This window comes from Leucopleurus acutus (genome assembly GCF_964270905.1).
Source record: "Leucopleurus acutus genome assembly, chromosome: 9".
NCBI classification, from domain to species: domain Eukaryota; kingdom Metazoa; phylum Chordata; class Mammalia; order Artiodactyla; family Delphinidae; genus Leucopleurus; species Leucopleurus acutus.
In genome coordinates, this window is record NC_139144.1 from 9,583,019 (window position 1) to 9,871,376 (window position 288,358).

The 288,358-nt window shown below is 46.4% G+C and overlaps 1 protein-coding gene across 2 annotated transcripts; it reads left to right on the forward strand.

Moving 5' to 3' along the window:
• The first annotated feature begins 43,654 nt into the window (after window positions 1-43,654).
• On the forward strand, window positions 43,655-233,668 carry EGFR (epidermal growth factor receptor). 2 transcript variants are annotated; one of them, XM_082846492.1, is made up of 28 exons: window positions 43,655-43,827; window positions 174,207-174,358; window positions 175,458-175,641; window positions 178,732-178,866; window positions 182,377-182,445; window positions 183,189-183,307; window positions 184,618-184,759; window positions 186,138-186,254; window positions 189,701-189,827; window positions 189,928-190,001; window positions 190,756-190,846; window positions 193,119-193,318; window positions 194,332-194,464; window positions 196,222-196,312; window positions 198,226-198,383; window positions 201,983-202,021; window positions 204,229-204,370; window positions 205,126-205,248; window positions 205,876-205,974; window positions 211,404-211,589; window positions 220,968-221,123; window positions 221,956-222,031; window positions 225,067-225,213; window positions 226,604-226,701; window positions 228,168-228,335; window positions 228,727-228,774; window positions 229,458-229,563; window positions 230,210-233,668. In XM_082846492.1, exons 1-28 carry the CDS (start codon window positions 43,740-43,742, stop codon window positions 230,569-230,571), a joined length of 3,630 nt encoding a protein of 1,209 aa, XP_082702618.1. In that variant the 5' UTR covers window positions 43,655-43,739; the 3' UTR covers window positions 230,572-233,668. The 2 variants fall into 2 exon arrangements, with proteins under 2 accessions (XP_082702618.1, XP_082702619.1); XM_082846493.1 differs by having other exon boundaries at window positions 229,461-229,563.
• The last annotated feature ends 54,690 nt before the right edge of the window (window positions 233,669-288,358 follow it).

Sequence of the window (288,358 nt, forward strand, 5' to 3'; positions counted from 1 at the left end):
TACCCCAGAGCATCTCTTTCTCCAAATGCTCTAATGAGAAGGCCCAGCAGATTTCATCATTTGGAAATTAACAGAAGCATTGGACAGAGAGCAAGTGCCCACCCCCTCCCCAAAGGCATCACCTCAGCCATCTCTCAGGGAAAAGAGAGAATGTTTTCAATATACTCCCCGTCAGAGAGCGAGAAGAAACATTTTCCCACCAGCAAACCAGGGAGTGAGAAGATCTCACTGGGGCATTCAGTGGGCAATTGAAAACTTGAAATGACATCCAGCCTTCATATTTTAGTGGTGGGCAGTAGCAGGAAAAGGGTTAGAGCTAAAATTAGAATAACAAAAACTAACTTTATTTGAAATATAGAGTGAAAGAAGTATTGAATAAGAACCACTGTAAATAACAAAAAATGAGGAATTTCAAACCAAAATGAGAGTTTAATGACCCTTTTACTGCTAAAAAGAACAGTCTTTTTTTCCAATTTCTTATCCTACAAAAGAAAATGGTATGTGGAATATCCAATGCCAAAATTCCAGCAAATCATTTTAACTGCTGAGTTTTCTAAGTGTAGAGGATGTCTTTTCCAAAAGGCTATTTCCTAAATTCTGCTAAATAGAAGAGTTTTCTTATTTTCTCTTTCTGTTACCACTGTGGCCTACGAAATTCAAATAACTCACCTAGATTAAAATATTTCTGAAAAGACTACAAAACTGAATGCTGCCTTTGCCTCAGATGTTTCTGTTAAAAGCAAGTTTTTGCATAGAAATTAAATATCTAATGCAAATTTTTAGGGATAGATATGAAGCAGTTTTCAAGATTCCTTAATTTGGCCCAGACGCCACAGTAATTTTGCTGCTATTAATGTTGGGCATAAAAGATATTCACCTTGTGCTTCAGTACAATATGTTTCAAAATACTAATCACGGGGATAGCTTCAAGATGGTGGAGGACTAAGACGTGAAGATCACCTTCCTCCCCACAGATACACCAGAAATACATCTACACGTGGAACAACTCCTACAGAACACCTACTGAACACTGGCAGAAGACCTCAGACCCCCCAAAAGGCAAGAAACCCCCCCACGTACCTGGGTAGGGCAAAAGAAAAAAGAATAAACAGAGATAAAAGGATAAGGACGGGACCTGCACCAGTGGGAGGGAGCCGTGAAGGAAGAAAGGTTTCCACACACTAGAAGCCACTTCGCGGGCGGAGACTGCGGGTGGCGGAGGCAGAACCTTCGGAGCCACGGAGGAGAGCGTGGCAACAGGGGTGCAGAGGGCAAAGCAGAGAGATTCCCACACAGAAGATCGGTGCCGACCAGCACTCACCAGCCCGAGAGGCTTGTCTGCTCACCCACCGGGGCGGGTGGGGGCTGGGAGCTGAGGCTCTGGCTTCAGAGGTCAGATCCCAGGAAGAAGACTGGGATTGGCTGTATGAACACAGCCTGAAGGGGGCTAGTGTGCCACAGCTAGCCAGGAGGGAGTCCTGGAAAAAGTCTGGACCTACCTAAGAGGCAAGAGACCATTGTTTTGGGGTGCGTGAGGAGAGGGGATTCAGAGCACCACCTGAACGAGCTCCAGAGATGGGTGCAAGCCACAGCTATCAGCAAGGACACCAGAGATGGGCATGAGAAGCTAAGGCTGCTGCTGCAGCCGCCAAGAGCCTGTGTGCAAGCACAGGTCACTCTCCACACCTCCCTTCTCGAGAGCCTCTGCAGCCCGCCACCGCCAGGGTCCCGTGATCCAGGGACACCTTTCCCAGGAGAACACACAGTGCGCCTCAGGCGGTTGCAACATCACGCTGGCCTCTGCCGCCACAGGCTCACCGTGCATTCCATACCCTGCCCTCCCCCGAGCCTGCGTGAGCCAGAGCCCCTAATCAGCTGCTAGTTTAACCCCATCCTGTCTGGGAGGGGAACAGATGCCCTCAGGTGACCTACAAGCAGAGGCGGGTCCAAATCCAAAGCTGAACCCCAGGAGCTGTGTGAACAAAGAAGAGAAAGAGAAATCTCTCCCAGCAGCCTCAGGAGCAGCAGATTAAATCTCCACAAGCAAATTGATGTACCCTGCACCTGTGGAATACATGAACAGACAACAAATCATCCCCAAATTGAGGTGGTGGACTTAGGGATCAACTGTAGACTTGGGGTTTGCTTTCTGCATCTAATTTGTTTCTGGTCTTATGTTTATCTTAGTTTAGCATTTAGAGTTTATCATCATTAGTAGATTTGTTTATTGATTTGGTTGCTCACTTCCTTTTTTTTATATGTATATATTTTCCTTTTTCTCCTTTTGTGAGTGTGCATGTGTGTGCTTCCTTGTGTGATTTTGTCTGTATAGCTTTGCTTTTACCATTTGTCCTAGGGTTCGTCTGTCCATTTTATCTGTTTGTTTGTTTTAGTATAATTTTTAGTGCTTGTTATCATTGGTGGGTTTCTCTTTTGGTTGGTTGCTCTCTATTTTTTTTATTACTTTATTTTAATAACATTTTATTTTATTTTTTCTTTCTTTCTTTTATTTTCTCCCTTTTCTTCTGAGCCGGGTCACTGACAGAGTCTTGGTGCTCCAGCCAGGTGTCAAGCCTGAGCCTCTGAGGTGGGAGAGCCAAATTCAGGACATTGGTCCACCTGAGACCTCCCGGCCCCACGTAATATCAAACAGCAAAAGCTCTTTCAGAGATCTCCATCTCAGTGCTAAGACCCAGCTCCACTCAACCACCAGCAAACTGCAGTGATAGACACCCTATGCCACACAACTAGCAAGACAGGAACACAACCCCACCCATTAGCAGAGAGGCTGCCTAAAATCATACTAAATTCACAGACACCCCAAAACACACCACCAGATGCAGTCCTGCCCACCAGAAAGACAAGGTCCAGCCTCATCCGCCAGAACACAGGCACCAGTCCCCTCCACCGAGAAGCCTACACAACCCACTGAACCAACCTTAGCCACTGGGGGCAGACACCAAAAACTATGGGAAATACAAATCTGGAGCCAGAAGAAAGGAGACCCCAAACACAGCAAGTTAAGCAAAATGAGAAGACAGAGAAATACACAGTAGATGAAAGAGCAAGGTGAAAACCCATCAGACCAAACAAATGAAGAGGAAATAGGCAGTCTACCTGAAAAAGGATTCAGAGTGATGATAGTAAAGATGATCCAAAATCTTGGAAATAGAATGGAGAAAATACAAGAAAGGTTTAACAAGGACCTAGAAGAAATACAGAGCAAACAAACAATGGTGAACAATACAATAAATGAAATTTAAAATTCTCTAGAAGGAATCAATAGTAGAATTATTGAGGCAGAAGTACAGATAAGTGAGCTGGAAGACAAAATAGTGGAAATAACTACTTCAGAGCAGAATAAAGATAAAAGACTGAAAAGAAGTGAGGACAGTCTCAGAGACCTCTGGGACAAAATTGAATGCACCAACATTCAAATTATAGGGGTCCCAGAAGAAGAAGAGAAAAAGACAGAGACTGAGAAAATATTTGAAGAGATTATAGTTGAAAACTTCCCTAATATGGGAAAGGAAATAGTCAATCAAGCCCAGGAAGCACAGAGAGTCCAATAAAGGATAAATCTAAGGAGAAACATGTCAAGACACATATTAATCATACTATCAAAAATTAAATACAAAGAAACAATATTAAAAGCAACAAGGGAAAAGCAACAAATATCACACAAGGAAATCCCCATAAGGTTAACAGCTGATCTTTCAGCAGAAACACTGCAAGCCAGAAGGGAATGGCAGGACATATTTAAAGTGATGAAAGAGAAAAACCAACAACCAAGATTACTCTACCCAGCAAGGATCTCATTCAGATTTGGCAGAGAAATTAAAACCTTTACAGACAAGCAAAAGTTAAGAGAATTGAGAACCACCAAACCAGCTTTACAACAAATCCTAACAGAACTTCCCTAGGCAGAAAACACAAGAGAAGGAAAAGACCTACAATAACAAACACAAAACAATTAAGAAAATGATAATAGGAAAACACATATTGATTACTGCCTTAAATGTAAACAGATTAAATGTTCGAGCCAAAAGACATAGACTGGCTGAATGGATACAAAAACAAGACCTGCATATATGCTGTCTACAAGAGACCCACTTCAGACCTAGGGACACATACAGACTGAAAGTGAGGGTATGAAAAAAGATACTCCATGCAAATGGAAATCAAAAGAAAGGTGGAGAATCGCAGTGTCGTGAGAAACACTGCTGCACGGAGTGCCTGAGATGCAGTGTCCCACGCGGCTGTTTTGCACCAGGAGGGCCAGAGGCAAGGCCTCTGCTCTGGGCCCCCTATGAGCAAGGAAAATTAGACAAAGCACAAAGGAAAAGAAAAAAAAAAAGAAGTGTCTTGGTTTGGATGATAAATTATATGGCGTCACGGATGCCTCATTCCACCCTTGAATTCCTGCTGACCCTATTGATATTGTTACACAAAAGGATCACCTGGAAAACTTCTTTAGATGCAAATGCCTGGATCCTGCTCCAAGATATACTGCTGATTTAACACAGACCAAGAAACTTACTAAAGAGGACTCTCCAGAAAATTCTGAGGATGTTGACCCAAATGGGAATCTTTTAGGCTATTGATCCAATATATGGTATTTTGTATGTAAGATGCCATCAACTATACAGTGCATTTCTCAGTATTTCTAAGAAAGAAAAAAAAAGATTTCAGTTATACAATCTCATTGATTATAAGATACATCCTAATTTTAGAGAAGTTAAAATGCATTATTCATCTTGGATTGCTGTAATACTATATCACTAATCTCTACCAAGCTTTTGACATAATTGGATAGCAGTTGATTCAAAATTAAAAACTCTAATAAATCTCTGCTTGAACCAAAAAAAAAAAGAAAGAAAGCTGGAGTAGCAACACTCATATCAGACAAAACAGACTTTAAAATAAAGACTATTACAAGACACAAAGAAGGACACTACATGATGATCAAGGGACCAAGCCAAGAAGAAGATATAACGATTTTAAATATTCATGCACCCAACATAAGAGCAGCTCAATACTTAAGGCAAATGCTAACAGTCATAAAGGGGGAAATTGAAGGTAACATGATCATAATAGGGGACTTTAACACCTCACTTTCACCAATGGACAGATCATCCAAAATGAAAATAAATAATGCACATGAAAGAATGCTCAACATCATTAATGATTAGAGAAATGCAAATCAAAATTACAATACGATATCATTTCACACCAGTCAGAATGGCCATCAAAAAATCTACAAACAATAAATGCTGGAGAGGGTGTGGAGAAAAGGGAACCCTCATACACTGTTGGTGGGAATGTAAATTGATACAGCCACTATGGAGAACAGTATGCAGGTTCCTCAAAAAAGTAAAAATAAAACTACCACACAACCCAGCAATCTCACTACTGGGAATATACCCTGAGAAAACCATAACTCAAAAAGAGTCATGCACCACAATATTCATTGCAGCTCTATTTACAATAGGACTTGGAAGCAACCTAAGTGTCCATCGACAGATGAATGGATAAAGAATATGTGGTACATATGTAAAATGGAATATTACTCAGCCATAATAAGAAACGAAATTGAGTTATTTGTAGTGAGGTGGATGGACCTAGGGTCTGTCATACAGAGTGAAGTAAGTCAGAAAGAGAGAAACAAATATCATATGCTAATACATATATAGGGAATCTAAAAAAAAAAGAAAAAAAAAAGAAATGTTCATGAAGAACCTAGGAGCAAGATGGGAATAAATATGCAGACCTACTAGAGAATGGACTTGAGGATATGGGGAGGGGGAAGGGTAAGCTGGGACAAAGTGAGAGAGTGGCATGGACATATATACACTACCAAATGTAAACTAGATAGCTAGTGGGAAGCAGCCACATAGCACAGGGAGATCAGCTCGGTGCTTTGTGACCAGCTAGAAGGTTGGGATAGGGAGGGTGGGAGGGAGGGAGATGCAAGGGGGAAGGGATATAGGGATATATGTATATGTATAACTGATTCACTTTGCTATAAAGCAGAAACTAACACACCATTGTAAAGCAATTATACTCCAATAAAAACGTTAGAAAAAAAACCCAATGCAGCCAAAATAAATAAATAAATAAATAATTTTTTTAAAAAAAAGGAAAATAAATAAGGAAACACAAGCTTTAAATGATACACTGACAAGGTGGAATTAACTGATATTTATAGGACATTCCATCCCAAAACAACAGAATACACTTTCTTCTCCAGTGCTCATGGAACATTCTCCAGGATAGATCATATCTTGGGTCACAAATCAAGCCTTGGTAAATTTAAGAAAATTGAAATCATAGCAAGCACCTTTTCTGAACACAACGCTATGAGATTAGAAATCAACAACGGGAAAAAACGTAAAAAACACAAATACATGGAGGCTAAACAATATGTTACTAAATAAACAAGAGATCACTGAAGAAATCAATGAGGAAATCAGAAAATACCTAGAGACAAATTACAATGAAAACACAATGATCCAAAACCTATGGGATGCAGTTCTAAGAGGGAAGTTTATAACAATAAAAGCCTACCTCAAGAAACCAGAAAAATCTCAAATAAACAATCTAACCTTACACCTAAAGGAAGTAGCTAAAGAAGGACAAACAAAACCCAAAGTTAGCAGAAGGAAAGAAATCATAAAGATCAGAGAAGAAATAAATGAAATAGAAACAAAGAAAACAATAACAATGATCAATAAAACTAAAAGCTGGCTCTTAGAGAAGATAAACAAAACTGATAAACCATTAGCCAGCCTCATAAAGAAAAAGAAGGAGAGGACTCAAACCAATAAAATTAGAAACGAAAAAGGAAAAGTTACAACAGACAGCGCAGAAATACAAAGCATCCTAAGAGACTACTACAAGCAACTCTATGCCAATAAAATGGACAACCTGGAAGAAATGGACAAATTCTTAGAAAGGTATAACCTTCCAAGACTGAACCAGAAAGAAATAGAAAATACGAATAAACCAATCACAAGTAATGAAATTGAAACTGTGAATAAAAATCTTCCAACAAACAAAAGTCTAGGACTAGATGGCTTCACGGGTGAATTCTATCAAATATTTAGAGAAGAGCTAACACCCACCTTTCTCAAGCTCTTCCAAAAATTTGCAGAGGAAGGAACACTCCCAACCTCATTCTATGAGGCCATAATCACCCTGATACCAAAATCAGACAAAGATACTACAAAAAAAGAAAATTACAGACCAATATCACTGATGAATATAGATGCAAAAATCCTCAACAAAACCCTAGCAAACAAAATCCAACAACACACTAAAAGGACCATACACCATGATCAAGTGGGATTTATTTCAGGGATGAAATGATTCTTCAATATGTGCAAATCAATCAATGTGATACACCATATTAACAAATTGAAGAATAAAATCCATATGATCATCTCAATAGACGCACAGAAAGCTTTAGACAAAATTCAACACCCATTTATGATAAAAACTCTCCAGAAAGTGGACATAGAGGGAACCTAACACAACATAATAAAGGCCAAATGAGACAAACCCACAGCCAACATTATTCTCAATAGCGAAAAATTGAAAGCATTTCCTCTAAGATCAGAAATAAGACAAGGATGTCCACTCTCACCACTATTATTCAACATAGTTTTGGTAGTCCTAGCCACAGCAAGCAGAGAAGAAAAAGAAACAAAAGAATACAAATTGGAAAAGAGGAATGAAACTGTCACTGTTTGCAGATGACATGATACTATAGATAGAGAATCCTAAAGATGCCACCAGAAAACTATTAAAGCTACTCAATGAATTTGGTAAAGTTGCAGAATACAAAATTAATGCACAGAAATCTCTTGCATTCCTATACACTAATGATGAAAAATCTGAAAGAAAATTAAGGAAACACTCCCATTTACCACTGCAACAAATGGATAAAATACCTAGGAATAAACCTACCTAAGGAGACAAAAGACCTGTGTGCAGAAAACTATAAGACACTGATGAAAGAAATTAAAGATGATACAAACAGATGGAGAGATATACCATGTTCTTGGATTGGAAGAATCAACATTGTAAAAATGACTCTACTACCCAAAGCAATCTACAGATTCAATGCAACACCTATCAAATTACCAATGGCATTTTTCACAGAACTAGAAGAAAAAATTCTTAAAATTTGTATGGAGACACAGAAGACCCCAAATAGCCAAAGCAGTCTTGAGGGAAAAAAACGGAGCTGGAGGAATCAGGCTCCCTGACTTCAGACTATACTACAAAGCTACAGTCATCAAGACAGTATGGTACTGGCACAAAAACAGAAATATGGATCAATGGAATAGGAAAGAAAGCCCAGAGATAAACCCATGCACATATAGTCACCTTATCTTTGCTAAAGGAGGCAAGAATATACAATGGAGAAAAGACAGCCTCTTCAATAGTGATGCTGGGAAAACTGGACAGCTACATGTAAAAGAATGAAATTAGAACACTCCCTAACACCATACACAAAAATAAACTCAAAATGGATTGAAGACCTAGATGTAAGGCCAGACACTGTAAAACTCTTAGAGGAAAACCTAGGCAGAACACTCTATGACACACATCACAGCAAGATCCTTTTTGACCCACCTCCTAGAGAAATGGAAATAAAAACAAAAATAAACAAATGGGACCTAATGAAACTTCAAAGCTTTTGCACAGCAAAGGAAACCATAAACAAGACGAAAAGACAACCCTCAGAATGGGAGAAAATATTTGCAAATGAAGCAACTGACAAAGGATTAATCTCCAAAATATACAGGCAGCACATGCAGCTCAATATCAAAAAAACAAAGAACCCAATCCAAAAATAGGCAGAAGATCTAAACAGACCGTTCTCCAAAGAAGATATACAGATGGCCAACACATGAAAGAATGCTCAACATCATTAATCATTAGAGAAATGCAAATCAAAACTACAATGAGGTATCACCTCACACCAGTCAGAATGGCCATCATCAAAAAATCTACAAACAAGGGCTTCCCTGGTGGTGCAGTGGTTGAGAGTCTGCCTGCCGTTGCAGGGGGCACAGGTTCGTGCCCCGGTCCGGAAAGATCCCACATGCTGCAGAGTGGCTAGGCCTGTGAGCCATGGCCGCTGAGCCTGTGCGTCCAGAGCGTGTGCTCCGCAACGGGAGAGGCCACAACAGTGAGAGGCCCGCGCACCACAAAATAAAAATCTACAAACAAAAAGTGCTGTAGAGGGTGTGGAGAAAAAGTAACCCTCTTGCTCTGTTTGTGGGAATGTAAATTGATACAGCCACTATAGGGAACAGTATTGAGGTTCTTTAAAAAACTAAAAATAGAATTACCATATGATCCAGCAATCCCACTACTGGGTATATATCCTGAGAAAACCATAATTCAAAAAGAGTATTATACCACAATGTTCATTGCAGCTCTATCTACAATAGCCAGGACATGGAAGCAACCTAAGTGTCCATCAACAGATGAATGGATAAAGAAGATGTGGCACATATATACAATGGAATATTACTCAGCCATAAAAAGGAACAAAATTGAGTTATTTGTAGTGAGGTGGATGGACCTAGAGACTCTCATACAGAGAGAAGTTAGTCAGAAAGAGAAAACAAATACCGTATGCTAACACATATATATGGAATCTAAAAAAAAAAAAGTGGTTCTGAAGAACCTAGGGGCAGGACAGGAATAAAGACGTAAACGTAGAGAATGGACTTGAGGACACGGGGAGGGAGAAAGGTAAGCTGGGACGAAGTGAGAGAGTGACATGGACATATATACACTATACACTACCAAATGTAAAATAGATAGCTAGTGGGAAGCAGCCACATAGCACAGGGAGATCAGCTTGGTGCTTGTGTCCACCTAGAGGGGTGGGATAGGGAGGGTGGCAGGGAGACTCAAGAGGGAAGAGATATGGGGATATATGTTTATGTATAGTTGACTCACTCTGTTATAGAGCAGAAACTAACACTATTGTAAAGCAATTATACTCCAATAAAGATGTTAAAATAAATAAATATATATATATATGTATATATATATATATATATATACTAATCACAAAATAGTCAATACTCAAAGAAAAATGTAAAAATTCAGAGCAATAGAAAAAAGAAAAAGCACTTCTTAGTTCCGTCCTCCAAATATAACTGTTTTCAAAAGGGTACATTTCCTTTCTTTCCAATCTTTTTTCCTATGTGTAAAGGAGTCCTCTTTTCATAGCTATCATCACCTCTACGTACTGTATGATTTATGTTACGATTTTATATGAAATACTTTCATTTCAATTTTAAACATAATGATAGCAATAACTAAGACTATCAGCTGGGAGAATTATCATATGGAGGCCTCATTGCACATGCCACCTCTAACCTACCTAATCCTCTAGACTACTTAATGCTGTATTGGCTTCGACATCCTTATGTAAAATATCTAAATGAATTTTAGAACTTCTGTAGGGTCACTGTAGATTTAGATTGATCCTAGTAATGCCTTATTTTTCCACATAATCAGGTTTTCCAAGCTGGAAAGTCCATAACAATTATTAAAGTGCAATCTCATTTTTTAAAGGAGGAAATCAAGACCAAAAGAAATTATATAATTTTGTTCAAAGTTGCACGAATTAGTCCCAGGGTCAACCATTGCCCCTGGGCCTCTTAATTGCTCTCTGCATTACCCTTCCACAGCACTCACTGCCTGTCAATCATTTGTCACCAAAATTAGTGTCCAGAGGGTGAGGCTCCCTGAAGCTCTCCCAGTCTCCCACACCTCTTTCTCAATTCTTGGGCTAGGTTGGCTTTTCAGAGAGTTGTAACAGAAAGAGTACATAAATACTACACTTCTGTCTTGAATTCACCGATAGTTTCTGAGAACTTGTCCTGTAACTCTCTGGGGATGAACTCTTCATTTTCTGAGAGAGAGACATACTCTGTAATTCAACTACAAAGTCAAAAAGTTCATTTCAATAGTGAGAATAAAATCCCCAAATTGGATCTATCCTTTGTTCTTCTGTCTCTCTCATTGGCCCTGACTTGAAGTTATCTGAAGCAGGGCTGGTATTCTTGGAGTAGAAGAGATTCTAAAAATAAGAAAACACTATCCTGCATGGGAGATGTTGTAACAAAGGGGCAAGAAACACAGTCATTCCCATTTCTCTTTAAGGATAGAAAATCATTTGAGGACTTGCTTCCCTTTTGCTCACCTCCCCGTCACCAAGCTCTCCTGTAGGAAGGGAAAGTTAATGCCATTTGAAACTGTACACCCTGGAAGAGAGGGTGCTAGAAAAACACTCCTTCTAAGACTTTTCTCCAAAGAAGACATACAGATGGCCAATAAGCATACAAAAATATGCTCATCACTGCTAATTATTAGAGAAATGCAAATCAAAACTACAATGAGGTACCACCCTACACTAGTCAGAATGGCCATCATTAAAAAGTCTACAAATAACAAGTGCTGGAGGGGGTGTGGAGAAAAGGAAATTCCTACATTATTGGTGGGAATGTAAATTGGTGCAGCCACCTTGGAAAAAGGTATGGATGTTCCTCAAAAAACCAAAAATAGAGTTGCCATGTGATCCAGAAATCCCACCCCTGAGCATATATGCAGACAAAACTATAATTTGAAAAGATAGATGCATCCCTGTGTCCATAGCAACACTATTTACAATAGCCAAGACATGGAAGCAACCTAAATGTCCCTTGACAGATAAATAGATAAAGATGTAGTGTGTATATATATATATATATATATATATATATATATATATAATGGAATATTACTCAGCCTTAAAAAAGAATGAAATAATGCCTTTTACAGCAACATGGATAGACCTAGAGATTATCATACTAAGCGAAGTAAGTCAGACAGAGAAAGACAAATACCATATGATATGACTTATATGTGGAATCTAAAATACAATACAAATGAACATATCTATGAAACAGAAACAGACATAGAAAACAGACTTGTGGCTGCCAAGGGGGAGGGGGTGGGGGAGGAAAGGATTGGGAGTTTGGGATTAGCAGATGCAAACTATTACATATAGGATGGATAAACAACAGGGTCGTACTGTATAGCACAGGGAACTATATCCAATATCCTGTGATAAACTACAGTGGAAAAGAATATGAAAAAGAATATATATATATGTGTGTATATATATATATATATATATATATATATACCTGAATCACTTTGCTGTACAGCAGAAATTAATAAATCAACTATATTTCAATAATTTTTTTTAAAAAACAACACTCCTTCTATTCTCTCTTCTATGTGCCTTTTCAGACTCAAGTTCAAATATATAACAGGCAACTCTGAGCTTCTAAAACAACGCTTAGGGTCTTCCCTGGTGGCGCAGTGGTTAAGAATCCGCCTGCCAATGCAGGGGACAGAGGTTCAAGCCCTGGTCTGGGAAGATCCCACATGCCGTAGAGCAACTAAGCCCATACGCCACAACTACTGAGCCTGCGCACTAGAGCCCGCAATCCCCAACTACTGAGCCCATGTGCCACAACTACTGAGGCCCACGTGCCTAGAACCTGTGCTCCGCAACAGAAGAAGCCACCGCAATGAGAAGCCCACGCACCGCAATGAAGAAAGCCCATGCACAGCAACAAAGACCCAATGCAGCCAAAAATTAAAATAAATAAATTTATTAAAATAATAAAAAAAATAAAACAACCCCTAATGATCAGCCTTGAATGTGACTTAGGAGGTGAGGCACTTGGGCATTCCTCTCATCCTTTGTCCTCTCACTCCAAACACAGTTCTCAACTAAGCTGTCTCAACTAAGAGGAATGCAAAGATAGAGGTCCTAATGAGAGGACACCTTATCATGTGGTGGAAGTGACAGCCACTAATGGAGGGGCAGAAAAACCACAAAATCAGAAAGGCAACTAGTCATTCTATTTGCCCAGGGCCCTCCCAGGTTTAGTTAATCCTTTGCACTCTAGGGCTCTATGCAGATTCAACTGGTCACCTAATTTACAAAGATAACATGTCATAATTGCTTATGGTTGCACAGCATCCCTTTTCTGGCCCAGAAGTCACCTTCTCTGAACCCTACTTGTCAGAACTTAGCCAAGACTCCAGAAGCAAGACTGGCCCCCAAGACACTTGATGAGCTGCTGCAACGTTAAGGCTCTGAAGTTTAGGTACTTTACTCATAAGAGAGGACTCATCCAAAGCCAATTTCATTTTCATCTTTGTGTGTTTCTAACCAGCCTGATTCTAAAATTTCTCAGCTCACAAAGAGATTCGAAACAGCAAGTATTTAAAAGGTGATTGACTTGATCAACTGACAGATGGTGAAGGAGAAAGAAAAATACTACAAGTTAATAAGGCATAGCCGCCTAGTTGTGGATTCCGTGTAGAGGCTAATGTACCAACACACTTCATTAGTTCCTCGGGGACCTCTGTGTTATAGCCCAGGCTCTCAATGAAGGTCAAAATGACAAATGTCCTTCATTCCTTCATGTCCTTCAGATGGCAGCTTACACATCAAAGGCTAAGAAAAACCTCCTTCCAATGGCTCCACTTGAAGCAGCCCTAACCCATCATTCTGTTTCTCAGCGCCTTTTATATTTCCTTCCCGGCACCTATCAAAATTTACAATCATGTTATTTATGACTTTACTTTCTTGTTACATTGCCTACCTGCTGCACTAGATTATGAGTTTCATGCGGCAAAGAGCCACGTCCTTCTTGATCATCACTGACTGCCCAAATCCTGGCTCTGTGTTTGTCACATAAAAGGGTCTTGACAAGTAAATGTTGGGTGAAGAAAGCAATGTCACCAGGGAAGCAACGACATTCCCTGATTACAATATATCACTTTAGAAACATTTCTTTAAATTTAGGAATACTCCTTAGAAAGATGCTTAAAGAGATATTATTTCCTGAAAGGACAGAAAAGTTGGGGGAATGTAACTACCATTTATTGAGCAACCATCATGTACCAGGAATGCTAATCCTCACAGTGACACAGTAGAATAGGTATGATTAGTCCTCACTTCCATGATGAGGAAACTGAAGTTAAGCAACTTTCCAATTCTGTGCAATTAGTGGTAAAACCTGGATTCAAGCCTGAAGTCCACATCTCATTACTTTGATGGGTAAAGCTTCAATTATCTTCACTTAAGGAAGAGCTTATGTGTTGTCTGGGATGCTGGCTGGAGTAGAACCAAGAATTGGGTTCCAAAGGGACTATTAGGAAAGAAGGAAGGTCTTGTAGATTGGGGCTGAGTCAAGTCTGATAGTCAAGACAAGGAGACCAGGTTCAAAGGGCAGACAAGGAATTATAAATGGACAGAATCAAAAGTTGGGAGTCCTATGAAAACAGGATCTGAGTCATGCTTCAGCCCACGTAAATCTGGCATCCACCCCCACCCCCAGACTTTCCCAAAACAGCTGTCACTAATGTTACCAATGACTTTGACATCACCAGATCCAATGGGTAATATTTACTCTTTATCATGCCTGGCTTCTCCGTAGCGTTTGGCATTCTGACCATTTCCTCCTTTGTGAATCATTGTTTACCTTTGGCTTCCCCACCACACTCTCTCTTGGTCCTTCTCTTACATATCTGTCTGCTCCAAGTCTGTGTCATTTGCCACTTCACCCTCCTCCCACTTGGCAATAAATGTGGGGTTTTTTCAAGATCAAGACGAGACCTCCTTCTCCTTTGTCTCTCGGTCTCTACTGTCTTCTCTCTGGGTAAACTCACGAATTTCCATGGCTTTAAATATTATTGATATGTTGACAACTTTTCAGGCATTTATTTCCAATTCTACAATACATTTCTGAACTTCAGGCTTGATTTCCAAATTTGCCTACTTGGCATTGCCGTTTGGATATTTTATAAGTTGTTCAGGGCTTCCCTGGTGGCGCAGTGGTTGAGAGTCCACCTGCCGAAGCAGAGGACACGGGTTCGTGCCCCGGTCCGGGAGGATCCCACATGCCGCGGAGCGGCTGGGCCTGTGAGCCATGGCCGCTGAGCCTGCGCGTCCAGAGCCTGTGCTCCGCAACGGGAGAGGCCACAACAGTGAGAGGCCCGCATACCGCAAAAAAAAAAAAAAATGTAGCTCAAATGTAATATATTCAAATACAAATTCATCAGTTCAGTCCTGATGATTGAACCCATGTATCCACTCAAGCAATGCAGAAACTTGGCATGATCCTTTTTTTTTTTTTTTCTGGAACCACAGCTAATTGGTCTCTCCACCTCCACTCTTGTTCTCCTCCAATTCATTCTCCATGTTGCCACCAGAGACATCTTTTTACAATACAAATCTCACTACATCATACCACTAACCAGGGTAAACCTCCATGCTTATACGGGTTCTATATATCCCTGAATAATCAGACTTCTGCCCGCCTTTCCTGGCCCACGTGAATCTATACCAATTCTCTATTTCTGGGTTTCAGCCACCAAGGACCTTCTTTCAGTTTGTAGAATCCACGATGCTCCCTTTGGCCTCAGAGCTTTGATGTATTCTATCCTTCTTTCTGGAACATTCTCAGCCCTGTGATCACCCCTCATCTGGTCATCCTTAGGTCACAACTCACATGTGACTTCCTCAGGAATCCCTGTACCTTTTGGATCCCACCCCCCCCTCACACACACACACACCCCGACACACTGGATCAGGTTCCCCTAATACCTAATATTCTTGTTCATCGGTACCTACACATTGTATAATTTGATTAATGTCTCTCTTTCTCAATGAAATGTAGGTTCTGAGGGGGCAGGGGCTGTGGAGATTGCTCATCACTGAATGCCAGGGGCCAACACAGTGTTTTGTACAAAGATGATTTACAAGTATTTGTAAAATGCAGGAAGGGAGAAAGCAGGGAAGTAGTCCTGAGAGGACCTGGGAGCATCCATATCTCATATATATCAGGCAGTCCCTAAGCAGCGTCCAGGTGTGTCCGACTTAAAGTAAAGGTGATTTGGTGTTATCAGTGGAGAATTCGTGTAATTTATTTATAAGGCAATAAACATTTTACTTCATCTTTAGATTGTTTTGACTTTACAAAGTTGAATTGTGGCTAACACATTTTTATTGTGGGGACTGTTGCTGTTTTGCTAAATCATATTTCTCCATTAACTTTTAATTCCAAATTTAAGATATATTTCCATTATAGCAGTTTGCAATAAATTTTTCATTTTTTAATTTTTTTCAGATGCATTTTATTTATTTCTTTACATATTCATTTACTTTTAATTGAAATACAGTTGCTTTACAATATTATATTAGTTTCAGGTGTACAATATAGTGATTCAATATTTTTATAGATTATACTCCATTGAAAGTTATTATAAAATATTGGCTGTATTCCCTGTGCTGTATCCTTGTAGCTTATTTATTTTATACATAGCAGTTTGTACCTCTTAATCCCCTACCTCAATCTTGCCCCTGCCCCATTCCCTCTCCCCACTGGTAACCACTAGTTCGTTCTCTCTGTATGTGAGTCTGTTTCTTTTTTGTTATATTTATTCATTTGTTTTATTTTTTTAGATTCCACAGATAAGTGAAAACATACAATATTTGTCTTTCTCTGTCTGATTATCTCACTAAGCATAAAAACCTCCAGGTTCATCCATGTTGTTGCAAATGGCAAAATGTCATTCTTCTTCATGGCTGAGTAAGAGTCCATTGTTTACATCTACCACATCTTTTTTTTGGCCACACCACACAGCTTGTGGGATCTTAGTTCCCCACTCAGGGATCAAACCCATGCCCCCTGCAGTGGAAGTGCAGAGTCTTAACCACTGGACCACCAGGGAAGTCCTATACCACATCTCCTTTATCCATTCATCTATTCATGGGCACTTAGGTTGTTTCCATTTCTTGGCTATTGTAAATAGGGCTGCTAAGAACATTGGGGTGCATGTATCATTTCTAATTAGTGTTTTCATTTTCTTCAGATGTACACGCAGGAGTGGAATTGCTAAATCATATGACAGCTCTATTTTTAGTTCTTTGAGGAACCTCCATACTGTTCTCCATAGTGGCTGCACCAATTTACATTCACATCAACTGTGTACAAGGGTTCCCTTTTCTCCACATTCTCACCAACATTTGTTATTTGTGGTCTTGCTGATAATAGCCATTCTGAAAGATGTGAGGTTATATCTCACTGTGGTTTTGAAAAACCACAATGATTTCTTTTCTAAAAACCAATTCTTGGTTTCATTGATCTTTCCTATTTTGGGTTTCTGGGGCTTTTCTTGGTCTCTATTTTATTTATTTCCTCTTTTATCTTTATTATTTCCTTCCTTCTGTTGACTTTAGGCTTGTTTTTTCTTCTTTTTCTATTTCCATTAGGTTGCTTATTTGAGATTTTTCTTGTTTCTTGAGGTAGGCTTGTATCACTGTAAACTTCCTTCCTAGAACTGCTTTTGCTGTGTCCCATAGATTTTGGAAAGTTGTATTTTAATTTTTATTTATCTCAAGGCATTTTCTCATTTCCTCTTTGCTTTCTTCATTGATCCTTTGGGTCTTTTTTAGAAGTATGTTGTTTAGTCTTCACATGTTTGTGTTTTTCCCATTTTTCTTCCTGTAATTGATTTCTAGTTTCATACTGTTGTGGTCAGAAAAAATGCTTGATATAAGTTCTGTCCTCTTAAATTTGTTGACACTTGTATCGTGGTCTAACATGTGATCCATCCTGGATAACCTCCTATGTGCAATTGAAAAGAATGTGTATTTTGCTGGTTTGGGATAGAATGTCCTGTAGATATCTAATAAGCCCAACTGGTCTAATATGTCATTTGAGACTACCATTTCCTTATTGATTTTTGGTCTGGATGACCTGTCCATTGATATAAATGGGTGTTAAAGACCCCTACTATTATTGTGTTATTGCCAATTTCTCCCTTCATGTCTGGTAATATTTGCTTTATCTACTTAGGTGCTCCTGTATTAGGGACATATATGTTAACAAATGTTATATCCTCTTCTTTTATTGATCTCTTTATCATTATATGTTGCCCTTCTTTGTCTTTTGTATAGACTTTGTTTTAAAGTCTAATTTGTCTGATGTGAATATGGCTACTTCAGCTTTCTTGTTGTTTCCATTTGCATGAAACACCTTTTTCCATTCTCTCACTTTCAGGCTGCATGTGTCTTTAGCTCTAAGGTGAGTCTCCTGTAAGAAGCATATAGATGGGTCTTGGTTTTTTTAATCCATTCAGCCACCCTATGTCTTTTGTTTGGAGCATTTAGTCCAATGACATTTAAGGTGATTATTGATAGGTATGTACTTATTACCATTTTGTTACTTCCCTTATGTTTGTTTTTGTAGTTCTTCTCTGTTCTTTTTTTTTTTAAACATCTTTATTGGGGTATAACTGCTTTACAATGGTGTGTTAGTTTCTGCTTTATACAAAGTGAATCAGCTATACATACATATATATCCCCATATCTCCTCCCTCTTGCGTCTCCCTCCCACACTCCCTATCCCACCCCTGTAGGTGGTCACAAAGCACCAAGCTGATCTCCCTGTGCTGTGTGGCTGCTTCCCACTAGCTATCTATTTTACATCTGGTAGTATATAAAAGTCCATGTCACTCTCTCACTTCATCCCAGCTTACACTTCCCCCTCCCTGTGTCCTCAAGTCCATTCTCTAAGTCTGCGTATTTATTCCTATCCTGCCCCTGGGTTCTTCAGATCAATTTTGTTTTCTTTTTTTTTTTTTTAGATTCCATAAATGTGTATTAGCATACAGTATTTATTTTTCTCTTTCTGACTTACTTCACTCTGTATGACAGTCTCTAGGTTCATCCACCTCACTACAAATAACTCAGTTTTGTTCCTTTTTATGGCTGAGTAATATTCCATTGTATATATGTGCCACATCTTCTTTATCCATTCATCTGTTGATGGACAGTTAGGTTGCTTCCATGTCCTGGCTATTGTAAATAGAACATTTACAATGAACAATGAACATTTTGGTACATGACTCTTTTGGAATTATGGTTTTCTCAGGGTATATGCCCAGTAGTGGGATTGCTGGGTTGTATGGTAGTTCTATTTTTAGTTTTATAAGGAACCTCCATACTGTTCTCCATAGTGGCTGTATCAATTTACATTCCCACCAACAGTGCAAGAGGGTTCCCTTTTTTCCACACCATCTCCAGCATTTATTGTTTGTAGAGTTTTTGATGATGGCCATTCTGACCAGTGTGAGATGATATCTCATTGTAGTTTTGATTTGCATTTCTCTAATGATTAATGATGTTGAGCATTCTTTCATGTGTTTGTTGGCAATCTATATATCTTCTTTGGAGAAATGTCTATTTAGGTCTTCTACCCAGTTTTGGATTTGGTTGTTTGTTTTTTTGATATAGAGCTGCATGAGTTGCTTGTAAGTTTTGGAGATTAATCCTTTGTCAGTTGCTTCATTTGCAAATATTTTCTCCCATTCTGAGGGTTGCCTTTTCATCTTGTTTATGGTTTCCTTTGCTGTGCAAAAGCTTTGAAGTTTCATTAGGTCCCATTTGTTTATTTTTGTTTTTATTTCCATTTCTCTAGGAGGTGGGTCAAGAAGGATCTTGCTGTGATTTATGTCATAGAGTGTTCTACCTATGTTTTCCTCCAAGAGTCTGATGGTGTTTGGTCTTACATTTAGGTCTTCAATCCATTTTGAGTTTATTTTTGTGTATGGTGTTAGGGAGTGTTCTAATTTCATTCTTTTACATGTATCTGTGCAGTTTTCAGAGCACTACTTATTGAAGAGGCTGTGTCTTCTCCACTGTATATTCTTGTCTCCTTTATCAAAGATAAGGTGACCATATGTGTGTGGGTTTATCTCTGGGCTTTCTATCCTGTTCCATTGACCTATATTTCTGTTTTTGTGCCAGTACCATACTGTCTTGATGACTGCAGCTTTGTAGTATGGTCTGAAGTCAGAGAGCCTGATTCCTCCAGCTCCATTCTTCTTTCTCAAGGTTGCTTTGGTTATTCGGGGTCTTTTGTGTTTCCATACAAATTGTGAAATTTTTTGTCCTAGTTCTGTGAAAAATGTCAGTGATAGTTTGATAGGGATTGCATTGAATCTGTACATTGCTTTGGGTAGTAGAGTTATTTTCACAATGTTCATTCTAAAAGCAACTATATGCCAATAAAATAGACAACCTGGAAGAAATGGACAAATTCTTAGAAATGCACAACGTTCCGAGACTGACACAGGAAGAAATAGAAAATATGAGCAGACCAATCACAAGCACTGAAATTGAAACTGTGATTAAAAATCTTCCAACAAACAAAAGCCAAGGACCAGATGGCTTCACAGGTGAATTCTATCAAACATTTAGAGAAGAGCTAACACCTATCCTTCTCAAATTCTTCCAAAATATAGCAGAGGGAGGAACACTCCCAAACCCATTCTATGAGGCCACCATCACTCTGATACCAAAACCAGACAAAGATGTCACAAAGAAAGAAAACTACAGGCCAATATCACTGATGAACATAGATGCAAAAATCCTCGACAAAATACTAGCAAACAGAATCCAACAGCATATTAAAAATATCATACACCATGATCAAGTGAGGTTTATCCCGGGAATGCAAGGATTCTTCAATATATGCAAATCAATCAATGTGATACACCATATTAACAAATTGAAGGAGAAAAACCATATGATCATCTCAATAGATGCAGAGAAAACTTTTGACAAAATTCAACACCCACTTATGATAAAAACCCTCCAGAAAGTAGGCATAGAGGGAACTTTCCTCAACATAATAAAGGCCATATATGGCAAACTCACAGCCAACATCGTCCTCAATGGTGAAAAACTGAAACCATTTCCACGAAGATCAGGAAGAAGACAAAGTTGCCCACTCTCACCACTCTTTTTCAACATAGTTTTGGACGTTTTAGCCACAGCAATCAGAGAAGAAAAGGAAATAAAAGGAATCCAAATCAGAAAAGAAGAAGTAAAGCTGTCACTGTTGCAGATGACATGATACTCTACATAGGGAATCCTAAAGATGCTACCAGAAAACTACTAGAGCTAATCAATGAATTTGGTAAGGTAGCAGGATACAAAATTAATGCACAGATATCTCTTGCATTCCTATACACTAATGATGAAAAATCTGAAAGTGAAATTAAGAAAACATTCCCATTTACCATTGCAACAAAAAGAATAAAATATCTAGGAATAAACCTACCTAAGGAGACAAAAGACCTGTATGCAGAAAATTATAAGACACTGATGAAAGAAATTAAAGATGATACAAATAGATGGAGAGATATACCATGTTCTTGGATTGGAAGAATCAACATTGTGAAAATGACTCTACTACCCAAAGCAACCTACAGATTCAATGCAATCCCGGTCGATCTTCTCTGTTCTTTTCTTCTTCTTTTAGTTTCTCCCTTACGGTTTGATGATTTTTTTAGTGGTATGCTTGTGTTCCTTTCTCTCTTTTTTTTGTTTATCTATTATAGGTTTTTGATTTGTAGCTACCATGGTGTTCATAGGTCTTGACCTAAAACTATAACTACTTGTTTTAAACTGATAGTCATTTAAGTTCAAACACATTCTAAAATATCTACATTTTTTTACTCCTTTCCCCCACATTTTGTTTTTATGTCATATTTTATGTTTTTGTGTTTATCCCTTAATTGTTTATTGTAGTTATAGTTGATTTTGCATTTTTCTTTTTTAATCTTTATACGAGCTTATTGAAGTGGTTAATCCATATTCTTTATTATATATTTGCCTTTTCTAGTGGGATTTTTCCTTTCCTATAGATTCTTACATCTTGTTGTAGCCTTTTCTTTTCCACTTAGAGAGGACCTTTTAACATTTCTTTTAGGGTTAGTTTAGCATTGATGAATTTGGTTTTTGCTTGTCTGAGACGTTCTTTATCTGTCTTTCAATTCTGAGTGATAATCTTGCTGGATAGATTATCCAAGTTTGTAGTTTTTTTCCTTTCACCACTTTAAATATGTCATATTAAATATAGCATGCCACTCCCTTCTGGCCCGCAACGTTTCTGCAGAAAAATCAGCTTATAGTTCTACTGGGGTTCCCTTGTATGTGACTCTTTGTTTTTCTCTTGCTGCCTTTAGAATACTTTCTTTAACTTTTGCCATTTTATTTATGATATGTCTTGATGCAGGTGTCTTTGGGTTCATCTTGTTTGGGACTCTCTGTGCTTCCTATACATGGATATCTGTTTCCTTCTTCAGGTTCAGGAGGTTTTCAGCCATAATTTCATCAAATACATTTTCAACCCCCTTCTCTTTCTCTTCTCCTGCTGGGACCTCTCTAATCCAAGTGTTAGTATGCTTGAAGTTGTCCCAGAGGTCCTTTAAACCGTTCTCATTTTTAAATTTATTTTTCTTTTTTGCTGTTCTGATTGGGTCATTTGCATTATTCTATCTTCCAGATCACTGATGCATTCTTTTGTATCACCTACCTAGTCGGCTCTTAATTCCTTCTAGTGTGTCTTTCAATTATTGTATTCTTCAGCTCTGACTGGTTCTTTTTTATATTTTCTAGTTCCTTGTTAAAATTCTCACTGTGTTCATCTATTCTTTTCCCAAGTTCTGTTAGCATTCTTATTACTAATGCTTTCAACTCTTTATTTGGTAAATCATTTATCTCTGTTTCATTAGCTATTTTTTCAGGGTTTTTCCCTTGCTATTTCATTTGAAAAAAAAATTTCTCCATCTTCTCATTTTGTTTAACTTTCTCTGTCTCTAGGAAACGCGGTGAAACAGTTACCTATCTTGGTCTTGAAAGGGTGTCCTTATGTGGGAACATCCTTATACAGACTGCATGTGCCCAGTGGCTTTGGTGGGAAAGCTGGATCTGAAGTGAGCACAGGTCACATTTTTCCCCAGGGTGTCACCATGGTGGAAGGTGGCCCTTGAGATAGAAGGATTGGAGCCCGAGCCAGGAGCTGAGGCTTCTGCTATGCTCAGTGTTGTTACTGCCCTATCAGGAGTGGGGTGCGTCCCTAGGTGCTGGAGCAGAAGCCCTGAGGGTCAAGTCCAAGCTGGTTCTGTTCCTTCGAAGTGTGTGCTCTTCCCCAGAAAATGCACCTTTGCACCAGTTGAAGCTGTGCTAAAACAAGTGGGGCTGGAGTGGGTGTCCAGTGCCGGCTAGGGTGTGAGCACTGGGTTAGTCCCAGGATGCCACTCAGAGCTCAAGACAGCTCCCCAACCAGCACCTCTGCAATCACCAACAAGGTGCTCACAGCTGGGTCAACACAACTGTGCTCTCTCCACAGCAACAGCAGCTTCACCCTCGTGGGGAGCTGTGCTGGAGCTGGAGGGGTTAGGGCACAGGTGCTCAGCACAGGCAGGGAGTACCCTGGGACAGTCGTGGGAATCAGGCGAGAGCCCCAGGCAGTTTCAATCTGCTTCCTCCACCTTGTTTCAGGAGTGAGCAGGTGTGCACACTCTTCACTAGTGGAGTTTTGGTTTCCTACAGCCCTCCTGTAAGCCCCACTGGTTTTCAAACCAGCTAAGGGGGCTCCCCTTCCTGGTGTTGGATGCCAGGGATGGGGTGCCCAATATATGGGCTCGAACCCCTTGCCCAGGGAGGATCCCAGAGCCTGTATAATCCCCTCTTCTTCTGTGTCCTCTCCTGGGGTGCGGGTTCCAAACTCATCGCTTCTCTTCCCTTCCTACTGAGTCCATGTAGATCTTTCTTACAGCCTTGGTTGTAGCAGAGACTTCCTGCCAGCCTTCAGGTTGCTTCAGTGAGAACTGCCCCACATGTAGATGTAGTTTTGATGTGTGCACTGGGGGAGGGGAGCTCAGCATCTGCCTACTCCACACTCTTGATCTCCTCCAACTTTTAATTTTTTTCAATTTGGGCAACAGTGGAGTTAAAATGTCTGACAATTGTGGGCTAGATGTAGGGCTGGAAACAATTTTGTGTAGATCTAAGATGGATAATTTGATCAGCTCCAGACTGTCTTTCCTATTCTTGCCCCTAACTTTTCCTTTCCCCATAAGAGAAGTTTCTTCCAGACCTGAAGACCACCTACAGTGGATTCAGATTGCTTGGGTTGGTCCAGTATCCAATGCTCTTTCTGATAATAGCACCTAAACACACTGTCTCAGCATACCAGCTCTACTCGATCTACATGCTTGGGGTGGGGCAGATCCACCCCAGCTCTACGGGTGGGCAAGTGACCCAAGTCTGGGCAGTCAGAGCACATCCCCTGGCCAAGGTGACTGGCACACAGATGGCCACAGTCAGGCCAGTGGGACTCAGTCTGGTTCATTGGACTGCATGAGAAAGAGAAACTCTTCCTCTTTCCCTGGCTGAGAGAATAGGAAGTAAGTGTGCTTGGCTTTCTGCCCTTTGTCCTCACAAGATGAAAATGTAGCCACACACAGAAAAGAAATAGTGGGAGATAGTGAGATGATGTCAGTAGAATAGTTTGAGTGCTTCCAGGGCCGGGGTGAAAACTTCTGGAAAAGGGCTAACTAGTAAATAAGTTAGGCCTTGTGGGCCTGTGGACTGTACTGTGACTACTCAGCTGCCCTCACAGCACAAAAGCAGCCAAGGACAATATGTAAACTAATGAGCAGAGCTATGTTTCAAGACACTTTTATTTACAGACACTGAATATAATTTTTTTTTTTTTTTTTGGCTGCATTGGGTCTTCATTGCTGGTACGGGCTTTCTCTAGTTGCAGCAAGTGGGGGCTACTCTTCGCTGCAGTGTGCGGGCTTCTCATTGCGGTGGCTTCTCTTGTCGTGGAGCACAGGCTCCAGGCATGCGGGCTTCAGGAGTTGCAGCACGCGGGCTCAGTAGTTGCAACACATGGGCCCTAGAGTGCATGGGCTTCAGTAGTTGTGGCGCGCGGGCTCAGTAGTTGTGGCTCACAGGCTCTATAGCGCACGCTCAGTAGTTGTGGCACACGGGCTTAGTTGCTCCACAGCATGTGGGATCTTCCCGGGCCAGGTATTGAACCCGTGTCCCCTGCATTAGGAGGCAGATTCTTAACCACTGTGCCACCAGAGAAATCCCTCACATAATTTTTATGTGCCCCGAAATATTATTCTCTTTTGATTTTTTCCAACCATTTATAAAGAGCAGAAACTGTTCTTAGCTTGCTGGCTTTACAACAGGCCATCAGTCAGAGCTGGTCTAGACTACACTTGCCAACACACACTCAATTTTTCAGTAACCCAGCCTGTAAATTCTCTTTTTTGCCTTAAGTTATTCCAGGTTTGAGGGGTTTTTGTTTTCTGGGTTTTTTTTTTTCCTGACATTTGCAAGTGAAAGAGTCTTGAACGTCTTATCCCTTGTTTGCTACGTGGGCTTTAGTTTCTCTCCTTCTGAGCCTGAACAAGTGAGAGGTCTGAAAAAGCTAATAGAAGTGCTGTCTGAGAAAGTCTTTTCACACTTGCTAAGGCAGAAAAAAATGTTTGATAACATCTTAGCCATAGTAAAGCTGGGACTGAATGCATTGCTTCGACATCAATACAAAAAATTTATTAATAAAAATAACCAAACAGTTATAAATTTACTAAGTTCAAAGTCTGACATTTAATGAAAAGAAATTAGTTGAGAATGGCATATGAGTGTTTGACTCTTCCAGATTGATCTCCCATGATTAGAAAATATATTAGACTTTAATAATTTTTGTCATTGCCTCAGGCGGAATTTATTACCAACCCAGAATATAGCGTTTTTAACAATACCTCATGCGTTTATTCCTCATTTAAGTTATCGAAGTCAACCCTCCATTTGTCTCTCTTTCTGCTTGTTACCTCTTTATTAGTCATTAAGTTCATTCTTAGTGTTTTAAAAACTGATCTTTTCATTTAGAGGAAAGTAGCAACAAAGACAGATGAACAAATAATTCTAATAAACCGATCTCTACGCCAATAATTAACCCAATATACTCTACAAGCTTGAAATACTTGCTTATAATTACCTTTGAGAAGAGGAGGTTGACTTTGCTGCCACAATGCACACCTTAAAGTTGACACTTTACTCAGATGTGCAAACTAATGATCAAAGGAGATTTGAATCATGCACTGAAACACTGAGGAAGTCTTAACCTTTTAAAAAATATCTAATAATGATATGGTACCCTCTGTTCCTCTACCCTAACAAAATCACTACTTATATGTTTGCATGTCATCTCCTAAGAAGATAACTTTTACTCTTACGTTGTTGTAATCATTGCATCCAAATTGCTGTGTATGTTTCTATTTTAACTGGCACTGAAATTTTGCATTGCCTCATGTTTCTACACAGTCTCCATAGTGACCATTTAATCGGCAACATTATATTACAGCACAAAATATTGCAGTTCCTTTATAGAGCAGGCAGAAAGATTGTATTTCCTTGATGTTATAGGAAGTACATCACTGAATATTCACATGTGTGTATTTCTTGGGGTGTCTGAATCCATTCAGTCTCTGAAGATCTCTATAGAGCTCCTTTCCCATTTCCTTTCTGGATATTACACATTTCCTTCTTGATTTAGTAACTGCCTTATTCTCTCCCTTCTAGATCATATAGGTTTGTTCATCCACTTCATGTGTATACCGAAAACAAAAGTAGTAATTCCATGTCCCTTAGCTAAACATAGATTTACTGCTTTCAACTGAGTGCACTTGTTACAGCCAGAGCAGCGGGTGCACAGGGAAGATGGCCTCCAGTTTGTGGGAGACTGAGAGCTCTGTGACTTTGCAAGTGCATCCTCTTCTCCCTTTCTCTCCCCTGCCCTGCAGTCCAGGTTGTTCGGACGTCCAGCCGGGAGGGCAGCACTGAAGTAGCAGCAGCCTTGGTGATCTGATGTCTGGAACCAGAGTCCCTGAACCTCGTAAATACCACGGTTTCTTTCACTGGGTCACTTGTAAAAGTTTCTGTGGAACTAGAACACTGTTCAAGCTCCTCTAGGCTCTAAACAGTCAGAAAGGAGTTGTGAACAAGCTCTAAGCATCAGGGAAATGAGACTGAGGCTTCATCCCACACCAGGAAGGACAATCAATGCCTTCCCCACATCTCTGCATAAAGGCCAGCTTACTACACTGCAGACTGACGCTTCTCCCTGAGAGGTTAGAAGGCAGAGGGAGGGCGTTGGAGTGTCTATTTGTCCCATACCTTGGAGGTAGCATTTGGATGACTGCTACAGAATGAATTCCTTTAAGAGTAAACATGGGAGCCCTACCAAAATACATCAGCTTTACGGTGGACATGACTCAGCAACAGAAGAGGAATAAAGAGCAGGACAAAATGCATTTGCCCTTCAACTCAGCATTCTCCTCCTGGGTATTTACCCAAGTGAGATCAACACGTCTGTCCATCCAAGGACTTGTATGTGAATATTCATAGCAATTTTATTGATATTGATAATAGCCCCAAATTGGAAACAATTCAATGTCCAACAACTGGTGAATGGATAAACAGAACGTGGTATGTCCATATAACGGGGCACTAACTACTAACTCAGCAATAAAAGGACCTACTGATAAAACCAAAAGCATGGATGAATCGCAAAATCAATAAGCTGAGTGAAAAAAGCCAGACACAGAATACGGTTGACCCCTGAACGTTGAGAATGGACTTGAGGACACAGCGGGGGAAGGGGAGGCTGGGATGTAGTGAGAGAGCAGCATTAACATACATACACTACCAAATGTGAAATGGTTGGCTAGTGAGAAGCTGCCGCATAGCACAGGGAGATCGGCTTGATGCTCTGTGACCACCTAGAGGGGTGGGATAGGGAGGGTGGGAGGGAAGCTCAAGAAGGAGGGGATATGGAGATATACATGTGCATATAGCTGATTCACTTCGTCGTACGGCAGAAACTAACTCAACATCGTGAAGCAATTATACTCCAATAAAGATGTATAAAAAGAAAAGAAGAACAACACAGAGGTTGAAAATTCACATACAACTTTTGACTCCCCAGAAATGTAATGACTAATAGACTACGGTTGACCAGAGGCCTTACTGATAACATAAACAGTTAATTAACACATATTACGTATGTTATATGTATTGTACACTGTAGTCTTAAAATAAATTAAGCCTCTGGCTTAATATAAAATCTTAAAATAAAATCTTATTAAGAAAACTGTAAGAAGAGATAATACATTTACAGCAGTGTACCGCATTTATCGATACCCTAAGTTTACGTTGCCTGTTTACAAGATGAATCATCTGTCTGTCAGTACCTACGTGATACTGGCTTATGCAATAGAAAACACTGTAGATGTTTTACATATCACTAACACTAGACATCAAAAATAAAAAGATAATGTAGAAAAGAAATTCATATGTATTTACAGGTAGAATGATTCATGCATTGATAATGAAACGGCAGCAATATGATGGCTTCCAGGTCGCCCAGTGTAATCAACGTCAATTGCTTCATGGTAGCCTAGTCTATACACTAATGAATGAGTTGTTACCAAACTTTTATGGCATACAGTAGTACAGTCATATTCATAATGCAGTATTGGAAATGTTGTTACATTTTTTAAAAAAGACCCTTACCTGTGATGATAGGCTGATACATAGTTTCTCTGATTATAAGAGAGAGAGGCATGCTGTATGGTAATGTAATTCTTTGAAAGCAAAGTTATAAGACTGTAAGAAAACCAACACATCATTAATTTTGTATTCATTATCTCTCACCTTCTGCTTAGGTAAGGATAGCCTATCCACTTCATTACAAGTCTTGCACGTGATGGTCTACACGAGGAACACTCAGGCGTTGATGATGATGACACAATAAAAGTCTCATATAGTTCTTGCTGTACAGTTCTTAGATGTTCACACAAAGACACGCATACATAGTTAATAAACAGATAAGTTTATTAACTGTGTGATACGATGATGATTTACTATTCATTAAGTGGAAGTGGGTCATCATAAAGGTCTTCATCCTTGCCGTCTTCACGTCGAGTAGGCTGAGTGGGAGGAAGAAGAAGAGTGTTGGTCCTGCTGTCTCTAGGGGGCGGCAGAGGTTGAAAAGGTGGAGGAATTGGGAGCGGAGGCTGAGAGGCAGGTGCACTCGGTGTAGCTTCATGGAAATTCGTCGTAATTTCTGTCTGGCGTTTTTGCTTTTCCACTTCTCAAAAAATGTTTCTGTATAATATCAATCCTTCTTTCACCATTTGCTTTAGTTTCAGTGCCCATATCATAGAGGGTCCAGGCTGTAAAGTGTTGAAAGTGGTCCTGAGTAATCAGAGCCCTTCTGCCCTCTTGTCCAGCATCAACTTGTTTCCGGGCGCTGCTTCTTCCTCGTCTTCTTCCTCATCGTCTGGCCCAGGTTGGGAAGTGCTCTTCTCCATCTAGTCGTCTTCTGTCAATTCCTCTCACGTGGTGTCTATTAGCTCTTGAATATCTCTAGGATCTCTATCTTGAAACCCTCCACCTCCCACCCATTTTGCCATATCCACAATCTCTTTCATGGTTTCCTTGATTGGCTCTGTCGTAAATCCTGTGAAGTCATGCACAACGTCTGAACACGGTTTTCTCCAGCAGGAATTTATTGTTTTAGGCTTGATGGCTTTCATGGCTTTTTCTATAACAGCGATGGCATCTTCAGTAGTGTAATCCTTCCAGACTCTCATGACGTTCTTTCTGTTGGGTTTCTCTTCCATAGCTTGACGATCCTTTCCACAGAGTACCATGTATAATAAGCCTTAAGGGTCCTTATGACCTCCTGACCTATAGGTTGAATTAGAGACATTGTGTTTGGGGACAAGTAGACCACTTTAATGTCTTTGGTGTTGAACTCATGGAGTTCTTGGTTGTCAGGGACATTGTCCTATATCAAAAGAACTTGAAAATACAGTCCCTTACTGGCAAGGTACTTTGTGACTGCAGGGTCAAAGCATCGATGGAACCAATCCAGAAAAAGTGTTCCCACCGCCCGTGCCTTCTTGTTGTACAACCAAAAGCCTGGCAGCTGGTGTCTACCTTTTCCTTCAAGGCTCAGGGGTTAGCAGATTTACAGACAAGGGCCGTCCTGATCATACACCCAACCGCATTTGCACAAAACAGTTGAGTTAGCCTATCCCTTCCTGCCTTAAACCCTGGTGGCTGGCTTCTCTTCCTTACTAATAAATGTTCTTTGTGGCATCTTTTTCTTCCAGAATAGGGCACTTTCATCTGCATGAAAAACCTGTTCAGGCAGATACCCTTTCTCCTCAGTGATTTTCTTAAAAGCATCTGGTAACTCATCTGCTGCCTCTTGCTGGCAGATAGATAATAGGTTTTTCCTATTATCTTGACACTTTTAAAGCCAAATTTCTTTCTAAAATTATCAAGCCATCCTTTGCTGACATTAAATTCTCCAGCTTTAGATCCTTCACCCTCCTTTTGCTCTAAGTTTTCATATGACTTCGCTTTCTCTAGAACATATTAGAGTCTATAGGTATGCTTTTTCAATAGCAATCCTGCACCCGCAGAAATGCTGCATTTTTCAGTACAAGATAAAAAGGTATTCCACAAAAAGTGTAAGGTTTTTGAGCCTGCTGGAATAGCAGCAGTGAGACATCAACCTACCATACATATCAAGTAATTCAACTCTTTCTGTATGTCCAGCATCACTAGTGGCACTTCATGGGTCCCGTTGTGTTGTTTAAGGTTTACGGCATTGCACTAAACATGACGAAAAACACAGGAGAACCCTGAGAGATGACTTTTTACTGAGATATCCAATTTACTGGAGAGACACGCTGCTCAGGGGGAGCTAATGGGCGTCACAGGGAGTTTTAAGCAGATACAACACTTGAGCTCACATGAAAGCAACAGAAGGGGCTCCAAAGTATTACAGTAGTACAGTGTGTACTACAGTTAATTTTATTCAGCTTTGATTTAATGCTGCATCTTTACATTTGTTTACGTTTCTCTTAACTGCAAATGGTGCCTGTGTGTGCATACATTTTGTTAGACTTCAACAAAATTTTTTACAATAGATTTGCTTATATTTCATGCTAGTAAATGATAAAATAGACTAGCATCTACAGATATTTTATGCATTCATGGCATACCTTTTTCTTAATTGATTTGTCTAGGCTACTTGGTTTGTCTGCAAGTTTTTACAAATTGTTGCAAATCTCAAAAAATTTTTCTGATGTATGTATTGAAAAAAATCTATGTAATATAAGCGGACCCACAAATTTCAAACCAGTGTTGTTCAAGGATCAAGTGTACTTCATACAGGATAATTCCTTTTGAAATTCTAGAAAATGCAAACTAGTCTATAGTGCTGTAGGGGTAGATCAGTAGTTGAGTGGGGCAAGGGGCAGAGAGCTGGGGTTTGCCAAGGAGCATGAGAAACCTTTCGGGGTGATAAAAACGTTTGCGTCTTGACTGTGGTGGTGATTCACGGGGCTTGTATTGTACACTTTGAACAGATGCAGTTTATTATATGTAAACAATACCTCAATCTAGTTGATAACACTTTTTTCCTTTTCTAAAACTTTTATTGGAGTATCGTTGACTCATAATGTTGTGTTAGTTTCAGGTGTACAGCAAAGTGAATCAGTTATACATATAGATAATACCTTTTTTTTCATTGGCAAGAGACTTAAAACAGATACTTCACAAATGGCCAATAAATACATGAAAAAAAGCTCAATACCATTAAACAATAGAGAAAGGCAAATTTAAACCATATAAAACCATAAAAACGTGCATTTCATTTCATGTAAATTATACGTTAATTTTTTAAATGCAGATCTTAAAAAGAGAATTAAAAAAATTTTATTTTTAAATCAGAAACAAAACACTCAGAAATTCCACTTGCAAATGCATAAAACCAGTGCTATAGGTTATTCATTGTTTGGAAGTATTCAAAATGTCCTTCAATAGGGAACTAGGTAAATGAATTATAGTACAAACATAAGAGGAAATACTCTACTATGGAAAGAAAGAATGAGGAGATGTTAAATACTGACGTGAAATAGTTCCACAATGTATTATTACATATACTTTTTCTTTTTGTTCGGTACGCGGGCTTCTCACTATTGTGGCCTCTTCCGTTGCGGAGCACAGGCTCCGGACGCGCAGGCTCATCGGCCATGGCTCACGGGCCCAGCCACTCCGCGGCATGTGGGATCTTCCTGGACCGGGGCACGAACCCTTGTCCCCCACATCGGCAGGCGGACTCTCAACCACTGCGCCACCAGGGAAGCCCTACATATACTTTTTAAGTGAAGAAAGAACACTGTGTATAGAGTATTGGAAGAACCATTCCTGGAAGGAAAACCGCCTGACTGGGAGGACAGGGGTGGGACAGATTTTCACTCTACACATTTTTAATCCTATTTAGTTTATTTATTTATTTTTTTAATTTTAGGCTGCGTCAGGTCTTTAGTTGCGTCAGGTGGGATCTTTGTTGCGGCATGCAGGATCTTTCATTACGGCGCGGGCTTCTCTCTAGTTGTGACGCGTGGGTTTTCTCTCTGTAGCTGCGGTGCGCAGGCTCCAGAGTGCATGGGCTCTGTAGTTTGCGGCATGCGGGGCTCTCTAGTTGAGGCACGTGGGCTCAGTAGTTGTGGCTCGCGGGCTTAGTAGTTGTGGCTCGCGGGCTTAGTTGCCCCATGGCATGTGGGATCTTAGTTCCCCAACCAGGGATTGAGAACCCGCATCCCCTGCATGGCAGGACGGATTCTTTGCCACTGGACCACGAGCAAAGTCCCTAATCCTATTTAATTTTGAACCATGTGAACTTATTTACTCCAAGTTTAAATTAAGTTCACTTAATAAGTAGACACAAACAGCCCACCAATCTTCATACCTAAGTGTATCAAAAGCCATTGCCTTTTGTCAAGGGTCCTTGGAACTCTCACCTCCTTCCAAGCCAAGCCAGTGAGCAGAGCTCACCCGCCCCCCTCCTTTCTCCTTCCCCCTCCCAGCTCCTTCTTATGCTTGGATCTGACACTTGTTCTCTCCCAGACCTTCTGGCTTCCATTTCCTCCAGTAGTTGCCCTGAAGGAGTAGCCCGGCCCCTCCCTCTGCCCTCCTTCCACAGATACCTTTCAGATCCCGGCACAGCAAAATCATCACTTGATGTCTGCCTATGAAATAAAGGGGGGGAAAAAAGACATACGAGAGGGACAACATTATTTTTCTGAATGTGAAGATTTAATATTATCAGCAGGTGGATAAAGTATTTTAAAGAGGTCAGTACTTCTTAAATATTCCTATAAATTTAATAAAATTTCAATCAAAACCGCACTCCAATCGGACTCTCGCCCCACCACTCTAGTGAAACTTCTTCTTGACAAGGACACCAGTGACATTCCGGTGCCAGATTCCACTGAGGAATCTGCAGCTTTTGATGGAGCTGATTAAAGTCTCCTCTTTGAAGCCCCACTTGCCTCCAGGACAGTAGATCAGGCCACTCCTTCTCAGTCTCCTTGATTTCTTCCTCCTTATCTCCCGTGTCTTCACAATGGAGGCCCCGGGGCTACTTGCGGTTTATATTTTCTTCTAATCCCTTTATGACCTTATTCAGTCTCAAGACTTTAAGTAGCATCTGTATATGGAGGATCATAGTTTTTATCTCTTGCCTGGACCTCCCTCCTGAAGCTCAAACTCATAAATCCAACTACTTCTCCAGTATCTAAAAGTATCTCAGACATAGCAAGTCTCAAATCAGACTCTCAGATGTTCCCTTCTAAAACTCTCCTCCCATCTCAGTAAACACTACATCAACCCCTTGCTGACCCTCGCCTTTCTCTCACACCCAGATTCATCATTATTTTGTGCCAGCTCTTACTGCCTGCCCCTCCTCCGTGCACTCAGGGGCTCCCTTCTCAGGGAGCACACTGCGCCCCCCACCCCCACCCCGGTCACCACCACCATCTCATTTCAAATCCATTGATCTTCCTGCTACTTCCTTCCTTCCTTCATTGTTCTGCACAGCACTTACCCTAGAATGCCTGTTTACTGGCAGTCTTCCACCCACTGCAATATGTGATGAGCCCGGACCTAACAATTGAGAGATTGAGCAGTAAGCAGTGCCCAGCCCACAGCAGGCTCTCAGATAATGCATGCACGCAAGTATGGTGGCCGAGGAGTTTACTACACAAACCAGACAACTTCACATTTAATTGGGGCTAGCTGAAGGCCATCTTCCACTCACTTTTCTCCTTAACCCCAAACAAGTGTGGAACCAAGGGCAAAGATCAAGTCTTCCTACCTCCGTGTCCCACATCTGCTGAAGAAGTGACAGATCAATGGGCTGTCTTGGGAGGTGACCAGAGCACATTCTGGTTACTGCTGGAGAGAAAGAACTTGGTGATTCTGTAAACGGCCTTGGAGAAGGCACAGCCTGCTGGAGCTGGTCCTGGGTTAACCCAACAGTCTGTTTGGTTAGCAGTGGCATAATTCCCTGCCTCGGGGTCAAGTAACATTTCCTAGCTGGAATTCTATGCCCAGGAATGCCTGCAGGGGCTACGAGCAGCTGGAACTTGACACGAAGCAGAGGATCTGCTTTTTCCAGAATATTTTATACCCCTGGAGGCCCCCTTAGGTTCAGGAGAAGGTACTCACTGACCAGATTGGTGCATGAAAGCTGATGCCACGGAATTTATCTTACTCCTTATCTAGAACTTGAGGTCATTAGGTGTCCTAAGGCTAGGTAAAAGTGTCCCATCCAGTAAACACACTGTCAGCTGACCTGCGGGAGGGCTTGCAGTGTGGGAACTGCCCTGATTAGATGACAAGGACCTGGTGAGAGCTTCTGCAGAGGTGTTTGTTTCCTTCAGAAGATGTGGATCTCTTTAAGGTAGTTCCAGGCTTGGTCAAATAACAGTCGGTTTAGAGGGACTGTGCATGGGGGTGACCAGGATACTAAGGAGGGAAGAAAGCAGGGCACAACCTTTAAAAGGATGACAAAGCCATTAAAGACATGACACAAACTGGTTAAAACCAACTAGGTCCAAGACGCTGTAAGATTCTACTTCCAGTAGACCTTGAGCCCCATTATACAGTCATTGTAATACATTAGCATCTAAAAGACACACCCACAGGTGCCATGACAGTTCCCGGGAAGACCGTGAAAGGCCAAAAAGTGGGCAATGGCCCAATTCCTGGAAATCCCCACCCTGTCTCCAAGATAGCGGTAATAACCCTCCCTCCTGTTAGCCTATGAATTACCCAGCCCATCAAAAGTAACCACATCCATGCCTCCTGCTTTTCGCCTTTCGAGACAGACCATGTTCTGTGTATGGACCGTGCATCCCCCAGGGCCGCCTCTCGCCTTCTGGGCAGGCCCACACCCTGTCTGTGGAGCGAGTATCCCTCTAAATAGATCTATTTTCACTTTACTATGGTCTCCCTTTTGAATTCTTTCCCGCGCAAAGCCAGGGACCCTCACTTGGCGCCCGTCGCAGAGACCTGGTACAGGAACATTCTCTTGAGCCCTATTTTCTCCTGCAACACTACCACGTGGCACTACCCTTGATAGGACTACGTCCAAAGGACCAGGTCTGTCCCATCACACCTCTAGGAGGAGGAGTTGAATTCGCTCCACCCGGCGGGGCTGGACGCTCGGCGCTGCTCCTCCCTCCCCAGCCGCCGGCAGAGCGAGCCCAGCCAGCTTCCCCAGACCTCGGCGGGTCCGGGCGGGGGTCGGGTGTCTCTGTGGCAGGTGCCGGGCACAGACATCGCGGGAGACCTCGCTCACTGTTTGTTTGTTTGTTTTTTCCTTTTTTTTACATCTTTATTGGAGTATAATTGCTTTACAATGGTGTGTTAGTTTCTGCTTTATAACAAAGTGAATCAGCTATACATATACATATGTACCCATATCCCCTCCCTCTTGCATCTCCCTCCCACCCTCCCTATCCCACCCCTCTAGGTGGTCACAAAGCACCCAGCTGATCTCCCTGTGCTATGCGGCTGCTTCCCAGTAGCTATCTAGTTTATGTTTGGTAGTGTTTGAAAAACAAACTTGAGGAATTCCGCAAATCTCAGAAAAGAAGGGATAACAAAAGCAGCCAATATTGCCCTCCCTTGTCCTGCTGAAATCATGGAAAACCCAATTCTCCCGCTAGGCCTGCTTCCAATCCCTCATTTAAAAGTTAAATATTTTTTTTAAAAGCACACAAAAGTTTGGATAAGGTGGGGGGAGAGGGCAAAATAGTAAAAACACGCAGTTACAATGAAATCCTTACCCGCAAAATCACAGTACAGGGTCAGACCATCATCTCCGGTCAAATCAAAGAGCGCCGCACGGGCAGCACATCCCAAAGCGGCCCAGACGCAGGGCCGGGAGAAGCCAGAACAACTCCAAGGGCGACCCGCCCCGCCGCGCGCTGCCGAGCTCCGCGCGGCCTCCCCTCCCCGAGCCAGACCGCCGCTGGGTGGCCGCGGGGGTCTGCAGTCGGACGGCCCTCGGCGCCGCCACCGCGAAGGGGGAAGCGGGCCGCAGGGCACCAGGGAAGGGAGGCGAGGGGAGCCGCTGCGCGGCGCGGGCGCCGGTGCACCTGCACAGCCGGCTGAGCGCACGGCGGGCGCTAGCTCGGAGGGTCATTGCCCGTTTCCCCCTGCACCTGCCGCAACCAATAGCAGTTCTTCGGAAGGCAAGGAACACCACTGGTCCTCGAAGTTCATAATTAAAAATCTCAGGAGAAAAAAAATCATTGTTGCTAACGTGTGCCGTGGGGAGGCTGAAGGGGTCTTTTTTTTTTTTTAACTTTTAATGACGAATTCTATGTTTAGATTGTTTATATGACCATGAAGACTAGCTGAAGGATAAATCTAATGGGCTGCGCTCCACCGACTGGGCTCAGAGCTGAGCCCATTAACTGTGTTTGTTTACTGCTCTGTCTGCATATGAGGAAGGCTTAGAAAATCTCCAGGGAAATGAAAGAACGTTATATATACAACCCATAGCTCCGAAAAACACATGCACACAGTGTATTTTTTGTCATTTGCTATCTGCTAGGTGCCTTACCTACATTAATTCAAGTCATAATAATCCTATGTGGCAAGCATTAATGACAATTTACAGAGACAAAAACTAAGGATTTTGGTTGGAAAGACTGAATAAATAAAACATGCTCAAAGGCACATTTAGTTAATGGCAACTTTTAGATCGTTGTTCATTTGGTTACTTCACACCCACCCCCCCGGCCAGTATATATATTTGTGTGTGTGTAAGTGCGTGTATAATATATATTATACACAACACACATGTATAATATATATGTATGAATACTTATGTATCAAATGTAAAATAAATAATTTAATATAAATGATTCATAAAATATATCATTTAAATATTTAACTAGAGGTTTAAGTCCTTCTTGTATAAATTAAGTAATGCCAGGGTATAACGGAGTAAGAAACAACCTGCACATCCAGGTAGCCGAACAAAGGTGAGTGTCTCTTCCACTCTTCCTGTCCATCGTGTAGACGCGACCAGCTGAAGGGTCTGCTCCCTGCCGGCAACCTTCCTCCAGGCCCAGCCCGAGAAGCAAGCCACTCTCTGGACCATTACCAACCAAGGTAGAGGAAAGGGTGTCATGGGGAAGTGTACCCCACTTTTGAGAGTCTGCCCAGAAGGGACATGAATCCCTCCATTAACATGTTATACAAGTCGAAGGCTGATTTCCAGGGGACCAGAAGGTACCATCCTCCCATGGAGGTGAGAGCAGGCAGACCCTGCGGGACACACTACTTTTCTCCACTGGACTACAATGAACTGGTCTCCAGTGAGACTACTGAAGAGGAGAGGCAGCAGTGCCCTTGCCAAATGATCTCAGCATGTGACAAAACTAAATGCCACCCTCAGAACAACTCACCAGTCTCCAGTGACACAACAGTAACTTCCCTGAATGCAGGCATTGAGGATTCTAGTTACGTCTGACACTTATTTTTAAAGTGGAAGAGTAAAACATCCTATTATTTTGGTAGCATTGAAAAATCAGTGAAATTGGTGAAAACTAAAGAATAGAAAGGTTCCTATTTGTACACGCACGCAAACACACACACACACACACACACACACACACACACACACACACACACCCCGAGTTAGTCTAACTAATCTATTACAGGCTGACTGTAAGTTCTATGAGGGCAGGAACTGGTAGCTGACCTCTGTCTCCCAGCCACTTTGTACTCAGTAAGTGAGTATTTAGGAAATACCACTTATTCCAACTCTGAAGTTTAATAAAATTGCTAACAACCCTGAAAAGTTCTATGTGTTTTATTTTATTAACAAGGTATATTTTTATTATTCCTTTCTCTCTCCCTGAAACAATTCTTTTGGACAAGGTGCTTACCTGTCACCTATAAAATGGGAGGGCCGTATCTCCAAGGTCCCTCTCACCTCTAAGCTTCAACCTCAGGCTTTCCTGTGGCTCAGTTCTACGAAATTAACACGTGCAAGAATTTCTGATTTTCCATTCAATTGCAGAAACAGAAAAGCAATTTACCTTGGATTGCTCTAGCCCTGTTAATCATTTTTAACCTACAATATTCTCCCCCTTGCAGACCCTCTAGATCTACCATCACCTAAAATGCCACTTTGAATCTAACTTCTGGGGACTTTCTCAAAAGTGATCTGCTCCCTTTCATAGTACTTCTCTTGCTTAAAGACAATCTAAAGGAAGTAGTTTTCCTGGCCCTTTTGAACTCTTCGTACACAGTGTCCATTTGTTTGGGGTGGGGGGTGAAATCTCAACTAAAACATGAGAGAACACTTTAAGACTTTCAAAAAATTTCTCTGCATCTATATTCTTTGTGAAGAAAAATAAACTGATACCATTCTCTCTCTTCAGTCTCTTTAGTTGTTTCCTAAGAAAGCACACATTCTATCATTTGTTACAGTTTACTATGGACAAATCAGTCAGACAAAACTTGTTGACCTCCTAATGTTCCACCTCCTTCCCTGGGCTTCCTCCATCGCCAACTCAGGGTCTGTTCATGCTCATCACACACACGTCCCATAACCGAGAGGTAGAGCCTTGTGTCTCAGCTCTACAACAGGGCTGCATTTCTCCCCAGCAGGTTTTAATTGGTTAAATTCAATTCTATGCCTTAAGAATGTCAACCATAATGATAGGGTATAATCATGAGCTGTGATAAACATCTGTCCTTTTACATTATTCCATATTTGAAATATACTAATTTAACATAAGGTCTATCACGGTATTCAATGCATTATGACCTCTGGACCAAAATCTCTCAACAAATAGATATGCACACACAGGCCATGAGCCAGAATGAGTGGGATAGAGAAAGGAAGGGAGAGGTGAGAGGAAACCACACCTAAAAAGTGGCAGTAGCACTATTTAATCAGTGCTGCATAGGCTAATGCCTATAGTAGCCACGCAGGCCCCATGAACTGGTGGGTCAGGCTTGGTGGTGTCGGCGTGAGCTGAAGACCCAGTGTCCTTTCCGAAGGGGACAGTGATCACCCCGCCAAATGCCAGCTTGCATGAAAGCACACCCAATTGGCGAGCACTTTCCATTTTTCAAAAGAAACACAAAATTCACATTTTATATATGAAATCTCCTGATTTTTAAATGCTGCTATTAACTCAATTAGAAGAAATATTAAATAAGCCCCACAAAACCACATCTGTATCCTGAACTTGGTCTGCCGGCCACCAGTTGAAACCTCCAGGCTAGTGTTTCTAGTTATAACTATTCTCTGAGACAAGTGGTGACACCTTGGACAAAATATTTAGTGTCAGTTTTAAACCCTTAACATGGGCAAGGCATTGTACAGAGTCCAGAAACCTCCTACAGGATCCCTGTGCAAAGTAATTAACAAACATCTCAACAACGCCAGAAACTGGCATTCAAAACGCAATCCTGCTTTTTGAGCATTACGTAACCCTCAACCCTAGAGATAAGGAAGAATACTAATAACATATACTACTACTAAGAATACTAATGACAAACGAAGGCCTCAGCACTTTGGTGTCAGCGTACGATCCCTGAAAAAGAAGCTGCTGTTTTCTATTCTGCCAGAGATAGGTCTCAACTCAGAGTCAAACGCAAATAACTCGACTCAAAGGGAGAGGAAACCTGGAAAGCCTGCCACCAGCACCGCCCAGGAACCTCGACAGGCTTTCTGAGGCCACTGACTCCTACGTCTCAGAAGCAGGTAGTGCCTGCTCACAGCGTAAAATTGTAAGTGTGTAAAAGGACAGACATTTGAAAGACAAGTCTCCTTCTAATTCCTGACCCCCAGCTACCTAGCTCTCCTCCCCAGTGACAATTCTTGTGTCTTCTTAAAATATATCTTTGGAAGAGCTGTTGAGTGCGTGTGCATTGAAATGGGAACCTGTTTTAGACATGCATGTTCTTAGAGAATTTTAGGATTGGAAGGGATCTGGTTCAGCCCTTAACTCACAGCTTCCCTTCGCACTCTTTCTGCATACAAACCTCCCTATGGATGGAGAAACACTTTCCACTTGGAGGCAGCTCGTCCCACTTTTAGATAACTCCAGTAGTTTACAAAAGACATTTTTAAAAATTCTGAAATCTGCCACTCTGGTGTTTCTTCCTCTTCAATTCCTGCTTTGACCTCAAAGGCCAGAGAAAACAGGTGGTCAAATGCCTTTTGCCTAAAATGGAACTTAAAATATTTGAAGCCCTCCCACTGTCACCCTGCCAAATAATCCTGGCTTCTCCTCCCCTTCCACAGGGTGTGTGGTTTCAGGGGATTCACTGCCATGTTCCTTCCAGAAAGGATTAAAGTCTTACTTAAAATACTCAGAAACTTCTTCAAAGAGGAGAACTGCTCATTAGAGGAGGGGAAAAAATTTCCGATTTGTGGCTGGCAAAGTAATGAACAGCCTGTGTTATGAAAATGGATGGACCACAGAAGATTTAATACGGGATGTACTACAGTCTCAGTGCATACTTGGTGTGCACGGATGCTTTATGTAGGAATTTGGGGGCCAAGTAGAAATTTTGGTTGTACCTTCTCTAAAAAGTTTCCAAGATATTCTGAAATAGAATTTGGGGGCCTCAAGTCTCCATGTGTCTCAGGTCTGGAAGAGTGGCAGTATGAGAGTGACGAAGGACGTGGCCAGGGTTTGAGTTCAAGCCTGGCCTCATGACTAGCAAGGATGCTTTGGGACTTTGGGCAAGTTATTTACTTAACCTTTCCCAGCCACAGCATCATCTTGCTATAAAAGGCAGACAAAAGCGTAACCTAGCTCATTGGTGGTCAGATAAGCTAATTTCTGATCAGTACTTAATACAGTGGAGTCAAGGCTGCTCCTGCTCTGCCTGTGGTGGTGGTAGGGGCAGCTTTTGCTCGGGATATGGCTCAGGACGTGACGTGGGATCACTTTTTGCAGACGCTGGGTACCCAAGCATCTTGTCTACACGGCCCAGTCTGGGCAAAGCTCCGTTCTCTCAAGAGGATGTCCTTTCTGTTAGCTCAGCCACACAGGTTTTTTTTTAACAAGTAACACATTCATGAGTACACTCCACTCCACGTACCTGTCAAAGAGCATAAAGTCATCCTGAATGTCACCCCTCACATCACAAGCTCAGAGGAGAAACTGAACCTTCACATACATGTCCCAGGAGGATGCTGAGCCTCCCCATTCCTCTCCAGTCACTGGGACCAACCCCGTATGGGTTCGCGTGCCTGAAGTGGCACCCTGCCTCTTCAAGTAATTGTTCTCACAAAGCTCTGCTTCTTGAGATGCCATCAGGTCGTACGGAAGGATGCACTATGAAGGTTGTTGCTCTCTCCTTTAGGGAGAGTCATGGGAGAAATCCCTGTGCAGTCTTAAATACTTGATGTAGCTTGAATAGCTTGCTGTTTTAATGGAGAGTATACACGTGCTACCACACAAATGTTTCCTTGACAATGGCTTAGGGCCCAGTCTGTGGCCCTTGTGGAGTAAACGCACAGAATTTCTGTGAGCAGATCTGCTACGAGACGCACCCTTGGCTGCATTCTGTGCCCCCACTGATGTATGCCTCGGTGTCCTTCTCTAGCAGGTTGTCCTTTCCTGAGGTTGTTTCTTTACAAACCACTTTAAGTCCTCGTTTGGAGCGTGTGGAGCGGACCGAAGCCACAGACTGCAGAACGTACACAGCCCTCTTCATCCAGGGGCTGGATGAGTTCAGCAGGCTCAGTGGTCGTCCTGATTCATTAAAACAAAGAAACAAACACAGATGACTCCAAACTTAACGGAAGTCTCAGGTTCCATGGACTTGCTGCCTGGGAAGGAAAGATGCAAAGTTCTGCTCCTCCCACCTTAGGAAAGGTCCTGCTTTAACTCCACTTACTGTAGGTTTGTGATTCCTGCTTAAACAGCAGGGAGACCAGAGCTGAACCGCCTGAATGTCACAGTGGACCTGGTGAGGAGAGGGAATCTGGCTGTAGACAGGCGGAAGACATCTGTCCTGCGGGCTTTGCTGAAGGAATTTAGCTTAAAAAGTTCCTGCAGGGGCTTCCCTGGTGGCGCAGTGGTTGAGAGTCCGCCTGCCGATGCAGGGGATACGGGTTCGTGCCCCGGTCCGGGAGGATCCCACGTGCCGCGGAGCGGCTGGGCCCGTGAGCCATGGCCGCTGAGCCTGCGCGTCCGGAGCCTGTGCTCCGCAACGGGAGAGGCCACAGCAGTGAGAGGCCCGCGTACGGCAAAAAAAAAAAAAAAAAAAAAAAAAAAAAAAAAAAAGTTCCTGCAGCCTGAGAAAGCCAAATTTCTTCTAGCCGAGTCCTTAGTGGTCTCCCTGGCTTTTCTCCTGCCTGAGTTACAGGGTGGTTGTCTCTGGGCAGAGGGGCACCTAGCTAGTGTTTGTGCTGAGCCTTGATTCTCAGCGCTTGACTTTTTGAAGTGATTTACTGCATGCATTTGCTTTTCAGGTACTCCTGGCACATGAAATGCTGCGGGCTCCATCGGTGCCCATGCACTCGTTCAACACACATTTTTCCAAGGCTAGTCTCTGTGTCAGGAGTTGGGTGCCCTTATTTCAGATGACTTCGAGGGTGCCTGACGGGATCCGAAGGACCCTCGGACTTGAGAGCGCATCTCAAGAGGCCAGGCACCCACCGCATCCACGCGGGCGAGGCTAACTGCCTTCTTGGAGGCCAGGCCGCCGCTGACCCCCCACTGGGATGCCGGGGTGCTCAGAGGAGTTGGGGGCCAGAATAAATCGGTGGTTTCCCCCTAAGTACCATCATCCGGCCTTGGCCTAAGGCTCGGCCAGTTTGCCCGGAGCTAGAACAAGTTTGCTCGGCAAGTTGAAGGGAGGAAGAAGGGAAACGGGAACCCTGGCATAAAAGTGGCTCGCAGTAGTCTGGGTCAACGAGACAGCAGGCAAGTCCGCGGGGACGCGTCCCGAGGGACAGCGCGAGGAACGCCCGGCTCGGCAATGAACTCCCGAGGCCTCGCTCGGCTCCGCACGCCCCCTCCCCGGGCACCCGGCTCCCGGGGCCGCCGCTGTCCGCCTCCCCCTGTCCCGCCGGCCGACGCTCCTCCCGCCGGTTCCTCCTCCGCTAGGCGCGCCGTCCGCCCCTCCTCCCGGTCCCTCCTCCTTCGGCTCGGCCTCCCAGCGCCCGCGCCCCCGCCCCCGCCCCAGAGAGCTAGACATCCTGGCGGCCGGCGCAGCGCGCAGCCTCCGCCCCGGCTCGGTGCGCACGCCCGCGGCCCCGCGCTAGCCCCGTCCGCCCCGCGCCGCCGAGTCCCGCGCCCCCTGCACGGCCGCCGCTGCGTCCCGACCGAGTGCGGAGCCCGGCGCGATGCGACGCTCCGAAGCGGGCCGCGCCGTGCTCCTGGCGCTGCTGGCCGCGCACTTCCAGGCGAGTCCGGCGCTGGAGGAGAAGAAAGGTAAGGCTGCCCGCGCCGCCGTCCTTCCCGTCCTGGGCGGCCGCGCTTCTGCCGGGCCGCCGAGGAATGCGCGACTCGGTTCCGGGCGGCGGGGCACCTCGGGCGCGAGGCGCGGCGGGCCGAGGAGCCCGGAGCGTGGCTTTCCCGTCCGCTCTCCTGTCCTCCGCCGGGTGAAAGCCCCGGCGAGCGCTTGGTGCGGGGCGGGTGCGTCCCGGCACGTGCGTCAGCAGTCAGCCCGGGCCCGGGGGCCGAGGAGAGGCGCGGGGTCCATCCCGCCCCCTCGGACCTCCGGAACGGGAGCGGCCCTCCGCACCCGCGCCCCGCCCCCGGGCCGGCTCTCCGACCCAGCGAGCCCTCCTCCCGGCGCACCCTTGACCCTGAGAGCTCGTCCCGGACACCAGCCACCTGTGCTGCGCGGCTGGGAGGGCCGCCCCTCCCTTCGGCACGGCCCGTCCGCGGCCCCCCTGCCGCCGCGAGCTGCCCCCGGCCGTCCGCGCCCCCCCAGACGGTGGGCTCTGTGAGTGGTGGCTTCCCGGGACTCCCGAGACTCGCCCCCACCTGCAGCCTTTGGGCCGCGTGTCCGCGCTGCGCGGTGGAGTGGACAGAGCGGTGGGACCGGCCTCGGCGCGACAGCCGGGTCCTGGTGCGAACGCCCCAGGGGCGGAACCCTTCCTGGCCGGGGCCCCGCGGTTTCAAAACAGGACTCACAGCAAGCTTTCCTCCTCAAAATCCAGAGATTTTTCTCTTTGGGATGTGTCTTCTAGCTTTTTGAAGAATTTGACATTAGGCCAACCAAAATATTAAACTTAACTAAAAAAAAAAAAAAAGGATTGATGTCCATGGTTCATGTGTGCCCTGCCCAGACCCAACATGAGCGAGTCTGGCTTCGTGACTACCGACCATAAAGTCGCTTGACGCGAGAAACATGCCTCAGAAGGTTTAATTGCACAATTTCAAGATCGAGCAGCCCGGGTTCCGAGAGTCAGGTCTGTACTTGCTGTTGATGTCATTGGCACAGGGAGTTGGGTTTGGGGCTGAGCGCCTTTGCTGTGGGAGCGCTAAGGCATAAAGCAGTGGTTCCCAAACTTGGTTGCAAATTAGAATCACTTGGACTTTAAAACAAAACACAACAAATGATGTGTGGCTCCCACCCGCAGACTTTCTCATTTCTCTGGGCTGGGGTGAGATCTGGCATCTGTATTTTAAAAAGCTCCTCCGGTGCTTTTGTTGGGCAGCTGGGTTTGGCAATCACTGGCAGTGGAGGTGGAATCTCTGGAGAGATTACCTGCCCATTTACAAAGCTCTTTTGGAACATCTGGAGTTTTAACAGTCTTGCAAAAATATGGGAACGAGGACGTGGGGGTGATTTCAGTAATAAGGGATTAGTCTTTTCACTGACGGGCTCCCCTACTCCATGCTGTGAACCCGGGAGGCTGTGGTCCTGCGCCTGAATCAGTTGACAATAGGGTTCTTCTAGGCAGGTGGCAAGGGGACCCCATCCTTATTTTAAATGAAACTCTTGGAGTGCCTCCAAAGCATCGCTTTTCTTACTCCAGAAATGTTCCCAGCTCCTTGCCGTTAGCCCTTTGAACACTACTGTTAGTGCTTGGCGATTTGTTTCTAAGAAATCTATAAATACCACTTAATTTGCCTGTTATTCCCGTGTTTGTTTAAAACAGAATCCTCCTGGATAGAATAGTGAGAGTAGGTGGGCAAATGTCATTGGGTTAAAGTAACATAAAAAGACCAAAGTGTAAGGGGCAGATTATTAACAAAAAGTGTGAAAGACCCATATCAATCAAATTTGGTCAGTTCTGTTCTAGAAAATTTACTCATTTTAGAGAGATTTGTTTGGTTCTAAGATATGGTGTCTTTTGTTCTTCCTGCACTTGGTCCTGTCAGACACCGTTTTAAGTGTCCTCTTAATCCTTACATCGACCACACGAGATGGGTCCTCTCATTATATATGGGGAAACTGAGGTACAGAGAAGCGACTTTCCCACAGCCAGCAAGAGGCAGGATTCAAACTCAGGGCTTCCCCCAGCCCCTGCCTGTGCTGTCCTGTGTGAGTTCTGGTTTCGGGGGAGCCCTGTTGGTGTGTGTGATGTAGGAAGCTGGCAGGGGAGGATGAGGACCGGGGATGGGGAACCCACCTGGCGCGTGGTCTGGATTCCTGCTGCCCGTCCTCAGGAGACACCTTTTGTGGAGGAGCTCGATCACCAAGTGAGCAGTGACCGTGGAGATTGCTGGACGGTTGTTGAGCAAACCCCTTGCTCTTGCAAAACGGAAAGGTGAAGGCGCTACTCCGGAAGTGATCCTGGGTGGTATTCCCAGCCAAGCCAGCCTGCCTGGCCCCTCCTCTGAGGACATCCTTGGTTCAGTAGGTCTGGGCTGTATTGAAGAGGACAAACTCAGGGATTCCAAATTGTATCCAGAGTGAACCCTCCTTCCTCTAAGGAGACCAGAGGACTGCCACTCAGTACTGGGCTGGAGGCCAGGAGCCTGTGTCCTTATTCCCGCTCTGTGTGAAGGTGGACATGTCCCTTGCCAGCTCCAGGTCCTTGAGCCCTCGTTGCTCAATTCAACAAATATTTATGGAGTGCACAGAATGTGCCAGGGACTCCCGAGACTCCTGGGCAGGGGTAATCTTAATGGTTTCTGTTGTTGCTTCCAGAGTGGTTCTTTGGGCCACTAATTAAGTATTAGTAGATTGCTTTTCAGATCTGAAAAGGAGACCAGTGTCTGTGTGTCTGTCATCTGTCCACACCCGGGTAGCTAGCAGTAACAGGCTGATAGCTCCCATCGGCTTTGGACTGCCATTTCAGGCTTCATATGTTTAGTTTTATAGTCCATAGATTTTCGGAAACTTATTCTGAAGTTTGAAGAAGGCGGTTGCCAGAATCCGTTGTGCTGTGTAATTAGACTTGGTCCATGTGATGGCACTAACATGTTTTAAAGTGTTTTTAGAGGTAGTGTCAGTAAAGAGGAAGAATTCTGCCCTGTTTGAAAAGAAAATACTCTTTGTTTTTCCTTTGATCAAAGCTCCAGGACCAGCAGCTAGTGTCTGAAACTTTCTTGACAGGAGTGGCAAGCCAGCTCTAACATTAAATTGATGGTCATGGTGTTTAAGAGAAGATAGCCCCATGCCGGTGCCCCAAGCCCTGATACGGGGGCAGGATCAGAGTGTTGCAGACACACGGCTTGTTGAAGGACACCTAAGAAATCGGCTGGCACTCGCTCTGTGGCTTGCTGTGAAAGTTGTGCTTGTGTGTGTTTTCATTTGGACTTAGTATAGTAGAAACGGGCTTATGGTTTTACCAGCAGAGGTATGTTTTGAGAAAAGGTCCAAGTTCTAGAACATGGCTCACCCATGTGTTGTTTCCTTGTGGACACAATTTAAAAATTATATTATGCCCCTCAGATTTCTGCTGAACAAATCCCATTTTTGTTTTCTTCTGTCACTTGTGGACATTCAAAATTATGATAAGAAACATTTTTGGTCTCAGTTAATTATTACTGGCTTATTTCTGAACCATCCACACACATGGAACAGAACTTACATCTTAGCTTATTCTCGTAGGTCATTCCCGTTTGCATCAGAGCTTCTGCCCATACCTTCTTTTTCATCTCCCTTCTAAAAGCTTGTCTTTTCTGAGAAAATTCCAACAGTTGTCTCTTTGCACAGCATCTAAGGATAGTCTGCCATCCAGCCCATGGGCGTAAGCAGGTGAGCTTGAATTCGGGCAAGGATCCAGGCTTTGAGACTTATGCCAAATAACCGGTTTGACGGAAATTTTCACATTTTCAGAGTCATCAGGTCCAGCTTCCTTGCAACAGGTTTAGATAGAAACACTCGATTCAGTTGTCTAGAAAGTTCCCTGAGCCAGCTGGGGCAGGAGGGGTAGCTGGGGCCGGCGAGCAGTGGTGGCTTGTTTTCTTAGCCTCATTAGAAGCTAAGAACTGGATTTGACATTTTAATCTCCGAAGACGCCGAAGTATAAGATCAAATGTCTGACCCTGCTGACTGAGCATCTGTGAGTTGCATATGCTTAAAGTAAACTTTACTCCTACCAAATTTCAGCAGCTTTTGCTTAAGAAATCATCTGTGAAAGCTTGAGTGCGGGGTAGAGTTTCCTTCTCTGCCCCACATTATATCCCATTTTGGTGGGTTCTCATGGAAAAACCCAGAGTCCAAGTATCTTTTCTGGCTCTATCTGGAACTTGTCATTATCAAGAGTCTCAGATTGCAATTGAGTGGACTCAGGGTTAGGTGAGAATGCCTTGTACACAGTTCTTGTTATAGCCACAATTGCACCTGTTACTAGGGGGCCAGCAAACATGGCCTTGATTTAGTTCATGTAGTTGCGTTTATTTAATTATTATTACATAAGTTAACCACTGTTGTTCTTCCTTCGAATAAAAGGATGCTGTGTATTACAGCCTTGGCTTTTATTTGCTTTTTTTTCTTTATGTTCGAGCCATGGTGACAGTTTGTGCTGTCCATCCCCATTTTGAACTCTAGGAATGAATCTTACTGGATACTTGCCCTTAAGTGTCTAGAAGTCAAGTATGGGAAGAGAGATCTATAGATAACAAGTGTGAAGATGTCACAGAAGCGATGATAGAATTCCATGCAGGATAAAGAAGCCTTCTGGTATTTAGTCCTTGCTTTGAATTCTACCTGGAGAGGGGGCCGGGTATAGCCCCAAATGGAAGGGATTACTCATTTGAGCCTGCAAAGAGCTATGGGTATTTCCCCAGAGAATATGATGTAGGATGTGAAGGGCATTCCGAGAGAAGTGCCAAGAGTGGCAGAGTCCTGAAGAGCACTGGTGATTCAGTGTGATGGGAGGGGAAGGGAGCGTTGCCGAGCCTCCAGTTCGCGGGGAGCTATGTGTGAAGGGAGGGGCACCGTGGAGTTCGAAGCTAGGAACTGGCGTGACGTGTTTGGTGTTTCGGAAAGATGAGTCTGGCAGGATTGTGGGGGATGGATTATAGGGGCAACAGTAGCACTAGGGAGATGGGTGACTCCTGCAGGTGAAATGATGTCGCAGGACCAGTGAGGTTGCAGAACAAGAGACTCGGGCAGATCTGGAGGTAGAACTGATGGATAACTGTGTGTAACGAGTGTATCCCAGGATGCCACACAGGCTTCTGACCCGGAAGCCTGGACAGATATAAATCCATTCACGGAGGCTGCAAACGCTCCAGGCGGGATGGAGTTGATGGGTGGGATTTGCAGCGCTCCGATGGGAAAAGTCCAGGAGGCAGTAGAGCATACGGGTCTGGAGCCCAAGGGAGCCGTGTGGCCTTGAATTGTTGTTTTATTAGACGTTTCAATTGCAGGCATTGTCTTTGGCTGTAGGACAGCTCGCCCCAGCCTGCTTTATGCTCACTGTCACCGTCCATACTGAGCCTGGCCAGGTTGTAGATCACCAGCTGCTTTTCGGACCAGGCTGCTATGGTGAGCAGCCTGACCGGGGTGGTTATCAGCAACTGATGAATAATATATCGTGCATCGAAGTACGGGGGGAATTGTATTTGTGTAGCACTGCACATCCTCAGATGGGAATCCGCCGTGTCTTATTTAGGACAGCATCAGATTACTTGGTTTTGTACGTTAGTGACTGAACCAAAAAGACCAGGAGGTGACTCCTTTTTTAAAAAAAAACAGCAGCCTTTCCACTTTGAACATTCCTTAGAATCACCAAGGAGCTTCTGAAAAAGAGGATGCCTTGCTGCGCCCTAGGCCAGGCCAGTCAAAATTTCTGGAGGATGGAACACCGGCACATACTTCTGAAAACTCCCTAGGGGGTTGTGATGAGTGGAGTAAGTGGTGTGTATAGCTTGCAGCAGAGAAGAAATTTTGTCTTTGTTCTCGGATTCCCATGTTTTACTCATTACATCAGCTTCCTCAGGAGTGAGGGGCTGGTTTATATTTCGTTAATAAATGAGTCTCCGAGTTGCATTTTTTTTCATGAATTGATACATGAGAAGTCTACTACAGTGGCTCTCAGAGTATGTCCCAAGACAGCAGTAGTAGCGCCTTGAACTTAAGAGAAATGCACATTCCTGAATCCCCAGCCCGGACCTCTGAATAAGGTACTGGGGGTTGGGGCCAGGGTTCGAGAACTGCTAACATGCTGCCCGCAGGCCTCGAGCTGGGTTCTGGGTACACACTCGAGGAACGCAGGAACTGTGCTCGGCCTTACTGGATACACAGTTTGCAGGGCTGAGCTGGGGGAGGGGCACGTGTAGCACAACGTCTCATGATAGACGTGATGGGGGTTTCGGTGGGAGCCCAGAAAAGGGGCTGCGTCTATCTCTGGGACAGCGGCAGTGTCTCAGAAAGAGGACATTTAGCTGGAGCTCAGAGAATGAGGTTTTTGTCTGGTCTTCATGCGAAGGGAAAAGAGAGAGATGATACTGTGGCTGGTAGTCCTGCAGCAGGCCCGCCATGGCTGGCCACTTTATAAATGCACAGGTGAAGCCTTTAGCATTTCCTGCTTCCTTTTCTGAATGAGCATAAGGAAACTTACAATGTCAAAAGTAAAGTGCCCGAGAGCTGACACATTTTATATTTAAAAAATAAAATGGTCATTTGGTCATCTTCTTAAAAATTAACCAGATGTGAAGGATTGAACTAGAATCTGGATTATAGTTCATAGTTTTAACATTCTCCCCAATAGCAAGATTTGTCCCTAAAACTTGTTGTGAATAAGAAAAATGACTTCGTCCGATCCTTTATTTAACTCCTACTACAGAAAGCAAGGAGAAAATGGCAACAAAAGTCTGCATAATTCTAGACACAATAAACACATGTTGCATCACATTGAACTCAGAAAATCTCTCAAATTAATCAAGCCACTATCACTTACGAATTAGAAGACATCTATTTCCTGATTCACTGTTGAAAATTGCACAGGTCTACCTGTTTATTTGCAGAGCTCATTTGGAAACAACCAGGCAGATTTGGAACAGGGGATTAATGACTGCGAAATGCTCCCTTGTGCACTCATGCCTGCCTTTAAGTGGAAGGAAATATGGAAGTGGTTCTAGACCACTGTTTACTTAGCAGTTGTTTTAAGAGCATTTCTGAAGGATTTTATTTTGATCGCAGAAAAGTGATACCTGAAGGTTTTACTGCTATGGACATGCAGGCCTGCACATGGTAGATGATGTCATGATGGCCTTAGCAGTTGTAGTCCTTTGCACATGCTATCATTATGACCACTTGCTGAAGTTCCTTTTACTCTAGGTTTTGGAGAAAACTGATGCATTGCATATAGTCTCTCAGTTTGACAAACTGAATGTATGTGAAAAACTGCATGCTTTAGTTTCTTTGCCCTCAGTCATAAATTCATCTCTACTTTAGTGTCTGGAATAAAAACAAATCATTTATTGAATCTGTGCAAGTCCTTAAGGACAGGCAAGTGTTCCCAGAAATCTCTTATAATTGTAAATGGGATTTCAGAAAGTTTTGCAAAAAAATTTTTTTTATATCAGAAACCTGGTTTTACTTATTTACCAGCACATGTGGAATACCTGAAGTCTGTAGGGAGATTTTATGGCCATACCCTTTCTGCATTTACGCAGTATCTCTTAGTTCATTCGTATGCATCATGAGCTAGAGTAGATGGCTAAAATTGTGCTGAACAAGATAAACCATTTTAAGTTTCTCCCAGTACTAACTTGTAAGATCCTTTCTTTTTTTTTAACTAAAGTATACTTTAACGTAATATTAGAAAGTTAAAAAATTATCACCTCTTTTCACAAGAAAAGAAAAAAACACCCCACTACTTTTGATTAAGTCCAGATGAATGACAGAAAAGCAAAAGGTGGTAGTCTAGTCGAAGCATCATTGTATCACCTGTTGGTATTTAAGGTATTGATTTTTAAATACAATGCATTTCAGAACTTTTTCTTGGCTTTGATTTGCTACAGAGTTAATAGAGAATCAGAAACCTTTCCTTACAGTTACTTCCTGATTTCTTTCTCTTGCCATTTCCTGATACTTTAATAGACTTTATGCATGGAACATATTTATGAGTGAGAATAATGTATTACCTTAATCTGTCCTCCCTCCCTTGCCTTCTTTGCGTCCTTCCTTTCCTCCTCCCTTTCTCTCTTTCCCTCTTTTTGGAAGTTGTTATGAATAAGCATTTGCAGAGAAAGAAAACTTCGACAAAAGATTGCAGTGAAAAACTTTGAGGAGTGACTGCAATAATACACTATGTAATTTTTTTAAGTTAGAAAGTATCAAAGACATTCAGTATTTATGATTTTTTTGTATAAATAAGCATATTCTTGTATCATTCCTTAAAAGTGGTGTTGCTAAAGTTTTCCTTAGTATGTAGCTTAATGTATTTTCCCCCCAGTAATCTGTTGTTAGTTACAATAGGAAGAGAAAACAGATTAGAATCTACCTTCCTACTTTCAACTTCCAAAAAACAACTAAACCAGATGGTTCTGAGCCTCCTGCCAGCTGGAACTGTCTATGAAATTAAAAGCAAATCTAAATGCATGCAAGATATATATTTAAACATGTTGATAATAAACGTATTGTCCCTATAATTTAGATGCCAAAACATTGATGTCATAATAATAATAATAACACCTTGCATTTATACATCACTTCACAGTTTACAAAATGCCTTGATATCCATCTTTCCCAGGCTCCCAACAACCCAACGGGATGAAGATAATTATCCACATTTGAAGGTGCGGGACCCAGGCTCACAGGGGTTCTGCAGTTTGCCCATGGTTACTGGGCTAGTCAACACTTAGGTGCCGAGAGCTTTTCCTCCTTCACAACACACGCTGTCTCCCGACATGTGTGACACATCTGACACAGGTGACACATCTGATACGGGTGACACGGGTGACGCATCTGACACGGGTGATGCATGTGACATGGGTGATGCATCTGACACCTGTGACACATCTGACACAGGTGACGCATCTTACACGCGTGACACATCTGACACAGGTGACGCATCTGACACGGGTCACACATCTGACACGGGTGATGCATCTGACATGGGTGACACATCTGACATGGTTGACACATCTGACACGGATGACACATCTGACACCTGTGACACATCTGACACGGGTGACACATCTGACACATGTGACACATCTGACACGGGTGACACACTGTCACCCGTGTCAGATGTCCCACACACTCTCCTTACCCCTCCTCTGAGACGTCCCTGGTTCTTCGCTGTTGATGCTTCCTATCATTTTTAGTCCTGCTTGTGAATCAAAAAACTAACATAGAGCATTCCTCAACATTTCTGTTATACATCTATTACTTGTCTTTAATGCCCCTCACAATTCCTGCTCTGTATTGTTCCTTTCCCACTTTTCCTCTTGTTGTGAAGTATTTTTGGAGAGTTGTCTCTTATATATGTGTTGTAATCGCCTGTTGCATAAGATACAGGCATTGAATTTATGAGCCTTGAAGACGTATACTTTAAAAATTAAAGGTATAACTTTATTTTAAAGAGTCGTAAGCTTATGTAAATTTGCCAGACCTGTAAATACTTGAAGAAAAAATCAGGGGAGAAAGCACCTTGATGTAGCAGTTGGGTCAGTTCACAATGCGTGTGGCAAAGTGTGCTAATTTACTTACACAGTTGTGCAAAGAATCGTATTCTGTGATTTAAATGAAGCACATACTTCAGTTCATTAGGGTGTGTAAACAGCTATGATGAAAAGAGACACACTTAACAAACAGTGTGCTCTCCAGGGATGCTCACGTCTACGTCATACCCTTTAGACAAAGCCATTCTGGCAAGTATCATCCTTGGAAGTGTGGACTTAAGGAGAATGTATTACAAAAATGAAGCTGTCCCGCTTTGAGGAGCTTTGTCGGTTAAATGGATGGAACGAGGAACATGATGGTGGGTGGGCCTCTCATTGATGGAGAGACACCTTTCCTCAAAGAATTTCCAGATACAGTGTTCATTCTCCTCCATTACAAAGGAAAGAGCCTTTTTCAGTCATTGTTTATTCCTAACATAGTGGAAACTTTTAGTACTCCAGCAGAAATTCCCCAAGAGCATGTTTATATTTCATAATTATCAAGTGAAATAGGGAAAATTCTGTATATAAGCTGAATACTTTTTTTTACTTTTTAATATTTATTTAGGCTGTGCCAGGTCTTAGTTGCAGCATGTTTAGTTGCGGCATGCAGACTTTTTAGTTGCGGCATGCGTGTGGGATCTAGTTCCCTGTCCAGGGATCGAACCCAGGCCCCCTGCATTGGGAGTGCGGATTCTTACTCACTGGACCACCAGGGAGGTCCCTGTAGGCTGACTAACTGATCTGCAGTGCAGCCTGTGTACTCAGGTGTAGGGGCTGTCACTGAGAACGTGATTTTTGCAGCCTGAGATGGCATAGACCCTTACAGTGAACAGGCAGCTAATATATGGATTTCAGGGCCACTTTAGTTACTGAGCCTCTAAGTCTTGCAAACGTTACTTGGGCAAAAGCTATGCCATTTCACTTTCAATCAGCAAAGTCTTCCCAGCCAAGGCAGAACAGACAGTTAAGCAATTTGATGAAACGGGACAACGTAAAGAGTCAGATGAGTTGCTCAGATTTTCACTTCACTTTCAGCCTCCAGAGACTTTCTCTTGTTTAAATGCAAATTTAATGATGTCCCTGGCTGGGGGAGGGCATTAAGTGAGAAAGCCCCAGGTTGATGGAGGACTTGGGTGGGTACCTGAGTCCATGTTCCCTCGTGACATAGGGATTGTCCTTAAAGCCTTGGCTAGAAAAGCTAGCTTTTTAGGTTGAGCAACGGCTACTAAATAGTCATAATGTTGTCCAGTTGCAGAAACAAAGCATTCAAACTATAGCCAGGGAAAGAAGCAGTCGAAAATTCAAGGTCTAAACCATCCTAGGAGCCAATGAGAATGGGGTGTTTGATGCCACGGTGGGCACAGTTCTCAGGAGTGCGTTCTTCTGTTGCATTTTTTCTTTCTTCCTTGGACTTCATTTTGGGGAGACGTTGGACTTTATTCCCCTTCTAGGCTTGCATCCTCTCATCTAGGTGACAAGGGAGAGGTAGACCGAGGTGGCAACCACGGTGCAATGCAGCGGTGGTGAGCGCAGGGATGCTGAGTGCATGTTTGTTGAAGTTTCACAGGCCGATGACTTTTGGACACTATGTACAAGGTTGCTTTTTATTTAAGAGAGAACCACTGGGTACCACGTAATGTAATAACAGTATGCAGTCCTGATCTCATGACCGTCACGTGTCCTGTTCACGAGGCGTTCTGTCGAGCCAGAAAAGGCATGGGCTGAGTTTAAAAGGAGCTTTAAAAGTAACAGATGATAATAAATTAACACCCAGTGGTTTTGAAATGAGCCATCACAATGCCAACTCAACAGTGTCTCTCAGAGATGGGGAGAGGGTGGGATGATGAAGCCCGTCTCTGTCTGAGGAAATGGCTTCGTGCGGTGAGGTGGGAAGAGCGTGTCTGCAGATGAGTTTCCTCAGCGTTTGATCGGTGAAGTTTCTTTCTGCGTAGACCTCCGCGTGCACACACCTCTGCCTCCTGGTGTGTCTTGGCTGGCCCCGACAGGTGGGCGTCGTGTGCATCCTGACACACGCGGCTGGGACGTTTGCAGGTCGGCGGCACGTGTGTGCCGCCTCCAGAGACGTGAGACCACTGCCCTCTGGCCGCCCGTGACTGTCCTCGCTGTGTTGTTGGTGTCATTTTGCCGCAGATGCTTCTGGTCGCTTATCAGTTTTCTGTGCCCACTAGTTGGTATAGAATTGATTCTCCTGAAGAATCTGTATCCGTTTATATTTGGGGTGCTGTAAAGTGGAATGTGTATGTCATTTATTAAAATGTCATTATTAAATGGGGAAAATGTTCTGGGGTTTCTTGACTCAAACAGGGAAAGAGGACACTTCCTTAGCCAAGAATTGACTACATTTGTGGGGTGAAGAGGACTCACCAAACCAGAGGTCAAAAGGCCACATGTGCCCATTGTTCAGGGCTCTTGGAGTAACTGCCCTGAAACAAAGGCTTCCATTAGGTGGACGTTTGTGAATTTCACTGGTTCTGTGTCCAAAATGATCATGTCTATGAGTAATTTTTCCAATCTAAACGTTATTATAGTAAGCTAAAGAATGCATGCGACCAGCGATTCTAGGACTAGTCATCACCAACATTTGACGGATGACTTTTTCATGGTAGAAAAGGCAATCATAACGTTCGTTATTATTCGTTATTATTATTATCGCTATCATCTGTTTGATGTTCAATTTTTTGTAAACAGGAAAAATAAAATGTGTACATGGGACTAAACTATAAATATACAAAACAAGGAATATATCAGAAAATCTCTAGATCCGCTGTGTGGTTCTTTTTCTGGGCAAAAGTTACTGACTGAGGCTCTGCCTCCTGCACGCTCACAGGAAGGTGTGGGGTCTGGGTCAGTCTCCCCGTGGTTGCTGGGCACGTTGGCCAAGTTGAGTAACCCCATGAGTCCTGTTTTCCCCATCTGTAGCATGGAGACAGAAATGGTGCTTATCTCCTGGGGCTGCCCAGAGGATGAAAGCAAATGGTTTGTTCAGAGGATGGAGTGCATTCCAGAAGAGCTCACTGTTATCGCTGTGTGAAGCGCCGCTGACTTGCACTCTGACCTCTAACCCTCACCACGACCTTTATGATCCCTGTTGTCGATGGGGAACCTGGGGTGGGGCAACGTCACATCGCTTACGGAGCTCATCCACCCAGGCAGCGTGGCCCTGGCCCCTGCCCGGGAGCCGGCGTCCTCAGCAGCTGCAGGTCTCTGCCCCAGATGCCCACCCTGGCTCGGGATCCTCAGGAGGCCATGGGGTCCAGGCAGGGAAGGCTCAGTGGACCCAGTCAGGGCCTCAGTTTCCCTCAGAAGAGCATTGTTGCTGTTTGCTCCTGTACGGCCCTGGGCCAGTTTTCAGAATGCTGCTGATTTCATTGTGCAACCTGATGCTTTGTTCCTGTGCTGTTTTCACATCAGCACTTTGATTACAGCCACTGTGAAGGCCCATTTCTCGTCCGTTTGGCCTGCTCACCCTCCTTTCATCACTGCAGCGCACGCGGCAGTGATGGCCACACACGTTTCCCCCGCCTTTCTGTCTTCATGGTCCCCTGGACAGATGCCCTGCCGGGAGCCCTTGGCCCTTTCAGCCACAGTTCAGTTTCTAAAGAAAGAAAAAAATGGGTCTGTATTCCCCCGTTCAATTATTATTTGATCTGAAATTAAGCTGTTTCAGGTAGTGCTTAGTGCACTTGTGGTGGGTCCTGAGCTGCAGCATGTCCTGCCCGGGGGCCGCTGCCTTTATCTGTGGCATCAGCCTCAGAACTTCCTTCGCTTTCCGATTCTTCACCAAGTTTGTACTAAGGCCTGCAGGTGCTCTTGTGGGACCAGGAAAATGTACCAATTATCTATATCTATCTATCATTTTACTTATCATTGTTTTTGAATTTAAGATAACAGATTGGTCATGAATGAACATGCTAGAGACTTGCTATTTCCTAGCAGCAGCATATAAAAGTTATTTTTAAAGTTGTTTTAAATCTGTGAGTAAAAATAAATTGCTTTTGCTGCAAGAAACACCAAAAATGGAAAAGCTAACAGTCCAAAGGCGATAATTCATCTCATAGGCATTGTTAGCAGCGTAGCTGCTTTAAACAGTGAGAAGATTTATGAGACCCTTGATTTACAACTGGGCTGAAGTGCGTTCTAACCTTCATGCTAGGTCTCGCCATCCTTGAGCTCTTTGGAGTCACACAGCACAGTCGTGAAGATGTGGCTTGCCTGCGAGCGGGCCATTTGAAAACAGGCAGGACACACAGGGAAGCAGTGAGCGCTCCTGACACGTAAGCCTTTGGGAAACAAACATTTATTTTCTTAGAAAATTAGCTTTATGGTTAGCTCTTTTTTGTTGTTTTTTTTTAAAGCATGGGAGAAAAGAAAACGTGCAGTTAGGAAAGTTAGGATTAAGGAAGTAAACTGCTGTACCTTCCCTAGATAACGTTTGAGAGAATAAGTTCTTCACTTTCAAAACACACTTCAGGGCTTCCCTGGTGGCGTAGTGGTTAGCAATCTGCCTGCCAATGCAGGGGACATGGGTTCGAGCCCTGGTCTGGGAAGATCCCACGTGCCGCGGAGCAGCTAAGCCCGTGTGCCACAACTACTGAGCCTGCGCTCTAGATCCCGCGAGCCACAACTACTGAGCCGTGTGCCACAACTACTGAGCCCGTGAGCCACAACTAATGAAGCCCACGCACCTAGAGCCCGAGCTCTGCAACAAGAGAAGCCACTGCAATGAGAAGCCCGCGCACCGCAACAAAGAGCAGCCCCCGCTCTCCGCAGCTAGAGAAAGCCCACGCACAGCAATGAAGACCCAATGCAGCCAAAAATAAATAAATTAAGTAAATAAATTTTTTTAAAAAACACACTTTAGAGTAGGTATTTGTCTGAACTTAGTATTTGGATCTTATTTTTTTCTCCATAATTTTTTGTTTTGTTTTTACTTAATAGAGATGTTCAGAAGGCTTTTGAAATTGTTGTAGTCCTTAGACTAAAAATAAAACACTGACCACCTTATGTAAATATGAATGGTGGTGTGCTGCAACAGCAAAGCTTTCTGTTGTTAACTTTTTATTTTTAAAGAATTACAGATTCACAGGAAGTTGCACAATAGGCAGAGGGAGGTCCTGTGCACCCACCCATCCCCAACTGCCCCCAGTGGAACATCTTCACAAAGTTTTAAATATTTAGTTTGACGTCTTTATCTACTATAACCTAGGCTAAATGCTCGCTATTTCATCAGCTAGTAAGGTGGTAATACAGAAATCATAGCCTTCACAGTACTATTTAGAAGTTAATTTTTTTTTTAAGAAAATTTTGGTCTTTAAATTTGGAGGCCATGGAGGCCTGAGGAAGGAAATGGAATGAGGGATGGAGGGAGAACATAGACAGACAGACAGACAAACAGAGAAACAGAGAGAGCGATAGAGAGAGAGATTGCTTTCTTGCTTGATTGATTGGACAAGCCAAACATTCTCTTCTAGTTTTGGGGTTAATTTGCCAAGTTTATATTGCGTTCAGATCATAAGTGGTTGGGTTTTTGTGTGTGTACCGTTACGTCCAACCCATGTTTATTCTCATCTGTTTGGTCTATTTTGCCTTCTTTAATTATCGGTGCCCTAGATGAGGGTCTTCTGGATCGCTGGTGGTGTCATGTTTCTTGATTCAGATGCTGATTCCACAGATGGGATCACTCAGTGAGGGATTCATGGACCTGCATATTTTTGATTTGTACACTTTTCTGCGTGTACGTTATACTATACTGAGTTTAAAATACTGGACTTACAGTCACTAGGTAGAGAAGATAAAAAACCTATAGGGAAAGCCAAGATTTTATTAGAAAATTCAGGATCTCAAGGACAGTATTGGACTTCCAAGTCAAGGCATTGCATCTGTTCTTTCTTTTGGTATAAATAGCAAAACGATCTCTTCAACTCAAAGTGAGACTGCTCTTCCTGTTACTTCGCTTTAAGTTAATTACAAATTATTTTAAATATAGGGTTGGAAAAGGATAGCATCAGAGTGGCATATTCCTTCTTCTTACATATATATAAAATTCACACCCCCCCCCCCCCCCAGGAGAAAGCCTCTTTTAACAGGTACTCACCAACTGCAGAATCCTTGCAGAAGGACAGTGTCATTGGAGGGTAACCACATCTTCCTTCCCTGTCTGTTACCTCCCAGTGTCAGGGTCTCATGGAGCTATATTTAGACCCACACAGGGAAAGAGAAGAGAAAACCAATCCCATGGTCAAGACAGCTCCCAGTGCACACAACAAATGCATTCCCATACCGCAGATCCTCTTGTGGGAGTCTCTAGAGATTCCCAGATCCCCAAGCATGCTGAGCGCTGGTTCTTACACCTGTTCCAGTGCACAGCCATCAACTGTGCTCGCAGTACAGCAGGGGCGCTTTATCTCAATGGATTGGTATAATTTAGCAGAATCATATTCATGTTTCATTTCCAACTTTTCAGTTCAGTTCAACTCAGTAGGCATGCATTAAATGTTTACTGCATATATTGTGTACCAAGAAGCTGCTGGGGGCCGGGTTCCACAGTCAGAAAATGTAGCCTCTGCCCAAACGAGCCTGCAGTCCAGAAGCCCATTCCTTCTGTCAAGTTTCCGAAAGTGAGAATTTGGTCTCATGTCGTTGGTGAGTTCTTCACAACTGGAGTGACAGTCGCAGGAAACCTGAATGGGTTCGCTGGGATACTGGTGTGTGGCTGTGAATCAGGATGTCGCTTTCAGAGCCCCTCACAGCTTTCTCAGAGCCTTTGGCACACTTTATGTTGTTTGAATAATCATGCAAGAATAGCCTCATTTCGGGGACTTCCCTGGTGGTGCAGTGGTTAAGAATCTGCCTGCCAACACAGGGGACGTGGGTTCTATCCCTAGTCCGGGAAGATCCCACATGCCGCGCAGCAGCTAAGCCCGTGCTCCACAATTACTGAGCCTGCGCTCTAGAGCCCACAAGCCACAACTACTGAGCCCATGTGCCACAACTACTGAAGCCCGAGCGCCTAGAACCCGTGCTCCACAACAAGAGAAGCCCCTGCGATGGGAAGCCCATGCACCGCAACAAAGAGTAGCCCCCGCTCGCCACAACTAGAGAAAGCCCACGCGCAGCAACGATGACCCAACGCAGCCAAAAATTAATTAATTTAAAAAAATAGCCTCATTTCCCTTTTTGATCTCTTTGTCAGGGTGATCCAGTAGATTACAAGCCCCAGCTTCTGTGTTCACAGAACTGAATTGGTTCAGAAAATCTCTGAACTCCTTTGACATTTCTAAGTTGACACCTAAAATTGTTTACCATAAGCTTAATAGTTGTAAGAGGTAAGATTTCAGTCCTTTGGTAAAGCTGCCAGAGAGATGCTGACTTCTTTTTCCCGCTCAAAACACTTACTACTTTCCTTAAAAGACCTATCTCAGTTCTGAATGCCGATTCTAAGATGGATACTTTGACACTTGATGGGAAGCTGGGGCGAGGAGCCATCAGGGACTGGCTGCAGGGAGGGAGTCGGCCAGGCTGTCTGCAGTATTTCAGTGCTGGGTCCAGCACCGTGCACGCGGCCGTCCTTTCATGTGGCACCTGGGAGGGTTTTTGCAAATGGGGCCTGAGATGGGCCAGGAGGGTGGTTGTGAACGGAGAACCTGGCTTCAGGTGGGTTGGCGTTAGGAAAGAGCACACACAGGCGGGGAGACCCCGGGAAGTCCGGTACCGTGGGGGCCACAGCCCCGGTGTCAGACTAAAAGGACAGAGCAGGCAGGAGTGTGAAAGTGACAATCCGGAAACTGGAGGAAACGCACCCTGCCTGCAGCCTTTTCCTCAACAGTGAATCTTCCTCGAGAGGGAGGGAGGGGGCTGTGAACAGCATGACCGTTCGCAGGAAAAGGGCTGAGCGAACCCATCACAGCGCAAGTGCGCTGGTCCCTATGACAACGTTCAGCCCACTGTGCATCCCCGCCTGGGGCTGCTGGAGAGCAAACCCGCTCCCTGTCCCGAGCTTAGTAAGTAGTGGCAGCGGTTATGAAGCTGCTCTAAAGTTGCTTTCTCAAACTTGGGGGCCACAGATGTACCCTTTGGGGGAAGAGCCTGTGGACTTTGTGAGATTTTTAAATCTTGTTTATTCATTTTGAGGATCATCTAAATTCTTTTGAACTTATGTGCGGACTGAACCATTTTGTGGCAATAAATCACAACCTGATGGTACGCATGTGTGTAGGTAAACCTCACCCTCCAGGGATATCTTAACAGTCACTTGTATATAAGGACATTAAGAGGAGAAAAGGAAAGCTGTTATTTTATACTGACCCACCCATTTACCATGCGTTTCCCTTCTCTTCTGTCGTTCAGCCTTGCACTGACCAGTGGCTGCTGCCTGACAACAGTTGCCTCAAATATTTCACTCAGTTTTCTGGTGGTTTATAGCAGGGGGACAGTCTCCTACCAGTTACCCAGAAGTGGCCAGAAGCAGAGGTGTGTGGATGGAATTTTTATAATTTCAGTGTTTCTCCAGTTGGGGGTCCAGTGGCAATTGTTTTTCTGTCAAAAAGGCCCGTACAGTATTAAATGTGAGAAACCTCACTCTAAATGAATGAGGCTCAGAGGAACGAACAGGTAGGTGCCTTGTTCAATGTACTGTACTAGGGACCTGATCATCAAACACTCAGCTGACGCTGGGTAGCAGAACTAAACCAAGTATCCAAAGTTCTGTTTGTACACGCCACGCTTTAAGGTGTGAGGGGCAGTAGAGACGGCAGGGTAGTGTGGAAGCCTGAAGGACAGTTATCACAACCGAGGGTATGTAATGGGAAGGAGAGGAACTTTTAGGGGCCACACCTGCCTCTTCAGGTTGACGGGGAGAGGAGTGTGCAGGGCTGAGAATGGACAGCAGAGGCCCGCGGAGGCACGAGGCATTTCAGCTCTGTCCAGAGAGGAATGTGCTTGGGTGAAGCAGAGCCCCTCTGTCCCAGGGCTGGTCGGAGACGGAGCAGTCATTTGTGGGGTTAGTACTGAGGCGTTCGTTTATAGAGAGAGGCTAGGAATGCTTGAGTGTGTAGATATTTAAGAAATACATTCTGCGCATCCCATGTTTTTCCCGTACTCTGTCGTGCTGTCACAATGGTTGCAAAGGAAGCACTGCCTGACATGAGCCCCCCACCCCCACCCCAGGCCTGGGAGCAAGGAACTGTCCCTAAACTACTGAGAATGAAGGAAAGAGATGGGTCCTCTGTGGGTTTGCTCCCAGCTGATACCTTTGTCTTTCTTAGACCAACTGATTAAGCTCTGACACATGACTGTCCTCTTAACTAATACACTGAGAGTGAAGCAGAAATTCAGAGCTCCCTGAGGGTCACAGGGTGTTTTTAAACAAGTTTTGTATGGGGTAGATCCAGCTTTGTCTCCCCTGGCTCTTGTTACAACAAAGAAAGCTGCTCATCAAAAAGTTCTGTTGTAAGGGTGCCTTTCTGCATCAAGCTTGGAATCTGGCCATGTGGAGGTCGGAGGAATGAGCCCCCTAGGGAAGTATAAAAGATGGATCATGCCTCTATAGCTATAATACTGCCTGTAAGATTTCTGCACAGAACTACTGTATATATATATACTGCATTTCTTCAAAGAAATATTAATCCTGAGACCCACAGTCAAGTAGGATCCAGAGATGCTTAAGAAGACGGTGAGCTTGGAAGGTCTGCGTAGTTACATCCTCTGTGTGCTGTGACAGTGTGCTCCATCAGGGAAAACCTTTGGTAAATACAAAATGGGTGAATCAGACCTTTGCGATGCCTTTTACTTACGCATGGCTGTTTTTATTTCAAGGCTGGTTTGAACTACTACAAAGTAATGTTTAGAAGTGCTTTCCTCCCTCTTCTTTGCTCTGCAGTTTCCCCATCAGATCACTACGTAACTGGAGAGAGATGTTTCTTGGTTTTTGTTTTTCAGCGTCTACTTATAACACATGTTTTCTGGACAACTGTGTTTTAGGGACAGCATGCCTTTTCCCAGAAAATATCAGGTTAACATTCAATAGGCACTGGATGTTTATCTGATCTTGTTTATGGGAGCTTGAGAAATTCGGTAACCTTTGTATATACTTTACGCTGTTAACTAGGTAGAAGGTCATTGGAACATTTAGAATTCCACTGTAAACTTCTAAAATTATCAGGTGATGATTTTATTTGCATTGCATCTATATCAGAAGATGTTTGTTATTCATCCAGGAATGAAATTAGCTACGTGACAAAGAATATGTGTGGCTCTGTTTGGAAATCTGCATTCAGTGACCAGCAACTGCATGTCCTTCAGGAGTTCACAAGGCCATTCTGCACCGTCCACCATGGTGGACGCCTTAGTAAATTAGCCTGGGCCTCTGTGGTGGGAACTGTCCTAGCTACACCCATGGAGTCAGTCACTGATGATGGAAGAAGTTACATATAAAACCATAGAGTGAGCCTGAGGTACTCTGCACTTCTTTTAGGACATTCTAGGTTATTTATGTTCTGGTACAAATTTCTCACTAGATTGTCAGCTCCGTGTGACAAGCAGCTTCTGGTTCATTCAGCCCATAACTCCCAGCACCGTGCCAGGTACGTAGAGAGCAGTAAATACATGCTGGCTGCAATGCATCGAACATATCTAGGGTACGACTGCATTTCAAATAAACTTCCGAAATCTGAACACATCTTTATTCACTAAGAAGCACGAATGTATTTTTTAAAAAGGGGGGAGGACTTTCTAAACCAGCAAATGATTAGATTATAATGATCTCAATTCGTAAATTTTCTCACTGGCCTTCTTTGTACTTAATTTGGAGTACATAGAAAAACAAGCATGTCTGAAGGAGAGTGCCAAGTGTTTTCTTCTTTTACGTTTCAGAGCATTCATCTCTAAAGTCAAGAACATACATTGGTTTAAAAGTATTTTTAAGGAATTAGTAGTTGGATGAAAATTGAGTTATCGAGGAAAAACATATCTTGACTTCATGGATTCATGATTAGACCTCTTCATATAGAAGGGTCTGAGATTCATCTGCCGTATTCACCATCATCCAAAGAACTCAGGGGCATAGATTTTTTTTTTTTTTAATTAAAGTTAGTAGAAATTGGCAGGCAGTTTAGAGTAACATCTGATCTTCAGGGCTCCCTTAGCAATTAAAAGAAAACTAATTATTTTTGCATGGAATACGATAAGGTGACTTTAAGTGCATATTAAAAGGTCATAACCATGACAACTCTTAAATATTACAGCCAAGAAAAATAAGTTTGACTTTCATTTATTTTGGAAATAGCTATTAACTGTAACCCAAGAAACATTATGGACAGTGAGTTTGCTTCACGCCAGAGTGTTGTGAAAGTCAAGTGGCTAGTGGTTATTTATCACTGACAAGAGGCAGAAGTCATGTCCTGTCTGTCTGTATGTCTGGATCTGCCCCAAGTTGGTACACGGATGAGAAGACCACAGGTACTAAATGAGGGGCTTCAGTGAAATAAAATTGAATTTCAAGGACAGGGAAAGCAAAGTTCATTGGATTCTGTGACTCATATCCCAAGGATCATATGCTTTCTTATACTCAGTGCAGGATTCCTCTGTTTCGTTTTATATTTCCTTGTAGCATGGATGTGGGTGAGAGTCTCCTTTACAAAGGCGGTTCATGTAATTTACTCTACGTAAGTGTATGAGGAAATTATAAAATTTTGAACCATCGACCAGATAAATTTTTGGATCTTCAAACCGGAAGACATAAAGAGAGAATCAGAAGAACCATCTAAACAAAATAATGATAGCAGGTCACACTTTGCTGCCACGTGAGTCTGGGGAGGAGCATTGGTCTTGGCTTTGCATGCACACGTTTAACAAATAGTTCTTTCTTCTTTCCCATTTACCTCTGGAAATGGAATTGAGCGTCGTCAGTGACTTTACTGGGAAGTAGACGCTGTCTGTGAACTTCCTTTTGTTGTTTTTAAAACAGACTGTCACATTTACATGTCAAATATGATAAGCTGGCCTCCTTTAGAAATACCTGTTTCAAATCAAATGGTATCTATCCTTCAAACTACCATTTCATGACTGACTACTACACGCAAGGTGTTACCTCCAAACTTAGGACTTAAGCTGCAAATCAAGTTAACAGATTTCAGGAATATGCAGGTCCCGACCAGTGGTTCTCTACCGGGGACAGTTTTGCTCCCTGCAACCCCCAGTCCCCTTCAGGGAACATTTGGCAATGTCTGAAGCAGTTGCTGGTTTTCACACTGGGGTGTGTTATAGGCATCTAGTGGGCAGAGGCCAGGGCCAGTCCCTGCCATAAAGAAAAATCCCCAGCCCAAAACGTTAGTGGTGCCGAGGTGAGGAAACCCTGGGCTAGGCCAGGCCAACCGTATTCTGCTCTCACTCATCCGTCTTTTTCATATTGCACCAGAATACACTCACGGGCTTTATTCCTCCTGGCTTTGAGTTAATTATTCCTTCGCCTGGGTTTTCTGTGTGCCCGCAGTGCAGCAGCCGGCTTGGAGTTTGGCATTCCCGATGATTGCACTCGAGCCAGCATTCCACCTCCACCTGCACCAGCCTGTCCAACCTGAACGCTTACCGAGTGAAAGCAAGAGTCATGGGAAGACGCCTTAATTATACCCACCCATAAACTTGCTTAGAAAGGAATCCGCGAGGTCCTGGAGTCAGAAATTGGCTCTATCACTGTTGTAGAAACAACATAAATTTAACAGAAAACACGTGCTTTTCTCTTCCCTTCTTTTGTCCCCCTCCTGGCAGTGCAAGAGCGCCATTAGGTGAAGAAATCTCTCCCCACGCCGCTCCCCAGAACCAGAAGAAAACCCAGCTTGTTCTAGCCCAGCTTTGTCATGGAGAGAAGGCAGCTGCTGCATTCTGAACTAGCCTTTCTCTGATAGCAGCCTGCCCAAGGATGAAATGCGTTTAAGAGTTTGAATTACACAGTGCGCAGTGAATGCATGCCTGTTTCTGCTTTATGGTACTTGAAAGTGAGGCTGTGTGCGCTGAGGTTTTAGATCACTACACCTACTGGCCTAGCAGAGGGGGAGGAAACCTTCTGCCAGGCAGGGATCACTGTGTCAGTATTGAGGTGCTGGCCCACCAGCTGCCTGAGACTCCCGAAAGGGCTAAGTCACCATGCTCTTGGCCGTGCCTAAAGGGAGTTACTAGAGTCTTGGAACAGGGCCACACACCTGTGGGGTGTTCCCTGGGCATTTGGGCAGGGCAGGTGACCAAGGGTCCTGTTGGAGTTGGAGGCCAACTTGAAAGCACATCTGGCTGTGAGCTCAAGTTCAGTAACACTCCCCACCCCCCATAATTCATGTGTGTCATAAAACAATGATTTCTTGAACTTTAAAGTCACGCCTGTAATAGCGCCTGGCATACAACAGGGGCTCCATAAGTATCTGTTGAGTGAATGAATGAGTTCAGAACTGACGGACTCTCGGTCCAACTCTCACTTAACGGAGAAAGAAACTTGAGGTCCACAGAGATTCTACGATTGCCAGGTGAAAAGGTTGCTTTCATGGGCATGGTTTGCAGGGCCCTGTGAGTTATGTGCTAATACAGACCCCCAGGAAAACACCCACTCAGCAGAAAGTGCTGGCTTGGGCACCCTCCCGCTTCTGCTCCCAGCTTTCTTTTAAAAAGAGCCTCCAGGGTTGCTTAGGCTTCAAGCTCCCCCAAATCTGCCTCACCCTAGTTGAGAAAAGTCAAGGAATAAATAGAACGGGGCTGAAGGCCTCGACATAACTATTAGTTCTAAAACAAATGTAAGACTTTTTAAAAATGTTTACTATATATATTAGTTCTTGCCCTCTCTATATGAATGTAATACAAGTCTCGCTCTCTGAATAAATGAATAAGTTTTAGAGAACCAAACTGATAACGTTTTTTATAAATTAGACGCATTTAATCAAATTTAGTGTGACTACACCCAGCTACGTAACTGATTGAATTTAATTTGAATTTCTGTATTATATGTTTTCTCCCAGTAATTGACCCCAGTTTTCCCATCTGTAAAAGGGGGTCAGACCTCACGGTAGCTAAGGTGCCTGCCGAGTTTAAGGGAAATGGCCTAAAGGGAGGACTCTGGACCGTGTCCACAGAGGGTCCCGCGGCCTCAGAGTCAGCACCATCACTTAGTGACTGTGTGACCTTGAGAAGCACCTCTTTGTGCCTCCGTTTCCTCACCTGCCAAACACCAGCACAGTGGCAGCTGGGGCTTAGGGCCATGATGAGAATTCAGGGAAGTGATGCATGAAAAGTGCCTGCCATGTAGAAAGTGCTCAACAAAAATTAACTATTTTATTGCTGCTGCTGCCGCTGTGGTTATTAATGTGGCTTCTAGACCTTTGCCATCCAATAAAGTAACCATGAGCCTCATTCAGTGGCTTTTGGGTACTTGAAATGTGGCTTGTCCGAACTAAGATGTGCTGTGTGTCGAAAGTATGTACTGGATTTTTCAAAATGTTAAAAATAAGATTTTTCGCATACTTTTTCTTGTCCTAAGTCAGGACAAGAAAAAGTATGTGAAAAATCTTAACACTTTAAAATTAAGGACACCTCGAAGCAAAAATATTTGGGGTATATTGCATGCAATAAAAGACATTATTAAAATGTATTTCAGCTGTTTCTTTTTACTTTTTTATTACTGTGGCTAGGAGAAAGTTTTAAGTGACGTATGTGGTTCGAATGGCAGTACTGGGCGGTGCCATGGGTACTGCGGGCAGCCAGGGTCCCAGGACGGTGCAGCAGATTTGATCACAACGTGACCGTAGCTTCTGGTCTCCTCCACCCAAGCCCTCGCAGCGTGGGCCTGAATCTTTAGACTGGTAGGCTTTATCTCTCGAGAGGGTTGGCCCGAGTAGATTGAAAAGAATAAGCATCTAAGCCACTGAATTTCATTTGCTCTCTGACTGTTCTGCTCTGGCCAAGGGGAGGCCCTCTTTAAGCGTCAATCTGCCCCCAGTAAATGAAGGGCGATCTAGTTCCTTGGTCCTCAGAGGGTCCACTGAGAAAGCGTCACTGACCTTGCTTACGGCTCTCCTTTCAAGGGCAGCACGTGGCCTGGTGCTTCTTCAGTCTGTGGTTCCCGGCTTTGTTCCTTAGACACATGTTAGTGTGAATAGTTCTTGGAAAAAAGCCTTCAGTGGAAGGCCCTGCATGTACCAGGCCACTTCCTGTGCACATTTCACGTTAAGGACTCTGGGTAGTCCTGCAGTAAGGAGGCCTGTCTGGTGTTGTCATGACCTGTAGTCACTCAAGTTTATTTGACCGCAGAATCCTTTTCAAAGGACACCTGTAAGACACACCCCACCTGTAAGACACACCCCAAACTGAGACAGTTTCAAAAACACTCTCTTAATGAAAAGGGTCCTTTCACATGAACAATGTTTTCAGGGAAGGCAGGCTGAAACGGTCCCCCTGGAAATGTGAGACTGCTTCTTACTGATTGCCTTTTGCTGGAAGAAATCGCCGATAACTGTGCTTTCTAGAAAGAGTGAAGGGGGAAGAAGTAATTGCTCTTTTACTAGTGTGTCAACCTCTGATTCATACCTTTCTTATTTTTGGTTTCTCAGACAATATTGAAAGAATGCCTCGTTTAGATCAATAAAATAAGGAAAAAGTTACAAAAGCTTTGCCTTCAATTTATATTTATTTATAATTAGTCTATTTCCTGAAAGTAGCTGAGACGTGAGAGTTGCAAAACTAGGGCCATGCCAGCGAAATTGTGAAGAAAAAAGAACGCAGCTATACAGGAGGAGGCGACCCTGCCGGAGAGTGCAGGCTAGTGGGAGTCATACAGCCAGGCATGAGCACACGCCCGGAGCCTCCTGGCCGCAGGGAAGGCCTTTACAGCGTCATGGTCCCAACCCCAGGCCTGGTAGATTGCTGCCTACGTCCTAGCAGCAAGGCCAGCTCTGGGGGGGAATCTCCTCCAGCATCTGGTTACTGCAGATGTCAGTTTAGAGGATTATGCACTATTGGAGTGTTGGTATACAGAAAAAGTTCTGTATAAAAAGGCCTGAAAAGAAAAAACCTAATATAGTCAACCCAAATGTTTTTTAAATGAAAAAATGTATTTGTGTACTGGATCTGGCTTGCTCTTTTTAAAAGATTAAAATTAGGGTGAAAGAAGTCTGTGTGCAACCAGATGTCTGATAAAGGGTTAATTTGCAAAATATATAACTCAATAGCAAAAAAACAAGTAATCCACTTTAAAAATGGACCCAAATAGATATTTTTCCAAAGAAGATATACAAATGGCTAACAGGTACATAGAAATGCAAATTGAAACCACAACGAGTATCCCCTCATACCTGTCAGAATGGCTATTATCAAAAAGACAGGAAGTAACAAGGGTTGGCAAGAATGTGGAAAAAAGGGAACCCTCGCACTGCTGGTGGGAATGTGAATTGGTGCAGCCATTATGCAAAACAGTATGGAGGTTCCTCAAAAAACTAAAAATAGGGCTTCCCTGGTGGCGCAGTGGTTGAGAGTCTGCCTGCCGATGCAGGGGACATGGGTTCGTGCCCTGGTCCGGGAGGATCCCACATGCCGTGGAGCGGCTGGGCCCGTGAGTCATGGCCGCTGAGCCTGCGCGTCCGGAGCCTGTGCTCTGCAACGGGAGAGGCCACAACAGTGAGAGGCCCGCGTACCGCAAAAAAAAAAAAAAAAAAAAAACCTAAAAATAGAACTATCACATGATCCAGCAATTCCACTCCTGGATGTATACCCAAAGAAAGCTAAATCAGTATCTCAAAGAGATATCTGCACCCTGGTGTTCATAGCAGCATTATTCATGAGAGCTAGGATGTGGAAACAGTCTAAATGTCCATCGATGAATGAATGGATGAAGAAAATGTGATACAATGGAATATTATTCAGCAATAAAGAAAGAAGGAAAGCCTGCCATTTGCAACAACATGGATGAACTTGGAGGACATTATCCTAAGTGAAACAGGCCAGACCCAGAAAGACAAATGCTGCATGATCTCACTTATGTGTGGGATCAAAAAAAACCCCAAACAAACAAACAGTGAGCTCGTAGGACCAGAGAGGAGGATGGTGGTTGCCAGGGGCTGCGGGGAGGGGAACGTGGGGAGATGCTGGTGAAAGGATACAGACTTTCAGTTATAAGATGAGTAAGTTCTGAGGATCTAGTGTACAGCATGGTGACTGTAGTTAATAATATTCTCTTGTCTAGTAGAATTGTACTAAGAGAGTGAATCTTAAACTTTCTCACTACACACACAAAAAAGGTAACTGTGAGGTGAAAGAAGGGTTCCAAAAAATCATCTGAATACGTATTATGCATATTATCACAGGGCTAGAAAATAATCAGTCAAATAAAAATTCATTAACATACTCATTAACTAGGCAAATACTCCAATGAGGAACAGAAACTTCTATTTAATTTTTATCTCATCATTTTCTGTTTCCTAATACATAACATGTATTAGTACAGCTACCTATGTGCATTGTAATTAAATAATCATTTATTACGGGGATGGTCTCAATACGTATTTTGCTAACAGGGGTGCTGATCCAGACTCTTTTAGGCCTTCCTGCTCTAGCCTCGTCCACTGGTTTTCCAGCAGTAATGAGGGGTATTTAAAATAATTTTTTGTAATGACACATGGCTTCTCTGGGCCAGCGTGTGAGTAGTAGGTGACAGCCGTGTGCCTTGTTAAGCTGTGTAAGCTGGCTCCAGGGCCCTGTGTGGAATTTGAGTTACAAGTGCTGATGAAGTTGGTGAAGTTTAGGTAAACACAGCTGGGACTGCCCGATGGCCTTAGCGTGACCTTGGACGTCACTGTAATTTACCTTTGGAGATGTGCATGTGCATCTTCCCTGGCACGATAGGACCTTCCATGATGCTTTTAAAGTGGTTTTGTCTGTGTTTTCTTGGTTACCAGACTTTCATGGAGCCAATTAGAAGACAGTGGTTAAAGGCATCTCTTTATAGACAGACTGGGCTCAAACTGGCCGTGGGACCATGGGCACGGCGTCAGGAGTCCTCGCTTGGGATTGAGGGTAGAGCCTCCACCTCTGTCAGAGCACCGAACGGGACACAGCAATAACTCCGTGCCATCTGGGGCAAAGGTGAAATACGGTAGCAGCTGATCCAGAATTCATCCAAGGAAAAAAGCAAACTAAATGACCCGGAACAGATTTTCTTCCTTTGAATGTCTCTATAGCATAGAATGCCGGTTATTCTCAGGAAGGAGCTATGTACATCAAATACAGCTGCCTCTTAATTAAAGGAAATCCAGACTATTAGCACAAACGGTGTGACCAAGCCGTGAGTACACGGTAAACCACGGCCCGGCAAGGCTCTCCTTTTTCTGTTAGTGTTTCCCAGACTTTCCACTCTGATTGTTGGTGCAGACACCAAGTAACCCTGGTTGTCTGCCTTGCTTTCAGAATACTTTGTAAGGATCCACACCAAGAGGGGAATCATTGGTGTGATGGGCTGGGTGTTTGGATTATACTGTAAAGTGGAAATAAAATCATCAGACCTTTGTTGCCTGAAGTTGGAGCCACTACAGGTGATTCTTTTCCACGAGTATTTTGCTGACGCTGGTTGTAGCCTGGCTGTTCATGCAGTGTCTGTGGAACACACAAAGGGTGACCCTGTATTGAAAATCGACCCCAAACAAGTTTTTGTTATCCTTGTCTTTGGAGGCCCCTTATCCTCTGAATGGTGTCACAGTAGGGGGTGTTGTCTTTTTTTTTTTCAACATCTTTATTAGAGTATAATTGCTTAACAATGGTGTGTCAGTTTCTGCTGTATAACAAAGTGAATCAGTTATACATATACATTTATCCCCATATCTCCTCCCTTTTTTTTTTTTTTTTTGTGATACGCGGGCCTCTCACTGTTGTGGCCTCTCCCATTGTGGAGAACAGGCTCCGGACGCGCAGGCTCAGCGGCCATGGCTCACGGGCCCAGCCGCTCCGCGGCATGTGGGATCTTCCCGGACCATGGCAAGAACCCGTGTTCCCTGCATCGGCAGGCAGACTCTCAACCCCTGCGCCACCAGGGAAGCCCCTCTCCTCCCTCTTGTGTCTCCCTCCCTCCCACCCTCCCTATCCCACCCCTGTAGGTGGTCACAAAGCACTGAGCTGATCTCCCTGTGCTATGCGGCTGCTTCCCACTAGCTATCTATTTTACGTTTGGTAGTGTATATATGTCCATGCCACTCTCTCAATTCGTCTCAGCTTACCCTTCCCCCTCCCCATATCTTCAAGTCCATTCTCTACTAGGTCTGCATCTTTATTCCTGTCTTGCCCCCAGGTTCTTCTGACCATTTTCTTTTTTTTTTTTTTAGATTCCATAGATATGTGTTAGCATACGGTATTTGTTTTTCTCTTTCTGACTTACTTCACTCTGTATGACAGTCTCTAGGTCCATCCACCTCACTACAAATAACTCAGTTTCGTTCCTTTTTATGGCTGAGTAGTATTCCATTGTATATATGTGCCACATCTTCTTTATCCATTCATCTGTTGATGGACACTTAGGTTGCTTCCATGTCCTGGCTATTGTAAATAGAGCTGCAATGAACATTTTACATGACTTTTTGAATTACGGTTTTCTCAGGGTATATGCCCAGTAGTGGGATTGCTGGGTCGTATGGTAGTTCTATTTGTAGTTTTTTAAGGAACCTCCATACTGTTCTCCATAGTGGCTGTATCAATTTACATTCCCACCAACAGTGCAAGAGGGTTGCCTTTTCTCCACACCCTCTCCAGCATTTATTGTTTGTAGATTTTTTGATAATGGCCATTCTGACCGGTGTGAGATGACTTGTGCTCTAATTGATCCAATGCTTAAAATTGTTCTCTGAGATTAAATTTTACAGGAGTCATATCACACCTTTCCAAATGCTTACTGTGTCAGTTTTAAACTGCATACCTTTCTGGAAATTTTAATCTATATTTCATATTTTTTTAAAAACGAAAGTACTCTGTTACGAGTGTTTGTTAGGTCTAAGACTTATTCGTCTCACCCCCCCCCATAGCGTTAAAAGTAAGCAAGCGTGGTTATGCTTGTGATATGAGAGGTATTCAACAAGTCCCACCTATTATCCACATACACACTCGCAATTCACCAAGAATAGTAAGTCTGAGAAGCAGTTTGAAATTCTTGTATTAGAAAAAATGTGCTGTGTCAGTATTTTAATTCCCTGTGAATGATTGGTGGAGATGTGTAGACAGAACCACTCATGCTTTCAGAGCTTTTATAGAACTGGGTGCTGTCTGAGGCACTGGTGTCCATAGGTAACATGGTCGGAGGACCACGTGACCAGTTAATGGCGCGTTGGAACCTACCCGGATCTTTCAACCTCAGTTACTTCTGTAACACCAGAAGGAAGAAAGCCAGGCTAGAAGGATAACAGGAAACAGAAACCAGCTAGCTTAATTCTCACCAAGAAGATGTTGAAATGGGACAGATGCCTGGAGTGGCTGTGCTTTAACAATTGGAAACACAAGTGTCCCACAGTACATTGAAGATAGGACTCGAAACTCAAAAGGCTATTTTAAAATAATATGTTCAACCCCTTAAAATAAGTGGAAGTGTTACTTACTTTTAGTATGTATGCTTTAGCCACATGAAGTATTTTGATGCCGTTGATGCAGTACAATATTCCATGACTTTTTCTACCCAAATTAGCTAAGTATGAATTCCATCCGCATGATCTCAATAAACTTTAATACGATCTTTACTGATTGTAGCAATACCTAGGGATGATTATTGGTATGTGTCTAGAAAGTTCCACCCCAGCTTCACAACCCCCTGTGGGAGGCCCGAAGAGAGTATCATTTTAATGTATCTTCTATTAGGGAAAACCTGGAGCCACCATGCCCTCCCGGCCCATGGACTCGTGAGCGCTCAGCCCCTCGTCGCTGTTTCCCAGGACACACCACAGGCCACTGCTGCACGGGCAGACCTGTCAGCCGTTAGACGGCTCTGGGGACGGAAATCTGACACTTGACTCACAGTGTCAAAAATCTCACTTTTGACAGTTGGGGATTAGCTAGCTGTAGCTGAGCGTGGGCTCCTTGCTTCACTCGTCCTCCTGCAGACCTTCCCCTGGCAGCCTGGCCGCGGCCCCCCTGGCCGTCCCTCGTGGCCTTTCCCGGGGCCGCAGGTACGAGGCTCTGCACAGCGTGGAACCGACGGGATGGGGTCCGGCAGGGCCATCTCAGGAACAGGGCCTCAGGGAGCCGGGGGCTCTTTCACATACGGAATGATAAGCTCAAACAAAATCAGGACTGTGTGTCCACAAGCTCAGAGGAGCGCAAACCCCTTGCTTTCATGCATCGTGGTGGCAGATTCTAAATCAGCCCGAGTGGGAATCTGCCCGTCTTACCTGCAGAATTCCTACATGCCCTCACATCCATAGACTCCCACGTGGCCTCTGAAAATGCTGCTTGAATCGCCCCTTCACCTGCTCCCACCCCGACCCAGCTGTCACTGCGGGCGAGCGATGGACAACCTCCCCAGTCGTGGGCCATGCCTAGGAGGTCCAGGTGTGATCGGGTCCACCCTGCTCCCTCTCTCTCTCTCCAACTATTTCTAACTGTGACAAAACGTACATAACACAACATTTACCACCATAACCCTTTTTAAGTGCAGTTCAGTGGCATTAACTACATTCACGTCGCTGTGCAGTCATCACCACCATCCATCCCCAGAACTCTTTTCATCTTGCAGAACTGAAACTCTGTCCCCAGTAAACAACTCTTCATTCTTCCCTTTCCCCAGCCCCTGGCAACCACCATTCTGCTTTTTGTGTCTATGATTTTGGCTACCCTAGAAGTCTCATATAAGTGTCATCATACAATATTTGGCTTTTTGTGACTCGCTGATTTCACTTAGCGTATCTTTAAGGTTCCTCCATGTCACAGCATATTGCAGAATTCTTTTTAAGGCTAATATTTTATTGTAGATATTTACATTTTGTTCATCCATTCATTCATCAATTGACACTTGGATTGCTTCCACCTTTTGGCTGTTGTGAATAATGCTGCTATGAACATGGGTGTCAACTGTTCTCTTCTAAAGCCCAAATCTGATAAAGTCACTCCCCAGCTTAAAGTATTCCCCAGCTCCCTGTGCCCAGGGGATAAAGGCCAGGGTCTCCTGTAGTTTTCTCCTGCCAGCCCTGCCCTGAGTTGTCTGGCCCATCACTGTGGCTGGGCCTTGCATCTCCATAGCCCTCTGCCCGTGTCCATACTCTGCCCTCCATCTACAATGTGGTTTCAACATCTCTACCTGCTGAAATCTTGTTTCCTCTTTCAAAAAAAAAACCCAAACCCCAAAATCCAAAGACTTCAAGTGGGGCTTCCCTGGTGGCGCAGTGGTTGAGAGTCCACCTGCCGATGCTGGGGACACGGGTTCGTGCCCCGGTCCAGGAGGATCCCACATGCCGCGGAGCGGCTGGGCCCGTGAGCCATGGCCGCTGGGCCTGCACGTCCGGAGCCTGTGCTCCGCAGCGGGAGAGGCCGCAACAGTGAGAGGCCCACGTACCGCAAAAAGCAAAAAAAAAACAACAAAGACTTCAGGTGTCCTGGCCTCTGCCTGGGGTTCGGCACACGCCTGCTCCCCTTCCCTCCTCCTGCGTGTGTCTGTGTGTCTGTGTCACCTGTAGGATCTGAGCCCCTAGAGGGTGGGCACACCATCTGGTTCAGTTTGGAAATCCTGGTCTTCCCTAAGTGCCTAACTCACTGGAAATGTCCCTTGAGCAGTGTGACAGCTCCTGACCCTCAGGAGAGCCCTGCTAAGTCATTCCTTTGCAGATTACTGATGCTGCCCAGGTCACAGCTCTTTGCATGAGTGTATCTGGTTCCCAGAGAGTGGCCTGTGGGGCAGGCACAGCCCTGGGAAGCCTTTACACAAAGATGAGGCTCTGCCTTCTTTGGCCCAGTTAGGGTCACGGCCCTCTGAAGTCTGCGTGTCCAAGGTTAAAGGGAGGCTTTTGGAGGGCTGCGCTCACGCACATGTCCCCACCTGTTCCCCAGCGTCATGTTAACCCGCTGTCCCCCAGCTCAGGGGGCTCCAGCCTCCCTGGCCACTGCTTAGTTTCTCAAGCTGAAGTTCTTACTCCCCCGGGGCCTCTGCGGGAGCTGTTCCCGCTGCCTGGACAGCTCGTCCCGGATCTTCCATTGTAACGTCCTTCTCACCTTGTGGAGTGTTTGTTTGCTCTTTAAATGTCTCTCCAGCTGGACCACGACGGCAGAGCTCTCACCTGCTTCCTTCACCTGTGTACTCACAGAGCCCAGCACCACTGTACGTTGACTGACACAAAATGCACTGAGAGTGAAAAAACCCTGAATCCCAGCTCCGCAGCGCTTGCTTTAGCTGAATACGTTTGCTCAAGTCCCGTGTCCTCCTTGGGCCTTAGTTTTCTCTCCTGTAATACGATGAAGATTCCCCTTGCTGGCGTCTCTCGGGGGACTACAGGGACAGGCACTGAGCCAGCGCTTTTGCTCACTGACGATGAGAAACAGCTCCGAGCCTTGCAGAAGAGACTTACACGCCGTCCTTCCTCAGGCACAGTTTATTCATTAATTAGTTATGTGTTGAGAAATGGGTTCTGGGGGAGCAATGTGGTGTCCACAGTCCTGATTGTGCACCTTGGTGTCTGATGGCCTGGCCTGGACCCTCACATTTAAACCCTTTCTATTCTTCAAAAATTAGACTTCTTTCAATAGTTTCAGTAATCAATCAGTAGTAGTAGTAATAATAATAACGATAATGAGTAATCCTGCCCCATGCCGGCTGTGCTCCACTGAAGGCAAGCTAAATGCTGCTCTCCCCAGAAACCTCGGGGGTCTGTCCCGCCCGGGACTGTGGCCCTGTGGTGGAACAAGGGAAGATGCCACCAGGTAGAGAGGTGCCCCTGGCCGCCCAGGCTGGTAGCGGGGGATGCTGGCCGGGCTCTTGCACCCGAGGGCTGACGACGTCAGTGGCCAAAGTGCAGATGCCGGGCAGGCCGTGTGGAAAGGGGCGAGTCCACGGCTCCCGGTGGGGATGCAGTGGCTGCAGTGCGACGGAGGTCAGCGGGGGCCGTCCTGGAGGAAGGGCTGGCCGGGGCGAGCGTGGGCTCTGACCCCCGCACCCAAGCCGCTCAGCTCTCGGCGACCCTGAGGACAGTGCCACGTGGGGACTGGGAGAGGAGCCAATAAAAGAAAACGTGGGTTCCCAGCACCAGGAGAGGCCCTCCTCCAACTGTGCAAACAGTGCCCTGCAAGCATTTCAGGGATACGGTTTTGAGGAGAAGTATGTTATTTTAGCTTTCTTAGGTCAGGGAGAGAATGCAGCCCGGCGCACATTCCTCAGCGCAGACTATTCTAATTATTACCAGTTTAATATGTGTTCTGCTTATCTAGGGAAAATCCCTGTGGTTCCCTGACATGTTTCACTGTCATAACTTAGTGTTGGAGTAAATAAGACTTCACGGCCCGGCGCCTGGAGGAGCTCAGCCCTCGGCGCTGGGGGCTGGGAGACCTCCGGCCCCGGGAAGTACGGAGGCGTCCCTAGAAATGAGCCCAACACCGCGCGGTCCGGCTGCGAGGCGGTGCCTGGTGGGCCGGTGCGTGCGCAGCTTGCCAAGATGTTCTGCGGCCCGAGAGTCCCGAAACGTCCCAGCCTGCGGTCACCAGAGTCGCCTCCCGCCTGGCCACGCTTTCTCCTCCCGGGGTTTCCCACGTGATCCCAGAGCGCTGCCTGTTTCATTCAAAGCTCGGCGCATACTGCTTCCCCTTAGAGACGGCCGGGCGGCGGCTGGGCGAGAGCGGAGATGCAGTCCCTGCAGGGGAGGCCCGCGGAAGCCCTGGGAGAACCGTGGGTTATACAGTCGTTTACTAGCTGCCCCGGGGCCAAAAAGCAAGTTACAATTGAAATGCAAAGGATCTCACACCGGTCAGAATGGCCATCATCAAAAAATCTAGAACCAGTAAATGCTGGAGAGGGTGTGGAGAAAAGGGAACACTCTTGCACTGCTGGTGGGAATGTGAATTGGTACAGCCACTATGGAGAACAGTATGGAGGTTCCTTAAAAAACTACAAATAGAACTACCATTCGACCCAGCAATCCCACTACTGGGCATATACCCTGAGAAAACCATAATTCAAAAAGAGTCATGTACCAAAATGTTCATTGCAGCTCTATTTACAATAGCCCGGAGATGGAAACAACCTAAGTGTCCATCAACAGATGATTGGATAAAGAAGACGTGACACATATATACAATTGAATATTACTCAGCCATAAAAAGGAACAAAACTGAGTTATTTGTAGTGAGGTAGATGGACCTAGAGACTGTCATACAGAGTGAAGTAAGTCAGAAAGAGAGAAACAAATACCGTATGCTAACATATATGGAATCTAAAAAAAAAAAAAAGAAAACAATGTCATGAAGAATCTAGGGGCAAGACGGGAATAAAGACACAGACCTACTAAAGAATGGACTTGAGGATATGGGGAGGGGGAAGGGTAAGCTGGGACAAAGTGAGAGAGTGGCATGGACATATATACACTACCAAACGTAAAATAGATGGCTAGTGGGAAGCAGCCGCACAGCATAGGGAGATCAGCTTGGTGCTTTGTGACCACCTAGAGGGGTGGGGTAGGGAGGGTGGGAGAGAGGGAGACGCAAGAGGGAAGAAATATGGGAACACATGGATAAATATAACTGATTCACTTTGTTATAAAGCAGAAACTAACACACCATTGTAAAGCAGTTATACTCCAATAAAGATGTTAAAAAAAAAAAAAAAGCAAAGGTTGGCAAATCCGAGAGGCTCCTGTCCCAGCCCAGCCGCCCCTGTGTCCCAGGCGACCTGAGGTGGGTGGGGGCTGCATGTCTGTGGACACCTGATGCCTGGCCCTTCCTTCAGGTGATTCACATGAGCTCGCACTCTTTGGTTTTTTATTGATTGATCGATTGAGCTCTTAACTGATCTGCTTTACAATAAGCTGGTTTTGTTGGAAGCGGACAAACCCAGTTCCTAAGGGACATTGATGATTTCTTCAGTCTCTGAGGAAAAGTTTTCATTTCCCTCAATTTGTGAAAAAGGCAGGTGCCCTCCCTCTCCGTCGGTGGACAGTCTCCACACCCGTCGACGGGTGCCGAGTGCCGCGGCATGGGGCTTGTCCACCCCGGAAGAGGAGAGCCTGCCCATCGGGCTGCCTGTTCCCCATCTGTTCTCTGCCTGGACTCCCATCCGCCCTTTCTGGAAGGTCTGAAGGCCTGGCGCTCCACGCTTCCCTCCCTCAGATGGCCTGGCCCGGAGCTCCTGGGGGCGAGCTCAGGAGGCGGCTCCTGGGCCGAGCGCCCAGCCTGGAGCAGGAACCTGGCCGTCCAGTTCTCCCCACCTCGACCTTCGCTGACCTTGAGCAAGTTTCTCAGGTTTCACCTTTGATGAAACTTGAGCAACTTTCACCCCCAGGTCGTCCTTCCGTTGGCGTGTGCGGGACCAGGTGAGGTTGCGTGGAAGACAGCTGAGGACTGAGGGCGCGGGGCTGGCGGGCTGGGCTGCCTTCACCCGGGCCCAGAGCCTCGTGCCTGCCTGTGCCCCGGCCTCCTGCGGGGACCCAGCTCCCCAACACAACCGCTCTGGACGGGTCAGCGAGGCTGTCTCACACACTGATGTCCTTTGTTCCCAAAATGAGGGCCCTTAGTCTCAATCACAGCTTGACAGCGAGCCCGGATGTGTGAAATCTGCTTGGGAAAGGCTGGAGCACCTGGTGGCCAAAACCCTGGGCACAGTAGGAAACCAAGCACCTCTGCTCTCACACCCCTGCCGCGGTGGCAGGTCCTCAGGGCATCGTTGCTTTGATTTTCATACCGTCTCCATCCTTGTCCCTCCCGTCCTCCTTGCCCTCAGGACTCTTCTCGGCGCTCACAGTTAAAGGCCCCTGCCGACCCCGGATGCAGAGCCTTCACCGTGGCCAGGCCTCACGTCTGCACACTTGTGTATAGAGCCCCTTGGAGGTTGCACTGGCAGTTCCATAGCCACTTCAGGTTCTGTTTACACATGCACCAGAGTCACACACCAGAGCCGTCCTTAGACATCCCCATTTTCCCCACTGCGTCCATCCTGTCCTTGGTCCCCACGATGACCTCTTGGGTCGGCCCTCACCATCTCCCGTGAGGACAGTGTCATTGCTTCCTCCTTGCCCCCCTCCCCTGCTCTTTCTTAGAGCTTCTCGGCACAGCTGCCAGAGCCATCTCTAAAACAGTGGTTTGAAACCTTGGCTGCACATTGGAATCGCCTGGGGAGCCTTAAAAAATCCCAGCACTGGCCCCAGTCCCTGGTATTCTGCTGTAATGGGTCTGGAGTGGACGTCATAGGTGTTTTGTGAAAGTTCTCCATGTGGTTTAGCTAGAATTGTTCTGAAATGTTCTAAAACGCTAATCACATCAGGTCACGAGCTTCTTAACTCTGTTAGGTGATCCTTCTGTCTGATGTTCAAAATTGAACATATCTGTACTCAGTGTACACATTTACACTTGTGCATTAACTCATCCAGCCCAGGGACATTATTTAGGAACTGGTTACTATAGCTGCATATGACACATGACTCTTTTCCTCATAAGTGCATGACCTGCGGAGAGGTCTGTCCTTGAAGTAACCACATTTAGCTGTGCAACGTCTTCTCTCCCCTTCTTTCCCTCCTCTTCCCCTAGCAGTTCCTCCCTCCCACTCAACAGACACACACGCACACTGACACACACCAGGATCAGTGTCATCTATGCTGAACCGCATCGTCTGCATCGTGAACTCTTCTGAGTTTGAGTGACTCACTCTTCTGTTCACTGTTGTCTTGTCAAGTAGACTTCCGCCTACTCGAGGTCAGTTCTTGAGCTTTGTGTGTTCACGGGGCTTATGAGCACAGAGCTGAACATGCCTGAATGAACCAGGGTGCTTCTGGGAGCCTCAGTGTAAGAAAACATTGGGTTTCTCCAGCTCTGAGCTTGAGGTTGCTCTTAATAATTACATGATTCTGTGACAGTTTGTTGGTTAAGAAGGGAATACAAAAGGTGAGTTAGACCCTTGGCACCTGAAAAATATTCACAAAACATGGAAAACCAGATGGGTGAGGGCAGAGGGAATAAAGGCATCTCGTAAGCGACATTGGTAGCTTAAGAGTTTAAGGAAAACTCATGAGTGTTTTCACTATTTAAGTAAAACAGATGGTCATCCTGTATTTATGTGTAGGGTAATACCTGGAAAACTAAGGAGCTTGTCTGATGTGTCAGAGTCAGTAAAGCAGCTACGAGTGCTACTTACATAACTTCTAAGAATAACATTTTGAACTAAAAGATGTGCTTTCCATTGATTTTCAAACCGGCGACAGTCAGAATCTGACTCTTTCTCAGCAATCTACTCTGTGCCCCTCCAAACACACGCGTCTGAGCATGAGAGTGGGACGTGATGGGACTTCACCTCGTCGTCTGCAGTGCCCCCTCCCACGTGACACTGGGACTCTGCGTGGCTGCTTTGCCTTTAACAACTAACTGATAATAATAGTTAACTTTTAACATGGAAAAATTTAATTTCGGGTTCACTTGTAGGTCAGAAGTCCATGTGTTTCCTTAGTCTGTTTGTTGCCCAATCATCTTACGGAAAATTGTCTACTTTTGGACATTTTTTTCTTGAAGGCACTATTTGTTGAATGACTGGCAGAATGAAAAAGCACCAGTTATGTAAGTGTGAAGAAGATGGGGTGTTTTCGTTGGCTCAGGTTAAGTGTGAGCCAACAACAGTGTGGTGTGGATGCAGCAGCATGTTGGTGGAAGCACAGGGTCCTGACCCCACGAGGTGAAGGTCCAGTGCCCGGTGCTAGGCAGGGGTGAGTAGACTCTGCTGGCTGATTCAGGGCACATCTTAAAGGGACCATGGCGAGTGGGAGTTTGTGGAGTGGAGTGTAGCCAAGAGGACAGTTAGAAACCATGCATGAGTAATTCAGCTTGATGGAAGGACTCGTGGTGATAACAGCCATCCTCAGGTGTTCGCGGTGCCGATATGTACGGGGTTAGGTAGGATTCTGATTTCATTCTTTTACATGTAGCTGTCCAGTTTTCCCAGTACCGCTTATTGAAGAGGCTGTCTTTCCTATATTGTGTGTTCTTGCCTCCTTTGTTATAGATTAGGTGACCGTAGGTGCCTGGGTTTATCTCTGGGCTTTCTATCCTGTACCACTGATCTGTATTTCTGGTTTTGTGCCAGTACCATACTGTCTCAATTACTATAGCTTTGTAGTATAGTCTGAAGTTGGGGAGCCTGATTCCTCCAGCTCTGTTTTTCTTCTCAAGATTGCTCTGGCTATTTGAGGTCTTATGTGTTTCCATACAAATTGTAAGATTTTTTGTTCTAATTCTGTGAAGAATGCCATTGGTAATTTGATAGGGATTGCATTGAATCTGTAGACCACTTTGGGTAGTATAGTCATTTTCACAATATTAATTCTTCCAATCCAAGAACATGGTATATTTCTCCATCTGTTTCTCTCATCTTTGATTTCTGTCATCAGTGTTTTATAGTTTTCTGAGTACAGGTCTTTTGCCTCCTTAGGTAGGTTTATTCCTAGGTATTTTATTCTTTTTGTTGTGATAGTAAATGGGATTGTTTCCTTAATTTCCCTTTCTGATCTTTTGTTGTTAGTGTATAGGAAGGTGAGGGATTTCTGTGCATTAATTTTGCAGCCTGCAACTTTACCAAATTCATTGATTAGCTCTAGCAGTTTTCTGGTGGCATCGTTAGGATTCTCTATGTATAGTATCATGTCATCTGCAAACAGTGATACTTCTTCTTTTCCAATTTGGATTCCTTTATTTCTTTTTCTTCTCTGATTGCTGTGGCTAGGACTTCCAAAACTATGTTGAATAAGAGTGGCCCGAGTGGATATCCTTGTCTTGTTCCTGGTCTTAGAGGAAATGCTTTCAGTTTTTCACCATTGAGAATGATGTTTGCTGTGGGTTTGTCATATATGGCCTTTATTACGTTGAGGTAGTTTCCCTCTATGCCCACTTTCTGGAGGGTTTTTATCATAAATCGGTGTTGAGTTTTGTCAAAAGCTTTTTCTGCATCTATTGAGATGATCGTATGGTTTTTATTCTTTAATTTGTTAATATGGTATATCACATTGATTGATTTGCATATACTGAAGAATCCTTGCATTCCTGGGATAAATTCCACTGGATCATGGTGTAAGATCCTTTTAATGTGTTTTTGGATTCTGTTTGCTAGTATTTTATTGAAGATTTTTGCATCTATGTTCATCAGTGATTTTGGTCTGTAATTTTCTTTTTTTTGATATCTTTGTCTGGTTTTGGTATCAGGGTGATGGTGGCCTCGTAGGACGAGTTTGGGAGTGTTCCTCCCTCTGCTATTTTTTGGAAGAGTTTGAGAGGGATGGGTGTTAGCTCTTATCTAAATGCTTGATAGAATTCTCCTGTGAAGCCATCTGGTCCTAGACTTTTGTCTGTTGGAAGATTTTTAATTATAGTTTCAATTTCATTACTTGTGATTAGTCTGTTTATACTTTCTAATTCTTCCTGGTTCAGTCTTGGAAAGTTGTACCTTTCCAAGAATTTGTCCATTTCTTCCAGGTTGTCCATTATTATTGGCATATAGTTGCTTGTAGTAGTCTCTTATGAGAGAGTCTCTTAGTCTCTTTGTATTTCTGCAGTGTCAGTTGTAATTTCTCCTTTTTCATTTCTAATTTTATTGATTTGAGTCCTCTTCCTTTTTTTCTTGATGAGTCTGGCTAAAGGTTTGTCAATTTTGTTTATCTTCTCAAAGAACCAACTTTTAGTTTTGTTGATCTTTGCTCTTGTTTTCTTTGTTTCTATTTCATTTATTTCTGCTTTGATCTTTATGATTTCTTTCCTCTACTAACTTTGGGTTTTCTTTGTTCTTCTTTCTCTAGTTGCTTTAGGTGTAAGGTTAGATTGTTTATTTGAGATTTTTCTTATTTCTTGCGGTGAGATTGAATTGCTGTAAACTTCCCTTTTAGAACTGCTTTTTCTGTGTCCCATAGGTTTTGGATCATCGTGTTTTCATTGTCATTTGTTTCTATGTATCTTTTAATTTCCTCTTTCATTTCTTCAGTGATCTCTTGGTTATTTAGCTGTGCACTGTTTAGCCTCCATGTGTTTGTGGGGTTTTTTCCTGTAATTGATTTCTAATCCCATAACACTGTGGTCAGAAATGATGCTTGATATGATTTCAGTTTTCCTAAATTTTCCGAGTCTTGATTTATGACCCAAGATGTGGTCTATCCTGGAGAATGTTCCAGGTGCACTTGTGAAGAAAGTGTATTGTCACGCTTTCAGGTGGAATGTCCTATAAATATCAATTAAATCTATCTGGCCTATTATGTCATTTAAAGCTTGTGTTTCCTTATTAGTTTTCTGTTTGGATGATCTGTCCATTGGTGTAAGTGAGGAGTTAAAGTCCCCCACTATTATTGTGTTACTGTCGATTTCCCCTTTTATGGCTGTTAGTATTTGCCTTATGTACTGAGGTGCTCCTATGTTGTGTGCATAAATATTTATAACTGTTATGTGTTCTTCTTGGATTGATCCCTTGATCATTATGTAGTGTCCTTATCTCTTGTAACAGTCTTTATTCTAAAGTGTATTTTATCTTTTTATCTGATATGAGTATTGCTACTCCAGCTTTCTTTTGATTTCCATTTGCATAGAATATCTTTTTCCATCCCCTTACTTTCAGTCTGCATGTATCCCTAGGTCCGAGGCGAGTCTTATATATGCAGCATATATATATATATATATATGTGGTTTTGGATTCTGTTTGCTAATATTTTGGGATTGGGATTGATATTTATACACTAATATGTATAAAATAGATAACTAATAAGAACCTGCGATATAAAAACATTAAATTAAATTTAAAAATGTATGCCTCATTACATTTTTTTGTAAAATGTGGGACTTTGAAAAATCAGCATCACACTGTGAAATTCAAAAATTTACCATGAGACTGCAGTAATTTCACTTTCTGAACTACACCCCAAGGACCCATATATATATGGGTCTTGTTTTTGTATCCATTCAGCCAGTCTGTGTCTTTTGGTTGGAGCATTTAATCCATTTATCTTCAAGGTAATTATCGATATGGATATCCCTATTACTATTTTGTTAACTGTTTTGGGTTACAAATGAACGATCAAGGTAAAAACCTACAAGACCAAATAACTGAAGAGGAAATAGACAACTTACCTGAAAAAGAATTTAGAGTAATGATAATAAAGATGATCCCAAATCTCAGAAATAGAGTGGAGGCACAGATTGAGAAAATACAAGAAATGTTTAACAAAGACCTAGAAGAATTAAAGAACAAACTAACAGTGATGAACACCACAGTAACCGAAATGAGAAATACACTAGAAGGAATCAATAGCAGAATAACTGAGGCACAAGAACAAATAAGTGAGCTGGAAGACAGAATGATGGAAGGCACTGACGAGCAGAAAAAAGAATGAAAAGAATTGAGGACAGTCTCAGAGACCTCTGGGACAACATCAGACACACCAACATTCACATTATAGGGTCCTAGAAGAAGAGAAAGTGAAAGGGTATGAGAAAAGGTTTGAAGAGATCATAGTGGAAAACTTCTCTAACATGGGAAAGGAAATAGTCACTCAATCCAGGAAGTGCAGAGAGTCCCCTATAGGAGAAACCCTAGGAGAAACCCACCAAGAGATACATTAACCAAACTAACAAAACTTAAATTCAAAGAAAAATATTAAAAGCAGCAAAGGAAAAGCAACAAATAACATACAAGGGAATCCCCATCATGTTATCAGTAGATTTTTCAGCAGAAACTCTGCAGGCCAGAAGGGAGTAGCAGGATATATTTAAGGTGTTGAAAGGGAAAAGCCTACAACCAATATTACTCTACCCAGCAAGGATCTCATTCAGATTCCACAGAGAAGTCCAAAGCTTCACAGACAAGCAAAAGCTAACAGAATTCAGTACACCAAACCAGCTTTACAACAAATGCTAAAGGAACTTCTCTAGGAAGGAGACACAAGAGACAATACATTATTATTAACTGAAGTTCACAGTTTACTAGTGTTCACTCTTGGTGTTGAACATTCTGTGGGTTTGTACAGATGTATAAGGACATGGCTCAACCATTACAGTATCACACAGAATAGTTCCACTGCCCTAAAAATCCTCTGTGTTCCACCTGTTCACCCTTCCCTTCCCAGAACTTGTGGCAATCACTTGACCTTTTTCTAAATGTATTTATTCCTATGCTTTGTGTTATTCTATGCTTACCACATTCTGATAATGTGAAATTACATGACCTATAGTAGTGCTCCATAAACATTTGTTGAATAAATATTTGTGTGAATAATCAGAGTTTTGCAAGATTTCTTACCCATTACATCATCACTATGAGAAAACAGTGTGTTCACAGAGATGCGCTGAGGGGACACTGGGCACGTTCTTGACCCAGAGAACGTCTGGGCAGAAGTTGAACTGGAAGCACGGAGGTCTGCGCTCGTGTCCAGGTGTTGCTGGGCCTCCGGGAGCCTGTGCTGGGTGCCCACTGGTGGCTCAGGGGTGTAGGCTGAGGTGGGTTCCCCACCTGCCCCGAGCACACAGGGGGTTCTGAGGGGGACGTGCAGCGGTTGCTTCCACCCCACAGAACAGCCTGATTCTAATTTATTTCTGTCATTCTAAGTTTTCTTACCTTTCCCAGTGAGCCATTTTATTGCTCTTAATCACAGAATTGCCATTTAAAGTCATATGATTTTATTTCATTAAATTTACGTATTCTAGTTTGTCCATCCATCCTTTTACTGGGCCAGTTGTGTGGTTTCTTGATATTTCTTTTTTTATTAGTGCCTCAGGAGTTTTACACACAATTATTTTTCTCTTTTGGATTATGTCCTTGGGGTGTAGTTCAGAAAGTGAAGTTACTGCAGTCTCATGGTAAATTTTTGAATTTCACAGTGTGATGCTGATTTTTCAAAGTCCCACATTTTACAAAAAAATGTAATGAGGCATACATTTTTTAAATTTAATTTAATGCTTTTTATATCGCAGGTTCTTATTAGTTTTCTATTTTATACATGTTAGTGTACATGTCAATCCCAATCTCCCAATTCATCCCCCACCACCACCACCACCCCGCCACTTTCCCCCCTTGGTGTCCATACGTTTGTTCTCTACATCTGTGTCTCTATTTCTGCCTTGCAAACTGGTTCATCTGCACCATTTTTCTAGGTTCTACATACATGCATTAATATACGATATTTGTTTTTCTCTTTCTGACTTACTTCACTCTGTATGACAGTTTCTAGGTCCATCCACCTCTCTACAAATGACCAATTTTGTTCCTTTTGATGGCTGAGTAATATTCCATTGTATATATGTACCACATCTTCTTTATCCTTTCGTCTGTTGATGGACACTTAGGTTGCTTCCATGTCCTGGCTATTGTAAACAGTGCTGCAATGAACATTGGGGTTCATGTGTCTTTTTGAATTAAGGTTTTCTCAGGGTATATGCCCAGTAGTAGGATTGCTGGGTCGTATGGTAGTTCTATTTTAAGTTTTTTAAGGAACCACATACTGTTCTCCACAGTGGCTGTATCAATTTTCATTCCTACCAACAGTGCAAGAGGGTTCCCTTTTCTCCACACCCTCTCCAGCATTTGTTGCTTGTAAATTTTCTGATGATGAGGCACACAAATTTTTTTTTTTTTTTTGCGGTACGCGGGCCTCTCACTGTCGCGACCTCTCCCGTTGCGGAGCACAGGCTCCGGACGCGCAGGCTCAGCGGCCATGGCTCACGGGCCCAGCCACTCCGCGGCATGTGGGATCCTCCCAGACCGGGGCACGAACCTGTGTCCCCTGCATCGGCAGGTGGACTCTCAACCACTGCACCGCCAGGGAAGCCCCACACAAATATTTTTAAATAGACCTTTTCTTAGTATCTTTTCTGTCCGTTTTTGTAGGGGAGTGCCAGACTGTTTCAAGAACCCAAGACCTAATACCATCCCCCCATGAGCAGGGCCACAGTGAGCTTCTCATTGTCTCTATTTCAGGAAAAAACACTGTAGAACTTTTCATCTTGTGTTTTGGGAGCCATAGAAGGTTATGATAGACACCATAGTTTAGAAGGTTATTTGGGCTTGTTCCCAATGTAACAATGCAGTTTCCTCTGAATAGTAGATGAGCAGGTTTGAGGACTTAGAATGCTGCGTGGCCTGGAGAAGGAACCTGGCTTTGGAGCTGGAGAGACCTGGTCTCGGTCCAGCTCTGCCTGTTACCAACCGTGTGACCACGTGAGCCTTTGGAACGATGAGCATAGAGTGGGAGGCCAGCAAATTACTGTTTTTTTCCGATGATGTTAAACAGACATGGCCCAGTCTACTCTACTTCCACTTCTGCCACATGTCAGCCTTTTAAAGTAACCCTAAAGAAGGTGAACGAAACAGTGGGAGACACTCCTTGCTCTTTAAACAAGACGCAAACTACAGCCTAGGCACCCATGCATGCCACTCCTGACTGTGTTGCCACCAGCAACATTTGGGAACACAGGTCACTCTGAATCACTTAACATGAATCCAGTGGATTTCGTTCGTGATGTTTAGTAGGCCCCCTGGGACTGGACATGTAGGTCTCTTGTGTGGATGAGATTCTGTCTTCCGTGTAGGTATGTGTTGCTGTTTAGCTTTCAGGTCCCACCCCTGGGAAGGCTGCAGGGCCTTTACCAAGTCGCCCACCCACACTAAGGAGAGCAGTGTCCAAATGTGGAGAGTTTGCTTCCCACTGTTCTCAGCTGCTTCCAATTAGCCCCGATCTCCATAACCCGGCTTGTGTCTTTATCAGTACAATTCTCCCATGCCCGTGCAGATTCTGAACCACAGAGCGGGGGAACGACCGTGGATGATTTTTATAACAGAGCTCTCCCCTCCCCTCACTGTGGTACTCAACACTGCACAGATTTCTTTGCTCTGATTAGACAACGTTTCATATCCCAGATTTGCTATGAGAGGCACACTTCTCCCTACATGGGTCTCAAAGGATGTCATATATAAAAAATCCCTATAAATATACACATCTCTCTGTGTGAAAGGTCATTGTCCGTATGTGGATGGTTGGAACCAAGACAAATGAGCTTAGCCAAGAGACTGTAAAGGGCAGACCAACTATGATCTAATCTCCTTGACCTACAAAGCATTTTATACCTTGATTGACACAGTTTGTGCAGCACCTAAAAAGCGAAGCTGTTTAAGCCTCACAGACACCACTGTCTCTATGTGGGTACGACGGCTGGAGATGCGGGGCTTGGACTGACGGGTCCTCACAAGCTTGAGCACGTGGTGCGTACTGTCACTCTGGGCGGACCAGGGGCTGGGGCTCTAATGGCTCAGGGTCATGGGACTCTAATCTCAGCTTCAGGGGAATTTAGGGCCCCGGAGGAGGAGCTAAGAAACCCCGTGAACCAGGAGAGGAACTGATGCTGGGGAGATGTGAAAAGTAAGAAATCTAGCCTAAAATGAGAGAGCCCGAGGCTAAAAGCCAGAAGTGGAATAATGGGGGAGTGAAGGACTGTTCTAGAACTAGGTCCCAGCTCTAGCAGCTCCCAAGACATGGTAGAAAAGGAAACTTCTTTTTTTTTTTTTTTTTTTTGCAGTACGCGGGCCTCTCACTGTTGTGGCCTCTCCTGCTGCGGAGCACAGGCTCCGGACGCGCAGGCTCAGCGGCCATGGCTCACGGGCCCAGCCGCTCCGCGGCATGTGGGATCTTCCCAGACCGGGGCACGAACCCGCGTCCCCTGCATTGACAGGCGGACTCTCAACCACTGCGCCACCAGGGAAGCCCGGAAACGTCATTTCTGGATTAAGATTGGTCTTCAAAGACAGGCGGGGGATTTGTGATTCACTGTGTGAGAAAGAGGCAGGAGTTCTGGCTTCCAAAGTATCTGAATTAAAGTGGGAGTAACAGGTGGCCATGAAAGGGAGGAACAGTAGAGCAAAGGACTCCACACCCCAGGTACCCTTTCTTAACCGTTCATTTAAGATCATAGAAATGACCCTAGAACTAAGTTACAGTAATTGACTGTTGATCATTTATACCTGTTACTTCAACGGCCATATTTTCTCTTTCATCACTGCTTATTTGCATGGAAAAGTGTACATGGGTTTCTGAGTATAATTTTGTGGTGTTCCTCTCCACTGTATTTGTGCCATTTAGATCATATTTGATAGGCAGGCGAACAGTATTAGTCAGTATTCGTCACAGTATTATACAGTATTATTATTATTCAGTATTATTTCCCAGTAGCTTTCTTTCCTTCCCAGTTCTTTGGAAATAATCAGGAACTGACTTGTGGCATCACTGAAGAGCTACTTAATGTAAAGCTGTGCTCTGAAGTCGACAGATGTACTTTTAATACCAAGTCAACGGAGCCCTTACTGCTCGTATGAGATGAATCTTACCATGCTGTGGTTGCTTGCCCCATGCTAGGCACTGTGCTTTCAGCCTGTGTGCTTAGACTCAGCCTGCAAGAGAAACACCATGGCTCCTTTTCACCGGTGAGGAACAGAGAGGTGGAGTGACCACTCCAAACCCACAGAGCCAAGCCCGAGCCCTGAGCCGTCTGCTGCCAAGGTCACTCTGCTTCTCCACACCACACTGCATCTCCATTCTCATCGCTCAGGGTCAAATGGAAAGAACAGATGGGGTCAAGTTTCAAACATAAGAGAAATCAGGAAATCTGTGCCCGGAAGCCAGACCGACTGGCCTCATCAAACTGGTCCAGTCGCCTCCTCTCATCTCCAACCTTTTCTGCCTGTGGCAGATCTGCTCTCCCCCGCTTTTCCTCCTTGATCTTCCCTGGTGAAGTCATTAAGGTCCAGGCTTTGTTTCACTTCGGTTCATAATTTAGATGGACCCACATGGGCCGATGCAGTTGGAAAGGTGTGGAATTCTCTGGACAGCAGTAGAGTTGTGGACGGGTCCAGTGTGTGTTTAAGATGAAAAGACCAGGCGTGGGGGAGGAAATAGAACGAACAAAAAATAGATGTTTTTCCATGAATACTAAACCTACACTTAACTGGAAAAGTTCTCTTCCCACGAGATCCCCCCCAAAGTATTTTACCATCAGCGCACGCAGACCTTACTCAGAGGTGGGGCCATCTCAGGACCATCGGGGCCGCACGTGGCATCAGCCAGGCCAACAGAAGTGCATCGTGAGCTGGCAGCGGGTGAAGGGCTGGGTCTGCGCAGCGAGGGGAGTACAGCAGTGGGTGGGAGGGTTCGTGAGACACGCTCTCCATGAGGGTGACGTAGAGGAAGCAGAGCGGTGCCCCCAGGACTGGAGGGACTTCTCAGCTTGTCCTGGGATGTAAATTCCAACTGCTCTCTTCTCTTTTTTTTTTTTTTTTTTTTTGCAGTACGCGGGCCTCTCACTGTTGTGGCCTCTCCCGTTGCGGAGCACGGGCTCCGGACGCACAGGCTCAGCGGCCATGGCTCACGGGCCTAGCCGCTCCGCGGCATGTGGGATCTTCCCGGACCGGGGCACGAACCCGTGTCCCCTGCATCGGCAGGCGGACTCTCAACCACTGCACCACCAGGGAAGCCCTGCTCTCTCCTTCAACTAAGAAATAAGGCTGAATCAACCAGCACAGGAGTCCTTGGGCTCCTTTGCTTGGTGCTGCACAATTTTCTTGTTTTTGTTACCTTTCACCTCCACACACAGCCCTCAGGGAGTAAAAACCTAACATGGAAAATAGAGGTTTTAGTCCATTTTTGTCATCTGAGCACCACTGCCCTTCACTGCTAATGGAAAGGCAGTTCCCTTCAACCTTCTTGTTTCAGCAGCGCTTCATGATATGTGATGCACAAGAAACCAGAAAAATTGTACCAGGTGTTCTGGGTTTATTTGCCTGAACATAATAGGAGATTTTTTTTTTTTCTTTTAAAAGAATGATCTTTCCTGGACTAAAGGAAAACTGCAAAGCACAAGTAAACATCAGTTTTTGATGTATAACAATATATTTCTTCAAACTACGTCTTTAATATTCAGAGTTTAATTTAAAAATGCATGCAGGCTTACGTACGAACCTATCGATATAGCATGAATGTTTAATAGTAGGTCATGTGTATTATTCACAGGCCTGTTTGACTGTCAAGTAGAAGTAATTCCAATTCATAATAATTGTGTCAATTATTCTTCTCCACCAGTAAGCCAATTTAATAATTTAATGTAGTGTCTGTCGGTTGTAATTTCAAAAATCCAGAACTGGGTATTTTTCACAGAGCAGCCTGTATTGCTTTGTTAGGAGAATATATCAGAATCCAGACATCCAGAAAGGGCCCCTCACGTGCTCAGAGTCCATTTTCCCTTTTTTGAACAACACGGGGGTTAGGGTCACTGACCCCCGCGCGGTGGAAAATGTGAGTATAACTTTACAGTCAGCCCTCGGTATCCGTGGCTTCAACCAACAGCAGATCGTCTGGTGCTGTAGTATTTACCATTGACCGAAACCTGTGTGTAAGTGGACCTGCACAGTTCAAACCTGGGTTGTTCAAGGGTCCACTTTACGGACAAGAAACACATAAATAGATGCAAACCAAACAGAGATCTTAGAGTGATCCCACTGATGTTTATGTACTTTTGTTCCCTCATTCGGTCCTTCAAATTCTCACTCAGTGGCTATTTGCTCTTATTTTAGGGACAATTTAAACCTAATTAGAAACCAGAAGCTCTTACATGTCCACAAGGGATTTAAAAAGTTTGACAGCAGCAAGAAAAAATAGTGTAGCAATTATATAGCAAGGTAAAGGCTGCTAACAACACGAGCATAGAATTTCTCATTGATCTTAGACTTCTGAATTTAGAACTTCTCATAACAGCCTCTAGAACAAAGAAAAAGTCAATGAATAAAGGACATGAAAAGGAGACATAAGCCTAGTGGGCAGGTCATCTGTGTGACTGCAAACAGCCCACACAGGCCAGAGGCCAAGGAGGTTGGTGTGTCCCAGCATTGTCTACAGAGGGGGTCACCTACACGCTGCACCACAAACCAAATATGGTGACATCGGAAGGCTCAGAGCAAATGTTTTACAAATATTTATCCAAAAGCATTGAAGTAAGCATTCTCAAGGCTTACAGAGGTCAACCTGAGTTATCTGGAAGGTGATGACATTTTTTTGGAGATTGCTTGATCCTTAATAAATGGGGGACCAGATGAGGATTTTCCCGTCTACTGTCTCAGAAATGTAATTCTGGAATTCCTTAGCTTCCTGGAGATTCTTGCTGCATTCTGGGCTTTTCCTGTATGAATACTTAGATGTTCTAAGTAAGTAACTCCCTAGGGAGGAGAGGGATGCATGAGGAGTAACCTTTGCTGATGACTCATGTGCTGTGTGGAAATTCCCCGTGCAAGTGAGCTGTCCTGGGTGAGTCTAAAGAGTTGATGCACTTTCAAAAGCCTCTGATTATCTAGGTGATACTAACACACTTGTAGCCTTTATAAGATCAGTTTTTTTTGTTTTGTTTTGTTTTGCGGTACGCGGGCCTCTCACTGTTGTGGCCTCTCCCGTTGTGGAGCACGGGCTCCGGACGCGCAGGCTCAGCGGCCATGGCTCATGGGCCCAGCCGCTCTGCGGCATGTGGGATCTTCCCGGGCCGGGGCACGAACCTGTGTCCCTGCATCGGCAGGTAGACTCTCAACAACTGCGCCACCAGGGAAGCCCAGATCAGTTTTATTTTAAGATCAAAAGTACAGAGCAACGACTGGAAAGTCATTAAAAACGGACAGCCAGTTTCCCATTTTTGAAAGTATTCATTAAAAGGTTCCAGTTGCAAAAGGAACAAGAAATAGCTTGGGATCGTGGCAGCATGAATTGTGTTGTCAACACGTTAACTCCGGCTGGAGAGAGGTCTGCAAATCAAACCAGAGGTGAGATGAAACATCACCAGAAGGTGCTGTGGTGTAGGGCACATGGACCGTTATTTCCTCACCTCTCTCCACTACTAACATGTTCTGATATTCATGGCAGGGGTGAAAGCACTGGGGACACGGGGTAAGTGAACTAATTTTTCTGCAGAATGAAGTTGAGTCATATAGCCTCTGTCATTCCAAAACTATTCTCTGCTGCCGCATTCTTCTGTAACTCTGGAGACGGGTTCCGGAAGTCTGTTCCTATCATGGATTATGAAAAAGATGAACTGTTCCAAAAAGCTGGAGATCGTTTCTAGCCTGTGTTTTCCTAGCTGTGGCTACATGACTGAAGTTCAGTGCACACGGGACATCTGAATAAGGTGCTAAAACGTCCCCATGAGCGTGTGGAGAACCACCCTGTGGAGGCTGGCTCCTTTCTTGCTTCTCTTTTTTTGCAAGTTAACACATTCCTTCGATTTGGAGAGACTCCTTTTCGTTCGGTGGTGTTCTTACCTTCAGAAATATAAAATAAAATTTGCGCATCACCGTAATCTAGTTTGACTTTGGAGAATTACAGCCCAAGTTTTAGAAAATCACAGAATTGATAACTGAAGAATCACAATATTGTAACACGGTGGTTAAAATATTGTGGCATTTGATAGAAAACGAGTTATCGCCATGCCTCCATTATTTTCAGACTTTCGCAGCCCCTTTTCAACACAGAGACAGTTCTGGTGGAGGAGCCTGGGCGCGGTGGGTGGGTGGCAGGTGGCCGAGGCAGGGGGTGCCCGGCGGTGCCCGGACGCGGCGATGGCTGGCGCGCGTCTGCGGGAAGAGAACCCAGATTCTGCAGGAGATTAGATCAGAACGCACGATAGCGGACTGTCTTCACGACCGCATGGAGGCATCTCTTTTCACCGTCAAGTTTGGTTTGCTGAATCACACAAAAAAAGGGCAGGTCAAAAAACTTTGATATTTAGATTGATATTAGGAAGGTAAGATAAACTGTGCCCGGCAGGTTGTTCCGGCTGTTCCTGGGGTCGGTGGCACGTTCCTCTTCTTTGAAATGGACCCCAGTAGAGACTAATGATGTGCGCGCCATTCCTAAGCTTGGAAAATGATACAGCAAGAAAAAATACATGATTTCACACTCACGCAGACCTTCTGAAACTTAAAACTAATTTACACGTTCACGTAGAGTTGAAATGACAGAACTCGAGATTGAGTCGGCAGTTCCTGGAGCAGGATGGTGAGCCCCACGTGGCTGCAGGGTGATAGCGCCTGCTTGGGCTCAGCTCCGCTGCCTGTTGACCACGTGATCTTAGGCTGGCTCTGTACCTCTCAGGGTCTCTCTCCTGCAGCCCTGCTGCGGGATGCTGTGAGGTGAGGATGCTCGGCACTTACTCAGTGCCTGGTGCATCAGGTAAGTACAGTTCTGTGGCATCAGAGTAGATGAGGAGGGTCAGAATTTAAAAAGCTGGAGCTGGAAAATGCTGTTGTATCCAAAATGCTTTCAAGATTCATTAGGGACACGAATGAGGAGCGAAATGGAACCCACAAGGAAGTTATTTCAAAGTATTACATTTATTAGAGGAAGTCATCCAAATGGAAAATGTACACTAAAGCAAATAAATGCCTTAACAAGCAAGCAAAATAATGATGAGTCCCTGAAAGGTTACTTACTGGTCCATGACGTTCAAAACTTAAAGTGAGGACCCCTCATTGCTCTGTGTCAAAAGAACAGTCATTGTTTTGTCTTGGCTTTTGTTTTGAAATATCAGAACAATAATAATTTTCCAGACAAAAATCCTCAATGAACACTATTTTTCTGTCTCATATATTCTTTTCTTTAAAATCTTACATTGAAGTAAAGTTGATTTACACTTCTGTCAGTTTCAGATATACAGCATAGTGATTCAGTTACTTTTTTTCAGATTATATTCCATTATAGGTTTTTATAAGATAATGGGTATAATTCCCTGCACTATACAGTGTATCCTTGTTGCTTATCTATTTTATGTATAGAAGTTTGTATCAGTTAATACCACACTCCTAATTTGTCCATCCCTCCATCTCCCCTTTCGTAACCATAAGTTTGTTCTCTATATCTGTTAGTCTGTTTCTGTTTTGTATATACATTCTTTTGTATTATTGTTTAGATTCCACATGTAAGTGATATCATATAGTATTTGTCTTTCTCTGTCTGACTTATTTCACTAAGTATAATATTCTCTAGGTCCATCCATGTTGCTGCAAATGGCAGTACTTCATGAATTTTTATGGCCAAGTAATATTTCATTTTGTGTGTGTGTGTGTGTGTGTGTGTCTATTAAATCAATCATCTCTTGATGGGCACTTGGGCAGTTTCCATGTCTTGGCTATTGTATATAGTGCTGCCATGAACATTGGGGTGCATGTGTCTTTTCAAATTAGAATTTTTGCCTTTTCTGGATATATTCCCAGGAGTGGGATTGCTAGATCATATGGTAGTTCTATTTTCAGTTTTTTAAGGAACCTCCATACTGTTCTCTGTAGTGGATGTACCAATTTACATTCCCACCAGCAATATAAGAGAGTTCCCTTTTCTCCACGTCTCTCCAGCATTTATTATTTGTAGACTTTTTGATGATAGCCATTCTGACTGGTGTGAGGTGATACCTCATTGTGGTTTTGATTTGCATTTCTCTAATAATTAGCGATGTTGAGCATCTTTTCATGTGCCTGTTGGCCACCAGTATGTCTTCTTTCGAAAAATATCTATTCAGGTCTTCTGCCCATTTTTATTAGATTGTTCTTTTGATATTGAATTGTATGAGCTCTTTGTACAATTTTGGATTCTAGCCCTTTGTCAGTCACATCATGTGCAAATATTTTCTCCCATTCTATAGGTTGTCTTTTTGTTTTGTTGATGGTTTCCTTTTCTGGCAAAGGTTTTTAAGTTTAATTAGGTCCCATTTGTTTATTTTTGCTTTTAATTTTTTGTGCCTTGGGAGACTGATCCCAGAAAATATTGCTACAGTTTATGTTAAAGAGTGTTTTGCCTGTGTTCTCTTCTAGGAGTTTTATGGTGTCACCTCTTACATTTAGGTCCTTAAACTATTTTAAGTTTATTTTTGTATGAAGGAATGTTCTAATCCACTGTTTTACATGGAGCTGTCTAGTTTTCCAAGCACTACTTGTTGGAGAGACTGTCTTTTCTCCATTGTGTATTCTTGCCTCCTTTGTCATAGATGAATTGACCATAGATGTGTGCATTTATTTCTGGGCTGTCTATTCTGTTCCATTGATCTATGTGTCTGTTTTTATGCTACTACCATGCTGCTTTGATTACTGTAGCTTTGTAGTATAGTCTGAGGTCTGGGAGGTTTATACCTCCAGCTTTGTTCTTTTTTCTCAGGATTGCTTGGGCAACTTGGGGTCTTTTATGGTTCTATATAAATTTTATGGTTATTTATTTCTATTTCTGTGAAAAAATGTCCTGCATATTTTGATAGGGAGAACATTAAATTGTAGATTGCCTTGGGTAGTATGGCCATTTTAATAATATTGATTCTTTCAATCTAAGAACATGGGATATATTTCCGTTTCTTTGAATCATGTTCAGTTTCCTTCATCAGTGTTTTGTAGTTTTTAGTGTATAGATTTTTCACCTCCTTGGTTAAGTTTATTCCTAGGTATTTTATGTTATTTTTTTGATGTTATTTTAAACAGGTTTGTTTTTACACTTTCTCTTTCATTGTTAGTGCATAAAAATGCATCCGATTTCTGTATATTAACCTTGTATCCTGCATTCTTGCTGGATTCATCTATTAGTTCTAATAGTTTTGGGTGGAACTGTCTCATATAGTCCTCATAGACTTCAGGCTCGATATTGAAATTTTTTTTCTGAAAATAGAGAAGGATACAAAGACAAGATTCAAAAGAATCGATGTCAGGCCCCTTCTCTTTTATATCTTGTTTCCTGCTCCCTCAGTTTTCCATGGGGATGGTGTTTCTGGTTATTTCTGGTAGCAGCACATCCACATCAGACAATGGTTTTCTTCACAGATAGTCTGCAGTGAGACACCGAACGAGGTCAAAGCAAAGATTGCTTAGACACTCCCTGGGGACTTGCCCTGGGTGGTTACCGTCCTCTCCTCCTGCCAGTCCTCACCGAAGCCGTGACCACAGTGCACGGTGAGGGTCACTGTGTCAGTGCCTTCGGCCAGGAGGCAGTATTCTGTCAACATCTAGGAGCAAACTTGGAAGAGCTGAGAGAAGAGAGCTGCTCACCTCCACGCTCGTGTTAGAAATGTATGGAGGTGAGCAGATGAGTAGGGCTGGGGCGGGGCAGCAGGGGAAGAGGGTTAGGACATGTGTTCCGAGAGGAGAGGTCTGGCTTTGTTACGGAAAGTCCGAGGCCCTTTGGGAACAGTAGCCACTCCTTCTTGCTACTGTTTCTTTAGAGAAAGGTCTGAGACTAAAGTCTCTTATGAAGCAGTTTTGAGACATTCAGTTCCAGACTGATTACAGAGATGAGTATGAAGCTTATTTTTACTGTATTTTTTTAATGGAGTTCTCATTTCAGGAAAGGCAAAGAAACCAGTGAGAGCTCTGCAGTTAATATTTCTTCTAAAATCAGATAATTAAGACACATGAGCACGTGAACAGAAAAATCTACACTGGTGGCCCTGGAGTTCCATGTGTTCAGCTACAAAATGAAGTCACTTATAATCACCTATTTTAGCCCTTGTCATGGCTCTGCTCTGCTACACATATATGTCCAATAAGTATTTGTTGAACGAATAATAAACAGCCTCGGAAGAAGAGACAGTGGGAGGTGCCAGGTCTAAAAGAGCCCCTCGCTCCACCCATCCTGACTCGCACCGGGGTTCCCACAGGCCAGACCCACCTCCCTGTGACATTGCTGACTAGAGTTTAAATATTGACTACTGACAGTGGGGTTGGGTAGATGCACTGAACCCAGGAAGATGCCTGAAAAGACTTCCCTAGTGTTTGAGGAGAAAATCCTTACAGGGCATGTGCCCCAAACGGACCTACCTGCTACCTACACTAATCACAGGGGTTCAATTACACACACAAATATGCGTTCTCTCTCTCTCTCTTTCTCTCCCCACCAGCCTCCCCTGCCGACACACACACACACACACACACACACACACACACACAGAATCTGGTTGCTTAAGTTTCAGATAGTCTACTTTCAGAAGAGTTTCCAGAAATACATCATGTACCAAACGGAGATATTACCTGAGCTTTTTTTTAGTTCTAATAGAGAGCAACACAGGCTGCATTATTTTTCAAATATCACGCTTGAAAAGCACAGACAGGACACAAATATATTTAGAAAAATAGGTTATTAAAATTCTTTTAAAAGGAGAATAACGCTACATGCCTTATCCCACCTTTCTCTGAATGTGACATTTCTCCCCTGTCCCAGGCTGCATCTAAGAAAAACGAAAGGGAATACACTGTGTCTTCTTTTTTGAGTAATGAAGCTTCGGTTTTCCCCACCTTTTCAGTGCATAGCACCTTCTTTTATTTCTGGTCAGACAGGCGTAGGTCTTGATCCCTGAAGGGTGCTCTTCTGAATCCCCTAATATCACGGACTGACTTATTCTCATCTAGGTCATCGTAAGCATCACCAACTTTCCTGCCTCAGCAAAACCTCCACTGCTTGAAATATAGCAAGCTTATCTATTTTGGAAAGGACCGCCATAACTGGAGTGGGAAAAGAACCGAAGTGTGGAACTTCTTACCTAACTTCCATTTAGCGTTCTGGGATTTAAATACATACATGCACACATACCCACATGCAAGAAAGTGACAAAAGCATTTTATTTTTATTTTTTTAAAAAACTTTATTTATTTATTTATCTTGGCCACACGGGCTCTTTGTTGCGGCACGCAGGCTTCTCTAGTCATGGTGCGCGGGTTTCTGTAGTTGCGGCACGCGGGGTCTAGAGCACATGGGCTCCGTAGTTGTGGCGCGTGGGCTTAGTAGCGGTATGTGGGATCTTAGTTCCCCGACCAGGGATCTAACCCCAGACCCCCTGCATTGGGAGCATGGCGTCTTAACCACTGGACCACCAGGGAAGTCCCGGCAACAGCATTTTTAAAAATGATGAGATGCTGGAGTTAGAACAGGGGTTTTCAGTCTCCAGTTCAATGCTCCGCTTTTACAGATGAGAGAGTTGAGGCCTGTGCAGATGGTCATTGGCAAATGATCCTCCGGTCTTCCAGTTTATGTCGTAATTCACAGCGAGTGCTGATTTTAGCAGCAAATGAACAAACGTGCAGGAAGAAATCACACAGACTGTGGCTTGGGTAACCTCCTATCTTGGTAGGATCGTTGAGCAGTGTTGCATTCCTCTCATTCCCCCACGCCAGTCCCGCAGAAGGGCAAGGAAGTGGAGAAAAGAAAAAGGAATGAACAAAGCTGATGGGCTTTCGTCCCAGAAGAATCCTATTTAATCCCAGCTTTATAAAGTTTTGCTTTATTCCATGGCAACGTGGGTGTACACATCCCACTGGATGTTTCAGTTGCTTGGAGCAGGTGAGGTCTATGCCGAGTTCAAGCAGGAGGCAAAATGGAGACGGGCCCCAGAGGTAGATGCCGGGCCTGTCATCCCGTCTGTGCCTCGGCCTTTGCTGTGAGATCCAGAAGGATCCCCTGACGCTGACCATCGAAGCAGAGCAAACGCTGTGTAGGCAGCTTTCCGTGTGGCCAGGAAGGAGAAGGGAATCGGGAGACTTGTGTCCTGTTCACAGGCAGGAGGTGAAGGGGCTGTCCCACCCCACTAGTTGTGTGCTGCAGTGGAGAACTTATAAGAGATGCAGTTTCCAAAATTGACTTTGTATGTTTTGGGGTTAAGGCTTTTGGGGGCAAGAGGAAAGAAACAGTTGTTTTGAATATATACTTCCTTTTGCTTCTGTTACTTATAATTGTGTTTTGCCTAAAAATTCAGAATCTTCAAGAAATAGATGAAAAGTTCTCTCAGAATGTTTTGATTGAAAGGAGAATTGAAACCGGAGAGCCTGAGGGTGTCCGTTAAACCAGGGCCCGATGACTGTCTCTTCACAAGCCGCCCATGTGTGTTGGCAGAGTCCTGGCAACTCAGTGGCTTCTTGGGTCTCTTCGTCTCTTTCAGACTGTGACCCTCCTTCCCTTCTAACCACTCTTACCCATGTGCCTGCGTGTACGTGTCTGTGTGTGCTCACGTGTAGCTCACAAGAAGTCTAAAGAGATATATTTCTGCTTAAATACTGGTATGTTTGCAGTCTACATTTCAAATCAGTATAGAATCACAGGATTCTCTCCAAATTGTAGTTGAAAGAGAAAACAAAATTTATCTTACAGATATACTCACGGCACACTCAGGTCACACATACAGAGATGTTCCAGAACGTAGCTTATCTCGAGAGACAATTGACATGGTTTTCTGGACAAGGCAAGGCAAAATATTCTGTAACTTAGCAACATAAACAGAATAGAGCCAGTATTGCAGCACACTTTTCTCTTGGACTGGGCCAGAAAGTAACACAGGGAAAACAGTGTCGAGAAAGCTGAAAGACTCCTGCAACCAGTGCTGGGATTAGCTCTGTCCCCGCAGTAGGGATTCCGCCAGGTATGCACCAGTGCCAGCACCTCCTTGACCACGACATTGCGTGCAGCTCTCTCTCCCTTTGTACGTGACCTCCAGGAAAGTGAAATGGGTATGCTTTATAAAGTTCCAGTGCCTACTTAACTGTTACTTTACGGAACATCAGTCCAGGTGTCATAGCTATTACTAGCAAAGTAATTTGGGGGTGAGTTCCTCGGGGAACTTTGCACAGACTTCAGCACATACAGCCCGGCACATGGTGTGTTGACCACTGTCATTAGTGGTGCTGGTTTCCCTTTTTAAGGAAGTGCCTTTTCTATGCAAAGGCACCAACTACATAAGGACAGCTTCCTGTCAGCACATTTGCCCATTAATTGTTTCCACTAATAGGACCAGGAACGGTTGTTCAGCCTTTTGATGACTCGTGGATGCACCGTAGTCAAATTGCTTCGATGTGTTTAGATAAATACTGATAAATGCTTTTAACAATGTGCTGTTTTGTCTCCTTAAAGAGGTCCTTGAAAGATGACAGCACAGGTGAAAAGATGCCAGGAGTCACCTGACATTTCCAAGTGAACCTGTTTTCTTTACTTGTGAATTTGCCAGCTTCTAAAATGTCAGACACCTAGGACTTTCATTAATTTTTTTAGGTACATGGCTACAGTTCAGTTTAATTCACCATCTGGAAGGTTCCCCACCAGTCAGACTAAAATTTCTCATGCTAACGTCTCACGACTTGTACATAAGCGCTCAGGCTTCGCTCTGTGTGATCACTTTCACTCACTCCCCGATCCCCTTGTTATCATTTTCCTTCCAACCTGTCGGTCTTTCTTCTGTCATGTAACCACTTAATTATCTCTGATTTTTCCGAAAACTGAAGGAATTTCCTCAGTTCAGAGAGTCCCGGATCAATGAAGGGCTGATTCAGTCCTGGGCAGCCTGAATGTGCTGAGTGCTGTCATCCACATCAGCTTCCCAGGTCTCCCACTCAGCGTGCTCCCTTGTCTGTGGAAAGCTGTGAGTGTAGTGCCTTCCTACTAGGATTTTTTGTGAGCATAAAATCAAATACTCACTGGAAAACTTTAGCACAGTGAGTGGCTGAGGCACGTACCACCGACGGAAGGGGTGTGCAGTGTAGGTGCCGTAGCGATGCATACATGTGTATCACCCCAAACTCCCCACTGCAACTCTGAGTGCAGCTCACACTTTGTATGTGGCCTATGGGGACGTGAAATGTGCATTATTCCGTAATGTTCAAGTGTGAACTCAGTTTTGAATTTACATAACATTATGGGCTCTTAGCTGCTGTTAAGAGCATTTATATCTACTTTGTCCTGTTTTTCCCATGAGGAAACCAAGGAGCAGAAATTAGAATACTTTCTAGAATCATCTGAACCACATCCCTGTTAAGTAGAGAGACAGGCACACCTACATCAGATTTGGTTTTCCCCACCTCTTAAGATGTTATCAGCTTCATTTTAAAAAAAAAACAACGCGGGGGCGGGGGGGCCTTCCCTGGTGGCGCAGTGGTTGAGAGTCCGCCTGCCGATGCAGGGGACACGGGTTCGTGCCCCAGTCCGGGAAGATCCCACTTGCCGCGGAGCGGCTAGGTCCGTGAGCCATGGCCGCTGAGCCTGCGCGTCCGGAGCCTGTGCTCCGCAACGGGAGAGGCCACAACAGTGAGAGGCCCGCGTACCAAAAAAAAAAACACAAAAAAAACGGGGGGGGGGGGGGGAATGGCCCTGGCGGTCCAGTGGTTAGGACTCTGCGATGTCACTGCCGAGGGCCCAGGTTCAGTCCCTGGGGACTGATCTAAAATCCCACCACCCTGGCGTGGGGTGGCCAAAATGTTTTTTAAAAGGCAAATATGTTGTCTACTCTCAGTCAAGCAATTATAACATATTTTTCTTTGAAGACTGTGTACTTACTGGGATGTGTATCTTCCACAAGGAATAAATTTTAGGCAAATTACGGTTAAAATACTGTTTGCATCTTTTTCCCTTTAGAATTGAAATAATCACGTCTTAGATTGAGTTAAACTAGCTCTTTCTGAGCGAGTGAGTGTAAGCCACACCCTTCGCCTGGCCTGGAGAGGCAAGTGGGCGGAGCCACTGGGTGTGGGCGGGGCTCCTCTGGCGCTGGGCGTGGCCGGCAGTCCCTGGCGCGTGCTCTCTCTGGTTTCCTGCGGGTCCACCAGGGGCACAGGCTCTGCTCCTCCTGAGGGGCCCTGGCTCAGTCTAAGGTGCTCACTATTAACCCCAAGAGAAAACCAAGAGGCTGGCTCCCCGCCCTAACCACTTGCTCTGAGGCATGCTGAAAATGTTTCAGAATATCTGTTTTGACCATGAGTCCCCATCCAGATCCACAAAAAAACAACTGTGGTGTGTTCACGTGTTCACTGTGAGATCCCATTTTGAGTCTCCTCCTGGCTAACCAATTACTTCTTGACTTTAATACCTTGCTGCATTTACATCCTGGTGGTCTCAGTTAGAGCTGAAAGTTATGAGGATGTCATCAAACTAGAGCCCTGGTTTACAGCTGTTTCCCCTTGTCTGGTTTGTGTTTATAAAGTAGAAACAGAAAGTGTGAGTAGTGACATTCTTTTTTTTTTAACATCTTTACTGGCATATAATTGCTTTACAATGGTGTGTTAGTTTCTGCTTTATAACAAAGTGAAGCAGCTATACGTATACATATATCCCCGTATCTCCTCCCTCTTGCATCTCCCTCCCACCCTCCCTATGCCACCCCTCTAGGTGGTCACAGAGCACTGAGCTGATCTCCCTGTGCTATGGGGCTGCTTCTCACTAGCCATCTGTTTTACATTTGGTAGTGTGTATATGTTCATGCCACTCTCTTCACTTCGTCCCAGCTTACCCTTCCCTCTCCCTGTGTCCTCAAGTCCATTCTCTACGTCTGTGTCTTTATTCCTGTCCTGCCCCTAGGTTCTTCAGAACCTTTTTTTTTTAGATTCCATATATATATGTGTTAGCATACAGTATTTGTTTTTCTCTTTCTGACTTACTTCACTCTGTATGACAGTGTCTAGGTCCATACACCTCACTACAAATAACTCAGTTTCGTTCCTTTTTATGGCTGAGTAATATTCCATTGTATATATATGCCACATCTTCTTTATCCATTCATCTGTCGATGGACACTTAGGTTGCTTCCATGTCCTGGCTGTTGTAAATAGAGCTGCAGTGAACATTGTGGTACACGACTCTTTTTGAATTATGGTTTTCTCAGGGTATATGCCCAGCAGTGGGATTGCTGGGTCGTATGGTAGTTCTGTTTGTAGTTTTTTGAGGAACCTGCATACTGTTCTCCATAGTGGCTGTATCAATTTACATTCCCACCAACAGTGCAAGAGGGTTCCCTTTTCTCCACACCCTCTCCAGCATTTATTGTTTATAGCTTTTTGATGATGGCCATTCTGACTGGTGTGAGGTGATACCTCATTGTAGTTTTGATTTGCATTTCTCTAATGACTAGTGATGTTGAGCATCGACATATGCTTTCACTCAGTGTGAAAGGCCACTCAAAGTCTTTTCAAAATTATTTTTGAGACTAATATGGATTTATTTTTAGTATCTAATTATTTTAAACATCTTCTTGCCTGTTCCCCAAATACATGATGTTCTTACCTAGGATGTATCAGGGAGAGGATAATTTCTCCCTACCCCTCTTGAGTTCTTTAGGCTGGTCTAATAATTAAATTGACACAAGACAGATTAACAGGAGGAAAAAACCAATTTAATTCATATGCATGAAGGTCTCATAGAAATGGGACCATCGAAGTGACCAGAGCAGACTGTTTTTATATCATTTTTAAACTAAGAAACACTTGTGAAGATTTAACAAACAAAGGGGCTTGTGCTGGGGCAGCAGCCTAATGAAGAAGTGGCCAGATTTTGTTTATACGGCCTTCTTAGCCTTGATTTCCCTAAATCCGGTGCCAAGTATGCCGTCTATCCTCTTGGTACAGGAAGGACACCGTCACATGGGAGATTATTTATTTCCCACTTTCTGGAGGAAAGAGGACGGTCAGAGTGTGGGGTTTTATACCTTTTTTCCACCAGCTGTTTGTTAAGTAACTTCAATTCAAGCTAATCAGTAGGCCTTTGAGGCATGTTTTGGGGTGGCCTGCCCCGGGGCCCAACAGATGTATAGTATTACTAAAGAATATCTAATATTTAGGAATGCATATTTTCATGTTATAAACTACTACGACAACGAATTGACCCATTCATTGAAGTCAAAAGAAATTTGTAATCAATGAATAAGCTTGTTGGCTGTCAAAATCGAGGTTATATTTTCTTAAGGTAGCTAACCTATCATTCCAATTACCAAATGAAGAGCTCTCTTCTGAAGAGTATTTCAACAACACCTTTCCATCCAGAATTTGAACCATGAGGTTATATTTCAGAAGTCTATTTTAGACAACTTTGGTGAAGATTCTAACAGTTACGTTAATGGAAAACCGATATAAGAACAACCTCAAGAAGACATTTCACAATACTAGTGAAGTTCCTTTGTCACCCTCTTAAAACTCTTACGGAACATTTGGAAGTCACTGAGTGAGGGTCAGGGGTGTCCAGGTGGCTGCACGGTCAGCCCGCTGCTAGAGCAGGGTCAGGTGGCTCCAGGCTGCGGGCTCATGATTGGCACGGTGAAGACAAAGCTCAAAGGAGCCAGTGTCAACTTCACCAGCCGGGACACCACCTTTGACGACCGGGCCTTCCTCGCCCATGCTTCCTCGGCACCTACAGCCACATTCCTTTGGCTCAGCCCTTCTCCTGGAGGTCATTCTATCAACTGAGTTGTAAGCACCGTGGCAGAAGTTCTCATCTCAGGGCTTTTGGAATAGAAACAGTTCTCAGACCGTGCTCACGGGGGGGGGGGGGGGGGGGGGGTGGGGGGGGTGGGGGTGGGGGTGGGGGGGGTGGACTTAGCAACGACAATAACACAAGCAAAAAAGAAACCCGTGTATCTTGGAACACATTCGGCAATCTGAATTTCTCCCCAGATTTGGTCACGCTCACGTCGCAACTGATACGTAGCCGTGTCCCTCCCAGATCTTGGGAACACATCTTCTTGAACTCGCTTACAAACGGGCTCCCTGAAGCGCGGGCTCCTCTGACAGGGACACCCCAGGGCAGGGCCAGAGGCAGTGGGGAGACGAGGCGGGAGCTCGGGCCCATCACAAGTGCACCGCAGCTGCCTTGGCTGGCAAGCGCTGAGCTACACGATGTACTCCGGGATTGGAACCCTTTTTTTTTTTCAGTTGGTTTGTAAATAGGATTGCACAAAAATCCATGCAAATCAACTCTCCGGATCAGAATTTGCTGAGCTAAGAAAACCGTTGAATCAGAGGGGCTGCTTTCAGTGGTGGGACTGTGACAGAGTAGCTCGGCGGGGCAGGGCTTTAGAAAGACAAGCTCACTGCACGGTAATTTCCAATAACCTGGAAATGTCAACACCGTTTAGCTCGATTAATTGTCCTTGTTCACTTGTCCAGCCTAGCAGTTATCCATTACTAACTAGAAATGAATGGGGTGTTTGCTGTTAGAACATCTCATGTAAGTAAGGTGCTGCTACTGCTTATTATGACATTCTATTTGCGGTGTTTCATCAGCTTGAAAGGTATTACAATCCAAACTCTGTGTGAGTTTTATTAGTTCTTCAGGTGGCATACCTAGCTAAAATTCTAATTGAAATATGATTTTCATCATAGTTGAATAAATAACCAAAATGGTAACACATGTTAAATACCCGTAAAACGTAAGAAAGACCTGTAAGTTCCTTCAATCTGAGGGGCACTACAAGCCAGTTTTGTTATCAGACTCAGGAATCCCAGTGAAAGCTGGATGCATCAGTTAGAGAGAATCCCAGTAACCCCTGTGCTTATTCACTTTGATGATTAAAATTTCCAGTATGTTATGTGGCCTGGACTTAGGAACACAATTAATGTCGAGAGAAGAATTCTCCTTTTTATTTCTCTCACCTAGTTCACCTATTTTCACACGCACCAGCCAAAAAGAGCCAAGTGAACACACACACGCACACACGCACGTTCACCTTTTTCATCTATATCAATTTTCAGAGCTCATCTCAATAAGACCTGTTTCCTACTTGATTTCTGCTTCTTCCAACAGTCTCCCTGCAAGGAAGTAGTTTCTTCTCCTTTGTATTTCACTTGTAGAGGATACAGCTCATTCACCCTTGAGGAAGAGTATTGTCCCTCCCCTACTGTTCTAGTTATGTTCTATAATACCCATGGAGCTCTGAGCACCCCTTCATTTATTCTGGACCTCTGTAATACCACCCCATCATTGGCGTTGCCCCATAGGATGTCAATAAATATACGATGAATAAAACAGAGAATGAGGGAAATTGACTTAGCAACCAAAGTCCTGAACCTTCTCTGCTTTGGTGTTTGAAAACCGAGTTCACTACCATCACAGGACATATAAAGGCAGAATGAAAATTGTACAAAAATCTGTGTTGCTACCAACGTCTGCACGGGTGTTGAACAAACACCCATGTAGTAATGGAGGAGTTGCTAAGTCATCCAGTGTCTTGGTGAAATCAATTACAGATTATTATTTAGACTCAAAGATTCCAAAGAAGGTATTTGGATCAAATCTTCATTCTTTGTAAAGCTAGGTGGAAGTTGGCAGTTTAATATTCTGTGCTGGATGTGGTATTTTTAAAAACGTTATCGGTGTGCCTGGCATAGGACCTTGGCCACATAGAAATTCCCTGATAATCGTTGAATAGAAGTTCAATGTAAAAGATCACATTAAGACTGTGAACTTATTTTCCTGGGTGGTTAACACAGTAAATAACTAAATATTTTGCACCACATAAGCTGTAGAACAGTTTAATTGCTTAATTTTCTAATCTCAGTCTTGGTATTTACTTGGAAAGTAAAACTTTGGCTTCCTTCTCTTTCTTTAACAGTGAAAAGCATGTGTGTGTCATGTGCCCTACTGCACACTTCCTAGTCTAATATCCAGATCGACGATGCGTGATTGTGATGTAATTAAATGACAGAAATGTTGACTTGCGAGTGGAACCAACCCAGGGGAAGCCAGGCTGGGCAGCGTGTAGACTGAAAGATCCAGGTCTGCCAGAGTGCCAGAAACAGGCCAGAGCAGGAACCCAGGTCTCTGGGCAGGAGTGGAAACGTGCTGTGAGGCCGCAGGGGCTCTCGGGTGCTAGATTTAGTGAAACGCTCTTGCAAAAGGCTTGGAGAGGTGCTCTCTGGGTGCACCGTCAGCTTTTCTTTTGAACTAAGGCAGCGACAGAGAGCTGGACGTTCTCTCCTGGGCTGGGGGCTGCAGAACAGGCTCTGACGCCCTCGGGCTCTGCTTGGTTTGGTTCACAGAGGTGCACAGGATCGCGGTGTTTCGCCAGTGAAAGGCGATGGGTGGTGAGCCAGGATGCTGTGGGTGACGGAGGGAGCGGGGCGGGCACCTTAGCTGCCTCTCTTGGGGTAAAGTACACAGCGGGCCTGCTGCCTTTCCTCCCTGGGCAGGAGAACAGCCTAGAATAGGCTTCATATGTTCCTCCTGGCTTTCTAGAAACTCTGGAGTGTTTACCCTTCCCCTGCGGTATGTTCCGGTCCCCGGGTGTCCCCTTGCCTGTGGGCACGGGGGCAGGGGGGGCAGCGTGACAGCTGTGGGGCCGGGGGGGGGGAGGGCGGTTGAGGGCCTGCCTTCCACGCCGGCGTATCTCCCTAAAGCCCACAACAGTGCCAGAAAGGTCCCTTCTCACAGCCATACTTTAGGTACCCCACTTCTCCAGAGGTGCCGCACTTTTAGAGAAATACTTTTCTTTTGCTTTATTTTCCTTAACACTTAGACTCTATGCTGATCGTACTAAGTCAAACAATACCTAAGTGTGCAAAGAGTCTGTAAGCTTCCTCCTTCCTTCATCTGGTCCCAACCCGCTGAGGAGAACCGTTCTTACACGCCGTTGCGTGTCTTTCCACCTGTAGAAAATGTTTATCTCTACCTGTCAGCTTGGGGACCACACTGATGCTGCAATTGCTGAATCTGTCGGATTAAGGAACTGCCAGTGTGGCTGACGTGGTGAGAGCCTGGAAGCCATGATGGGTCCACGGTGTGGGGCTCTGCTCAGAAGGACGGAGGCGTGGGCAGCCGCGGGCAACACTGGGTCTCTGGGTCCCAGAGTATCCCCTCCATCACCTGGGCATCCTCCACAGAGACATGGAGTAAGCAAATGGCTCAGGAACTCTGCTGTTTCGTGCAGCCCTACATCCTTGTATGGCCTAGAGCGTGGTAACAAGCACAGGGCACCAGACTCTCCTCCACCTCCAGGTACCAAGTACTTGTGTTCAGTTTCGGTGTCAAAAGGGAGAAGAGAAAATAAGGTCGGCACGTAGGGGTTCTTCGATCTTTCCTGCCGTGAGTGACAGGCTGTTGCCAGAAGTGAACATTTGTGTATTTTGAGAGCTCTTCCTATGTTCTGTTTATGAGTCCTCTGTCAGATACGTGGTTTGCAGTGTTTACCCCCAGTCCGTAGCTTGTCTTTGCAACCCCTTAGAAGGGTCTTTGCAGGTGACGCGTTTCTTTTAATGGATCGTGCTTTTGGTGTCATATCTGAGAATTCCGCACTGAAGTCCAAATCCTGAGGGTTTTCTCTTACGTGATCTTATAAAAGTTTCGTAGTTTTGCATTTTAGACTTAAATCTTTGATCCATTTTGAATATAAAGTGTGAGCTTTAGGTCGCCATTCATTATTTTGCCCCTGAGGTCTAGTTGCTCCCGTGCCATCTGTAGAAAAGACGCTACCCTATTTCAAGACGTATTACGCAGCTGTAATAATCAGGCGTTGTTTCTTTGTGTTTTGATAATAAATGCCGGTCACTGCGATGTGGACATGGTGGGGACAACCAGGGGACGTTCCTCCCTGTGGCACTGTGACCTCAGGGTGACCCGGTGGTTGGGGTGCTGGTGATTGATGACAAGACCTCGCCACAACCCAGCCACCAGACACTTAGAAAAATGCCCACAAAAGGTGCGCTGCAAAGCATGAAAGCTCAATTCTGGCCTTTAAATGCTTAAAAAAAGTACATGGTTGGGCTTCCCTGGTGGCGCAGTGGTTGAGAATCTGCCTGCTAATGCAGGGGACACGGGTTCGAGCCCTGGTCTGGGAGGATCCTACATGCCGCGGAGCAGCTAGGCCCATGAGCCACAACTATTGAGCCTGTGCGTCTGGAGCCTGTGCTCCGCAACAAGAGAGGCCACGATAGTGAGAGGCCTGCGCACCGCGATGAAGAGTGGCCCCCGCTTGTCAAAAAATAAAAGTACATGGTTACCCAAATGTAAAATCGATAGCTAGTGGGAAGCAGCCGCATCACACAGGGAGATCAGCTCAGTGCTTTGTGACCACCTAGAGGGGTGGGACAGGGAGGGTGGGAGGGAGGGAGACGCCAGAGGGAGGGGATATGGAGATATATGTATACATATAGCTGATTCACTTTGTTATACAGCAGCAACTAACACACCATTGTAAAGCAATTATACGCCAATAAAGATGTTTAAAAAAATAAATAAATTTTAAAAAAGTATATGGTTACCACGTTTATGTCAAACAGTTTTTCAGGTGGAATTTTTCCTAACGTAAAACAAAAGCAATCTGAACAGAAAGCGTTTTGAAACACGCTTTTGGTGGGGCTCCTTGCAGATAGGGAGTGGAAATGATTAACAGGGCGGTTATCAACTGTGGACTTCCGGCAGCAGAGGCAATGTTATTTTTTGACGTAGTGTGGGCCTGAGGCACATACCCCAGACATTCGATTTTGTGGACAGTCTCTTTCCTCGTCCAGGGCAAGGAACAGGAGGAAAATGCAGTGCTGGCAGAGGACATCTATCTTTTTCTTGGTCATTCCTGCTGCTGGTAGGAAGCAGACGTATTTAGCCTGGCCTGCTTTCTTCTTTGCTGTGTGTTGCAGAACCCCAACAGAGCCCAGGTCCCTAGGAAGCTGGGGTGTGGGTGAACTCAAGCTGCAGTGCCGGAGCACACCTGCCCTTGGCCACGGTGCAGAGCGGGGGGGGGGGGGGCAGCCTCTAAATTCCCCGTGGGCAAAGCCTCCCCTTGGCGAGCAGGCCGTCACCAAGTTACCCCCCAACCTAGGGTAACAGTGGCTGTTTCTACACAACTCCCTGGTGTTGCTGGGAAGAGAAGGGCAAAGAGATCATTTTGGAGTAGCGAATTTTCTTTCTTTTTAACCTTCCAGCTCTTTCCTCTCTTCAGAACATGCTGTCAGTGTTTTCTTGTTTATTCTATAGGAGATTTTGAAGCCGGTCGTAGACTCACAAAAAGTTGGCACAGGAAAGGTGTCAAGATAACATTTGGTTCAATGGCTTTCAAACATTACCAAACTGAGAAATTCATTTTAAAGATTATGACATTTACACATGACTATATGTGAAGTTTCGTGAAATAATACCATCTTTATAATATCACTCTGATACTGTCCATTTTCTTTTCTTTCCATTCTATTTCTTTTTCTTGTCTGTTATGCTGGTATAACAACCCACTAAGATAACCCAACACTGCTGGGTTGAGACCCACAGTTTGAAATAGCATCTAGGGCATGACTCTTACGTACAGAACAAGAAATTGAGGCCATTAGTAGATAAGTGATTAACCCAAAGTTGTTTAAAGCTAGTTACAAAGTGGCAGAATCTGGATTAGAACTGTTTTGGCATCAGGGACTTGGGTCGTTCTTGGTACTTCAATGAGTAGAAAGATAGTCTTTGAACCTCACACATGGATAGAAGATACAGTACCTCACATTATTCCCCATTTTCCTTTTCTCCTTTCTGCCACCAGTCATTGGATTAGGACCCACCCCAGTCAGGTATGACCTCATTTTAACTTGATTACATCTTTAAAGACCTTATTTCCAAATAAGGTCACATCACAGATACCAGAGGTCAGGACATGGACACCTCTTACTGAACAGTTCAAGTCACAGCACAGTCATCTGCATATTCCACTTGGAGACTTTGCTCTTAGTGGTCGTAACCACTGCAATGTCAGTGTCGCAGACAGCTTGAAGCATATGATCTCTGAAATGCATTGAAAACATTGTGTTCCCTTCCTTAGTCTGCAGTCAGTCAGCCTTGAACTCCAGTGAAGGGCTTCCTTTGGATTTTCTTCATGACTCACTCCACTGAGCCCTCCCCATATTCCAGAAGGACTGTAGCAGATACCTTTGCCAATGGTCTAGAGCCCTCGCTGAAAGCTTTCTTTGGTGAATACAATGTGAGAATGACACACAGTAGGTCACTCTTGCAGGGGAATGACCGCTTACCTGCAGTATAACAAAAAGAGTGATATGGTGAGATGCTATATAAATCCCCAGTTTTAAATTACAGCTAGGCTGAGTGGAGATCTCTGCTGGGTCTACAGATGATAACAAAGACTGAGGAAAGGGAATCCTTTTATGCCCTTCGAAAATTGCAACTCATTAATCAAACTTGTGTTTTTAAAATATGTGAAGAGGAGATCAAGATGGTGGAGTAGAGGGATGTTGAGCTCACCTCCTCCCACAAATACATCAAAAATACATCTATGTGTGGAACAGTTCTCATGGAATACCTGCTGAAAGCTTGCAGAAGATCTCATACAACCAAAGCTGCAAAAAAAGATCCCCATGTAACCAGGTAGGATGAAGGGAAAAAGGAGAAGAAGAGGAATCGGGAGGGGACCTGCACCCCTGGGAGGAAGCCGTGAAAGAGGAAAGGTTCCCTCACCCTGGGAACCTCCCTCACCAGCCAGGAGGTCAGCCTGAACAGATGGGGAGCATCAGAGGCTGGAGAGGAGAGTGTGGGAGCTGGCCTGTGGCCCCACAGGGTAGAGAGAGACCAGGACAGACAGTCCTGGCCACATCACTGCACTTCCCAGCCCAAGACGGGCACATGCTGGTGTGTGCTGCAACTGGCTTCAGTGGACAGACCCAGGGAGAGGGCTTGGTTTGGCCACTCGGAGACAGCCCCAAGGGTCTGGAGTGTGGCCACAGAAGGGAAGAGGTACGATTGTCATTGTATGTAGATCTCTATATACTCTATATAGAAAACCGCACAAAAACTATTAGAGCTGAGAAATGATTTCAGGAAGGTAGCAGGATACAAGATTAATACACATAAATCTGTTGCAGTTCTTTACACTGACAATGAAATATCAGAAAGAGGAAGTGAAAAAAAAACAAACCTGTTTAAAATTGTGTCAAAAAAATAAACTACCTAGGAATAAACCAAGGAGGTTTCTGAAAGACTTATACATTGAGAACTATAAAACGTTGATAAAGGAAATCAAAGATGATTCAAGGAAATGGAAAAATATCCCATGCTCTTGGATTGAAAGAATTAATATTGTTTAAATGGCCATACTACCCAAAGCAGTCTACAGATTTAATGTGATCCCCATCAAATTACCCATGATATTTTTCACAGAACTAGAATAAATAATTCTAAAATGTCTATGGAACAACAGAAGACCCAGAATTGCAAAAGCAATCCTGAGGAAAATGAACAAAGCAGGAGGCATAACCCTCCTGGACTTCAGACAATACTACAGAGCTACAGTAATGAAAACGGCATGGTATTGGCACAGAAACAGACATATGGATCAATGGAACAGAATAGAGAGCCCAGAAATAAACCCATACACCTATGGTCAATTAATTTTCGACAAAGGAGGCAAGAATATACAATGGAGAAAAGACAGTCTCTTCAGCAAGTGGTGTTGGGAAAGCTGGACAGCTGCATGTAAATCAGTGAAGTTAGAACACACCCTCACACCATACACAAAAATAAATTCAAAATGGCTTAAAGACTTAAATATAAGACATGCCACCATAAAACTCCTAGAAGAGACCCTAGGTAAGACATTCTCTTAAATAATCTTAGCAGTGTTTTCTTAAGTCAGTCTCCCAAGGCAATAGAAATAAAAGCGAAAATAAACAAATGGGAACTAATCAGACTTACCAGCTTTTGCACAGCAAAGGAAACCATAAACAAAACAAAAAGACGGCCTTCAGAATGGGAGAAAATATTTGCAAACAGTGTGACTGACAGGGCCTTAATTTCCAAAATATACAAACAGCTCATACAACTCAATAACAAAAAAACAAACAACCCAGTCATAAAATGGGCAAAAGACCTAAATAGACACTTCTCCAAAGAAAATATACCGATAGCCAATAGGCACATAAAAAGATACTCAGCATTGCTAATTATTAGAGAAATGCAAATCAAAACTACAATGAGGTATCACCTCATACTGGTCAGAATGGCCATCATCAAAAAGTCTACAAATAATAAATGCTGGAGAGAGCGTGAAAAGAAGGGAACCCTCCTATGCTGCTGGTGGGAATGTAAATTGGCACAGCCACTATGGAGAATATATGGAGGTTCCTCAAAAAACTAAAAGTAGAGTTACCGTATGATCCAGCAATCCCACTCCTGAGCATGTATCCAGAAAAGATGAAAACTAATTTGAAAAGATACATGCACCCCAGTGTTCATAGCAGCACTATTTACAACAGCCAACACATGGAAGCAATCTAAGTGTCCATCAACAGATGAATGGATAAAGCAGATGATGTGGTGTATATATATACATATATATGCACACAGTGGAATATTACTCAACCATAAAAAGAGTGAAATAATGCCATTTGCAGCAACAAATGAGATTATCATACTAAGTGAAGTCAGTCATACAGAGAAAGACAAATATATGATATCATGTGTATGTGGAACTTAAAAATAGTACAGATGAACTTATTTACAAAACAGAAACATAGACACAGAAAACAAACTTATGGTTACCAAAGGGGAAGAGAGGGGAGGGATAAATTGGGAGTGTGGGATTAACAGATGCACACTACCATATATAAAATAGATAAACAACAAGGATTTAATGTCTAGCACAGAGAACTATATTCAATAACTTGTAATAAACTGTAATGGAAAAGAATAAAAAAACAAATATAGATATATACATATATATATATTACTGAATCACTTTGCTCTACACCTGAAAGTAACACAATATTGTAAATCAAGTATACTTCAATAACAAAAAATAAATAAATATGAACTATAATGCAGACAGCCATTAGTTAAGTATACTGAGAAGTCTTTGGTGAAATGAAATCCACTGTCTCTGTATATTACTCACACGAGTCAGTAGGCGACATGTTGGGAATTTGTATTTTCCTAAGACAAGAAATGATGAGGGATTCGAATATACAGGTTGGCAAGATCAGGACCCTAAAACACGAACCGCAATGAATGGAACAGAATTAGGGAATTCATTCACAGCAAGGTCAAGGCAGAGCCAGCTGCGAAGATACAGGATGGAGGAAAGCCGGCTTAACAGATGCACCCATTGAAGGTGAGGCTTAGTTCACCATAAGGAAGTAACAGCCCCACCTGGATGTTGTAACAAATTACTGCAAGTGCTGTGGCTTAAAACAGTACACTTGCATCATCGCCCTGTGTGGTGCCTGGGTTCTCAGGGGCTCACAGTGCTGTCATCCAGCCCTCCTCCATGCTCATCCCGGTTGTTGGCAGAATCCACTTCCTGGGGGTTGTAGGACTGAGGCCCTTGGGCCCTAGCAGCTGCCTGCCCATTCACAGCAGGACTGTCTGCTTCTTCATGACCACAGTGTCTCTGCCAGGAGAGACATTTGTTAAGAGCTGTCACCTGATCAAGTCAGGCCCACATAGATACTCTCCCTTTTGATCTGGGACCTTAATGACATCTGCAAGATCCCTTTGCCTCTGACTTAAAACCTACTCACAGGAGTGATATCCAGCATGCATCTGGATCAAGTTGTATTAAGGAATAAGCAAGGGACATAAAACTGGATAAGCTTATATTGATTGGACGTGCTCAGCTCCAGGACTGCACTTGGGAGGGATGTTTGCGAATTGAAATGGGCCAAAGGGTGGGGAAGGCACTCAGAAAAGTCACAAGGACAGATGAAGATGGCCTGGGGCTGCTTGTTTGGGAGAAAACTAAGGGAGGATATAAGAGTTATCTTCAAATATTTGAAGGGCTATTATTGGGAAGAGGAATTTGACATACTGGCTTTTGGCCTTTGGAAAGGCACCATGAGACATCTGGAAACATCCATCCCAGCGTAGCACTCGCCTGCCACATTCCTTCCTGGCTCCCCAGTTCAGTTGCTTGTCTGAATTCCAGAGGAGCACAGCCCTGGCCTTCAGCAATTACACATACTGTGGACACTCAGGAAATAGGGAAGTAACCGTGGCAAAGGCCCATTTCCATCGGAATGATCTACTGAAGCGCATGCTCCAGTCCAAGGAGGCTGTGTCCTCCCCTTCATTTCTCTAGACCCTCAAAGGGTCAACTAGCACCAGAAAATCAGGACACCAGAAGCCTTGAGAAGTTTCAGTGGTCAGCTGCCTACAATAAAACACATCCACACAGGTATTCCGTATTTAATCATGTAAAGAATACATACCACCTTGAAGAATTGCTGCAAGTACGTCTTACCTAAGGCATCAGAGTTGGCATTCAGTTGCCCCTTTCCACTGCATTCATGCAAATTCTTTTAATATTGCAAAAACTCAGTATCATTTCCATCTTCTTTAAGTTTTCTGCGTGTGTCTGCTTTTCCATGGGATGGCGTGGCGGAATGGAAAGCTGGTGGGCCCTGGGGTCAGGTGGGCTCTGGTTTCAGGTCCCAGGTCACTGTGCGCTCCTGGACCCGTAGGCATCTGCTCTGTCGCACTGAGCCATTTTCTTTCCTATAAAATGGGGATGATTCTGTCTCTAAAGGAGTCCGTGAAAACTTAATAGAGCAACACAGAAAGAATAAAGTATATAGTTGGTGCTTTATAAACACTTCTACTTTCTGAAAATTACTTCTAAAATAACTAGACAAGAGTCCTTGAACATGTAGAATTTTCATTTTAACCATATACCATAACGTCAACAGTGTGGTGAAATTCTGCTAAATGTGATCTGCTAAGTATCAGGCAGGGAGAAGAATTGACACCCAGGGTCCCTGTGTCTCCTGGCACGGTGCTGGGTTCTTTACCCAGTGTGTCCTTGATTCTCACAGGTGCCCCCAGTGACACAGTGGCAGATGCGATGGCCAAGCTCACGTGTTTTGGGCTCCATGTTTTGTCCACTGAACGTGCTGCCCTGAGTCTGACAACGTGCAGGGCTCCGTAGGGACATGCCCCCTGCCCCTGGGGAAGGCGACCCTCTTCCACTGGTAACTCCTTGTGCGTCTCACACATAGTTTAAAAGCAGTATTGATAGTATTATAGTAGCTGCTGTTTACCAGGTACCAGGCCCTGTGCTGGGTAATTATTATGAGTTATCTAATATCTATATTGCCTCACAATTTTCCTGCTTCAGTATCTCCACTTCACAGGTGAGGAAATTGAAGCTCAGAGACTGAATAACTTGCTGTCGTTCACACAGCCAGGGCTTCCAACTCAGAACGTTCTGAATGTCTTAAAACCAGTCATTACAGGTTGTAAGATTTACCCCCCAAAAAATGACAGTCTGTGGTAATCCAGAAAAGTGAGATTATTTGGCTCCCGTGGAGGAAGAAAGAGCGCTGGAAAGACGTATCACCAGAGCATGGGAAAAGTGAAACTACGGCTTCTCTGTGAGCCAGTTCTTTCCTGGCAGCGTCTTGGAACAAAACCAACTATAGCAGAATTTTCTGTTTTAATATGAGCTGCAGGGTGACTTTTTTTTCTTTATGCTTCCACCTCTCTCCCCGTCTCTGCCTAGTTAATTCCGAGGAGCCCCTGCCTGGCCCACCGGACAGCCGTGCAGCTTGCAGTGCCCGGGGCCAGACTCCGCGGCACGGGGGCCACTGGCCTCTGCTCCTGCCGGGAGGCCTAGAGGCCCGCACAGCCCGGGGTGGGGGTGGGGAGGCGGCAGCCGCTGGCGGGCCGAGCAGGGGGTGTGGGGGGCTGTGAGCTGGGGGGTTGATGGCCCATGAGAGAACTGAAGTCTTGCCTTTCTTTTTGTCTCCCCTTCTAAGCCGTGAGCCGACCCCAGTCTCCCCCGACTCTGTCCCCTCTGCCCCTCTCCGTCCGTGCCCCGCTGCAGCCTCGTGTTCTGTGTACACAATGCTGTCCTAATATTTCTCTTTTCTCCGGGCAGGAAATGAGAAACTCATTTTTTAGAGCCATTCAGGAAGTTGTCCAGAGTTATAATGGCCCATTATCTAATGGCCAGAGTTTACTTAGGCTTTCACTACTTCCACTGCCCACTAGAAACAAGGAAAACCATTTCCCCCGCTGCCGCAAGTGTGCTGTTGACACGGACCACAGGCACCCGGACGGCCTGCACGCTCCAGGCTAACCCTACTTCGTGCTCTGAACATTGTGCTCACAACCCCCTTATTTAACCCGGCATTCCTTAGAGAGTCGATCAGCCCGAGCCGTGGCGCTTTTAAAAATGCGTATTCCTAGGCCTGCGGAGGGAGGGGACGGTGGGTCTCCGGAACGCTCATTCTAAGCCTTATTCTCTGCACCCAAAAGAGGCAGAGCGCACGCTTTAACAAAAGGCGGTTTGCGCCTGAAGCACGTAAAACGTTTCAGATGTGTGGCAAAATGCGTCTTATTGGCACCAAAGATTTTTTATTTTTATTAGGAGCATGAATGACAAGAACTGACTTTGAAGGAGGATTAAGAGAGCAGCCTTTTCTTACCTGCGCTTTGTGCTGTCGGGACAAGTTGGAAGCTCCCCTTTCGGGTTCATCAGTGCGTGAGCACCCACGCCCCCAGCTGAGACCCAGCCCCGTGGGCCGTGCTCTCACCCAGGATGTGGGAAGGCCTGGCCATGAGTCAAGGCTTACAGGAACCCATGCAGGTGAGCGGGGAACATTCCAGCACCTGGTGTGCAGCCGCCCTTCCCAACGGCACTCCTCCCTCGGTGCAGCACTGGCCTGGCCGCGGAAAGGAACCCACAGTAGTAACTCTGGGTGTGTATGTCCCTAGCTGCTCGAGATGGGCCCACGGGGGAGGTGATACATGGAAACAGGGATCTCCTTCCTCAGATCCTGGCATAACGCAGGGAGTAAAAGTGCACCCGCTCCCACATGCTTGACATCTGCCACACCTGCTCGGTGCCCGTTCCTCTCCCGTCTGGATGAACAGCCCCACAAAGCCCGAGGTACCGAGAAGGGAATGAGATGGCCACCTCCGCGGAGAAGAAAACCTGGTTTCAGACTCTGCACTCACCTTCCCCTGCCCTGCTCTGAAGGTGGGGGTCCATCAGGGCAGGCCCCCTTGGCACAAAGGACCCCATGAAAGAACCTGAAATCCAGTCTGTAAAACTGCAAAACAGATGCCAGCAGTGTTCCTAGGACGTCTTCGTGAGTCAGAACACAGGTGCCTTCAAGAACATTTAACTTCTCGACCAGTGTGCCCTGAGTATGTGCACTCTCCCTGGACCTGGCCACACTTGTGGTTGTTCAAATTACAGGGGTGATTTTAGAGTAATTTAAAAGTCAACTGCCGGCCATCTGCACGTGCAAACTGAACGCCTGGCACATGACTTGGTTAAGGTCATTACAATACAAATTACAGGGGCGCACCTGGGCGACCTCCACAGTCATCCAGCTCCTGTGATTACCAAGGGCAGTCACCTTCCCTCTCAGCCCTGATGAAAGCCTCCATCATTCTGCTAATGGGGCGCAGCCCTGTTATCAGCCCCATTTTTTTTTTTTTTGAATGCTGACACTGTTTTCTTTCTGGAATGAAAGGCCTCTGCCCACCTCACTCCCGTCCCCTTGAATGTGAAGACAGCACGCTCCGGAGGTTTGCCAGTGTGCCCTTCCTGCACTCCATCATCCTTCGTCTTCCCTCCCTCCACCATTCTTATCTGTCTCCATTTGTTTATTTGTTTGGCTGTATTTTAATTCCTTGATACAAAAACACCTCCTCCTTGTAACAAGTTCAGTGGTCGCAGAAAGTCAGAGAATAGAGGGGGTCTTGCTCTCCACCTCCCAGATCCCACTTCCACTGGCCAGAGTTTGGGAGGTGCCTTCCAGAAGTTGCTCTCTGTATTCTACGTACAAACGTATGCACAAATAAAAATACTCTAGGTTTGGTTTATAGTTTTATGCAATGAGTTTGTATGATGCAAATTGTTTTGCTACTTTTGCTCTTTTTCTTTTTTTAAACTTCACCTTAACTGAGAGCTCTCCAAATTGCAATCTGTGTGAAACAGCCTCATCTGTGTAATTGTCCCTCGTCCTCGGGGTGGCCTGCCGCTGCTGGTGGGCATTTAGATTGCTTTGGATTTGTTAGCCAGAACAGTGAGGGCTGTAGTGAACATGTTTACACAGTTTTTCTCTGCACACAGAAAGGGGTTTTCCAGAAGAGAGCTAGAAGGTAAGGACCATTCAGTGGATTTTTCAATAAATTGTTTTAAAAATTTCCATTATACCCAGAAGTTGTTATACATATCCAGAGCCCCAAATCATCAAGATTATTTCACCATCTATCCTTTCATTTCTGAAAAAGTTTAAAGCCAGTCACGTCACACCAAGAAATAATGTCATTTCACCACACCATCCTTCATTATGCATCCCTGAAACCGCGAATTTTATGTCATCCCAAGAAGAGTGTGGAAACAGTTCAAGGAATGCTCAAGCTGTTGGTCAAAAGAGCCCGGACTGTGTTCTAAATGTGGCCCTGAGTGGTGGCGACTCTATCAGAGCTTGCCTTAGACAAGGTCCCTCGGCCTTCTGCAGAGCTGTACACAGGTGACAAGACCCAGTCCTAACTTGGTGTACACACCCATGACTGAAGTTTGGCAAAACAACGTGTACAACACACACCCTTAATGACTAAGCTGCCTCTGTTCTCCCACTGTGCCCATGATTCCTGCTGTGCTGGGAACAGAATGGCCTGAAACACAGTATTGTGGGTGAAATATCGCAAACTGTCCCTTGCTTCACTTTGCATTTGGCCTGACAATTCCAGTAGATGCTGAGTTCTGCAGATTTATTTGAGGAGGCCAGGAAATGCCCTGGAGGCCGAGATTAGGTGCTCCCCGTCGTGGAGCAGTCACCTTAATTGCTGCGGCAAGGTCTGCGTCAAGAGCATGGGCGCAACCTCACTGCAGCCCTGGGGTGCAGCGTGCCCCGCGGAGGCTCCGGTGTCCTTGCAACCGCATAGTCGGGGGCACTTGCAAATCCAGGCCAGCCCGAGAGCCCGGCACACTCACATTTCACCTACGCCCGCGATAGCAGCACATAAATGATCCCGTTTTTCATCCCCGAGGACGGCTGTTTTTTCTATATTTATGACTATATAATTGGTTCTGAAGAAAGTGTTCAAATTGTGTATCACGTGGAATACGTTTAGGGAATCAAGTTTATATACCTTTTTCACCGGTTCACAACAAGCTGTCCTAGCGAATGTCACCAGGCACAGTGACGAGCAGGTCACGTCATCCCTGTGCCAGGCTGATTACAGCTGCTTGCCCTGGCATCAGCCACCGGGCAGGGCCAGCTGGTGGTGCATCTCCAGCAATTTGCAGATAATAAATGTGGTTTTGATGATGTTGCTAAAGATCTGTCAGTGTAGAGAGGGATCAGAGATGAGGAATTTGGAGGGCTTCTATTGCTAGCATTTCTACAAATGACCAGTTAGAGGACTGAGTCCAGCCTGCACACCTTTGTGAAAACCTGTAATGGACAAAGTTCACTTAATTGGCTGCGTTGGGCCTTCATTGCTGCACACGAGCTTTCTCTAGTTGCGGCGAGTTGCGAGATGGTGGCTTTTCTTGTTGCGGAGCACAGGCGCTAGCCTCATGGGCTTCAGTAGTTGTGGCACGCAGGCTCAGTAGTTGTGGCTCACGGGCTTAGTTGCTCCGTGGCGTGTGGGATCTTTCCGGACCAGGGCTCGAACCCGTGTCCCCTGCATTGGCAGGCGGGTTCTTAACCACTGTGCCGCCAGGGAAGTCCCTTAATTGGTTACTTTTATGTGTCCCGTCTTTCTAACTTGCCCAACATTTTCCCATGTTTTAATTTTAGTCAAAAGAATCCAAACTAAAATGGGACTTGGAAAAATTATTTACCTTATGTGTGTCTTAATTTCCTCAACTGACATCTCGGAAAAAGAAGATGAGCTAGAGGGTCCCAGGGGTCCCCTCCAGCGTGCATGCCTGTCAGCTCCTCACAATGGGCAAGCCTTCAGGGCACTTCTGTTGGTCGTGTCCTGTGAGAACAGATTTACCTTCTACCCTTTTAGTTCTACTTTCCATGTTTGAAATTATAGAGGTCATGTGTCCAGGCTTTTTAAATGAAATCGCCTTTGTGTTGGTGGTTGTATTGGTCATTTTTTACTCCACTTAGTTTTGGAATCCCTAGCTTGGCCAATTCATAACCAAAAACTGTAGTTTACAGTTAGTAATAAATCCCACAGATGACTCCATATTCTCTTTCCACGGCTCATTTTCAGATTTTAGTCCTAGTTAATGATTAACAGAAACAAGAGCCTTTCTCACCCTGATTGTGCAGCACCTCTGCACTACTTTTCCTCGTCCTTTCATGGTATTACACAAGTTTCTCTTCTGGAAACAGGAACTTCTGCTTATATCTGTGGACAATCAATAATGAAAAAATGATTTTTTTCAAGGAGGAAACTGTATTTATATCTACTCTAATTTTGATGGAAACTTTCTCTGGAGACTGGGGTTTTGCTTTTAAAGTTCTTTTCTTTTAAACATAGGAGAGTTTTTGCATCTGTTATCCAAGGATTAACCTAAGTTTCTCTTAGGCGGTGTGGTTTAAGGCTCAACGTTTGAGTCCAGTCCACTCCTGGCGGCGGTGTTGGTCTTCCCGGTCATGCTGTGACTCTTCCTGGTGGCCCAGGGAGTGGCCAGGGAAGCACGGGAGGTGCCGACAGACACAGAGCAGTTGTCTTCATAAAACGTCAGCTGTATCGCAGATGATGGCAGAACCAGGACAGGAAGTGCATCCACCAAGCACTTACAGTACAGCCAGTGTGAGATGCGCATAACATATAAAAAAGGAAACTGTGGTACCCATGCAGTGCATTGCATAGGCTTGTATGTTTTCCCCGTTACAAAGGAAAGTTTGTCTTCAAGAGGGGTTGCTTGACAGGATGACATCTGGCGATAACATTTTTCGTTTGGAAGTTAACCTTAGCAGCGAGTTTCCATTGACTGGTGAGGAGAAGAATGAATTGTCCTAACCCAGCGTCCAGCACTGCATCCTCGGGAGAGAGAGCTCTTGGTCGGTCATGAGAGGCAGCTGCCTTGTGCCAGCACCAATTCTGGGAGGTTTGCCTAGGGCTCTTCCTGAGCATGGCAAAAGGGCCTCGTGGACGTGGCCCTCCTACTGTCCAGGTGATCGTGCAGGACAGGCTAGCCTGTCACATGAGGACGCCCAGTCAGAGAGAGGTTTTCAAGCATCTAGTTTGGGGGCAGTCAATAGAGCAGTGTTTGGAGACTCCTTAAGTCGGTGACCAACATGTAGGTCATAGTTTTCTACTAAGAGTCCATAATGAAAAGAGGAAGAGGAAGCTACCCCGGAGCATTCTAACAATTTTCTTTCTAACTTCATCTCTCGCTAATGCTAGATACTCGAAGACTTTGCGTCCATGCAGCTGCCTCAGATCGGTTTGGGAAGAGGGTAAAAGAAGGGACGCATAGTGCTTTAGGTTGTTTCTGGCCATCATAATTGCTCAGCACTACATGTTCATGGGCGTTTATTTTGCAGGCTCCAGACAGACCCTGCTTTTTAGCAGATACGTAGTTATCCTTGAAATATTAGAAAGGTCCCAGCAATTTAGCAAAGGCGTTTTGGATCATTCAAAACCATGACTCATAGTAATGCAAATTCATGACTCTGACTTCAGTTGAGCAAAAGAAACAGAGTTCTGTGGGGACATCCAGACTTGGGAAGTTGCTCTGAAGGCTTTTAGGGACTTGGAGAGGGGGCTCTGGGCCTCCTCCTTCAATGGTTCTTTCAATCCCCTTTCTTCAAATTAAGGCTCAGTGTCCCAGTAATTCTGAATCGTCCTTTATCCTTTTCCAGTTGAAATGCCTTGCAAATGTGTACCAAAAGGTGGTCATTTCCCTGAGGATACGGCTTGATCCTCTTATTCTTTTGTAACTCCTGGTGCCCAGGCTTGTGGCACTAAGGGCACGGTCTCTCCAGCCCATCGCTGTGCCCTCGAGGGTGCATTCCCTTGGGAAATGCTGGGGGGGAAGGACTTCGTCACCTTGGAAACTTAGAGCCGCCTCCAGCTAAAACAGGAAAGTCAGTGGTGAACACAGGGTGATCCTGGGGCTACATCCACTCTTTATGTTGGTAAGGGATAGATTTCACAGGGAAAGGAGAAAATAGTATTTTAAAACTCAAGTTTGTATTTTCTCTTGCGTATGATTCAGTAAAATCTACAGAGGAGCCTTAGAAGTCACCTTGTGGAATTGAATGTATTGTTTTTCAGTTCCTGGTGGCACATACGGAGCCATCACCACGTTTGAGAAAACATCTTCTTGTTTAGGCCTCACAGTGGCCCTTCTCACTCGCTCTGCCTTCTGATCCTCTGCTTGAAATCACTGACGTTCCACTGTGTCACCACAGAGCAGATATCCTGGCAGGCAAGCCCTCACCAGCAGGTCTGCCGGGAGCTCCTACCACCGTTCCCTGGATGAAAAGTCAGGGTGCGGCAGGGAGCTGGGAGAGCCTGGTCTCCTAAAGAGACGGTGGTACAGACACAGCGTGGGTTCCCGGGGCGCAGCCAGGGGCCCGCTCTTGACTGTCTGTTCCTGACTCTGCACCCTTCGTGGCGCTCGTTGCCCGCCTGCGCTGACCCCACCAGCCATGGGCACGCGCTGTCTCTGGTCTTGTCTGGTATCCACTTTTCCCTCCGTCATGCAAAATTCAAAAGGTCAGATCACTTCACCTTCCTAGACTCAATTTCCTGCGCCCTAGAGGAGGAGAACGAGGGTGGCATCACTGCCTTGTCCCCTCCGGTCCCCCGGCTGGTGCGGCGGCCACCTGGCGGTGATCACCCCGCGCAGCGCACTGGCCCGAGCGCAGGGCAGCTTCCCGATTTGTGCAGTGACCACAGGGTCCCACAGGCATGTGCGGGCGCGCGCGCGCGCGCGCACACACACACACAGAGGTAAGGTGATAGCGCCTAGTTAAGGAGGAGAAGGTAACGCTCAGTCTCTCCTTTTTATAGAGGGGGAGACGGAGACTCCGTTTGAGGTGAGAAAGCACGGCAGTGAATCCCGGGCTCCGCCTAAGCCTTTTCTCCGTGAAAGTTGCCCTCACTCACACTGTACACATACTCAAATATTGTTTAATGTCTTTTTTTCAACTCTTAGTCCTGTAGGGTCCGATGGCAAGAAACGATTGTAAGGATGCAGCTTACTTCGAAGGGACTGAGGATAAATGTGATAAGAAACCCAGTAACGTCTGTGGGAAGCAAAAGTCAAAAGAATGGTGACAAGGGCACCGAAGGCTAGATTGACAGCAGGGCATTGTGAAAACAAAGTAATTACTCATTGCCTCTATCCTCATAATTAAAATACACACGCACACCCAGGCACCCTTGTTTAAAGCCTGGGCCCACGCAATATCCGGCAGCTGGGAGCACACACATCAGCTACTTCCGTGCAGCCAAGTGCAAGGCAGTCCGGGGTCAGGCAGCTGACCCTCAACGACCCCCAGCCAAGTGGTTCTCAAGGCTGGCTGTTCGCTGGAATCATCTGAAGGGCTTTCAAACGCCCGTGCTACCCCAGAGTGACTGATGTGCAAATAATATCGTTTAAAAGCCTTACCGTGACTTGCTGAATATCTGACCCAACGATTTGGTCAATAAGTTCTTTCCCTTTAGTTGCCTTGTTTGTAAATGCAGGCTTCCCACCTGTGTCTTCTAGGTGTGGCAACTTTGGGTTCTAGTTCATAGCAGTGCTGGCTCTGTCGATCAGAACTCACCTATGACTCCTTTCTAGAAAATCACGGGGGACGGAATTTGTCTCCCCAGCAAGTACGGAAGGGTGAATGTGTGCATCAGTAGGTTTCTCCTTATGGACTGCAGCTGTCTGATGACTGCGCAGCAGTTCCGTTTCTGAACGGTTTACAGTCACGCTGGGTTAAGCACACGCGTCAGCACACCCTGAGGCACCGTCGGTGGTGGCTACTGAAGGATCCGTCCCCTCGCTCATTTATTCCGCAGGTTTCTCTCAGGGGCCTGCTGCGTGTTTGCCGATTGTTGGGTGCTCAGGCACGAAGCAGGCACAGCCCGTTCATCTCCCTGGTTGGTTCAGGTGCTCGGTGGGTTGACTACACCTCCTGGTACCGTGACCAGCCTTATTCTCGACTCCCCCGCTTGTTGTCGACCTGAACCTTACCTTTGGGGCTCACTTTCTTCATATGTGACATCTACATGCTAACAGATGCTGCTGGCGGGGGCCTTAACCTGCTCCGTACGCATCCCCTAGTCCATGCCCCCCAGCTGCCTGTCGTCTCTCCCTCTCCTGCTCCGACTGCTAACGCGGCCCCTCCCCGGTCCATTTCCCTGTGTCTGTGCCGCCCAGGCCCACATTAAATCTTGAACCTATTCACTGACCACTTGCTCTGGCTCTCCTCTGAAGGGCTCCGCAGTCGCTGCACCGTAACTCATATTTCGGGTACCGAGGTGCAAAGAGGTGTGCGAAGAGGCATCTCAGAGCTCTCAGCTGCTCTCAGTGGGACAATCTTAGGTACCCACTTCCTCATCCTTGAGCTATATCACTCAGTGCCCTCGAGGACGACATTCAGAACCCCAGAGATCTGCACCTCCAAATCACCTTTCCTACCTACCCCCATGGCATTGGAGCTGTTTCACCTCAGAAATCTTGAAACCTAATATCAGACACAGAAATCTAACTCTCGTTTTACAGTGCTTTGCTCTGTCACGCTTCCGAGACACTGCATTTTTTATTTTTTATTTTTTTACAAATTTAAGGTTTGTGGCAACCCCACATCAAACAGGTCTTTCGGTGCCATTTTTTCCAACAGCATTTGCTAACTCTGTGTCTCTCTGTCACTTCTGGTAATTCTTGCAATATTTCAGACTTTATCATTGTTGTGTTTGTTATGGTGATCTGTGATTAGTGACCTTTGATGCGATTATTGCAAAAAGATCTCAGGCTCAGATGACGGTTAGCATTTTTTAGCAATAAAGTATTTTTATATTAAGGTATGTGCATTGCTCTTTTAGGCATAACGTTATTGAACACTTAAAAGATTATGGTATAGTGTAAACATAACCTTTATATGCACTGGGAAACCAAAAAAATCTGTGACTCGCTTTATTGCAATTTTCACTGTATTGCAGTGGTCTGGAAGCAAACCCAAAATACCTCCAAGGTCTGCCTGTTCTCTGGTTTAAAAAAAAAAAAAAAAATGGGGGCTTCCCTGGTGGCGCAGTGGTTGAGCATCCGCCTGCCGATGCAGGGGACACGGGTTCGTGGCCCGGTCCGGGAAGATCCCACATGCCGCGGAGCGGCTGGGTCCGTGAGCCATGGCCGCTGAGCCTGCGCGTCCGGAGCCTGTGCTCCACAACGGGAGAGGCCACAACAGTGAGAGGCCTGCGTACCGCAAAAATAAAAAATAAAAAAAATGAGCAGCTAGGGGTGCACAAACACCTCATACTATTTTATTTTTTCATAATGAAGCCTTGTCCCCTCTTATAAGATGTCGCCCCTCTTCTCTACTGGTTAAATTCTAGTGTTCCTTCCGGTCCCCAGTCTCTCATCATCATGTTTCCAGATGTTATAGGGCAACCTTCCTTTGCAGTTCTGGTGAAGACTAAAACCTGTATGCAGTTAACTTACCATCACTGGTTTGGAAACAGGCCTGTCTGGAGCCCAGTTCCTCCCCGTGTTCTCGGGGCACTGCCTCTGTGTCTCTGATATACGTCCGTGGGCTGTGTTGAAAGTGCCCCGGCCCGCTAACTGCCGAGGGAAGAGACAGGTTTGGACGAGCTGACCAGACACGTCTGCTGTGCGCAGCTGCTCAAGCATCCTCACGATCATTGTCATTCCTCCTGCGATTTGAAGCCCTGTTTTTTTCTGCTAATTTAGAGAAAATTTCCTTTGCAAATCCTTGATAAAATGAAGACTTCAAACTTGTAGTTAATTTTCCAGTTATGTAGTTGTATGGACCAAAGTTCTTGGTAACAGTTCAGAATCTTGTAAAACACACCCATGTGTACGGAGATCTGTTTCTGAGTTAACTCTGGTACGCCAGCGGACGAAAGCCTAAACCATGTCATGGGGGTAAGCTGTCTTTGCCATTCATGCTTAGTTTTTCTGCTCATTTATAGAAAATTCTATCAAGCAGTGGGAATTAGATGACAGAGATCACCTGTTATTTTAAAAAGATTCTATCTGTGGATATTTTACTTGCAGGAACACGTGAAGCATCATGATCTCAGGGACCACGAAACCAAAATATTTTTCCCACTCGGACATAAATTGATTGATCAGGTGTTCCAGGGCCAGCTGCTCCTTACTCAGCTTCCACTTTCACATCTGCCGACTAGGAATGTACAGGTTCCCTTGGAAAAGGAGACCTCTCCTTTGCCTTGCACTGGTGACAGAGTCTGTGCTGCGTTCCTGCCCACCCGCTCAGGGGCGGCTGTGAATGGTGGCTGTGTCCTTGCTGGGGCCAGGCAGAGCACTGGGGTGGCAGTGTTTCTAGATTGCTCCCTTCCTGAAGTTACTTGAGGTTCTGCCTAGATTAGATGTTAATAAAGCTGCCCTGTGGGCTTCCCTGGTGGTGCAGTGGTTGAGGGTCCGCCTGCCGATGCAGGGGACACGGGTTCATGCCCTGGTCTGGGAAGATCCCACATTACGCGGAGCGGCTGGGCCCGTGAGCCATGGCCGCTGAGCCTGCGCGTCCGGAGCCTGCGCTCCGCAACGTGAGAGGCCACAGCAGTGAGAGGCCCGCGTACCGCAAAAAAAAAAAAAAAAAAAGCTGCCCTGTGCCAGGCTTGTGCAATGGAGCTAATGGAATGGAATGAATGTAATGTGAATTGATTACCGCAGCCCCTCACCAACCCTCCAGATGCATATTATCATCCTCCTTTGCCCGATAAAGAAAGGGAAGCAAGAGAGAGTGTGACTTTCCCAAGGCCGAGCCTGTGCTCTTTCTGGAGCTTGAATAACTGGTTCTAGAATGTTAGCATGCAGAGAAACTCCTGAGGACGTTTGTCAAAACGCAGACTTCTGTGTGCTGCCCAGATCTACAGAGCCAGAATTTCCCGAGGGGGCTTGAGCCACTTTCCTGGAATGCAGAACCGAAGCCTCCTTGCTCCTTTCCCGATGGCCTGAGGGCTCTCAGATCCACCGGGGAAGGAAGGCAACACAGCCACTGTGAGAATGACCTCAGCTGACAAAGCTCCCTCTCTCACCTCCCACCCAGTATTGTTTTAAGAACACAACAAAACAAAGTAAAACTGACCAGCCCAAAATATCCATCAGAGAACAAATGGATAAGTAAATCACCTAGAGGGAATTTACTGTAAAGCTACAGAAACTGAAGCTCCTTCCAAGGCCCTGGGTGGTCCTAGCAGTATGCTGGCAGGGCCTTATGGTTTATGAAATTTGCATAAGGAAGGTATCTTGTGATTTTTCATTCCAAGTATTCACGTGCACTTTGTACCTAATTTTATATGCATAAGTCTCAGGGCCCACAAACCCTGTGTCCAACTCTGGGGCCACCTGGGGGGATACTGCCCAGCAGGAAACAGATGGCAGTAGATCACAGTGTGTCTGGTGAGTGATGGCCAAGATGGAGTCTGTACTTTGCCCACAACATCCATAGGACAATCCCATTTGTGAAGAAAAAGGAAGTGATATATTTGTGTGCACCTAAGCACCTCAAAAAAATTCTTTAGCCCTATACCTTTCCGTACTCTTGATCTTGCCGCAAACTTCAAAAATGGTATTGATTCTATTATCTCTCCTAAATAGAAAAGGATACATTTTTCTAGAAAGCTTGAAAATAATTAAAAATGTGATGAGGAAATATTCTCAAATCATGCCTCACAGTAATAACTACTGTAATGTATTTAAAATTGGCGTTTCTTCCAGGATAGACCCCAGAGCCGCCCTATGCCTTGATGGTGTAGGTGCTGAAACAAAGAATCCCTTTTACTTTAAAAAACGAGGGTGTAGATAGCCTTATTAGAAATGGAAAGCTCATTGATTTTGTTTTCCCCCACACCTAAACAGCCTGTGTTTCTTTGAATAACCAATTTGTGACCTGGCTGGGACCAGGGGAGGGAGCGCACCTGTTCACCTACCGCGAGCGCGGTGGCAGACCTGAAAACATGCATGGGCTCCAACAGTGGAGGACCCGTTACATATGTAACTTGACTCTATACGATGAAATACTCCTCTGCCAGTAAAAAGTATTTTGTAGATAAATATTTATTAAAATAAAATACTTGGCAGTCTATTAAATGAAAAAAGGCAAGTGAAAAATTATGTGTAGTAGAGTCCCATTTTTATAAATAAATTCCCTACCTACCCGGTATGCCTAGAAAGAATTCTGAAAATACAAATACCGTATGAAGATCGTTGGTTCTGTCTTTTTTTCCTGTTTGCTTATCTTTAAGCCAGTCATGCTTCAAAGCACATGTTCCTCCAACAATATAAAAATGAAATAATTGAACTTTTTAATTTTTTTTGGCGGTACGCGGGCCTCTCACTGCCGTGGCCTCTCCCGTTGCGGAGCACAGGCTCCGGACGCGCAGGCTCAGCGGCCATGGCTCACGGGCCCAGCTGCTCTGCGGCATGTGGGATCTTCCCGGACCGGGGCACGTAATTGAACTATTTTAAACAAGGGCAGGCAAACCTGGCCCTCCAAGCTATCATCCTTCTGTGATTTGAAACTTCAGTTTTCTCACTTGATAAAGAGATTCAACAAGGTATTGAAATAATATGTGAATAAATAAACCATTAAAGGGGTGGAGGTGTTGTCTGTGAGCCGAATTATTAAGTGATTTGATTCCTTTGAAATCGCAGTCTTCTGATTGCCAGGCAGCAGTGGCTGCCCCAGGAGCTGCCGTCTCCAGGGGGAGCGGGTGAGAGGGCCCGAGAAAGGCCCCCAAAGCACGCGGCCCTCCAGCCTCTTCTCAAGTGCCTGTCTTCTCCCCTTCTCACTCCTCTGTCCCGTGGCCTCAAAGAGGAAATGGAAATCATTCGAGAAATACCCCGGTGTTCTCTCCAACCTGCTCTGCTCACGTGCACATAGGTGGCCTCCTCTGTATCCCTCTGTTGATTCATTCTCTGGAAGTCGGTGGATCGCAATCCCATCCCCGGCACGCTGTGAAGATTGTGGTGAAACTTCCCCACATCTCCTCAGTTACACAGACATTTCAGATGAGCTAACAGATGCCCGTTCTAGGGTAGGGTGGTCCCATTGGACTCTTTTTTTGTTTGGGGCCAGTGGGATGGGTTATATATTTTTTTAATGCTACATTCTTTGAAGCATTAAAGACCACCGTTTGACTTTCAGAACTGGAAGTCATTGTGATGGTAGCACCATTTGACTTTCAGAATTGGAAGTCAGTGTGATGGTGAGGGCAACATTCCTTTCTATGAAAAGATGAAATAATTGCTTGGAATAGCTGAGCAGGACACTTGGTCCCAGAGGCACAGGAGGAATTCAGGCGCGAGGCAGGAAAATAACACTTTGCACTTAGCAGCCTTGAGGGCTGTGATCAGCCACTGCAGGACCTGCTGCTGCCAACGCCACCTTCTGGAGGGGTGCCCCGCTGTCACCAGCTGCGGCTGTCCCCCGAGGGCAGTCTCACCAGGCTGCGCCTGCACCAAGGCATGCTGGGGTGGGAGACGTCCTCTGCTGACGGCTCTGTGTGCCCCCTCCCAGGGTCTGATTCATGAGAAAGCACGGATTTCACAATTTCTCCCAGCGTCTTCTGCCAACTTCTGTGAACAGATGTGGAATTAAAAAAAAATAAAAGCAAAGGATCTCCATTCTCAATAACTGGGATGTTTCTTTTATATATATATAAAAGAAACATAAAATGTATGTACATTTTTAAAAATTTGTTTATTTTTGGCTGCACTGGGTCTTCGTTGCCACGCGGGCTTTCTCTAGTTGCGGCGAGCAGGGGCTACTCTTCGTTGCTGTGCGAGGGCTTCTCATTGCCGTGGCTTCTCTTGTTGCAGAGCACAGGCTCTAGGCGCACGGGCTTCAGTAGTTGCGACACGTGGGCTCAGTAGTTGTGGTGCGTGGGCTTAGCTGCTCTGCGGCACGTGGGATCTTCCCGGACCGGGGATCGAACCCGTGTGCCCTGCATTGGCAGGCAGATTCTTAACCGCTGTGCTACCAGGGAAGTCCCAACTGGGATGTTTCTGATAGAAGAAAATAGGTTAATGATGTGTTTAAAATCTCAGAGATGGAACTGATGCATTAAATGCACTGGTGTTTACAGATACGGGCAGACCTTGTTTTATTGCAGTTTGTTTCATTGCACTTCAGAGATACTGTGTTTTTTTACAGATTGAAGATCTGTGGCAACCCTGCATTGTAAGATGATGGGTAACATTTTTACCAATAAGTACTCTTTAATTAAGTACATTTTTAATGTACATTTTTTAGACATAATGCTATTGCACACCCACTAGACTACAGTGTAGTGTAAACATAACTTTTATGTGCACTGGGAAACCAAAAAACTTGTGTGACTTACTTTACTGCCATATTCGCTTTATTGCATGGTCTGGAACGGAACCTGAAGTATCTCTGGGGTCTGCCTGTGTTACAAGGTGGGCTGCTTATGATTGTAATCTTTTCTTTTAAAATTTTTCTGAGAGCTGCTGGGTCTAGGAGCTCTCCGTGCAAGCCAGGTTTGTCAAAAAGAAGTGGGCTTTCATCGTGGCCTTGGTGGCCAGCGTGCATGGCTAGCCAGCCTTGCAGCACCTCCAACCCTTCCCCAGGGCACATGCTCCTTGAGCGGAGCCTTGAGCACCCTCCCATGCTCCTCGAGAAAGGAAAGCACTAGAAGATCACAGGCCTTCACCAAGCAGCCGCAGGCCTGTTTGCTAATGTTAACTATGTCAAGTGCTTTGAGAAGGCCCTGCTCCCTGCACCGTGGGCTGCCGGTCGAGAAGGGCTCCAATCACAGCTGTGCCGTGTGTGCCCCATCCCCTCCGAGCCAGGATGTTCCGTGTAAACAGTGGTGTGTTGATTCCATCTGGCCAGCTCCCCTGGGCTCGGTGGGCGGGCCCCCAAGAGAGCCGAGCCTACAGGACCTCCCCTCCCCCCTGCTGTCTGCTTTCTAAATTGTCTCAGAGCCACCACAGCTGTGCACTGCGGTGACCCTGCTCACAGCTGTGGTGCGCGAGGCCCAGGAGGGGGATCGTGGCTTCCGCCCTCTTAGAGCGCGGGGTCCTTGGGGTCCTGGACTTGCGGGACACGCGACAGGAAGCAGCAGCCTGGGCAGCTTGGGCCTCAGGTCTGGGAGGGCTGCCCGGGGCATGAAGTCCGTGAACTCTGCCGATGGCAGGGAGCTCACCGCTACCCGAAACAATCTGTGTTCCACCTTTTTCAGCAGCTCTAATAATTAAAAAAAAAATTTTTGTCATTAGTACATTATCTGTGTCCCCGCCTCACCTTTCTTCTGGCCCTTCGACACCACATATGACGCCTTCTTTCTTTGTGCCAGCCCCCCAGTTTAAAGACAGCTGAGCGTCCTCTTCCCGGGGCCAAGAAGCCCCCTCCCTGCAACCAGCTGATGGCTCCTGTCACACTTTGTCACTTGCCCAAGGGACCCCATGCTTCCCAAGCAGCCCCCCGACCACTCCTGCCCTCTCCCAGCTGCTGCTAGCTATCCTGGTATGTCGGGGTTTGGGAACCTAAGTAAAGCACTTGTCATGCCCCTTTTAAAATTAATGCTGTTATCAACACTCCGTCATTCTAGCTTCTTGAGGACACCTGGGATCCGATCCTGCCACCTGGCACATACAGTTCCGAATCCCAGTGTTTCATAATGATTTCTGTGGCTTTATTTACTGGATCGTGGCACAGATGTTGACCAAGGCTGAGTTGTACGTGGTTAACTCCGCTACCCTCATCTGCTTCGAAATCAACGCTCTGTCAACAGGCTCTGTTTACCCTATGGGAATCCATGAAATCCTATCAGCCACCACATCTTTGCTAATTAATATTATGGTTTAGTTAACTAGATGGCCTCATTGCAGTTCATAATTTTAATATGCCTTAAAATGTCTCTACATTCCTAACACTCTCTAATGCGTTTTTGTAAAGATACCCTTGCAAAATTAACTGCACATTCACGAACCTGTAGTGTCACATTAAGAGATGGAGTGAAAGCTGGCATATTTCACTTGAAGCTCAGTCTGAGGCAGAAAGTTTGTATAGACAGAGCTGTGTAGGTAGCGTGGTTTGGAAAGAACAAGGTACCAGTGGATGGTGGTGTCTGAATCTGAGCAAGGAATATTGTCAAGGAAATTTAGACATCAGACTACGTTCTTCCAAACACAAGAATCTGTAGAATAATGTCTTGTAGGAAACCTATAAATATTCTGGAACCTGTCTCTTCATTGGGAGCTATTCATACAAGTTTTGTCATCTCTGGTTACAAGAATAAAGGATGCCGTATGGGAAGTTCACATCTTTTAATTCACAAAAAATAATTTTTCTTGAATGATATAGTTCCTAAAAATGTATTACTTGCATTACATTGTTTTATTTTTTCATGCCAGAGGGTAGAAGTGCCTGTGCTCATATTAAAAACAGCAGTGTTAATCTCTGCCTGAATCAAAACCCAATTTATAGGATCTGTAATGCTTATGCCCACCCAGAAGCACCCATGGACGTGCTGAGGATAAAAGAACATCTGTAGCTAATAGGAATAGGAAATGTTTATCAAATGCTTACTGTGTGATAGGCACTGGCATGTGAGCTTTCGGGTCTCATTAACAACGCTTTGTGGCAAAAAGCATTGTAAGCAATTCAGCAGGAGAAAACTGAGGCATAGAGAGTCTAGGTCAATATACCAAGGCCACGCAGGAGACAACCTGCCAAGCTGGACTGAAGCCCACACACATGGGTTCCAGCTTTTCTGCATGGCTGCCGTGGATGAGTGACATCTGGGTAGATGGAGTTTTGAAGTCACGTCGGATGCTGACTTTAAATCCCACCCCAGCTGCCTACATGCTCTATGACCTTGGCAAGGTCATTTCCTTGAGTCTCGTTTTTCTCATCTATAAATTAAGAAAAACTAGGGCCGATCATGGAGGTAGTTATCTTAAGCATTCCAAGGATGTGCATGGCACTCAGTACCCGGTATGTACTACGTGGTCCACGGTGGTTAGCATCGCTTTGTATTCTCAGGGCAAAGATGCTGGGTGTGTTGGGTCGCAGCCAAGTTGGCCCGTCTGCCTTCTCCCAGCTCCCGCCCCATGGGGAGGCAGGGCTCAGCCCAGCAACTCTGGGGAAGCGCTGACTCCTTCCATTCAAAACCCATGTCACTGACCCTGTGGAGTTTGTTTTTTGAGTGTTTGTTCTGTTTTTATTTTTGTTTCTTTCTGTTGCTTTCCAGTGAAGTAGGAAGTGGGCAGCCTGGCAGGGAAAGTGATTTAGAATCATTTTATTGTTTGTGCTTTGGCTTCATGTGATCTAAGACAGATCAGCTGCTCTCAGAAAGCTACTCAAATGGAAGAAAAGTGTCGGGGGGGTGGGGGGGAAGGGAATTTGGGTTAGCAAACTTTTGCATGATAGAAATAGTATTAATGATTAATAACAAGTTTTTTTTGGTTAATATGGTCAATTTATACTACAATGATGCTCCTTTAAAAATTAATTGTACAGGGCTTCCCTGGTGGCGCAGTGGTTGAGAGTCCGCCTGCCGATGCAGGGGACGTGGGTTCGTGCCCCGGTCCGGGAAGATCCCACATGCCGCGGAGCGGCTGGGCCCATGAGCCATGGCCGCTGAGCCTGCGCGTCCGGAGCTTGTGCTCCGCAACGGGAGAGGCCACAGCAGTGAGAGGCCTGCGTACCGCAAAAAAAAAAAAAAAAAAAAGTTAATTGTACAATGGATGTTTGCTCTTGATTTGAGGATTTGGAGTATAATCGGTATTTTAAATTATTGTTATGATCTTGCAGTTGTTGCATCCTTGCCCTTATTGCGCATTTTTAGGTGTCGCCCCCGACGTCAAACACTCAGGCAGAAATAACACATTCGATTACAGCGTGGCTCCATGTACTTCGGGAAACCGAGGAAAGGGTGTGTGCCTTCACTGCTTCAGGTCCTAGAGGGGAAACTAGTTGACTTGCTGTTTTACTTTGTTTTAAATCTCATTCTAAGCGGTTTTGTAAGTCAGTTTCCTGTTGTTAGAAGAGAGGGATTTACTCTATAACTTTCTTGTAAAACAGAGCGTTAGACACCCCTTCTATGATGAAAGAGAAATTGGGTCGGAGGGAGGGGGACATGGGGAGACGTAGGTACAAACTTTCAGTCTCAGGAGGAGTCTGTTCAGAGGATATAAAGTGCGGCTTGGTAACTGCAGTTAATAACACGGTATTGTACACTTGAGATTTGCTGAGAGTAGATCTTAGGTGCTTTCATCACACAGACAAAAAAAGAGTTTAACTGTGCGAGGTAATCTTGATCTTGGTAATCACTTCTCAATGCACGTCTGTATCAAGCATCACAGCATACACTCGAAGTGTGTGCAGTTAGATTTGCCAGTTATTCCTCAATAAAGCTGGCGGGGGGAGAAGGGAGAATCCGCGTCTCGTAGTTTCAGTGCCTACATGTAGACATGAATCGTTTCTCTCCTTTTCCCCGTGAAAACAGCTCCTGCATAAGTGGTACATGTAGTGGAGAAGGCACAGTCACAGCATGAGGGGCCCTCAGAGCACTGGGCGCAGAGCTGGACCACCTGTACCTGTCTCTAAAGGGGCTGACAACGTCCAGGTAAATCACAGAGCATAGGTTCACCCACGTTAGAACGCAGAGCCCATGCATAGAAAAGGAATCCTGATTTTACTCTAAAGTTCATTTGTATTTAAGGTTATTCCAAATGTATAAACTTTTCATTTAGCTGTTTTGGAAGAAAGATCTATTTGATAGATAAGACATAATTTAAAATAAATGTTCATTTGATGAGTGGGTTATTTTTATTCTTTCCTCTGAAAGAAGTAGGATGGTGAGAATAAGTAATAAAAGTTTTAAGCATGAACTAGGAAGGCTGTCCCGTGAATTTCTTAGTTCTTTCTTGATAACAACAAAATTCAAGACTTTGTTAAAGGAGGTGTTTGAGGTAGTACATAGAGGCCCCAGGAGATCCAGAGACCCAGGTCAGGGCTGAGCTGGACCACTTCAGTAGAAAGCCAGGGCCACGGCCATTCTGAAGAGTAGGCAGAAGCTTTGTGTCCAGACGTGGAGCCCAGAGACTCGGGTAACTCTGATAGTACATGGCCGGATAGTGAAGATAAACATGGATTCTTACTTGTCCCCTCCCAGCACTAGCTGGGGGCTCACTGCTTGTTCCCGCCCACTCTCAGTTCAGGGATGAACTAGAGCACTTCTGGCCCTGAGTCAGGAGTCACCAGGAGTGTCGTCCTACCTAGATGTCCCACCAGTGGGCCATGCCCATCTTTTCCCTTCTTATTTGCAGCTGTATCTCTGTATTTCATGATGCATTTTGCCCTGCTCCTAACTTGAAGTCGATCTCATTTCTTTGGGCACCAGATTGTCCGGTGGTTGTGTATCAGTACTCAGTCCTGTTTCCTTTAAGCATCACTCTGCACGTCCAGGGATGCACTGTGTGCTCCACAGTCCACAGGCCTGAGGGAAATTTTACCTTTATCAAAGACTTAGAGTAAAACCTTTCAAATTAATCATCTCATGTGAAAGTCTAGACTTCATTAATACAAAGTGACTTTCCAGACTTTAATTCTAAGACGTTTTCCCCAAACTCTGGAATTTTGTTGCATCCTATCAATACGTATCCTTAATGCAGCAGTTTATCAATTATTCCTCAACACCTGCATTGTCAAATGCATATTTTACAATCAGTTTTTAAAAAGTGGTGTTTAGAGATCTTGTTAAAAGTCTAGGGGTCAAGACATTCCCCTACTAACCATGGAATTGTCTTCAGTGCTAACTCAGATGTTCCTGAATTCGTTTTCATAATGAACACGTTAAATAGATGTATAATATGTTTGCATATAAAATATGCATATGTATTTCCAACCTTGTGCTTTTCTAAGTAAAATTACAATACAGGAAAAGTAAGTCTGCTTTGTCAGAAATAAGATCTATTAAGCATAAACTGGCAGCATCTGGTTTATTAAAGCCCAGGCATGCTCACTGTTTACACAAGATAGTTCATGTTTTAACAAATGTCTTTCCTCCCGTCTGTCACTTCCTCTTTCTCCCCATTTTTTGTTCCTGATACTTGGTGTATATTTTTTTTCCTATTTCCGTTGGCAAGCTACCTGACGAGCAAATGATCACTAGAAGAATACGATTCCTCAGTGAAGGAAAATGCCCATTAGGTCTTGTTAATTAGTCATATAGACAATTTTCCACTTTTTTTGCTTTGTTTTGTTTTCAGTAGCACCTGTAGAGTTAAGTGATATAAAAAATCGATTACTATGTCAGGTGTTCATGTTTAATGAATTTCATGTGAAATGTTGGCATTATAACCCCAAAGAAAGGGAATATGTGAGGAGTGAATGCTGCAGCGAGTGGGAGATGTCAGAGTTCCTATTTTTCAGCATCTTGTAATGTCCCAGACATGTCCTGCCAGACAGAGTGCATCGTAAAGCACAGGAGTGAATTCCGCTTGTCCAGAGTACGTTTGACTTCCAAATTCCAGAGGCCGCAGATTTGGAGATAGAACAGTGTTTGCATACGAAACTGTGGGATGATTTTTGCACAAGTACCTATACATTATCTGGAGAGAATTTGCCCCCTCACTAGATTTCCCCCCCTGTTATCTGAAACAAACGACTGAAAAGACTGGCGTACTTGCAAACTAAATGATTTGCAAACTAAGAAAAATATTTAAAAACCATGCAAATGGTTACACTGTGTTACACTATGCATAAAAATGTCAATAAGCAAAGAATAACTGGAAAACAACTCCACTGCTGTGTAAATGAAACATCTTTTTACTGGATCCCACTGGGTTTCTTACAAAGCTCTGTATTTCCTCTTCAGGCGTTATCCTTGAAAGATGAAGTTGAAACAAAAGTTCTATTCTTTTTAAGTTGGCAGAACTTCTGAAAGGTGATTCTTAGCTGTACTGTGACTCATTCCAAGTACAAAATTCTCTGACCCTGAGCTAGTCTATTTTTCATGTAGGAGCCTAGAAAAGCCACGAGCAATAGGAAGTGGCTATATGTGGACTCTTGCCTGCAAGCTTCGTGCAGACTTACTCTCTGCGTTCCAAAACACACCTTGAGCTCCTCTTATGAATTAATGGAAGGATGGCTGGTGTTCAGAGCAAACGAGGAACTGGGGCTGGCCTGCTTCCCTCGCCAGACCTCTCCTGGAGTAACACTTTGCTTTTCTGATATTCCAAGTTACCTTATAATTATATATACATATATATTTTTAAAACTTCAATAATTATAGAACTCTATGACATAAAGTAAAAATCCCCATAAACCTATCCCCACACAACTGAGAAATAACAAGTTTGTAGCTTTCCCCCCAATTTTGCCTTTCATATAGCATATATGTGTGTGTATGGAGACATATATATATGTGTGTGTGTGTATGTATATATGTATAGACGTGTGTGTATATATATATAGAGAGAGAGGTGTGTATACATAATGAATTTTCAACAAAAATAGAATCATATCCATGCTCTAACCTATAATTTAGAGTTCGTAACTCATGTTTGTAATCGTGTTCTAAAAGTTCCTTTTTTCTTTTTAACTGCATACTACAACTTGAGCAGATTCCATGTGGATGCATGCTTTTAATAGCCGCCCTGTATACCAGGAGTAGAATGTGCCCTAATCTGTCTGACCAACCTTCTGTTGTTGGATATTTGGCTTATTTCTAGAAAAGGTTGCATACTTGTTCACACATTTTTATGCACTTAGGTAAGTCTCTGTTGGTTAATTCCTGGAAGTGAAATCTGGTCAGAGGTTTGTGAGAGTTTTAAGTGTTACATTTTAAGAAGGTGTGAAACTAGGCGAGGACTGAGGAAACATAGCCTGCCCAGGATTCATGAATAATAATTGAAAGAGCTGAGGCTATTTAGCCCTGACAGGAGACATTGGGGGTGGGCTGCAGACAGGACAGCCATCCTCAGATCTTCAAAGAGCGTTTCTCCAGGGCAGGAATGGACTCCACCTGCAGGGAGGCGGGGCTGGGGGTGGGCGGGGCCGGGACCAGACTCCAAGCTATGGGGCTTCCATAGGCTTAGAAAGGATGCACAGAGCACCTTGGCAGCAGGATCACAGGCCTGGCCAGTTGCCTGCTCTCGTGGAGCTTACATTTTAGTTCGGAAAACAGAAAATGCAGAAGTAAACTTACAGAAGAAAAAGGAAATTAATGATACTGGTCAATGAAGGTTGGAAAGAAAACAGGGTCCTGTGATAGAGTGACTAGAAGGGAAGAAGGATGAAGGGCAGCATTTAATAGGATAAACAGTAAAGGCCCAAATGAAGAACAGTCTGCCTTATTAGGCAGTAAATTCCACAGCCTTGGAAGTTAGAAAGGGAATATATTAATATACACAGAGGATGAAATTACGGGATCTGCAATGTTATTTAAAGTCTCTTTCAACATAAATTATATGGACGTAATCCAAACAAAAGGTATCCTCAAGGACTCATATTCTTCCCAAGGATCAAATTTTACTGTAGTTACACTGGGAGACTTACATCCGTGGCGGGTGAATCATAAGGAGTATCTAGAGGAGTGAAAGATCTTCGGGCATTGCACTGTGTTCCCAGATAACAGTAACTGCAGGCTGATTTCTGCCTTGAGGTTGTGGCCTCATGGCCGTCTTCAAAAAAACCAAGGGCCGGTACAAGGCACAAAGCACAGTGCTTGGTTACAAGGGATCCTATGGCCCGAGACCAAGCAGAAAGCAAGATGAGACAGGTCCTGACGCAGTAACGCAAAGCCTTCCTCTCTTTCCCATATGAGTCATTGTTAGTCAGAAAATTACCTTTGCAGAAGGACTCAAATCCTTTTCAGGCTTTAAAGTGATTCTTCCTCTTGGTTTAGGTGTAAACCTTTGTCTCAAAGGATAGATTCTATTAATCTGTTGAGCCTAGGACTGTGGGTGTGTGTTTATTTGCATGACAAAGAGGCCTTTGGTATTTCAACAAACAAAAACAGGCATATAAAAACATTCTCTTTCTGAATGAGTACCAAAATTGTTCTCCAGTGAACTTCTGAAGGAAGAGAAAACCTGGGTACTACTCCAAGGCTGGTTGTGTATTTTCCTTGCAGGAACTCCGGCAAGCTAGCCCTCCGCTGAGAACAAGGTCACCTAGATAACCAAATGTGGAAGTATGTTAGGGGGTGCAAAAAGATAGAAGAAATTGAGAGGTATAACAATGCAAACAGATATCAAGAGGTGTGATATTATCACTGTAAGAGTCTGTGGGGGAGGAGGGTAGGAGAGAAGATTTTCTATGAATCTCATGAGAATTTCCAGAGAGAGACAAGGGGTCTCGATAGAGAGAGATGGCTCTGTGAATCCATCCCCACTAATCCCCATTAGGTGATAGCGCAGAAGTGTGTGTCTGTGTCCCTACAGCCAAGCCCGTCCAGCCTTGCAGGGACAGCCCGGCTGCTGGGTCAGCCCTCCCAGCCCCACCAGGGGAAAGGCAGCAGAGATTGAGCACAACCAAGGTTTGCATCAGCACTGCCCTCAATCATCTATAGGCCTTGGTCTTAAATCTTAAGTGTCTTAAGATTATTTAGTTATATATATAGAGAGAGAGCTCAATTAACATGTATCCATAACCTAAGATATTCATAAGAGACTGTATCTGCATGAACAGAATCAAGGACCCAGGCCACTCTCAGTCCTGTAATTACTGCATTTCCATGTTGCTTCCTGTTCACACCCAGAAGTCGAATCTCAAATATTGCTTTCCAGACAGTATTTGGGACCAATTTTAGCTCCGCTTTCCTTTCTCTTGCCTCTTGCTGGCCATCAGCCACCAGACTCTGCACAATGACCAGCTGGCCCCTGGCAGATCTTGGGCCCAGGTGTGAAGTAGCTAGAGAAACGTTTCAGAGCCAAGAAGGGAGTGATTTCATTTTCCATTGGCAGTATGCAGAACTGAAGGGGATTCAAGTGCCTTCAGAAAAGCTTCCTTCCAGTGAGTAGAGTTTTGGGGAGTTTCCAGACTTATACTGCTTTTATTCTTGGAAGCATCATTGTGCCTTTTCCCCCTTCCATTTATATCCCAGGAACTGATTCGCAAACCATAGCAATTGGATTTGGACTTGCTGAATGCTAGCAGACAGCTGCCCGCACTCTTCCCAAGATTCCTGCCAGCTGGGTTAGGTACCAAGTGCGAGCACCCCTGAGCCAGCCGGCCAGGTCCTCCAGCTCCAGCCGTGCGACAGCAAAGTGACCAGAGCTGCAGTGCTGTGCTTCGTTCGTTAGACACTTTGTGGTTTGATTTCAGTCAACCAGGGTATGATTTCAACCCCCAGTAACGGGTTTGGGGCGGCTGCCCAGTGAGGCAGGTTTCATCTTGCTTCCTTAGCTGTTTTTTCTTACCTCACACCTTTTTCTTATTAGACTTGGATTTCCGTTTCCTGAGCCTGTTGTTTCCACGGATTCAGACAGGCTTCCGGGAGGACTTACCAGCCTTCTTGAATAAAATGCAGCAGTGAAGGTTTTAGGTTTAAAATTGCCTAAAATGTGGTCTAAAAAGTACTAAAAATAGTGTTACCATCCGGATTGAATAAAATCCTATAGAGGTGAATTCTTTGACTTGAACCGTTAGGTGAGCTGGCCTCACTTCAAGAGTAAATGTGTTCAGTTAAATAAGATGAGATCAAATAGAGGAGTGTTACCCTGGGAAGCGGCCTGGCCTCTTACGTCAGCAGCCCACCAGGTAAACACCGTGGAAATGCCACATTTAGGAGGGCTTAGGATGGTGCCACTGAAAGGAAAGGTTTTTAAAACAGGGAAAAAGTGAAATGTGTACCCCAGTCACAGTTCCCCTGTGCCAAGATTGTGCTAAGTGCTTTCGTCCACATCGTCTCCCTCAGCCTGAGGGCACCCCAGAGCTGCTGTTAGGGGGTGCAGGGGCTTGGGGGCATGGGGTTGGAGGGGTGGGTTGGCAGCTCGCGCTAAAGGCCTGGGAGAGCTAGAGCCGGGCTCTTCCGTGACCGCTGCCGACCCCGGCCTTACCTGAAAGCCCTCCGCTGGGCAGTGCACAGGATTCGTGGGCAAAAGGGCAGCTGCCCTTTGCCTCCTCCTTTTCAGGCTGGAAAACGCCCACTGCAATAAGAGCAAGCCTTTAACCTGTGTGCCACAGTGACCTCCCAGAGATACACGAGAAAACCCGCACCAAGTGAGCGTTCCGCCCTTCTGCGTCTCATGGATATTCACGGTGACATCAACACGATCTTGGGGACATTCTGACGGCCGCCGTTCCGTGTCCTCCCTGGTCCCGTGGTCACGGCGGGCAACAGAATCTTGGGCCAACCATGGGAACACGACAGCCCGGTGACCAGGCAGCTGGTGGGAGGGGGCCATTGCTCAAACCCGTAATTCGCAGTCAAAACAAACAGACGATTAGCTGGGGGTTGTCACTTTCAGTCAAGGCCTTTAGCATCGTCTGGACGTGGACTCAGAGTGAGTCCCGTGGGGCTCCTTGGCAGGCTCTGCGCAGATGGGGAAGCGTTGAGGAAGGAAGGGCTGCACGGATTCAAATCAGAAAGCCCACCTGGGCCTCGGTCACCTCACACAAAAAGTGAGAGGGGGTCTTCCTACGAGGCTTGCTGCTAGAGTTGAAAAACAAGAAAGAGTGGCTGCAGAGTACCGTCTGAAATGTGACATCACGACGGTCCTTGTTAGGCTATGAAATTGCTGTTCAGAGGGCTTTTGTAACTGGCCCAGGTCGCCCGGGCACTTCGTGGCAGAGCCAGCCCTGGAGTCGGTCTCCTGACCTTCAGTCCTGTGTGATGTGCATCAGATGCGCAGCCTGACAGTCACACGGGAACTGCCGCCCAGGTCCCTGGGTTCCAGCCCCGTCTTCTAAAGATAGGTATCATTTTATCCTGGTGATCCTGGGGCAGTCATCAAAGGAAGATGAAACGATGCCCTGTAGATTCAGGATGTCCATTACAATTTTCCCCTCCAAACTAGCACACTTTTGCGAGTGAAATGAGGGGATAACTGGACCAGGCCCTGGAGCCAAAGCGCTAAGAGAAGCGCGTGGGCGGGCAGAACAGTGATTCCCACACACCCGGAAAGGTTCACGCGAGTCAGGTTTGTCACTCCGCTTCAGTTACATGGAGAGTTGAGTGAACTGGGACAGCTCATTGCCTAAGCATTCTGACTGCTCGTGACACAGTCCGATAGTACAGCTCGCCCTGTCTCATGGTCGTGGTGACTAAATAAGGGAGCGTGTGTGCCTCCTGCCCAGGGAGTGCTCAATAAGCATGTTCATCCCATGAAAACACTTCCTAGTCAAGTCCCCTGGCATCCAGGCAGTCGCTTGTCTCCCGGGTGAAGTGTACAGTGAGATGTATGCCCAGCTCTTGTTCTCCTGGGTGTTGGCAAGGGGGTTCTTTTGGTCTCCTTTTTCCTCTGAAAGTGTGAAAAGCCTTGGATGTGTATAAACGTTACGTTTTTGCCCTGTAGACAAGTAAATCACCTTCTTTTCACATTCCCCATATTTTTTCAATGGATGTCCTCCAGTAAGGAATCAATAAGGGGAAATTCATTGACTTTAATTAGGTTCACTATTGATCCAAAAACATACCTCAGAAATCCAGCTTTTGTTCAACATTCTAGCCCGGTATATTCACAGAACTTCAATTCTGATACAAGCAATTTATCTGCGACAGAGACCCCAGGGTGAATTGGTAAGAAGCAGGGCTGTGTATGGGCTCTGGAATGTTTTGATAGGAGTTCAAGTCCCGCCCAAAGGCCCGCAGACCTCTAGAAAGCAGGACACTTGTCTTACTGTGGTAGCCTGGGGCCACCTGGGGAGCTTTGAAGAAACGCTGCTGGCCCAGGCTCACCCGACCCGACTCGCTGTTTCCCAGGTCTGGGCCCTGCCTTGGGGGCGGGGGTTTGAAGGTTCCCGGGGTGGGGAGAAATGCCCCCCAACACCGAGACACTGAGAATGGTGCTTCCCTTTCTCTCAGCACTTAATACCTTGTCTTCCGTCTAAAAAGTAAGACATGGGGCTTCCCTGGTGGCGCAGTGGTTGAGAGTCCGCCTGCCGATGTAGGGGACACGGGTTCGTGCCCCGGTCCGGGAAGATCCCATATGCCGCGGAGCAGCTAGGCCCGTGAGCCATGGCCGCTGAGCCTGCGCGTCTGGAGCCTGTGCTCCGCAACGGGAGAGGCCACAGCAGTGAGAGGCCCGCGTACTGCAAAAATAATAATAATAATAATAAAAATAAAAAATAAGACATGGCTGTCCTGGAAAATGGCCATGTAGTAAATAAAAACCTTGTCATCCAGAGACAACCATTGTTAACAGATTAGTATGTATAAGTGTTTTTTACTCATTAACGGTGTATCCTGAGATTTTTCTGTGGCATTTAATGTTTTAAAAAGATGTTTCATTGTTAGAGCCCTCTATTTTATATCTGTGCGCAATCATTTATTTATAATAGTTTCTTAGTGTTGGGCATTCAGCAATTTTTTAAACGAATACTATTTTTAAAAATGTCCATTTCTAATTTTTATCATAAGGAACCATTGGATCTGATGTAATTGGAGAATTCATTGTCTTCTATGGCACTGTGTCCAATAGACTCGAAGTCTTAATATGTGTGTTTCTGGGGGGGTTTTCCCGGGCATTTCAAAAAGAATGAAATACATTGTTACCACCTATGTAAATAACAGCTTTTGAGAGAAGGAAATTTCATAGAAATAATGAAACATTGCAGCCTTTTATTTATTATTAAGTTTACATGAAAACCTAAGATGATTTCAAAAAATACCGTAAGTTAAAATATCACCAAGACTCTACTTAGACAAACGTACGATAAAAGTGCGTCAGGCTCTTGACAGGCATTATCTCTTAACGCCACAATAGGCTTGTGAAGCAGGATCTTACCTACCAGGATAACTGCAGAAACGCCACGCACAGTGCCCACACAGAGTACGTATTCAGTGGTTGCTATTTTTATGAATTCTGTTTGATAAATATGTATTGTCCTGTATCACATTGAAGAAGTTATATTTATCATTACCTAAGACTTTAACTCTTCTGTCTTTTAAAAAGAGATTCTGTAATCAGTCACAGGATTGCAGAGTGACTCACAGATCTGTAAATCTGAAGGGTTTCCTGGAAGCCTTCTCGGAGGTGGAGGCTGTTAGGAATCCCTCAGGCCTGGCGCAGGGGCCCCTGGGACCGCAGGACACGGGTTCCTCAAGGTTTCACTCCCCACCCACAAGTTCCCTTCAGACGCTCAGGCTGCTGCTAATCAGACCCGGTAATGTATTTACATCAACTCTGTCAGTTCCATGGAGAACTTCCTGTGTGCCCTTCCCTCTTCCATGTAATTCCATTTACACAACGACATGCCAGTGTCGTTGCTGGGTACTTGGACTGGTTGGCCCCTGGACTGCATAACTGGAATGGAGAATGACCTCAGTAAACTTTATCACCCTCAGGGCAATCATGTATTGTTAAAATTTTACGTTTTAAATGACAGCAGGTGTGTGAAGGAAGATGCACAGGGTTCCAAAACACAGATAAGCGTCTGAAGTTGGAAAAAAGTGTCCGCAAGTCAGGGTTCAGGGTGTTTTATTAGCTTCCTCAATTTGGAAGAGGGGGCGTTTAAACGCCTCTCCGTGCAGGTGGATCCCTGATCTCAAATGCGGGGAAAGCCCAGGCCCTCTCTGCTTCCGATCCACGGTAGGTGAGTGAGATTTCTGTGCCCACACTGTGCTTAGAACTCCAGCCCTGGCAGCTCTCCTCTTTGGCAGGTGACCTGGTGAGAGGCCGTGAAGGGTCCTGAGCTGGACCGCACTGTCCTGGCCCCCGCGGGGACCTCCTGTTCGTATGTTCTGCCAGCCCCATGCATGGCCCCTTCAGAAAGCCTGATTGCTGACGGGGGATTCTGTTCAACCCAGGCAGCTTTTCTTATAGGGAGCAGCAGTCCTAGAATTTTTTCAAGGAAAATTTCAATTCACGTATCACGTAGAGTCGGAAAAGTGCACAGATCAAAGGGGTGCGATTTGATGAATTTCACAAACCAAACCCCCCTTTGTAACCAGCACCCAGATCGGGATAACCAGCCTCTCGTGTCTCCTTCTGGGGCATGGTAACCACTATCTTAATGATAATACCATAGATTGGTTTTGCCTATTCTTGAAGTTTGTATAAATGGAGTCATCCAGCAAGTACTCTGGTGGGTCTGGTTTCTTTCACTCAACATTTTGTGTCAGAATTGTCCATGTTGTTCTATGGAGTTGTATTCCTCTCACTCGCAGCTGGATGGTCCATCATGAGAGAGTTCTACACTGCATTTGTCCATCTACCATTGACGGGTGTTTGAGTTACTCTCTTTTTTGCAGTTACGAGACACTGAGTGCCATCGCACGTGTTTCTGAATACTATCGCACAGTGAATACAGTGCACTCCTCTGCGTTTCCGTTGGGTACCTAGGAGAGGAATTGCTGGGTCGTCGGGTGTGGGTTTGCTCTACTTTAGTAGATATTACAAAAAAATTTTCCGAAGTGGTTTTAGCAAACTGTACTCCACCTGCAGTGTTTGAAAGTTTCAGTTGCTCTGGATCTGCCCCAACGCTTATGTTGTCTGATTTTCTTATTTTAACTATTCTGATGACTGTGCTCCTGGAAATCTAATGGTGAAAGTCAATATTCATTAACCTTCTTAAAATTAATTAATTCTCTTAAATGTATAAATATAGCCTTTATGCCAAGGAGGCAGCGTGGGACCTGGAACAGACTATAAGGCAGAGATGGGCTTGAATATTGCTTCTGCCGTTGTCAGCTGAGTAGCTTATCTTTAAACCTCCATTTCTCCTGTTGTAAAATTGGAATAAAGGACAGGATTAAGTGAAGATTAAATGATATAACGTCAGAAAACAGAAAAGGCCTGAGGCACTACATTCAATAATGGTTTGTTGTTTATACCCCACTCCCTGCAGATTTTTTTTAAAATTCACATTTGCTACAGAAAAGCTTGTCTTCTTCAACAAAGCGTGAGGGTTGTGTAAGGCCATGGGCCACAGTCAACTGACCAAGGACCAGGAGCTGACATGTGGCCTCTTTGCTTTGTTCTCTTATATGAATTTTCACAGTTTTCCCAGGGCCATTCCCTAAATCCTAGAGGATGACACTTAAAAGAGAACTTGGGGACTTCCCTGGTGGTCTGGTGGTTAAGACTCCATGCTTCCAAGGCAGGGGACAGGGGTTTGATCCCTGTTCAGGGAGCTATGATCCCACATGCCGCAGGGAACAGCAAAAAAACAAAAAAAAGTATGGAAATCCTCCAGCCCAACAATTCACTCCATTAAACCGTAACTAAGCGTCAGGAGGTAGAATGACTCTCTCGAGAGCCTACAGGCAGTTGTGGCCTGGATGCTCCTAGAACTCAGACCCTCTGATTCCAGAACTGTTTGGTGCCTCTAGTCAATACAGCGTAAATCTGTATTTAAGCCGTAATGAAAATGAAAATAACTTCTGACATATGCAGTTAATATAACTTCTGTCTTGTTCACAATAAATCCAACACCTCTCATACCCATGACAACTCTTCAGCAAATTCGAAGGGAAATGTATTTGCTCTTCTGATTCCAGTGGTTTATAAAGTGCAACAGGGGTGTGGTTAAAGGTTTTCTTGCCCCCATTTTAGATCAGTAAATGTTTATTGAATGAATGTGTGAGTGGAAGAGAGGCCATGGCACCCAAAGAAAGATGTAACATTCTAGAAGGGAGGGGCATTTCCTCTGGGAAAACCCGTCCTCTCTGACTTCCACAATTAAGAAGCATGTTACAGTTAAGCTGCAAGAGTCAAACAAGGCAGCTTGTCAAAAGGGAAGGCCTTTTAGCCGTAGCTGCTGCGTGGAGGAACATTTGGTCCTAGGAAAGCCAGGGCGACCCTGGAGGCCAGGCACTGAGTGAGGGGAGACGTGCGTCCGGGTCACGGCCCTGTCCTAACGGTAGGAGCTGTGTGGAGTCACCCAGACCCTCTGCAGCAGGTACCATCCGTGGGCCACCTTCTCAGACTGGTCCACAGGCATTTTGTAGGATGCCCTTGACGGACACCAAGGAAATGGGCTGACGCCCCCAGCCTTCTGTAAATCCACGTTGGAACCGCACGTGCGCTCTTACCTCGTCGAGAGCTCCGCAAGTCTCCAGCACATGTTAAGTTTTTATTAATGAATCCTTTATTTGTCTTCATAAAATACTTAGAAGGAAGTTCCCCCTGCAGGTTTTCAGCAGAAATGCTAGAGCAGGGCAGGCCCAGCAGGTCACTGAGGAACAGGTCCGCCCACTGCCGGGGAAGCTGCTTCCCATGGGGTCAGCCCTGTATCAGCCGCCACCCTCCCCTGACCAGGTGTCAGTGACACGGCTGCAGCAAGTCCAGCAGACACAGTGCCTGCCCCACAGAAAGTTCACATCCACCGGCACACGGCAAGTCAGTCAGTCACTCACAGCCCCGGGGTCAGCGGTGTGAGCTCGGGAAGGCGCCAGGGGTGGCGGGACGCTGAAGGGCGGATCAGAAGGCCCAAATCGTCCCCATAAATGTGCTCTCAGTGCCAAACTGGCAGGAAAATTGGTGGTTTCACTTTGCAAATTCTTACTGGAAAGCTAGAGTTTAAAAATACACTCCAAAATGTTTTTATTTTTATTTTTGACAAATCCTACCTTTGCTCCAAAGGCAAGGAGAAAAGAATAGAGGTCCGTGGGAAGTTCAGGGAAGCCTGCAAGCACTTGCCCTTCCCCACTGCTCATTTTACAATTAAAGTGTTACTACATTTATTACTGCAAGAAAGGTATCATTTGGGCTTCCCTGGTGGCGCAGTGGTTGAGAGTCCGCCTGCCGATGCGGGGGACACGGGTTCGTGCCCTGGTCCGGGAAGATCCCACATGTCACAGAGCGGCTGGGCCCGTGGGCCATGGCCGCTGAGCCTGCGCGTCCGGAGCCTGTGCTCCGCAACGGGAGAGGCCACGGCAGTGAGAGGCCCGCATACCGCAAAAAAAAAAAAAAAAGAAAGGTATCATTATTAAGACCTTAATTTCATAATATTGTCTAATCTGATAAGAATATGAATGCTGTGAAATGCAGGCCTTTTGAAAGCCTTCTCTAATACTACACTGAGTACTCTGTTCTCTGCATGCACAGTCTGTGTGATGGTCTGCAAGTCCTTTCCCATGAGATGTAACACAGTGAGATTACAGGCTCAGAATTCAACATCAGACTCTCCCTTTCTTTGATAGGATAGGATATGACCTAAGTGTCTGATCCCAATGCAGCCTTTGGAGTGTTTAAAAGTGCATGGTGACTATAGATAATAATACTGTCTTGTGTGCTTGAAATTTGCTGAGAGTAGATCTGAAGTGTCACCACACACACACACACACACACACACACACACACACACACATACACACACACGGCAACTCTGTGAGGTGATGGATGTATTAACTTAGTTATGGCAGTCATTTCATAACATGTGTTATTAAATCATCACATTGTACATCCTAAATAGATATACTTTTTATTTGTTAATGATGCCTGAGTAAAGTTGGGGAAAATATATGGAAGTAATGTTGGCTCTAAAGTTGTATATCTCCAACAAATGTTTAATCCTTGGAAACTAGAATTTCAAATTGCAATGTAGTCAGAGATGGTCTTATCCCAGCAAATGTGAGAAGAGACTGTCACTGTGCATTTTCTCCTCCTAGCCAGTGTGTGCATTTCCTCAGAATATCATCCGTGCGTTCTCACCGCGCCACTGAAACTCCTCTGGGAAAGGTTCGGAGACTGCCTCCGTAGTTGAGATCTGGTCCGTGCCTTTCCTCTCACCTGCTCCAGGCTTTTGCAGCTTTGGACAACGTGGTGTCTGCTTTTGCCTCGCGGCCTGGGGAACCGCCCTGTCCCAGCTCTCCCGTCTCCTTCATCTCTCCTTGTTGGTGGTATATTTTAACAAAAGCTCAGGTCATTCGTAGGCCCTCCAGGGCTTGAGAAGCCGTGTCCTGAGCTCCTGGAGTACGATTATTGCCGAGGTCAGTGCTCTAATCGGGTGGCTAGATATGACTGGGGACGCTTTTTCTTTCGTGTGATCCTGGATGGGCCCAAGGCCATCCACCTGGCCAGAGCAGGCTTGCATTCTGGGTTTTTCCCTTGCGTTGTTGTGTCTCTCCGTCCTCCCGCCGTGTGTGACCGCGCGCTGTAGCGGCTGCATCTCCCAGGTTAGGGGCCCACGGGGTGTTGGGCAACTTGATGAATAGTAAAAGGAAGTGCGTGCTTTCTTGGACAAATAATCGCTTCCCCTCTTTCATTTGAAAGTTGTTCACATTGATAGAGAAAAGAATATATGACCTCCATGAGGACATTTTTGTGGCTACGACCCATCTGGAAAGGCATCTACTCATTGCCCTGCAAATCAGCTCATCAGTGGTGGTGTCAGGAATCCCCAGCTGTATTTAGTGTCGGTCTTTCTTCCCAGACTGTCCGCTCCGTGAGGGCGAAGACCGTTCACCCCTCCAGTAACAAGCACAGGGCCTGGCGCGCATTTGGGGCCAGTGAACGTTTGATGAATGACGCAAGAGCTCGTTCATTTTCCTGGGAACTTCGCTGGTAATCTTCAAACACTCATTCGGAACAGAGGCTGCTTGTCACAGGCTGCCAGTTATTATTATTTTATTTTCCACTGGTTATGGAGTCTTCAGACTTAAAAGGCATTATGAATATTGCTTGTAAGAAGAAATGTTGATGGAAACGAGGCAAATGGCATTATGGTTAGAAACTTGCCAGGTGTCATTTTTGGGAGATTAGATAACTGTGTTGTCTGGTCGAGTGAATTGCCTGTTTGTTACAAGTTAGGACTTTGCTGGACTGATTTACGGGGCTGAGGGGAAAGAGATAAGTGAATCTTCTAGTGAGAGGTCATCTGTTTTGAAAGTGGGGACGATTCCATGAACCCCATCCAAGTGTTACAACATAGGGGAATGTCTCAGACCGTTAGCGTAAGGAAGCCCCCAGTTGAACGTTAAAGCAAAAATTCTTCACGCTGTCCTCTTTGGAAACCCCATGCGATCCAGACCTCTGAGTGCACAGTCGTGAGTAGATTTGGGGATGAAACTCTGATGCCACAGAAAAGGTGAGCTTCTTCCATCAGGCACCCGAGAACGAGGCTGTCCTGCTGTCCTTGCCGCTGGCGTTCGGAAGCCGTTTCAACAGAGGAGGTCAAAAGCAGACGGGACTGCCCCTCCCCGCACGGGACCAGGGCAGGTAGGGTGTGTCCTCTCCATGGCATCATGCCATCTCTTCCTGTCAGGTAGTGACTTGGCCATTAGAGGAATGTCTTGGACATCTTTGCATATTCCGTGACAAGAAGAGCAGAAGATCCTGCCCTTCTAGAGATTGCACTTGTCCTCGTAGCCAGCGGGCTGGGCCGTGCTTTCTGCGGCTGTCTTCCGCTCCATCCCCCGCCCGGCCACCACCCCTATTACTTTCTTTCTCTATCTGAATTCCATTCAGAGAATCACCATTAAAAACAGACAAGAAGTACACCACTCTGCAGCATAATGGGTGGTTTTTATCTTTTGTTTTAGATTACCAAGCTTTCCTGGATAACGTCAATTAATTGAACTTAATATTAGAAGGCCCTCCCCTTTACCAGACTAAAAAGGTATTTCAGTGATGCAGTCGAGTGTGTGCTGTAATTAACTCGGACATCTAACAAGCGTATTTGCCGGGCTCTGTTCTGTGCGGGGGTTCCTTGCCGTCCGATCCCATCAAGTGGCGTTGTATTGTGCGCTGAAAACCGGTTTGGAGGATAGGTCTCAACGTTAAATGTCTTAACACGATACAATTTTTAAAAATTAAATAGATACACTGTTAGATTTCTTTTAAGTCCATTCAGACCCTTAGAGTCCATCCCGAAAAGATTTAGAGGGTGGATCTGAGCCCACTTCCTGAAAGAAATGATATCAATTTACTTAGGTACTCTGTGAAACAAGCAGTATGGGAATCTCCTCCCTAAGAGCCCTCTGAGACCTCACCGTGACCCAGGAGGCTCCGCCTCTGAGACCCCAACACCCACACCTCTCACTGGCCTCCTTTGCTCCCAGCCCTCAGCCTCCCTTGTGGCACCCAGGCCTCGTCCTCCCTGCCCTCTGGCAGCGCGCACGGTGATGGCGGCCCCTGCCTGCCAGCCAGCCAGCCACATGCCCTCCCCCCACTGCCAGCGCTTTGTGTGCTCCTTGCTTCTGATCAGTGCCCGGCTCACTCCTGGAGCTGCTGTTCCGGGCTGGCATTCGCTCAGCGGATGGACCTGTGTCTCCCTGCTTCTTCCCGCCCCCTCCGAGTCTTCTCATGTTCCGTTCCTTTGTTCTGTCTCCCCTGTGTTCCTCTGCACAACGAAAAGCTACTCTTCACAATACACTCAAGCATCAGATCCTTTAGGAAGCTTTTGTTTTAAAGGCGCCCTCTATCCTCGCTTAGCTGAGAGTGAGCAGCCTGAGCAGTTGCCGTAACTTCTTTCCAGCATATCGCGTTCTGTCTCTGCCACGGACGGAGTTCCTTCAGGGCAGGGGCCAGTGCACAAGTGCCTTGTGTTCAGTATATGGTGACAGATAGATTAATTGATTGGTTAATTAATTAATAGTTTACAGTAGCACACCTTCGATGCAAAGATCACATTAACATAATCCACATGCTGGGTTGTTTTAGAGTGATGGCCTATGATCAGGAAAAAAGTCACAAGACTAGGTCACGAATTCCTTTTTAATCTACTGGCTTCCTATAGAAGATATTGAAAATGACCCACCTGGTTCCTCCAGTTTTACCAGGCTGTGTCTCAAATCTCTTGTATGGAAACAATGTGATGTGCGGCTACAGACCCTTCTCAGAGTGACCTAGTAAGTTTCAGGTGAACTTGTGGAATGATGGTGATGCTGTGGTGAAGGCAGAGGTATTTTTGGCCCATAAATATCTATTCAAGCAATTAAGAAATTAACATTCAAAATGCACTTATAGTAATCAGCATCATCATTCCTTTGATAAACAAACATGAGGAAAACTTAACTAAAAATACTGCATATTTCTGCTCAAGACTATATGCCCAGAAAGGATATATTCTTCTTACGGTTTTTGGTCTTTACTTTCTGTTTAGCATAGAGTCTGTGGGCAAATGCATTTCTTCATACTTGAAGTGTACCTCCATGTAAAGTGTTTTCAGAGGTTACTTATGTAACAGACGACTGCTGGCGCTGTCCTGAAGAGCTTCCCCCCATCTCTATCATGGGCTTCATTTCATGAGGCTTTGTAAGAGCAGCTTTAGAACTGCAGTGTCTCACTAGTATAAATGTCAGTGTCAGTTTAAATCTAAGATGCAGTTTCTGAGAAGGAAAGCCTATAGGATAAGACAGAGAGGGATCAAAATATGGGGAAAATGTAACGAAAGACGAGAGCAACTGAACTTACCCAGCTCACAGAATTAAAGCTGTGTGTGTGTGTGTGTGTGTGTGTGTGTGTGTGTCTAAAGCCTAATTAGAGAGAGTGCATAAAGGAATAGGGACATGAATAGGAAAGTTATAGCTTCAGTTACAGGAAAACTCTTTGCTCTAGATCAGACATGGTTTTAAAATGTTCAGACTTGTCGATATTTTCCCCCTGTGCTATTGGCACAAAATGTCCCTGTGACATTCCATACCACTTCAATCAAATCTGAAAGCTTTGTTTCAGCATGTTTTATTGAAATCAGTATGTTTCAGATCTCTACCAGGTTTTTGTATAGGCACATGTAGGCCTTAAATTGGCTCAGTTATTCACGATGGAGGCTGAACCCCCCACAAAGTGTGGACCCGGGCTCTGGAGACTTGTTTGACATGGTTGGTGTTTCCAGAATCTCAAAATTGCGCATTTATACTCTACAGTTACGATGTTGTTCAGGATATCCTTTGGTTGTGGCCTCCAGTTAGAAAGCTGTAGGGGGTCCTATGTGAATACCATGGATCTGGGGACTTTTTTGAAGTCTGCATTGTCATGATATGCAGGTTTGGACGTGGCGTAACTAACTCAAAGGACGGACCCTTGTGGGCAGTGCACTTGCCTGGCGGTCAGGAGCCATCACCACCTTGCTTGTCCCTAGGATGCGCCGCTGTCATCTGCAGCCCGAGCTCCATGCAAGGCGGGCGGCCCCTGTCGCCTGGTCTGGACTGAACGCAAGGTCTTTCCCTATTATCTAGGCCTTTCGTTTTTCCTTGCTGCCATGGTGAGCTCAAAACAATCCAGATATTTACTTGGAAAGGCCTCTTCTGTGCTTCTATAACAAGCTCTCCCCAGTTCTGTGGATTCACACTCTTAACACCTGTCGGGGTTGCCCGTGACCCTGCCACCGTGCTAGTGTCGGGCATGGAAAGCTCGTGCAGGGGCATCTCCTAGAGACCTTGTTAAGATTCTGATTAACATTCTGATTCTGCGAGTCTGCGATGGGCCCAGGACTCTTCATTTCTAACGGGCTCTCCCAGGCGAGGCCAGCGTTGCCGGTCTGCAGACCCCACTCTGCGTCTTGAGGCTCTCTAGACTGTTCTGCAGCTGCCTAACTGGTCTCCCCACACTGCTCTGGAGACCTTCTCCGCGGGGCAGTAAGGCCTTTTGTTTAAGTTAGAAGAGGGAGATTATTTAATTTTACGAAGGTGCGACACGGCACAGAGAAAAATAATTCTTGTGCACCGTAGAAACCACATGCTTGTGTAGCACGGGAACTCTACTCAATGTTCTGTGGTGACCTAAGTGGGAAGCAAATCCAAAAAAGAGGGGATCTGTGTATACGTGTTGCTGACTCACTTCGCTGTACAGCAGAAACTAACACAACATTGTAAAGCAACTATACCCCAATTAAAAAAAAAAAAAAAGGATATGGTAGTCTTTAAAAAATAATAACGGCTTTCCTCTTTATAAGAAAAACCCGCAACGTTTGAAAATTACAAGCTCTTGATATCCCACTTAGAGGTGAAGAGTCCCCTGTCACCAGGGCACTGCCAGAAGCCAGGCTCATGACCACCAGCACTGGGCTGCAGCCTAGGGCTTTGGCTTTTCCGACAGCTGACACATTCTAAGGATGACAGTTCCTGCCAGACTTCTGCCCTACAGCTTGTGCTTCTGAAAAAGTAATGTCATTAAACTTCTTGTTTTGGGAAAAGTGGAAACTCACATGTTGTGAGAACTGGCACGGAGAAGCCCAGTGCAACCTTTTATGTCGTTTCCCCAGTGGAGCATCTTGCAACACCAGGATGTTGGCACAGAACATCCCCTCCCACAGGACCTCGTACGGACACGCCCCCTTCGGGGCACCATCTAGGTCCTGCTCCAAAAAGCAGCGGGTTTTTCTTTTTTTAACATCTTTATTGGAGTATAATAGCTTTGCATTGTTGTGTTAGTTGCTGCTGTATAACAACGTGAATTAGCTCTACATGTACATACATCCCCGTATCCCCTCCCTCTTGCATCTCCCTCCCACCCTCCCCATCCCACCCCTCTAGGTGGTCACAAAGCACCGAGCTGATCTCCCACTGCAGGTAGTTTTTAAACACAAATCTGAGCGTGTTCCTCCTTGTTTGAAACCTGTCGGTGGCTTCTCATCCCTTTAAAGTGGAATGGAAAGTCCTCAGCAGCAAGCCCTTCGGCGGCCCCCCTGCCTCCCCTTTCGCTGCTCTCTGGGCTGCATCTCTGCTAGGCTCATGTCCTGCCAGGGAGCCTTCCACAATCGCAGCTCCTCCTACGAGAAAGCTCCCCAAGCCCTTCCCCACACTTGGCCAAGCTCCTCTTGTCCTTAAGAGCTCAGCTAAATGGCCGAGAGCTCAGGGAATCCTGCCAGGGCCGCTCTGACTGCGTCAGGGTCGACCCTCTACACCCACTTGCAGCCACGCTGCAGCACCAAACTGATCCGTGATTTGGTGGCTGTCTGTCTGTCTCCCCACTGGAGCGCAGGCTTCACGAGGCAGGAACGGTGTCAGACCTATCTCAGCCGTGTGCCCGGACCTCACGTGTGCCTGACACACACTGATGCTACAGTGACAGCGCTGGTGACAATGATAACAGCGATGGCCTCCGTGAGCAGACACGGTCTTGCAGATGTTAACAATTTCGTCCTCACACCGACCCCAAGAGGGTGGCACTTTTACCCCCATTTTACAGAGAAGGGAAAGCGAGGCTGAGCCAGAAATAATTTGCCTGGGGTGACCCCACTGGTCCCCTCAGAGCTGGCTCAAAGGCAGGCATCGGAGCTGGAATCCTTGCGCTCAGACAGGAGCATTCACCACAGGCAGCCTCTGCGCTGGTCCCTACACACGGCGGTCGGGTGTCCAGTGGGCATCTGCCGTACAAACGCTGAAGGGAAGCGGTCCCCGCGCTGCCCTCGCTAAGCGGGGTGCAGTCACAAGGGGCTTTCATCCTAGTGGGCTAGATTCTCAGTAGTTTCCTTATTAGGTTGATTTTCTTTAGTAGCTTAAGTATTAGGTAGAGATGAATTAGAAAGTTGAAATTAATTGCAAGTGCGAAGTATAATGCATTTTGTAAATGTAATTCTCTTTGTAAGTGGATGAGGGTATAATGAATATGACATTCATTATATGAAAAGTATTGTGGGATTTGGGGTATAAAATTGACTTAGGAATTGTCCTGTGAAACAGCCACAAACATCCAGTAATACCCAAACACCCCCTTTTAACCTCAAATCAACACTAAATAAGAAGTGACTAGACTTAAGGTGGGGGGTAGTGCATGTGTATTTCTAGTGGTAAAAACCATTCACCAGTGAAAATTAAATTATTATCTAGTTAATAAGAGTTCCCCTGTCCCTTAGCACATTAATACTTGCTCCCAATTGCTATTTATTATTTTTGGTTTTGTATGTCTTTTGCTAATTGAGCTAGCATTTGATGAATGGCTAGGTTCTGCTACCCCAACTTTTGGACTGTTTCCCGCATAAAAATTACAATTCCAGATAATCATGCCACAAAGATCTGGGTCTCATTAGGAGGGAGGGATGCTGGGAGGTGGCCCAGTCTGGCCTCCCCCAAACCAAAGAGCCATGGCCTTCTCTCGTCGTCCTACAAACGATTCAAATTTTTCAGTAATTCTAAACCCTGATGTGTTCTTTCCATGCAAGGAAGTGTTACAGCATTTTCCAAAGGGGGAGGGTCTCTATCCCTGCTCCTTTACCCTCTCATTCCCGCCCCCTCACCAACACCCACACAACATCTGTAGTTCCTAAACGAAAAGCACAAATTATTGTAAAACTTAACTGAGCCTACAAAGAAATGTTTGTGTAGGAAACTTTCTCGGCTTCAAGGAGAAAAGTCTGGTTTGCATGGCCATTCCACAGGGTAGAAATGGGTTCACTGGAGGCATTCCTGCAGCCCCACTGGGTAACCCCTTCTGCTGCCACCAGCCCCTTTCTGCAGATTGGACCACGTGCCAGGTTAAACAGCTTCATGATGAGTCCTCAAACCATAAGGCGCACACGTACAGTTTTTCGCTTCTCTGGTTACTGGCCTCAATAACCAGAGAGTCAGCTGAAAAAGCAAAAGATAAACAAACCCGAAAAGTACTTCAGGTTACAGATTACCAACTTACTGAAATGGGTCCATTGCACCTAGGCCCCCCCGGCCGTTTGAAAGACCTTGGACGCCATCCTCACACAGCGCCGGCCTCGCAGGGACCTGCAGGGCCCCAGGTTGCCAGGAATGACTTGATGTCTGTCAGCATGTTCTGTCGGATTGAATGGGGCAGCCCGAGAATCGGGGCTGGCACGAGGACAAATAAAAAGCTTTCCCGTCTCCTGGAGTGAATGGTTGAGCCCGGACTTGGTACTTGGACGCAGAGTGCGGGTCAGCAGCTTCCACGTGCGGAGGTTTTCCAGACCCAGGTACTTTGCTCCAGCCCCGTCACCCCACTGCTCTCCCTTAACGACCAGGAGTGACCTAGAGTCACAAGCAAACAGGCGGAGGCCGTCTTGCTGAAGCCTTGTAACTTCACTTACAGTACCTGCATTTTGCAAGACACTAACAGTGATCAAAAGCAGCATATGTGGCTCCAGGAGATGAGTCTCCGATTTTCCCCAAGGGGAAAAAATGCAAATAGTTTCCCACTGAGAGATGAGGAAACCCCACTCCAGGATTCTTCGGCCTAGAATTATCTTCATGGTGGAGCAGTTTCACCTTGGTCATTGAGCTTCAATGAAGGCTATTTTAGAAAGCTGAGCAAGGGAGAGAATCTTCTGTGGGTAAGAGAAAAGCAGAAGAGAGAAGTTGGAGGTAGGAATTGTTTCAAAAGAAGATACGAAGTGTGTTTTGTGAATCCCCTGTGTGAGTTATTTTTATGTATTCCCTTGGGTAATCATGAATAATGCAGCAAAGAGGGCAATGATAAGTTTTCTTGTCTGTTATTCTAACAGACCATGTGTTTGGAAGACATCACTCTGGTTAAATCCCAACTACATTCAGTCAGAAAGTGGGCTTTCAACAACAGAATTCTGTACCTGCAGTCAGGAGCAAATCCAATTCCATTAGGCCAGGAGGATGTAATAGAAACTAAAACCTAAGAGAGACCCAAGCAAGGAAAACGACTTCCTCATCCAAGCCTGAGAGGAATTTACGGTCAGCCCTACTATTAATAGATGCAGTGGAGATTCCATTTTCATTGCCCAACTGCCATTTTAGTTATTAAACTTAAAGGAGTGAGGCAAGTCTGCTGAAAACTCATATATGATGTTAGTACAGATAGTAGTTTAGCAATATTTAGTCAGCCCTTATTGCTTGCGGAATTTCTCAGCGCAATACGCTAAAAGGGAAGCCAAAGGAAACAGCATGTTTGCTGTCGTTCTCGGGTGACATATTATTCTTTAAAGAGACAGGATGTGCTGTGAAACAACGGAACGCTTCACCACCCAAGTACGAGCAAGTGCACATCCACAGAGGCAGCCGGGGCTGAGGGACCAGGACAGGAGGAGAAGCTGATGGGGAAGCCTCTCTGGAGGGTGTAGCTGTGAAGGGAGACCACACACGTGGAATTCCCAAGAGCACTTGGGAGGTGGAGTCAGGGTGGGGAAAGCACTGCGGTGAGAACAGCAGTGAGAGGCTACTGTTGTCTTCAGTATCTGCAGGGCCAGTTGCATCTGTGTTAAGTCAGAGGCAATTATCATGGGTCTAGCTTCAGATCAGTGTCAGGACTAATTCTGGGATAGAGTTGTAAGTCAGGAGTGGGCTGCTACGCAAACTCTCTTAGCAAGATTAAAACTCTTAGTCACTCAGAAAGACCAGCAGGACTTGATAACCATTTGTGGTGAATAGGGAAGAAGCCAGGGTTCCTGGATATGGAGTTCTTATGGATGTCCAGTTCTTTTTTTTTTAACATCTTTATTGGAGTACAGTTGCTTTACAATGGTGTGTTAGTTTCTGCTGTACAACAAAGTGAATCAGGGCTTCCCTGGTGGAGCAGTGGTTAAGAATCCACCTGCCAATGCAGGGGACACGGGTTCAAGCCCTGGTCCAGGAAGATCCCACATGTCGCGGAGCAACTAAGCAACAAGAGAAGCCACCGCAACAAAGAGTAGCCCCCGCTCGCCACAAATACAGAAAGCCCGTGCGCAGCAACAAAGACCCAACTCAGCCAAAAATAAATAAATTTATTTAAAAAAAAAAAAGTGAATCAGCTCTACGTATACATGTATCCCCATATCCCCTCCCTCTTGCTGATGTCCAGTTCTAAGAGTAGATGACGTAGCTTTGCACAGAACCGTAACCTCACCGCCCCAAACACATAAATGACAGCTTCCAGCCCCGCACTTCCTTATACGTTCTTAGTACCGTATATCTTCATTTCCTCTATTTAGCTGAGGATAAAATAGGAAGGGCTTAACCCTAAGAAAACCCTTCTGGAGTTTGGCCTTGGAGCAAAATGACTCACTTTAACCAGGTTTATCTTCTAGAAAGTACAGAATAAAGGGAATTCTAATCACGTGCTTCCCCACCTTCTGTCAGGCCTTCCTCTAAAACAGAGATTGGCAAAGTACAGCCCAGGGGCCAAATCCAGCTGCTGCCTGTTTTGCAAATAAAGTTTTATTGGCGCACGGTGGGGCCTGGCTGGCATTGCTTGTTGTCTGTGGCTGTCACAGCAGGGTTGAGTGTTGGGACAGAGGCCCTGTCATCTGCAAACCCAGAAATATTTACTCTGGGTGTTTTCAGAAAAAGTTTGCCAGCCCCTGCTCTGGACCAGCATACAGGATGCTTCAGACTGTGTTTTCTGGACTCAGACCTGCAGGGTGAGAGGCAGCTCTGGTTGGCATCACTCGTTCATGCATTTTTCCAGGCACGTGACCCATCTAATAGCAGATGCTTCTGTAGGAAAACTATTACCTTGAATTGCTAGCTCCTCGTGGAGAGCTCATATGTTCTAGAAACAGTAGTATCTGAGCAAAATCAGGATTCTTCTGTGGCAGAAAGTTGGCTCCGGCTTCTTCTGAGTTAACTTAGAAGTTTTTAGTGATTTCTGAGTCAGTATTTCCTAGTCACTGAGCCCAGGAATTAGGGTGGGCTTTGGGTCACACTGCAAACCAAGGAAAGAGAGGCTGCGGGCCTCCCCCACTGGGACCATTTTAAAATGAAACTTAAAAGGAATATTTAAATTAAGTAGGAGTAAGTGAAAAAAATGGTTCATTTTAAAACAAGCGTTAATTGAAAACATGTGCATACACACAGCACACAAATCCAACCGCACTTACAAAACCACCACAAAGGGTCAGGCGAGGCTCTCTTCTAAATGAAAAATAACAACAGCAGAGAATGTTCTGAGCAGAAAGCTGGAGCCCTCCTCAGGGAGTTCTTCTAAAAGGCGCACAGTAGGTGTGGCCTCCTCAGCCTTAAGTGCCGGCACAGACCCCCTGGTCAGATACGGGCCCAGATGCCCCCGCTTTCAAGCCCTGGGCTCGTCCCCGTGGCCGGTTAGCTGTGGTCAGTGTCAACTGCCCCTTGCCTCAGTACAGGAGCCACGGCTGCCCACCAGGCCACAGACGGCCACGTGAGCAGAAGGCGGAGGGGTCAGCCTCTGGGAGCGCTTGGAAGGAAGGAAGCAATTCATTGGACTGGACCCAGTCCAGATTTAACTCAGATTCGAGTCGTAGTAATATTTACTGAGTCTACCACGTGTCACTGCATCCTCCCAAGAGTCCCTATTTTATAGGTGAAGAAAAGGAGCCTCAATGTGATGGAGAAGTGACCTCCGTAGTGGTGGGACCAGAGTTCTCATCCAGTCCCTGTGGCTCCAGGGCCGTTGGTCATTGACAAGTCATTGTAAAAGTCGGTGGGGGTTGGGGGGCGGTTGACTTGCCCCTTTTCTGACTTTTCAAATCCTTTATGACCTGAGTAGGAAAGCACTGGTTCAAATAGTTGTGCTGAGGACCCGACATGTTTCAGTAACTTTAAAAAACAGGCAAGCGGCAGACTCTGCTCGTGGGTGAAATCAAGCCCATCGTCTTTTTAGGGAGATTACTTTTCTCCTTTCACCGCTTCTGATTTGTTCCCAGCAGCAAAAAGGATACGATGACTCCCCCGCAGAGAGCAATTCCAACCTGAAGCAGCACAGTGCAAGTTCAGACTAGAGAAGTGACTTAGAAATCTCGGCCGTGTTAGCTTTGTCCCCTCCACACGCGCCCCCCCAATCCACCCTTTCCCAAGCAGCACCCCCGTAGACCGGCCTCCTTCTGCACCTCTGCTTCCTTTCCGTGATCCCCGTTCCTGTAGGTTCCCCCGCAGGAGTGTCAGAGGTCCTCTGGGACCTCCTGCGTATCGTCTCCTCTGGGCTTTCCTGCGGTTCTGCAAAGGCCGCCTTTGGAAGTCTTCACACAGCAAAGGCCGGGCGGATCCCAGACGCCACGGGGCAGCTGAGGAACTAGACCTAGCCTTACCGTGGCCCGTGCTGCCCAGGGAGCACAGCGGGCGGTGCTGGGAGCATCTCGGTTTTCAGAAGAAAACACTGTTGTCATGGCCTCTCCCGGTGTCTTAGTGATTACTCCCTTCTTTGGATTTTCGTTGTCGTCATTTGCTTTGGGTTTTCGTTTTTTGTTTTTTGTTGTGGTGGGGGGTTTGGGTTTGGGTTTTTTTCTAATGCTCATGAGTAAACCAGCTTAAATGTGTGCATGTTTAGAGAGATGACCTTGAAACACAGTTGTGCCCTAGAGACTGATTTCTTTAAAACATGAGTAATAATAGATGAAAAAATTTAAAAGGACATTCAGACCATCTTGGGGTGGAGGGTAGGCACGCACAGCCGCATAGAACCCAAACACAGTGCTTCTGCAGAGAAATACTTGCCGGAAAGGTCCTTACCCCCCATTCTGGATTGGAAACCTTTCCTTGCAAATTACAAATCTTTTCCAGAATTTCCTTCAATAAGAAGAATGCATGGAGAAGTGATTCGTAGAGATAACTGTAAAGAACCCAGGAAGGATCACTTGTATCCCCAGGTGGCCCAGAGGAGGGGAATGCAGCGGGGGAAGGAGGAATGGAAGAAACCTTATTTTCTTCGTGTAGCAGATTGTGTGACTGGGTACGTGAAGTACCAAGCCCAGCACCTGGCCCGTGTAGGCAGCCTGCTCTGTACTGGGAACGTGGGGTAGCGTGGCTTCATTTGCTTGACGGTGAGAAACGCGAGGACCGTTCCCGGGTAGCTCACGGCTGGCGACTTCTCTTGTCGACCTGGGTTCCTTCAGCGGCTCTGCACCGCTTGGCTGTGGGATGTCCTGTGATTCTTTCATAGGTAAAGTCATCTCCCCAGAGGACTAACGCATTTCTTCACGGCAGTGAGCACTTCGAATTCATTCCTGGCAACTGTTATAGAACCATTTTATTAAATATGAGATAGGTTTTAGTTGAAGAAGTGAATGATCAGAAAAACAAACAGCCCTCGTGGTCCTGGTGCAGACCACAGAGCAGGAGGGAACCAACCCTCACTCGGTGGCCAGCGACACCCAAGGTGATGGCTCCCCAGGCCAGGGCGCTCCTAGGCCAGGCTGGGATGAGTTCCAGGGGGACAGCTCCCACTGCGGGGCGTGTTACCCAGCCTTTGTCATTAGAGGGAGTCATGCAGGCCTGAGCAGAATGGAAAGCAGAAGGGATGTGAGTTGGGTGGGGACGTGTCAGCCTTGCCCCGCCGTACCTCCGCGCCGTCTTGCTGGGAATGACACCGATTGTGAGCTCGCCACAGCCTTCCTGCTGCTTTCTGCTCACCAGGTCTCTGCTGAAGAGGGTCAGGCCGAGTCAGAGGTGAGAGGTGGTGAGGGACAGCGTGCAGTCTTAAGTCAGGCTCTGAACCGTCACGTCACGTTGTGACCCTGGTTTCAAGCAGTGGTCTTTGACACCAACCCCGTCTGGGATTTTATATTTCCCACTTCCTTAACCAGCCCTCCTCTGGGCTTTCCTCTGTGCTAACCACCCGCGTCCCCTTTTCCACCCCACCCCCTGTCCCTCTCTGCTCTTTCAAGTCTCCTGGCTTTCGGATGGGCAGACCATCCCATTCCAGTGGGTGCTTCGGCGGGGAGAGAGGAGAACTAGCCCTTCCTCGTCCAGGTGACAGGCAGGTCTCCGCGGTCGCCTTCTTGAGGAGAGCTTTGCAAACTGTCATTGCAACTGTGCAGCGTCAAGTACTAATCTTACCGTGGACTCTGTGCTGCCCCACACCGGTCGGGCTGAAGTCATCACCTGAGAACGCGCCGGGGCTCGGAAGAAATAGGTCAGAAGCACCAAAATCGCCGTGCGGGCAAAGCGTCCAAGCAGTGGTCTGGCCAGCGGACCTTTGGAGGGGAAGTGGCATTACTCACTTCAGAAGTATGCCTGTGTGCAGAGAGAGAGCCCTGAGCATGAGTAAGCAATAGTCAGTCCCCAGCCAGGAGATTAGAAAAGCAGAACCCGGGTCGGGAGGAGGCGCTTACTCACAATATATCTAGAAAGGAACAGCCAGACACACTAAATTCACTCGTGTCATATTTCCACATAGAGAGATTTTAAACCAGATCCAGCCTTCTGTCCTTTCCTCAGTGCACCCTGCCCAGCATTCAACATTCAATCAAGGAACACTCCAGTCCCGCAGAGGTCTAGTTCTATGTTACCTGATATAGATTCTGATGGATAATCTGACATGTATCGTTCATCCAGCCATGAATTTTCATTCAGTCCATGTCCATGTATTTAAAATACAGATGACCAGAGACAGAACGTGTTGCCAAGTACTCCAAAGAGATGTATTGGACTGAATGAATAAAAGATGAGTATGGCTTTCTGAAATCTTCTCCGGTCCAAACCCATTCCTGGTATTCCAGAATAGGTACAATTCATTTCTGATCCACCAGCCATTCAACTACCTATAAAAATGGAATTGATGGTCAGCCCTGTGATTCAAGATTTTTCATTTCCATTGTCAGGACCATTCTCTGGACAGCATCCTATAAAAACGAAAAGTGATATCTTTAATTTCAGAATTTTAAAGCATTCCAAATTTCCACACAACTCATCCAATTCTGTGGAGTGCATTTAAAAAAGAAATCCTGGGGGGGGTAAGTGGGGGGATAGTTTGCTGGTATCCTTGAAGACACATAGGCAGAAACAGACTGCAGTGGTTTGGCTACTGTGAAGACTGCTGTGGTGACGCCTTAGTGTCAGACATGATTTGTATTTCGAGAGCCTTGTGATTTATGAAGCGCGTTCATGTCCACGATCTTATTACTTCCCACAGCTACCCTGTCAAATGCATCAAGCTGGTCTGATTTCAACCAGCGGGAACACCGAGACCCAGAGAGTTGCGATAACTGGCTGGAGATCATCCCATAATGATACATCACAATCTTCACAATGATAGGACAGATGTTTGATGCTGTCACTGGAAACCTTCCACAATCCCTCCCGGGCCTTCCTGGGATTCATAAACATCAGTTAACTCCCAAGAAAGCGGATATAATATGCACAGGTGTCCTAACTCAGTATATTTTTTAAAAGTCATAAACTGGGCTTGGGCTTATTTTAATGGCTAGGAGGAGAATCATGAGGAAGGAAGTCAACCAGTTTGGGTATTCTGTGCCCCAACTCAAAAATAAAATAGGTGTAATTTTAAAGTCTTCTGCTTGTGAACTTAATTAGAGCTACCTGAGTTTGCAAATGTGTTGGACGTGCCGAGGCTTGGCACGTTTAGTCCAGTAGGCATATTACAATGCACGTGGCAAATTATCAAGTATTTAAGAGGACTTTCTGAGTATTACATGTGCATATTGCAAGTTGCAATGTAGATTGAAATTCAGTTTGACAACAGTCTTTGGACGCCTACAAACTGAGAACTATTTATTAGTTATGAGATCAAATATGATAAAATAAGGAACTCCTGATAAAATATAAAGTGTTGGAAAATAAAGAAAAATCTTTTTCAAAATCATAATGAGACTTTTCCCCTTCCACACAACCTTTGATTAAACACACAGTGAAAACTTAAATACTGTTTTGTATTAACGCTTACTATTCTCCCAATTATTTCATTATAACTGAACCGTAGATCTAGTTTCCTACCAACTGTTGTGTGTATTAAATAAGTTTCACAGGCTAGTCGGGTGCCGTAATCACAATTTATAACATTTTTTCTATGGGATAAACTTACTCTCTGCTCCCCAAAATGGAAAAATATATTGATAGATCAGGAAGAAAATGGAACTTGGGAACTCTTCACTTCTGTCATCATCTGAGGAGAAACCATGTGTGTGCAATGCATGGCGTTTCCCAGGGGCCGCCGTATGCAGCTGTTCTGAACAACACTGATATGCACAAGCTGCAGCTTACTCACCTTTCTAACACTTTCTATATATAGTACTTCATTCAGTTATTTCTAATTTTTTTTTTTTTTTTTTTTTTGCGTTACGCAGACCTCTCACTGTTGTGGCCTCTCCCGTTGTGGAGCACAGGCTCCGGACGCGCAGGCTCAGCGGCCGTGGCGCACGGGCCCAGCCGCTCCACGGCATGTGGGATCTTCCCGGACCGGGGCACGAACCCGCATCCCCTGCATCGGCAGGTGGACTCTCAACCACTGCGCCACCATGGAAGCCCCTACTTCTAATATTTAAACCGCTTTCATAAAGCCGTTTAACATGCAAAACTTTGAAAATCATTTCTCCATTTTTATGAAGTGTATTTTATTATAAATGTCCTTCTTTTGGCCTTGTTCAACACAGATTTTTGTAAGTTATCTCCTCGATAATGTTTTATTATAAAGAACTATATGGTCACTAGAGAAAATTTGAAAAATGGAGAAACTGTAAGGAGGAAATAAGAAAAACCCAGAATCCCACTATTCATAAAAGACTGTTGTTAACAGCGTTTGGTGTATTTTCCTCCTGTCATATTTCTGTGCATTTTTGAATAGTTAAAATGTATATACATGCACATTTTGAAATTGCCACCATAATACAGTTTCAATAAGGCAAAAGAAATGATAAATCCTGATACGATGAAACCTCTAGCAAACTCGGAGTATCTTTTCCTTATTTATTTTTAAATCCATTATGTAAATATCTTATTTGAGATTTCCTTAAACCTTTTCAGGATGAAAGTGGGCAAAATCTTCCTCTGGCTTTTAAAGCTTAATCAAATATGTTACCTAGCCTAGAAAGATTTTACGATAACCCTCCAGAAAGTTGTGAGGACTGGCAGTCTTCTGAGACATCCTGCGTCCTCCTCCACCACCACCAGACACACAGAAACAGGAGAGGCAGAGGGACCCGTGTCAAGTCATCCAGGACTTTGGTCACGTGGCCACCATTGACCCATTGCTTCCACGTCTAAAATGTAAATGCAACATGTGTATTCACATCCCAGCAGTCAGTCCAACGAGATATATCTGTACATATTCCACCTCTCCCCATTCTGTGTGTGTATTTGCATAAACAAATACTAATTTTAAGTAGTGATAAATGCTAAGAAGAAAAATCAGGAAAATGTGGTAGAATGCAATGGTGGGGACTTAAGCTATTCTGGTTCCAGACAGGCTTTTCTGAAGGGATGTCATGTCCATTGAGTTGGAATCTCAGTGATAAAAAGGGAGACAAAGATGCAAAGAGCTGGGGAGAAAGGGAAGAGCATTCCAAGCAGATGGAACAGACCTGAAGGGAGCAGGAACCTGGCGCCAGGGAGAAATGGGGGCAGGGAGGTGTGTCGGGGGAGAACATACGTGGCTGGGCCGGTGGACGGGGGAGGGAGCCTGAGAGGATGTGGGGAGGCCGCGGGCAGGGGCCCGTCCCGTGTTCTGATGATACTGGGAAACCTGGATCGTTCAAACCAAGAGCAGTGCAATGTGATTTCTGCTTCAAAATGAGGTGCTCTGTGGAAAACGGGGTAACAGTAAAAACAGACAACTTCGGAGAAGGGGATAGATTGGCAACAGTCCAGTGACTTTGGTTGCCGTTGAAGTGTAGAGAAAACAAATTAAAACAATTATGAGTTTACTTAGGCAATTCCACAAGCGTCTAAGTGGATTTGGAGAAATCTGGAGAAACCTGTTTTCGTGTTGTGTCTTAATCAGCCATACACATTTGCCCGGGCTTGTGGGCAAAGGGAAGGGCCCACTCCCACACTGACACAGGAAAGCCACAGGCTCTCCCCCTCACATCAGGGGTATCTCAAGACTTAAAGGAGGCAGATTGTTTTATTTTCAGTTAAGATGATTTGGGGGGTTCTTGAGAAAAAGAACAGTCTGACTCTGGATCAGCTCTCAGTGTCCGAGTGTAATACGCAGATAACTTCCCGTAAGACTCCCTGGAAGCCACGTGAAGCCAGGCACCAGGATGAATCTCAGAAACGCCTGCTGTGCAGGGGACCTGACACCAAAGGACGGTGCAGCGTGATTCCAGGAGAACGAGGTCCCCAAAGAGGCAGAACTATTCTAAGTGAAACCAGATCACGTGTGTGGTGTCTGGGGCAGGGATTGTCGGGGCGGGGCTGTGAGGGAGCTCCTAGGGTAACCGTGATGTTCCAGGGGTAACAGGTTACACGGGTGCATGCATTTGTTGAAACTCATCAGTGCTACACTTAAGACTGATTATCTCACTGTTTGTGATATTACCTCGACAACAGCTGTCCACTCATGTTGAACCGTAACCAGTGGCATGTCAGGGTGAAGGGTACCGACATCTGTACCTTACTTTAAAATGCATCAAAAAAATAAGATGGATAGCTACGTGATAAAGTAAACGTAGTAAAATGCTGCTTTAAGGATGTTCACAGTACAATTCTTTTAGCTCTTCTGTCCGTTTATGAATCGTCGTAATAAACTGTGAAGGTGAAAAGCTAAGTGCTTTGCGGGGCCCTACTGTTCTTGGTTCAGTAGGATTTGTCTTCACATTTGCAGGAGGGAGAGCAAATCCCTAGTATGCTGTACGGAGCTTGACACAAACACTTTTAATTGTCTGGTTTTCAACTTCATAGCCCTAAGGTCATATTAAATTTCTATTTGAATCAATAGCTTAAATATGCCTAAATGCATATTTTAATGAAGTTCTTAAAGTACAATGTATTTCTTTTTCTTTCTTCTTATGATTGGATAAATATTCTTCAGACAAAGAATAAAGTAGCTCTGTTTAATGCCCAGTATTTGAGTAAGCCAATGGGCAGATTCAAACATGCCCAGTTCAGACAGCACCTTAGGACAAGGACACGTCCACAGGGGCCCCCAACGTCTGTCCAGAGGCACCTCATGTCAAACAACTGTCACAGTTCCCAGTAGTTAGCTGTAGCAAAAGAAAGTTGAAGCGTTTGTGTTCATTCCGTCCTCAGAACCATTCTGGGAGGCCAGAATTGTTTTCACCAAGTCAGTACTTCAGGAAAGCGTGGCGTAGAGCTCGGGGAAGTCGTTCAGTGTTGCATAAGGATGAAGGGCTGACCAAGAAACTTTCTCCTGGCTGAGCTAAGGGCTCTCACTCTTGCAGTTTTGTCTTAAATCTGCCTCACTAGTTAGTGATTTTTACTTTTTAATATGACTGATTCAGTATTCTCACACTGAAATTTTCTCACTGCTTTATATTACGTAACATGAGATATTTGGTATAAAGGCGGAACCAAGATTATACTTTGTTCAGTCAAGAAACCTAGGCCAGGCCATTCCCATCCTCACCCTAGATTTGCCGTCTCCTTCTGGGCACATGACAGGGGAAGCCTCAGAAGAAACAGCCTTGTAAAATTTTCTTTTGATACTTTAGTAATTAACCCCAGAACAGAACTCAAGATGGACTTGCCTTACGCTGAATCAAATAGGTGTCAACTGCTTTTTCTCAAGGATAAACATGTTGGACAGTTGGACAATTTTTTGCCATTATCAAAAAATAAATCAACATCTTGCCTGACAGTTTAGGTCTATTTCCTCAAAATAGGTTTTCCAAAGTGGAACATCATGACATGGAATTTAAGCATATTTATTTGTTTACACAGGTTGTCCAGTTGCTTCTCAGAATGTTTTACAAATTAACCTTCCTATCAATAATGTGTAATGTTGCTATTATCTTCCAGATACAGGATCTTTTATGAATGTAAAAGTAATTCATACTAATTGTAAACAGTGAAGGGTCATGGTAGGTATTCATCAAATAAATACTCATTCAGCACTTTTTGAATGAGTGAATGACAACACAATTACAGTCTTCTTGCAATTATTTTCTTCTATAACAGGCTAACCTGACATGGCATGTTTTCCTTTTCTACGGATGAAAGTCACTTTTGCGTGATTTAATAATAAAAATTCTTTGGTTCAGCGAAGAGAAATTTACAAGCTAGTACCCCGATCCTTTAAAATGAAAGTAGATGGGATTGTTTTCATCCTTCTGTGTACAGAAGAAACGCTTCAGAAATGCGCTCCAACACCCAGTTCTAGTCAATACTGGTCACCTGGCTGGTGTGAAGGGCATGATGGTTACTTGGGGCTCCCTAGACCAGAGCTGACCAGTTAGGCTGAAATTTAGAGACCACGGTCTGTCAGCTGGAAGGCAGCTTCTGTTCCAAGGTGTGCCGACAGAAAGGTCACCCTTTATCGTCAAAACCCTGTACCTCCGTTGGTGGTGGCATCTTTAAGGTCCTTAGAATTGGGAAATCAGTCTGGCCCCATCCACGTGCATTGCAGCCAACTGTGTACAGCGGTTCCAACTTGAGGTTCCCGTCAGAGCGGTCCACACTCCTGGGGGAAAGCAGCCAGAGGTGTTGGGTCCATCCCGTGTTATGGTTGGAAGAGTGATGGAATCACTGTGCCCTGGAGCCACTGCCGGGGGGCTCTGTCTTGTGGGCCATCGCAGTTCCCGTGTGAACGTTCTCTCTGCCACCAGATTTGCATGAGACCACAGAAGGGGAAAAGAGGGAAATCTCCACACAGTTAAAGAGGAAGTAAGGGTTGCTTCATATTTACTGTTGGTGTAAATGCTTTGCATTGATTGTGTGGTATCTGAACATGTGCTCGCTGCCGTGGCACTAAAATGCAAGAGCGGACGGTGATGCTCTTCGGAACACTTCTGTGGGGAGGGGACAAAGGACCCATCAAAGAGGAATGAAGACTTGAGGAGAGTTCCTGAAGGGAGTCCCTGCGTATTGACTCTGGCCTTGGTGTTGTTCTCAACCACCTGCTTGCAGGTTGCATCCGTGGAAGAGCCTGGCCTGGTCTGAATCTAACTTCCAAAGCCAGGGGCCATATTTCTTCACTTACGATAATTTGGGTTCAAAGTACAGTCCCTTAACAGCTCCCTGCTTCAAAAGGCCCGAACCTCTTTGTTTTCTTATGCTTGCCTGTACATGTTGTTCAAAGAGCTAGGTTTATAAACATGGCTTTATTATAATCCTCTCCTTTGCTTTTAAAGATAGACTACCAAACGTATTTTCATAGTCTAACTTTGTCCCCTAATTTAAAATGTTTTCCTATATTAAGTTTGATACCTGAAAACGTCAGGGAGTTAACCGTGCCAAGGCCACATCCCGGCAGGGGATGCAAAACCCTTGTACCTGCGCCTGGGTGGGTGGGCTCCTTGGAGTGTAGGCAAACACAAAGGCGTGTTGGTTTCTTAGTAGCTGAGTGTGTTTTTTAAATATATGTTTTCATGTCGTCATTTTCTAAATGTTATATAATATTTGATTTTATTCTTTGGTGCGTTCGTTTAGAATATTTTTCATCTCCAGCCAGTGGGTTTCAATTTACACTCTTGTCATTGATTTTAGGTTGTACAATGTTATGGTCAGAAAATATGTTTGTAAATATTCTTTGAGCACGCAATAATGTGACATGCAATTTTTTGCAAAGTAAGAAGTTCATTATATAGTTGTTAACTCATCATTGTAATGCTGAGTTGCATATTATATTTTTTGTTTACTAAAGCTCTTATAGACTGTTTTATCTTAAAGATTTTCACAGAATTCCCATCTATTTCCCCTTGAACTTTTAACAGTTTTAAACAATTCCACGCATTATAGAGATGAACTAGTCCTTATTATGAACTGCACCTTATATAAACTTTTAAGCATTTTTTGTCACATTTGTCCTGAGTGGCCTTCGATCAGAATATGTCGTAAGTCACTGAAGTGTGCAGTTAGTTGAAGATTCCGAATATCGTTTTACTTCAGTTTTGCTCTTCTACTTGGCGTTTCATGTGATACCTTTTTTCCTCTTGCTTCCAGTTTGCCAAGGGACAAGTAACAAGCTCACCCAGTTGGGCACTTTTGAAGACCACTTTCTCAGCCTCCAGAGGATGTTCAATAACTGTGAGGTGGTCCTTGGGAATTTGGAAATTACCTACATGCAAAGTAGTTACAACCTTTCTTTCCTAAAGGTCAGTTCAATGAATTTGATTCTTACCCAAATATAGTAGAAGTAAATATAAGTAGATAAAGGCCTTGGCAGAATTTAACTGGCAGTGTATTTACTTTTGCTGTGGCAATTATAAGTCCTAGGGACCTACACTTGCAAGTTTTATGAAAAGGCCACTTTACCAGCTAGTGTCAAGTTATAGCTATAAAAGAACAACAAAGAGAAACAGACTGGTCTGGCATTCCGTGATCATCGTGGACACTAATCTTTTAACCATCACTTCAACCATGGTATCCTGACATACTGGCTCTTTTAAAAAAAAAAAAAAAGGAAAAAACTCCTGCTTTGTAGCATTTGTCTATTTCCTGGGTATAAATACCCCCACCATGGTTGATTTCCAGCTACCAAGAGTTTAACAACTCATTCACAAAATTCCCAAATGTTTCACAGTAGGCTCTAACGAGCCAATGGGAATCAGCCCTGAAGGCTTCTGAGTTTGGTGTAATTGATTTGATTGGTTTTCTTCTGGGTTTGTTTGGGTTTTTTTAATAGGAAAACCTGCAAGACAGATAGAAAATAAATTAATAAAACATTTCCATTTTCATCTCAGTGTGTTGAACAGCAAGCAAAATGAAAGTCACAGCATTCCTAAGTAATACACACGGTCCTTTGTTATTGTTATCAAGCTCAAGAGGCAAAAATGCAGGAATCAGGGCTTCCCTGGTGGCGCAGTGGTTGAGAGTCCGCCTGCCGATGCAGGGGACATGGGTTCGTGCCCCGGTCCGGGAAGATCCCACATGCCGCGGAGCGGCTGGGCCCGTGAGCCATGGCCACTGAGCCTGCGCGTCCGGAGCCTGTGCTCCGCGACGGGAGAGGCCACAGCAGTGAGAGGCCTGCGTATAGTAAAAAAAAAAAAAAAAAAAAAAAAAAACCAAAAAAATGCAGGAATCATTGTAAATTCTGTCACCTCCCATGGGATCCAGTGGTAACCACCTGCATGCTTTTCATCTGTCAAACACTCCTGTTCAGCTAGGTGTCCTGGGCTCTCTGGACCCGTTTCAGATCTTGCATTTGTGAGTTCCTCAAAAGAGAAATAATATGTTTATGTTTTATCTCCTTAGACCATCCAGGAGGTTGCTGGCTATGTACTCATTGCCCTCAACACAGTGGAGACGATTCCTTTGGAAAAGCTGCAGATCATCAGAGGAAACGTGCTCTATGAAAACACCCATGCCTTAGCGGTCTTATCCAACTACGGTGCAAATAAAACGGGACTGAGGGAGTTGCCCATGAGAAACTTACAGGGTGAGAGGCCAGGGAATGGGGAAGCTATAAATGCAGAGAGTGACCTCGGATGGTACTCAGCAGACTTGGTGCTTTTCTGAATTCCATTCAGAGAAGACATTTATTCATCAGACACAGATGTATTTGCATGCCAGCCATGTGCAAGATACAGCAGGTGGAAATCGCTAAGAAGATAGTAGATGGTGGGGTGGGAAGGGAAGATTTAAGCCAAGTACCAGTTCTCCCTGGTTCGTGGAAAAGTATCCAGAGAGTTCGTAAAAAGTGGTAAAGGTTCTGGAAAAAAGAGTATGACCAGGTGACCGGAGCTGGAATGCTTAGGTAGTCTGCCAGTCTTACTACCTGGACCTCAGGTATAAGGGACATACATTAAAAAAATCAACCCTTATTTGAGACGTTTTCCAAATTAATGCTGATATCCAGAAAGCCATTTTTAAGTTAAGGATAGGGAATAAAGGTATTATAGGAGAAGTTTGAATTCTCGTGAGTAGGGCACTTGTGTGAGTTCTGTGAGAGGAAACTACAGAAGATGAAGAAAAGACGTCAAGTTGATTTTTAAAACTTGAGGGTAACAGTGATCGTGCCCTCACCATGCAGCAGGTGCAGTGCCAGCTGTGTTAAATTGGTAACTTCACTTAATGCCCACAGCCTTCCTTGAAAGCAAGTGGTAGCTCTGCCACTTTACAGATAAAGAAATGGCAAAGTAACCCTCCTGAAGTCCCACATGAGCGAAAGGACGGCCGGGGATGGCCACCCAGTCTGTGCCCCCAGAGCCCTTGCCTTCGCATCTTCCACGCAGCTCTGACGAGCTGGGGGGCCGACCCCAAATGGGGGATGAGAGCAGAGGATGCATGACAGAGTGAGGGTGCTGGGGCCGCGGTGCTGGGATGGCTGAGTGTCCAAGCCCCACGGAGCCTGACGTCTGCTGTCCAGGTTGCCTCCTGGGCTCTGCATTCAGGAGGCGGCCTTAGGGCTTCCCACACCCTCGCCTGCTGGGCGCAGCTCTGGCGCTGGGTTGTGCTGTCCGTGCTCGGTTGTGCTCCGCCTGCCTGGATGCCCATCTTGCCTCACGCTGTCTCGCGGCGACAGGCAGAGGCGGGTGGGAGCGGACTGGCGGGTTCCAGCCCCGGCTCCATTGCTCACCAGCCAGGCACCCGGGAGCGTGTTCTCTGTGTCTTCAAAAATGGGGATGGGGCTTCCCTGGTGGCGCAGTGGTTGAGAGTCCGCCTGCCGATGCAGGGGACGCGGGTTCGTGCCCCGGTCCGGGAAGACCCCACATGCCGCGGAGCGGCTGGGCCCGTGAGCCATGGCCGCTGAGCCTGCGCGTCCGGAGCCTGTGCTCCGCAACGGGAGAGGCCACAGCAGTGAGAGGCCCGCGTACCGCAAAAAAAAAATGGGGATGAACGATGGTGACAGACTTCCGAGGGTGGCTGAGAAGACTAAGTGAATTACTCCAGATAAAGCGCTGGGCAGACGTTTCTTCGCCTGGTATTATTTCCGTTGTGGGTATTGGGGTAGTAGCAATCCCGATTATTTCATGTTATTAAATAATCCTCTAATGTGGGTTACTGGACGAGAATTACACACTGTTATTGATAACTAACGCGGGCCTCTGCTCCTCGCCACGCTGCCCGCGGCTTCTGTCGGGCCCTCGGCCTCCCCGCTGGCGCTCTCCCGGCCCCTGATCTGTCGTCCCGAGGGTCCCGCTGCCCTGACGTCTCTCTTCTGCGTCTCCAGTGCTGACCTCTCATCAGTTTATCCCTTGACTCTGGCTCCCTCCTGGTGAACGTTTTCACTTGGTTGTCCTGCTGCCGTCTCTGACTTCGCATCCAAAGCTCCCTTTCCGACCCCCTAGCCTGCCTCTGTAGCCCCCGCCCCAGCCCCACCACCCCACCCTACCCCCATCCCCCCACCACCCCACCCCACCCCCACCCACCACCCCACCCCACCACACCCCCACCATACCCCACACCCCACCCCTGTCTGCCGAAGGAACCGCCCCCCTGAGCCCTCGGGGCCTGTGCTGCGGTTGTGTGTCCACTGGAGCCCGCAGCGCCCGCCCTCCCTCAGGTTCCTCCACGTGCTGCCGCCGTCAGCCTTCAGGAAATGTCATTCTTTCCATCAGCCTCAGAGAGCTTCCCAGGGAGAACCCTTCCTCTGCCACGTCCTTTGCCCGCTGTGGGATGCTGGGCATTACCTATGTATCTAGATTTGAGTTACAGTCAGAGAACCGTGGGAGGATTAGCTCAGGTCATGTGTATAGCCCAACTGGCCCCTGTTGTGAGTCGTGGTCCGCTGTGGACGTGAGGTCATTAACTGTGTCTCCCACGCATGTCGCTTCTTAGAAAGGGACCAACAGAAATCACTCATCTCCGCTGACCCCGCAGCTCTTGGGGCTGTGCTCTGTGTACACAAGTCATTCAGGAAATGTTTACGCAAATGTCATGGATAAAACACTTGTCCTGTGCTCAGGCTTGACTTTTCGTATCACCCCTGATTTTTCATGTCCTCCCAGCTCTTGCTTTGAACAGTTGAACAGGTTTACATCTTGGCATTCCCGGCGCCCGTCCCGTCTCTTCCTCACACGTACACACCCTTCTGCTGCACCTCACTCCCACCCCCTTTTCTCCAATGAAATACTGCCAAAGCCCCTCACAGCATCCCCCCTTCCACCCGCCCTTCCTGTTGCATCTGCCCTTTCACATCGTCATCACGCGGTCATTCCAGTTCTGCCCTTTCACATCATCATCACACAGTCATTCCAGTCCAGCCCAGACCAACCTCCCCGGGAACCACCGACTCACTGTACACTTGTCGTTTATGCTAAGTGACTAAAGCATTATCTTCTTTCCTCCCCATATTTCGAAATTCTGATCATTCACGGTTCAAAGACCCAGGGCAGGGGAACCCTGACTCTTCCACAGAGGAGTCCATCAGGTTATTTTCCACCGCCCCCGGTGAAGTCCCAAGGGGAGTCTCGTTTGCAGGTTGCGATCTTTTAGCAGAAGGCAAAACGTGAAGAAATGCATGCATACTTCAGGAGAATTTAGGAGAGATGGCGCATTTGTTCATGGTGGTTCCTTTCTCACGCAGAGATCCTGCAAGGCGCCGTGCGATTCAGCAACAACCCTGTCCTCTGCAACATGGACACCGTCCAGTGGAGGGACATCGTCAACGCCGACTTTCTAAGCAATATGTCGATTGAATTTCAGAGCCAGCTGAGCAGATGTAAGTGTTCCACATGACCCCTGCCCCCAGCCTGCAGCTCTTAAGGTGGGCAGAGCTGTGGAGCTGGGGTGGGGATCAGGAAAGCAGAGTTCACATTACGTTACATTCATCTAATACAAAAGTAAATATTGATAGTAAACAGATTATATGCTCACTAGAAGACAGAGGGGAAGAAAACCTGTTTTTCATGGTGACACCTCCCCTGCTGGCAGATCACCCGCCCCCACCCCCACCCCAGGACAGCTAAGCCCTCATGGGGCATTGAGAAGAGCCCGGCATGTCACCCCTGGCGAGGGGGCTTCTCACGTCTTGTGTGAGGAGACTGCCTAGGCTTTTGTGAGCTTCTGACTCGCTGCTGTGACTCAAAGTAGCGCCAGGCCCTCTGGAAGCTTTGGGGCTGAGCTCTGTCCTCCTGCTGCCGGGCCTGGGCACTCCCACATGGAGCCCCGCAGCAAAATTGGGGAGCGTACGGCGACGAGTTTGTCCATATTTAGTGCCCGTTACCTAGTCCCTGCCATTCATCAGTAAAGCAGCCCATGCAAGGGAGAGGCTGGCCAGGGCCAGGCTGCAGGTCAGGGCTGCCCCATTAGCGCTGCTGGCAGTGGGAAACTCCGAGGACTCTAAGCTCCGCTTAGCCGGCTGCCTTCCTATCTCGCTGACCTTTCGGTCTTGAAAATAAGAAGCCATCGTCGTTTCCTGTTTCTGTTTCTCTACAACTATGCAGTGGATGCATGGGTGTTTGTTTTTGCTTTTTGGGGGTTTTGGGGGGTTTTTTTGGTCTCAGAATTTGGAGATGATATGGATCTTAAAAATCAACTGGAGGGCTTCCCTGGTGGCGCAGTGGTTGAGAGTCCGCCTGCCGATGCAGGGGACGCGGGTTCGTGCCCTGGTCTGGGAGGATCCCACATGCCGCGGAGCGGCTGGGCCCGTGAGCCATGGCCGCTGAGCCTGCGCGTCCGGAGCCTGTGCTTCGCAACGGGAGAGGCCACAGCAGTGAGAGGCCCATGTACCGCAAAAAAAAAAAAATCAACTGGAGCTGCTTTGTTTTTTCTTTGATTTGATTGATTGATTATGATAAAATACCCTTAACATAAAATTTACCATCTTAATCATAATTTTTTAAAAATAAGTACCTTTTTTCCTTTTGTGTATTTTTGTGGTGAACTTTTTTTCTTTAATATTCTTTATTTTATTTATTTATCTTGGTTGTGCTGGTCTTAGTCGTGGCAGGTGGGCTCCTTAGTTGCGGCTCACTGGCTCCTTCAGTTGTGACACGTGTGCTCCTTAGTTGCGGCTCACAGGCTCCTTAGTTGTGTCATGTGAACTCTTAGTTGCAGCATGCATGTAGGATCTAGCTCTCTGACCAGGAGTAGAACCCACGTCCTCTGCGTTGGAAGGCAGGTTCTTTACCTCTGTGCCACCACGGGAGTCCCCATCTTAACCTTTTTTTTTGTTTTTTCGATACGCGGGCCTTGTTTATAATAAATTTTGAGAGCAACTTATGTATTTAAAAAGAAGAGATTGGTTAAATAAATTGTGGTTCAGCCATGCCATTAAAAATTCATGTTAGGTAGAAAGATATTTACTTTTTTTTTCAGGTTTTTCTCTTTTTTTTTTAATTTATTTGTCTATTTTTGGCTGCTTTGGGTCTTCGTTGCTGCGCACGGGCCTTCTCTAGTTGCAGCAAGCAGGGGCTACTCTTCATTGCGGTGCGCGGGCTTCTCATCGCGGTGGCTTCTCTTGTTGCGGAGCACGGGCTCTAGGCGCGCGGGCTTCGGTAGTTGTGGTGCACGGGCTTCAGTAGTTGTGGCTGTCAGTCTGTAGTGCACAGGCTCAGTAGTTGTGGCGCACGGGCTTAGTTGCTCTGTGGCATGTGGGATCTTCCCAGACCAGGGATCGAACCCATGTACCCTGCATTGGCAGGCGTATTCTTAACCTCTGCACCACCAGGGGAGTCCCAGAAGGACATTTTAAAGGCATGGAAAAATTGTCATAACGTTTTATCAGTTTTTTTTTAAGTTATAATACAGTGTGTAGTGTGATATTAATTCTTATATGTAGATATACTTATATGCCTATATTGATTACCTCTGGATAGTCTCATTTCTTCTTCTTGCTTTTTTCTATTATCTGTATTTTAAATAATGTCTAATTCTTTTTTTGTCACAGAAGGTTAAGAATAGAATCATAAGCAGACTTTGAATCCCTTGATTGGCAGATGTTTTCCTGTGTTACAGAAAGATGCCATTAGACGTTTTTACTTTAAATATTTTCTTTTATAAACATATTATATGCTTATAATAGAAATTTGGAAAATACGGTGAAGTATCAGGTAAAAACGAAAGATAACGTGACATCATTGTACAGACACAACCACTTTGAACATATCTATGTGTTACTCTGGCTCTTTCCTCTTAAGTTTCTTTCTCTCTTTCTGTCTCCATCTGTCTCTCTTCACAATGTACAACCCGCACCATCCATTTGGGGCTCGTCCTCCCATCCTTCAGGATTCTGAGAAGTACCAGCATTGCACTGATGCCTTTCACCCCTGGGAGCGATTGTAAACCTTGTCGGTCTTATTGAAGGGGTGCCCTGGTCCAACAATCACTTGGCAAATCGTCAGCTCTTCTGTTTGAAACCGAAATTCTCCCAGAGACTGAATTCTTCCTGACTGGGGGAGACTTTGGGACACATGTTAAGTCCCTTGGTTACTGTGTCTTTGCGATGGAAGTGATCTGCATGGCTGATCTCTTTCTAATAAATTTGGTGGTCAGCTCTTCTCTATGTCTGTATATAGAACACTTGGTCCTCAGACTTCTTAATGCCGATGAAAACAGAACACAACTAATGAGATTAAAACCCTTAGTAGCTGTCATTTATAGTCAATCATTTACAAAAACTGCACGAATGGATTGATCAATTACAGATATTTTCAGACAGTAACTTGCAAATTAGTAGCTGAAGTTTTAGATAATCAACCAGGTGACACAGACCGTGCACGTCCTACCCTTTGTGTGGCATCCAGGCCTCTCTCTCTTTGGCGTGGAGTCTGGGAGTATTTATTTACAGGACCCCAACTCCTGGGATCCCTGAGGATTGGACACGGCACGAATGTGGTTGGTACATACCCATCCCCCCAGATGAGGCATCCTTAACATCATTGTGGGAGATGCTGGAAAATTCTCCAAGCCTAAGCAGATTTGAAATGTGGACCCATGAGTCCATTTAAATCCCAGTTTTCATGGCCTGTGACAAGTCAATAATCGCTCTCCTCCTCAGTTTCCACAACTGAAATGTAAATAAAAGCAGTACCTGGTTCTTTTTTTTTTTCTCATGAGAGTCTTTTTTAAATCGTCTTACAAACCAACCAGTTGAACAAACAGAATAAGAAATTTGAAAGCACTTCCTTGTTTCTAGGATGTGGCTTTGCCTAGGGGCTTGAGCAGGGGCCATCAGTTTCTTGTTCCCTTTCCCTAAAATATGAATTTAACGATTACGTTTATATTTTAGGCCCAAAGTGTGATCCAGTCTGTCTTAATGGAAGCTGCTGGGGTGCAGGGAAGGAGAACTGCCAGAAACGTGAGTCGGGGAGCAGAGTTTCGCCGGCCATCTTCTCCCCTTACACTTGCCTTTGTTTTCCCTTTGAAGACTCCGAAAGCATTGTTGACTTTAAGGCCCTGTCGTAAGTCAGAGCAAGTGGGCCACCGTGTACCAGCCATTCTCTCTGAACAGTATGTTTGGCAGGTTTTCCCGGGAATGGGGGCTTGTCTGTGTTACCTGAGTCATGGCATCTCTTACGTCCTCGCCCTCTCTTGAGTACCCACTCCAGAGAAGCAAGAGTAGCTTCTTCTTCAAGGGGGTTTTTCTGCGGGAATCCTAGTTCGGGAGCGTGAACGGCCGAGGAATCTGGGGACGTGTCATCTTGCAAACTTTAAGTCTAATTGTGATGTGACTGTTACGTCCTTTTAAACACTACTTTCTGGCAGGTGTCATGCTATGTGTACATGCTTTCTGTTACCCACCCCCAAACTCAATTCTCATCGGTATCTAATTTAGCAGTCTGAAAGTCCAGAGTTGGTCTGAGTCAGTTCTCCTAAGTGATGAGAAACAAGTAGGAAAAAAAAAAAAAAAAAGTACAGTAAGAAAGATCAAGACTCCGTTGAATTTAGCAGAATGTGAATGTTGGGGAACTTAAGCCGCAGAATCACCAAATTGATCCATCTTTCATCCGCTGTTTGCAAGTGCTCTGCGAGGTCCCGGGGAAGGCATCCTCCCTCCCTCCCGAACCCTTCAGCTCACGGATGGCCTCTGCTTCTTTCCAGTGACCAAAGTCATCTGTGCCCAGCAGTGTTCCGGGCGCTGCCGCGGCAGGTCCCCCAGCGACTGCTGCCACAGCCAGTGTGCCGCCGGCTGCACGGGGCCGCGGGAGAGTGACTGCCTGGTAATACCCACCCCAGCGGCTTCTCTGGCCCGAGATTCAGAGAGCCTTCCTGTGACTGGACTGTACTGACTGACGTCTGTAGCCGCAGGGGTGACGAAGCATCTTTTAGTGTCCTGCCTTCCTTCACCACTTACTTGGTGACCTTGGGCAACTCATGTGACCTCTCCGTGCCTCGGTTTCCTTGTCTGACGGTGGTGGAGAGTAAAGTGCCTACCTGTTAAGTGCTCTAAACGGCACAGTGCGTGTGGCCTCCATACCCAGGACCTGGGCATAGAATGAGCCAAACGACGAACTGTGTGTTATGGGCCCCTAATGTCTCTTGTGGCCAGCACCCGCCTCGTCTCACTGTTTACTGCTCCACTCGATTCTCATTACAAACCTAGGGCGCTGATGCCGCAGGGACCCCTGAGATGTGTACGGAGAAGTTAAGGGGCCACACAGATCCCGAGTGGCAGGACAGCTGCGACTCCATTTGTGCCTTTCGCCCCTAAAGCCTCTGCGCTTTCCACCCCGGCTCAGAGACCTCCTGCGCGTACCCGTCCATGCCCACCCCCCACCCCCTCGCCCCCCGTGGGGTCCCGATGCCCTCGCTGTTGTACCTGTTACTGCAGAAAGCTCAAGCGAGACCTAGTGTCCCCGTGGGCCGCGGGGGCCACACATCTGGTCATGGGCGCCTTGTGAGTCCCGAGACACCAGGGCGGACGGACGGGGTCCCAGAGTCAGAGCTGAGCGAGCTCCAGACTGGGAGACTCACCTTGGATGGGATCCAAAGGAGTCTGGTTTTCAGGAACAGGGAAGCTAAAGTTCCAGAGGCTGGACAGGCCCCCCAGGCTTTGGGCTCGGCTGGTCTGGGCCGGTCCTGATGTGTGGCTGGAAGGAGACGGCCCGAGGCTGTTGGTCAGGGCCCCTCTGTGCGTGGTCTGGTCCCCTCTGCACCACACCCCCTAGTCCAGGTTCTCTGCGTTTGGCAATAAATTCTAAAATGTATCCTCAAGTGTCGTTTAGGAGGGAAACCTGACGTAAGTTAGGCCGAAGAATAATTTCACCGTAGAGTTAACTACTCTCGTGTGTGTACTCCTGCCTGGTTTTGAAAGTTAACGGAGACGTATTTTTCCCTCATCATAATCTGTAAACTCTGACAGCTGGGACAGTGGATTTAAGAAAAACCATGCTTTTAAGAGAAAGGTCTTTCTGACTCTACCGAGAGTGCTTTGCTAGACGTGTGTGCTCTGACCAAACACCCGGACGCAGAGAACCGCGGCCGCAGCTCCCCGCACGGAGTCTAACAGCCGCCGCCCCTCCCCTGACAGGTCTGCCGCAGGTTCCGGGACGGAGCCACGTGCAAGGACACATGCCCGCCACTCATGCTGTACGACCCCACCACCTACGAGATGAAAGTCAACCCGCTGGGGAAGTACAGCTTCGGCGCCACCTGTGTCAGGAAGTGTCCCCGTGAGTGCCCCTTGTGGGGACCCTTTCGTTGTCAGGCACCCCGTTACCTGTTCTGTCTCCTCCTGGCATCCCCGTGTCCCCCACTCACGTGTCCTTGGGTCCCTGTGTCCGCCTCAGCGTCAGGCAGGTGAGGGGACGGCTGCTGCTCCGACCTCAAGTCAGTTCTTGTGTCCTGAGCCCCAGCCGTGGTCGCCCAGAATATCCCATCATCTGATGGGCACAGACCCATGACCACTGGGCCATTTTCCCGTTTAGCTCTTTGCAGGTGTTTAAAAGGCCTAAGTTAGAGAGTAGTTAGAAGACCTGCCTTCTTTAGTGGTTAAACATCTGGTGAAGGTTGTGCCCTTAGGAATACTGCAGAGGGGTTTTTGCGTGTCAGTTGGCTTTGTTTAATCATTTGGGCTTGGGTTTTGCTTAGTTCAATTTGTGCTTTACAGATGACTCCGGTATTTAGGGAAATGGCAACATGAATTATTTCGTGGTAGAGGAAGTGTAGAATTGTCTCATTAAATTGTTTTAGAAACCAATCTTGATTTCCAAGAGGGAAGATGAAGGAAAAAGAAAAAAGATGTTTAAGAACAATTGTGAGGGGGAGGTTTGCCCTACCAGATCCGTGAACATGAAATTTTATCCATTTGGAACAGAAAAAAGAACACACAACTAGAATAATAAACCACCGTAAGGTAAAGGACAAGCGAAGAAAAAGTCGCCACAGTCATGACACAGACATATACTCTTGGAGAGACAGCTTAACGGGCAGCGTTTAAAGTCCACAGGAAACCACTCAGAGCCTCAGAGAACAAAAGTAGACAGTTTTCAGAAGGAAAATGACAGATGCCCAGCCAATAGGTTTGAGGATCCACTTGGGAAAGTTGCAAGGAACACATAGAGTTCCTGAAAAGTATAGACTGATATTTGTGTTAATAGGTTATTAACACAAACACGGCAGCCACGAGACAGTGACCGGCGTCGGGGCTGGTGTCGAGCGTGGGCACCGCCACCCACGGTGGCCGGAGGGGATGAGGGCAGCCCCGGGTGTGGCAGCCCCAGCGGAAGCGTGGTCTTTGTGTAGCTTCCCATTTTTTAATCAATAGTCAAGCTTCAAGCGCAAGTCCTGAAGGTAGACCCTACGGGAGCACAGGCTGCAGGGAGGGGGGGAACACGGTGACCAGAGAGCAGGCAGCACCCCGAGCAGCCCGGCACTGCGCCTGGCGGGGAGGCCCTGAGAACCCGTGAACCCCGCATCCCTCCCTGTTTGCAGCCTTTCATTCTTTGTCCTTAAAGTAAACAAAACCAGAGGATCAGCCCATCATGGAGGGTCCTGAGGCCCAGGAACACCTGGTGCCGCCTTCACCACCTTCCTTTCACTGTCCCCCAGGTAACTACGTGGTGACGGACCACGGCTCGTGCGTCCGCGCCTGCAGCTCTGACAGCCAGGAGGTGGAGGAGGACGGCGTCCGCAAGTGTAAAAAGTGCGACGGACCTTGTGGCAAAGGTGGGAAGCCGCCCAGTGCGGGCGAGGGGCTGTCTCTGCTCCCTGCCCCCAGACCTTGGGCATCACGCTCAGACGAGATGTGAGGGGATCTCCAGGCTCGGAAACGTGTCCCTTCCTTTACACTCTGCCCTGTTTCTGGGTGTCCTCAATGCCAATTTATCCCTGCTTATCCTGTACTTTATCTTTTATCGAGAAATTTTTCAAACAACACCCAGAAACGTTGCAAGAATAGTGTAATGAACACCCATGTGCCCTGCACTTAACTTTACCAATTTTCAGTAATCGCCACGTTGCTCTCCCTCTGCGTCTGTGTCTGTGTGTGTGTGTGTGTGTGTGTGTGTGTGTGTGTGTGTGTTTTCTGAGCCCAGTGACAATTACAGGTGTTATAACACTTCACCCTACATTTGCCAGCACACTTTCCTACACACGGGACATTCCCCTAAGTAACAAAAGACGGCTTCACTCTCATCTCGAGTTTAACATAGATTCAGTGCAATTCTAGTTTTCAGTTTAATTTCAACTCCCCCACTGTCCCAATACATCCTTTTTAGCTGCTTTTCGATCCAGAGTCCAGCTGAGGGCTGTGGGTTCCATGCTCTTCCTTAAATCAGAACCATTTCTCAGCCCCCTTTTCCCCGATGCTGTGCAGAGTTGAGGCCGGGTGTTTTGCAGGATGTCCCTCGTCTGGCCTGGGCATGGTTTTCCTCCAGGCGGGACTCAGGTGGGCAGGAGCATTTCCCCTCATTGCGTCCCACCAGGGGGCACAGCCATTTCATCCCGTTACCACGATGACAAATTCGATGATTTGCTTGAAGTAGCGTCAGTCAGATTTCTTGGTGGTTATAAAGGAGTGATTTCCTATTTCTATCACGTCTTCTACATTTATTAGTTGACATTCTTTTCTAAAATAGCTTTTTCAGTACCCACGTGAGGTCATTGAATCCTTTTCTTATTCAGTTTATGGTAATCCCTCCTGTCATCATTCACTTTGATGTCCAGACTGTCTCCCATGTGGCCTGTGGGAGCCTCCCCAGTTGGCACCTGAGTCCTTTGGGCACGTGGCAGGCCTAGACCACATCTTCCAGTTCCGCATCTGCACTCTTTGTACCTTGCCACCTAAACTTAGCATACCCTGGAGATCACTCCAGATAACTTCGTATGAATCTTCCTCATCCTACTTTGCAGCTGCTGGGCACTCCCCGAACCCTATCCATAATCCCCTATATCCTATCCCCTCTACCATAATTTATCCAGCCAGTCTCCCTGTATATGGTCATTTAGATTGTTTCCGCTGTTTTGCTGTTAAAAAAAAATGCCTCAATGAATAACTGCTTATCTTGAACATCTGCGTCAGAGGCCACCGTCCCTAAGAAGCATCTGTGATTTCAGCTGAAACTGATTACCACCTCTGTGCTCTTGCATTGCACGTGTGTTCTTTCACGGGGCAAACTCAGCCTCCGTGCTCCACGTCATCGAGTCCCTCCAGCCCCCCTAGGGGGTCTGTGCCATTACCATCCCCACTTTACAGACCCACGAGCTCCCAGCGGGTCTCTCTGGCCACCTGGCCTTGTAGCTCCTGTGTCGCAGGGGTGTCGGGGCCCTGAGAGATGAGTGTCCTTTGGCTCCAGGAGACCTCCCGGCAGAGGTGACATGGAAGGAAGAAAATAAGAACCTGGGGCAGTGCCTGGCACAGAGGAAGTAGAAGAGTTAAGCCCCTGAAGAGAGAGAGGGTTATACCATCAGCATCCTCAAATGGATCAATAAAATCAGAGATGATTTTTGTCTTTCTTCTGTTAGTTTTGTGTTCAACAAACACTTCGATGCTCCTGTAATCATTATGCTCTATTTTCTACCCACCCCCAGTTCATATCCTGGAGTAGTGGCCAACTCAGATCCCTTCGGGTATGGGGCGATGCCAGGAAAACAAAGTTTGGAAAATGCGTGTGTTGATGGTCTACAACTTCTCCAAATCTGATCGGTCTAGGGGTGAATGTGTAATTTATCTCCAAATTTAGGAATTCAGGTAACCCCACCATCACCATCACACCTAAACAGAGAGAGCATGGATATTCTTTCAAACATGTGGAAATCTCTTCCGAACCTGTAATTAAATGGCAAGTCCCCGTTGGCAGGCATCTGCCTCAGGGCTTGTTGTGCGGAAGCCAGCCTCACTCTGTTGTCAGCCAGAGCCTTGGAATCCTAAAACAGCCTCGCCCTCCCATTCCCACACCCACAGCGAGGCAGATGCAGTGCAAGGCGAGCCTGGAGGTCCAGGGGGGCTGATGGGACAGGCCCCACTGCCAGGTGGCAACCCAAGCAGCAGGGACTCTGGACAGAGTGGAGCAGAGGGAGACGGAGGGACCGGGGGACCTTGTCTCCAGGGAAGCCTGGGTGAGGCCAGGGGAGGACCTCACCCTCATCCTTTCATCCTCCCCTTTCAAAACCTCATTGAAAAACAATGAGATTTTCCATGATTATTCTTCAAAGTAAGATACAGTCTGAAAGAGAGGTACCAAAGATTGCACTGTGAATTCTAGAAGCAGAGCCACAACAGATAAATGGGCTTTGGAGGGAACTGGCGTTTGAGATGGAAATTCGGGAGTGAATGTAAATTCATAAATGGGCTCAGAGTGTGGAAAAAGGCATCTGAGACTGACGTCACAATAGGACACAGATCAAAGCACACGGCTTAAGTAAACGCTGTGGAAGAAAAGCAGTTTATCTGATAAGAGTTTTTCCAGTATTTCTTATGATGTAACATCAGACGGCCATTAAAAACCATGTTTGTGAATGGTTTTAATGACAGGACAAATGTTCACAGCATAATAAGTGGGAAAAAAAAAAAACAGCTCCATATCTAGTGTGACATAACCATGGAGGATAGCTAGAAGGAAATTTTCTAAAATATCATAGGTACATAGGAGAATTGCTTGTCATTTTGTTGCCCTTTATTCTGTGTTTTCAAGGTTTTCTCAGACGAATGCATCTTGCTCTTTCCATTAAAAACAAAAATATCTATGCATATTGTTTCTTTCAGTTAGAAGACCAAGCCGCAGGCCCAGTTAGGCGAGGGGAGGCGTTGAGGGTCAGTAGGGGCACGCGGGTGAGCACAGGACAGCACTGACGGCGCAGGGCACACTGTCATGGAGAGGAAGCTGGAGTCCTCAGGAGCAACTGTACTCTGGCCCAAGTGGGGAAAATGAGGAGGAGAAAGCAGGTTCCTTGAGGACAGCCATGGCGTCTCCTGTAACCACTGCAGCCCCAACCCCGCCATGGTCCCCGGGCCCTAGCAGGCCTAGCAGTGTTTGTTGAGTGAATGAATGACAGCATGGCGGCAATAGTTCCCACGGCTGCAGTTTCCTGCCTGCTCCCCTCTGCCTGTGGAACACTAGCTATTCTTAATTCAACAAATGCGAGTGAAATAAACACCTCCCTTATCTTTACAGTTTGTAACGGAATAGGAATTGGTGAGTTTAAAGATACACTTTCCATAAATGCTACAAATATTAAACACTTCAGAAATTGCACCTCGATCAGTGGAGACCTTCATATCCTGCCAGTAGCATTTAAGGGGTAAGTAAAGATTTTTAAGTTACTGATATAATATAGAACAAAACGAAATCAGCTTTGTTCACCTGCAGGTTGTTACTGATCGTCCTGTTCCTTGTTTCAGTGATTCCTTCACACGTACTCCACCTCTGGACCCAAAGGAACTGGACATTCTAAAAACTGTAAAGGAAATAACAGGTGTGTGCCGCTAACATATCATATGAACATAAACAGGAAATCAGTGTTTTATGAAGAGAACTTTTAGCAGTATTTTCTTCTCCTTTGGCATAAAAACATTTATTCTGAAATTCTACCATTCATGAGTAATCAGTTTTTCGATATTTTTCAAAAATGCAGTTTCCCCTGCACTCGAGAGGTGAGCTCTTTAAGCAAAGAGTTAGGTCATTCATGACGTGGTGCAAACATGTCTGCTCTCTCACGGCCCAGCCCAGGCCAGCCGTCCGAGGACCAGCCCAGGACGTGGTGGGTAGAGGGAGGGGGGCAGCGGCGAGCGGACAGCAGGCTCCCAGGCCTGGAGACGCACTTCACATCCTGCTCTGCCACCGGCAGGCCTGGGCCCGGGACCCGTCAGAACTCCACTTCCGACATCCCTAAAAAAGAAATAATCAGACTAAATAGCAAGGTTGTTTGGAGAATTGGAACGAAATAAGGATACCACGTCAGCCTCCTTGGGGCGCTGCAGCTCGGCACTGGCCGCTGTCGTTGAGCACGGCAGCCTGCTTGGGGTCTCGCCCTTGGAGCACAGCCTGCGGGGTGAGAGTCGGGCGGCGGCTGGTGCGCAGCGACGCATGCGTGCGTGTGCTCGGGAAGATGACGAGAAGAACGTTCACCTCTCCTGCTCATCGACACTCCTGAAAATCCTACAATAATGTCTCACACAGAATAGACATTTCTAAGTGGTGTGTGCCTGAACCTTCCTTCTGCCTTATAGGGTTTTTGCTGATTCAGGCCTGGCCTGCAAACAGGACTGGCCTCCATGCTTTTGAGAACCTGGAAATCATACGTGGCAGGACGAAGCAACAGTAAGTGGACCCCAGCCAAAGCCTGGTAGACCCTTATTTTTTGTTTTTGAAATAAGACTTACAGAGGTGCTGCAGAGACACTACAGAGAGTTCCCACACATCCTTCACCCGGCTGCCCCGATGGTGACACCCTACATCAGCATGGCACAAGAATCAAGTAAAGAAATCGGTAGTAACTGAACTGCAGACTTTCTGGGATCTCGCCAGTTTTTCCGTGAACGCCTTGTGTGTTCCGTCAGCCCACACTGCACGCGGCTGTCACGTCTCCTTGGTCCCTGCCATCGGTGACAGTTCCTTTGTCTTCCTTGTCTTTCATGGCCTTGACCCTTTTGAAAAGTATTGGTCAGGCATCTTGTAGGATAGCCAGTGTTTTCTCCTGATTCAGCTGAGGTTTTGCACTTTTGGCAAGAACAGCACTGAGGTCACACATCCTTTTCAGCAAGTCATTTCAGGGGACCTGAGAGGCTGTTTAACATGGAGTGTTTCTTTCAGGATGTCCACTTTTCCAGCTCCAAGAGTGAAACACACCCACACACCCACGTGCACACACACACACACACACACACACACACAAGCACCTTTAATGTAATAAGGGTAATGAAGAGTTTTGTGGTGAGGGGAAGTTTGGGACTTTCTTGTTCAAACCTGCCTTGGAAACCGTCTGGTTCCGAGCACTCTTTCCCATAATTGACTCCTCAGAGGGCTACACAATATTGTGCAATATTAAAGAAAGTCAGACGACAGCACATGTGAAATAAGCATCACTTTCCAAAAACCGTCGTGGCTTTGCATCGCTGATGCTAAACTGGCAGCTCATATCACTTCCCAGAAAGGCCCCTGTGCTCCGAGTTCTCAGGAATACTTCTCTTGCCCAAAGTTCATACAGAGATGAGAGATTTAGGTTAGTTTTCTTGGGTGACTAGCATATACCTCTCAGCTTAGTTTTAGGGATGTAAATAAGATAAAGATGACTTTTTTTCCTTTTCACATTTGCTGAGGAGTCCAAGGATGGACCGTCCCTCCTGGGGCAGTGTGACCCCTGGTTCTCAGCAAAGCCAAACCTGCCCTGCAGGGAAGACCTCAGCTTTGTCTCTGCTGGCTTGCCTCCCCTGGGCACAGTTTGGGGGGATTCCTGACAGCAGGGGCGCAGGTCTAATACACAGGAGCCAGGCTGTGGGAGGACAGAGGGAGGAAAGGGTGGGGAGAGAAAAAGAAACAAGGAGAAGAAGGAGTCTCCAAATTATGCTTTGCCTTCTGTCATCTCACGCCTTCATTATCACTCTCTCTACTGTACTCTCAACTGGCCCATTCCACATCCTGGTGTCCAGTGAGCTTCCTAAAAGTGCAAATCTCCTTCCTATGGTTTCCCATCATTTGCGGACAAAAACCTCCTCCGTGTGGTGTCTAAGGTGGTCCATGCTCTGGCCTCTTCCTCCCTCCCAGGCCCCCCTCCCAGGCCCCGCCCACCTCCAGCAGTAGTTCATGGTTCTCAGTGCCTGTCACGTTCTCCTGCAGGTGGTTCAGGACTTCCTTCCATTCAGTCGGAATAACTTCCACCTGGTCACTTGATGAACACGTACTGATCACCCCGTAGGATCCTAGCACAGGGTTGGGTAGCAAAGAAAATATCACAGTTCCTGCTCCCGGGGTCCTGACAATCAGGCCTCACCCCTTCCGGGAGACCCCCTCCGCAGACTTGTTTAGACCCCTACTCTTCGCCTCCGCGGTACCCCTGCTGGGTTAAAATTATCTACTCATATGATTGTGTCATCACTAGACAAAAGGTTTTTTGAGAATAGGAAACACACACTTAACCTAGAATTAGAATGAGTCACATGTTACCTCAAACGTTTGTTCAATAAATGGATGGGTGGATGGATAGATGGACGGATGGGTAGACGGATGGATGGAAAAATGAACCTGTGATCTCTTAAGTGTATTTGGATATTTGAGAACTTAGAACATGTTCTCAATTCCCAGGCAAAATTAAAATGCAGCCAATCAAATAATGACATTAAGACATTTATTCAGCCCCTGGTCTGCCACTGGGATTAGAGATACTAAACGAACAAGGAACTAGCTCCTCCCTGAACTAGCTTTAAAAAGCACTTGCAATTTGCCAAAGTTGCAGTACATACCTTCCACAACATGACTTAACAACCCGTGGAAGGCAGTTTGTGGTAAATCTAAAGTGGTACAGAAAAGCAAAGTTTTTAGCGATGCTGTGTTTTCATAATTTTTCACGACATTGTTTTTCTTCTCTCCAACTTAGTGGTCAGTTTTCTCTGGCGGTTGTTGGCCTGGATATAACGTCCTTGGGATTACGCTCCCTCAAGGAGATAAGTGATGGAGATGTGATCATTTCAGGAAACCGAAAGTTGTGCTATGCAGATACAATAAACTGGAAAAAACTCTTTGGGACCTCAAGTCAGAAAACCAAAATTACAAACAACAGGAGTGAAAAAGAGTGCAGTGAGTCACCACTTTGGTCCATTGTGGAGATGGTTCCAGCGGGTCATTTATTTTGATTTAGAACATTGAAGAACCATTCCCAAACCTTAAAATTACTTTTTACATTCATGAAGAAGCAAATTAAAAGAAATCTGTATATTCTTAACTGTGGAGTTCATCAGAATTGTTTCTAGATCATTCTCATTTCATAGGATGAACTTGCCTTGAAGTCTAGGCTATCAATTATTGGGAATTTACAGAACTAAATTTAGTATTAATGATATTGCATTTTTTAAATTTAATTTTATTTATTATACAGCAGGTTCTTATTAGTTACCTATTTTATACATATTAGTGTATACATGGCAGTTCATCCCACCATCCCGACCCACCCCTCTTCCCCCAGTTATATTGCATTTTAGCTGTGTGTTCCTCCCTGCTCATTTCATCCCCAGTGACTGTAGCTAGACACACACGTGCACGTGCACACACACACACACACGCACACTCACACACACACACCGGAATGGGATGACTGTTTCACACAGGCATTTCCAGTTCTGAGCCATAGTCAGCTTTTGAAGCGGGGCCTGCACCGGCATAGCCTGTGCTGTGAGATCCCGGCCAGCGGCAGAAGCAGACCTGAGTTCACATCCTGGCTCGAGCCCTTCCTGGCTCTGAGACCTTCATCAGTTTACGTAAATCTTTGGGCTTTGGCTTCTTCATGCATGAAATGGAGGTAATAATGATTCCCACACCGTAGTGCAGTTGAGAGAATTGGTGAGATTCTGTGTGCCTCGCACACGGCAAGGAGCCACACGCTTCCCGTGCCGTTCTGGCAGCTCTGAGTGTTTCATCCAGGTACACTCAGACCCCAGCAGGGCAAAGGGGACTTGCGGTGGGCCTCCGGAAGCCCTTTTGTGCTTGCATCACTGCTTCTTCCAGGGGGCCCAGCATGTGTTTGAGCACCTCACCCACAGGGCCCTTGGCCACTGTTCCTTGGCTGACCCGTGTGGCTCACCCTGTCTTCGCAGAGGCCATGGGCCACGTCTGTAACCCGCTGTGTTCGTCAGAGGGCTGCTGGGGCCCGAAACCCGAAGACTGCATGTCCTGCCGAAACTTCAGCCGTGGCAGGGAGTGTGTGGAGAAGTGCAACGTTCTAAAGGGGTAAGAGGCTTTGTTTTTTAATCCCTATGTTTTGATTTAAAAAAAATAAGACTTAAGATTGTTTTATAGGTTTATGGTTAATCAGTCGGATTATTTTCCTTTTCCTTTGTTTTTGTGTGATTGACAACTGTTAATCACAAAGGGAAGTGAACAAACTTTTTTCATGACTTAATCCAATCCAATTTATAGAGTCTCTCTCTATCTGGAAATATCTTATATTTTTCCTAGCTGCACAATGTTCCCAAGACAAACAGAACAGTCTTCCATGGTTCAGATGGCCAAGACCATGGCCACTGTAGCACAGCATTCCTGCTGTGTCAAAACACAGCTCCTGGTTAATTTTTGTTTATGTTCAAGACACACTGAACAGTGCAAATAACTTCGAATATACCCATGGACAAAGAAATAAACAGTTGTATAACATTTGTTGAATTTATTGCAATCAATAAAAAGTACAGTCTGTTGATTCTATAGGAATTTTGATATTGAGTAAGGCTTTGAATGACCACAAATAATGACTAAAATAAATTAATAGGAAAGTAAAATGGAAGGATAGAGACGGGCAGAGGCAATTTTTTTTTTTTAATTTAAAGAAAAAGAAATTTCATGATAGAGAAGAGCGTAGGAGTTACAGATGGCTCTAGGAAATCTTCCTTTCTGTTTCACGATCAGGGCTTGGGCTACAGCTCAGATCAGAAATATTCGGAAGCAGGATGAGAAGACCAAGTTCAATTCTGTAAGAATCTTTAGCTGATAGGCTCATTAGCCTAACAGTAATTTGCATAATTGATAGTATTGTTTCAACAAGTAAGAAATATTGGTGCAGTCCTTACAGCTGCAAACAGACACTAAGCTCTCATGTCTTCAGTGCTGACGTCTCTTTGAAGCGACAAGGTGATTAAAATAGCCACGGCGGTAGCGCCCGGGTCTGCCCATTAGAGAACCCCAGTGCCCAGCAGCACCTGTTCCACTTGCGAGGCTGGCTCCTGCAGTAGGTGTGGTAACCCAGAGAAGAAGCACAGGGAAAAAGTCCCACGGCGTATTTGGTTTAATTGATGCCGTCTGCCTGAGAGGACTCACGGACCACGTCTTTGGGTGTAAACACTCCTTGTTCACTGCCTAGTTAATTACCCGCCGTCTTAACACCTGCCACAACTACAGTGTCTTTTCAGTCAAACATCAGCTTGTCGCTTAACGTTAATCTAAGTTTGAGGAATGGTTAAAATAGTACAAGCAAAATTTTTCACGCCTGTGTTCCCTACTTGCTGTTTTTAGGAATAACCACTGAGGAAACGTTTAATAGCCGTCTGTCATTTTCCCAGGCATTAGTCTAGATACCATTTCTTTGCAGCTTAATTTAAATATCCATGAATCTGATATTGGAGGGGGTATCTTAAATCTTAAGGACTGATATCTTAAGGACTGTTTTCTTCTCTTTTTTTCCCACGTGTTGCCTTGCTTATCTAATATTGAAAAACTGCGCCTGGAGAAAAAATGTAGGGAAGATGTTTTGATTATAACGGAAGCTGATGTTTTTGTTCCAGAAGATGACCAAAGATTCCGCTGACAAGAATCAGTTTATTACATTACAGTATAGTCCTAGATTCCCGGCCATTCGACTTCTCCCTAAAACTGTTTTGACTTTCTAAGAGAGGTGATTTGTGTCATCTGAGCTCTCAGACAGGTGAACCCAGACAGCATCCTGCAGCAGGGTGTCCAGGGACGGCACTGACCAGTTTCCCGTCTTCTCCCGTCAGAGAGCCCAGGGAGTTCGTTGAAAACTCCGAGTGCGTGCAGTGCCATCCGGAATGCCTGCCCCAGGCCATGAACGTGACCTGCACGGGACACGTAAGGAGCACGTTTAATGTCACCCCACACGTCAGCCATAGCCCGCAAGGATGACCCTCGCCCCATCACCCCGTGCCTGCTGGGACGCGCATCCAGCACACTCCCTGTCCACATCTCACAGCCGTCGGGGGCTGTGACTGAGGGGACGTCAGCACATACCCTGCTGGCACGGGCATTCCCCTTCTCTGTCCAACCCCAGACGCACGTGGTGATGCCCGTCCTCACACCACAGATCAGGGTGCCCTGTGGACGGGGCACACCCACAGGCAGCCTTCAGTGTTCCTGACATCTGTCTTCATTGCTTTATTGTCTTAATCAAACATCACCAAATTCTTATTTAACATGAGTTTATCGTTATTTGAAGAGTATTTTTTTTTTTTTTTTTTTTTTTTTTGTGGTACGCGGGCCTCTCACTGTTGTGGCCCCTCCTGTCGCGGAGCACAGGCTCCGGATGCACAGGCTCAGCGGCCGTGGCTCACGGGCCCAGCCGCTCCGCGGCATGTGGGATCTTCCCGGACCGGGGCACAAACCTGTGTCCCCTGCATCGGCAGGCGGACTCTCAACCACTGTGCCACCAGGGAAGCCCTGAAGAGTATTTTTTAATCACAAAGGAAAGGTTTTCAAAATTCAGTTTCACATCTACATGTTCAGTAATAATCTTTTAGAGAGTGTGAGAATGCAGTCCCTCTCACACCCGTGTGCCCATGTTGTTAATTCTCAGTTTATTTATATGAGGAGCTCTGTTTGGATTTGAATTTCAACAGCCATATCTAAATCTAGTAACGGAAAACATTTCTCAGAAGTTCTTTAAATCAGACAAAAGACGGTAAGGCTCAGTTTTGAGGTACAGGCTGCCAAAATGGCTGGTTACAAAGGAAACCACTGGTTTTTAGGTTGGTGTTCGGTTAAATTTTCATCAGTGAAATAAAATAACTGGTGATGTTGACTGACTTAGTCATCTGATTGTTCTGGCTCTGGGAATACTCAGTCTTTGAGACATGAGAGCACTGAGCCAGCAGGCAGACCCTCCCCTACCCACGTTATTTCAGCCCTTTGTGAAGTGTGCGAACACAACCCAAACAGCCCCAGTGCATTCATTTCTGTGGGTTTTACTGACGCATTCACATTGGACCAACAGAATCAAATTTAGCATGTTGCACAGTTAATTATGCAGCCATCACTGCACTTCCATGTGCCACCTTCTCAACACTGGAGAAATGTAGGTGTGGGTTTTCTCAGCTTGGCCTTGGTGAGTCCAGCTTCCCACAGAGGCCCCCTCAACTCCAAACACGATTCACAAGGAAGTCCATCTGACTGATAAGGATATAAATATACATGTAGGCCAATCAAGAATGCTTTGACAAGGAAAGATGTCCACAGTGTATCGAGTAAAATGTAATAAAGCACATAGTACAGTTTCTCTCATGTTATATATATATATATATATATATATATATATATATGTATATAAAGTACACATTTAAAGTCAAGAAGACTTTATTCTCAGCTGTTAACAGTGGTCACATCAGGCAAGCACAGTCACAGAAGAGCTTGTCCACTTTAAGAACTTCCACGTCATTTGATTTTTTTTCATGATAAGCATTTTAAGTAAAAAGTTACTTCATTCTGGGGGTTCCCTGGTGGCGCAGTGGTTGAGAGTCCACCTGCCGATGCAGGGGACACAGGTTCGTGCCCCGGTCCGGGAAGATCCCACATGCCGCGGAGCGACTGGGCCCGTGAGCCATGGCCACTGAGCCTGCGCGTCCGGAGCCTGTGTTCTGCAACGGAAGAGGCCACACCAGTGAGAGGCCCGTGTACCGCAAAAAAAAAAAAAAAAAGTTACTTCATTCTGAAAGAGAGAGAGACATAAGTAAATGTTTGATTTATGAAACGGTTTTTCCACCTTGGTGCAGGGACCAGGCAGCTGTGTAAAGTGTGCCCACAACATCGACGGCCCTCACTGCGTCAAGACCTGCCCTGCTGGAGTCACAGGAGAAAACAGCACCCTGATCTGGAAGTTTGCAGATGCCAATCACGTGTGTCACCTGTGCCACCCCAGCTGCACCTACGGGTGAGTGCAGGAAGCTCTGGGTCTGCAAAGGAAAAGGCAGAACAGGGTGCTTCCCATCTTGCAAATTTGTAGATTGAAAATGTCTCCGGACTTTCCAGTCAGTCAAGTACAGAGGTTTGTATCTGAGTCAGTTCCTCCAGGTGTGCTGGACCCACGGCCACGGCAGCAGCAATGATACGCTCGTGGGCAGATCATGGTGCTGGCGGGAGAGCCTCTCAGCCTCTCCAGGTGTGTCTCGTGCCAGGGCCCTGTTCTGCGGTGCCAGCATGTCCCAACAAGAAGAATAAGGGACAGGGGGAACGAGAGCAGAGGTCCTGCCCCGTCCCCAAAGGTGTCTATATATATATATATAAATAATATCTTTCCAGATGACTGGGATTCCTGTGGGAATCTTTTATTGGTTTACAATTAATAGAAGATAACATTGCCTGGAATGTTGCCTAAAGGTGCTTTTTCTTTTAGCTAGTTGATTGCTAAGCTGTTAATAGAGAAATTAAAACTTTTGACTGTAATTAGTAGAAGCACTCAGAACGTATATATCTTATTTACTAACATGATAAATTTGACAATGAAATTGTCAAATCAGAATCAGAAGAAATCAGAAATCAGAAATCAAATCAGAATTGTCAAATCAGAAATCAGAAGAAGTTGTCCCATATATTTCACATTACCTTCTATCTCTCATAATCCTCAACTTTATTTGGCACCGTTACTCTTCTCTGGAGCCATCTCTTACTAGCTGTGTGGACTTGGGGAAGTGTCTTAACCTCTCTGTGCTTCACTTTCCTCACCTATAAATTAGGATAATAAGACTGCATCGCTCACAGGATTTTTGAGATCTTGAGTTAATGCATGTACTGTACTTAGAATAGTGCGTGGACCACACGAGCACTCAATCAGCGATTGCACAGATGGCGGTGCGGAGCTGGTGACGAGGTGGCAGTAACGATGGTGGCGGTTATAATGCTGGTGAAGGAGGTAACGGTGCCAGTCCTGCTGGTAGTGACGGTGGTAATTATGACCGTGACAGTGATGGTTAGTGTTCTGAAGGGGTGCAGAACCTTCCAGTTAGACTTCTAAACATCAGGAGTCTTGAAAATTTTCCGAGTATGTCCTAAGTTTTTACAAAAAAACTATTTTAACTGCATTTATATGGAAGAGCCTGGGCCTGGAGACAAGTGATTTGGGAATGACTGGTACCCTGGTCAACTTCGGTCGTTTCACCTTCCTTCTTGAGTTTCAGCCATCATGAGGGTAAATGGAAGGGCTCCATCATTCCATGACCCTGTGGTCCAAGAGTTTCAGTCCCAGGCAGCTGACTCCCCAGCTAACATGTAGGAAGCCTGGGCATTTCCTGTGTGGTTTGCATGTGACTGTCTTCTCCCTCTAATCTTAGTCTAAGCCATTGGTGTGTTGCAAGTGATCTGGAATATTTTACCAAGTTTAACACACACACACACACACACACACACACACACACATACAAACCCCACTAAAGCCAATTAATTAATTTGAGTAGGGCTAACATTTTTACAATATTTTGTACTCCCAGTCAGGAAATGATAATTTCTTCATACATTCAGATATTCTTTTTTATATTTCAGTAAAGTTTTAGTTGTGTTCTTTCATGTTCTGCCTAAACATTTTATATTTATTTTTGCTACTGTGAAGTGGACCTTGTTTTCTAGTATATCTTCTCATTTATTAGATCTATTATTTATTATATCTAATATATAAGATAGCCTTTGATTTTTTTTGGAGGAGGTGTATATTCATCTCGTATTGGTGGTCTCTACTGAACTTCCTTTGAAATTAGCGTTTTAGTTCATGGTCTTGAATTTTCCAGGAAAACAATTATATCATCTCCAGTAATGGTATCTGTATCTCTTTTCCAAAAGTTTCAGATCATATTACAAGGGCCAGAATTTCTAGAATAATATCAGATACAATGGTAGTGGACATGAGAATTTTATATCTGATGGTGGTGGAAATGGCTGTAATAAGTCACCATTAAGAACAATATTTGCTATTAGTGTGAGATTCTTATTATCTTGTTAAAGAAACAGTTATCTATTCCTACTTTTAAACTCTTTTTTTTAAATCCAGAATGAATTCTGAACTTTACCAAATACCTCCTTGGTAGGAATTTCAAGATTTTTCATATTTTTCCCTTTGGGTATACCAGCACACTGGTTATACGGACCACTCTGCAAACTCTACAAAACATAGTATAAACTGTAATTTGCTAGTTTTTCACTTAGTCTATTTTTTTCATATTCCCCAAAATAAGCAATTTCAGAGCAGATTCTCAAAAACAGAATTATACTACCTATATAAAATAAATACATTTTTCCTGTTTTTTCTATCTTTGGGAAATAAATGTGTTTCTATATGTGTGTGTGTCTGTGAGCATATAGCATTGGTAGAAAAATATATAGTTTTCCGTAATCTTGTTATTACCATCTCTATCTTCTCCCAAAGGAATTACGTACTAAAAATGGATTTAATTTTTTAAATATGGAGAAATATTGATGAGGTGAGGGGAAATAAGAAAACATTTCTTTTATTGTGTATCCGCGATGTGCACAGCATCATCAAACACATAGTCTCAACGATGACTAAGAGCGAACGCGCTGCCTTCCCCATTTGTGTTGTTAAAGAAACACTTAGAAAGGCTCTGGGGTCACCACGACTCATCAGCCAGCAGTGAGAAAGCCCAGGTTACAGGTGCATGCTTGCTTCCAGAAGCCATGCCCTTCCCACAGGGCAGGTCTGCTTACCCCAGGGAATGGGTCAGCAAACTTGAAGCAAATCCACTTTTATTTATTTTATTTATTTATTTTTTATTTTGGCTGCGTTGGGTCTTCGTTGCTGTGTGCAGACTTTCTCTAGTTGCGGTGAGCAGGGGCTACTCTTCGTTGCCGTACATGGGCTTCTCATGTTGCGGAGCACAGGCTCTAGGCGTGCAGCCTTCAGTCGTTGTGGCTCGTGGGCTCTAGAGCGCAGGCTCAGTAGTTGTGGCACACGGGCTTAGTTGCTCCGCGGCATGTGGGATCTTCCCGGACCGGGGCTCGAACCCGTGTCCCCTGCATTGGCAGGCGGATTCTAAACCACTGCACCACCAGGGAAGTCCGCAAATCCACTTTTAAACGGAACCACATTTTATAGTAAGTCGTCAGGGGATGGTTTCTTTGAAATTTTATGCCAATAAATTAAACGAAATGACACGAAATTTTGCCTATTTTAATTACATGTAACAAAAAATAATAAATCAAGTGGGAGACAAGGAATAATTTTTCTGACAAAATTAAACGATAGCATGATATGGCCTCTTTTGCTTGATATTTGACAATCATTTCTGCAGAATTATGCAGGGTACCACCAGCTTTCCCAAGGACCCCTTAATCCTTTGACACTCAGGTGGTTCCCTCTTAGGGCACCTGTCCAGTCACTACCCTTGTCCATCAGCTCTTCAAATGTAAACTGGCTGAGCTCTCCCTATGAGCGTCTCCCTTGTCCATAGCTTCTTGCTAGAAACCCCATAGGTTTCTAAAGAAGTAAAATGATCGAAATGTGTATTTCTCTTTCAATTCTTACAGCTGTGCTGGGCCCGGTTCTGAAGGCTGTGCAGTGAGTGGGTAAGTGTGACACTGTACGCGATAACCTGATCAGAAATAACCAAGAGCGCTATGGGCGAGGGTAGTGCTTTCCCTCTTTTCCGACGGCCCTCTGCCTTGGCTGGTTCTCACTTCACCCTGGGCCAGCCTGGGCATTCCTAGCAGAGCTCACCCTGCCCACGCTGCTGGCTGTGCTTTGGGGCCCGCGGGGAGGGCAGGACAGGAGTGCTGGGCCCCTCCACACGGACCCAGCCTCACGGCCCAGCACTTCTACACGCAGCCCTGCTCCCTAGGTCACCAGGGTTGTTGGGTCCTTCTCCTCTTCCAGCTTCCCTCCTCTTTCCTCGCTGACCCAGTTGGCCCTACCACAAACCTGTGTTTGAATGACCCGTCTGTTCAATGACAGAGCTCCACCTTGTGAGACTTTCTCCCCTTACTTCCTTTCCTAAACACAAGACTTCCTTCAGCATTTCAGTTGTGATCCCTTTGCCGTCATTGCCTGAAATGCTGCACAGAGAAAAGCAGAATTGGGACTTCCTGTTCAGATTCATCAGGAAAGAGTGATACTACCAATTAATAATGTCTATCGAAGAATCAGAATTATACACAAGACACTGACCAGTTATCCCCAAACAGCAGCCAAACGTCCAGGAACCTCTGCCGTCTCCAGTAATGTTTACAGAATTCCTCCCCTCAATGCCAGTCAGCTCAGTCTCTTGCCGAAGAATTAGCCAAGATAACTGATCCCTCCTGCTATCAAGTGAGACATGAAAGACAAATAGGGCAGTTTCTCAAAGATAAAGATTTCCTTTTACGCCCCTCTTCACTTGAGCCACGAGGACACCAGCAAGCTTCGTCCTCTCTTCGTGCTTCAATCAGCGTCTTAGTAATGAGGTTTTCCGTCACATCCCCACCCTGAAACCGGTCAACGACCATTCTTTGTTATATTTTTACCCTTTTAATTCTTTTCTTCTCTTTTCACTCCCCCTACTTCCCATGGAACACATACTCTGTACAAATGATTCCTTATATCTTTCAGTGTCCCCTTCAAAATGGGAAAAACCCATTAATTCAAACTGCATTAATTGGGAAGATGGTATAACTCAGGAGATGACTTTTGCACTTGCTAAGAAGAAAGTGTCATCAATACCATTTACGTGAAGTACATTTGACCCACTTATGAGAAAACTGTAAGAACACTGGCACATTTTTTTAGGTGCAAACGGTGCTACTGATTAATCTTTGATATTCATTAACATTTCTACCTGAAAATATGAAGTTTGCCAGAAGCTTAGATGGCACAGGTGCTGGAGAATAAAAGCTTTATGAAGATTCTAAATTCAGAATCTACTAATTCAGACGGTTCTTTCCCCGTGAGCTTTAGAACTTGAGTTTTGGGTGTTTGTTGACCCGAGCTCTATGGGGGGAGGGGTGGCTGCAGGATGACATCACTCATCCCTGACAGCTCTGCTGTCCGTGTGGAAATCCTGTCACTTCCTCACCCCCTCCACACTCATGCTACAGCACTTCCTACGGCTCTGGTCCCATCTTGAAAGCCCCGGACCCCTCGGGAAGTCTCCACAGGTTTGAAAGGGTCCCTCCTTCCAGCCTGGCCAGCAGACATCGCAAGTGTCACGGAGGGCGTGCCTCAAACGCGTGGAGACACTGCGGGGAGCCACACAGATTCATATGAAAAGCATGACTGAACTCTGAGTTACTTTTTTTTTTTTTTTTTTTTCCGGTACGCGGGCCTCTCACTGTTGTGGCCTCTCCCGTTGCGGAGCACAGGCTCCGGACGCGCAGGCCCAGCGGCCATGGCTCATGGTCCCAGCCGCTCCGCGGCACGCGGGATCCTCCCAGACCGGGGCACGAACCCGTGTCCCCTGCATCGGCAGGCGGACTCTCAACCACTGCGCCACCAGGGAAGCCCTGAGTTACTTTTTAAATGATGTGTTTTCTTAATCAACAGATGAAAAGTATGATCCTGTAGGGAGAAGTCCAAATGATACCTCAGTGTAAAACATGCGACAAAGCAGGCTCCTATACTGAAGGAAGTTGGAAACCCTGCCCTGGGGCTCGAAGTCCGCCCTCCTTTCTCCTTTACAAGCTGCGCCGTATTCCACTTTCTGAGCTAGCCCTAAATGACGTCATGCTATTAGAACGTACGGGAAATATGTGAAATGCCAAGGTAACAAACCTCACCCCTTTGTGTGTCCACCTCGTTCCAGGCCCAGGATTCCGTCCATCGCCACCGGGATGGTGGGCGCCCTGCTGCTGGCCCTGGTGCTGGCCCTGGGGGTCGGCCTCTTTCTGCGCAGGCGCCGCATCGTCCGCAAGCGCACGCTGCGCCGGCTGCTGCAGGAGCGCGAGGTGAGCGCCGCGCGCGAGGGGGCGGGGAGGCGCGGCAGCCCGAGGCTTGCGTCTTGAAGATGTATTACTGTGCTCTTTTTATCGCGAGGAAAAAGTCGGAAGAATCTCTGAATGTCCAGGTATAAGCAACTACATGCACATGTTAGTACTTGTATCCAGGGGAATGCAGCTGTGTCTAGGGTAAGTCCCACGGCCGGTTCCCAAGACGGGGCGCCCGCTGCCCACGTGGGGCGGGCGCTCGGGCCGGCCAAGGGGAAGGCTGGCGCGCAGAAACGTGAGCTCAGGAGGTGTTACTTTGGAAAATGCCATTGTCCACACCAGCGGCTGCTCCTTTTGGAGCCACGTTTGTGACCGTGTTGTCCGTGGTTTCTCAACCGGCATCCGTGTCCGACAACGTGTCAGAAGCCAGAGGCCCTGAGAAGAGGGACCCGCCGCAGCTACAGCAAAACGGCTGTGAGGGGCCCGACCGGTTAGCAGAGTGACCACCACAGAACTCTGTCCTTCCCCAAGTGTTCTCGGCCCGGACACAGAAATAGAAATTGCGCTTATTGCAAAGGAGCTGTTCTGTTCAAGGATGCCTTTTTTTGAGGGGGGGAGGGGTCAGTCCCTGTTCCTTCCGAGCGTCTCACCAAGTGCCTTAGAACAGGCGTCCCTGTCTCCGGAGGGAGAGCCGCGAGTTCTGTCCCCTGGTGTCTGGACCTGCCACCCCTCTCCCCGGCCCGGCAGGCATCGTCTCTTCCTCTTGTCTGTCACAGCTTGTCGAGCCTCTGACGCCCAGCGGAGAAGCTCCCAACCAAGCTCTCTTGAGGATCTTAAAGGAGACGGAATTAAAAAAGGTCAAGGTGCTGGGCTCCGGAGCATTCGGCACGGTGTACAAGGTGAGCGCCCCGAGGGTCCCGGGCGCCTTCCGCGGTGGTCTTTATCGTGGTCACGTGCTCTTTGTGTCACTGAGCGTTTAGGAAGAGCCAGTGTTTTTCTCAAGTTGTCCAGAGGAAATCTTTTATAATCCCAGTGACAAGTAACTGGTGCGGTGAGATCTGTACACAGGCACAGACATTTTCAGGAGTTCAGTGTGAGCTTTCCGAGGGGTGGGTGGCACAGGTCCGTCTGAGAGAGGGTTGCCTGTCACGGCACAGCAGCATCTGCATAAAGCCCAGCTCAGAACAGCTTCCTCTTCATTTCTCTCTCCTGCATCCCCATTGCATAGTCTGATTGCAGTTAGGCCTGGACCCGGAATCTCAGAATTCTGGACAAAATGACTCACACTGACTGTGTAACTGGCACGAGCTTAGGGGTTTTGTCTAACTGCTCTGATTTCTGGAACGTGATAGCTAAAGAGCTGCTGAGCTGTCGTGACTCCCAGCACCGGTGGCCTTGGGTGCAGAGCCGTGCTCGAGCCCCTCGCCCTTTGGGCTGGGGTCACGAATGATGCCCAGCCAGCCTAGGAGCCGCCTGTTACGTGTGTGACGCTTGCCAGCCAATGTCTTCACCTCTCTTCGTCACAGGGACTCTGGATCCCAGAAGGCGAGAAGGTTAAAATTCCTGTGGCTATCAAGGAATTAAGAGAAGCCACATCTCCAAAAGCCAACAAGGAGATTCTTGATGTGAGTTTCTGCTTTATTCTCTAGCTCTCTGCAGGCCTGGAAGCCAGAAGCCACCTTTCTTCGTGGTTGGCAGCACATTGCTCTGTTTTAGACTCTGTCATCACCGCATTCTAAATGGTCGCTTTTCCTGGCTTTTTTCCTTCTGGCTATAGTTGGTATAATTCTCTCTCGTAGAGAAGACTCACTCTTCCATTCTCTTATCGGCCCCCGAAAGTACGGAAGCCTGCGGTCCCTGGGCATCCACCGGGGGCCGTCCCTGTGCTCATGGCTTTACCCCTGCCGTCTCAGTGACTGCCGCTGGCGGGCCTGTGCTGCTCTAGGTGTTGTGCTCGCCAAGCTTTCAGTGAAGAAACGGAGGCATGAAGCAGCCTGATGCTCAGGGTCACGTGGCTGGGGTAGGCTTCCAGCACGTGGTTACTTCTGACTCTGAAATGCATGTTCGCTTTCTTCCACCAGCTAGCTCATCTTTGAAATGGCTTTGTAAAGGTGCCTGAGATTAACACTGTGATGCTCTATGAACTCTATAATCTCTTGCTCCCCTTCTGTACTTTCTCTCAAAGTAATTTAAAGGTTATTTCCAGCGACTGCTGATTGCTACTTTATGGACTCTTTGAAATACTCCACAAGAGTATTGTTACATGTGTTTACTTGCGATTCTCTTGAACTTTTTCCACCTTCCCTGGACCCTCACTAGCCAGTGAGGGGGCTGCACAGTCTTAGAAAGAGGCTGGATGCAGGAGGGGCCAGCCTGGAGCTGGGCAGAACCCTCTGCAGGTAGAAGCTCAGGAAGCTCCGGTGGACACACCCTTGGGGTCCCGGGCTAACAGCGCTGGCCTCCGCTTGCCGTGGTGGATGTGGGTTTCTCTTGCTCTTGTCCCAAAGCAGAGCCAGTGAAAGAGGAGCTGGAGGGGCTCAGCGGTGAATTAGGGAAACAGTCAATGAAAAAGGAAAACGACTGCCTTTACTGAGTCAAAAATCTAGAGAACTTAGTTCGTGTTACAGCCACGAAGGACAAAGGTCAAATATAACATTTCCCCACTCTCGTATCTAACCCACAGAATATACAGTAAGCAAAGCAAACATGGGCCTTTTTAAAAAAGCGTTCAGACAGTGAGCTTCCCAGGAGCGCACTCTCTCCAACCCCATTTTCACCAGGCAGCCTCCTCTCCTTTCATCGCAGCAGGAAAGTCCCACCCCAGTATCTTCTCCATGAAGGATGATGTATTAACACAGTGCAACAGAAGGTCTCACACACTGATGATAGCTTACCAGGCAAAGTTATCTTTCATTTTCACAGTTTACAAATTAACGTACAGTCTGTTAACGTAACGTCGACTCCTGTTTCCATAACCACAAGAAGTACAGCAAACAAGTGATTTGTGAAGTCTCTTCACTTTCAACCTCTAGCTCCTTCTCCTACACTGTTAAAAAGAAAACCTTTTTTGCAGAATTGGCTTCCTTAATTCATTTGTTACTCATTTAAGACATTCTAATAACTTTCACAAAACGGTGTTGAGATGTGAATTTTAACAATATTCACTACGCAGAGTAAGGGCGATTTTGAAGACAGTAGCTATACTTTGGGAAGGAAGTAGCTTCACTGAGAAGGGCCCTCCAGGACCCCTAAAACTGGAGGAAATCTGCTTTCGTGGGCCAGAGTTGGGGTAGAAGATAGAGAAAGGAAAGACTGACAAGGTAAAAAAAAAAAAAAGTGTGAAGTCCCATTTCGCCTCTTGCGCTGTCTCTGTCCTGCTCTCCTTCTCTCCCTGCGTCCCCCCACCCACCCCGGTTTCTTCTTCCTGCTCTAACACCTGTCCTGTGGCTGTAACCAGAGGGATGGCAGCCCGAGGCCCTTTGCCTGCTTTTCCCGAAGCTCCCTCTGCCCCACATACACAGGGAGCCTGTCCTCGCAGGGTGGGCGCAGCCGTGGGGAGCCCCTGAGGGAAGGGATAGCTGAAGCAGCCGCCAGTGATTTGAGGGACAGTTTCAACAGTGAGTTAAAAGGCAAGTTAATTCTGTGACAGGCAGCCCAGGGGGCTGAGCGTGGGCTTCGGTGAGCGGGCCTCACACTGTTATGGCCTTTCCCGTTGCGGAGCACAGGCTCCGGACGTGCAGGCTCAGCGGCCATGGCTCACGGGCCCAGCCGCTCCGCGGCATGTGGGATCCTCCCGGACCGTGGCACACACCCGTGTCCCTTGCATCGGCAGGCAGACCCTCAACCATTGCGCCACCAGGGAAGCCCTGAGCGTGGGCTTTGAAACACTCACACGCACTTGTAAATGGCTCCAGCAACCCGTACTCTTATTCCCCTACCCAGGCCAGCACTGAGGTCCAGCACACACACCCTCCAGCCCTGGCGCACGCTGCGGTCAGTGGTGGCTTAGTTAATGGGAGACTTTCAGAAATATTCTTAAAGTTAAGCGTCTGCCTCTCCTGAAGGAGTTTAAAGTCTAGTGGAATCCTTTTTCCCCAATCTTTAACGTAGACTAGTTCACAGATGAGGGAGACGGCAAGAAGGAAGGCCCCCCAAATTTCAACGGTTGGACAAAATAATAGACTTCCAAGGTCACCGAGCCTCAGAGGCCCTCCTGCCACGTGACTCTGACCTCAGCCTTGGGAGCCTCCGAGCGTGGGCTCTGCCTGCCAGTCTGCACGCCTGGCGAGGGTGGCCGATCAGAGATGGCTGGGGGATATACCAAGCGTTCTTGCCGTAGGTCACAGTGCACCTTTGAGATTCCAAGAAAAACAAAGCTAAGGACAAAGCTGACGTTAACTCCTGCACACGCTGCACAGGACACACCACCAGACAGCATCCCCATTGTGCCCGGGCTTCGGGAGGCAGAAATCTGCGGCTGTACCAGATTTTAATAGGAGCGGGGACCTGGCAGGGCTCCAGGCTCTGTGTGGCCGGACACCCACGCCCATGCTCTGCTCCCCGAGCCCCAGGTCAGCTCCCCACGGCCCGCAGCAGATGGGCCGCTCAGACTGCTCTGATCTGCAGATTTCTCTCCCCTCTAAAATGAATACAACATGTTTCCAAGTCTCCACCAGATCTTAAGAAAATAAGAACAGCCAGGGGATTTCTTTGGTGTTATGGTTGTACAGTTTCCCAGACTGGGGGAGAGGCGTGATTTGTGCTTTTCTGGCGATCGCACGGCCTATTGATGTTTCCATAGACTTTCCAGTTTAAATTTAGGGCAGGCAACAGAACGAGAATGCAAAACACATTTATATACGTGCTCTTTCTGTGTCATAAGGTGTGGAGCTTTCTGGTAGCCCATCTGCCGGAGCGCTCAACAAGGCCTCGCGGTGCGTGGGGTAAGCGGGGGAGGGCCTGGGTCGGGGGAGCCCCGGTGTGGGCCCCACCCTGACATAAGAAATGTGGTCTCTGGTCGTCGTTCACTGGGCCTCAGTTTCCTCTTCAGACAAATAACGGCTTGAGAAGAAACCGCTTGCAGGCCTTCTCCAGTTTTAACTTTTTATCAGTAGCCCTTCTCAAAGGTGAAGAGCTGTCAGAAGGTCCATAGCATTAAACACCTGCTCTGCTGTTGTGATGCCGCGTTTGCAACACGGACGAGGAGAAAGGCCGACTGCCTGTGAGAGCAGGGCGTCTCCACTTGGGGCAGCGTCCAGACAGACGGTGGCTCTGCAGCGGATGTCAGAGCTGTGGGTTTCTTTCCGTAGTGGACGTGGCATGGTCTCTGTCTCGTATGATTTCAGTGTCGTTCGGCCGTGGTGTTTCTGAGGCAGCTCTGTGCCTAGAGATGTGTTGGGCAGCACGGGAATGACGTAGCAGGAGCAGGTGTTGGGGAGGGGAGGCGATAAACGAGCCCCAGCTCCGCGCATCTCACACGGCACACCTACCCCGGGTGAGGCCCGAGGGTTGGCATCTCTGGCAAGTTCGCAGGCCGTACTGAGCCTGCTCCCCCGAGGGAGAAACTGCAAGATGCCGGGAGAGTGTAACTTGGGGCTCAGGGATGCCCTCTGAGGAGGGGTCAGCCAGGGAAAGAGGAGGTGGAAGGGCATTCCAGACAAAGGCCCTCCCGGGTGCGGGCGAGCAGAGTTGGGGAGCAGAGAAGAAGGAGGAGCGGGGGTCTGTGAGAGGAGAGGCTTTGCGAGGCCTGGCGGGCTCCCCAGGAGCAGTGAGGCCAGGGGAGGGGTTCAGGCCATCACGTTTGTGTTTAGGGATGTGTGTACGTGCCCCTCCACCTGTCTGTCACCACTGTCACCTCTGGCTCCTGCGGTGCCTGCCCCAGCGTCCCCGCTGGCGTGCCTTCACCTGGCCCAGGCCGTGTTCCCTTCTGCACAGAGGGCCCACACCCCCGAGCACAGCAGCGGTCAGGTGGGGAGAGGCGCCTCTGAACTTTCTCTTGGAGACCAGGTGGTCCCTTCTGTGTCTGTATAAAATGTCACCCCCCCCTTTGGATTCTAAAGGGAAAGAGATGGGGTTTCTTGGTGGAAATTGAGGATTCCCTAATTCTTAGACAAAAGCGAGGCCCAGTTATGTGCATGGTGGTAAATGAAATCCGCTTCCTCCGCCCAAGGATAGCAGAAGGGTTCAGATAAAGTCCATGGCTGTGGGTCTGTGCTGGGCTCCCGCCACGGCAGCCTCCGAATTAGCAGGGGCGGGGCTGTGGGGAGTGGGTTCTGCAGAGCAGCATGGATTTCCCTTCCCAAGACTGAGGCGGGGCGACACAGACCACCTCTTCAGAAATGAATCCTGGGCCGCCAGCAGAGTCTGCGATCGCTGTAGGTGTAACGTCCTCCGTCCGGTTCAGAGCCAGAAACGGTGCACTGAAAGGGCTTCTCTGCCGTGCGTGGCAGCGGTGCCCGTGGTCCTGGCAGTGCGGGGGGGGGGGGTGGCTCCCCCCTCTGCCCCCGGTGCTCTGTGGGGAGGTGAGGTCCCCCTCCCTCTCCCGACCACCCCCCCCCCAGAGCTCTCAGCATCTCCTTCCACGGTGCCCAAGGCCGGGGTTCCAGAGTCAGCGGGCAAGTCTTCACCAGGGTGTGGGCCCCAAGCACGGGTTCCCACCGGCCCTGACACCATTTTAAGCGGAGGCATCTTTGGCTTTGAGGTGGAGGTCTTCGTAAGGACTCAGCAACGCCCAAACTTGGAGACATCAGGTCTCATTTTCACCCAACGCTTTGCCGATGGCGAGCGCGGCCCGGGCCTCTCTGTGATGCAGAATCCGCACGTGCACTCAGAGGACGCCGTCTCCCATCAAGCCACTCCACTGCCTCGCGTGCAAGAGACCCCACGGGAACGTCCACTGCGCTAGACGTTTCACGGGCACCCTTGTCCTCCACACGCGCACATTTCCAAACTCAACATCGCGTTCGACTTCTGTACCCGGAAATGGTCTGTCTGCCTGTTCCTTTAGCCACGGCGGGGAGCCTTTCTGATGCGCCCTCTCCTCCTCTCCCCCCAGGAAGCCTACGTGATGGCCAGTGTGGACAATCCGCACGTGTGCCGCCTCCTGGGCATCTGCCTGACGTCCACGGTGCAGCTCATCACGCAGCTCATGCCCTTCGGCTGCCTGCTGGACTACGTCCGCGAGCACAAGGACAACATCGGCTCCCAGCACCTGCTCAACTGGTGCGTGCAGATCGCAAAGGTAAATCAGAGGAGCGTGCTCGGAGCAGGCGCCCAGCTCTGCAGGGAGGGCAGGCAGGGCCACGAGGCAGCGCTGGTGGCTGCCGTCGCTTTGCCGCCCCAGCCTCACCTCCTGGGATGATGCGATCCTGAGGGAGAGCCCCGGAGAACAGCGGCAAAGGGGAAATAAAGACACCCGAGAAATTAATCATTACGTTCTCCATCCTAGGACAGCACAGAGTTTGCCAAGAGGGTGTGTGTATGTGTGTGCACGTGCATGTACGTGGCATGCAGTCTTCTTTAGTTTGGATTGAATTGAATCGGTTGTCCTTTGCATCAGATCGGTGCCTATCCCACTGCACGTTGAAAATCTAATTATTCAGCTACGTTTGCACAGTTTTCTCTGCACTGGGGGCTCTCAGTACGGTTGATGTTAGTGTTCTTGTTTCCCTGGCATTCTTTTTGTTGAATTTGGAGCAGAGGAGGAGGTGTGGCTTTCACCCAGGCAGGACTTGATCACAAGGCCAGCAAACCAGGCCAAGGCTGTCAGGTGACAGTGGCCGGGTGGACAGACAGGTGCTGGCTCTGACGTGCGGTGGCAGGAGGTGAACAGACGTTTCTGCTGCTTCATGGGGCTCCGTACGCGTCCCCCTGTCGACAGGCTAGATCCGGAGCGAGGGAGGGGCTGAGGTGGCAGGCAGTGGCCAGGTGGGGCTGAGACCAGGAGCACAGCAATGAGCCAGGTGTTAGCTGCTCATACGGCCTCACAAGGACCGTTCTACCATTTCAGATCTCCCTCTCTTCAGGCCAGTAGTGCATCAGTTGTCTGCAACCCAACTTGCTAAATTCTGTTTCTCCTGACAGTGGGTATACCGTTCACTCCGCTGAATGAATGGAATCTGTGGGCAGGCCCCGCCCTCAGCCCCGGGGCGGGTGTTGGGAGCCTGCAGGAACCAGGGAGGACAGGGCGCCCCTCGTCCCCCAGGCCCCATCCAGGTCCTGGTTGCTCGCCTCACCCAGGGCGGCAGCACCCTCGGTCCTGCAGATTTACTCCTGCGGATGCTCTGAACTCGCTCGCTCAACCCCCAGCAGGCGTAGAAGGTGACTAAAGACACGAAAACGTGTTCTGGGCTCTGCCCAGCCAGCAGCCGCCTGAGACTCTCGCTACAGGACGGGCTCCTCTGGGGTCAGCGGTGCAGGGTGAGGCTGGCGGTGGGAGGCCGCCTCAACCCTCTTCTTCCAGTGCCCGCCGGGGTCGCTGTCTCAGCCACAGCCCCGGAGGCTCTGGCACGCGGCGGTGTGGGCGTGCCTCTCAGACGCCCGCCCATCGCGTGGTGCTCTCGCCGTAACCCCGGTCACAGAGCAGAGGAGTCACGTGGCCGCTGCTAGGCAGTGGTCCTGGTAGAGCCTGTGCGCCTCGCGTGCCGTGGTCTCATGAAAAGGCTGGTTATTTCTCTGTCTGACCGTGTTAGTTTCCTAGGGCTGCCACCAGAAAGCACGACAAACTTAGTGGCTTACCACAACAGAGGCTTACTCATAGTTCTGGAGGTCAGAAGTTCCAAATCAAGGGGTCAGAAGGGCCGTGCCCCTCCCAAGGCTCTAGGGGAGAATCCTTCCTCCCTCCCCAGCTCTGGTGGCTCCAGGTCCCTCCCGTCTCTGCCCGGTCTTCACGTGGCCTCCTGCCCTAGGCCGGAGTCCAGATCACCCTCTCTCTTAGCAGACACCAGTCATTCCTAAATCCAGGAGGACTTCATCTCGAGGTCTTTAACCGATTAGATCTGCAAAACCCTATGTCTAAAGAAGGTTACATTCTGGGGTGCTGGGTAGGCGTGAGATCTGCGAGGACGCTGTTCAGCCCAGGACAGAGACTGGGGTCGGGGAGGAGGTCGTTAGCCCCAAGTAGTTTTCGCTGAATATGGCATTTTTCCTGGAGGTTTACTCGTGTCCTGACTCCTGTCCCCAGAAATTCTTCCTTAGTCTCTTCCCTGATGAGCTAAGGCAGGAGAATCACCAAAGCTATCCCCCTCCACCCCAGGCAGCCTCTGTTAACTTGCTTTATGTTTTAAAAACACATCTTGCTACCTGCGAAGACCTGGTTTATTTGCTTGTTTAACTTGAAACTGGGAGGTGAGCTCCGTCAGAGCCAGGCCTGGGCGTCCAGAGCTCTGCACACCTGCCTGGGTGAAGAGGCCCAGCTCGCCAGAGGGTGCCTGGTCAGTTGGCAGCTCCACAAAAGTGACTTCTTACGTGATGCGACGCATAGCCTTGGCAAGTTCTGCCCGGTACGGAACCGGGCTTGTGACTCTGGGAGATTCACAACTCAATTCTGGCTTTTCTTAGGCGAGTTGTCTCTCTGTGGCCGCAGAAGGGCCTCTGCCGTCTGTCCTCCCGGCAGCGAGAACGGTGCTCGGTAGCCTCTGTGAGGTGCCCACTCGGGCCCCGGTACGCACCCCATGCTCACCTCTCTGGTTTTTTCGCCATATTTTGACTAATTTAAGTTAGATTCGTGACGAAAATCTAAGCTGAAACGTTGTCTCATTCTAGTTCTGTATCGACTTTCCCTCCCTAGAGCAGCGTCTCCCATTTCCGGTCCTCTCTCGTTCATGAGCTTTTCCCCTTCTCTCCTTGGCAACCCTACATTCAGATCTGCCCGCTCACAAGTGTCTGCATAGACGGAAGTTTATTTGACCCCAAAAATCAGTCTTCTGCCAGCACGAGGCAGAAGCAAACACCTGACCACGGCAGTGCCCGCCACAGGGCGAGTTCAGCTGTGCCCGGGCCCTGGTCAGCCACGAGTTTCCAAAGTTCCTGAGCAGACTTCCCAGGGCCTGCAAGTTTTCCAAGACAGTGCTCTATATAATATTACTCAGAATTTCACCTTGTTATTTCAATCCACTGCTCTGCCTGTTGAACTCTGTTTAGGTTCACTTTCATCCAAAGTCGGTTCACGTTGCAGCTGTTAGGTTTGTCTGCGACGGAGCTGCTCCCTATTTCACAAGAGAAACCTAAGGCCCTGTACTTGAATAGCTGTGGCGCTGTCTGTCCTTGCAGGGAAAGGAAAGTAATGGTTTCTTCAGCTGTAAAGAGAGAAATTTGCTCTTGGGTTAGTGACTTTACCTAAGGATTGAACAGTTTTCTCTGTAAAAGTTAGAAGTGAAACTACCCAGAAACACTTAGTGGCTGACCAGAAACTAATCTTGGTGGCGTTTTCGAGGTGGGATTTATTGACTTACAAATGTCCTCCCTGATTCACAAAGGCACAGGCTCTCTTGGGAAATTTTCCAGGATTGATGGAGACCTGGGTACCATTACTCAGGTTTATTGTCCTGACTAAACTGCTAAGAGGACAAATAAAATTATGTCACGGGCAAGAGAAAAAAAAAAACAGAGGTGGCCTAGTGGGGAATCTTGCTGGGGTTGGGAAAGCAGAGGTGCCCTTCCACACAGGGTGAGAGTGGATTCTAGACTCAAGTCTCAGGAGGCCGTGGAGACGTCACCTGCTCCCTCATCACCACTTCCTAAGCTCCTGGCTCGGGAAGGTACAGGGGGCTCTCACTCACGGGGAGTGACTTAGGTGCTTCGGAAAGTGTATGCATTCTTCCTGGCTGCATAAGCCAGCTAGTGAATCCCAAAATAATTAGATGGGATAATAATGTAGTAAAATGTTAGCATGCAAAAGATGCTGTCTGCCATCAATTCAGTTTAGAGAACACCGCTGCCGCGCCAGGCTCATTCCTCTTAGAGCACCGCAGAGCACGTGACTGCCAACTCCTGCATAAATCAGCTCTCTAGGCTGTGATTAATTTCACATTTTCACAAACCTTTGGGACCACAGAGCTTTCTTTCACCTAACTTGGATTAAGATCTCACAGAAGTGAGTTTTTAGAGAGGCAATATACGTTTCAGATACTTGACCAGGCCCTGGTGAGGTTTGAAGGTAGCTGGGGGCTGGGGTCGAGGGGTGGGTGGATGCTGTCAGAAGGAAACCGACCACAACTTCACGAGCACCGAACTACACCTAGTTCATTCTATAAGATGAGACTTAGTAAGGATGAACTTCAGAAAACATTCCATTCGAAGGATCCATTTTTTAAGCAGACGGGATACTTAGTTTGGTCTAAATTCATCTGAAAAAGCCCCAGCGTTTTCACTGCTCAGACATTTATAGGCGCTTTCAGGGCACGAGAGCAGCGAAGGGAAGACCCATCCAGGTGAGGAGAGGAAGGTGGTCCTGCCGATGATGTAGCAGAGCATGCTGGCCACTCGTGTCTGGGTCTAGCTGCCGTGTCGTGACACCCACGTCGACAAATTAGAGCCTGGTCATGAGAGATGAGCAGGGGTGGGAGAGAATGAAAATCATGCTGGAAGAGGGGCCGGAAGAGGGGCTGTTGTCTGTCAGCCTCGCGCAGCCTTCGGGGGCAGGGGGAGACGCTGACCGGCCTGTGCACGGCCTCCTGTCTGGGCCCAGGTGGCTCTGGCCTTCACGCCCACGTCTGCTCCCCCATTGCCTGGCTTTCCTGTGCTCCACATCAGGACTCCCGAAGGTGAAAGGTGAGGTTCCAGGCAGCCCCCACCCTGCTGACTAACTGTGCAGCCTGAGGGTGGTGACTCAGCCTCCGGCCTCCAGCCTCCATCCACCCGGCTAGAGAGGAAGCCGCTTCCTAAGAGCTGATTCAGCTGCAGAGCAGGTACCTGCGTGAAACCCTGGGCAGCAAGACCGCAGACAGGGACAGAGCCACACAGCAGATCCGGTTACCAGGTAGTCTACTTATCTGAATTATTTTTTAATTTATTCTCACATCGTTCCACAAGATTACAGTTGAACTTAACCTAAACGATCACTTTACAGTATGTCACTATAAAGCTAAAAGTTGTTGTACTGTTAAAGCACATTCATCAACTTCTGGTCATTTCACTTGGTGATTTCTTGAGCATATATCTGTCAGTGTCAGGTATCATGTGAAATACTTATATAAAGAAGACAGAGTTTCCTATCTCCCCAAACTTGCAAACGGATGAGGAGAACAGATCCATACAGAGGTAACAGTGCAGCAGGAAATGAGTGGGTCAGAGCAGGAGAGCCGAGGGACCAGACTCCCAGAGGCTCCTCTGTGCATCACATGGGCATGGCCAAGTGGGCTCAGTCGGCCAGCCAAGCGCCAGGTGCGTGGACGGCAGTGGTGAGGCAGCCGCCCTGCACCCTCGGGAGCCTGGACGTGGCTCTGGTGCTGTGGACATGAGTGAGAGCCCGTCCCTGTCCTGGGGACCATCTGAGGCAGCAGTGAGAGGTGGCCAAGAGACACTGAGGGCTGCCGGGAGCGGAGGGGAGACCCCGCAGGAACCTGCAAGCGCAGCTTCATCACGAAAGCAAAGGGCGCCGCGCGGGGAGTTATTCGTGATCAGACTTCGTTGGGAAGTGTAGCAGGACGTGGCAGCAGCCTAATTCCAGGTCATGGCACAAGGGGTGGAGAAGAGAGGATGGATTTGGCATTTAGGAGGAAATGATGGCAATCAGCACTGAGGGAGGACTCTCTGGGCCCCGTCCTAAGTGCTCCATGTTAACTCACTTAATCCTCTGAGTAGCCCGTGTTACATATGGGGGAGAGTGAGGCAAGGGGTGTTGAAGTAACTTGCCCAGGTCTCAAGCCAGGAAGTAGAAAATCAAGATTCCACCCCAGGGCTCCCTGCTCCCAAGTCTTGTGCTTTTCCCCAGCACTTGATGCCGCGGGTCAGAGTGGAGCCCGCAGGCTGGTGAGCCCAGCAGGCCTCCTGTCCCTACACAGCAGGAGGTTGGGGCCTGGAATAGGAAATTCGGACACTTCCCTGCCTCTTCTGAGGGCAGGGGTTCGGTGGTGTGGACGCCGTGCTTTGCTTTGCTCTGCCGGAACCTTCTGCCTACCCCTCCGCTTCCTATCCTGCCACCTCCGTAGTCACCAAGTCAGTGTCCGTCCCCACTACCCACCTCCCCACGTGGTGGTGAAAAAATACACTAGAAGTGCAGCGCATTCCTGCCTCTTGCTCTGGGCGCCTCCTAAGAGTTGCAGGGTGCTGCAGGGGCTGGGAATACGGTCCGTATGTGTCACGCCCAGCCCAGGCCTCTCTCCTTCCCCAGGCGTTGTGCGAGGAAAGTCTTTAAAACCCTCGTGAAGCGTCCTGTGTCTCCTGTGCGTTCAGGTCCCAGGGTGGCTCTTCAGATCCCCTTTTAACCTCAGGATTGCCGCATCCATCCTAGCTGTCCTGTGTTAACTAGCAAAATAAATATGTTCCATTAAGTTAAAGTGAGGATCTCAGAGAGAATGCGTTTCCAAGAGGCCCCATGAGGCTGACACTGATGATATTGCTTCCTGTGGTTCTCTGTTTGGATTCTGAGCGTTTACAAGCGACGTCAGGGCTCTTATCTTTGGTGCTGGTTAAACTATAACTCTGCTGGGCCTAGAGTTATAACTGAGATGGCCTTTCAAACCGCCATATTATGTGGGACAGAGACCAAGGAATAGAGTTTTATCTAAGTTCAAATGAGTCTAATCTTGTCCCAAAATTATGTCTGATTTAAATCCCTCTAGCTGTGTGCTCCAGACACGTACTGCTCTTTCCTGCCCTTTCCCAAGCCTTCTCTGAAGGCTGGTGTTACGAGAAAACGTTGCAGTGCATTGCAGTTGCTTTGCTCCTTTAAAAATCTGAGGCGGGTGGGGGTGGGTGGGGAGGGAGGGGCGGGGGGTGGGTGGGGAGGGACGGGCGGGGGTGGGTGGGGAGGGAGGGGCGGGGGTGGGTGGGGAGGGAGGGGCGGGGGTGGGTGGGGAGGGAGGGGCGGGGGTGGAGCTAGTTCCTTTGTTAGAGTCCCATCCACCTGCCCTCGGGCACGCTCAGCTCCGCTGCACAGGGCCAAGATGCTGGGGTGTGGCATCCGTCGGAAGCAATCTCTGGGTCTGCAGACAAGTCTCACTTGGAGGCCCCAGCGGGAAATTAAGGGCACGGTCCCAGTGGTGGCCTCAGAGCTCTGGGGCCCTGGGGCAGCTGTCGAGGCTGTTGTGTGGGTCCCGGACCCCCCAGCACCAGGAGAGGCATCTTCGCAGGTGTGTTTGAAGTGCCTGGCTCGGGACTGTCGGCCGCTATTATCATTCGTTCATCCCTTCCTTCCGTCATCTTCAGCGAGCTTTTGTAAAAAATGTATCCAGTGCACCAGATCCTCTGTTAGGCACGTAAAGAGGCAGAAAGCAAGTTCACGATGATAGTTAAATGTAGCTGGAAATGCCCTCTGAAGTCCTCCTGTGGGCTTAGTGAACCACAGGGGAGACGGGTGCTGCTGAAAGGAGCCCCGTGAAGCGGGGGAGGTGCCAGGGAGTAGGAAGTCCTCCTCTGCTAGGAAGCCCTGCTTCTGTCTCCCTCTCCACGCTCCATCCCGAAGGAATGATTCCTAACCTGGAAGTGCTATTCCAGGGAAGCACCTGCCCACCTCCTCTTGAATAGACATGAGCCCATTAACCTTGTTTCCCGACACCTGAGACATCTTAGAAAGGAACCATTTAAATCAAACAGCATCTTAAACATTCAGGAGCTTTCTAGATAATACAGTGGACACATGGGAATCTTTTTCTTTCCCCCAAGAAAAGAAAAACATTAAAGGCTTCGAAAATAGCCCTCAAAGACTAACTCCTGGGTAGTGTCTTTATAAGATCCTGTTTTCCTGTGATGGCTAGTTTAACTCTAGAAGGAAAATTTGTAAACTTCACTTTGATGTGACAAGTTAATTAGTAATTTTTACCTAATATCTTATGCAAAAGGAAGCAGTGAATTTGCCAGAAAATTTGGGATCTATCCTTATCTACAGAGGTATTCCCTGCATTTGCACTAAAATGAAGAGAGCTACATGCAAAAGGCTCGAGAGTAATGCAGAGTTGGTTTTGCCCATTCATTTCCATTTTGTGCCCTTCGGTAAGCATTTCTGTGGTGCCTGCCCTTCACTGGAGGAGAGTTCATGGGTGTCGGCTGTAAAGGAGGCTGGAAATGTGGTCCACCTCCCTGGCTGGGGAGAGGAGAGGCGCCTTTGTGAGCAACTAGGAGAGGACGTGGTTCCAGCCACACGGGCCGTGTGCAGAACTTGACCCTCCGGCTTGGCTTCTCCTGCCTGCCCGTCTGGCCTTGCACAGGGGCGAGGGCTGCCAAGCTCATGTCAACGGGTTAGAGCTTGCGAGGGTCCAAGGGAAGCTTGGCTCAGCTGGGCAGGCTTCAAGCCATGAATAGGGGTAGGAAGTGAGCCCGCCTGTCAGGGGAGAAAGGGCAGGTGACAGAGACACCAAGGAGGCTCTGGACAAGGGCTAGAGGTGAGGGGTCACACAGTTAGCCCTTCGTAGCCGGGGTCCTGCATCTGCAGAGTCAGCCAACCGTGGATCAAAAATATGTGGGAAGAAAATTCCAGAAAGCTCCAAAAAACAAAAGTTGAATTGGCTGGATGCAAGCAACTGTTTACATAGCATTTACATTATGTTTACAAGTATGTACATTGTATGAGGTGTTATAAGTAATCTCGTGGTGACTTAAAGTATGCAAGAGGATGTGTGTAGGTAACAAACACTTGCTCCATTTTTTATAAGGGACTTGAATATCTACGGATTTTGGTTAGGGGGGTGGCAGGGAGAGGGGGTCCCGGAACCAGTCTCATGGGTACCAAGGGCTGACGGTACCTCCGAGAATTCACTATGTGTCGGGCACTGTGCTGGGTACTTCTCAAGTATTCTGTCTTTCTTTCTCTTCCAGCCTTGATTCTGATTACAGCAGTTATGGAGGCAGCCAGGGAGGGGGTAGGGAGTGGCACCTTGTATCCATAAAAGCAAATTCAACATCCATGTGATTTCAATTTCAAAAAGAGAAAATAAAACAGGACCGAAACCTTCACTGGTAGTGAATCACGTACGATGCTCCAGGAAAGCGTGATGAGAGCCCTGGGTCCTGGGGAGGTGGCGCCCCAGACGCGCCGGCGCAGGGAAGGCGAGGCCGGGCAGGTGGGGTCGGCCGTCCCCAGCAGGAAGCAGCGTGTAACCAGGTCCCGGCCCGACGGCGGGGCTCCTGCTGCGTCACTGGCTTCTTCTATTTGTTCAGCTGAGTTTGAAACTTGAGTAACTGGATGGAGATAAGGTAGTAAGTCAGCAGCTAGTTATGTCTTCATCTCTTCCCCTTTTCGTCCGTGGAGCAGGTAGACTCTGGTCACTGATGTTACCAGGTGCAAGTCACTGTGTCCGCGGAGGGCAGTCCGTCCGCAGACAGGCTCCGAGCGGCTCGGAGGCTGTCGCGTACGTGACGCTGCACCCTGCGCTGGGGCGCCCACCCTCTGTCTGATCCCCGCTGCGCCGTCCAGGGGAGCCCGCTGAGCACCCGCCCCTCACCGCGCCGCCCCGTGTTGCAGGGCATGAACTACCTGGAAGACCGGCGCCTGGTGCACCGAGACCTGGCGGCCAGGAATGTGCTGGTGAAGACGCCGCAGCACGTCAAGATCACGGATTTCGGCCTGGCCAAACTGCTCGGCGCCGAGGAGAAAGAATACCACGCGGAGGGGGGCAAGGTGAGGCGCGGGCCTGTAAAGGGCGAGCACTGCCCTGCCAGCAGGCTGACCCGCGTGGGGCCATCCTCGGGGCCTGCTGGGTGAGCTCACAGCTGCCACCGGCACCTGGGTCCAGCCAGGCTCTTCTGGCCGTGCAGCCAGAGCTGCCCGCGGAGCAGGACTTGCTGGGAAGGTGCGTAAAGAGGTTTCTGACACACCCAGAGGCCAGAGGCGGTACACGTGAGCTCAGCTCCATCGCTAGGTGACCGTTAGCCAAGGGTAGGTGTCAACCTCCCAGTCCTGGGTAAAGCCCCTCTCAGAAGAACAGCTGGGAGAGCGGCACGGAAAGGGCCCCATGTTGTTCCAGCAGCTCCTGAGGGGCGCTGGCCGCGGCCGCATTGGCTTCTTCCTCTCGGACGGGCCCGGGGCTTCTCCAGGGGGCTGTCCCAGCAGCGAGGGGTGCGGGGGTCCTGATAGGCCCTCCAGAACGCCCTGGCTCAGCTGCTCCCGTCTTCGCTCTCACTGTGGCCCGCACGGCTCCAAGCAGCTAGCCCTGCAAACAGCCACAGACGCAGGGCACAGCCAGGGCCCCCAGCTGCCAGCACGTGCACCCAGCTCAGCAGAACAGCCCACGGACCAAAGGGCCTCAGCTCTGGGCCTGACAGAGGCCCTGTTCTCTACCAGACTAAGCCTCTCCCTACCGGCTGGGAAGGTGCATGGGGCCTGGGCTGGGCTGGGGGTGGCCCGGCGTCCTCACCTTTGTCGCTTGTAATTTATTCCGGTGTGACTTACTGTTTTTCAACAGAGGGGAGCTAACTGTTGTCTTCTTACTTTCCTCTCTCATCATCCCAAGGTGCCTATCAAGTGGATGGCTTTGGAATCCATTTTACACCGAATTTATACCCACCAGAGTGACGTCTGGAGCTACGGTGAGTCGAAACCCCGAGGCTGATGAAGCAGGGCTGGGGCTGCACTGGCTTGTGTTGTTCACGCACGTCGTGCGCTCTGCCGTCCAGGACGGTGACTTAACAATCACATAATCACCACTGTCTGTCTGTTGTACCAGAAAACGTGAAAAAGGAAACTGAGTCTAACTCCCGTACCAAGTGTCACTGGAGAGAACAGTGAGCTTGTCAGGAGAGCGGGTAACGGGAGGGAAGGAACTTGAACCTAGGAGACGGCTGTACCCCCAAATCAAACCAAAGGTGACCCCTTGCCCTGAATCTGAAGTGTGAACCAAAGGGAGATGACAGATCAGGTTTCATGGGGAAGAGTTTCCCGACAGAGAAATGTGGTTTTATGATGGACTAACTCGCGGTGGTTTTGGTTTCATATAGTGAGTGGTCATCTCTGTGTATCAGAGAGAATGGCTTCAGGAAGTGCACTGTGAGGGTGTGTTTGTGGGGAAATGTGAGGAAAGGGAAATAGTTACTGTTTACAGCTTCGTGAAGGCCGTCTCCTCGGGGTCTGATTCTTCTTCCTTCAAAGTCCACGCAGCCCTGTGCTCCGTCCTCTGACGGGCTTCCCTGTCTTCAGACACACCTTTCACACTCTCGCCTCGTCCTCTGTACAGAGCATTTCCTGAGTCCGCAGGGGCCTTGCCTTCCAGGAAGGCATTTCCACTGGCTGCCGTGCTGGGGTGCTTCCACCTCTGTTACTGCAGGCAGTCCTCCCTGTCACCCAGAATCAGCCCAAAGGTTGCAAAACACTTGATCTGCACTGAACTATGTATGCATCAGCAGCCTATCCCAGCTACGAACGCAACAGAGGTGAAGGGGTCACCCACCTCCATGGAAACGTGTATTTGGGGAGAGCAATAGTGAAAGGAATCTCCAAGAGGAATTTAGCCATTATCACAAAAACAAAATCATTCAGGAGATTGTCCATTTAGCATTTCTTTCATAGCATTATTAACTTCCTAATATTCCGAATGCATCTTTAAAAATTGCATGGGTCTTTGTCTTTTCTGCTATAATGTAAGCTTTACAAAGACGGAGATCTTTGTGAATGAATAAGTGAATTTTCATTTATACCTGTGAGCGGAGCTGCTCACAATGAACTAGATAAGGAAATAAAGCTATTCTGATGCCTTATTTCCAGTCATGTTCAAGAAATGTCTACTCCCCCAGAGGGATGGGAAGAAATGCCGCTTTCCCATTTGTGGTCCTGCCCAGAGCTGTCATTGTCATTGTCACAGCCCAAGCCACCCCACCCCCACCCCCAGTGACACCAAGGAGGGGCTCCTCCTGGGTCTTCTCTGGGCTTGTTTTACACCCACTCATCTATTCTCCAAACAGCAGGAAAATGTATTTTTAAACTACATTAGACATTCGCTTCTCTGCTTAACATCCTTCTTTGGTGTTCCACATATGTTCCAGATAAAACCTGAGCCCCTAACCGTGATCAGTTAGGATCAGAAGTGGTCTGCCTTTCCCAGCCTACCGGCTGCGCTCTCCCCTGGCCCTGTGTGTCCACTTGCAGCGCGCACTTGGGCCACGTTTGTCCAGTAAATGAAAACTCTCCGACTCAGTGACTTAATCCCTGTGAATGATTACAACCGACATCAGAAAGTCAGCATCACCACGGGGGCGCTGTGTGTTTCGTCTCAGTGGAAATCATGTTGTCAGTGATTCTAATCTGCTGTCCTGGCAGTACACCAGACCTGTTACAACGTGAACCTGAGTTTTTAGGCTAAAAACATATCCTGTTACTCCACTGTCTAGGCTCCAGTCGAGGCAAAATAGTTTAGTCAGTTAGGGACCTATGTGTTCCGCTTAGGAGTTGAAAAGAGAGAGAATTCATAGCACCTTCCAGCCCCACTCATACCCCACAACCGGGTACACACACCGCCCTCTTTCACCATTTGTTCTGAAACCTGAAAAGCTGCCTTCCCGCAGGAATTCATTGTGTGTGTTTAAACGCAATGTCTAAACCTAGTTAGAGGAGGACCAATCGACTTTAAAGATCTGGACATGAGATTTTCTATCTTTCATCAAGTCCATATTGACTCCGTGGTGGGCAGGACAGAAGAATCTATTTTCTTGTCCCTGGACCACTGCTTTTCTTCATTCTTCAGCCTTGCATTTTGCGTGTTAATTCAGGTCATTCGGTTTTAGAATGACCTCTGAAAAATCTATGCAGAGCCGTGGTGATACGCATTTGGAAGCCAATCTCAAGAAAAGGGGGGGTTAGACTAGTTGGAGACCAGGAAGGCCCCGGGTTCCTGTGTCTGGTCCCTCCCTGTGTGGTCTGGGAACCCAGGCTCAGGCCCACTGCACTCATCGCTAGTGGCACCTTGCTGCCCAGGTGGGGACATACTCCCCACGGCATTTGTGTGTTTCTGGAGCAGAGAATTCCATCGAGGGAGGCACGGAGATGGAAGGACCATCAGAACTTCGGAACAGTCTTAAAAAACACCAATTCTAAAATTACTCCTGCTTTGACTTTTTTAATCATGACGATTGATGGATGTTGAAATTAAAAGTATGGGCTTTTTATACTTATCAAAAGGAACACAGGGGGTTTTTCTTCCAATTTTTCTATTCTTTAAAAGCACAGTTTATAACCTTGCTGGTAAGTCACCTGGGGCCGATGATGTCTGGGTGTGGCACTCCAGCTCCACAGACCGTAATCCGTATGTTTCAGAGTGGTGGTATTCCCTTTGCTGTTATTACTAAAGCTTACTATTTATTGGCTGCTTACTATTTGCCTGGGATCGTTGTGTTATCTTGTTTGTTGTGTTATGTTGTGTTCTCTTGTTTGGTCCTCACAACTGTCCTATGAGGCAGACGCTGTCATCACCCCCCTTTACAGGGAGCTGAACTGAGACTTCTGGCATCAAGCAAATTGCCCAAGGCCACAGACATGGGTTTTTAAACCTTAGAAACAGTATGTCAACAATGATGACTAAAGACAAGGTGCAGTGATTATTATTGACTCACACAGCAACGCTTCTTCCTCTTAGGAGTCACCGTTTGGGAGTTGATGACCTTTGGGTCCAAGCCTTACGACGGGATCCCCGCGAGTGAGATCTCAACCGTCCTGGAGAAGGGAGAACGCCTGCCTCAGCCGCCCATCTGCACCATCGACGTCTACATGATCATGGTCAAGTGTGAGTGGCCGGCTGCACCTGGCCCTGGGCTGCCCTGAGCCAAGCGCCCCAGGCCTTCGACGCCCTGAACACATGCTGTCACGGTCCATAGGCAGGCACATCTGTAAACACCCGCTCAGACACTTCTGGAAGCGCTTACCTGACGCACTGAGCGCTGTGAACTGACGTTTGCCCATGTTCACAAGCAAACAAGTAAAACCCAAGGCCTCCATAAGCCATTGCACCGAAATGTTCTTCTCTCTGAGTTGCTCAGTGAAAAAGCTGCCCCACTCTTTGAAGCCTGTTACCAGAGAGACTGTTTTTAAATGCCTAACAATGAGTAACCACAAGAGGTTAATAGAATCGGCATTTCTGCTTTGACGTGAACCTTTTCAGATAGTGGATTTATGTGAGGCCTTCTGCAGTGGGAGCAAGTAAACATTTTAATCCAAGAATGTGTAGCTTGACGGTGACACTACCGCGCCATCAGAATCACAAATTCAGTAGGCTCTGCGGGTCACATTACATGTTTGATGAGCATTTATACAGAAGGTAGCACAGGGAATGTGATCGAGTTAATGTAAATATTAAGCCTTTCTGAACTTTAGACCACAGAGTTAATCATTTTTAACGTCCTTGCTTTAGGTTGCGGAAGCTGGGATCCAGAGAGGTCACATGATTTGTGTAAGGTCACAGAGCAGTCTGGCCCAGAATAGCTTGACGTCCTGCTGATAGAAAATAAATAACCCTCAGGAATCAGGAGGATTTGCAGTCGATAGCTGTTCCTCCAGCATGTTTAATCTAGACTTGGATCATCGCGTACTCAAATGCACTGGCACGGTTGACAGAAGTATCCCCACCGTGGAAGGCACTGAAGCACCCCTGTCACGTGCACATGTGATGGCTTCAGTGTGTAATGCAGTGAAAGCACCAGGGTGTGGAATTCCCAGACACCGAGGCTCTTAAGAAAGTCCCTAATTTTCCCTAAACCGAATCTGGTTTCCAGCTTACTAGACTGCTGAGTGAATATGGATGAGGGTGAAGGTCAAGGGAGGGCTTTACTGAGAGACTTGGACTCAGGGCACCCTCCAGTCCGAGCAGTTCACAGAAAGCAGTGCGTATCCTACAGTCACTTAAGGTGATGACACCAGAATGCTGGCCCTTGGAAGGGGAGGTGCAGGAACTTAGAGCATGTTGTTGTCATTCTGACTCCGATATGTGATGTCGTCATGGTCTTTAAACAGTAATCAGTGCTGGTTTGCCAAGACTGAAAATCCTGTCACAGAGATTAGGTTTCGTCCTCGTTTATTTGTCTAAAAGAATCTCACCGTAAGTGCGTTCTTTCAGCGATGCCATCTTTAGCACTTCTTTCAGGTTCTGATTGCACTGACTTTCCTCCTTCCTTCCCCAGGCTGGATGATTGATGCAGATAGTCGCCCAAAGTTCCGTGAGTTGATCATTGAATTCTCCAAAATGGCCCGAGACCCCCAGCGCTACCTTGTCATCCAGGTACCAGATCCCAGTCTGCACACCCACTGGGAAAATCCGTCTTATATGCATCAAATGTCACTGTGCTCCATCCGGTGCCGACACAGCCTCCCCGTCTCGCAGGTCACACCATTAATCCTCAGTGCATTAGAACAAGTGCAGCCCAAGCTGTGGACTAAGTGGAGTGCGCCGTGGGGCCCCCAGCTCCATCTGCCACCCCTGTGAGCCCCTCACACTCAGCTCGTATCATGGTCCCCTTAGCCAAAGCCTTATGTTGCTCTCCTGGAGGACCAGGGCTTTGGTGTCGGGCAAACCTGGGGCTTCAGATCCCTGACTCTGTACTTACAACGTTAGGTTAACAAACCTAAGCTCGCAGAGCTGCTTTAAAGATTCAGTGAAATAATACATGCAAAACACTTTGCAAAACGCCTAAAGGTTCTGCTTAGCAATCGCAGGGTGTGTGTGTTGGAGGGGAGGGACCCCACACCACCAAGCAAGCAATTCTCCAGCACCAGCTGGTGTCCTTCAGTTCAGCTCGATCTGACACTGTCCACCTGGAGACAGCGTCAGATCCCACAGTCCTCCAGGGCCGCTTCCCCTCCCCCCAGTTCACATGCCCGTCCCAAGTCCAGGTTGTCACCTGGGCATCTGACCATCCGGCAGAAGGTTCCCACAACCCCCTCCTTCGGTTCCATTAATTTGCTAGAGTGGCTCTCAGAACTCAGAGAATCTTTTTACTTACTGGATCACTGGTTTACTCTAGAAGGGTATAACTCAGGAACAGCCAGACAGAAGAGATGCAAGGGGCGAGGCATGGGGGAAGGGCGCAGTTTCCGTGCTGTCTGGGTGCACCACTCTCCCCAGATCTCCAGCGGTTCACCACCCCGAAGCTCTGAACCCTGTCCTTTCGGGGTTTTATGGAGGCTTCATTACATAGGCCTGATTAAATCATTGGTCATTGGCAGTAGCTTCGACCCCTAGTCCCCCTGCGCTCCCTGGAGGTTAGGGGCGAGACTGAAAGTTCCGACCGTGTGATCACGTGGTTGTCTCCACTGGCCACCAGCCCCCATCTTTAGGTGCTTCCAGAAGTCTCCTGGTTAATGTAAGAGACACACAGGGAATTCCAGGGGTTTAGGAGCTCTGTGCCAGGAGCAGGGAAGACGACCAGGTGTGTATTTCTCATTGTACACAGCACAGCACTCAGTGAATGCTGCGGCTTTGGCCCTTCCGTTTTCCTCCTGAGCTGTCTGCATTTCCTTTGAGGACTTTGAGACATCAGGGAGTTTTCAGTGTCTTAGTTCCAGGTCTGGGGACATGGAAGGAGGAGCTGTACTTCACAGACCCGGGCAGGGGGAGGGGGGACGAGTGTATTAGAACTAAATTGGCAAACACACAAGCACCTGCTGACAGCAGACCCGCCTCGACAGCCAGTGGGTGGAACGGCGGCTCTCTGGACCCTTCTAATGGTCTCACAATCTCTGTGCCAGGGGGACGAGAGGATGCATTTGCCAAGCCCCACGGACTCCAACTTCTACCGCGCCCTGATGGACGAAGAGGACATGCAAGATGTTGTGGATGCGGACGAGTACCTCATCCCCCAGCAGGGCTTCTTCCACAGCCCCGCCAGCTCCCGGACGCCCCTCCTCAGTTCTCTGGTACCAAAGTCACTCTTGTTCAAGCTCTGCTTCCTGGTTTGAACAGGTTGAGTTTTAGCAAAAAATGATACCCGTCTTGTGGAACTCACGCAGAGACAAAGAAGTAGACGTTAACCAGACGGTAAAGGCAAAATCAGAATGAAGCAATTCAGTGTATTAATTATCTTATTGCATTGCAACAACTGGGTCGTACCCTTTTCTGGTCCACCAAGGAACAGCGTTAAGTCAGAACTAAATCTAGTTTTTCTAAAGCTAACGAGTCAAGACGAAATCAAGCCCCTTTAACCGCGCCCACGCCCGGAGCCCCCCGCCCCCCCCCCGCCCCGTCCTGCTCCCAGTGGGGATGGGCGAGCGTCCACGTGCACCGTAAACAGCTGTGATTCTTTTTCAGAGCTCCACCAGCAACACGCCCACTGTGGCTTGCGGTGATAGAAACGGGGTAGGTATCAACTCCTGTAAAGCAGAATTAAATAACAGCTCTGTACCATGGCTCTATTAGACATTAAGAAATGCCCACCCTAACTCAGAAAGCTGGGATTTTCCTTCCTGTGTTGTTTGATCCCTACCCTAAGGCCAGCAATTAGCTATCACTTATCAAAATGCTATTGAAAATAGAGTTGAAGGACAGCGCGTCGTGCAGGTCGTGGACCTGGCAGTTGTTAGAGCTGCGAACGGTCGGGCCAGCACCCCGCACCTGCTGACTCAGGATCTGCGGGGAGGGGCCTGGCCGTCTGTATGTGAGCCCACCTTGCAGGTGATGCTGTTGCTTGGTGTGTGAAGCCTTGATTAGACCCACACTCACCAGTGTGGCAGCCACCAGCCACATGTGGCTGCTTAAGTTACAATTTAAAATTCAGTTCCTCACACATGTGGTTAGTAGCTACCGCGTGGACGAGCACAGATTACGGAACATGTCTGTCATTGCAGAAAGCCCTGCTGGACGGCCCCCGCCGGGGCCGTGCCACTTGCCCTGGGGTCTGTGGGCCGCCTGTGGGTGGTGCGGGTCCTCTCCTAGACCTGCTGAATCATTATCTGCAGGTGAACGGGCTGTCAGGTGATCCTGATACCCCCGCCGAAGTGAGCGGCACTGGCTGGAGTAACCTTGCCTCATCTCCTCCCCAGCAGAGCTATCCCCTCCAGGAAGATAGCTTCTTGCAGCGGTACAGCTCAGACCCCACTGGCACCTTGACCGAGGACAGCATAGATGACGCCTTCCTTCCAGCACCCGGTGAGTGCCTCGCTCTGGAAGCAGCCATGCCCCTGAGCCCCCGTCCCCAGTGCCCCGGCCAGCTGCTGCTTTCGAGCTGGTCCGGAGGTGGGGCCCATGGCACGCGTGCAGACACGATGGATGGAGGAGGAGGCCGATTGACAGAAACCGCTAGGAGTGTGCACGGGTCTCTGAGGGGCTCAAGGCATGTCCAGGTTGTCTATAGAATGAATCTGCACATTTTCTAGAATTGAAGCAAACAGCAGAGATATACATGTGTGAGTGCGTGAGCATGTGTGGGTGTGTGTGTGACACATTTGATCTCTGTTCTCTCTCCTGGCTCCATTCTTGGCCTGTGAAACATGTATTTCCCTAATCTAAGCTTTATCCCCAGACACACACACACACACACACACACACACACACACACCCCTCAAGGGAGGCTGTCCTCTGAGGACTTTAAATTGGCAAAAGATAAACGTGCCCATTGCTTTGAGAAGGACAGAGAACAGCGCAATTTATTTCAGCCAGAGAGTCGTCTCCCCAGGCTTCCCTGCTTCTGTCGCCCGTTGCCTCATGGACGAATAGTCACGGCTTCAGAATGAGCCGTGGAATCCTGCTTAGGATGATGCTTTGCTGATTACGTCTGATTTCTTTTCAATTTCAGAATACGTAAACCAGTCTATTCCCAAAAGGCCCGCGGGCTCTGTCCAGAACCCCGTCTATCACAATCAGCCTCTAAACCCGGCTCCAGGCAGAGACCCTCACTACCAGAATTCCCACAGCAATGCCGTGGACAGCCCTGAGTATCTCAACACCACCCATCCCGCCTGCACCAACGGTGTGCTCGACGGCCCTGCCCTCTGGGCACAGAAAGGCGGTCACCAAATTAACCTGGACAACCCTGACTACCAGCAGGCCTTCCTTCCCAAGGAAGCCAAGTCAAATGGCATCTTTAAGGGTTCTGCCGCTGAAAATGCAGAATACCTAAGGGTAGCACCAGCGGGCAGCGACCTTACCGGGGCCTGACCACGGAGGACGGCCTCAGCCCTAAAAAGTCCAGCCCCTTCATTCCCCAGGACCAAGCCACGGCAGCTACTCAGTCCCGTCAGCCATACTCACATTAACTCTTGGACCCATGGACTGGTTTGGCCACATCTGCCGTGATCAGCCCATCTTTCAGCCAACAAGTGCCCCCGACTCGGATGCACTTAGGGGAGCTGCAGGGACATTCCTCTGTCTTCAGACTGTGAGGCTTCCACAAAAGGCATCCGGAAAGAATGTTGTCCACTTGGGCAGAAGTTCACCTTTCAATGAGGTATATTTGAAAACCACTAAATATGTTTAAGGAGTTTTATCGCTTGGGGACCTCTGGGGTTTTGTCATTGATTTTGCTCTCAATGGGCTTGTCCAATGAGGGACAGTCTTGCTCGTAGCACCTGTGGCACTGAGTTGACCCAGGCCCACCTGTGACCGAGAAGCAAGGGTCAGCCTTCCAGCTAACACTTGATTCCATTGGCTCCGCTTGGAGACTCTTCCACTGCAAGACAGTTGAATAACGAACCAGTCCTCTGGATCCTAAGCAGGCCCGATTGGTACTATATCAAATCACGGCAGGTGCAAGAGGATAAGCCACTTGGAACTCTTCCTGGGCAAGGAAGAAACAGAGGGGGTAGAATTCTTCCTCAGACTTACTTTTATATGAATGTCTCCATGGTACTTAACTCTCCATTGGTTGACCCGTGTTTTCTAATTACAAGTATCAGATTTGTTTCTTTTCCATTCCACTGCGGTGAAATTCAGCATGCTTTCCCTGTCAGCAGGAGGGGACGGTAACCAAGACCGGCTCATATTTCATTCGTCAGCATTCAGACCAGTTGCCTTTAATTGAGATGGAATGACAGTGCAAAAAGGGACCAATCTCCCAGATTTGAGTCTCAGAGGAAATACATCAGGTCCTTTGGGGGTCAGGGGACAGGCATGTATCGGGAGACTGCAAAAACGAAGCTGCTCTTACAACTTCTAGCTCCCCCCGACAAAAAAAAAAAAAAAAAAAAAAAAAATTTGTTCAAGCTACTCATGGAAGATAGTTTTCTTTTTATTTCACTTCCAGGCTTTTTTCCTCCAAGGGTACTTTGCCCCTCACTGGCAAGCGGCCCCGAAGCTCCTCCTTCCCTTGGTAAGCTGAAGGGTCCAGGCTCTGGGGCAGCTCTGCGGAAATGTCTCGCCCTCACCACCACTGGCACGCTTTAGAATAGAGACAGCAGTTTGTGTCGTGTGGAATTCAAGCGGTAAATATGAAATTTAATTTGATGATACTGCCTTCCTAGCATCTATAGGCATGTGAGAAGAAGAAAACAATTTCCCCTTAAAATAACTCCCTGTAATTGGAGGACCTACTGCTTAGGACACCAGCATTTTCTCACCCGTGTCCCCGCACCCTGACTGTTAACACCCTTCTTGGTAGACAGTGTTATAAACACTCTTAGTCAACACCCACCTCAGCCAGGAAGAAGTGTTTCAGACAATATTTTCAGCCGCCCATCCCACATCCCACATACACGATTTTCCTTTAGCTTTTAAGTTATTTATTGACTCAGATGGATCAGGGCCCCAGTTTTGTTACCAAAGTATTTTATCTTGTCTCAGTGGAAATATAAACTATATTCAATTCAATTCCATCACATCGTGTTCCAAATACCCTTGAACACCTTACCAGCCTGCCATAGGTACTGAAGATAAACAAACAAAACATAATCCGTGATTCCACGAAATTCACAATTTAGCGAAGAAAACTGACTCACAAACGCCAGCCTTAAAACGATATGACACATGCCAGACGTGACATGTCAGCCCAGCACCGTGACAGCACAAAGCAGGGAGTAAGCGGGACCGGGTCCTGGAGGAGCCGTGGTGGAGTTGGGTTAAAAGACCCCCCCCAGGGCGTCAGCCGCTGGAAAATGGAAAGTGCGTTCCCAGCAGAGGCAGCCTCAACCACGGAAGCATCTGCCGCAGGAACCACTCGTGCAGCCGGTCTGCAGGCCCACTGCCCCTTCCGGCCTGGGAGTTACATTCCCCAAGGGCCCTTCGGGTCCGTCCCCACGGGGGATTTGAAAATGATTTGAGGAAAGATTAAGCAACACCTCTTAAAAATCTGAAACTTTATGTCCTTGTCAGCAAACCACTTTCATTATTTATTCACCTCAGAACATAAATACTTTGGCCCACGATTTATCCAGCCCTGAGAAACACAACGATTCACATTCTGCTGTCACTTACTTGTCAGGAAACAGATGGTGAGGGAGGACCACAGGGTGCTGGTCCCACTGTAGCACTAAAACCCTAGTATTTTTGTAATTTGAAATACTTTACTGTAACATAATAAAACAGCGAGAACTATTCAGCTTTTTTCTTCCTTGTATTTCAGTTTTCCTGCATAAAATGTAGTTGCTAAATTCTCTTAAAGATTGTGTTTCCTAGAATGGTCTCACTATGTCTGTCCAAGGAGGTGCAGGGGGGCCTGTAGATGCTTCAGAGCCCAAGAGAGCCTGAGTCCAGTCCGGGGGTCCCTGGGAGGTCAGGAGGGGGCTCCCAGGGCTCCAGGATTCCCACATCGTGGCTCTGACTGGCCAGACCTCAGGGCTTAACGCTCACCCCTTTGGTTCCTCCTAGTTGACACGAGGCCCCGAGGTCCCACAGAGAGCCTGTCTTCTGTTTCCTTCCCAGCCATCCCTGGAACCCTTCCCCACGGCTCAGCTCCAGACCAGGCCTTTGGACACAGGTCAGGGGGACGTAAGAGTCGGAGGCTAACATTTACAGCTGACCCTTGAACAACATGGGTGCGGGTCTCTTTAGGCGTGGATTTTTTCACTAGTGAACATGGCAGTTCTACACGAGCCCCAGCTGGCTGAATCCTCACATAAAGAACCGGAGGCTCCAGAGCGCCGACTTACTAAAGTTACTGGCGGGTCCACTGCTCAGAAGGGTCAGCACCCCAGCCTGAGTCATTCCAGGGTCAGCTGTCCAGTGGGCCTTACACACATCGTCTCACATAATCTTTAAGGAGTCCCTGTTGTCACACTCTACGAAAAATTGTTCTGTCACCTCAGGAAGACAGAGGCGAATCTTCCAAGTTGTCACCGATTCTACAGCTAGGGGCACAGTGGTGGAGACAGCAGGTTGCATTCCAGTTGACACTAAGGCTTAGGTATTTGTTGAAAGTTCTTAATTTTGAGCTTTAGTCCTCCCCCACCCCCACCGCAGACAGACATGAACCATGAATTGCAGAAGCACAAAGGTCGTGGTTCTCAGGCTGGCTGCCCTTGGGAGTCTCCTGGGTCCCAACCAAAAAGGGTCTGAATTTGCCTCAGGGCAGCCTGGGCCCAGGGGTTTTCAGAGCTCCCCCAGGTGACTCTAATGAGCACCAGAGTTTGGGAAGCAGCCGTGCTAAGGAAAGGCTCTGCAGGGGAGACTCAGCCTTGGGCCAGCGGCCTCCGCTCATGCGTGCTCAGCGTGTAGGATGCAGCTGCTCGGTTTCAGTGACACGGTTCTCACCCTTGCTGCCCACCAGGACCCCCTGTGAGCGCAAAAGGACCAAGTGAATGGGAATTCTGCGGGCTCCCCACGTGATTGTACTGGGCAACCAGAGTTGAAACCCTCATCTCTAAAGTCACCTTCCCTTGTACAAGCCTAGGCGTCTACACCGTGCCCCCAAGTCAGGGCAGAATCAGAGAAACTGTGTGTGTGGAAGAGATTCCTGAGGCAGGGCCAGAACGAGCCCACAGTCCCTGGTGTGCCTGGAGACTCTGCCACTGGTGGCCATTCCAGAAGCCTCTAATTCCTTGTCACCAGCAGCTGACTGATCCTGAAAGTGGCAGATACCCAAATCTGAGCCTTGAGAAAGCCCTGGACAGTTTCATTTCCTAAGAAGTATTAGAAAAATCCATCTCCTGCTGCAGGGAATGAGCTGCTCACCCAAAGCGACAGCTGTTGAACTTGCCCTTAACATCTACTCTGCATTTCTTTCCTGGTGACGAGCACATTATTACGACATAATGATCTGTGTTTTTTCTTTGCTGGGGCTGTAAAACCTTAGTGAATAGAAACCCCTACCTCTCTCACCAATCACACCGGCTGCATCAGGAGCACAGATTTTTTACTATTAAAGACACATTCCAACAAGATTTTTAAACGTAAGCCTATTTTTGTAACTTTTTTCAGCACTGAACTTTGTAAGGTGTATTTATAGGAAAACTCACTTTTCTACTAAAAGAAATAGCTTACCTTAGAAAGACTGCAAGAGAATCAAAATTTGAAACGGAAATTTTTGTTTAAAGGGATTTGACTGAAACAAGAGGAAATTCTCTTCTCTCTCATAAAAAGGCACAACATCATTGCAGAGCTAGGCTAGGTCGTTGTCCTGATGAAGAGGAGACTCGTTTTTATATCTATAAAGTGAGAAAAGGGTGGAAAGCACATTTAGTTTCTTGGTCTGAAGCAGGTTCATTTGACTCGGGGGCAATTCAGTGGGAAAGAATCACTGTGACAACTAATACACAACTTCAGCTGCATGCCGTACTCCACCCATCTGCCAACGGGACCCTGTAAATGTGGGAAAAACAATAGCGGAGCACTTTGTTGGTTTCTCTATCCCAATCTGACTTTGATGCAGAGGATTTTATTTTTGTATTTACCATTGAGATGCAATTACAATGTAGACGAGAAATACCAGCAGAGCCCTAATAATGTTTAGCATGTTTGATGAATGCCACCAAAGGTCTTCCAAACTAAGCCGTTCCCACACCCTAGGGATGGGGTTCTCAACGCCGGCTGCACAGTGAAATCGAGGGGGGAGCTCTTGAAATCTTGAGGCCCAGCCGTGCCTCAGGCCAGCGAAACCCAGGATTTACACTTTGTAAAACTCCTAAAATCATTCTGATGTGCAGCCGAGGCTGAGAACCACCTGCCTAGGGATTAGCCACAGGTGTGTGGACTCGCAGGCAGATTCTGCAGTTGTAGACACCTGAGGACTGAGAGAAGTCCCAAGCACAAACACCCCAGCATCGGACTTCCCTGGTGGTGCAGTGGTTAAGAATCCACCTGCCAATGCAGGGGGCATGGGTTCGAGCCCTGGTCTGGGAAGATCCCACATACCGCAGAGCACCTAAGCCTGTGCACCACAACTACTGAGCCTGTGCTCTAGAGCCCACGAGCCACGACTACTGAGCCTGTGAGCCTAGAGCCCCTGCTGGGCAACAAGAGAAGCCACCGCAATGAGAAACCTCTGCACCGCAATGGAGAGTAGCCCCCGCTCGCCACAACTAGAGAAAGCCTGTGCGCAGCAACAAAGACCCAACACAGCCAAAAATAAATTAATTTTTTAAAAAACCCAGCATCACTCGCTGAGCGTCAGGAACCTGGCTGGACGGGGAGGGTCCAGGGCACGTGCCCAAGCACTAGAGGGGAGAGGGCCAAAAGGAAATACAGAACAGACCCCTTTTTTCCATGTCTTCCATTGAAAGTGGACTGATCGTGAGCATCCTTGCTGCTCGTGCAACCAGCTGGCTGCCCTGCCTGGAGCCGCTGTGCATCCTTTATTGCCCAGGGAGAAGGGAAGCAGTTAGCCACAGAGGGAGCCGGCAAGGAGACTGCATGAGTAGTTGGATGGCGTTTGTAAAAACCAGAGCCAATGAGAGGATGCTTGCTTTAAGAAACACGTCTTATTTTTTTTTATATATTACATCTGGGATAAAAACTGAAGCAATTAGTACTATTTTCTCTTCCACAAGCACAATATGCCTTCCGAGATTATACATTCCTATCTGAATTGCCAGCAGAAGTACTAAAAATCCCCACCCTATCACCTGGTAGATAAAACTACACATTTTTAGGTGCGTTTACTTATTTATTTTTTTTAAAAAAGAAACCCCTTTCGACTTAATTTGGCTACAGAGTAATCTTGCTGTATAATATAAACTCTTGGAAACAAAGACATGCTATGGATCTGATGACTGATATTAGAGGAGGTGATGTAACTGATTAGCCTCAGACACCAGTAACTTCGTTTCGAAACAAGCAATATTTTTTATAGCCTCTATATATGGTACGTTTTAACATTGTAAAGTTTTGCTATGATGAAAGCAATATTTGTACAAATGGAAAGCAAGATTTTCTTTTATATGGTTTACACTGTTGATCAAAACATGTTGATTGTATATGGAGTATTAAAAAATTAGATGTATACTATTCATTGTTCGTTACCCATACTTACCTTATAAAAAATAATATTGCATTCCTGTTAATGCAGTGTTGATACTAGTTGTTAATCACATCTGACCTACTGTAGATGCTCTTTCCTGACAACCTTTTATCGTTCATTAATAAACTTTATTTTTAGAGCAGTTTGAGTTTCAACAACTGCAAAACCGAGGAGAAATTATGGAGAGTTACCGTATGCCCTCTGCTCCCCAGGCTTCCCGCTCCCGCCGTCTACACCGTAGGGCCTGATACGCTTCAGCGAGTGCAGCCGTCTCAATGCCGTGTCATGCAGGGCACACCTCCCAAGATCTCCCCTTCCCAGATCTCCTCCAAGAGAGAGGCCTCCTTGCGGAAGAGATGAGTCTGTAGCAAGGTTGTGTTTCCTCGGGACACCAGAAGTTTGTTGTTGCGATTCTGCTCCGTAATAAACACTGAAAGTCAGAGACGTTCACAAACCACAACCCTGTGCTCGGGCGTCGGGCCCAGCTGCTCCAACTCTCTCCCCATCACCCCCCGTACCACGGGGAAGACCTGCCTGCCCGCCCTGAGCCGTTTCCTCACTCGCCCGTGGAGGAAACCAGCAGCGTTGAGGGAAGATGCTGTGTTGAGATTAAATCCTTGAGCGGCTCAGGGAACCGGAGGGGGTCGGTCATCTGAACTGGCCGTAAGGGGCAGCGGGTGGTGGAAGGGAGCGCCCAGGCAGGGGGCGCAGTCACCCGGAGCCGTGCCACCCTCCCGAGGCCACCGCCCAGGCTCCCCGTGTCACCACCTCCCTGATGCTGGCCACGTAGACGCCCATCACTTCCAGGGGAGGCGCAGCTTTGTTTGGTGCGGTGCGTCCCGAAGATCATTTATCACCTGCGTGCAGCACAGGCTGAGGGGCATCTGTCACTCAGGTGGCAGCAGGACTTCAGGATAACCAGGTTCCGGAAGCATAAGCAGATCCAGGGACCTCTCCGGGTCGCTGCGGGACCCCCAGGCCTCCCTGGCCTCCCGAGCCCCCAGCCTCTAGTGTGCTCGGTGCCCTGGGCCTCTTAGAGCTCACAGCCTTCCATCAGGGCTGAACCCTCACGGAGAGAAGGGGGAGGCAGACAGGGACAGTGCTGGGGCCCCGGCTGCCTGGAGCCTGAAATGTCACCCCCAAGGGAAGGTCGTGGCTTCCATCCCCACCTCAGGGCAAACGCAGCAGCAGCCCGCTCTCCCCCGCCCCTGCCCCCGGAACCCTAGCTGAAGCGCAGTGCACATGGGGTTTCAGCTTGAAGGGATTCTGCCTTTGGAATCACAAAGGCAAAGTCATCACAGCTCTCTGGAGAGAGAAAAGCTTTCCCAAGAATAGGAGGGTTTGAAAACGATGAGACGGTTCTTCCCTGGGTCTTCCGCTTGTTCAGGGCGTGGGCAAGTCCTCCTGAGCCAGTTCTCCAGGTTGTGTCGTATCCTGGCTCATCCTCCAGGCCATCCAGTTCCTTCCTTCACACCCAGGAAAGGACATTTAAAAACCTGGGTAGAAAAACCGTAAGATCACATCTAATTTTTGCCCTGGCCTCAAAAACACAGTAAACAAAACATAATAAAGAGCCTGAGGGCATCCATTTGTAGTTTGTAAATGTGTACCTTGAAGGAGCCTCGCCCTCCGGCCCACCAGGCAGGCATGGTGCCCTGGGAGACTCAACAGTGCAACGACGGCCAGGTCCACGATGAGGTCCCGCCACGGGTTCTGCCTGCAGCCTCTTCCTCCTGCCCTGGACACTGAGCTAGAAAAGCTGGATACTAGGTTCTAAAGAAAACAAACATACATCTTTTACTCCATGCCTGAAAGTCAACCCCGATGAGCCCAAGCACAGAGCTGTCCCGTCAAGGCACATCACGCGTGCAGGTCGCAGAGCAGGACAGATGGGAGCCGTGCGTCAACCACCCTGTCTCACCTGTGGCTCAGCCCCATGCACAGCAGGTGGCCCCCCACCTCTCCAGGTGGTCTGCACCATAAGGTGCTGTCAGCCGGGCCGCTTGGGCAAGGAATTCCTAGGGGACCAGCACCTGAGCATGAAGACAGAGGGCAGGCTGCAGGGGGGCTCTGCCTACCTCCTACCCCGCCCCCAGGAAAGGATGTATCCAGGGATCCGAGGGTGGTGAGGGGGAGGGAGCTAGAGAGTACTACAAGCCAGGGTCCCCAACACCCGGAGCTGAAGCTGGTGTGGCCCCAGCAAAGGCAACCTGACAACTCAGCAGGGAGCGGAAAGCCCAAGGTTTCCAGGAGCCTTAAACGCCCATCGAATTTTCCAAAGTGCAAAATCCCTTCTTTCCTTGAACCAGTGATGCCCTGTAACAATCTAGCCCTGCTCCCTCTGGGTGGAAGTAGAAGTTGGAGGGGTACCCGCCCTCTTTTCTACTCCGGAGCGGCTCAGGGCCTCTCCTTACCACTTATTTTATCTCTAAAGAGCTTGCCTTTTCTGCCTTTTCTGCTTCTCCTCTGTCTTTCCTTATTGTATAATTTAACCATTCCGGAACTCAAACAGAAATGGGGGAGACATTTTAACCTATGACGGGTTTCTTCTGCTCTCACGTCCATTCAGCTGACCAGTTTCCACAACAGCAAGTCTAAGTGGAACGGATCCCACGCAGCACACAGGCTTTGGCCATCGGGGGCAAAGAGGTGCTGGGAGGACCCTGCTTCATAAAGATCAATGAGTAACAGAGGAGATGGAAACAGCACAGCCCATCATTGAAAAAGTTCACTAAACCCAAATAATTTCTGGGTGTTCTAGCAAACCTGCAAAGAATAGTTAATTTTGATATCATTTAAAATATTTCAGAGCATAAAAAAAGATGGGAAGTTTCCCAATTCATTCTACAAAAGTTAGAATAGTACTAAAAATTCAAAGAAATATTATAGAAAGAAAATTATAGCTTCATTTATGAATGCAGATATAGAAATCTTTAATGAAATATAGGAAAGGGAATCATTTCTTCCATTAATTCAAGGACAGTTCATTATAAGATATTTTGTTTATATTCATGAAGAAATAATAGGGAAAATGTGAATATTAAGAGATACATGGCATTTGCTAAAATCCAATCACACTGCTGTTAAAATCTCTTAGTAACCTAGGAATAGACGAAAACACTTTTAACTGGGTAAAAATATCTGCCAATAATTTAATAAGAAACATTGAACTTAATGGTGAGATACCAACACCTTAAATAAGAACAAGACAAGAGTGACTTTTATCATGCCTATTATTCAACACTCTTCTGAAATCCACTGTTTTGGAGACAAGGAAAAGCATATTATTCATATACAATATATTTGCATCCTTAGAATATAGTCAGCAAACCCTGTCCCATGCCCAATAGTCAAACCCAGCCAGCAGCCTGTTTTTGTAAATAAAGTTTTATTGGAACATGGTCTCATCTATTCCTTTATTGCCTACGGCTGCTTCCACACTGCAGTGGCAGATCTGAGTAGCTGCAACAGGGCTCCTATGACCAGCAAAGCCAAAAATATTTCCTATCGGTCCCTTCACAGAAGAAGTTTGCTGACCCCAAACAACTGGCTGAAAACATTATTAACCAACATTAATAAAATGAGAAAACTCAGTAGGGTGGCCACCTGTAAGTGTCATTAATCCTGCATACCATCAATCATTAATTAGACAATGTAATGGAAAAGAATCCCATTTAAAATAGCACTAAAACTACAGAATAGCTGAATATAAACTTAAATGTGCAAGAACAGTATGAAAACAAAAACTATAGAACTTTGCTGAGGCATAAAAGAAGACTTAAAAGATATACTGTATTCATGGATATGAGGACTTAATCTTGTAAAAATACCAATTCTCTCCTAATTATTATATAAAGTCAACTGAAAATTTCAATCATTATTTTGAGAAGTAGAAGTTTTAGAACTTGGAATCCAAAAAAGAAAACGCACGACAGTAGCCAGGAACATTTGGAAAACAATTGAGTAGTGATATCAACGATATAAAAATACACTACATAAAACTAAAATAATTAAAGCTGCATAGGACCAATGTAGCTACAGGAAATAATTAAAGGAAAAAAATTAGAATTTTTGGAAACAGACGTGTACATGGAAGTATAGCATGTGATAGTGATGACATTTCCAGATAGTGGAGGAATAAAAGGCTCCCCAATGAATGATTTTGGAGAAAACTTTTACACATTTAATTATAAATAAATTAATTAGAAAATTAATTAGAGCTCTATTTCAAATTCCAGATGGACTAAAGAACTTCATTCTTTTACATGTAGCTGTCCAGTTTTCCAAGCACCACTTATTGAAGAGGCCTTCTTTTCTCCATTGTATATTCTGGCCTCCTTTATCAAAGATAAGGTGACCATATGTGCGTGGGTTTATCTCTAGGCTTTCTATCCTGTTCCATTGATCTACATTTCTGGTTTTATGCCAGTACCATATTTTCTTGATTACTGTAGCTTTGTAGTATAGTCTGAAGTCAGGGAGCCTGATTCCTCCAACTCCTTTTTTCTTTCTCAAGATTGCTTTGGCTATCTGGGGTCTTTTGTGTTTCCATAGAACTTGTGAAATTTTTTGTTCTAGTTCTGTGAAAAATGCCATTGGTGGTTTGATAGGGATTGCACTGAATCTGTAGATTGCTTTGGGTAGTATAGTCATTTTCACAATGTTGATTCTTCCAATCCAAGAACATGGTGTCTGTCTCCGTCTGTTTGTATCATCTTTAATCCCTTTCATCAGTGTCTTACAGTGTTCTGCATACAGGTCTTTTGCCTCCTTAGGTAGGTTTATTCCTAGGTATTCTTTTTATTGCAATTGTAGATGGGAGTGTTTCCTTAATTTCTCTTTCAGATTTTTCACCATTAGTGTATAGGAATGCAAGAGATTTCTGTGCATTAATTTTGTATCCTGCAACTTTACCAAATACATGGATTAGCTATAGTAGTTTTCTGGTAGCATCTTTAGGATTCTCTATGTATAGTATCATGTCATCTGCAAACAATGACAGTTTTACTTCTTCTTTTCCGATTTGGATTCCTTTTATTTCTTCTTTGTCTCTGATTGCTGTGGCTAAAACTTCAAAAACTACGTTGAATAACAGTGGTGAGAGTGGGCAACCTTGTCTTGTTCCTGTTCTTAGTGGAAATGGTTTCAGTTTTTCACCATTGAGAACGATGTTGGCTGTGGGTTTGTCATATATGGCCTTTATTATGTTAAGGTAAGTTCCCTCTATGCCTACTTTCTGTAGAGTTTTTATCATAAATGGGTGTTGAATTTTGTCAAAAGCTTTTTCTGTATCGATTGAGATTATCATATGGTTTTTATCCCTCAATTTGTTAATATGATGTATTACATTGATTGATTTGCAGATATTGAAGAATCCTTGCATTCCTGGGCTAAACCCCACTTGATTGTGGTGTATGATCCTTTTAATGTGCTGCTGGCTTTGTGTGCTAGTATTTTGTTGAGGATTTTTGCATCTATGCTCATCAGTGATATTGGCCTGTGGTTTTCTTTTTTTGTAACATCTTTGTCTGGTTTTGGTATCAGGGTGATGGTGGACTCGTAGAATGAGTTTGGGAGTGTTCCTCGCTCTGCTATATTTTGGAAGAGTTTGAGAAGGATAGGTGTTAGCTCTTCTCTTAATGTTTGATAGAATTCGCCTTTGAATCCATCTGGTCCTGGGCTTTTGTTTGTTGCAAGATTTTTAATCACAGTGTCAATTTCAGTGCTTTTGATTGGTCTCTTTATATTTTCTATTCCTTCCTGGTTCAGTCTCAGAAGGTTGTGCTTTTCTAAGAATTTGTCCATTTCTTCCAGGTTGTCCACTTTATTGGCATATAGTGGCTTGTAGTAATCTCTCATGATCCTTTGTATTTCTGCAGTGTCAGTTTTTACTTCTCCTTTTTCATTTCTAATTCTATTGATTTGAGTCTTCGCCCTTTTTTTCTTGATGAGTCTGTCTAATGGTTTATCAATTTTGTTTATCTTCTCAAAGAACCAGCTTTTAGTTTTATTGTTCTTTACTATTGTTCCCTTCATTTCTCTTTCATTTCTTTCTGATCTGATCTTTATAATTTCTTTCCTTCTGCTAACTTTGGGGGGTTTTTGTTCTTCCTTCTCTAATTGCTTTAGGTGTAAGGTTAGGTTGGGATTTTGGGGGGTTTTTTTTTTGAGATTTTTCTTGTTTCTTGAGGTAGGGTTGTATTGCTATAAACTTCCCTCTTAGAACTGCTTTTGCTGCATCCCGTAGGTTTTGGGCCATCGTGTTTTCATTGTCATTTGTTTCTAGGTATTTTTTGATTTGCTCTTGGATTTCTTCAGTGATCTCTTGGTTGTTTAGTAGCATATTGTTTAGCCTCCATGTGTTTGTATTTTTTATTTTTTTTCCTGTAATTGATATCTAGTCTCATAGCATTGTGGTTGGAAAAGATACTTGATACAATTTCAATTTTTGTAAAATTAGGAAGGCTTGATTTGTGACCCAAGATATGATCTATCCTGGAGAATGTTCCATGAGCACATGAGAAGAAAGTGTATTCTGTTGTTTTGGGATGGAATGTCCTATAAATATCAATTAAGTCTATCTTGTTTAATGTATCATTTAAAGCTTGTGTTTCCTTATTTATTTTCATTTTGGGTGATCTGTGCACTGGTGAAAGTGAGGTGTTAAAGTCCCCCACTATTATTGTTTTACTGTCGATTTCTTCTTTTATAGCTGTTAGCGTTTGCCTTTATGTATTGAGGTGCTCCTATGTTGGGTGCATAAATATTTACGATTGTTATATCTTCTTCTTGGATTGATCCCTTGATCATTATGTAGTGTCCTTCTTTGTCTCTTCTAATAGTCTTTATTTTAAAGTCTATTTTGTCTGATATGGAAATTGCTACTACAGCTTTCTTTTGATTTCCATTTGCATGGAATATCTTCTTCCATCCCCTCACTTTCAGTCGGTATGTGTCCCTAGGTCTGAAGTGGGTCTCTTGTAGACAGCGTATACACGGGTCTTGTTTTTGTATCCATTCAGCTAGTCTATGTCTTTTGGTTGGAGCGTTTAATCCATCCACATTTACGGTAATTATCAATATGTATTTTCCTATTACCATTTTCTTAATTGTTTTGGGTCTGTTATTGTAGGCTTTTTCCTTCTCTTGTGTTTCCTGTCTAGAGAAGTTCCTTTAGCATTTGTTGTAGAGCTGGTTTGGTGGTACTGAATTCTCTTAGCTTTTGCTTGTCTGTAAAGTTTTTAATTTCTCCGTTGAATCTGAATGAGATCCTTGCTGGGTAAAGTAATCTTGGTTGTAAGGATTTTCCCTTTCATCACTTTAAATATGTCCTGCCACTCCCTTCTGGCATGCAGAGTTTCTGCTGAAAGAGCAGCTGTTAACCTTATGGGGATTCCCTTGTATGTTATTTGTTGCTTTGTCCTTGCTGCTTTTAATATTTTTTCTTTGTATTTATTTTTTGATAATTTGATTATAATATGTGTCTTGGTGTGTTTCTCCTTGGATTTATCCTGTACGGGACTCTCTGTGCTTCCTGGACCTGATTGACTATTTCCTTTCCCATATTAGGGAAGTTTTCAACTATAATCTCTTCAAGTATTTTCTCAGTCCCTTTTTTCTTTCTCTTCTTCTTCTGGGACCTCTATAATCCAAATGTTGGTGTGTTTAATGTTGTCCCAGAGGTCTCTGAGACTGTCCTCAATTCTTTTCATTCTTTTTTTCTTTATTCTCCTCTGTGGTAGTTATTTCCACTATTTTATCTTCCAGGTCACTTATCCATTCTTCTGCCTCAGTTATTCTGCTATTGATTCCTTCTAGAGAATTTTTAATTTCATTTATTGTGTTGTTCATCATTGTTTGTTTGCTCTTTAGTTCTTCTAGGTCCTTGTTAAACGTTTCTTGTATTTTCTCCATTCTATTTCCAAGATTTTGGATCATCTTTACTATCATTACTCTGAATTCTTTAGTAATAGGGAGACTGCCTATTTCCTCTTCATTTGTTTGGTCTGGTGGGTTTTTACGTTGCTCCTTCATCTGCTGCGTACTTCTCTGTTTTCTCATTTTGCTTAACTTACTGTGTTCGGAGTCTCCTTTTCACAGGCTGCACGTTCGCAGTTCCCGTTGTTTTTGGTGTCTATCCCCAGTGGGTAAAGTTGGTTCAGTGGGTTGTGTAGGCTTCCTGGTGGAGGGGACTGGTGCCTGTGTTCTGTTGGATGAGGCTGGATCTTGTCTTTCTGGTGGGCTGGACCGTGTCCAGTGGTGTGTTTTGGGGTGTCTGTGAACTTAGTATGATTTTAGGCAGGCTCTCTGCTAATGGGTGGTGTTATGTTCCTGTCTTGCTAGTTGTGTGGCATAGGGTGTCCAGCACTGGAGCTTGCTAGTCGTTGAGTGGAGCTGGGACTTAGCATTGAGATGGAGGTCTCTGGGAGAGCTCTTGCTGATTGATATTACGTGGGGTCAGGAGGTCTCTGGTGGTCCAATGTCCTGAACTCGGCTCTCCCACCTCAGAGGCTCAGGCCTGATACTCAGCCAGAGCACCAAGACCCTGTCAGCCACACAGCTTGGAGGGCTTGTACACAAACAGCATTACAACAGCAACTTTAAAGTACTCTCTGCTTAGATAGCCGTTGTTATCTTCATCACATGCTTTAAATACTTCTTGTGTTCTGATGGGCTGGCTTCCCACATCCACAGCCAGGTCCTGGCCTTGTAAAACCCCAAGGACTTCATGCTGCCTCAGCCAGAGAGGATGGACTGCGTGGACCTGGGCCGACTCTGGGGAATCCTCAACCCTGCGGGTCCCAGAGGATGCAGAAAACGTCTGTTGGGGATGTTGGCAGGGCACCATTCTGGGGAGGTGCATGCTAGGGGCAGGAATCCCCTTCTTTTTAGTTTTTAAAGAAAGAAATAGCAGTAAAAAAATCAAAATTCATATAAGGAGAAAAAACTTTGAGATATATCAGGGATTAATATCTTAAAATATGAAGAATTCCAATGGACTCATAAAAAATAGTTAAACACCCTACTAAAATTATGACAGCATATAAATGGACAATTCATGGAGAAATTACAAATGACTCATAACACTTATGAAAATATAACTCAACCTCACTAACAGTCAAGAAAATGCCAATTAAAATGAAACAATAAACACTTTTCACCACACATTTTGGTAGGAATATAAAGTGTCATTAACTTTTTGGAGGACAATAAAAAGTTTAAATGTGTATATCCTCTGATACGGCAATTTCACTTGTAGAAATAAACTCTATTAAAATACTGTTATTGACTGAACATCTCTCCCCCCCAAAATTCATGTTGAAGCTCTCGTTCTGGAATTTGGAGATGGGGCCTTTGGGAGGTAGTTAGGGTTAAGTGAGATCAGGAGGCTGAGACCCCATAGCAGGATTAGTGTCCTTACAAGAGGAGAGAGACCAGAGCTCACACGCTCTCTGCCACAAGATGACATGGCGAGAAGGCAGCCGTCTGCAAACCAGGAAGAGTTCCCACCAGAACCTGACCACACTGGCCCCTTATCTCACACTCCCAGCCTCCAGAACTGTGTGAAATCCATGTCTGTTGTTTAAGTCCCGAGTCTGCAGTGTTTTGTTTTGGCTATCTGAGCTAAGACAAATATTCAAACAACTATACAAAGATATAGGAATGAAAATGTTCAGTAAAACATTATTTGTAATAGAGAGAAAAAATTTTTAATGCTTAATATCCATCGAAAAGGAAATTATTAAATAAATCATGGAGCACCCATAGTATGGAATTCTGAGCAGTTGTAACAAAGAACAGGATAAATCCTCATTATATAGTTCTAGATGAAATAAAGCAAATTGCTGAATAACATTTTTGTTATTTTTAAAAGCTTATGTTAGTGTATGTACCTACCTTTGAGTGTGTGTGTATGTGGGTGTGTGTGCACACAATCTGGAAACCATCTGGAAATATTAGTGTCAGCCCATTAATGGTGGAGACGGGTGGTGAGTAGGGAGCGGTATATGAAATAATAAAGTGGCAAGGAGGGAATTTCACTTTTTATTTTCTATATTTCTGTGTTGTTTGGCTTTTATAATGAATATATATTACTTTGGCAGTTGTGTTGGGACAAAATTTAATGTATGTCAGTTCCCTTCCCTCCACTCACAACAAAACATTTAGCAATTTCTTGTTTTGTTTTCTCTTCTCCCTGCTCTCTCTCCCCAGAACAAAATCCTTGTGGTACTGTCTCCTGGGAACAGGTCAGTGGAAGGAGAAAGCAGTGCTGGGGCACTGCGGGCAGCGGGAGGATGTGGCCAGCAGGGAGTTGGGCTGAGCATGCAGGTTCCTCAATCACTGAGGATGGGGTGACAGAGCCCCTCCACAGTGAGGGCGTCTTAGTCAGCTTGGGCTGCCATAAAAACACACCACAGACTCAGTGGTTTAAACAGCAGACATTTATTTCTCACAGATCTTGGGGCTGACAAATCCAAGATCAAAGCAAAAGTAGAGAGGCTTCTTCTAGGCCCTGCAGAGAGAAGCCTCCTCACTGTGTCCTCATGAGGCAGACAGAGGGAGAGAGTGAGTTCTCTGGTGCCTCTTCTTATAAGGACACTAATCCCGTCACAAGGGCCCCACCCTCACTACCTGACCTAACCCTACGTCCCAGAGGCCCCTTCTCCAAACACCATCGTTAACTGGAGGTCAGGCTTTCAATGTATGGATTGGGGGGGACACAAACATTCAGTCTATAACAGAGAGCCTTCTTCACTTTAGGATGCAAGAGGCTCAGGGAGGATAAAAGACTTTAGTGAGAGCACATGTACTCTACAGTTTAAGCGAGATCCAAGTATGCCCTGGAATTTCTGTTTGGATCTTGTTTCTTTAAATGAGATACTGATCTAAGTATCCAAGCCTTTGCCATTACAGGTCAAAGTTTCAATACATAACTTTTTAATGCTTAAGAAACAGAACCATATTTTTAAGCTTACTGGCTACAGGAACTGGCAACAGAAAGATTCGGAATGTGTTTTAAAAAGTGAGCTGCAGCAGGGGGATGTTAGGAAGAGTTTCCTTAAATATATTCACTTCAAGCAGCACATCCCAAAGCCAGTCTCAACCCAGTTCCACCAAAGAATTTAGGCTTAATGCAGGAATCCACTATATGTAACAAAAAACTTCTCCCTGCCCTTCTAGAATTGTGCAGTTATGCACCATCCTTGGGAGAATCAAGACAATAATCGCTTAGATTTCTTCCTATAGAGCTAAATTCTCTCTAGGTACCCAAGTTGAAAAAGGCCGGCTGACATCCAAGAGTAAAAGAGGATTCCAAGCTTCATCCATTACACTAACCAAAAGGAACACACTAGTGAAGTGCTAACGAATACTAGGACTAGTGAAAGAATTAACTAAAGAAACAATAATCATTGGTAATATATATTGATTTTTAACATAGATCAGATGCTGTGCTAAGTGCATATCTACACTAAGAGAGAAAAATGATTTTCCCATATTACAGATGAAGAAACATTTAAAATGCTGCATTATACTACTGTTTTGGACATAGGAAAAATCACGTCAGCCTTGTTTGGGACCAGAGCCCACAGAGCTGGGGTATTTCCTCAGGGTCAGCTGCATACTGCCTGGGCTCCAGACACAAAGTCAAAGCAAGCAACCCTGGGATACGGTCATTCTGGGCCCCCTGAGAGTGACAGGCCCACAGAGTATACACCAGCAATGAAGGACACCGGCTCATTGCAGCAAACATTTATGGCCCTACTCTGTGCCAAGAAAGGTGTTGAGAGCTGTGAAGACACTAAGGCTGGTGTCCCACAGCAAGTAAAGTTGAAGGCACGCACAGGCACGCGCGCGCACGCACACTTGTGGGACCATACCATCAGAACAAGGTATGGTTACACTATGGAATACTACGCAATATTTAGATAGAATTAGCTGAATTCCTACGTCATAATGGAGAGAGGTTTCCAAACCATATTGCTGAGGGAAAAGAGCAAGCTATTGAATTATAAATATAAGAACTACCCTTCCTCACCAAAAAAAAAAAAAAAATCCATTGCCATCGGCAATACCATACCATGAGAAAGCTGGCCAGAAGCCACACATGGGGACGCCTCGCCCTCAGCTGCCAGAGGACATCCTGACAACCGGAACGGTTACGGCCAAGGTGAAACCACAGAGCCTGACAAAGGGCAAGCAAATAAACAAAACCACCAATGTGGGAGCTAAGATGATATCCTTTAGTCTAAAAAGTACAGACTGGAACGCAGGAGATACAGAAGCGGAGTATCCTTTGAAAACAATGAAAGGATCGTCCCAAAGGAAAGGGAAGCACATTTTAAATAAATCCTGTATTCGCCGGGTCGAAACTACTTGTTCAGATCTTACCACTAGGAGGTTTTCATTCATTCATTCATTTGTTCAGCAAACATTACTGAGCACCTACCATGGGCCAGGAACTGCTCTGGACCCTGGAAATGTGATGGGAACAAAGCTAGCGAAGCCCTGCCCTCCCCCAGAGCCTACAGCTTGTTTCTTATGCCCCCTCTTCCTGTGATGACGCAGACGATTTTAAAATACCTAAATCTGAAGGCCCCCAGGAATTCCCAGGACGGCCACCGTGGATTCTGCAGGGGGCTCCCTTTTCTCGGGGGGTATTGACTTATCCTAAGGACCTCTGAAACCTCCTCACTGAGTCTCCCTTTTACCAGCCCCTACAGGGCTCTGTGACTGCTGTGTCACTGCACTCCTGTCCCTGAATAAATGCTGCAATTCTGGTAGATAGCCTTTAATACTACACCCATGTAATGTGAATTCATCCCTCTTTTAAAAGAGTCAAATATTGCCGATGGCAATGGATTTTTCTCTCTTTTTTTTTTGGTGAGGAGGGGTAGTTCCTCTATAATTCAGTAGCTTGCTCTTCTCCCTCAGTAATACGTTTTGGAAACCTCTCTCCACTATGACATAGAAATTCAGCCAATTCTATCTAAATATTGCATAGTACTCCATAGTGTAACCATACCATTTTTTTTTTTTTTAAGTCACTGTCCCTCTGTTGATAGCCCTTTGGTAGCTTGTTTCCAGTCTTTCACTTTTTTTTTTTTTTTTTTTTTTTTGGCTGTGTTGGGTCTTTGTTGCTGCGGGCGGGCTTTCTCTAGTTGTGGCGAGTGGGGTCTACTCTTCGTTGCGGTGCGCTGGCTTCTCAATGCAGTGGCTTCTCTTGTTGCGGAGCACGGGCTCTAGGCACATGGGCTTCAGTAGTTGTGGCACATGGGCTTCAGTAGTTGTGGCTCGTGGGCTCTAGAGCACAGGCTCAGTAGTTGTGGCTCACGGGCTTAGTTGCTCCGCGGCATGTGGGATCTTCCTGGACCAGGGCTCGAACCCGTGTACTCTGCATTGGCAGGTGGACTCCCAACCACTGCACGACCAGGGAAGCCCCTCCAGTCTTTCACTATTACAAACAATTTTGCAATGGACATTATTTTATATGCCCTCCTGTGCACCTCTGCAAGGCTCTCTCAGGGGTACAGCAACAGGGAATTGCTTGTCAAATCATGGGATATTTTAAATACATACTGTCAAATTGCCAGAAGAATATAAGAGGCCTGTTTCTTAACATCCTTGCCAATTCTTAATATTATCAAACTTTATAATTTGTGTCAATTCAATGAACATTAAATAGCTGGTTTGTGTTTTTTACTTTTTTTTTTTTTGGCCGCGTTGGGTCTTCGTTGCTGCGCGTGGGCTTTCTCTAGCTGGCGGTGAGTGGGGGCTACTCTTCATTGCAGTGCGTGGTCTTCCCATTGCAGTGGCTTCTCTTGTTGTGGAGCACAGGCTCTAGGTGCACGGGCTTCAGTAGTTGTGGCATGTGGGCTCAGTAGTTGTGTCCCGCGGGCTCTAGAGCACAGGCTCAGTAGTTGTGGCGCACAGGCCCAGTTGCTCCACGGCATGTGGGATCTTCCTGGACCAGGGATCGAACCCATGTCCCCCGCATTGGTAGGCAGATTCTTAACCACTGTGCCACCAGGGAAGTCCTGTTTTTGTTTTTGCTTTCTTTGTTTGTGGTTTTGCATTTTCCTAGTGAAGACGGGCATTTTTAAATTTTTATATCTGCATATAAAATGCTTATTGTAAGTAAAACATATAATAAAGATAAACAAACATTAAAATATATATACACATATTTATTTTTCTTATTTTATTACACATTCCAATTATGTTTGTGACCTTTTTCTATTGGGTTGTCTGTCTTCTTTTTATTGACATTTAGGAGTTCATTACATACCCTGGATTCTCATTTTCAATTTTCTAGTCACATACAGTTTATGTGGTAACTATTACCATTGGTAAACATAATTTTAACTTTGTTTATACAAATTTATTTTTTCTTTATGGTTTTTGCTCTGAGCATCTTATTTTAGGTCTTCCTTTTCCCTAAGGACATAAAAATGTTTTCTCATATTTTTGTCTGTCTCCGGGGTATTTTTACTCTCAGCTTTCCGAGTTTCAACAGCATCGTTCCCTCTCTGGTGCTGGACCACACATCCTCCCGATGAGGCAGTTTCCTTAGCCACACGCTCCTCAGCTGGCACTTCTGGGGCTAAGGCACACCCATCGGGTCTGCTGCCCTCATCACCAGCTGCTCACATCCGCCCTGCAACCTCCCAGTGTACCCAAAGTCCCAGCACTTGGTGAGAAAAGTGAGGGAAACATTCTCAGTGGCCCTGCTGCCCACGCCACCCACAGAGCCTGGAAACCCAAGGAGCAGCCCTGGGATTTAAGCGGTAGGAGGTTCATGGGATTCCTAAAAAGCCTTAAAAATGCTGCTCTGGTTTTCCTGGCAGAATAACACATCCCCATATAAATCAGCAGGAGGCGGTGGCAGTGAGGGTTCTGAAAAATCTTGGCAGGTTCCGTCATAGCCAGGGCCATCTTTCCGAAAAGAACTCATGGATGCTGTTGGCTTCCAGGGTGGTACTGAGCCGCCTCCAGACTACAGAATCAACCCACACGACCGTGTCTTCTCCTCCGGGGGCCAGAGGAAAAGTGCCCCACACCCCGAGTGCCTGCCAAGCCCATCAGGGTCCCCCTTCCCTGGAGCCACGCAGGCTTCAGACCACCGCACGTTTTCAGCAGGAGACACCTTCCCCTCTGTCGAAGACCTTCCCCTTTGTCAGAAAACAGCCTAAATTCCAAGACTTCCAGGCCTCAAACAAAAAGGAGCACCAGACTCTCCCTTCCAACAACAACAATCCTCATGGCGTTGGCTTTCATTATCATCCTAGTTTGCAGGACGGCTGCTATACCTCCAGATGGCAAGCCAGAATTCCAGGAAAGAAGGTGGGGAAAGGGTAAATAGGTAAAGAGGAATGTCAAGTAAGTGCCTTTGGATCAGAAAGTCTAGATGTTTGATTGTATATCATCTGTCAGAACACTGACCGAGGGCAGCAACAATACCAAAACCTTTCTAGGGCCATCGTGTTTTATCCATTTGGGCTGGAGTAGTCGCTCACCCTCCCAGGATCAAGGAATCTCTGCCACCTAGACAACTGGGCTACTACAGAAGAAAATGAGAGGAGATGCTGTCAGATAGATAATAGCCAGTGCGTGCAACAAGGAGAAATCTGTGGGGAAACAGGACAATGGGAAAGGTACAAAGTCAACAGGGCGGTGACCAGTAGTCTCATCACAACTCCATCAGGCCAGGTGGCAATGGAGGCTTGATGTAGGGAGTGCCCAATGGCTGGGATGTGTTCCCAGAATGCTAGGGATGCCAGGGATGTTGGAATCCTACAGTTACCCAGCATGTTCTACCCAGTGTGGAGCAGAACCCTGGAAAGCTAATGGTGACATGAAGAGCAGAGCCCAACCCATAGAGCAGGGACTGGAAAACTGGAACAGGGTGTGTGGGCCCGGCTAAGTGGGTCAAAGTGCAGGGCTAGGCAGCAGCCTCAGGAGGAAGCTAGAAGGCAGCCAATAAACCAAGGCACAGCTGACTGCATGGCCCAGGTGGACGCAGCATCAGAGAGGAAAGCTGGGACTTAGGAGACATGCAGTGACCCAGAACTGCCTCCAGGTATAGTCCAGGAATTCTGAGACCAAGGCTCAGAGCAGGACAACTAAGTCCAGCCCCCACCCTGGGGGTGGGGTGAGTCTCTCTAGTCCACCCCACCCTTGGTGGACGCGACCAGGTCCTGTCAAAGCTGACCCCAGCTGAGGCAGCATGGCTGGAAGGGGAGCCTGCAGCCCGGGGAAGAGGGGCTAACACAGTCCTCGGCTTCTGCTCACCTCTGCTTGTTCATCAGCCTCCTCTGCATCCAGCCCTGTGATGGGGCAGCCCCACCCTCTCCACCTCCCTGCCCAGGTGCTTCTCTAAGTCTGTGGTTCTAGAGGAAAGGTCAAGAAGAAGGACCCTCCCTTCTTTGGCTCCCTTCCCGTTCTCTTGACTTGGGTTTGAATTCTACTCAGTTGTGCCAGACTTGGGTACGCTCTGGGTTATTCCTGCCTCTTTCCATACAGGAGTGGCCCATCCACTAGAGTCCGCAAATTGTCTGTGCTTCAGGCCCCAGCCGGCTGGGCCCACTTCCCACCTGGAATTCTGATTTGCTGCCTGGAGGCGCAACAGCCATCTTGTCAAGCACCTTAATGCATTTATTCACTAAAACAAACTTAAAAACAAACTTCCTCTTGTGACTTTGTCATCTCTTGCATCCTGCAGCTCAGTTTTCACTCTCTACCTCTTAGTCTCCCCAACTTACTCCATCTAACAGAACACAGCATGAGTAGTTATGATGACCATTTACTACAGAACAAGAAACGAGGAGGCACTGTGCCCATGGCCTCATGTATTTTGGAGATTTCATTCCTAAACAATATAGAATAAAGAGCATCCTCTTGCTAGTAAATTGTCTGAAATTGTTGGAATAAGACATCTTGCTTAGTAAAGACTGCTACCAAGTGAGAGGTCCTGTCCAGAAGTTGGCTTAATATCTTACCCCTCCCCGGCTCTTCCCCAACTTACAAATAAGAACATCATCAATTTCTTGCATCTTTCCTATCACATCCCCCTGCAGCCTTCTCAGATGTAAGCACCATCCGGAATTGTGTGTTTAATCATCTTCTTGTTTTTTAAAAAAGTAGTTTTATCACAAATCAGTGAATTTCTAAACAGTATATTATTTCATTTTGCTTGATTTTTACTGCTCTAATTTAGATGGTCTCCTGGGGCTGCTTTTTCCATTCTACATGTGTTGGTAAGATTGCTTGGGGCTGCTTTTTCCATTCTACATGTGTTGGTAAGATTGCTTGTGCTTGTTAATTCATTTTCAGTGCTGTTGTTCCCTTTACATTCAGGCAAGAGTGGATGAGAATTACAGCCCTGTTCCCCTGCATTCAGCCTGAGTGGCTTCCTGTCCTCCACGATGGACTTGGCGATGGCTCATCTCATCACACTGCACAGCGTCAGGGTATTTCCCGGCCAGGTAGGTGAGGGCTGCTGCGTGTATAATGTTTGCTAGGAGAGACAGGAGCTATTTTTATAAGTCAAAAATGATGTCATTGCTCCTCTGGTTTTAAATAGCTCTGCAGAAAACGGAAACGGTCACGTTTCTGAAGAGTGCGCTTAGTGGGTTCTAAAATGACGTCATCACAGCCTACAGACGGGTCTCATGATGAGCCACATTTCCTTTGATCTTGAATGCATGTGACTGCAGCCTCAAATCACCTTCCATATAGTCTTAATAAACAAACTTCAGCAAGAAACGTGAGTGCCTGTGGCACTACAGGTGTGGAGCGTCATCTGCAACAGGAGCTACAAGATCTGGTCTGGTCCGGAGCCTGCAAGCCATTCACTGTGTGCCTTTGAGTGAGTTTTCCTCTCTGAACACAGTCTGCTCAGCTCTGAAAGGAGGAAGCTGGACCACATGGTCCTTTCTGGCTCCACAATTCTAGCATCCTTTAACTTAGGAAAAATCCAAGAAAGCAGAAACATTACTGGCCGACTCCAGGGTGAGAGAAAGGTTTACGCTGTACTGCCTGTTCCTCGCGCACATTCCCCCACGTGTTTTCAGCAGCCAGAGATGTCTCATCCCTTTACTAACGTACTTCACCAAGCCCGAGTCTGGGTTGGAGGTGGACCTAGACTAGTTGCAGGTGACAGGAGCTTCAGACTGCCTTTCTTCTCATCAAAACAGCAAAATCCTCTGTCTGAGTCCAACCCATCCATATGCATTTTCCAGTAACAAAGGAGCTTTAAGGCTGTTGGCTTCCACGGTGGTACTGAGCCGCCTCCAGACTACAGAATCAACCCACACGACCGAGTCTTCTCCTCTGGGGGCCAGAGGAAACATGCCCCACACCCCGAGTGCCTGCCAAGCCCATCAGGGTCCTCCTGCCCTGGAGCCACGCAGGCTTCAGACCACCGCACGTTTTCAGCAGGAGACACCTTCCCCTCTGTCGAAGACCTTCCCCTTTGTCAGAAAACAGAAATGAGCTCACGCTGACGCTACAGATGCTAAAATTAGAATGCAAAAGAAATCTCTGCACCTATTTCATCAGTGAGCGTGGTTTTATCTCCAGGATGGAGAAGGAACACACCCTCCCCTCCTTATCCGAGGGGCTCACCTGGGCTCTGCTACACACTGCTGGGTGTGACCTTGGGTGAACCCGCATCCACCCTACAGTGAGGGGTTGGGTTAGAGGGTCCCTAAGGTCTGCCACCTCTAAAGTCCCAAGATCAGACAGTCTGTCTACAACAAAACAAACAAATGTGGATACCTATTTTTGGAGAAGGTTCAAAGCACAGAAGAAGAAATCTGGATCCAGATGTTACCTTCCTCTGCGTCTTGGAGCTTCACCGCGCTTCTGTCCCGTCCTGGACGCCGGCCTCGTGTCTCGCACATCCTGCCAAAGTCAGCACCTCAGTGACGTTGTGCCCATTTCACAGATGAGGAAACTGCATCTGAAATACAGTACGTCACTTTCTTAATGATTCAGTTACTTGACACACAGCTACTGGACGTCAGTGCTAGGATGCGAGCAGAGGCCTGCTCCACAGTGCGTGCTGTTCAAACACAGCAGAATCCTGCGGGAGACAAAGCACAGAACTGCTCCACTCTTCACGGGGTCCGCAAACCGTCTCAGCACAGCCCCTGCTTTGGATGCTAGCATCTCTCCTGTCCTCCCACTTTAAAAGTACAAGGGAAGGACTTCCCTGGTGGCACAGTGGTTAAGAATCCACCTGCCAGCTCTATTTACAATAGCCAGGACATGGAAGCAACCTAAGTGTCCATCGACAGATGAATGGATAAAGAAGATGTGGCACATATATACAGTGGAATATTGCTCAGCCATAAAGAGAAACGAAACTGAATTATCTGTAGTGAGGTGAATGGACCTACAGTCTGTCATACAGAGAGAAGTTAGTCAGAAAGAGAAAACAAATACCGTATGCTAACATATATATATGGAATCTAAAAATAAAATTTTAAAAAAGGTCACAAAGAACCTAGGGGCAGGATGGGAATAAAGACTCAGACCTACTAGAGAATGGACTTGAGGACAATGGGAGGGGGAAGGGTAAGCTGGGACAAAGTGAGAGAGTGGCATGGACATATATACACTACCAAATGTAAAACCGATAGCTAGTGGGAAGCAGCCGCATAGCACAGGGAGATCAGCTCTGGGCTTTGTGACCACCTAGAGGGGTGGGATAGGGAGGGTGGGAGGGAGGGAGATACAAGAGGGAAGAGATATGGGGATATATGTATATGTATAGCTGATTCACTTTGTTATAAAGCAGAAACTAACACACCATTGTAAAGCAATTATACTCCAATAAAGATGTTAAAAAAAAAAAAAAGAAAAAGAATCCGCCTGCCAATGCACGGGACATAGGTTCGAGCCCTGGTCGGGAAGATCCCACATGCCGTGGAGCAACTAAGTCCGAGCACCACAACTACTGAGCCTGCACGCCTAGAGCCCGTGCTCTGCAACAAAGAGAAGCCACCGCAATAAGACCGCACACCGCAAGGAAGAGTAGCCCCCGCTCACCACAACTAGAGAAAGTCTGCATGCAGGAACGAAGACCCAACACAGCCAAAAATAAAATAAATAAATAAATTTATTTTCTAAAAAAAGTACAAGGGAAGAAGGAGCTGAGGACTCCACACAGAGGGTGGGAAAGCACTGTTCTGCTTACCTTGTTTTATATTCTCTGAAAAAAAGGAAGGAAGCCTGCTTGGGTTATAACCCGAGGAGCCACTTTCTTGGCAGTGAGAGCCTCAAGGTAGCCACTAACATGACTTACAAGCTTATGTGAAACAAACGCCAGGCAGACTGGGTGCTTCTACAAAAGTGCAGTGATTCTATGGAAATGCGCTCTATCATTTTCAAAGGACTCATCGCCAAGAAAATCAGGCTTTGTAATCTACAAGCACAATTATTTTCTCATCGATTCAAAGCAAATATTTTATAGAATGCCTGTTCCCAAACATGAGGAAGCCACACGCTGTAAGGGGACCCCAATGGTACGTACAGGATTATGTAAAATGAGATTCTCTTCCTGTAAGTTCGGAAGGTGTACAAGTTGAAAGAACACATAGCTATCTGAATGTCAATTTGGGGAAACAAATGTCTTCTAGGATGACTCACATTCTGGTGAAAAGTGATAACCAAGTTATGACAGCAGAACAGTGAGTCGAAATTGAGAAGAATAAGAGGCGATGGCTGCCTGCCCTGCTTTCCCTTCCCCTCCCTTGTTCCCCTGTCGTCTGGCCATCAAAGACACACAGTAGCGGGCACAGCCGCAGACGCGGGCCTGGGAGGCGGGCCAGGGCTCAGCCCGGGCTTCCAGCGGGTGCCAGACCAAAGCCCAGGGCTCCAGCTGGGATTCTGGAACAAGGCTGAGTGTCATTAGCTGATTTCCTGAAGGCAAAAGCGTCTCGACGAGGTGACAGGAGAGCCAGGTGGCTCTGTCCGTGGAGGCCCGCTGGCGGCCGCTCAGCCTCCCTGGACTCCAGCCAAGGCCTCCAGCCGCCAGCCTGAGGCCCGCGGCCCGCGAAAGGCCGCGGAGGCTGGTGCCGAAGGGCGGGCTTGTGGTGAAGAGGCGCTTTCTCAGAAGAGACAACTTCTTGCCCTTTTCTCCCACCCACCCGGGCTCCCTAGTTCAGGCTTTCCTCACGTCCCCTCCCCCCGCCACGCTCAGCCCTCCTCTCCTTCCAGAAGCACGTGCACCGGCGGCTGCAGCGAGGAGAGATAGCCAGGCACACGTGGGGGCTGGAACCCTGACGCAGCCCCACGGAGGTCGTGCGCTCGCAGCCGCTCGTTACGCATTTCAGGGCGCGCTCCTCGCTTCCAACAAACACGGACGGCCGCGGCACAAGCTGCGGCCATTCGGTGCGGACCACGGCGGCCTCCCGCGGCCACTGCTGTCCTGGCCGCCCAGCCGCTCCTCCTTCGAAAGCAATTGCACCGCTCTCCGCTCCTCGGCTGGCCCAGTGGCGTCCTCACGGCTGTCCTGGAGCACGAGGGACAGACAGTGCCTGCCGAGGGCTGCCCGAGTCAGAACGGCCCGGCGTTGCCACCTGTGCTCGGCGGCCTGTCTTATCGGCCCGATGCCAGCCAGCTCCACAGGCCTTGGCCCCATGCCAGCGCCCGTCCAGCTTTATCCGTGCTGCGGGGCCTCCTCTTTGTGATGGAAAACGGTCATAAGCCGGGAGCCACCAGCACACACCTGGCAGGTGTAGTGTATGTGCACGGCCCAGAGCAGGACCTTGTCTGTACTCGCAGGTGCCGGGAACTGTTACTTTCCTAGTTTGTCATTACTTCTTCACCCTTGTCCATGTTCAAATGTCAATGAAAAGTAAATAATAAAGAAAAACAAAAAGAACAAAATACATTAACCAAAAGCTCCCCTCTTTAGGTGTATCTGCCATGTCTCTTTCGCAACTTACACTCTGTGAAGACAGTGACTGGTTCATTTGGTTTGGCAAACATAGCCATTAATATATTATAAACACTTGGTCTGATGTCAGTACGAAGGAGAATTTAGAAACGTCACCTCTACAAAAGAAACTCTTCTAGGTAAGCAACCAGATCTTGTGTTGAGTCAATAACCTGTGGAAACAAACGTTTTAGTAGTACCTGGGCTGAAATTCCAAAATAATATAAATATTGATGTATCTCCTGAAATGAAGATTCCATTACAGACTAATTCCCTTCCAGGCAAAGGCCACAAGCTGAAACGCGAGAACTTGTCATGGCCCAGAGTCCACACGGTCTCGCAGTTTCAGGGCTAGTGGTGACAGGCACAGGACACGAAGACCACGTGTGATGGGAGTGTGGGGCAGGAAGAAACAGATGAGAAACAGTTTCAAGAGATTTCCGAAGCTATAACAATTTGAACAACAAAATAAGTGATGATCGTAACAGATTATAACTCATTGAATCAATAGTTCCTGAGTCCATAGCCATGTAAGACACATAAATAAGGAGAAGTGAAAGTTCTTCGTTAAAGTAGAGCGCCAACTCAAAATACAAAATAAAGATGGAAACCTCACAGTGTTGACACTCACACTGAGAGTGCAAACGCAGTGCGCCTAAAGCCCGCTGGAGTCTTTGCACGCATCAACGCACCGGCTGCCAACTGCCAGCAGCCACGTGCCTCCCCGCCAGGCACACACAGTCACGGATAAAGAAACGTTAACACCAGTGACAAGTGATGTCAGTTTCTCTTAAGAATGTTCTAGATAAACTGGTTTAAAAAAAAACTATTAATTTCATTAAATCTTGGCCCATTAATACATGTCCTTTTACTATTGTGTGAAATGAGAAGGCGCGTGTGCCGTGTGCTGAAGGGTGACGGTGTGGGTTTTGTGGGCGGAGCTTGTCAGCTTTCTCATGGACACCAGTTTTACTTGAAAGAACAACTGATAGACAAATATGTTATTCACACATGGGTATTAGGCAGACATTTTCTCAAAAATGGACAAACCAAGCCTGATGCTTCAAGGAAATAACTGAGAGTAAGTGTTGCCAGTGAGAAAATTCAAGCTTTTTAACAAAAACTAGAATTTGGAAAACTTGAATCTGCCACCATGAGCTTGACCGTTTCCCATGACCTAGTAACTTCTGTAACGAGATCAGGGGTGATAGTAACAGATGTGACTTTTCAGTACTGTATAATGAAATGTGTCAACATTTGATAAATTTCACAACTCAAGGATCCAGCATTTTCCAAATGGCTAATGTCACAAAATGTGACAAAATAGTACACAGATAAAATATCTATCCAAACTGCAAGATAGAGTAATGGATTTTAATGTAACAGAGTATGAAAATTTAATTGACATGTTTCAAATTCCACATTGCAACTAACCTTTAAGAAACTACTACTGTTGAGTTTTGGTGTAGTATCAAAAAAGGAGACCCATAATTATCCAAAGTGGATATTTAAATACTCCTCCTTTTTGTGGATTTTCTGCAAACATTTCCGCCATAAGACCATACTCCAACAGATCACAGAGGTGTGTGAAAATACGAAACAGAGCCACTTTTCTCACTAAACTTCCTTCTGAAAATATTACTTTTCATGAAATTGTTCATTTATGTTAACATGTATTTGGTTTATTATTGTTATTTTTAAATGAATTAGTAAATACTTTTAAAGTTTCCTACCTCTAATTTCTTCTTCTTTATATATCAATAAATATTGATAGATCTAAAACATATTAACAAAAGCTTTTTGGAGCCCTTAGTACTTTTTTAAGAATGAAAAGGAGTCCTGAAATTAAAAAGCTTAAGAATTGCTACCTTGGGAAAAAGTATGCTCGGGGAAAAGGTGTTTTCTTTCTTGCCGATTCCTCAAAAACATTAAACTGCTAACGAATTAGAACTCTGCAAGGTGCTGGGAGAGAGAGATGGGCTATTTAGCACTGTTCAGACTTATCTGATCCCACAGACACCACTGCACCGTGTGGGCATCTCTCCACAGACAAGAGCCCTGGAGACAGGAACCCAGGCTCTGCCATGAACTTGCCATGTGGCCTCGGTCAAACCCAAACCTAACACCCTGTAACAGCGGCACATCAACATTCCCACTTGCATGTGGCTTTGCACTCTAAATTCATATGTGGAAGCCCTAGCCCTGAATGTGGTAGCATTTGGTGATGGGGCCTCTGGGACATGACTGGGTTTACAGGAGGTCATGAGGGTGGGGCCCTCATGGTGGGATTAGTGCCCTTGTAAGAAGAGACAGCAGAGAGCTTGCTTCCTCTCCCCTACACGTGAGCACACAGCCAGAAGGCAGCCATCTGCCAGCAGGTAGAAGGCCTCACAGGGAACCGAATCTGCTGGCACCTTGATCTTGGATTTCCAGCCTCCAGAACTGTGAGAAACAAACGTCTACTGTTGCAGCCCCCCAAGTGTGGTGCTTTGCAATAGCAGCCTGAGCTGACAAAGACACACACACCTATAACAAGGCGGCACAGCTAAGGAAGGCTGGCAGTGCCGTGCAGTTACGTACATGAGCCCCGTGGTCCCCACTCAAGTAAGGCTTCTAACCTGAGCTCCTTTCCAAATGTTTTAAATGTATTTTCAATCAGAATAACACGTACACGTTTTCTAAAAATCAACTAAGGAGAGACACTGATAAAGAAAGCCACTTGTCCCTGCCTGCACCCCTACCCTCAGCCCTGCTCTCCAGAGTCACCTGATTCAATCATTTCTGATTTGGTTCTGTGGTTGCCTCTGAAGTTCCCAATACCAAGCTCACAGAGCTATTTCTGGATTTATCAGCTCTACATATTATCCGCTGTTATGCTGAGTGATGGTTTAGTTTGCTTACACCCTCGATATCTTTCCCCATAACACATTTACATACATACATATGTATGTGAAATATAGGTGTATAATACCTTTTTCAATTTATCTATTTGTGACCTTTATAATTTTTAAATTGCATCTTTATATCTCTATTTCTTTCTTCGTTAATTACAGATAGGTGGTATTTCTTTTTTAAAACATCATCGCCAATGCTCATTTATTAATCAAAGTCAAATGGGAAATACATCTGCTCTGATTTATAAATTAAGATTCTTAGTTGTCAGAGATGGTAAGCGTCAGCTGGACATCTGGTTTTCTTTCCGTCTTAGTGTTTTTTTAAGTCTACTGCAAAGTGTACATTATCATAGTGGTGTGAGCTTTTGATGACCCATACGCACAGACTGGCCATCTATGGCTCAGCTCTTTCGTGGAATCCTTTGGGCATCTTCACGATATCCATGGTCTGCGTTTTGGAGAAACGTATGCGTGTACTCCCGGAGCCCCCTTCTTCCAAATCTGTGAAGACGTGCTCTTTCTAGGACTGAGAATTGCTGTCTCCCAGGAACTCTCTTCAGAGCGCTCCTGAGTTGGACCCACTGTTTCCTAGACCCCTCAGCTCCCTTTTTTTATTTTCTCCTTGTTTTTGCTAGAGTACCGCCTTGCACTAGTTTCCCAGGACAGACACAGGAGTTAAAGTGGTTTTACTGTGCTGTTAATGAGCCTATTCCAAGGGCCTGGGAAGGAAGGGCCTTTGCCTTAGAGTCACATGCTTGTGTGTTTTTTATAAATGCTTCAAAAATTAGACCCTTCAACAGCAACCGTTTAAGGCAACGTCTCTCTCCCGCCTGCGTTCGGTCACATTCCCCACATTGCTGGGTGGCGGTGGAGCAGCCCCAGCGCGTGTTTGAAATCTGTCTGAGGGGAAGCTGAGTAGGGAACACACTGAGCTGCGGCACCTCCACCCCCATGCAGAGCTGGGTTCTTGCCAAGCCAGAGAAGGACCGGCTTCCACGAGCCACCCCACTCACCGCATCACCTCTCTCCCCAACAGGCCACGCCCCTGCAGGCCCTGAGGTCATATCCCAATATGAACACGGAGTTTCCTATACTATCAGTTAAGAAATAACAAATTTTGACCAACCATAGCAGAGAAAGGACTGAATGCTTCTCTTCTCTCCACAAAAATACTATAAAACTGTTGTCATATGAAGAAGCAACAAAAAAGTATGGGGAAAATATATGATCAAAATATATGATCAAATCAATATATGATCAGTCAGTGAATCAAATTTTTTCTGGATTTTATAATATTTAAGGCTAATATTTGTATTTAGTTGTGATTTCTCATATGATTCTAAATAACTATTCACTTTGTATCTAATTATATAGTAGTAATTTTTAATGTTTTTCTGAAAGAGAGGCCCCCCAGATTGTACAGGCTTCACGCCCCACCAAACCTGAACCTATCACTGTACTGCAAGTACGTTTCCTGAAGCCTTGCAGTTCTGAAAATAACTTGCATTTGATAGATAATGCGGCTAAGTAAAAAATTCTAGTTTGAATTTTTGTTTCTCAGATACCCAAAGGCACTGAATCAGTATTGAGAGTACCATTTTGATTCATTTCCCTGCTTTGGTGGAGTGGGGTGGGAAGCAGGCAGGACGGGTAGTCAGCTGGGCCACACGAAACACGACCACACCTGCTGCTAAAATACAGAAATTCTTTTGCACCAGTTGGTACATGGTCAGCATCCTATGACCCCCAGCCCCAGACCTAGCCCTGGAATGTCCCAGCATCCTGCAGACGCTCCTCTTGGACCTTTAGACCTTTCCACCATCCAAACAGCTAAAGGGCTAATACCCAGTATAGCAAGACCCCACTGGAGAGCCACTTCCAGTGGCATCCATTCTGATGGGCCAGTGCCCAGGCCATACCAAGTGTTAAATATTTTGAATCCTGCCACCGGGTGGTGGGATTTCGTTCTTATTGTTGGTACTTCTTTTTCTCTGGAAGCCATGAATATTTTCTTTTGTCGTATGAGTTCTGAAATTTCACAGTAACGTGGGCTGTATGCGCCTCTTCCCTTTCATTGTGCTGGGTTCTCCACCCTGGAGATGTCCAGTCAGTCTGGAAATCGCCCTGACCCCTCTTCTGCAGGAAGGCTTGCTCTGATTGTGATACAGGGGCAGCCTGCGATGGGAGTTTTAAATTCTTTCCTTAGGCAATTGCCCTGAGGCTGACCTTCCAGTTCACTTCCAGAAAACACTGGGCACAATTAGGCAGGAAGCTGCGTCCTCCCACGGGGCCCCCAGCCCTGCCTCACCTTCACCAGCCAGCGCGCGCTGCCGCAGTTCACACCCACCCTCTTCTCCCTCAGCATCTCCTGCACTGTGGTCTCCTCGCGTCACCGCCAGGGCGTGGGTCCTGTCACTCCTAAAGCATCTTTGTATTTTGCTCTTGCTTCTGACACACACGAGCTCATCCATCACTTTTTTCTTCCAAAATTATACAAAACTGCCCTTTGCATGCAGAATGTTGCCTGTAGGAAGGAGCCCCTGTCTGGTGTCTCGATCTGTGTGACACCATCCCCCCCCACACCACTGCTGCCCACACCATCTCCTATTCCAATCCCTGCTCACTCACGGCCTCCAGAAGCTGTGCTCTGCCTGGGATGACCTTTACCCCCCTTCCATCCTGTAGGATTTAACTCACACTCCACCTTCTCTAACAAGTTTTCACAGATGCAACACATACAGCCCTCCCATGCCAAATAAACCTCTCACTTAGCCAGGCCCTCCTGAGTGTGCACGTGTAGCTCTTACCTCAGCTGTCTCTCCTGGGTTCCAAGCCCCTGTACCCGGCTGTGAGCACAGTGGGTTGGACATTACATAACAGTTACCGTTCAGTTTGAGAGACTGGGAAGAGAGATGGTTCTGGGAATAGAACGGAACTTCCTTGGGTAACAAAGGTCTAGGAGAGCCAGAGAACCAGAACCTTGCACAATTTTTGTAACAGAGGCCTGATTATATTTTGGGTTTGCTAAGACTTTGCACCTCTGAATTTCAGAGCACCAGAAAAGCTGGATTAGTAAGAGCCTTTTCCTCTGGTTCTACCGGATCAAGTATGATTGCAGAACCGCCTCCTTTCAGTCCATGACCCAAGTTTAAGGTTAAGGGGGGAGGATCAAGCAGAAGGCTCACCCCTCGTCCCACTAAGTGAGAGCAGCACGCAGACCGTAAAAGCAGGGGCTGGCCAGCACCGTCGAGCGCCGTGGCCACCGCTCCCCCCACATGGTTCCAGATGCTTTAGGCCTCAGAACTTGGAGGCCAGCCAAGGAGAGTCTGTCTTCCCACCCCGAGCCCCACCCCCACAGGCAGGAGCCCTTGGCCTGCGCTCTGAACCCTGTCCAAGGGGCTGGGCCCAGGCATGTCTCGTTGTTTTGTCTAAGTTTGATCAGGAATGAGTAGAAGACGCAGCAACGACATTCTGCCCAGACAGAAACATTTGACCCGCTTTCGGAAAAGCAGGAACATGGAAAAGAACTGACTTTCTTCTCCCTCTGGGAATAACCAACCCCCTGCACCCCTCCACCCTGATTTCTGTCTCCTTTGCTCCTCACGTGTTGCTGTCAAGGGAAGCCTCAGAGTTCGGTTGTTTTACAGAAGGCTGAACGGAAGGCTCAGTTAAAGATGTGAACACCTAGAAACAAATCAGGTGTCCAAATCTGACCTCTGCTGCCAGGACTCCAATAACCTTTTTTATCAAAACAGTGGACTATTTTAAGAATCAAATTATCAATCATTTTATTTATCTTCTTTGATATGAGAAAATAACAGAAGTCTTAAGAGAGAAACTAAAATTTTAAATAGGCCTCAAATCATGGAATTTAAGGTTTTTTCCAATCATAATGTATGTAGGAAAAAATACGATAAAGAAAATTTTAGGAGTTACTCTTCCTGGGTCTCTCCTATGTATACATGTTATTAAACTTTGTTTTGAAAAGAAAACTTAAAATTGTTTTCATTTAAACAGAAGTTTTAATCGTCTATCGGGGCCCCGTTTTTCTCTTTTGTGGCACCTGCTGTCCTCAGCACACAGCTTTTAACTCTTCCTCCAAGATTGCTGTTCTAATTCCAGCCATAACATCCACATTCCAGGCAAAAAGGAGACAAAGGCAGGAAAGGGTGCGCCTCCTGTCTTGGAGGACGCCTCACAGAAGAGGTGTCCACACTCGCCTACATCCCCTTGGTGCCCTGTACTCACAGAGCCGCGCTCGCCGGGAGATGGGGTCTGTTGTGGTGGCCACGTGTCCAGCTAAACACCCTGAGTTCATTTACTGTAGAAAGCTGGGAGAACAGACATTGGATAGTACCAACAGCATCTGGTACAGGGAGTAAATCCCAAGGAGAATCCTTTTTAAATCAGCAAAGGGATGAACATGAGGATACAAATTATGGAGATCACGCTACGTAAGAAAAGAGATGGTGTGACGAACTCTGGGAAGACAGGGCTGAAGCCAGCCCAGCCAGAGGGGCCCGGACACACTGCCTTCTAGGTGGAAAGACGAGGCTGCTGACTCCAAGAGGGAGGAAAAGAAAAAAGGTAGAGGATTTTGTAGTGAGGGGGTTTCCATGTAAACTCTCTACACCGCCATTAAGTGTTGACATGGAGTGGAGCTGGACCTGTTTGGGAGAAGAGGTACATCCTGCTTTTTGGGAGGGTGCAGTAAAGCACAGCTGCTGGAAACACCAGTCTGTATGTTTTCTTGCAGAGGGTGATGGACACGTGCAGGGAGAGATCCTTGAGTGGAGAGCTCTCTCGAGGGCTGGTCCCCGTGATGAAAACAGGGTATGGAGCATGTCTGCAGCCCACACTGTCCACATGTGTGTTGGGAAATTCCATCTGGTTGGGCACAGGGTTCCCGAACATCCAAGGTGGCTACTGCCCGGCATCCTGTGGCCGCCGTCCCGCTACAGGAAGCCAGCGGTATGAATCCCCATACTCTCCACCCCTCCCTCCTGCGCTGAGACGCGGGGCGGGGTGGGGGGGAAGGACACACAGTTCAGAATTACCTTCCTAACTGGCCTTTATTAACAGTGATGTGAGTCCAAGTTTCCCGGGAAATTGGGGTAGGGTCTTCTTTTGCTCTCACCCTACAGAGCTGTTTTCCATTTCTGTCTGTGGTGGATGCTCACGAGTTTCCTATGAGAAGAAAGGAAAGCGTTTGTGTTGTTCACTGGTCATCCCACAGCCTGAGGGCAGGAACTGCTGGGCTGTGGGGAGAGCGTTCTAGGCGGAAATAACAACGCGAGAAAACGGAGTTAGGTAGGCAAAGCCCCAAATCAGGAATTAAGAGCGAAGTGAGGACATGGGGTGCAGGAAAAGGCAAGTCTAGAAAGATCTCAGGCTCTGTTCAGGCGCCTGGAAGCAGCTGCCCTCAAGGGTCCGGGGCTTGTGAAAAAGAACCCGCTGCTTAGCTAACGACGTTGGCCCCAGGGGTGCAGGAGGAGGAGAGCAGGGAAGGAGCGTGGAGACCCCATCACAAATCTGAGACAAGCGTGTCCAGGGCCTCGGAACCCCACGAGGAAGTCTGCAGCCTGTCTGAGGGATCCGCCGTAGGGCAAGGGCCAAGTCCCTCTAAGGACTGCAAGGTCCCGGGCTGCTCTGGCCTGAAGATTCAGCACAAACACCCCTCCCTCTCTTAACCGTCGGCCAGAGGAGGCGGTGCAGTGAAATGCAATCCCTGGGACTGTCTTTGCCTCTGAGAAGCCGGCAGGAAGGAACTGAAGAGGCACAGATAAGAAGTCGCATTTCAGGACTCCCCCCAGCATCTCCTCCACTTCCCCACGGTGGTTACAGGGGGGCTTTCCCACCCAGGCTTCAAATCTTCAAGGGACCTCAGGCATTTGAAAAGTAGCTTTGTATTCCGGTCTGCTGTCCTTTCTGTGAAAGAACTTAAGGCCCACGGGGGTTGGGCTGATAGCACGGAAGTGTCACCATCGTGTTTCCTAAGTGTTCTTTTCAAAAGCTGGTATACCTGGATGAGATCCATGAAATTCCATGTATTCCTAGAGATTCTCCCTCACGCTCAAGGGTAAAGCAACTCTTATTGCCCCACCCATGTCCATGGATCTTACATCAAATGCCTGTGAACCCTGACTGTGGGTCCTCACACCCACTGGGCCGTTTCTCAAAGACCTCAGGAGCTGCCATAGAAAACCTTCTCCTGGCAGCTGCCCTGACAGCTCAGGCTTCCTGAAATGTATATTCAAAAAAGAACCCTTGTATACATGTGCCACATCTTCTTTATCCATTCATCCGATGATGGACACTTAGGTTGCCTCCATGTCCTGGCTATTGTAAATAGAGCTGCAATAAACATTTTGGTACATGACTCTTTTTGAATTATGGTTTTCTCAGGGTGTATGCCCAGTAGTGGGATTGCTGGGTCGTATGGTAGTTCTATTATTAGTTTTTTAAGGAACCTCCATACTGTTCTCCATAGTGGCTGTATCAATTTACATTCCCACCAACAGTGCAAGAGGGTTCCCTTTTCTCCACAACCTCTTCAGCATTTATTTTTCTAGATTTTTTGATGATAGCCATTCTGACTGGTGTGAGATGATATCTCATTGTAGTTTTGATTTGCATTTCTCTAATGATTAATGATGTTGAGCATTCTTTCATGTGTTTGTTGGCAGTCTGTATATCTTCTTTGGAGAAATGTCTGTTTAGGTCTTCTGCCCATTTTTGGATTGGGTTGTTTGTTTTCTTGTTATTGAGCTGTATGAGCTGGTTATAAATTTTGGAGATTAATCCCTTGTCAGTTGCTTCATTTGCATGTGACACATATATACAATGAAATATTACTCAGCCATAAAAAGGAACGAAACTTGAGTTATTTGTAATGAGGTGGATGGACCTAGAGTCTGTCATACAGAGTGAAGTTAAGTCAGAAAGAGAAAAACAAATACCGTATGCTAACACATATATATGGAACCTAAGAAAAAAAAAAGGTCATGAAGAACCTAGAGGTAATAAGACGTGAATAAAGACACAGACCTACTAGAGAATGGACTTGAGGACACAGGGAGGGAGAAGGGCAAGCTGTGACAAAGTAAGAGAGTGGCATGGACATATATAGATACCAAACGTAAAATAGATAGCTAGTGGGAAGCAGCTGCATAGCACAGGGAGATCAGCTCAGTGCTTTGTGACCACCTAGAGGGGTGGGATAGGGAGGGTGGGAGACGCAAGAGGGAAGAGATATGGGAACATATGTATATGTATAACTGATTCACTTTGTTATAAAGCAGAAACTAACACACCATTATAAAGCAATTATACTCCAATAAAGATGTTAAAAAAAAAAAAGAACCCTCACCTAATCGTGTGACCTTAGAAATGTCACAATTGGAACACTTCACCTTTCAATTCCTCTATCCATCCAAAATTTTTTTTTGAAGATCAACAGTGGCTTCAAGAGTTTGCCTACCTGTCATCAGACTTCAATCCAACTACCTGATACTGGCAGAGTCCCTAGAAAAGACACTGAAGACTTTTTAAAACTAAGATGTTTTTTCAGGTCCCCTTCACTCGGTCCTCCCTGCAGTGGGTATTGCGCTGGGCATCTTCATGCAGTCTCGTCTTGTTCCCATGACAGCCCTGCAAGGTGGTCTTCTTGCCACCAAACTGAGAAGCTAGAAGGTGCAGGGCAGAGTTTCACCCCAGCTGTCTGCTGCCCTGCCCTGGGTGCTGCGTGGAAGCAGTGCCCTGTTTTAATGTGATGCATTGCTCTGGAGAGGGAGTGAGTCCGGCATGTTCCACCTGTTTTATCTCAGCACAAAGGGAAGTGAGTTTTTGTGCCTGGATGACAAGGACAGAACATTCAGTGACCCCCAAGGAGCTCAGCCAACACTGACGCTTCTCTAAGTCTGGTTTTCAAAAGAGCTCCCCCTTGTGCCAGCTCTATTTATCTCCGCATTAGAGCACATCGTGATGTTTCACATCCTTCTGTAAAAGTCAGCGTCTTCAAATAGTTCTTACAATCTATGAAGGCAGTATCCCCATATTACACGGTATTAAATCTTAACACATTCTCCGTAATGCCTGGACTGGAAACCAAAGCTGTTGAAAACACCCACAGACTAATGGTGCCCTCTGCTGGTGGAGCGCAGCAGTACAGCACAAGGGATCCAGGCCGCAGTCTAAGGATGCTGAGATTCACAGTGCGCTCGCTTCTTCAGTGAAGAAGCTGAATTCCAGCCCCAACTCTTCTGCCGACTGACTAATTGGCACCGTGTAAGTGATTCCCCCTCCTGGGCCTCGGGGGTCTGTTCTGGAATGAAGAGCTTGAGCCGGTGCTTCCACATTCCTACGTTCCTGGATGGCAGGAGCGCCAATCCGAGGTTTGGGAACCGGACCCTTTCACAACCTGGCGTAGAAGCAATAAAAGTCCCTGAACCACCATCACCTCCGGTCAATAAAACATCACCTACTTCATCTTGACTTTTCAACTTCCTACGAGAGCAGAGAGAACCTGGGGCAGAGGAGACACAGCTGCTCAGACGTCCAGCTCACGTGTGGCCAGCACACCCCCAGTCCTTCCCGCAGTCGGAATCCCCCTCCCCTCCCCCAGCCACGGCTGGCCCACTGCTGCTCTCTACTGTTGCACTTACAAGTGTGCGGGTTGTGCATTATCTAAAGCCTGAGACTCACTGCCGGTGAGGGTCACTGACAAGCTGTCCTGGAGACAGCACTGGGGTTAGTCTCTACAGGGGGCATGGTGATGCCAGAGGCCAGGGTCAGGCTCCACCTCTGCTTCTGCCACGTTCCAGCTGGGTCCTGTGTCTCCACTCCTGCGTCGCTGAAAAATAGGGGTTTACTGAGGACCAAAAGAGAAATGAATACAAAACTGCCTCATGAACCCTGAAGAACTGTGCACATAGATGTGACCATTAGGCTGCGAAGCCATCAAATAACAACCTGGCAGGACTTCCTTGGTGGCACAGTGGTTAAGAATCCGCCTGCCAATGCAGGGGACACAGGTTGGAGTCCTGGTCCAGGAAGATCTCACATGCTGCGACGCAACTAAGCCCGTGCGCCACAACTACCGAACCTGCGCTCTAGAGCCCACGAGCCACAACTACTTAGCCGGAATGCCACAACTACTGAAGCCCACGTGCATACAGCCCATGCTCCACAACAAGAGAGCCACTGCAATGAGAAGCCCACACGCAGCAACGAAGACCCAACGCAGCCAAAAATAAAATAAAATAAATTTATAAAAAAACAAAAAAACAACCTGGCATAGTTAGGTAGTAAAGAATGAATCGAAGGAAACTGAAAAGGAAAATCCAAATTTATGCAAAAAAATAAATTAGGAGGTCTTGAACTAATAGCAAGATTATCTCAGGGCATAATTTCCCAAAATAAAACTCCCTTGAGATTGCTCCAAGGGAAAATAACGATTGCATGGGCTTTATTCCCTCCTGGGAGATTCACAATGCCTGTCAGATTTTGCTGCCAAATTTATTACTAAAAATGCTCAATTTTTAGAGCTGTTTTGGATTTCAGAATTGCAGAATTTTGATACTTGTAAACCTGTATCAAAATCTACAAAAAAATTTCCAGTCTGAGTGGCTCCTCTGTCTCTGGTCTCTTCAGAAGGAATTGTTTCAATCTAGTTTTAGTTTATATCGTTGTCAGTAACTTAGTAGTCAAAATAATCCCACCAACTGGTGTTGATTTAGGACTAAATTGCCCAATGTATACAAAGTGCTTATCTGTAAGTAGGCACACGAGGGTTTAATACGTGTGCTATAACCACCATCTGTAATAAAAGCATTCCTTCTGGCTCCAGGGCACTAGGAAAAATACTGCATGCACCAGTGCCACCTAAGAAAGGACCCAGGCCGCCACCTCATACTGATATTCTGAACCTCAAATTAGGACTAACGATATGACAAGTGTAACAGTAAGAATCACAGGATAGACTATTTGAACTCAGGACTGCCACAGAACATGTAGGATGCATAGATGACATAAGAAATGCATGAGAAAATGGGATCAATTGTCTAACAATTGACCCATCCTGGAATGTCAGATTCCCATCTGTCATATAATTCTTATTACACAGGCTGAAGGAGGACGGAGAAGGATGGTTCCATCAGTGAATACAGTGAACGGCTCTAAACTTTCACTATCACCATGTGCTGCGTCTTATTCTACAAATCAGGGTCTTTTTTCAGCCAGCACACACTTCCTTGTCCTGAGAACACTGAATATAGGATCAGGAGAACCACTGTTCCCCAGTCGGGTCGTGGCCATACAGGCGTGGACCCAATGCTCAGCTCCCCATGTGCTCCTTTGGCCTGTTTGTGGTTTTTCACGCCTGTACCACACCGTGTTGATTACTGTGGCTTTATTAGTGAGTCTTGAAATTGGGCCATGTAAGCCCTCCAGTTTTGTTCTTTTCTTTTTTTCAAGATGGCTTTGGATATTCTAGGTCCTTTGCATTTCCATATAAATTTCAGAATCATCTTGTCAATTTCTACAACAAGCCCTGCTGGGATTATGATTGAGATTGCAGTGAATATCTATTTGGGGAGAATTGATATCTCAATAATACTTTCTTCCAACCCACAAACATGGTATATCTCTCCCTTCATTTAAGTCTTCTTTAATTTGTCTCAGCACCATTTTGCAATTTTCACTATAGAAGTATTGCATGTTTTTGTTGATTTATTGCAAAATATTGTATGTTTCTGTTGTTATGGTATATATTTTTTTATTATTTCATTTTCCAACTGTGTACTGCTATATATTAAGTACCCATTGATTTCTGTATATTAACCATACACCCTGCAATTTATTATCAGTTCTAGTAACTTTGTAGATTCCTTAGGATTTCTCTATATAAACAATCATGTCATGACTATAAATTAAAAACCAAGCCAAGCCATACCCATAAAATTAAGTCTCTCTTTGGAGCCTAAGAAAAATGAGGAAAAGTAAAACTTAAGATACTTCATTAATGAACTAAAAGTTTACAGAAAGAGAGAGAGGTGCTATTCTCATCTACATTTGGGTAAATTCTCATCTACTCCCCGAATAGTGTTACTATCAGTAAAGATATCCAGAAAGTATTTGTCATACATTAAATAATGGCCTGCATTAACTGCTGTAAGATAATTTAAAATATAGGGACTTCCTTGGTGGCACTGTGGTTAAGAATCCACCTGCCAATGCAGGGCACATGGGTTCGAGCCCTGGTCCAGGAAGATCCCACATGCCAGGGAGCAACTAAGCCCGTGCGCCGCAACTACTGAAGCCCGCGTGCCTAGAGCCCATGCTCTGCAACAGGAGAAGCCACCACAATGAGAAGCCCACGCACCGCAACGAAGAGTAGCCCCCGCTCGCCGCAACTAGAGAAAGCCCATGCGCAGCAACAAAGATCCAATGCGGCCAAAAATAAATAAATAAAATAAATTAATTTAAAAAATAATAACCACACAAATATTTTTGTGATCCTGTAACACAACCTCTTTTCTTCCATGTTCTTGCTTCCCAATCAGCTCTGACACCATGTGATCATCTCCACGGTGGTCCCACCCACGCCCCCCAGCAGGGGGCAGGAGCCCCATCTCTGACACTGTGTAGAATCTCCAGCCCAAGGTGATTATAAAAGCATGCGGACTTCAGTCCTTTGCATTACTGTCTGTAGACTCTCTGAGGCAGTACACCCCACACAGTGTGTGCTGGGTGGGCTGTATCCCTACCGCGTCCCCGTGCAACTACCTCTCTACCACCACCTCCAGCTGGGTCCACAGTTTCTTTGCTGTGGACAAACTACCAGTGCTCAGAACCCCTAACTCAGCCCTGGTCCTGTTCACCAAACATTCCTGCTGGCTCAGCTGTCTTTGAAAGTACCCAGGGCAGATTCTGAACTCAGAGCCTTTCAGTTATGGAGAGAGGCGTACCACCTTGGCTCATTCAAGCGTTCAGTGCAGGTAGGCCTCTGGTTTCTTATGTGTCTCGAGTAAAATGAGAAATATTACTGCTCTCAACATAGACTAAACTTAGGCAAAATTTAGACTGAACCTCTGGCCGACAGAATAATAGCGCCCCAAAGATGCTGCCCTAGTTTGCTAAGGCTGCCATACCACAGACTGGCACACGGAAATTATCTTGGATTGGGTGATTACACAACAGAATTTATTTTCTCACAGTTCCGGAGGCTGGAGGTCGAGATCAAGGTGTCAGCAGAGCAGGTTTCTCCTGAGGGCCCTCCCCCTGGCTGCAGAGGCCGTCTTTCCCCCTCTCTCTGCCCTGGATCTTTGCATCAGCTTCCCTCTGTGTGTGTCTGTGTCCTGATCTCTTCCTCTTATAAGGACATCAGTCAGATTGCATTAGGGCCACCCTAAAACCTTCATGTTAGCTTAATTAACAGTCACAGTCTGTGGCACTGTGGGTTAGGGCTTCAACATATGTGATTTGGAGGACACAGTTCAGCCTGTAACAGACATCCATGTCCAAATCCCCAGAAGCAGTGTCACCTTACATGGCAAAACGACTTTGCAGGTGTGGTTAAGTTAATTTAAGGATCTGGGGACGGGGAGTGGTTCACTCTGAATCATGCAGGTGACCTCACTGTACTCACAGGGTCCTTAGAAGGAGGCAGAAGGGTCAGGGTCAGAGAAGGGGGTGTGACAACAGAAGCAAAATTCAAAGGGAGACAAGACAGACATTGCAGGGGTAGGCTCCACGGGCTCTGAAGACAGGAAGGGGCCGCGGGGATACAGGTGCCTCCAGAAACCAGAAAAATAGAGGACACGGATTCTCCCCCAGAGCCTCCAAAGGAGCACAGCCCTGCTGACACGTGGCTTTAGCTCAGGGAGACGTCCCACCTCCAGAACTGTGAGATAATAAGTCTGTGTTGTTTTGAGCCACTAAGTTGATAGGAATTTGTTACAGCAGCAAGAGGAAAACTAATATAACTTCCCAGTCTGGAAATATTTTGGAAGCTGTGAAAATGAGGAAACCATCAGAAGGATTGTTGCAAAAAATAATGAAAAACTAGCGTTCAAGGGAAAATACCAAAGGAAACGAGGGAGGGGGAGAAAGGGGGAAGGAGAAATCAAGGAATGCGACAGCAGAGAGCACAGGATGCCCACAGTGGCAGCCCTGCAGAGGACACGTGCTGGCCTGGAGAAGATTATAATATGAAGGAATTTAAAACACAACGCCCATAAAACCAGTTGTGGAACCTGAGCCTCCAGGAAAAGCGGCCAGCAGTGTATTCAGCAGCTCTTTGCATCCATGACTCTGACCACACGGCCAACGCCCCCGGCTGAGCTGCCTTAGAGAGACCAGACCACGAAGCCCGTCAGCCCGATCTGGAAACGGCCCAGGGCGGCACGCTTCAGAGAAGCCACAGACGCAACAGGACCAGTTCTGAGACCACCCAGGTGAACAATCTGGGCACCCTCCGTGGAGGCGACAATAATAATAACAGCCACTTCTTAGAAGCCTATTACTATGTCCAAGCACTTGAGAGGCAGACTATACAAAGAGACAATGGCCAGACCATCCATGAGCATAGAGCTCTGACCCCCCACCCGCTGCAGCCCGCACAGGGAACCGACCTCTCATCCACAGTCCTCCACAGGAAGCAGCCCAGGAATCAGCCTGCTGTCTCCAGGGACAATGCAGAAAGTCAAACAGTAACCCCTGCAACATTCAGCCCCAAATGCCCAGGACCTGATGAACGAGCGACAGCACACTTTTGTCCCTACTTCCAACTTAGGACCAACCAGAGGAAGCCAAATATGTCCCTCTGACAAATCGCATAGGATGCCCCTGTCTAGTAGCCACCTCCAGCCAGGGCACGCCTGAAACCTTCTACTTCTTCCACTATAGAGCTTTCCCCTTCCTCTGCCTGCCTTTGGGTTTCTGACAAAATGTAAGGGAAGATGGTTGACTCTTTTGCTGCAGCCAGCTCTGCGTAAATAGCCTTTGCCTGTTTTCACGTGGGTGGTCTTCATGTACACGCTTAGGAAACACTCACAGCCGCCCATGCAGTGATAACTTCCATGACGCTATGCAGCAGAAGCTAGAAGTCACTCTCTGATTGGCACCTGAGGCTACATGCTCATCATCTGACACTTGGAGCCCAGAGAAGTTTGGCTTCTTTTCCCAAAGCCTACCACTAACCATGTTTGGGAATAGAGTTTCAGAAGCAAAGCCGTAATTTGGAAGCCAGAAAGATAAACAGTTGAATGCCAGAAAAGAAGGATTACACAGGGAAAACCAGAGAATGACCAACATGATGGTCAGACGTGTCTGGCCCTCATCACAGGGGCACTTCCATTTAGAAATTAACACGCTCCAAAATGTGCCCAAGTATTCCTGGAGGTTCCTCCAGGGTCTGTCGCGTGCTGTCCAGTGCAGTCCAGGCCACCACTGTGCCCATGTCGCCCTGGGTCTCACGGACTCTGGAACCAGAGCGCTAACGCAGGGGCCTGCCTTCAGAATCCTGCACTCTTGTGCCAGAGCTGAGACCACTGCCCCCGCGGGTCGGCCTGCCCCCCAGACATCCGAGCCTGAACCGCACACCCGCCCGGGGAGACCAGCACGGCCCCTCGCTCCTGCTCAGCGCACCTCCTCGAGCGTGTTTTGTCGCGGCATCACTGCCACCTCAGATGACTGACAGGAGAACATTTACTCCTTCCCCCCGTGATTCTTAAAGATGATCACTCATTGCTACATTCCCATAATCACCTTGTTGAACTTGCAACAGTCTTAAAGTTATTTTCACAAACACTATTCATGCATTCCTTTTTTTTCTTTTTTTTTTAACATCTTTATTGGAGTATAATTGCTTTACAATGGTGTGTTAGTTTCTGCTGTATAACAAAGTGAGTCAACTATACATAAACATATATCCCCATATCTCCTCCCTCTTGCATCTCCCTCCCACCCTCCCTATCCCACCCCTCCAGGCGGTCACAAAGCACCGAGCTGATCTCCCTGTGCTATGCGGCTGCTTCCCACTAGCTATTTTACATTTGGTAGTGTATATATGTCCATGCCTCTCTCTCACTTCGTCCCAGCTTACCTTTCTCCCTCCCCGTGTCCTCAAGTCCATTCTCTATATCTGTGTCTTTATTCCTGTCCTGCCCCTAGGTTCATTTTGTTTTGCACAGCAAAGGAAACCATAAACAAAACGAAAAGACAGCCCTCAGAATGGGAGAAAATATTTGCAAATGAAGCAACTGACAAAGGATTAATCTCCAAAATTCACAAGCAGCTCATGCAGCTCAATATCAAAAAAGCAAACAACCCAATCCAAAAATGGGCAGAAGACCTAAATAGACATTTCTCCAAAGAAGATATACACTATCCCTCTTTTGGGGGGCTGATGGACACTCGGGGGACCCTGGGTTTTCATCCAAAGAGCAAAAAATATTTAAAATCCAAAAAACCTCTCCTCAAGCTCCATGAAGCCCAGGACGAGATTTCAAACAAACCAAGTCACCCCAGCCGCCATCCACCTGGGCTCCCTTTGCTGGGTGGGCTGGAATCTGGGCAGGGGCTGGGGGACACGATGGGGAACATGTTAAAAGAAAAGGGTAAGTCGAGGAAGACTACCAGGAAATGCATTGGCAGAAGGCCAGCTCGTGGTAAGCACTCCAGGGTCACAGCCCACAAGCGCGGCCCTCTGGCGTGTGGGAGATGGGGTGTCCCTGAGCCTCGTCCTGTACGGCCCGTCATTCAGGACGGAGCTGACCCATCCCCAAAGGCGGTGCGGACGCCAGGAGAAATACGATGAACAAAGGATGAGAAACAAAGCTGAGCTGTTTTCTGAATGGAGACTCTATGAGAACCAGGCGGAGGGGAGCAGAGCGGCCCCCTCCACCCCTGCCGTCCTGCGTGCAACGGGGGTGACCCTGGCCCTCCTGTGTGGGTCAACGCACCCCGCCATGCCTTCACCTCGGGGTGTGCAGTGGAGGTGTACTGACGCTGCCACACATGCTTTCTTACAGAAACTTCTGCACTCGATATACGTAATGCTGTCGGAGCCAAGAACAGAAGGTTGTAGCCTCGCCCGTGACCAGGCTGGCCTATCACTGCCCCATCCCTCCAGATGCTGCGACAGGTTAAGGGGGAGATACGAGCCCAGATAAACCAATCAGAATATTCAGGGAGATGGAAGAGGTCACTGAGAGACGAGAGCTGTTCTTTATCAAATTCGGAGCTGCAGGAATACTGTAACCGGGAGCCCCTGGAAGGCATCGTCCCTGCCACCTCACAGGTGCAACACAGACCTGCAGACGAGAGGAAGTGGCCCCTGGCAGCAGGGGCCAAGGACCAGCAGCCTGCCGTTGCTGTACTTGGGCTTCTGCCTCTCTTCCCAGCTAGAACAAAGGGAAACTGGCTGAGCCTATACCTGAAACTAGGACAAATACTGAGTGGCAGAGCCCCTGCCCCTCCCCAGTGCCCGCTGAACAGTGCGACCCGGGAGGGATCAGGGAGACAGACCCTTCAAGAAGCGCGGCTCCCACCAGAGCCGAGCCCAAGATGAGGCAGTGACCTTACAGTGTGTCAGGACAGCCAGGAGAGCAGAAATAAAGCCTGTTCTCCTCCAAAGGGGCCGCGGCCTCGGGCCCAGGCACGTCGCTCTGAGTAGCAGAACACACTCACTCTGGTGCAGAATCCCTGACCCTAGGGCGGGGCTGGTCCAGATGCCACTGAGTCAGAAACTCCTCCTCCAGGGTGCAAACCACCAGGAACCACCTTCACTGGCTCTTTTTGTTTCCAGAGCTGGGACTGGGCAATCCTGGTAGAGCCACACTGAACGTGCCTGGCTGCAGCCTGGTTTGGGACCCTGGAAGGGACTCGCCAGGTCCAGGTGGGGCCCTTGGATTGCTCTGGACGGCACTGTGCCCCCTCAAAATTCATATGGTTAAGCCCTAATCCCTCATGTGGCTGTAGTCGAAATAGAGCCTTTCAGGAGGTGATGAAGGTTATATGAGGTCATAAGGGTGGAGCCCTAAGCCCATGGAACCAATGTCCTCGGCAAAGAGGAAGAGGCACCAGACGAAGGCAGCCGTCTGCGAGCCTGGAAAAGAGTCCTCGTCAGAGACCACATCCGCCAGCACCTAAATCTGGACCCTGCAGCCTCCGGAACTGGGGAGAGAGAACTTTCTGTTGTTAAGCCCCCAGCCTGTGGCATTTGCTTCGTTGCCCTGAGGTGACTAAGATGAGGACTGCAAAGATCTCTGGGTAGATACGCACCCACCCGACCCTGTGGTTTCCTGGACAAAACCTCAGTAATGCTGAGCTCCACGTGCTGAAGGACAGGGCTGCTGCCTGGAGCTCCCCTGCCCCGACGACCAGCACGGCTGGGCCGTGGAGCCTACAGACCCGAAGGGTGGACTCTGGCCAGGAGCTCCGTGTCCTCACTGAGGAGGTCAGGGCTGCTGCATAACCTTGAAGAAAATGAGGGGTCAGGCAAAGTCCTGGCTCAGGGCTCAGTCAACTGGCCCCACGGTCTGGACGCTGAGCGGGCACAGAGTGAAGCGGGCCTTCCAATTCCAGATGCTTCAGCTGCATCCGAGGCCAGGTGGCAGGGGCCCCCTACTGACGACTGGTCAGCAGAGCAGCCGCCCTGCACAGTGTGCAAAACAGTCTCCCTGGGCTCCGAGCCCAGGGAGGGCAGGGCCGTGTTGGCTGTGCCCACCTTCGCCCTGTGCTGAGCATGGACGAAGGCACCCGGCGGGCCAGCTCTCCCCCAGACGAGGGGAAGTGCTGGGGCCCGCGGACAGTGCCCAGCCGCTCCCCTCTCCTTGCCATCACAGCGGCTGCTTCTGAGCACCACGGGGCCGTCTGCCTTGGACACTCAGCACAGTTTTCCCACCCTGCAGCTCTCTCCCCAGGCCTTTAGAGCGGAGGAAATCCCCTGACTCAGCTCCACCCATGCTGCACAGCACGGCCGTCCATCAGGGAGAGGGGCTGAGCGGCAGGTGAGATGCATCGCGCGGCCGGGCGTCTGCTGGCTCTTCCCCTTCACGATGTTACCCAAGACGGGGTCCGGCTGCTCGTCCCTCGAAAGCCAGTACTCAGGAGGCAAGGTTGGTGGAAAGAAAGATTGCTTCATTCCAGAGCCCCGCAGCTGGCGGGGAGGGCGGACTCGTGTCCAAAGGCCAACTCCCCCCACCAACTATCAGGAGAGTTTCAGGGGTGCACAGGCGGAGGGAGGGGGCTACACATGGAAACAGCACAGTCGGCTCTGACGGTCATCCTGAAACTGGTCCTGCGGTGCTCTGACCAGCGTCATCGTGACCGCTTTAAGTACACTTAGTCTTCAGTTCCAGGCTTGGTTTGCTCCCATTTCCTTGAGGCCGATTCTCAGAATTGCGGCAGCTTATGTCAGGGCTACAGCCTGGTCATCATGTAGTTCACTCCTTCCACCTGGTGGCGGTTTCAGTGTCTACGAGACAGCTCACAGGATATGGCTCAGAATATTTATCTGTAGCCCTTAAGGAGGAACTAAAGGTCTCTGACTTTGCTTAACGATTACACTATTATTATTTGGTCTCATTTGACTGTTTTCCTTTGTTTTTGCATGTTCCCACTTCTCTGATTAAACTTATTCTTTGACTAAAGCTTTTATACAGACAAAAGGCAGGCGGAGGACATGGTGGGGAAGGACCACAGCGTCCTTCAATTTCAATTTCAATTCAATTTCAATTTCAATTCAATTTCAATTTCAATAACCATCCCAGGCAGGAGACGGGGGGCCTGCCTCGCCCAGTGATCCCAGCACATTTCTGGAATCCTTTTGCTCTCTCACTTCCCCGGGAGGTTATTTCACGATTTCTCCTGGCTGGAACACCCCACACCCCTCCTCCTCCTCACTCTCCACCCACAGCATCCCCTTCTGCTTCCTTGAGGACACAGAGGCAACGATCTCCCACAGCCTGTCTGCAAAACTCCCTGCACCGAGAACCACCAGCTCCCTGTGTCCTCCCCGTGGCAGCTGGTGAACTGAGCTCGCTCCTTCTAAAGCAGCCCCTGCCCCCCGTTTGTGCTCAGGACCTCACCCCCTCATGTCAACTCAAGGACTTTTCTCCTATGGTTCTCTCCTCTCCCTCTGTCATCAGCAGTTTACCCTTGTCTCCTGGATCATCACCATAAACATGCAACATGTTCTAGGATCTCCCACCTTTTAAAAACTTCTCTGTCTAGAACGCATGTTCCCCCTTGAGCTGCTGCTTCCCTCGGTGCCGGCCCCTGGCCCTCTACACTGAGCCTCCTCTCTCTTGCGTATGCAGCTGCTCGTCCATCCCATGGCTTTAATGACACCAAGATGCTCATGATTATTAAATGTCTATTTCCGGCCCCAACATGTTCCCTGAGATCCAAACTCAAATATCTCAGTGCTTACTCAGATGTCTAGTAGGTGTCTCAAAATTAATACAATCAAAACAAAACTCTTCCCAACGCCCCTCAAACTTGCAGATGCCCATTTCAGCAAATGGCGTGCACACTGCTCCCATTTTCAAATCAAAACCCCAGGAATCCTCACTAATTCCTCTTTCCCACATACTCTGGGATTCATCAGCGGGTCATACCCACTCCTTCATGAATCCCAAATCCAACACCCCCTCCCCAGGGCCTGCCAGCCCCAGGGGCCCAGCTTGGGGCCCCTCTCTAAGCTCTTGTGCTGACAGCCACCAGGCCATGGGCGCTGCAGTCCCTGGGGCAGGACAGGTGGTGAAAGACAAGCAGGGACAAGGGACATCCCCACCAGCTACCACACTCAGGACCAGGGCCACAGAAACGGTCATTACTTGCCCTAAATCACAAGACAGTAAGTAGAAGAGGCAGGATTTGAACCTAGGAAATCTGGCTCCAAAGTCTGGGCTCTAAAATACAGGCGAGGACTGGACATGCAGAGTGTCTGGCTCACCTGAAGAACTGCCCAGCTGGAGAGAGTTGGACATACTCAAACCCCACCCACGCATTCCCACGGATACAGGCCATCCATGGTGTGGGCAGTCACGAGGCCATTTTTTCGGTCTTCAAAAACACTCTCCTCCAGGGATGAGGGTCTAGTTAAAGGTCTGGGTCCATGAAAGTGGCCAGTTGGAGAAGTGGTGCAGCAGGGGTGAGGATAACGGGAGCGTCCAGGGAAGGAGCGACGTACAAAGAGGCGGTTCCTGAACTAACACGGGGCTCCTTTCCTGGATTGCAGGGTCCTCCTTGTGGCCTGGCTTGGGGAACAAAATCTAACAGGGGCCCGCCTCTACCGGAAAAACTAAGTGCTGACACCGAACGGGCCATAGGTTCCCAGCGTGATCACAGGAATTGCTTCGGAAAACTGAAAATACAGATTTCTCGGCCTGAATAAAGCAAAACATCTCGGGTGGCATCTGAGAATCTTTACTTTTAGAAGCTTCTCAGATGAGCTCATCCAGGTTTGAGAACCACTGGTGCAGAGTGGAAGAAGGAAGAGGGGTTTGGGGCCTGGTGTGATGGCAAGCTTCCAGGCTGACCCCCAGCCACCCCCAATGTCTGGCGGGAGCTCCTCCCTGGGGCATCTCCTGCCATGCATAGGCCTAACCGGGGACAAGTGTCCTGCAACAGGGCAGTGCAAATGGTGCTGTGAGGTTTGAGGCCAGGTCATAGAAGACATCACGGCTTTTCTCCTCACCCTCTCAGGATTATTGATGTGACATATGATGTCACAGGGACACTCCAGCAACCCTACAGAGGAGCCCCCGTGGAGAGGAACCCAGGCCTCCTGACAACAGCAAGCACAGCCACGTGGGTGCACCGTCTTGGAAGTGGATCCCCAGTGCCAGTCAAGGCTTCCTGACACAATGACTCTGCATGAGACAGGCTCCGAGTCAGAACCACCCAGCTAAGCCACTCCTGGACTCCTGATCCACAAAATAGTATGAAATAATAAACAAACGTTTATTGTTGTTTTAACCTGCTGAGTTTTAGAGTGACTTGTTAAGCAGAAAGAGAAAATTAATAGGCCTGGAATGATCAGGACATTTTGTGAAGGAAACTGGACTCTGGGGTCTGATAAGAGAAGAAGGGAAGGGCATTAGATTAAAGAGTAATCTGTCCGGAATGATCTATTTCACTGGAAGTCAAATGGAGAAGAATAAACTTATCCCTTACCCCCGGGCCCAGATCATCCTGCTTTCCCATTGACTGTAACAGTACTCCTCCGGGATCTGGGGCGGGGCCTGGGGGGTGAGCTGGCATCACGATGCTCTGTGAGGAGCTGGCCTGGATCCTCACTGACGCCATCCATGGGTCTCAAGCTGGGTTGCATGTTAAGATCACCTGAGGAGCTTTAAAAAATATTGACTCCTGGGCCATCTTCCCAAAGATTCTGATTTAACTGGTCTGGACTGTAGCCTGGGCATGGGTAACGTTAAAATCTTTCCAGGTGACTGATATGCAGCTCTGGCTGAGGACCACGGCTGTAGATAAAGAGCTTCAGCGTCTTCCTAGAGCTGGACTAAATATACGTGCAGCAAGGGTGGGCAGAAAACTGTGCACCTTTGTTCTAATGCAGCCCAGTATGCAGGGGCGCTGGGACCATGCACACTAAAGTCAGGGTCTTCTGAAGGGCAATAATTTTTTTTTAGTATGTTTGGTGGGTTTTTTTGTTTGTTTTTTTTTTGTGTGTTTTTGTTTGGTTGGTTTTTTGGTTTTGTTTTTTGTTCGTCTGCTGTTTTTACAAGCCGCTCAGCTTGCAGGATCTTAGTTCCCTGACCAGGGATTGAAGACGGGTCCTCGGCAGTGAAAGCGCAGAGTCCTAACCACTGAGCCGCCCCGGAATTCCCATGAAGGGTAATATGAACAGCCAGTGAGGATTGCTGCTCTGGTCATCTATAGCTGTGCGGCATGAACCACAATAACCGCTGATTGTAATCATCGTGCTTGGTCTGGGATCGATGGAATTCATCTAGATGGTCCTTACTGAGCTCTCATGCAGTTACAGTCAGACAGTGGCTGGGCTGGGGTCCTCTCTAAGACTGCTTCACACGATGGTTGACACTGGCTATCAGCTGAGTCTCGTATAGGGCTGTTGGTAGAACAGCTACATGCAGGCTTCCCATGTGGCCTGGACCTCCTCACAGCATGGTGGCCAGTTCCAAAAGTAAGCTTCACAAAAGAAACCATCAGAAGCTACTGGACCTTTTCTAAGCCAGCCTTGGAAGTCATGCAGCATCACCACATCTTTTTTTCTTTTTTTTTTTAATTGAAGTATATAGTTGATTTACAACGCTGTGCCAATCTCTGCTGTACAGCAAAGTGACTCAGTTATACACATAGAGACACTTTTTTTTTAATATTCTTTTCCATGTGGCTTATCACACGATATTGAATGTAGTTCCCTGTGCTACACATTAGGACCCTGTTGTTTATCCATTCTAAACGTAATAGTTTGCATCTACCAACCCCAAACTCCCAGTCCATTCTCTCCCTCCCCCCACTCCCCCTTGGCAACCACCAGTCTGTTCTCTATGTCCGTGATTCTGTTTCTGTTTTGTAGATAGGTTCATTTGTGCCATATTTTAGATTCCACATGTAAGTGATATCATATGGTATTTGTCTTTTTCTTTCTGACTTACATCACTTAGTATGATAATCTCTAGTTTCATCCATGTTGGTGCAAATGGCATTATTTTGTTCCTTTTTATAGCTGAGTAGTATTCCATTGTATATATGTACCACATCTTCTTTATCCATTCATCTTTCGATGGACATTTAGGTTGTTTCCATGTCTTGGCTATTATGAGTAATGCTGCTATGAATATAGGAGTGCATGTATCTTTTTGAATTATAGTTTTGTCTGGGTATATTCCCAGGAGTGGGATTGCTGGATCATATGGTAGTTCTATTTTTAGTTTTCTGAGGAACCTCCGTATTGTTTTCCATAGTGTCTGCACCAACTAACATTCCCACCAAATGTGTAGGAGGGTTCCCTTTTCTCCACACCCTCTCCAGCATTTGTTATTTGTAGACTTTTCAATGATGGCCATTCTGACCGGTTTGAGGTGATACCTCGTTGTAGTTTTGATTTGCATTTCTCTAATAATTAGTGATGTTGAGCACCTTTTCATGTGCCTACTGGCCATCTGTATGTCGGAAATGCCTATTAAGGTCTTCTGCCCATTTTTTGATTGGGTCATTTGTTTTTTTGTTGTTGAATGGTATGAGCTGTTTATGTATTTTGGAGATTAAACCCCTGTCTATCTCATCATTTGCAAATATTTTCTCCCATTCCATAGGTTGCTATTTTGTGGATTTTTTTTTTTAATGATTTCCTTTGCTGCACAAAAGCTTGTAAGTTTGATTAGGTCCCATTCATTTATTTTTGTTATTTCTATTGCCTTGGGAGACTGGCCTAAGAAAACACTGGTACAATTTATGTCAGAGAATGTTTTGCCTATGCTCTCCTCTAGGAGTTTTACAGTGTCATGTCTCATGTTTAAGTTTTTAAGCCATTTTGAGTTTATTTTTGTGCACAGTGTGAGAGTGTGCTCTGACTTCACTGATTTACATGTAGCTGTCCAACCTTCCCAGCACCACTTGCTGAAGAGACCATCTTTTACCCATTTTACATTCTTGCCTCCTTTGTCAAAGGTTAATTGACTGTAAGTGTGTGGGTTTATTTCTAGGCTCTCTATTCTGTTCCAGTGACTCATATGCCTGTTTTTGTACCAATACCACACTGTTTTGATTACTGTAGCTTTGTAGTATTGCGTGAAGTCTGGGAGAGTTATACCTCCTGCTTTGTTTTTTTTCCTCAGAATTGCTCTAAAAATTCTGGGTCTTTTATAAATTTTTGGATTATTTGTTCTGTAAAAAATGTCATGAGTAACTTGATAGGGATCACATTAAATCTGTAGATTGCTTTGGGTAATACTGCCATTTTAACAATATTAATTCTTCCAATCCAACAGCATGGGATAGCTTTCCATTTCTTTGAATCCTCTTTAATTTCCTTTAGAAATGTTTTACAGTTCTCAGTGTATAAGTCTTTCACCTCCTTGGTCAGGTTTATTCCTAGGTATTATTTTTTGGTGAGATTTTAAAAGGTATTGTTTTCTTACATTCTTTTTCTGATATTTCATTGTTATTATAAAGGAATGCAACCAACTTCTGAATGTTAATCTTGTATCTTGCTACTTTGCTGAATTCATTTACTTGGTCTAGTAGTTTTTGTGTGGAGTACTTAGGGTTTTCTATATATAGTATCATGTCATCTGCATATGGTGACAATTTTACCTCTTCCCTCCTGGATACCTCTTATTTCTTTTTCTTGTCTAATTGTTGTGGTTAGGACTTCCAATACTATGTTGAAGAGAAGTGAGAGTGGGGCAGCATCACCACATTGTATCATCAAGGTAGTCACAAAGGCACAAGATAAAGGTTCTACAGATTGAATTGTGTCCCTCCCAAAATCCGTATGTTGAAGCCCTAACCCCCAATGATATTTGGAGATGGGGTCTTTGGGAGGTGATCTGGTTTATATGAGGTCATGAGGGTGGAGCCCCCATGGTGGGATTAGTGCCCTTGTAAGAGACACCAGAGAGCTTGTCCCCTCTCTCTCTCTGGCTCTGCCATGTGAAGATACAGCAAGAAGAAGGCATCTGCAAGCCAGGAAGAAGACCCTAACCAGAACCAAACACACTGGCACTTCGACCTCAGACTTCCAGTCTCCAGAACTGTGAAAATAAATGCTGTTTAAGGTCCTGGTCTGTGGTATTTTGTTATAGCAGCCTGAGCAGACTAAGACAAAAGACTCTACCTCTTGTTAGGAAGAGTGTTAAAGGACTTGCAAGCATATTTTAAAAGCACCTAAAATAGAATGAACATAAACAACACCTCTACGATACATCAAGCCTCATGCCGGTGCGTCTAGAGCTGAGAAGTTTCTGGGATTTTATAGATGATCAGCGGTAGAACTATTTTGTAATTCATAGATTTCCTGGAACTGCAGCTCCCAGACCCTTTCTAGCCAAAACGGGAGGAATGGAGGTTGACTTGGTGGTCTCACCAGGAAAGCAACAGAGGAGATTCTCACTTATTTTAAAAATTCCAACACATGTGCTCTGTCTAGCACATGGGAGGTGAAGAATAAACACTTGGTGAACGGATGAATTCGGTTCTCAATTACCACCTCAGTCACAGCCTTGACAGCCCAACTGAAAGGCCCTGGGCTTGAATCATCTCCATCCTATGTCTGGCATTGGTCTGCCTGTTGGGAAACAGAAGACATTAAGTGGGGCCTCCCTGATGGCGCAGTGGTTAAGAATCCGCCTGCCAATACAGGGGACATGGGTTCGAGCCCTGGTCCGGGAAGATCCCACATGCCGCGGAGCAACTAAGCCAGTGCACCACAACTACTGAGCCTGCACTCTAGAGCCCACGAGCCACAACGACTGAAGCCCACGTGCCACAACTACTGAAGGCCACGCGCCTAGAGCCCGTGCTCCGCAACAAGAGTAGCCCCCGCTCTCTGCAACTAGAGAAAGCCTGCACACAACAACAAAGACCCAGCACAGCCAAAAATTAATTAATTAATTAAAAAAAGAGAACAGAAGACAATAAGTGGACAAGGTGTCCACCTGCCGCCCAGTGACAGAGATGGGAGCCAGCAGCAGAGGGCTGAGGCTGTTTATAAGTAGTTATTGGGATAGATTTCTGCTCTGAGGAGACAGCGTGGGAATCTGTGCGGGGGATTAGGCTGGGGCTGAGATGCTGGAATTCGTTTCAGATGTGGATGACAAGACACAGTGGGACTGGAACGCAGGCAAACTTTTCAAGGCTGCTACAGCCCTTCAGCTGCTGCGCCCTGGCTCTGTGACCAGACGTCAGATACTCGCTAGAGGTGCCGGCCCTGGGCACTCCTCCCCGGGGCTCCTCCAGCCCTCACAACAAGAGTACAATGTACGTGGAATTTCCACAGGCCACCCTGTTCTTGTGTCCATTAAACTGGTGTCACTTGGGAGGGCAGATGGGAGGACGTCCACAGGGTGGAGGGTGCAACCTCAGCTGTGGCTAGGGCAGCAGGACACAGTGCCCTAATGCTGCCATCAAGGTGTCAGCCAGAGGGATTTGCTAACTGGGTGAAGCATGACAAGGCCACAGGGAAGGTGACCTGAGATGAGGTGAGAGGGGATTCCCAAAGATCAGGAGGATGTCCCCACGAGGACCCTCAAGAGCAAAGAAGCAGCCCAAGTGATGACTGTTTCAAGGGGTTACTATATGCCTGGCAAGAAGCCAAAGCATGGGCCCGTCCAGGGCTGTGGCTTGGCTGTCAGATGTGCCCACACAGCCATTCATTAGACATCATATCCGTCAATCTCCCGGCAGCCTCTGAAGTGATGTCATCCCCACTCTGCATCTGAAGAAACTAAGTGTATTCCTCTCCTGTGCTGCTGTAAGAAACGACCACAAACTGAGCAAGGTGTCCTCTGCCAGCGTGGGCAGGGCCTGCTCCAGCTGAAGGCTTCAAGGAGGACCCTTCCAAGCCTCCGCCTGGCTCTTGGTGGCGCCTGTGGTCCTTGGCGTTCCCAGGCTGGTGGACGCACCTCGCCAGGCCCTGCCTGTCTCCCCTAACCCACACCACCCCACGCCCCGCCTCCTGCCGTGTCTCCTCTGGCTGCATCTCTCCTGACCCCCCTCCTCTTCTCA

Bases quoted from the DNA above. Each gene is read 5' to 3' on its own strand.
- EGFR (XM_082846492.1), top strand. From the start codon at position 43,740: ATGCGACGCTCCGAAGCGGGCCGCGCCGTGCTCCTGGCGCTGCTGGCC. The intron at 183,308-184,617 runs GTAATACCCACC...CTCCCCTGACAG, and splicing joins CGCGGGAGAGTGACTGCCTG to GTCTGCCGCAGGTTCCGGGA. The intron at 193,319-194,331 runs GTGAGTCACCAC...CTGTCTTCGCAG, and splicing joins CAGGAGTGAAAAAGAGTGCA to AGGCCATGGGCCACGTCTGT.